The sequence below is a fragment of the Uloborus diversus genome, chromosome 8, assembly GCF_026930045.1.
Source record: "Uloborus diversus isolate 005 chromosome 8, Udiv.v.3.1, whole genome shotgun sequence".
Lineage (NCBI taxonomy): Eukaryota > Metazoa > Arthropoda > Arachnida > Araneae > Uloboridae > Uloborus > Uloborus diversus.
In genome coordinates this window covers 43,438,711-43,727,068 of record NC_072738.1, presented here as the reverse complement: position 1 = coordinate 43,727,068, position 288,358 = coordinate 43,438,711, and the positions used below count along the sequence as shown (strand labels likewise).

General features: G+C 32.9%; 8 protein-coding genes and 1 non-coding gene across 13 annotated transcripts; 4 read left to right on the top strand and 5 right to left on the bottom strand.

The window, feature by feature from the left end:
* Positions 1-9,244: 9,244 nt before the first annotated feature.
* LOC129227731 (PHD finger protein 10-like) lies at positions 9,245-11,416 on the top strand. The gene has a single exon (XM_054862335.1). It carries the CDS (start codon positions 9,507-9,509, stop codon positions 10,998-11,000), a length of 1,494 nt encoding a protein of 497 aa, XP_054718310.1. The 5' UTR covers positions 9,245-9,506; the 3' UTR covers positions 11,001-11,416.
* A 26,020-nt stretch (positions 11,417-37,436) lies between these two features.
* Positions 37,437-79,754, bottom strand: LOC129227562 (epsin-2-like). Of its 3 annotated transcripts, none has more exons than XM_054862141.1 (9): positions 79,609-79,754; positions 68,119-68,422; positions 60,660-60,908; positions 59,508-59,568; positions 56,184-56,500; positions 53,404-53,470; positions 49,241-49,339; positions 45,746-45,907; positions 37,437-38,512 (listed from the first exon to the last, which is right to left on the bottom strand). In XM_054862141.1, exons 2-9 carry the CDS (start codon positions 68,392-68,394, stop codon positions 38,316-38,318), a joined length of 1,428 nt encoding a protein of 475 aa, XP_054718116.1. In that variant the 5' UTR covers positions 68,395-68,422; positions 79,609-79,754; the 3' UTR covers positions 37,437-38,315. The 3 variants fall into 3 exon arrangements, with proteins under 3 accessions (XP_054718116.1, XP_054718117.1, XP_054718118.1); XM_054862142.1 differs by having other exon boundaries at positions 49,241-49,294; XM_054862143.1 differs by lacking the exon at positions 49,241-49,339.
* A 412-nt stretch (positions 79,755-80,166) lies between these two features.
* LOC129228109 (oxidized purine nucleoside triphosphate hydrolase-like) lies at positions 80,167-92,452 on the top strand. Its single transcript, XM_054862750.1, has 3 exons — positions 80,167-80,487; positions 90,506-90,651; positions 92,244-92,452. Exons 1-3 carry the CDS (start codon positions 80,336-80,338, stop codon positions 92,414-92,416), a joined length of 471 nt encoding a protein of 156 aa, XP_054718725.1. The 5' UTR covers positions 80,167-80,335; the 3' UTR covers positions 92,417-92,452.
* A 15,720-nt stretch (positions 92,453-108,172) lies between these two features.
* LOC129227763 (28S ribosomal protein S9, mitochondrial-like) lies at positions 108,173-109,654 on the bottom strand. Its single transcript, XM_054862369.1, has one exon. It carries the CDS (start codon positions 109,508-109,510, stop codon positions 108,293-108,295), a length of 1,218 nt encoding a protein of 405 aa, XP_054718344.1. The 5' UTR covers positions 109,511-109,654; the 3' UTR covers positions 108,173-108,292.
* A 16,584-nt stretch (positions 109,655-126,238) lies between these two features.
* LOC129228334 (F-box only protein 30-like) lies at positions 126,239-138,218 on the bottom strand. The gene is made up of 8 exons (XM_054863013.1): positions 138,039-138,218; positions 134,758-135,072; positions 133,348-133,569; positions 131,886-132,245; positions 130,566-130,804; positions 129,842-129,896; positions 128,412-128,588; positions 126,239-127,042 (listed from the first exon to the last, which is right to left on the bottom strand). Exons 1-8 carry the CDS (start codon positions 138,216-138,218, stop codon positions 126,830-126,832), a joined length of 1,761 nt encoding a protein of 586 aa, XP_054718988.1. The 3' UTR covers positions 126,239-126,829.
* A 6,881-nt stretch (positions 138,219-145,099) lies between these two features.
* LOC129228292 (Bardet-Biedl syndrome 2 protein homolog) lies at positions 145,100-192,067 on the top strand. The gene is made up of 18 exons (XM_054862969.1): positions 145,100-145,216; positions 154,969-155,193; positions 157,774-157,899; positions 161,517-161,579; positions 161,878-162,060; positions 163,904-163,990; positions 164,077-164,212; positions 165,183-165,280; positions 173,553-173,663; positions 177,176-177,232; positions 177,910-178,007; positions 180,766-180,873; positions 181,792-181,927; positions 182,244-182,372; positions 183,219-183,356; positions 186,178-186,290; positions 189,476-189,624; positions 190,532-192,067. Exons 1-18 carry the CDS (start codon positions 145,100-145,102, stop codon positions 190,630-190,632), a joined length of 2,175 nt encoding a protein of 724 aa, XP_054718944.1. The 3' UTR covers positions 190,633-192,067.
* Positions 151,863-151,937, bottom strand: Trnai-aau (transfer RNA isoleucine (anticodon AAU)). Its single transcript has one exon. It is a non-coding gene; the product is annotated as a tRNA-Ile (tRNA).
* LOC129228293 (AP-4 complex accessory subunit tepsin-like) lies at positions 173,125-226,473 on the bottom strand. Of its 3 annotated transcripts, XR_008580913.1 has the most exons (15): positions 226,280-226,473; positions 225,799-225,871; positions 219,178-219,272; positions 215,334-215,427; positions 208,405-208,472; positions 207,657-207,717; positions 203,649-203,729; positions 203,287-203,520; positions 201,102-201,231; positions 200,261-200,377; positions 198,142-198,220; positions 194,939-195,082; positions 194,029-194,158; positions 174,610-174,777; positions 173,125-173,309 (listed from the first exon to the last, which is right to left on the bottom strand). XR_008580913.1 is itself a non-coding variant. In XM_054862970.1 (14 exons), the coding sequence occupies exons 1-13, from the start codon at positions 226,322-226,324 to the stop codon at positions 194,063-194,065; spliced, it is 1,317 nt and encodes a 438-aa protein (XP_054718945.1). In that variant the 5' UTR covers positions 226,325-226,473; the 3' UTR covers positions 173,125-173,309; positions 194,029-194,062. The 3 variants fall into 3 exon arrangements, 2 of the variants coding, with proteins under 2 accessions (XP_054718945.1, XP_054718946.1); XM_054862970.1 differs by lacking the exon at positions 174,610-174,777; XM_054862971.1 differs by lacking the exon at positions 174,610-174,777 and having other exon boundaries at positions 208,405-208,454.
* An 18,390-nt stretch (positions 226,474-244,863) lies between these two features.
* On the top strand, positions 244,864-266,033 carry LOC129227809 (uncharacterized). The gene is made up of 3 exons (XM_054862421.1): positions 244,864-244,996; positions 262,133-262,517; positions 265,312-266,033. Exons 1-3 carry the CDS (start codon positions 244,994-244,996, stop codon positions 265,425-265,427), a joined length of 504 nt encoding a protein of 167 aa, XP_054718396.1. The 5' UTR covers positions 244,864-244,993; the 3' UTR covers positions 265,428-266,033.
* The last annotated feature ends 22,325 nt before the right edge of the window (positions 266,034-288,358 follow it).

Below are 288,358 nucleotides of genomic sequence, written 5' to 3'. Positions count from 1 at the left end.
ATTTTATTTGCAGAGTTAAACCTTTAAGCTGTCAATGATGTATGAACTACTCCAGAGCCGTGTCCAAGGGGAAGGTTTTAGGGGTTAAACCCCTCCCATTGGTGAAAAAATAATAAATCAAATGAAAAAAAGTGCAAATTTGGCTTAAAATTAACTTGAATGTTGAAGTTTGTGCATGGCATTTTTTTTTTTTTACCATTCCCTTTTAAATTTCCTAGAAATTTAGAAATGCCTTCTCTTTATCGACTAAAATCATATTTTGGAAAAAGAGAGATATCTTTTTTCAGAGAGTAAACTATTGAATCACATTAAAATTGCCAATAATGGGAAAATGACATTAAATTGAAGTAAAAGGAAGTCATGTGATGCACATATCAGCTCGTTTGTAAAAGAAAGTAAAAAGAACTATTTATTGGATTTTTTCGAATTATAACCTATATCACTCAGTAAGAAAGCACTTTTCATATAGTGAAGGAATTTTTCAAATAGGTGCAGTGGTTCCAGAGATTACCTCGAACATATAAACACACAAAAATCCGCCCTCTCTCTTTATAATATTAGTATAGATTAAAGCAAAAAAAAAAAAAAAAACAATGTTTTCTAGCAAATCTAAATAGTACCGTTTCTCGAAGATACTTTATCATTTATAGTTCAGCTGCAGCGGTGTCAGTGTGATGCTCCAAAATCTCCATAGTGTTTGTTAAATTAATAGTTCTATACTTTATTGTATGTTCTATGCAGGAGTTGTATGTTTAATCAAAACAAACACCGAATATTTGTCGCATTTATAATTCCGTTCTTGCAGCAATCATAATTTACAATTATTATTTAAGTGCGTATATATTTTTTGAAGCCTAGTATCTCAGTGGTAGACTTCCACGCCACAGGTCCGGGTTGCAAATTTAGAAACACAACCGCGTACGCAGGTCGCACAGATGGCGCTACGATCGATTGGCGAGGAGAAAAGTTCGGGAAGGGATTCATCGCCAACCTTCGAGTCGCACGCGCAAGTCGCGATTGCCGCAGGAATGTTTGCTGCAGGATAAAAATGGACTTATATTGCCTAATAGTACCAAACTTAATTATATCGATGGGCATGAATCAGCTAAAATTGCTTTAGGTCCCAAATGTCCAGCTCCTATTTTTTTTTCTTGACTTAACTGAAACATCATCTCTGAGATGGAACTTAAAAATGTCATATTAGACAGTGAAGTCAATGAAAGCAGTGACACTCTTGACTATAAAGAAATCAAAAACGAAATACAGGCTCCCTCTATTAGTTCTCAAATTATTAATGCTTCGGCTGAAGACAAGCAGTTATTTGTACACGAATTAAAAAGACTAGTGTCATATGAAAATATTGACCAAACAAAATTAACAAAGTTGGCTATTTGATCAATATCATAACGGGCACATAATTGAATCAAAAATTAAATTTAATAAGTAAAATTTTTTCACCCAGACGGAAAGGTAGAAAAATAAAACTTAAACCGACATCTATTTCAAGAAAGGAATGCCTAAAGGGTCAAACAGAATCCCCGCAGGAGGACCCTTTAAGTGCAAAGCACAATATAAAGCCAAAAGAAATCGTAATCTAACTCAAAAAATAAATTTTAATAGAGGTAATGCAAAAAGCCATAGCTATTTGTATTATTATTATTATTATTTTTAAATAAAAGCATGTAGTAATACAATTATTTGTTTCTCCTTTTTAGTAATTTTGCAAAACTCTAGCTTGTGCACCGAAAAGAACATTTTTCAAACATTTTTTCCCATTTAGAACTACAGATCATAATAAAAACAAAAATATACATGTGTTATGACTTAAAACGTAAACAAATATATTAGATACAAAAGGCAAGCAATGTAAGAAGAATTTTCTAAATCATAATTAACAATTTCTAAAAGCACTTTTTAATAATCTTGCAAGATATATGCAGCATTTAAATCTTTTATGTGCAATTATTACACGGATTTCAATTAAAAATTCAATGGAATTATAAAATTAGCATAATAAATTAAACCATACATTTCTCCCTCTAATTAAATAATCACTTCATTTTTAATACATTCTAAGACAGTTATTTTTCCTTTCTCTCTTAGAACCTTTTTGTATGAGATAAAAGGAATATTGTTTTAAGTGTAAATTCTACTAGATGTAGGTTTCTAATTGATATCTATTATTTGAGAGTAGATAAGTTAAAAAAAAAAACTATTTTATGTTAGATGCACAGAAGGAAAGAATGGGATCCTCATATCATAGGATGCAAGAAACAACTTGCTAATTTTGTTCAAGGTTAACTGCTAATGATATTTGTGTGTGTACACCCTCGACTATGATTTCCAAAGACAATGAACACAAAATTAATTTGGTGACCTGTTCTGCTTATGCTAAAATAATAAAATGTTTTAATATTTATGTATTGATGCACCTAAATTAAATTTAGGGTTATAGTACCTGTACCTCTGAGCTAGACTATCGTTAGTCCATTTTCGCTTCTTTTCAAGAGAGAGCGAAAACGTTTGTCTGAGGCATAGAAAGGATGGAACTTGCGCTCTTTAAATGCAGCTAAATATTTGTGAAGGAATATCTTCCATAGAATTAGGATCTCATATGTTGACACAGAATGATATTCTACATTCAATGCAGTAATACAGTGAGGATTCCAAATTTTTGGACTCATGTTAGTCTGGCTCTGAGGTGTAAAGTTACGATACAAGATATACGACATACAAGGTGACCAAAGAATATGGAAAAGCTTTGAAAAGGGTCAGAAGGGCATATATAACAGCATCACAGTCCAGATATGCGATATGAAAGAGGTAGCTGGCGACATTGTGTAGGACAGTTAAAACACGAAGGCTTTTTGTTGGTGGGGATTCATAGAGCATGCTGCACTATAGTATAAACGTCTCATTACTGTTCAATAGAATGCAATATGCATCAGCATAAACAACATGTTCTGCATTTCTTTAGCAGTATTATAGCACTATGTGCTTTATAAAATATCGATGCAGACAGCTTCTCGGTATATTTCTTCGACTACCCAGCAAAGTACCCTCTACAACTTTCAGCCTGACTCAGCACACCACAGAAAAATACAAGGGAGAGGTACATCCCCACTGGTAAATTTTTAATATTCAAAAAAGTTCAAGAAAGTCCTTTTTAGGCTACCTTTGATGCTAACAGGTCAAGATATGTAGTAAAGGATACGTAATGAAATCAATCGCCCCTCCCTTGAAACATTTGTCCTTGCAACATGCTTTTTATTGTGCAGTGTTCTCAGTGCTCGTTTCAAGCGCCCCCTTTTTTCCCTTCACACTTCATTCAAAACTTCGAGATAAAAAAAAATTCGAGTAATAAGTTTCGAGTTATCGAGACTATATGATATTCTTACAACCCATTTCTAACCTTGGTGATGATTTTCATTTTATTTACTGTCACTGTGTTTGGTCATTGTCCTATCGAAGTTACTCACAGTAGAGTCTCGATAATTCGCAGAGTTATTACTCGAATACACCAGGGGTGCCTATCTAGGCGGGGGGTGGGGGTAGTCATGGCGCAGAGTGCGACATTAAAATTTTTAGGGGGTGGGGGCTGTTTTGAGGGGTATTTTTAACTTTCTTGGGGGGGGTCTCCCCCCTTGCTCTTAGGGGATGGGTACCCCTGAATATAACCTTCACCTCAAACTTTTCCCTGGGCCCCAAAATCTTGAGAATACTGTAGGAACCTCTTATAACTTGAGCTACCAATAACTCGAAGCTTTCTACCGGTCCCTTGAGACTCCGATTTATCGAGATTTGACTTTACTTAGAAAACAGTAAAAAAAAAAAAAAAAGCAGTTAAAAATACAACTAAGGGTTTTAATTCAATCATTTGAGGCTGTTGCTGAAATGTATACGATATACATAACCAGTTGAGTACCTTTAAATACTAATGAAGTATGTCTACAAACTAGATTAAGATTTTCTTTCTTTCTTTTTTTTTTGTTGACACCTCAATTATACTTCAATTGCTGAAAATTCTACTTTCAGTTGACACTTTAAAAGTTTAAAATCACTACTTTTGATAACCAATCAAGAATTAGAAATTAAATTAATGAAATATCTCCAAATAATTATTTATTGCATACATGCAGTTTAAAACGTGGTTTTGAAGAATTAATTTCTAATGTTAAGCAATTTCCAGTTTAAAAACTGAAACATTCCTCATTTTCATCGCAACGGCAATCCAACCCAGAACTTTCCGATGCAAAGAAGAAATTCCCGGAAGAATATTACAATGTCAATAAAGATATGTCCGTAGGTCAAAAAAAAAAAAAAAAAAAGAAAATGTTTGTAGCAAAATAACTCATTTTGACACCACATCCGTTCAAACGTGGTTTTAAAGAATTTTGATTTCTAATGTTTTGTAATTTTCAGTCGAACAAATTGAAACATTCTTAAGTTTCATCTCAACGACAGTCCAACACAGAACTTGCACATGCAAAGAATAAATTCAGAAAAGAATATTTCAGAAATACAATGTCAATAAAGTTTTGTTCGTAGGTTAAAAAACATCAAAGTTTGTAACAAAAAAAACCGATTTTGACCACACACCCATTCATATCACATAATCAACGAAATACCAGCAACAAAGGTAAAAAAAAACAGACATCACATCATTACGCACGCGCAAGTACCTCAAAAGCGAAATCGCTTTCTTGGCGCATTTACGCGAGGAGTCGAACCGCGCCAAATGAAATGCGCTCGTAGCGCCATCTGTACGACCTGCGTAAGCAGTCGTGTTTCTAAATTCGCGGCCCGGACTCCAATGAGCAGGGATAATCAGCACATAAGTCTTCCCCCCGACCTTCTGGAAGGGCAGATTATCGGCAAATGTCCTGGAAAGTTACATTAAATTCGAACCTTATGTATCACATACGTTCATCATTTCAAAATTTTCCTGGAGGGCTCAAAAGATACATATTTGTCAATGCATATTGCAGTAGACGGTCAAAATTCGAAATACCAAAAATCCGAAGGCACTCCCACGAAGCTTTTATAAATTGCTCAACTGTTGTTAAGAAACAGATGCATTTCGTGAAATAAATTAATTTCCTCACAGTGCATACAGGGGCGGACTGGATCCTCAAGAGGGCGCCAGCCTTGACTCCCAAAGCACGCAAATTAGGAATAAATAAATAAATCAACAAAGATACACAGGTTCGAGGGCTCAAAAAAAAAAAAAAAAAAAAAGCTGAGGGCGTAGAGTTTCGAGGGCGCAAAAAAATGCATAGGTGGTGAGGTTCCAGGGCGCACAGGTGGGAGCGCCCCGCCCCGCAACGGGCTGAAGGACCAGTCGGCCCTTAAGTTAGCTCCACACACACTCACACTCACACGGAAAAGGAAGCTGGTTTTACTCGTAAAACAAAAATACTCCAGTGGCCAATAAACATTGGCTTTATTTTAATGCTGCCAAACTCACGCTAACAACGACAGTGAGAGTATATTGGAAAAGTACCGAATATTTTCGCGTTTTTATTGTTAACAATATCAGATTTCATTTATAAAATAATTGAGCACATCACTTTTATTTTTTGCATCAAAAAATTAAATATAATGTGCTAGCATTTCAAAAACTATTTCAGATTAAGAAAAACACTTTATAAAAATTAAAAAAGAAGACTAATTTTAATGCACAGTAGAAGCTCAGTTTGTGGCTGCCCCTCTCATCTCTTGGCGCCCCCCCCCCCCTCTTCGGATTGTCCTGATCCTACGTTAAAAATTACCTTGCTTTTACGGGAAGAAGATATCGGTCTTTAGAAGACCAGCCATTTTACTTCACACCCCAATCCGGCACGTCACTACCTTTTTGACTTGATCTCCCGACGGGGGCGGCAAAGTGACCAAACAAAACACAAGCAGAACAAGTTTTTACTACACTGCCACTGAATAAGCCGTGAGCCCCTCTCCAGCCTCGAGGGTTGCTTTTCATTTATTTTTTCCTCTTGTCTTGATATACTTCCAAGAACATCAGGGCTATCTGGTCTGCTTGGGCTGGTAACTGAGTAAACATTGGAAAAGGTCAAAAAAGGTCATGAGACTCCCTTCCGCCTGCTTTTATTGAGCACTGGCCACAGGTGGTACTAAGAATGAAGTTAAAAGAGCCTTCTTTCTTGCTCTTATTAAATTTTCTCGCACTGAATGGTCTCCTATGAGGGGGGGGGGGGGGGCTCGTCGTTTTGAGCAAACAAAATTTTTGGAAAGTCAAAACTGATTTTTTATTTTTATTTTTTTCCCCTTGATTTAGGACGTTGAAACTGATTTTGGCGCCCCTTTGCCGCCTCTCAGACGTGCGGCGCACGCCTTGCACGCCCGCTTACGGCGGGCCTGGGCAGGGGCGTGCACGGGGAAGAGATGGAACACCTTTTGGCACGAGCCTGAAGGGGGGGGGGGGCAATATTTTTAAAACTGAGGGTGAAAATACGGTTAAACAATATGGAGGGGGGCCCAAAAAAGTCATATTGTGACGGGCCCCAAAATTTATGTGCACGCTCCTGGAGGAGGGAAGTGTACCAAACTGACAAGGGGTCTGCCTTGGCCCTGAATTGAATAGGAACGAGATCAGGAAGCCCTCATTAAGGATCTAAATTTCAAGTATGGTTTGCAGCTAATGAGAACTAAAATTGCTTTTTCTGTATTTTTTCAAATTTTCACTCGTTTAATAGTTGCAAAATAAAGAATAAATGAAATATTAATTTGAAATTTCGAATTCAAATTATGTTTTTCGCAATCACGACTGCGACACGACCCTACTCATTGGAGTTTTTGTTTCTAGAAACGGCTCCTGTCCCTCCTCTAGGCGGTAACGTGTGTATAGTGGTGTGTGTAAGCGCGCGTGCGTGCATGTGTATGCTTTTGTGTGTGCGTAGACCTATGCACGTAGGCGTGTGAGTTTTGTATGTGTGTGCATGTGTATGAGCGAGTATGTGTCTAGGACATGGACACCACCGACCTGGAGCAGCGGATTCCGGGGGACGGTGCTCAGGACCAGTGGGCGGTGGTGCTGCAGATAGGCACCTGGTCCAAGCTGAAAAAGGAACCAAACGCCAAGGACGGTCAAGTGAGAACAATAAGCAATTGTGATTGCTCAAAACAACTTTGTTATTTTCCTTTCCTGACGTGAGAAATTAAAAGAAAACAAAACTTTCTTCTTTTTTACGGTACGAAACATTTTGGGTTCGGGGGGGGGGGGGGGGGGGGGGACCTGCCCTCAACAATTTCAATGATGCAGATTATTCCATCGTGTTCACCCGAGTCTGTTGTGTCCACGGTCCACCCCCCAAACTTAGGGCACTCCTCTCAAATGCTATGGAGCATTCCCATTGACAAGACTCCACCCCACCCTCATTCAACAATTTAGAAAATTGCCTCCTAAAAATATGAGTACCATCGTCTGTGCCAGCAATTTTCCTTTCACGCAATAACGTGAAGTGTTATAGCGAAGTATCGAAACTTTCACACAACTGATATCGTATATCGGTTCGATGGTGTGTGCGATATATAGTGCGGTAATAAAACTTTCAGATATCCGATATCGTGGAACGACGTAATGCGATGTAGTGGAACTTTATATTTTCCAAGCCATTGATTTGATTTCCAAGCCATTGGATCCCACCACCAAACCATTGATTAAGTCGGTGAACACCGACTTAAATGTCGCGCGATTTTGACACTTTTAGCGATTTCTCCATTTATTGTTTCTAACCCGTAGATGTAGAAAAACATTAATATTGCATCTGGGCCGTGGTAGCCCGATCGGTAGAGTGTCGGATTCGGGGCCGGAGGGTCCTGAGTTCGAAACTCGATGGTCGAAGATCCACCGTCGTCATTAAATGGGACTGGGCGACGTTAAATATGCTCGTGGTCTCAATGTCCTCCAAGTGAAACGATACCTCTTGCTCCTGGACTAGTTCTAAATTCTCATTAACTGCTCGATCCGGTGATGGTGCTGCCATCTATCGGTATAAAAAAAATAATGGAAGCAAGGCACTTAGTATGCAGTCCTCGACATAAATACAGTTGTAGTCCGTTGTGACTCGGGATCGAAATCGAAATATTGCATGTATCTATGTTCAGACCATTCGGTTAGTTATTTAAATCACCTCAAGGTGGGGCATTCAATCACTAGAATACTGCGAACTGTTCACAGGGCCCGATTAAAGTGTTGGGAACCAATCTATAATCAAACCTCACAGTTTTAGCCATTAGCTAAAACAATTTCAGCCATCTCTGAGTGTGTAAGGAATATAAAAAGGCTTTGCAATATGCTTCTTCCATTGTAAATACTAATTAATCCCGTGATTCCAAAATCTTCGACTCCTTGATTGATATTTATTTATACAGAAGCAAAAGCGGCATAGACAGGGCCTGATTACTGAATAGGCCAACTAGGTCCAGGTCTAGGGCCCCCTAAATGGCTGAAATTAACTTTAGTCAATGGTTAAAATTGTTTCAGTCAATGGATAAAGTTTGAATACAGGGGCCCCAAAAAAGTATTTGGCCTAGGGCCCCTTGATATCTTAATCGGGCCCTGGGCATAGAGTAGAGTCCCTCGGGACTCTAACATTGAGGACTGCGTACAAAGCCTGCCCTGCCTCCGGACACACACAGGAAAAGAGAAGAAAATAACACCCAGGACACTTGTGGTAAACCCCTAATAGAGATCCTGTTATCCCCACAACCTCTGGCTAGAACCCCTATAACTGGATATCTACCATACTGTCCAACCACGGATTGTATGGAATTTTCAAACGTCCAGATAAGACGAATCTGTCTGAATGAGGTGGAAAAGTAAAAATTTGATGCGCGAATTCTGCTCATTTGAATGAGGCCCTGCTTCTGCAAAAGCTGAATCGCTAAAAAATAATAGATTCGTCTATTTACGGCTGTAAAACGGATGTTTGTCTTTCCATACAATCCGTGGTCAGACAGTAGAGGGGCCTAACCTCTGGCTTATAGAATGCGAATCTTCTACTACGGAGGACCCTCTCCTCGATTATTAATTTTGTTTCCATTGAAGGATATACAACTCAACTCTCTCTGCTTCTGATTCAAAACTGCTTTTAAATGGCGGTTTCTTAGCGTTTTGATTGTTGCCGGTACATGTATGATTCACTTATATCCTTCGTGGTTTAATGTTGGACGAGAATATGGAAGATACAAATGAAGCACAAAGTGCCCCGGTGGAAACTACGGAACCTCCAACCTGGATTCCTACAACTTTCGCAACAGCATCGGATGCAGGCGAAGGAGATTCTCTTAGCTCTTTCCAATCTGCCACTACTCCAGGATCTGCTGCTGTTGATCAACAGTCTGATGCAGTAGATGCTGTTGACCAGCAGTCTGATGAACAGTCATTCGACGCAATCAGCAGACATAAATTAAGCTTAACCATCGTGGGAAGCAACAGTCATGACGTCCCGAAAGTTGAGGATCATGACGATGCAAAAGAGGCCAGGAATATGAATATGTTTGAAGAAGATACACGCAGCTCATGGAGCGGCGAACCGAAACAAACGAACCTCAAGGATACTATTGATCAAGTAATTGATGAAGATTCTCGAGCCAGCTTGAACAGTCAAAAAAGTTCCAAAAGTTCGGTTAAAAGGAAATGCTCCGACGATGAGGATAATAAGCATTCGTTTCCTCCTGAGAATTTATTTGAATATATGTGGCCCCAGGATAATGGTGAGTTTTACATTTTGCAGGAACAAATATGTGACTATTTAAATGTTAAGTCTTTTAAACGAAAGTATCCCGAACTGGTTCGTAGAACTGTCGATATAGACGAAAAGCAATTCCTGAAGGAAAGAGGGGTTGTTACAGAAATGCAATGCGATCTCGGCCTAACTGCTTTGCGATCAGAGGAAGTGCTTGAATTGCTGAGCAAAGACTACCCTGACCAGTATAAAGAGTATATTAAAGTCTTACGAGAAAAAGAGCAGAGGAGCATTAGCGAGAAGCATAAAGAATATGCTGCATCTAATGCCGATAAGACTAAGATGGGAGATTTGCTGAAGAAAGCCGTCCAATCCGCTGCAGAGTATAATGCACATTTAAACCAAGAGCGAAGAGAAGAAAGAAGAGCATGCATGGATCTTCAAACTTTCACTATTCATTACCCCGTTAAGCCAAATAAACCGAAAGTTTCCACAAAGCCGGGCAAATATCCTGTTGCGCTCTTACCAGGACAGTTTCAAGATTACTACAAAGCATACACTCCAGAAGAGTTGAAATACTTACCAGTGAACACCGTCTTGTACGGACCTTTGAAAGAGCTGAATAGCGTGATCGTACCATCCGACGGCAGCCATTCGGATTCTGAAGACAGCACTGCATCTGAAGGATCCTGCTGCAGTTCAAGTCAAGGAACTCATGACGACAGCAGTTCCAGTTCGGAAAAGAACGATAAACCGGAAAATAACCGAAAGGCTAGCGTTACTTCTGACAAAAATTCTGCTCGGCCTTCCTCGCCCTATCGACCCAAAGTGAAACCGAACGCTACTTGCAAAGTCTGCAAGCTGGGTCCTGATGGTAGGTTAAAAGACGGTAAGCAACAGGAGCTTGTACACTGTACAGACTGTGATAATAGTGCCCATCCGTCTTGCATCGAGTTGACTTTGGATGTAGTCAATGTTTTGAAAACTTATCCTTGGCAATGTACAGATTGCAAAGTGTGTTCACATTGTAGGGACCCAAATGATGAGGATAAAATGCTCTTCTGTGATTTGTGTGATCGTGGTTATCATACTTTTTGTGTGGGTTTAAAGAGCCTCCCTCAAGGCAAGTGGGTTTGTCGAAGATGTGGTTCATGTTCTATATGTGGCGCAAATCGTCCTGGACCAGAATCTTCTAAAGCGCAGTGGCAGTATGATTTAGCTAAAAGTTCGAATGAAGCGAACTTGAGTCGTCATCCAAAAATCATGTGTCAGGCGTGCTTCAAAAAGAAACGGTAGTCATTTAAAAGTAAATCATTCCAGTCATACATTTAAAAGACTCATATTAAAGTGTTAATGTGCAATGTCATAAATGAATTAAATTCATTTGTATGTGCTAAATAATTTATCTTTGCAATTTCCTATAGGAAGACTTTGTTATGAAAGTTTTTTGTGACATTTTGAATCTGCCTAAGCTTTTTGGAGCTAAAAATTTAGTTTTTAAATATAGTATTAAACCTTGGTACTCAGGCCATGGCCATACTAGTATAGTTTGGTATGAATACTGTGCATTTTGTATAATAATATGAAGTATACGAAACTGATTTCATGTGGTAAGATTTGGGATGTCGCCAAAATCCTAAATAACTGTAAGACTCTCTCCTAATGTTTTTTAGAAAGGGTTATAGAGTTTGAATCTTTAGAATTTATTTGTATGCTCGGGGGGGGGGGGGGGGGGTATTTTTTTTTTTAATTGAAGTGAAATTTTTAATTTATTCACATTTTGTAATAAATTTTGTAAAGAAAAGCATATAGTTAAGGCATGGGTTTGCACTAAAGCTGTAATATACGTATGTTTGTTTGCGAGGGAAAAAAAAAGATTTGTAAAAGCGTGTATGCACTTTTATTATTGATTTGTCTTTCTCTCCTCCTTTTAAAAATGAAAATTTAAATTTTTGTGGCTCACACAAATTTTATTTATTGTAAAGTGTTTTGTTTATTTTATTCTATTGGTTGTAAATTTTAATTTCATGGAGTAAAGTGGGGCAAGTGTCATTTGAGATGTGCTATGATCAAGTTCAATCAGATATACCAAATCAGTTATTAACGTTTCATTTTTTTCCTTTTGCATTGCTTGTCTAAAATTAATTAGGTAAGATGCCATGAAATTCTCCCCCATTGACGAAATATTTTAATTTTTTGTGATTTTCCTGCTATTTAGTACAAGTAAAAAAAAATATATATATATATATATATATATATATATATGGAATTATCATAATGTTGAACATGCCAAATTGGCAAAAAAAAAAAAAAAAAAAAAACTATTGCTAAATTGCTGTTGCCAAATTTGCTCCTTATTCTTTCTCATAGTATATTTTACTTGAACAGCTCTTAGTTTTAACAATTTGTTATCTTTATTTGAAAAATTATTTTACTTTTAAATGACTTAATTTATTTGGAAGATTGATTTTCAGTTAAATGGAATTTTTAACCTTGTTTAATGCATGAATTCCAGTTTTTGTAGAAGCCTAATTAAACTACAGTAGTTAAAAATCCAAGTCTCGAAGGTTCGAGGTTCTGCTTAATCCAAGGTGCCTCACTTTTATCTTAACTTAATTTTTTTAGTAGCTAAAAAAATGATTTTCAATGAAATCTGAAAATGAAAAGTTTTTGCTACTGTAAAACTTATTAACTACATGTAGTAAATAATAAAAATACATTGAGATATTGGTTTCAACAACACCCCCTGAGTGGCACGAAATGTTCATAGATTCTTCAAGAATGAATTAAGAGATTTTGGAGATAACTTGATACGTAAAACTGGACATTGTTTTGACATAAAGAATGTATTAATATCCCTTTCGGAATAATACAATGAGGTTGTTTCCTTCAGTCAAAAGTAGTATTTGTCATGAAATCAATAGAATAAAAAAAAAAAAACTTGAACCCAGAAAATACTTTCATTTTCCCAACAGTTATTTTTTAATTATTTTTTTTAAATGTCCAATTTTTCAAACAAGGTGTGGTCTGGATGACGTCGCAAATGATGCTATTTGGCGCATCTTTCTTGCGTTTTTCCACATTATGTAAATCAAGAACAAATTAAAATTGCGCTCTACGCTTGCTATCAACCATGTCGTTGCCAATACTCATGAGTAAAGATGTGAATTCAATATTTTGCTCTGTGAATGGCAACACTGAATGGCATTTCATCATTTGTGATGTCATCGGCAGAAGCGTAAATAATGAAAGCAAAGCGATTTAAGTAATTTTTTACAAATATTAACAAATTATTTAAAAAATGGTCAGATCCTATGTTTTTAAGCATGCTCTTTCAAAAAAAAAAAAAACTTTTAAAATTTTGGAAATGACCCCATTGCAATAAAAAAAATAGGTTCACAATTGGCCTGATGAGTTGCATACGAAATTTAAATCTTCAACTTACGTTTTTGTGTTATCCAAGAACCAAAACATACACGAGCACAGATATCATGACAAAACTCGTTGAATTGGATTCGGGCACAGGCAAAATGTATACCTACAAATTTGCACATAAATACGGACAAACATGATGAAGTTGAGGTACGTTAATACGTAGTTAAAATAGAAGTTTAAGGTCAGATTTGAGTGATAAATTATTCCTGAAGACAATACTTTTTTTCTTTATGCAGGGAAGTAAAAGGCGTTGCTCCTTATATGGTCAGAATAGGGTCAAGTTTTAATCGGGAAGAATTTTTTGGATAATCCGAGTTTCCAGTATTCCGAGATGACGTGAATCGCAACTAGGGGCCATTCATTAAGTACATAAGGATGATTTTGACAATTTTTGACTCCTCCCCACATGTAAGTACATAAGATTTTTCAACTCCTCCCCCCCCCGTGCTTTTCTTCAGTAAGATTCCATTTTGTTTTCCAAAATAATAAAATGACAAATCCACGAATCTTGTATCACTGGAATCCTTATTAAATTCACTATTATTAAATTAAACCTTATTGTATAAATAAATATTTACTAAAAAGTTGGAATCTAAACTAAATGTTTTTCCGACATTTTTTCCGCGCGATTTTTAATGTAAAAGGGAAGTATTATGTCCGGTCATCCCTACCTTAGTACGAAACCATTGGTTATAAATGATTAGCGTGAGGACATTACATCATTGTTGGAGCACTTAAAATTCGGCAATTTCTTTTTAAAAAGCTAGTATCCCTGAAAATTAATATAGTAAAACCTGTCTACAACGATACTGTTGAGACGTAAAAAAAATATTGTAATAGACAGGTTATCGTTATAGACAGTTTGATTATTCATGCAGACATTTTGCTGGGGCCAAAAAAAAAAAAAAAAAAAAAAATATATATATATATATATATATATATATACATATACAGTAAACTCCCGATTATCGGCGGTCGGTTTATTCGCAGCTCGGATTATCCGCGGATCGTTTCATTTTTTTTTTAAACAGCCATTAAATTTTTTTTTTTAAATTTTGATTGTGTTATTGTTCGTTTATAGCTTTTGCATGTATATTTTTACATTCCATGTTAGTAGATGGAATGTGGCAATGTTTTTAGCTGTAATTCAAATGTATGTGAGAGTATCATTTATATTTTTTAGCTATTGCATACAGTAATAACGTTTCTTACCTATTATTCGGATTATCCGCGGTTAATGTGCCACCCTATTCCGCAGATAATCGGAAGTTTACTGTATATATATATATTGTTATAGACAGGTTATCGTTATAGACCGTATTGTTATACACAGGTTTCACTGTAGATGCATCCATTGCTGCCAGTAAACCAGATGTTAGCCTTTCTATCTCATCGGCGGTCAGACTATGAATAGATTCCAATTCCCCATTAAGCCATAACAACGTAATTTTATTTAAAAAAAACATTTATATTTATTGACCAGTTTTATAAGAGCACAAGTTCCAACCTTCTTATACAGTAAATACATACAGGGTTGTTTGGTTTAAACCAAGTAGTTTTTTTTGAAAAACTGAATCGTTTTCCCAATGTTTCCATGAATTTTGCATATGGTAGGAAGACTTAAAATCCAGTTAATGCAAAGTAACCAGCAAAGTTTTAGAGATAAATTACATATTAATTAATTTCCAAACTCTTTTAAAATGTAATGCAAATTTGCAAGATAGCTTTTCTTTCCTTTCTTAAATAAATGCAATTTTTCTTGTTAGGTGCATAAATGAAAGGCAGACCAACTATGTCTTTGTAACGTTAGATAAGAAAAAAATCCAAGTAGTTTGTTGTTGCGTTATCTATTCATTTATTTTTCTTTCATTTCTCTTTTACTTTTCAAAATTGCACAAAAAGCATATTTCAGCCAAAATTTCATTTTGCTACCTAATTAAATTAATAAGTTAAGAGTTATAGAGTAGAGATATCACAAATCATTTAAGCAATCAGTAGTGTATATAAATCTAAACTCTGTAGAGTATTTAAATGACAAGAAAAAAAAAAAAAAAACCTTTGCACACCTTTTGATATCCACAATAGATGACACAGTATAAGCAAGAAAAAATAAAGATATATACAATTTTGAAAGCAGAAAGTATTGAACCCTGTTCTTAACAAAATTTAAAGTCAAATTTTCACCTCTTAAAAACTTTTGTTAAAGTCTTTTCAATGATACCTTTACTTAAATGACATGACCTATAATTATTATTTTTTAATCTTTAAACAAAATATGTGTTTAATCTTTTGATTTTTAAAGTTGTGTGATGTGTGCATCAGACTTGTGATTCATTTGTAGATACTACAAAATATTTTCTATGCTTAGAATACTTGATTTTAATTTCCCTTTTACCTATATATTTATCGTAGAAAGCTATAATTATGAGGAAACTGATTTACAAGGTTTTATTCTTGGTTATTTATAATTATATCTTGACTCTCACAGTAAATTATTTCTCTGATTATTCATTTGTGTCAAGATATATTTACTAAATTTATCGTACTTTTTTAAAAGTTAAAGATTTTCAAACACCATTTCTCCTACAGAAAGTGCTACTTATGAGGAAATAAAATTACAAGATTTTACTTTTAATTATTTGATGAATCATCAAGTAATTGAGTAAAAATGTGAATATTAAACAATCATTAACAATTAAAGTACTAAATATTCATGAATTTTCAAAAATAAAATCGTTTTCTTATAAATACAGTAGACCCTCGTTTTGCGCGGTTTAAGATTTGACACCTTTATTTTATTTTACGCGGATGAGCTTCGGTTTTAAACGGATGCAGCAATGCAAACAGATAAAATTTTTCCCTCTTTCAAAATACAAACTCCCAAATATTGCAGATTACGCTTAATCGACTGCATTTAGGCGTGCTAATAATGAGTTTAGGCCACTGGAGACATTTTATGTGATTGGTTCCAGAGCTCTTTCCAGAAGTAAAGTTATTAGTCTCACACTTCAGAACTCACTGGAAGAAGAGCTTTTAGGAGTGACAAAGGAGGCTAAAATCAACAAGGATACCGACGTCAGTGACACACAACCAAAAACGTTCACACTGAAAATTTTGAGCCATTCCTAGATAATAGAAATGATCTTTCTGATTTGTTAATGAAGGAAGATTCTATTGTGGAAATGACGCAAGTGATCATGGATGCGTGAATGCTGTGCAAAGAATTACAGAGAAAAATTCTTAATGACTGCCAAAAGACTATCATAGCCAGCTCTCTTTATCACGAAATTAATTAGAACACGAAATTAATTTATGTTTTCTTTATGCATGTTGTGCATAAAAGTCAATATAAGTACACTTTAGACTTATTTTACAATTAGTCATCACTAGAATGAAGTATTTTGTTATCTATGGAACGAAACCCCTATTTTAACACTATTATTAGGTCTCAATTTACGCGGTATTTCGGTGGAACGTAACCCCCGCGTAAAACAAGGGTCTACTGTAATGATTAAAACCAAAAAAAAAAGTTTTTTTTTCCAACCTTGCCGTCATACCATTAGGAGTTATTTAATTTATTAATAAATACTTTTAATCCACTATTCCAATAATTTTGAAAAAGTTTCTATTTGAATGTAATAATGTGTGAAGTGGTAATTATTCAAAAAATTTTGATATCTTATAAAAAATTTCTGCAGAATATTTATTTTTTTACATCAGTGCTGGCCAAGCTTTTTCTATACATCATCTTAAAATGGTTTTCACGTGCCCAAGCATATATATATTAAAATATTTAAACAAATATATAAATAACTTGGAAAAATATGGAAGAGGGAGAAAATAAAACCAATAATAGTCGTAATTATGTCATGCTTTAATTAAATGCATCTCTTTTTTTCAGAAACAAATATTTGATTAATTGACTCTGAATTAGTGTTATTGTGATTGATCACGCTTTTTGATTTGTAGCATTGAACAATACAACGGGCCACACGGATCAGCTTTGCAGGCCGTATGTTGGCACCACTGATTGATATGATCTTTATTTGATAGAATTTGGTAGTGCAATCTAAACTTAATAGGTACCATTCATGATTGAAACTGTTACTGCCTCTATGGATTGCATGTGATATGAAATAAACAAATATGTTTTAAAATTTCAACATTCAAAGGTTGATGTGTGTAATTAAAATTGTAAATTTTCAAATTTTTGTCGTCTTCATTTGTAAATGTTGTTCAAACATGAGACTCATGGGATGTTAGAGCTCCTCTTATAAATAAAAAATAACGAGTTTTTGCATTATGAACAGTTACAATAATTGAGGTCAAACCATGAGATTAAGCCTTCTCTTGAAATAAAATCTCATTCATTGTCTGTTTGTTTAGTTCACATTTTCCATACTGTAAACATTTTTTGGTGCAAATATTATTGTTATAATCAGGGTTGACATTTTTGACAGTTGGTGATTTGAACCAGTGTTTATTTTTATGTAAAAAATGTTTTTTTTTGAAATGGTTTTTGATATAATTGACAAAAACCTAAATTTCTGTTCAAAACCTGTTTAAAATTTATATTGACAGACTGATCTTAACAAGATGAGTCTTAGTTTTATAAAGTTTGATTTTGTGCTCTAAAGAAAACTTTTTGAGTGTTTTAGGTTTTTAAAATGACGCACAGTAAAAAATCTCAAATATAACTCAATTCAACAAGCTATATAGTCTATAGAATGAAAGAGATGAATAAATGAGCTGTTATTGTAATAGAATAAAAAGTATTATAAATGGCCAAAATATTTAAAAAACCCTGTTTATCCCTTTCATTTTTCAAAGCTGCAAGTGTAGGGCATTCCTTTGGTTTAATTTGCAAACTTACACGGCAAAAAATTTGACATTTTTAGTTAACAATTAAGTATATTGAGTGTAGTGATGTGGATCGGGTAAATACCCAGTGGGTAGGTAAATATTTTTCGGGTATTTACCTGGGTATTTACCCAAGGCCTGGGTAAATACCCAAAAACTGGGTATTTTACAAAAAATGCAATAAGTGAATGGAAATTTGTTTTTTAAATCTAAACATAAAATAATTGGTAAAACTGATACATACATATGTATTAAAAAAGTTTATACTTTTTATTGAAAGACTTGATGAAATTATGAAGGAAACATATCGTGAACCAAAGAATCTTTCTTTTCAATATCATAATTGGAGAAGTATAAGCAATTCAATGATGAACTTCAGGATTTTAAAATCACAATCTAGGTTAGTCATGTCCAAAATGAAAAATAAAAAAAGGAAGCATGGCTGTTTGGAAGAAAAAACTGAAAAGTTATTATTAAGACTATGGTGTTATTTATTTTATTGCTGTTTAAGTGATAACAAGACAAATATAGAAACATTTTTCACATTAATAAGCAAAAAAAAAAATCAAAATATTATTTTCTGTTGCCTTGCTCATTTGCATTTGCTCCCCGGTACTTCAAGATGGAAATTTATTCAAACTATTTTTAAAGCACGCAATTAGTGATATAGGGTGGGAAAGTTAATATTTTTTTGGGTATTCGAAGGCTGGGTAAGACCCCTAGTAATTGCGCATTTTTCAAAAAAAATTTAGGTGGTATCAAAAGGTGATAAGTTTCTTTTTGAAACATAAACAGTAAAATGAAAGATTAAAACTATAAAAATTTATATATTATAATTTTTTAATTAAAGGCTTAATGAAATCTTATCAAAAAACTGTCAGAATTTAGAATGAACTATTTTTGGTTCAAACTTTCATTTTAAAATACTATTTTGGAATTTTATTTTAAAACTTATTCCATCAGTAACACAGGATTTTTGAGACAGTATCAAAATTCCTTCCTGCTGCAAGTGCAGCTATGTTTAATTTTTCTCTTTCCCATTATCAGTTCTTTATCATTTTGAAACAAAACTCAACAGTTTCTTTCCTTTAGAATTAAAAAAAAAATTTTTAAACATCTTCAAACACATTTTACTGACACATTTACTAACATTTATGTTGTACTGTATTTATTTTTATTATTAAATTGTTTTGTTCTTTAAATTAAAACATTGTAAAACAGCTGGAACGTCTCTATTTTTTTCTCCCACGCAATACATATACTTGAAATACAATGAAAAGTGAAAGTCAAAATATCAAAATGAAATTAGCGAACTAAGGACTGATACGTTATCACAGGATGGACCAGCCACTTAGTTTGCATGGTCCATTCTTCAGAACATCTTTGGTTTGTTCCTTTCTATTTTTGAATTTTAAATGTGTCTGTATATTCTGCAAAAGATATAAGTAAATAAATAGTAATAATAAATTGAGCGACATTTTGTTACATTTTGATGTCGTGCATGGACATATTACTGGGTTATAAAAGATTAGGACCTTAAAACATTGATGTTTGCTTTTTTTCTAACCACTTAAGGTTTTTACTTTTTGTAGGATGGCTTTTTTATATCTGAAGTCTGGCTATCAACATTGATTAGGCATATCCAACACATTTAATGTGAATATCATATTAGATTGCTAAGTTGTTTCACACAATACTTCTTTAAATATGTGATCAAAAAGAATTTTAGGGCAAAAATTTATTGTTTTGTATATGGTTGGTTATATACATATATAGTGGAATACATACAGAAAAGTATTTTAGTTGAATATAAATTTTTGAAATAAATACCTGGGTAAATACCCACTTTGGGTATTTACCTGGATATATACCCTGGGTATTTACCCCTGAAAATAAATACCCGGGTATTTTACATCACTAATTGAGTGCCATGCTAAATCTTTTTCCTTTTGAAGCCTGACCAAACACCAGTTTTGAAGCCTTTTGTACACCGAATTCATTTTTAAGTTTGAATCGAAACAATCCAAAAGTTCACAAGATACTCTTGATGCTGAAGTACATGGGCTATATATATATATTTTTTAATTGATTGATATGAAGTATAATTTATAGTTAAATAATTTTTCTGCACCAGAAAATCCTTTTATCACCTCAGTTTATTATAAGAAAAAATAAATAAAAAAAAAGTCGATTGAATTTGAGGTTTCTGACATGTCATGACGAAAACCCAGCCCTGGTTATGATTATTTTTAAACAGAAACTGATTTGTACATAAATAAATACATTCTATAAACCATTCATTGGCTTTGTTTCCTTTATTTTTATTAATTTCATAAACCGGCATAGTCACTCTTTTAAAAAGTAGAAGATTTTTAAGATTTAAATACACTAAAAAAAAGAAATTTTATTTAAGTGAGTTAACATTTTAACTAAATATGAGCCACTTTTCATTCATGCAAAGGTCTTAAAAAATTGGCGAATTTTTGTAATTAACCAAACTTGGATGCAATGGCATATCCAGGACTTTTCCTGGTTCGATCTTCTGATGTTTTTTAATGATAGATATATTCTCATATTAATCATGTTTGCTCTGCATGGTTTTTTCTATGAAATGTGTGTGTGTGGGGGGGGGGGGGGCTGTAATGATCAACTTAATATTTTGTCAAGGAGGGAGCCCCCCCCCTCCCTAGATATATGCCACTTTTTTGAAAGTAAGGATTCAGCATCATTTGAAAGTTCATAACTGTTTTTGTTACCTACTCTAAATATATAATGCATAGTATAATGACATCAAGGGCCCCAAGGTAGAATACTTGACGATGTTCTGCAACGTAAAATCATTTGAACAAAGTTGTTCTGCAAGTACTTCAGAAGCATTGTATACACAAGCAACTAGCGTGACCCTTTCCACAAATCGGGATCCCTAAATCAAAATTTCATGCAGGAAGGGGGGGGGGAAGAGTTTTTAAAACGTCAGTAACACAGGATTTTTGAGACAGTATCAAAATTCCTTCCTGCTGCAAGTGCAGCTATGTTTAATTTTTCTCTTTCCCATTATCAGTTCTTTATCATTTTGAAACAAAACTCAACAGTTTCTTTCCTTTAGAATTAAAAAAAATTTTTTTAAACATCTTCAAACACATTTTACTGACACATTTACTAACATTTATGTTGTACTGTATTTATTTTTATTATTAAATTGTTTTGTTCTTTAAATTAAAACATTGTAAAACAGCTGGAACGTCTCTATTTTTTTCTCCCACGCAATACATATACTTGAAATACAATGAAAAGTGAAAGTCAAAATATCAAAATGAAATTAGCGAACTAAGGACTGATACGTTATCACAGGATGGACCAGCCACTTAGTTTGCAAGGTCCATTCTTCAGAACATCTTTGGTTTGTTCCTTTCTATTTTTGAATTTTAAATGTGTCTGTATATTCTGCAAAAGATATAAGTAAATAAATAGTAATAATAAATTGAGCGACATTTTGTTACATTTTGATGTCGTGCATGGACATATTACTGGGTTATAAAAGATTAGGACCTTAAAACATTGATGTTTGCTTTTTTTCTAACCACTTAAGGTTTTTACTTTTTGTAGGATGGCTTTTTTATATCTGAAGTCTGGCTATCAACATTGATTAGGCATATCCAACACATTTAATGTGAATATCATATTAGATTGCTAAGTTGTTTCACACAATACTTCTTTAAATATGTGATCAAAAAGAATTTTAGGGCAAAAATTTATTGTTTTGTATATGGTTGGTTATATACATATATAGTGGAATACATACAGAAAAGTATTTTAGTTGAATATAAATTTTTGAAATAAATACCCGGGTAAATACCCACTTTGGATATTTACCTGGATATATACCCTGGGTATTTACCCCTGAAAATAAATACCCGGGTATTTTACATCACTAATTGAGTGCCATGCTAAATCTTTTTCCTTTTGAAGCCTGACCAAACACCAGTTTTGAAGCCTTTTGTACACCGAATTCATTTTTAAGTTTGAATCGAAACAATCCAAAAGTTCACAAGATACTCTTGATGCTGAAGTACATGGGCTATATATATATATTTTTTAATTGATTGATATGAAGTATAATTTATAGTTAAATAATTTTTCTGCACCAGAAAATCCTTTTATCACCTCAGTTTATTATAAGAAAAAATAAATAAAAAAAAAAGTCGATTGAATTTGAGGTTTCTGACATGTCATGACGAAAACCCAGCCCTGGTTATGATTATTTTTAAACAGAAACTGATTTGTACATAAATAAATACATTCTATAAACCATTCATTGGCTTTGTTTCCTTTATTTTTATTAATTTCATAAACCGGCATAGTCACTCTTTTAAAAAGTAGAAGATTTTTAAGATTTAAATACACTAAAAAAAAGAAATTTTATTTAAGTGAGTTAACATTTTAACTAAATATGAGCCACTTTTCATTCATGCAAAGGTCTTAAAAAATTGGCGAATTTTTGTAATTAACCAAACTTGGATGCAATGGCATATCCAGGACTTTTCCTGGTTCGATCTTCTGATGTTTTTTAATGATAGATATATTCTCATATTAATCATGTTTGCTCTGCATGGTTTTTTCTATGAAATGTGTGTGTGTGTGGGGGGGGGGGCTGTAATGATCAACTTAATATTTTGTCAAGGAGGGAGCCCCCCCCCCTCCCTAGATATATGCCACTTTTTTGAAAGTAAGGATTCAGCATCATTTGAAAGTTCATAACTGTTTTTGTTACCTACTCTAAATATATAATGCATAGTATAATGACATCAAGGGCCCCAAGGTAGAATACTTGACGATGTTCTGCAACGTAAAATCATTTGAACAAAGTTGTTCTGCAAGTACTTCAGAAGCATTGTATACACAAGCAACTAGCGTGACCCTTTCCACAAATCGGGATCCCTAAATCAAAATTTCATGCAGGAAGGGGGGGGGGGGGGGGAGAGTTTTTAAAACGTCAGTTTTAGTTTTTTAAACTTCACTGATGCTATGTATTCCTGTGGAATCGAAACCGATTGAGATTCTCCAAGAATATTTTATGCGCTTTTTAAAATGCATAAAAAAAGCAAAGAATACAAAGTTTTATAAAAATTTTAACCTAGGGGTCAAACCACTTTTTTTTTTGGTTAATTTTACATGACATGAAGGAGAAATTAAAATACAGTGGAGCATCAAAAATCCGCCAACATCCAAAATCCGCATCAATTTTCCCCAAAACTTAATTTTGCCAGAAAATCATTTTTGCGAACATAAAACTGCTATTTTTTCGAGCAATAATCCGCCGCTATCGAATTTCGTACCATTAAGCTCTAAATCACTGGATAAATAAATGATCCAATGAATTCAATGGTTTCCCCAATAATCCGTTTGAGGAGACAGCAGAGGAGCTACTTATGTATTCCAAAGCTGTGTGCAATCAAGATCTGTGGGACAAAGAGAGAGTCCTGGAGTGGCTGGATAATCCAGATGAGCAGAAAACTCAGTATCAACTTAGTGATAGTGAAATTGTTCTACAGCCCTCAGAGGAAAGTGAAGATGATGAGGATGAAGGAGAGGCAGAATATAAAAAAATTCTAATCTCGGAGGGTGTGCAGGTAGGAGAATACTACTTGGAATTTTTAAAACAACAAGATATTGTGTCGGAGCAAGAACTCCTAATGCTGTACAACATACAAAAAAGACTTAAGCTTAAACTATCAAAAAAATGAAACAAGCTACAATTTCTGAAATGTTTTCAAAATGTAAATAGCTAATGATTTGTAAACTTGTATATATTAAATAATGTAAATAACTGTAACTATTATATTTTTATTCCTTGTTGTTTTTATTTTTCCAATTTAAAGGTACAACTCCCACCTATTTCCTTAGTGACCTGAAATCCGCAAAATCAAAAATCCGCACAACCACTTCTCCCAATTTGTGCGGATTTTTGATGCTCCACTGTAATGTTAATAAATAAATTACTAAAATAATAAATAAAGTGAGTCAAGTTTAGGTAGCAAATAATAAAACACTTCTAAACTTTCTAAATAATTCAAATATTTTCCGCATGCTAAAGGATTGAAATCTCAAACAAGACATGCAATATTCAGTAAATTACAACCCATTAGCCATGGCTAAAGCAGAAATACATGAAATGCACCACCAGTTCAGTCACTTCTGGAAGTGACTGAGCTGGTGGTGTATTTCATGAAGACATGCAATTTTCGACGATGGACGTGTTTCAATGTTGGCATGTTTCCAAAACATACGTTTATGGAGGAAATCACAGTGGATGAAGGTCAATTGGGAAAAATAAGGAAAAGGGGAACCAAAGTCGCTAGAAAAATCAAAATCTTTTCAAATTCAGAATATGAAATTTCTGCAAAAACTGCAGATTTTCTATAAATATCTTCCAATTCAAAATAGAGCTTTGCACAAATTCTGCAAATTTATTTAAATTCAAAGAAAATCTGAAGTTCCTGCAGATGATTTATCAAATTCAATATTTTTCGCGAGCTTTCCACCGAATTATCGTAATTTCCGAGAATTTTAGATTTTCTTCTAGAAAAGAAGTATGTAGAATTTGTGCGAAATTTCATCTTAAGTTGGAAGATAGTTGCAGTTTCTGCAGAAATTTTTCTGAGTTTTTCTCTCTCATTTGAACAGAAATGTTCTGCAGCTCAGGGATCTGTTCAGCGAGGTATGTCGCAAATTTAGTAGTATTCTGATCTGGGGATCAAGGGCATTTCTAACAGCTATTGAAGAAGACAAATTTGGCACTGTAATTCCTTTATCCCCCGATAACTGTTAATACTTTTCTTGGGTGTGACATATTACTTAGAATTTAGTTATTTCTGTTGCAATTTTGGACTTTTCCCTATTATTTTTCTATCTTTAGCATAAACTCTCCAAAATCTTGATTTTATAAAACAGCAATAATGGTACTATTATTAAAATATAGTTTTAATATATAGTGAAGCACCTTTTATATGTTTCTCTTTTATACCTTTTTATCAATTATTTGTTTTTTAAATTGGTAACTGCACAGTCTAATACACATTAACCTATACCTATTATACGTCCTTTCAAAAACGTATAAACAGTGTTTCACTGTATCTTCATATTGTAATGTCTGTTCTTCCATGATTGATTTTCAAAAGCAGCTGATTTTATAAGTGGTGGTTACTGTAGTTTATAACAAATGAAAAGGAGAAAAAAACCTTCTAAATGAGAAACTGGCATACAATCACTCCTTATATTGGTCTGTACAGAGTATGGGTTTAACCTTTCAAGAATAATTACAAGAAGTGGTGCATGGCTACTAGGAAAGAAATTTCTAGTTAACAATGGCCACAGATTGCTCTTTTCTACTATCAGTATTAAAGTAATAAACTAATGTAGACTATCATTTTTACTTTCTTCTATATCTAATATATAGAAGAAAGTATTGGATTCGTGCAAATTTTCGAATTTCGAATTTTGACGGATTCGAACGTTTTGAGGTGTGCCGAGTCCATTTTGACTATTTTTGGGAAATGTCTGTGTGTATGTGTGTCACGTCAGTGTGTGACCAGTTTTTTGTGGCCGCTCTACAGCAAAAACTACCGCATGAAATCGAACGAAATTTGGTACACATATGTGCAGAGGCGTAGCTAGACCCAACTTTCGGGGGGGGGGGGGGGGGGTTACTTCTTTTATATATATATATATATATATATATATATATATATATATATATATATGTGTGTGTGTGTGTGTGTGTGTGTAAATTTTTTTAGTATTAAAAAAAAGAGGGAGGTGAATCTTACATACTTTGGAATGGGGTGCCCCAATTCAGATACTTGTGTCAAACAAAACAAAAGCAAAGATTTTTTTTTATGTTATGGAAAATTCAACTTTTTTTTTCTTTTCTCTCCATTTAATTTAAAGTGAAATTTTCTAAGAACGGTCTTGTCAAAACCAGTCTATCCCAATCAGGGGGAAATCAAATATCTGATGAACGTGTTCCGTTCATTTCAGCGTGACTGCTTAATTTAGAGGCTAACACACATCTACAAAAGCTGGTATCCCTGAAAGCTAATAGATACTTCCATTTCCGCCAGTAAACTGGATGTTTGACTTTCAATCTCATCGGCGGTCAGACTATAAAGACTATTTTTACTAACTTGGTTTGCACTAAAAGTATGAAATAAAATAAAAAAAGACTTGAATTATAACACTCAAAAAATGAAATTGCTTTTCATATCGTTATATTTATATGTTGCTTTTCATATGTATTTACATTTATGCTAATTCTAAAGCAGTTAATAAAATTTGAATAAAAAAAGTTAGGGATGAAATAGAGGCAGTAGAAAGTTATTCGCTCAAATGCATACCATCTGTTCTCATCTCAAGTCTTTATTTTTAATTTTATTAGCTGCTTTAGAATTTATATAAATATCTATTTGGGAGAGCAACAGCAATTTTCGAGTATTATAAACAGAAGTCTTTTTTATTTTCTACTTTTTAATAAAAACCAAGCTAATAGAAATAATCTAGATTCATTTCCTTTTTAAACATTTTATTCATATTATGCTATGCAGTTTTTCTTTTGAATTAAAATAAAATTACCTCCAGAAGGGTCCGATGGGACTAATGCTGCTTTGCAGACTGTACTTCGTTTTCTTCAGACGACATTAACTTTCTCTTTTTAGAGCAATCCTTTTCGTCATTTTAATTTTTTTCTTTGGGTTTAAAAAAGCTTGTTATCAGTTTTGCTCGCTTCATTATGCAACAACTTTCACTTAGAATGTACTATTTTAAACGACTGTACGTTTCCAAAAGAATACGCAGTAAATACTAGCTGAAAAATCAATGTGATTGCAATGGATACTCTGGTTAGCAAAGGTCGTTTTGACTATGACCTATGACACACACGAGATCAGACCAACGAAAACCTCTATCGTCTCGAATTCCGGTTATGCTATCATTTTTGGATTCGAAGCCTAATGATCTTTAAAGCAGCAAACAAAAACATTTTCTTCAACTCAGAAAGAGAGGAATTGTCTTCAAGAGCTGAGGAGGCAGTGGGAAAAAGGGAGAAATGCGTTCCACGAGTAGGCTTTCCAGGAAGATTAACCAAAGGACAGTCGTTTCGCGCACTTTCTTGGAAGAAGAGTAAAGGGGTGAAATTCACAGGTTAGACATGTAAAATGAACATTTCAAGTTCATGGTTAAAGGTCATTCAAGTTAAAAGCCATTTCGCTCTGTTATCTGGATTAGTACTGTTCTTTGGTTACTCTCTTTCTTAAAATTGTGATTCCTTAGAAAACCGAAATGATTGGAGTGAAAATAAAGTTCAAGTGATGAAAAAAAGGAAAATCGTAGAATACTGGCCAAGTTAGATTTTCAGCAATTGCTAGCCTCAAAAGGATAAATAATGAATCCAAAGAAAAAAAAATCAGGAACCAAAAAGCAATAAAAGACTTTTTCTTGAAAAAGATATGCTTAAAGTCTACTGTCAAAATGATTCCTTAAACTCACAATAAAGCATTTAATAATGTAATAATAGAGTAAATACCTAACAAAACTAATAAAGAGGAATTTTAATCAAGACCCATATTGTCTTTAGTATCGATTTCAAATTTCCACCATCATATTTCAAATTTTTATAAAAAGTTTCTTAAAGCCCCCGTATCTCAAAACCTCTTTATCTCGATTTTTTCCTTAATGTGAAATTCGAAATATACAGATTCGACTGTATGCAATATTCCCACTGCGCGGCTCATAAAATTAAACATATTAAACAATTTGCAGAATCAATGACAAAGAAAGGCTGCATATACGTGGATTTCACAAATCAATCTCATTTCTAAAGCGAAGTGTCAAATTTCACTCAATTATCAAAAAATTGTCGCAGCAGAGGGAGGCGTCTTTATGCTTGAGGGTCACACATGGAGCAGATTTTCATTGGCATTGGGGGGGTGGGGGTAGTAAAGTGAATTTTTGACCTTTGTTACTCAGAAAAAAGTCGTTTTGATTTTTTTTTCTTTTTCTTCTTTCTATTCTCTCTTCTTTTTCTTTTTTTTGTGAGACTGACGTTTCGGGGGGGGGGGGGGGGGGTTGTCCCCCAAACCTCCCCTTAGCTACGCCCCTGCATATGTGCCCCTATGTGAACTTGTGCCCATTGGTTTTTGGCGCGAATTCCTTCAAGGGGGGTGGCGCAATGGGACGTTTTTTGAGTTTTGCGTGACTGCTATTCCCCAGGAAGTAACTGGCGGAATCAGACAAAATTTGGTCCATATGTTGTCTCTAACAGGTACAGATCCTGATTCAATTTTGGTGTCAATAGCTCAAACGGGGGTTGAGCTATAGAACGTTTTTTTGCCATCAATTGTGACTGCTGTATCTCAATAAATAATGAACGTAATCAAACAAAAATTTATCGACAGGTAGCCCTTAGAGGGTATAAGAAATGATTCTATTTTGGTGTCAACAGCTGAAATAGGGGTTGCGCAATTGAATGTTCTTTTTTTTTCCATTGTGAGTGCCATATCTCAAGAAGTAATGCTACGTTCTGGATGAAATTTGGAATAAATATGAATCCATATGTAAACAGGTGTTGGTTTAATTTTGGCGCCAATCGCTCCATGGGGGGCTGATTTTTTTTATTTGTGTGAATAAAAATAGCTTTTTAATTGCAACAATAAGAAAGATAAATCGTAACAGACTGTCGTCTGCGTTCAGCTCGTGCTTTTAATTGCTTGGAAATGATCGGAAATATTATCTCAATGATTTAAAATTTTTAACTGTTGCCATCTTGTGTTTGTTAACAGATAAATGTTTGTAATTATCTTAAACAAGGCTTTTAAAATAATTCTCAATTTTCATTCTTTGCTTTGCTTTTGAGATAAATCAGGAATTGGGATGGTCATCAAGTTTTGGCATGTGTAATTTTGTTTTCGTTGGGAATATTGCTTCCTCATTAAGCATGGGGAGGGATCAGAATTATAAGAAAGATATAGAAGAAAGTTTTGTGATGGCCACAACATACTAGTTCTTCTTAGTTTACCAAGTCCTTTAATGAAATAGTGTATCAATCTGTGTAAAGAAAACAAACAGTTCTGTGTGTGTATATATATATATACACACGTATGTATGTCTGTATGTTCCCTATACAAATCCAGTTTACGTTGGATCTCGACCAAATTTGGTGGGGAGGTATTTGGGCACCCAAGAAGAAACATAAGGGGATTTTCAAACATCAAAAAAGTACCGAACCCACTCGTAATTTTAAGACCCGAAAATGGCATTAAATAGCTCTTTCTACCCAAAATAATAATTTTTTTTTTTTTTAAATTTCACTCTCATTCAAAAGCTTGAAAAAGATACCCCAGTAGATTTTACTTTCTTCGAATTTCAAAAAAAAAAAAAAAACTAAGGCTGTAAAGTCACCATTTTTAAGTAATAGAATTTCGTTATGAAAACAAAACTTATCGTCTGCCACAAGCTTAATTTTAATTTTAGCATGAATAAAATTATTGAGAAGAAAGATCTGTAGCTATTTTTTTTCTTGACTGTGAACAAATGAAATTCTTGCTTTTGCTTTGAGGTAAAAACTTCCCCTGTAGATTCTTTTTTGGTCATTTACTTTTTATTTGCACTGCCAGTAGAAGATAATCAAGGGTTTTAGTTGATATAATGAAGTGTTGCGTTTAATTTATTTGGGACTTTTAGATATGCTGTTAACGTTATTTAAGAATCATTGTTTTGACGGAACATGTTAGTTTCCCCCCTCCAATTGAAGCTTAATTGTTGAACATGCATCACTTGACATAACATTTATTTTTGAGGTTGGCCGTGCAAAGCCTGGTGACACGGCTAGTTTTATACATAAAAAAATTAATAACTTCAAATTTTGCCGTGCTCAAAAATCAATATTTTTCAGCATGTAATGCAGAATTATGACTTACAAGTTAAGCATGTTGTAATTATACAAGATTTTTCATATGTTATACAAAATAAACTGCTTGGTACCATAAATAAAGCAGATAGCAGTGGAAGGAAAAATCATATTTGGCAACTAAAATGTAAGCCCTTCATTGTAGAAATATTTATAAATTTCAAAATAGGATAATACTGTTGTACCTAGAGAAAAGAAAGAAAACACATTGAACATGCACACTCAACGATTTATTTATATAACAGTTTCAGACGAAATTAAACTACTGTACACATTACAGAATTTATAAATATTTATAAAATATAACAAGAAAAAACAAAATGCATATTGAAAATACCAGTGAATTTTATTACTTGTTAAATTGATATAACTAACCATATCAGCGCTTCAAACAGTTGCAACTTTTTTTTTTCGATGCAATTTTAATATTTTATCGTATTCTAGTGCTCAGAGCAAAAGTATCAAGTGCAAATTCGTTTTTGCCAATTTTAGCACTTAAACAGTGAAAATGGAAATGAATTTTACACTATAACCAATTTATAAACAACAATTTTTACCCGCTAATAGAATACATTTTTGACTTCATAACTCATTTCTACACATATACTTTAATGTGTTTAGTAAGATTAAGAACGTGAGCTGTGTGTGTAATTTGCTTAATTAATAGTTTAAGATAAATTTATCTATTAACATCCAAAGTTCATTTAACTCATTCTTTAGTTCAATAACAAATTCTAACAACTCAAATGCTTACAAATATTTAAAGAATATTTCTTTCAAATTCAAAAGTAGGGAAAAAAATCACTCATCAACATTAGAAACAGTGGAGGGATATATTTTGGCCACTGGACAGATAGTTACAAAGTATAGTAGGTAAAATATCATACTTCGTCGACTCAGTAAATTTCAGAACAGAAGATAAAACGCAATTATTTTCCTTTATAGTAAAATTCTTTTCGTTAGTTATATACCTCAATGACATCATTATAGAGAGTTCACTTAGGTAAAAATAAACAATATTTGGTATAATCGCTTATTTAAAATTTATATTCAATGCTTGTTGAAGAAAATGCAAACAAATAGCATCGTCACATAATCACCAAATTTTGATACATTTAAAGCTAACAAATAATTTTTAACAAAATGCTATGCAAATCACACGAGTCAGGGCTGAGTATAAGCTAGCTAGCAGCAACATATTTTTAACATTTTGCCGGCTGCTCAGGGAGATCTCCTGATTGGTCAACAAAATCCGAGTTTACATGAGACTTTTGTACTTCATATTTCCCCTCTCCACCCCCCCCCCCCAAAAAAAACGGTTGGAAAATACATTGCTTACGTGCAAAATGTTCTTGTACCCTGCATCCAAGAGAGTGGTTTTACCCAGCATCCTTAGCGGCTATACCCAGATAGTAAACTCGTTTCGCGAAGTGCACTCTGAGTAAAAACCCCACATTTACTCCAGTTGATAGCAGGAGGAAGAAAGATCCACATTTACCTGGGAAATAACCCAGAATGTGGTTAAAAGCAGGTTTTTATGGGGTAAGAAAGGTCCATGTAAACAAGGCTAGAGAGTGAGTTAGTTGAACTTGTACCATAAAAGTAACCTAAAAAGTGGGAGAGTAAATTTTTTTGTCAAAAACTTTTGAATAAACTAGCAAATCAAATCACAAAAGCTTTCTTTCAAATGTGAAAATATAATGGAATTAAATTTCTCATGCATGTCTTTTATATTGATATGACTTCTGAAATTTAGATCTCGCATTTTTCCTTCAATGTTAAAATACTTCAATAATGCATTACATGTATCTTTTACATCCAATTTCAAAAACATTTGCACAGTTTTTTTTTAAGCGTCTCCAGAGAGCACTACAACACAACATTAATGCCTTACTCTTATAAATGCTGAACAGAAGATGGAAGAAAACCCATCCTTTTAAAGAGAAAACTAAGTTTTTATGTAAATTGCTAAACTGTTTGAAAAACGTCCCAGTCCATACAAGTTCATAAATGATGTTTATACCCCCCCCCCCCCTCTTCAAACAGAATTCGACTCACAAAAATGCATGTTACAGAAAACAGATTTTTTTGTTGGTTCAATATACTGGCTTAGACAAAGATTTAAAAAAAAAAAAAAATGACTTGTGTACTAACAAGCTTGTAAAAAAATCAAAACTTTTAACAGACTTTTAGGAGTTAAAGTAAACCCTCTTTCCACAAAAAACGTTTCTTCCCCTCCCCCAAAAGCAACAAAGGCATAAAAGTACATAAAGAATCACTGACCAGATTTTTTTTATTTTTAATATTACCATTGATATCGTTATTTTATTCTAAGGTTTTAGTTTTGAAAACATAATTTATGCAAACGAATTTTGAGAGAGTAATTGCCAAATACTTATTTTTATGCAATTCTCACCTAATCCTTCATTTCATAGTACTGCAGATTCGAAACACAGCTTATAAGGTGCTTAAACTCTTTACTGGATAAAAGTTATGAGTCAAGTCATGGGTTTACATCCATGACTTGACTCATAACTACTTTTGACAAAAAATTTTCAGCAATGGAACCTCAATGACAAAGTTCATTCCTCAATGGATGATGATACACTCAGTTTTGGTTCAAGGATTGAAGCTGATAATTATATCTGTCAATCTGAAAATGGTTCATCTTAAATTTTCAGCTTTTTTTCTTTGCGAAACATGTTTTCAAATAATTAGTTCTATCTTGTGAATATTTATGCATTTTATTGCTTTAAAAAATAGGTGTCTAAATGGAGTTGTTCATACAATAGAAGTAAGACCAGCGATTTTCAACCCGGCACTGGTCTGCAGACAATATTTCACCGGTCCTCATAGATTTTGGCTCGTCCAGGTTAAAAACAATTCCTTTACACCAAATAAATAAGTAAACAAAATAAAATTGAATAAAATAATGAAAACAATAATAATATCTATAGGACATTTTTAAGTGAATTTTGTGATTAACCCTTGTAATTTTCCATGAGTTCTCACGAATCATTATTTACATAAGTATAATCACTACAATAGTTACTTGTCTTTACATTTAAATATATTTTTTATGTGAATTTGGTAATTAACCCTTGTAATTTTCCACCAGTTCTCACGAATGATTATTTACATAAATCAACTACAATAGTTACTTTCATAGCAAAAAAGTCACACAGGTTGAAAACTAACTATGGCCCCTCACATGGGGAAGGCCAGGAATAGCAAAAAAAAAAAAAAAAAGGGGGGGGGGGCCTGGCAGAGAAACTACCCAGAGAGATTTTAAAACTTCTTTTATACATACTTATTTCTTAGCTTGACAAAACTAGAAGAGTCACAGCATGATCTGGCAAGGAGCCTCCTGCATTTGCAGCATGCTATATATATGTTACCGTATAATACAGTTATTTTATAGAATACCTAGTTATTCTATGAAATAATTGATCCTGTCCGTTAAAGTGTGTAATATGTTATTAATTTGACACTTTTTAGTTATTCTATGAAATAGCTAGGTATTCTATAAATTAACTAACGAGAGACAGTTAAAGTGTAAAATAAAACAATTTATCTAAAATGAAATAACTATATGTATTCTATAAATAAACTAATGATAGACAATTAAAATGAAAAAGAAGCAATTTATCTAATTTATGCAGCGTATAAATGGTATTTATGGAAATGTACCATAAAATCATTTGTTACAACAAAGATTACTAAAATGACACTTGGAATTACAAAGAACATTATTTCTAAAACAAAACATTTTTTGTTGACACACTGGGTTTTATGCAAACATTTTTTAAATGTATTTGTCTTGCAAGATATATGATATAGATTATTTTACACTTTAACGGGCTGCAGATCGTTATTCTATGAAATAACTACGTATTCTATAAAATAACGGATTTCATACTTTAATAGTAACATATATATATATATATATATATATATATATATACTCGTAAATACTTATATGGTAGCAAAAAATAATAAATAAATAAACTACTATTTACAAGCCTTTTTAATTTGTTTTCCTCAATCAAAATCAATGTGAACAAATTTGTATGCAATATTTTTGGTTTGATGAAATTAAGGGTAAATTCTACAGGGCAGAATTTACAAGTTGATTTTCTTTCTCCTAAAGGAGAAAATGAAACTTTTGAATTTAATTGTACTTTGAAGTTGAGATATTATGATGTAATTATACAATCATTCACATTATTTATTTTTCATAACGAATAATATATTTAGTACAACAACGTCTGCATAAATTATGCACACTAATCATTTTAGTGAAAACAAGTATTCTGTCACCATATCTATTTACATTACAAAATCCAATACATTTTACAATACCTTTTTTTTACAGATGAAGTTTAATTTTTCTATAAACTTGATTTTTGAATTTTCAGTTTTATCAACAATGTTTTTAAGTGTTAATGCTATTAATATAGTTAAATCATGGAATATATAGACAATAAAAACAATAGAAAAACCAGATACCAATTTTGAAATTTTTCTAAGGATTACTTTTTTCTATATCCTAATTTTAATAATAGCACAGTCAACCTGTTAAATTACACCTCTCTCCAAACTAACCTTATGCAACACATCCTGACAAAATAAATAGAAATTAAAAAAATATAGCACTACATGAAGACAACAAAATAAATAATTTTAATTTATTTTTATTGGCAAAGGAAATAATATTTTGCTCTAAAACATATATTCAAATATATTTACATTCATAGAAAAAATTCAAGTGGCTAATATTTTAGACTAAACCTCAATAGTTAGGACTTTTATATGTATTACTGGACGTACAAAGAAGTCTAGAAAAGATTTTTTTTTTAGGTTTTAAGAAGTTGCTGCATCAGCAAAGATGAATTGGAACATGAACATGGGCGGACAAACAGCTGTAAGATCATCTTCAATTCCATAAAAGTTTTTACATGTCTAAAAGGAATGTAGATAAAGAAATAGCAAGAAAAATAAATACAAGATAAGCTTTGATGTTATGTAAAAATTGATAAATTTTAAAAAAATATTTAGATATATAAATATAAATGGATTATATTGCTCATTTTTGTTTTAAAATCAGCTTTTACATGACACCATGTAGTTATTACCTATACTCAACATTCAACATGATAAAACAATATTCTACAAATCTATGACAGTTGTTCTCAAACTGTAGCACATGAGCCTCAATGAATAAATAATACAAAGGAATAGACCTCATCACATTTTCTTCATAACATTTTTTTAAACATTATTATTTTTCCACTATACTTGAGTCCCGACTTACGCGAGGGATGCGTTCCAAGACCCTTCAAGTAAGTTGAAATTTCGCATTGTGGAAAAGGGCATTTGTAAAAACTTTTATAAACATACCCATACGATTAAAGACACTTGTAAACACCACCTCAAACAGTTAAAAACCATTTCTTAACTATACATTATTGTTTCTTAAATAAGAAATTGAATTTTTATTTATTGTATTTAAAAAAAAAAACTTTTATTTAACATAAAAAACTGCTACGATGCACAAAATCAATGATCAATGGGAAAGGAAAGACGTAAATAAACCACTACGGTACATACATTATGTAGTAAGAAAAACAAATGCACTATTTATAGTTGTTGAAACTTTATCTTTTTCCTTCTATCTTTACAAACTTGATATGAAACAGCGCTCTTAGGTGTCATTATATTTCACAAACTTTCCTGTATAGAATGAAAAAATTAATTGGAAAATGAGGACTAGTTATTTGTATAAGCGGTGTTTCAACTAGTACGGTGTGGGAATTTCCGCTCTCAGTGATGCCAAAGGAATGAAGGTCCATTCACGAAAAAACCGCAATTCCATTTGGAACATTTTCGTGTTGCGGGTGAAGAATTCACGTTAGGAATAAAATTCTTTACCGGGGAAAAGCTCGCGTTATAGCCATTTCGTGTAAGTCGGATCGCGTTGTAGCGGGAGTCAAGTGTACCTTGTTATAATGGAAAAAACAAATTTGAACGAATTATCAATATTAGTAAATTTGCATGTAATAAAACAATTATACATTAATGATGAAAGATGGGTTTTTGACCACAGGATGAAACTTTCACAGTTGTTGAGCCTGGCTTCATCACTTTTTGTTATCTTTCTTTTTAATGTTTGAGTTATCACTTGATTTATTAGTGTGGCTGCTTGCATGCTCTTGGTATGGTCTTTTTTGAATTTTCAACATCTTTTTGAAAGAGTATTCGAAAGTTAAGATGGAACCTATTTGACCCATGATCAGAGTCCGACAACTAACAGGCGACTAAGAATACCTTGACGACCAGTTCAAGGGTGTTTGAGATCGGAAAATTTTGGGCTGATAACACATTCTAAAACTGAATTTAAAAAAGAAAAAAAAACATGTAAAATGTTTTTTTCTTCTATGATTTCAATGTTTTTTTTATGCATGTTTGAAGAGTTTTTACCGGGGGGGGGGGGGGGGGGGGGGGTCAAGCTTTTTCATAGTTTTCGAAAATTTCACACTGCTTTCAGAAAATTTTACTTGAGTTCACTATAACCCCTGGACCAGTTCTATGAGAACAAGAATCTTTCTGAAGGAATATTATCTTGGATTCTCCAATAAACTCTTAGTAATAATTTTTCCTGGTGCCTAATATTTTGTCAATCTCTGTCTATGAGCATCGTTAGCTCAGTGTTAACTAATATTTTTGTAAAAATATAAGAATACTCTTATCAAAGCTATAGCTTAATGTGTAAGCACTATACTGCCGTGCTAAGCACAAAAGTGCTATCTGCAGCTGAACTAAAAACGAGAAATTGTCTTTTAAAGTAGAACACCTCCATACACTTGTTTCAGATGCCACTTTTTAATAATCTTTTTTAAAAATATTATTTGTATACAAATAAACATAAAACATTGTATTTTGGTAAAATATGTTGCAAAGAACAACCAGGTAACAACAATGCAATTTGTAAAAAAGTGCAGATACGACGTCTGTGCTTAGCATGGCGGCTAGTGTATTGTATTTTTTCAAAGTGTACACAATAAATAAATAAATAAATAAAAAATATAAAACTTCCAATCCTCTGTGTAAACATGAACTTCATACAATTTTGAGAAACAATTCTTTTTTTATTTGTGTGATGTAACGAAACTTTCAGTTAGCTAATACACATTGAAAGACAAGTATAAATTATGAACAGATTTTATGGTGGACTTACCATCAAAAACATAACTACAACTTGATAGATTACATACAATTTAAAAAATGCAAGGAAAATTTGTCAAAATTGAAAAATTTATAATTTTTATAGACTTTTAACTCCATTTTAAGTACCACCCGGGTGATTGTGCCCTCCACCTCGCCGTTAGAACATGTCTATATGCATATATATATATATATATATATATATATATATATATATATATATATACACACAAACATATATAATATATGCTGTTTATAAATGTCTCATCAACGGGTTTGGGTTATTGATGCAGCATAGTAGGAAAGTGTCTGTGAGGAGGAGCAGTGCCGGATCTTCGATTTTTCAGAGTTGGTGTAAATCTTGAAACTGTTGCCCTAACCCGTCCTCCCTCAAGTTTGTATATCAAATTTCAACAAAACAAATGGAACAAGGGTGAATTTGCCACCCCCAGAGGTTACGCCCAGGGCAGCTTGCTCCCCCTAGATCTGGCGCTGGATGGGGGTTGTTGCCAGATTGTTTGGGATGGTACAGTGTTGTAGAAGGTCTCAGGACACTTGTTTGTTTTATAACATTGAGGAAAATGGGCTGCCTGTGGCTCACAGGTCAGGTTGGGCACCAATGATTTAACACATTTTAATGAAGTTTAAAAACCTTCTTCATAGACTTGAGATTTCAGTTAATGATATACAAAAAGGAGCATGTGAGTTGAAAAGGTTGGGAACCATTGTTTTAGGTGATTACAAAAATAATCTAGCTTTCTCCCTTGTAAGTTTTGCCTTTCAACAAGTATATATATACAACTTTATCAAGTCAATTAACAAAAAGTTCAAATTTGGAGTTTGGTTAAAATAAAACTTTTTTTTTTGTTAGAAAGATAAAAGATGCTACGTCCAATAACAACATTTCAATTTTACTTTAGATTCATAAAAAATTTAACATTTATAAAGAAGTCAAAATTTAAAATAGTTTGAGAACAACTGCTCTTTAGATCATAGGTTAAAAAAAAGACAATACTATTCAAACTTAAGGTGCTCATTTTATTTGTAAAATTGACGTAAGCATTTAACTAAAACCTATGATGCACTCTTAAGCAGAGACATTAGCCACTAAATAAATCTAAAATATAATAAGTTTATTTAAACGGATTTTGCGACGGTGTGGCATTTTGACTAAAGTAAGAGGCATTTGTATACATCATATTTTGCAAAGGCATGCTTGCTGACGTTGGAAGGGTATTTTCCGCTGAAGCTTGAAAAATTTGAGAGCCGTTCTGAGCTCTTAATTCATTTATGGACAAAGGCGATGGCTTTGCAGCTTGAAATGGATTGCCTAAATTTGAAACAGAGAAAATAAAATAAGAAAAGCATTAAGTTCTTGTGTAATATGAGATTTCTCAAAAGCACAATAGGTAATTAAATATTTTTTTGGGAACAATACATGAATAATTAATACTTATTCAAAGAAGCCTTTTTAAAAAGAAGAATGGAAACTTGATTTAAATTTTTTTATGTCACTTTTTTATTTTCAAGCATATATAGTTTTCATGTATGGGTCATTCTTCAAAAAGTGTAACTTTTCTGTCACATGCCTTTTACAGTAAAAACTTTGGGGAACAATTCATTTTATAATGTTTTTTTAATTTCATCAAACATACATCTATTTAAACCTGCCTAAAAATTTTTAATAACAATTTTTATTTTAATGTTTTTAGTTCACAGCATGTGAATTCTCACCTCTGTGGCATGTCACACTGGTGTAACTGTTTACGTTGCTTAATAACTTATTCAATTAAAAGTAAATGTTTATTTATTTATTATTTCTTTCACAAGTGTCTCCAATACTAATTGTTTAAGTATTTTTAATTTTGCAATATTATGTTTCAGTTTATTTTAGTAGGATAAGGAAATATGTCACACAATAAATTCTCATCTCCGTTACCCAAACATAAAATGCCATTTCTGATTAACAGTAATGACATCACATGTTATTTCCATAATACAAGGGAGCTCCTTATTTATTTTCAGCCATAAAGAAGTTGTGAGATTTTTGTTGAAAAACAAGAAGAGAGATTTTGTTTTAAATACCAAGTGTGGTTATTGAGAATTTTTACCTCCGTGAACTTGAATTTCAATGTTGTAAATTAATATAATACAAGAAGTGCACATGTTTTCACATGCTTAAGATATGCAGATTGTAACAACGAAGAAAAAATTTCTTTCCCTGAAAAATGTATATTTTAGGCCTATATTAATAGAAAATTCCTCACCACTGTGACAGACCTTATCGATGTCATTATTTCTGAGGAGAGAATAAATGATGGAGGCAAAATACATCAATTTTAGGCAGTCTACCAAAATTATAAACTACCAGTGTATTCTCAAATTTACTAATTTGGAAATCCTTATATATTATTTCTGTAGCCTTTTTTTGGTTTCTACGCCAGATTTTCCTCAATTCTTGATCGATTTCTTTGATTTACGCCTTATTTTAAAGCTTATGGTGCTGGCTACTGACGAAAAATAGACCCACGGTCTAAAAATTGTTTTTTTCAGCCGAAAAACCTGTTTTAAAGAACCAGAATGAGGTTTTCGGTTAAACTTATAACTTTAATTTGCGCTATGACCGACAGAGCTGAATAGCTTGATCGGCAGAGCGTTCTCTTCGTAACCAGGAGAATGCGTGTTCGGGCCCACGTCCGGACACTCTGCAACAAAAAAATTAGAGAAATATCGCGCATTACATGAACACTTGCTTAAGTGAATAACAACTATGAAGAAATAGAATAAATGAGAAGGAAACGCTCCTTGCTGATATGAAAACTTAAAGTGACTTTGTGCTAAATTACTTCTGAATTGTACGTTTTTTTTTTTTTTTTTTTTCGTTTTAAGCTTTGGCTCTGGTAAGAAAATTAAAGCATAATGTAAGCGAAAATATAAGTAACAAGTTTAAGATTTCAGACAACAATGGAATTGTTTTTTGTTCATAAAAAATAATAAATCGTATATTGAAATAAAGATTCTTCTAATGAGTTTTTGACTCTTTGTACAAATAAAAAAAAATACTACCTCAATTTGAAGGGTAAACTAATTTTTTTTCTTCTTTTTGTAAAAAACAAATAGCCTATCACATTTCTACTGCATTCGAAAAGCTACGCTTAAAAAAGAGCTTATTTCAAATTATTTTGTATTTTAACCGTGCTGTTAAATGATGAACACGTGCTGCCATCTATGTTATAACTCTTCAAGAAGCCTGCAGAATCAAATTGTAAAAATTTTGCAAAAATTAAAACATTTCTCTTTAATATCTAAGCTTACATATTATTCCCCTCTCGTATATTATTCCCCTCTTAAAACTTGTCAGGCTGACTAATGACGAAAAATAGACTTACGGTCGAAAAATTAAGTTTTTGGAAACGCGTCTTGCTGTTTCAAAACCTTGATGCCGCTTGAAGTTCTTATGCATATTTTTTTTTAAAGCAAAGTTCTAATACAATTTTCCAATTTTTTACGTCGCTTTTGGCAAAAAAAAAAAAAATAAATAAAATAAAAAAAATAATAATAGCCTGTGCGTTAGGGTGGAACGAAAAAAACAAAGTTTTTATTTTCGAATCGTAATAGTGCGGAAAAGTTGCGATTGGTGAAGACTTACAAAACAAAACGAAGATTTTTAAAATCGGATAATATCTTCCGATCCCGCAACGAGCCTGAATATTTGAAAAAATGGAAAATTTCGTGTTTTCTTAGTGATTTTTCAAAAATTTTGTTTTATGTTTCTTTTTAAAGCTCTAAGATGGAAAAGTTACGATTGGTGAAACCTTCAGAAATTAAAAAAAAATTTGAAATCGAATAATACCTTCTGATCCAGAACCAAGCCTAAAAAACCGAAAAAGTTGAGAATTTCAGGATTTTTCCGAATTTTTAACATTTTTGGATGAATGTACTTTTTCAGGCTACAGAACGGAGAAGTTACGTTTAGTGAAGACTTCAAAGTGAAAAAAAAATATCTTTTTGAAATAAAACAATATCTTCCGATCGCGCAACGAACCTACACGTTTGAAAAAATGTAAACTTTAAGCCCTTTTTTCAGCTTTTTTTTTTCTTTTAGTATAACGATCCTCATAAGTTCGGTATGAAATACTAATGGAAGAACGTTTGTTTATAAAACAAATGTGATATTTCAGTACTAGAGCCTGCCTGTAAATTGTTTACATGGCCCTTTAATCCCGCGATACTTATATTTGTTTATGCCGCTTAGTACAGTGTATGCATCTAATACGCCCCATTAGAGAAATAAAGAACCGCAAAAATTTCACAGACGATGCCATTCATGGTTACTGAACAATTCAAATCTGTCGATACTTACCTGACAATCTAAAACAAGCTGTTTGTGCTGTCATTGAAAGAAACTCTTTCTTTGCGCATCCCGAAAACTTATTAATGGCAATGGTGTTTAATGAAAGGGGGCACATAAGAGAACTAGCATTTAAAAACGTCTTAAAAGCCAGAGAATCTGTTTCTAAAGTCAAAAGCATTAGAAACTTTGCAATTCCATCTCTAAATTTCGAAGCAGAAGGTTACACAGAGATTATTAATTGGAACACGACAAGGCTATCTTCTCCACCTTTTCTTCGAAAAGTTCCTAACAAAGACATTGAAATTTTTATTGTAACAGGCACTATACCCGACTGGGATATAAAACTATTCCTCTGCCATACGCAAGCTGTCGAAAGATGTGTGAAGCTAATGACGGAAGCTTCACTCAAAGTGTGTGGATTTAAATCAAAAGATGGGTACATAAGAGCAACATTGAAATCCAGATCAATTATGCCCGAATTTTCCAAAAAATCTGATTATAAATTAGCTTCAACAACTAACACTTAAAACAATAAGACTTGTGTACTGGATTGTAAATTTGGTAAATATTTTATAACTTTTTATTATTTGAAAATGTTTCATTGTTGTAAAGAATGGTAGTTTTGCTTGTTTCGAATATACCTTAAAAGTCAAGAAATAAATTAATGTTTATGTGTAATATAGGGTTTTTTTTAAAGGCTTTTCCCTGTAACACCGGGGAAAAAACAACAAGAACAATTTTATTTTTAATCACTAAGAAAAGATGAAATTCTCAATTTTTTTACTTTTCATGCTTGTTTCTGGATCAGAAGGTATTATTTAATTTCAATATGTTTTTTTAAATTTCTGAAGGCTTCACCATCGTAACTTTTCCGTCTTAGAGTATTAAAAAGAAACGTTGGAGCAACAATTTTAAAAAATCTCTAAGAACACATGAAATTTTCCATTTTTTTTTCAAATTTTTAGGCTCGTTGCGGGATCGGAAGATATTTAAAATTTTTTGTTTTGTTTTGTAAGTCTTCACCAATCGCAACTTTTCTGCACTATTACAATTCGAAAATAAAAACTTTGTTTTTTTTCGTTCCACCCTAGTAAACAACTTGTTTTAGATTCTCAGGTAAATATCGACAGGTTTGAATTGTTCTGTAAACATGAATGGCACCTTCTGTGAAATTTTTGCGGTTCTTTATTTCGCTAATGGGGCGTATTAGATGCATACACTGAAGCGGCATAAACAAATATGAGTATCGCGGGATTAAAGGGCCATGTGGACAATTTACAGGCAGGCTCTAGTACTAAAATATCACATTTGTTTTATAAACAAACGTTCTTCTATTAGTATTTTATACCGAACTTATGGGGATCGTTAAACTAAAAGAAAAAAAAACTGAAAAAAAGGCTTAAAGTTTACATTTTTTCAAACGTGTAGGTTCGTTGCGCGATCGGAAGATATTGTTTTATTTCAAAAAGATATTTTTTTTTCACTTTGAAGTCTTCATTAAACGTAACTTCTCCGTTCTGTAGCCTGAAAAAGTACATTCATCCAAAAATGTTAAAAATTCGGAAAAATCCTGAAATTCTCAACTTTTTCGATTTTTTAGGCTTGGTTCTGGATCAGAAGGTATTATTCGATTTCAAATTTTTTTTTAATTTCTGAAGGTTTCACCAATCGTAACTTTTTCATCTTAGTGCTTTAAAAAGAAACATAAAACAAAATTTTTGAAAAATCACTAAGAAAACACGAAATTTTCCATTTTTTCAAATATTCAGGCTCGTTGCGGGATCGGAAGATATTATCCGATTTTAAAAATCTTTGTTTTGTTTTGTAAGTCTTCACCAATCGCAACTTTTCCGCACTATTACGATTCGAAAATAAAAACTTCGTTTTTTTCGTTCCACCCTACTGTGCGTGCGTGCATGTGTGTGTGTGTGTTTGTATTTTAATAAAGCTTAAAAGCACTGAACTTTGTTGTTCGGTTAAATTGATAAGTTTTTTTCGGTAGAGCGTTCGGCAATAAACTATTTGAACTTCGAGCAAGCTTGGGTTATCAGACAAAATCCGTAATATTGATGTAAATATCAAATTTACATTAATATTACGCATTATATGCACTCATAACATACACACGTAATAAAATAAATGCAGTGAGAATGCTACTTGGTGTTTCGACTCCTTTATGCACTCTACAGTTATCATTCGGATAAGTTGACTGTTAATTGAAGGGTGATCTGCCTTTTTTTTTTAAGTTTTAACTACATCCAGACCACTCAGCATAATGTAAGCATAAAAAAATATTAGATTTACCTCAAGGAAATCCTTTTTCTGCAGAAAAACATTTTCATTGCATGCTGAAATGTAGATGTTTCTAATAGCAGTGTTCGACCTTTTGTACAAATGAAAAAATACTACGCCAAATTAAAACTACGAGTTTCACCCAGTAAACCTTTATTTTTTTTTATTCGCGCGAATACGATATAAAACATTAAAATTATTATCAACTTCATTAGTAAGAAATCATTTTCTACTCCTCTGCTTTCTGCTGAAAAAAAAAACATTTTGTCTACGTTCGAAAAACGACACTTAAAAAACGGACTCAGTTCAACTGGTTTTGGTTTTGAATTTTAAGTGTTCGATTAAAAGAAAAACATGTGCGGGAATTTAAGCCGCAACGGTTAAAGCAACCTTCTATGCGAAATAGTTCATTATTCAAAGGTAAAAACACTTATTTTCAATCTAATTTATTACTTCTCTAGAGTGTTTGTTTCAATCGCTACGTGAGATCTTCGTCATTCTTTAATCAAATTCCATGCTTTACGAATAATTTTAAATCGTATCATGCTGGTTAATGACAAAACATAGAAGCATGATCTTATTTATTTTTTTTTCAGCAAAAAGCTTTTTTGCGTTTTTTACTACGCATTCCTTCAATGAATAGCTTTCGAAAAAGAAGACGCAGTTGCTGGGTTTGTCGGGGTGTCGGGCTGTTAATCAGAATGGCGCCAATTCTAATCCGTGCCAATAAATATCTCTTTAATGTTCCTTTTTTTCCCGTCAGATGATCACATGGGCAGGACTGTATTTGCCACAACGTGTTTTTTCACATGCACAATTATTGCTTTTTCACGAGTCACTACGTATAACGTTGTATTTAACGAGGTTTTGTTGCTGATGTCTTTAAATTACATGCCTTCTCTTCTGCGCTTACTTTTTTCGGTTCTTCTTCATAATGTTCTTCCTTTGAAATTTTTAAAGAGCGAAATGCCTTATGAAACGATTCGAAGCACAGTGCGGAGTTCCGCACGGGTCGACTAGTCTATCAATATTATACTATTTTTAACACAAATTTGAACTGAAAGGGTAACTAAAATGTAAGCCGTACTTTAATTAAGAGAGCCTAGTATTAGATTCACACTGTTCATTAAAGTAGCTCATTGCACAATTAACAAAATTACTTCCTTGATATTAAATTGGCCTCTATTTTCAAACACTAAGGTTTTTTTTTTAATTTTTAATTTCCGTGAACAAGGTATTTATATATTTTATTTATGAGTAAAATAATTGGAACTTAGCTGGGCCATGGTTATTTCTAGTAGCTAACTCTTTCATGCAAGAATAAAAAAAAGAAAACAAAAGGTAATGAAGTTGAAAAATATTTTTGTTCAGAAGTTACACATCTTGGAGAATTACCTGTATACATCTTGAAGTTTTCCACAGTGCAAACCAAAATAAATACTTGAACAGGTTTACTAAAATAGCTCACTGAAGTTTACACAAAAGGAGTATGAGCTGTTCACTTAAATTAATGACTTTTCTTGGAACTGGGAATTGAAAATCTTAAATCTAATGAGAAACACTTAAAATAGGATCAACTATGATCACATAACTTATACAAGAAAATGTTACGTATCATACAATTTAAATACATTTAATAAGAAATAGAGACATTTAATTAATCTTGTCAGTTGATTTTACAAGTATCATTTTGGAATTTGTTACTAACAGGGGGAAAATAAATGCTCTTCACAATTTCTTGAATTGATATTGAAATTATTTTGTCATCAATCTAGTGTGCTTGTACAACTTTTACTTAGAAATTTTACTGATAATATAATAAAAAAAGTAAAGAAATAAATTTTTCAAGGGATTAAAAATACACGTAACCATACACACATTTCTATTCAAGGAACCAAAAACTTAAAAAAAGCATACCAAGTGTTCTAGTTCTGCTGGCTGCCACATCAAAATTTATCAAACTGGAATCTGTACTCAAAAACGTATCTATGGAACTTGAATTTTCTTGGGAAGCCGGACGAGTACATGTATCAGCAGAAATAGACTTTTTCATTCCCATCATATCAAAGGCATTTGATTCTAAAAAAAAAAAAAAAAAAAATTTAACTTACTGATTGATTTTTATTCACTGAAAAAAAAATCTTTCTTGTTATAAAATCAATTCAAATTATGAGCATTAATGCTCTTATTGCTAAACTACAAGAGAATATATATATTTCGTGTTATGCATGTGTTGCACCTCCAGTCATGCACGAAGTAAATGTAAAATAACAAAATAACAACAAATTGAAAAAAATTGAACAAGGTGTGCAAGAACAAATGCAAAACCGACAAATTTAACCACAACTACATTTAAGCAGTAAAAATTAACTGGGTGGTCACTGGAGGTGGAACACGTGCATAACACCAAATATTTAAAATACATTTAATGCTTTAGCCGCAATTAGGCACTGGTTAAGTGTAGAATATATTATTTTTCATATTCCCCTGATATATATATATATATATATATATATATATATATATATATATATATATATATATATATATATATATATATGTACATATATGTATATATATATATATATATATATATATGTATATACTAACACACAGTTGAACTTGGTTAATACAAAATGCCAAAAATTCATGCATTTGTTCGTATTAACCATTATTCGTAAAAACTGAATAAATAAAATGGGGAAAAATAAAAATGCATATGTAAATTTAAATCAGAATTGCTTTGCAACTTATTTACAGTGTCTATGTCTTCACAAATTGATAGTGCTTTTCTTTTTACGCTCGCCATCTTTAGCTTTTAATGGGCTACCTAATAAAGCAACATTCAGCTTATCAGAAATGTTGGACTGCCAGTCAAGATTGATACTACGGATTTTTTTCTTGCATGAACCAGAAAAAGCTAAGCTTATTTACAGTATGAAATAACATGCTTTATCGATATTCTACAAGAGACTAAATAGAAGGGTTAGAAATAGTGGGACAGTAATTTTGTCTAAAATTTATTTAGCGACAACTGAAAAACCAATTCAAAGAAAAATGATAATGGGAGAATGGGTGGTAATACCCAAATGAACAGATAAGGTGGTTTTATCCCCAAGCAGACTGACCTGTCCACAGGTAAATAGGTGTCATGAGCTTTAACTCTTTCAGAATAGTTGAGGCCTTGACTATCCATAATAGCTCAATGCAGCCGAGAACATTCCACCCCCTAGAGAGCTAACAATTATGAACTTGGAGTGCGTTCCAAGATTACAGGAAGAAGCAGGCAATATAAAGGACAATTGGGGCATAATGCCTGCATTGACAGCAGTTTCACTTTTGCTTAAAATTTTTGGTGCCAACTGGAAAAGGTAGAATAGCTGTCACTACTTAATGTTGATGACTAAAATAAAAGGGTTGGAAGTTACTCATAGGATTAAGGAATACATGGAGAGCTTTCTAAAGTGACACAAAATTGCTGAAAAAGAAACTTGCAGCACTCAATCAGGATTTTTCCCCGGAAGAGGTCAGAAGTTTTGTTTGTCTTGGCCGAAACTTTCATTTTAATCTATGTAATATCCGTGACATTTTTAATGTAATTAAATAGTAAACCAAACTAAATTTACAAAGAGTTTATTTTAACATTAAAATAACTCATCAATGTTGATTGGTTAAGTTGTTGGTTACTAGAAGTAACTCTCTTTTCCAAAATAATAAGAGCTTTAAATTCTGCGCCTGTTGTACCTTGTGAATGATAGTTGAATACTGACAAATTTTCTAAAGGTTTTCGATTGTTTCCGTCTTGCTGGGTGGAGTTTGATTCATATACTCGGCATCGCTATCCTCAGGCTAACTGCTCTGCTTTTCTTTTAAAATTCAAAAGTCAAAGCTTTTATAGTTGTTTGAGAGCAGATTGAGATGTTGTTATCAATAATCAAGAATGTTCAAGAAAAACGTCTACACTAGGTAGAGTTACAGCAAGAAGTATGCTTTGAATGACCAGCAGTGAGGAACGAAATTTCAAGCAGGGCCAGGATCCCAAGAACTGAATATTCCCAAACAGTTGAAATGAGCCACATAGAGAGCTACTCTCCCTTATTGAAAACTCGGGGACGATTGCACTGTAAAAGTCTTTGTCCCACAAAGGAAATTTTTTCACTGCATCGGGAATCTAGTTTAAAATTCTGCATACTGCCTTTCATAAGAAAGGAGAATTCTACAGGGTTCGTACTCAGTTTCAGAAATAAAATAAAGGAGTTTTGGAGGAGTTTTGAAGGAGTAAAATGAGATTTTGAAGGAGTACTAATGGAGTGTCATTAAACGGTGTCACACTTTTTTTTCAATATATTTGACCATCAGCACCCTTTATCACAAAGTGTCACACTTCACCCCAAACTTCTCCTCTTGTCATATTTTTTACAAACATATTGTTACACTAACTGTGTAATGTTACTTTTTGTCACCCTCTCTCTTCCCCTTGTCACAATTTCATGAGCCCGTCTCCTCCTCAAAGCGTGACATCACTTGTGGATGACACTTTTTACAATATCATGACTGCAATTAACTAAACAATTGTTTTTTTTAACGCAATCACTTAGTGTAGTACATTTACTTATGTAGTTTTAAATATTTAAAAAATAATTAGACAACTTGCCTTTTGCTGCTGAGAGTGTGGTGGAGGAAAAAACAATAATCCTAAAACTTGAAAAAATAGCCAAGCACCATTTAAGCATGTTTTACTTCACTTATGAAATGTCTTAGTCTTCTAATAAAATTTTCACCTTCAACTTTTATGAATTAACTATGATCAATTTGTAAATCGAAAAAAATAAATGCATGAAATTACTACATTAAAATCACCTTAGTGACGAAGTTAGTTGTCAATCGAAGTATTTTAAGTTTCTGATATAGAGGAAGATTATGAAGTCATGAACTAAAAAAGAAGGAGTTTTGAAGGAGTTAAAACCAAAATGAAGGAGTTTGAAGGGCCCTTCAAAAATTTTTCATAAATGAAGGAGTATTGGAGGAGTTTTGAAGGAGCGTACGAACCCTGATTTTAGAAAACAATTTTTAAATGACTAGTTAGCCAGGGTAGAATTAAATTTAGTGACAAGTAAAGGAGGGTCAAAAACCTTGTCGGGACCAAAGGAAAACGATTTTAACGGAGTGGCCACTTATCTGGTTAAATACTTATTAAGGTTTTATTGTATACCAAACACTATAAGTTTACCACTAAAGTAGTGCATTACAAGTGGTCAATGTACACTGTTCCATTTGGAAAAAATTTGTTAAATGATTTCAATTTTTGTTTATATTAAATGACACTTTGACATTTTCCAACTAAACTGCAAGGATTTTGTGAGAGAAAATGGCATGAAAAACATTTTTTTTTAAATGTATAAGTACTCTTACCTAATACATTATTATGAGTTGGTGAAAATCCAGTACCACAGTTATTCACATCATCTGTTGAATTCATTAAAGAGTTATTGCTCCATGGATCATTTCTAACTAAAATATGCAAAAAAAAAAAAAAAAAAAAAAAAATCTTAATAAATGAATATAACGTACTGCCAACCAGTGATGCTCCCATCAATTTTTCTGAGGGTATACTCCCAGGAATCCATTATGCACAATACATGTATGCGATTATAAGGCATTCAAAAGGCGTTGATTTAATAAGTGTTAAGAAATATGAAGAAATAAGATTACTTAAGGGAAAATGTGGTCAACATTGATGCATTACTTTTGCCTTAGGAAAATTTAAAAATGCAATGATAGAACCTGAATTATAAAGGAAAGCTTATGAAGCTTAAGGGTATATGCTATAATTCTAAACAATGTTTTGAGAGTTATGAGAACACCATCGCTGCTAGCTATACAAAATTAAGTGTACAGGCTTCGCTCTTATAACATGGTACTTCTACAACACAGTTTCGATATTACACGGTACCAAATTAGCGATTATTATAACACAGTTTTGATATTACCCAGAACAAAACTTGATTTTAAATACTACTCCGTTTTGATGCAACACAAATTTTAAAAGAAGGAATTTCGTTTTTGTTCAACATACTGTTAAAAAATGTATGATAATCATTGTAATAAGTGTTTACTCTGTTTTTATGAAACTTTTACGAAAAATTGTCTGTCTTTGGCTCTTCCTTGTATAACATTAACTTTTGACTTATAAATACATACTTTGATTTTTTTCCATCAGTGTTCTAAGAGCAAAAACATTATTTTGTTTCCAATGCATTGTACAAAAATAACATTAGGATTAAACATATGCTAAATTTGGCAAACGATAAATAAAATAATGCTATTTATTTTATTTTATATTTTGTTTTGTTGTTGCTCAGACAAACTTTATGTGCATAACAGTTTTCATTTGACGTATGTAAAATAATTAAGTTTTATTATTTATAACTTATTTTTTAATCAGGGGCTCTTTGTATGTTATGGTAGCCAGTTTTCGTTTGTATTTTCTATTGAGCCGAAATTTCAGCAATTATAAAATTTGCACCTAATGACTTGGTTTCGATACAACACGGAACATGGTTTCGATGCAACACGGTACACATCGACATGATTTATGATATGTACATGATTAATTAGGTTAAAAAATAAGTAAAAAATGAATTTATAAAAAAGTCTCGTACAACACGGTTTCAATATTACACGGAACCAATTAACCGTGTTACACGAGGGATACCTGTATATCAAGCTATACATAAAAATTTATCTTTCAACAAATTTAAAATATTTTAAAAACATGACTGCTAGACCTGAAAAGTCAAATTTTTAGTTAGCAACCAAATTTTTTGTAGATAACCTCTAATCTGGTGGAAAACATGTCATTTTGAGTTTCCAGTACACAGTGAGTAGCAGAACAAAGTAAAGGAGTATATGAAACAAAATTAATGCATTACTTATCCATAAACTAGCTATTTTGTTAAGCACTTCTTTTTCTCTTGTCACTAGCCCTGTCTTCATTGTAAACACTAATAAACTATTTGGAAACTTGGAATTTATAGTATTTTTTTGGCAAATAACATTTTTGTGCTTAACAAATATCTATAGTAAGCTTTTCCCCTTAAATTACCCTGACATTGTCATCAATTGGCAATTTTGGAACTATTTTTTTTCCTTCGCCGAACTTTGAGAACCTTTACTCTCGAAAGGCAACCAGAACCACGTAAGTAATCAACTAACTAATATTTTCCAATGGTTTCATGACTGTTCTGGGGAAATATCAAGTCCAGTCGTTTTTAAATTAGTGTTTTGAAATCAGCACTTTAATTACAAGCACCTTGTATAACACACATAAAAATAAATTTTAAGTCTTAATAACAAAAATGAAAGCATTACAGTAGAACACAACATAAAGACTGAAATACGAATCTGAAAAACAATTTCACAATACCAGATTTCCAATTCTTGTTGAAAATTGAACAGAACCCATTCTGATCATCAAAAAAGATTTTTTCCCCCGAATTATATATTTTTAGAACTATATTAATAATAAAGCTATGATATTACATAGTTCTAATGACTCACATGATAGCCAAAATTTTATGAAAGGTTAAAAATAATCCCTGCATTTGAGTAACTCAACATTTCCAGATTTTTGTCCAATCTTTTCAAGAACAATCAAGTTCCTTAATTTTTGTAAAATCTTCATAAATCATACCTTTGATAAGACTGGTAAAATTTAAGTTAATTTTTATGACTGGTGCTTGAACTACCTTGGATACTTTGGATTGAAATTTTCAAATGGATGAGACAACAGTGCAAGTGCTATATCTGAATGGAAGGTACAATATAATGAGGGTTGAAAATAACTATCAATACAAAGTAATTAATGCATGTAACTATCAATCTCCTCAAAAACAACATTGTTGTAAAATTTTTCCCCGTCAAGAAAACCTTACACTCCTGTCCGCAGAAAAGAAGGCCTTCACCCGAAACCTCAAAAGCCTTAAAAAGTTATAATATGTGGATTGCCTGCCAAGTTACCACTCTCCCTGTTTTCCTTTTTCAGCACACCTACTTTTGCTGGAACCTGCCGCCAATGTCAACTTCTCAGAAGTATGAATAGATCTTTTAAATTATTTTCAATGCTGTTTGGCTGGAAGCGCTTTTTGCTCACCAAGCAACCACCTCACTTTACAAAACTTTCTGTGATGTTATAAGTGTTTCACTTTTTTTGTAATTCAGCAAATTTTTGCAGTTTGATATCGTTATTTTAAACCCTAATAAGTTCTTGTTATACAACTCATATGAAAAATGGTCTCACTTAGGCAAAACTAACATCAATTTGATGAGAAACTCCAATAAGTTTGTTTTAACTAGTAAACTTGTATTAGAAATAATTTGATAGCACTAATTGTTACCTATTAACCCATTCATGCTGTTTGGTACAAAAATATACCAACCGGGAAAAAATTATAATTCCTCCTTACATGATGCTATCACCCCAACAGCTGTGCATTTTACATAGTAAATAATCACAGAAAGGGAAAAAAATGTGTTTACTGTATCTTTGTTAAAAACGGACGTATTAGTAGGCTTAAAAATTGAATAAATCATAACTCCAACAGCATTCCTCTTCCGTCAAAAAGTAAAATGCAAGTTTTGCATGTATTTTAGTAATTTCAAAAAGGTTTTAAAATTGTACCATAATTGTAACAGTGTACTTGATTCAGATATACTTTTAAAAAGTTGTTTTTTATCTTTGTTTCGTGTTATAAATTCCCTTTTACATTCAATGGTAGAAAATTGCACCAACCGGCGAATATGTAGTCACCGTCTTGCTTCAGGCAAAATGAAGTGTTTGATCTATAATTTGTACAAATAATTGATATTTTAAAAAGATTTTAAGTATTTTATAGTACTGTTGTTAATTTATTATGGACGTCATGGACGCAAAAAGCTGATAAGAGGAAATTCGATTTGATTTGAATATAAGCTGTGGGTATTACAAAATGAACACATTTCTTTTTTCTTTTGAAATAAATGAAATTGTAATTAGAAAACTCTTTTATGTAAGTGTAAGTAATATTTTACGATTATAAATATTTATAATCGATAATCAATGCAATTACTGCAATCAAACAATAAATCTAAAATTTGCAAAAAAAAAAAAAAGTGCTTAGACCATACAAACGCCAATTGGTAGAAAAAATCTACCATAAAAATAAAAATAGAAAATTTAACGGGAAAAATTAAATTTGTATATGATGCACTTATTAGATATAAAATAAATAAAAAATAATAAAATTATCATAGTTTATTGTTTTTTTCGAAACCGGCATTAATGGGTTAATTTTCAAATACTTTTTACTCTCTCAGCCCAAAATAATAAGGTTAAGCAATGAAAAATAGGCAGTAGTTCTGAAAAATACACAGAAAAATAAATAAATATATTGAACAATATTCATACATTAGAAAATAAGATTTAAATATATCCTTTTTTCGGGGGGGGGGGGGGAGTTCACGGAAATGGTACGTTTTTAGAAGAGGGTCCATGGACTTTGTGAACCTCTGTTCTACAGCGTGAGTAAACAACTTACCAATATTTTTGTTTCTTTCAGGGATCACTGTGCTAGGATTCCAAATGTTGTCAGTTGAATTAGAGTTCTGTAAATAAAAGAGTAAACATAACTAATGAAACAATATGAACAAATTATATTTAATTAATGAAATTATTATAGCATTTTCAATAACTAAACACACACACATTGGGAAGGGGGGGGGGGCGACTTTTTTCGTTTAAAGAAAATTTGGCTCTCACAAGAAAAAAGATATAAATTCCCTATATATTTAAAATCTTCAACTTTTTGAAGCATTTTTAAGTTTTTTAAAGTATTGTATTTTTCTGTAAATTATCCACGCTGGCGTATAATCTGCAGGTCCTAAAATCAGCTTGAAGAAAAAAAATTCTTTGTATAATCCACGGTGGATAACATGATGTAAAAAAAAAATGAAGTTCGGATTCAACATACAATTTTAGCAACTAAATTAAAAATGTGAAGAAGTAATAACTTTTGACGCATAATCAAAATTAATCTAAAAAGTAATGATTTCTTCTTGAAATCATTTGATTATGTATGCTAATTACTCAAAGAATCAAGACAAAAGAGCTAATGGTCCAATCTCATGCAAATGAAGAATTTCTTCTTGAACTGTATGGTTGAATTGCATAAGAAAAACATTTAAGCTATGTAAAATAAACAACCTACAGGGAACCAGTGTTAAGGAAAATAAAGAGCACAGTTAATCCACAGCAGCATATAATCCACAGATTATACATAGGAAAATAAGGTAATATGTTGTTTGGCAATTAGATAACTTAAATTATAACTTGTTTCTACAAGTTTCACTGATGATACATTAATTATCAATTAATAATTTAAAAGATTATACTCAGATAATGTACAGTAAATAGATTATGCTAAGGAGGGAGGAGCCTGTCAAAGGCATAATGCACAAACAAGTTCAAAAACATCATTAAGTACTTCAGGTTTTAGAATATTTTGTGAGCCACTTAGGTGTAAATTACAGAGAGCACACACTAAAACAAATACATTTGCCTTCTTTTGCTGCATACATTTTTTCATTATGGGATGCTGTTCAAATACACATAAGAACCTAATTAACTCAATTATCATATTTTCCCCATGGTTGGTTCAATGTTACTGGTCTGTGTAATAAAACTCAGCAACTGTACACATATGAACTGAAATCCTCCGAAGTTGACTTCTTTTGCATTATTTTATCACATCATATTCATTTAAATTGAACGAGATCCCATTTCATTTTCTCCCTACATATTATTTCAAGTCATCTATGATTATTGTTTGGTTTCCTTTCTATCTAAAGAATTTAGCACCTAAGTTTTTTGTGATCACAAATGGGTGGAAGTAAGAAGATAGCTTATTAACTTTTATGGTTATTAATATTAATTGATTACCATATGCTAAAATCAGGTTCTTAAAGGTTATTTCTTTTTGAAAAAGACAACAAGTTTGGATAGAAACCACATAATCCTTTGTGGCAGATGCAGATCAAAATGGCTATTCTAACAGCAAGTTGTAGATTAATTCAACTGTTGGATCAACATTGAAGCTTTCCATTTTTCAACTAATTTGACATAGCTATAAATAAAATATAATTTAACATATGTCAGTTACTTTTCCATGTAGTTAAGCAGCCTTGTTTTTGGCAGTGTATAACTTTTAAAAACTTTTTTTTTTTCAATTTAACTTAATCTTATCATGTATGGAGCATGAATACACATAAACTTTACGATAATAAGCTTACAAAAAAAAAAAAAAAAGACTTGTAGAAGCAGAATTGTTTGAGAATAACAAACAAATAAAAAATGGTACAAAATTAGGAATCAGGATACAAGAAAACATATCAGAAAGATTAAATTTCTAGAATTGATTTAAACCCATAAATCTAAAAGATTGACACATGCTTAAAACAGAAATCTTTTCAAAAGTGCAAATAATAATACTGCTGCGGGCAGGTAAACGGCAGTATTTGCAGAAGTGACTTCTTGAGGTATTTGAGAAAATGTGTTTTGTATACAATACTAACAATAGGGAAATGTTGGAATTAGACGTTATTTTCGAGCTTTGTTTTTAGCATAAACCAAATAAGGAAGCTTGTACAATTATTCCAAAGTACAATGGATGAAAAAATGCAAAGAAAAAAAAGAAAAATGGGAGGTTACTGCCCTTTACTTGCTCACGGTAAAATACTGATGTCATTTTTTTAAAGTTCAGGCGTTTTTTTCTTTCTTCAAAAAATAAACAAATGAAGAGCAAAGTCTTCATACTAGGAACTTTTTCAAGAAAGAGTGCTAATATTATGCTGAGTCTCAGGGGTGCCCACAGGGGGGATTATGGCGCAAGTTGCGCCATCACAATTGGGGGGGGGGATTTAAATTTTTTTTCAAATTTATTTATTTAAATTCATTTATTGATATATTTTTAAATTGCATTATTTATTTTACTTTATTTTATTCGTTCATATTTTATTTCATTTTTTTATTAGTTGCTGTGTGTGTATATGTTATTGCTGTAGTACAGAACTTTCTAATAAAATAATAATAATAATTAAAAACAAATAAATAAATTAAAAAACAAATAACAAAAATAAAAAAATTTTAAAAATAATTTAATTAAAATATTTTAAAAAATAAATCAAATAAAAAAGAAAGCTAAAAATAACAAAATAAAAAAGAGAAAGAGGGTAGAGATGTTTTTTGGGGGGGGGGGGAATTTGCGCCATTGAACTTGGGGGGGGGGATGGGCACCCCTGCTGAGCCTGATGCATTCATTACCTTTGATTGAGTAAGAGGCAAACCCCACGGATCCATCATCGCATTCTGAGAGTTTTGATTTATATTTAAGCTTAGGCCAAGCAAATCCTCCATGGCTGATGCAGACGGAGGCTCGTCTTCAGCTCCATCCGGCTTGTGTTTCTTGAATTCTTCTTCGCTTTCAGATAAAGCCATCTGCAGGCGCAAGTCATCGTTTCTTTTCAGTCTCTCTACTTGGTCGGCTTCTTCCTTACTCATGGCCAATGCCAACTGAAGTTGCAGCTCTTCTTCGCCAGCAGTTTGTGGACGTGCATGTTCAAGTTCTGACAGAGAAAGAGCTGTAAAATTTATTTAAAAGGAGCTAAGTATGACTACTTTTACTACAAGTGATTGTTAGTTTAGTTGAGGTGCTAACTGTATTTCAACCAGCCTAAATTTTTCTTGCACAGAGGGAGGAGTATCAAGTAAGAGACTCAGTTTTAAGAAAAACTTTGCAATTTAGTAGTGTTCAGATATTAACTGAAAAACAATTTTTTTTCCAGATCTCATTTGGAAGAAAATGTTGAAGTTATGAATAATGTTAGTTATGAATAGTTTTTCTTATTGGTAACACTGACAGCATGGTTATGACATCTATAGACTGCAATTTTGTCTTTGTTATGGACTCATCAGTATGGAATCTTTACTAATAATAAAGCTCAAAGTCTCTCTGTGTGGATGTCTGTGACGCTCATAGCGTCTAGACCGTTTGGCTGATTTTCATGAAATTTAGCACAAAGTTAGTTTGTAGCATGAGGGTGTGCACCTCGAAGCAATTTTTCGAAAATTCGATTTTGTTCTTTTTCTATTTCAATTTCTAGAACGCTTTCCGGAGCAAAATTATCATAAGATGGACAAGTAAATTAAGAAATTATCATGACATGGAATGGAAGAACGAATGAACATAGCCAATTGGCAAGAAATTCGTCATCCATTATTTGTAAATACACAGGCGAACTGAATGCCCTTTTAATTTTCAACTATGGGCAAAGCAGTGCAGGTACCACTAGTATTCAATAACTGAACTGGGGGTGCAGATGTTCTCTGAGGTTGAGATTACAGACAAGCAGGTAGCTAAAATTAATCTATACCACCAACGAGAGTCTGCAAGCAGTGGTGCAGTTCAACTCTTAAATTGAAGGTGAAAGTTTAGATAATATGGGGTTACTGCTAATAAGGGCAGTAACTTACTGCTTAGTTTTTATCATACTTGATAAGTCGCTGGTTGCTGGGACAAGCTTTTTAATAGTTTCCAAATATACATACACATATATTCAATTTCTTTGATGTTACTTTTGTTTAATATATAGAGAAAATACAAAATTTTATCTTCAGAATATTATCTGATCTTCATTGCTTTAGACAATAATGTGCTAAACACAGTATATTTAATATAAATTGTAAGTTTTTAAGGATTTTTATTATTTAGTAGCAAAAATACCCAGAGTTGCCTGGGTCAGTAATAATTATGAGAAACAATCGTTACTTGCACTTGTTTTCTGTTTTAAGTGAAAGATTTTAAAACACACCTTTTTGATGTGATTAAAAATCGAGCTTCTTCCTTTCTTATAAAACTAAAATAGCAATAAGTATAAAGAGCAAAATAGTACTCATTTAGAAACGAAAGCAAGAAATTAAAGCATATACAAATTTGAAGAATTTTTAAAATATGAAATTAAACTTCACATGTTTAAAAAGATTTATCAGTTTAATACTTATTTTTTTAACATGGAGAGTCTTACCTTCTCTGTATCTCTGTTGAAGTACGAACTGTTTAAAAAAAATGTAGCCGCTCGTAATCCCCTTATACTTGCTTTAGTTATTTTGGGAAATTTCATTTATTGTGAGTTCTTGGTGTGATTTAAAATGCTACCGAATTTGCGAGAATCGTTTTGGGATACCTTGTATAATGCTCCCTCTCCTTAATTTGCAAAACGGTATGTTACAAATTTTCGTTAAAGAGATCCATTTGCCAATCTTGTGGAAAAACGTTTCTTTAAGATTTGACTTGAGAAAAGCCTTGAACAGTCAGACGAAACGCAAAAATATTCAACAATACAACAATTCTAGATATCAACTGGGAATTGAGATGACGCACTAAATAATGAATTGAGTTGATGAAAGCCTTTGAACATGGAACTAAAAAGCATATAACTCGTTTTTTATACAACTTCCTAATAGATGCCACCTTTAGCAGAAAAATCAGAGCTTTCAATGGACACATAATGTTAACACGCACACATATTTTTTCACCCCCTTATTGGGGCATTTATGCAAAAATTGGGATAAAAGTTAGAACAAAAAAGGAACTATCAATCAGATTTTTTTTTTGAACTGGTCTATAAACCTTCCCAGTACCAAAAGAAACAAATGGTGAAAGTTTCAGCCAAATCTGACAGGTAGTTTCTGAGAGCTTAGGGAACACACCCACAAATTTATCAACGTCCATTTATATATATATAGATAACTACTCTCAAATCTTATGCAACAAATTCAAAATCTAGTCATTATCTTAAATGTTTCGTGTAGTCGCCATGTTTAGTCATCCCTAAAATGGAAGTAGACGAGATTATTAAGTGCCCAAGTTTCCAAAAGCAGAATTCTATGTTTTTCTCAATGCAAACTATTGAAAATAACATAAAATGCACAATAAATCAAGTTCTTTTTTAAATTAATAATTTTCATGAAAAGTGAAATTTTATCTGCACAATTGTATTTTTGATCCGAATTGCTATGGAGGCTTTGCTACAAACTAAATGCTTCTCACACCATATATGGCTATGTTCTGGGCTCAGATGAGATTCCCCTTAAAGTACCTACCAGACACTTTTTTTCCCTCCAGACTTAAGCCAGCCTCTGTCTGCGGTGCAAAGCACAATAATATTTCGTTATTGCAATCTGCTCCTCCTATATAGATCACGTGCGATCACATGATCGAGGGATAATTATCTGTAATCTTTTAATGATCTTCCCTATATAAAAATCGTCGCACAACTAAACAAGTTAGTTAGTTAAGAGAAGTTCCTGCTGTTATATTCCATGTAAAAATAAAAATGTGATTTGTGAATGTAGCTTTGTCCTCTTCCTATGTGGTGGATTATCACGGCACAACACTGCAACTTGCGAAAACCAAGATTCGTAATAAGAACCGAGCGGCGGTTCTTACAATATATATATATATATATATATATATATATATATATATATATATATATATATATATAATCTTCAAAACTTGCATTCAAATATTTATGAGTTATTGCTAAATATTAAATTATTGCATAGCATAATTTTGGATTTACATACCACCAGGAGACAGCATATCTTCATCAAATGAATTTTGGCTGAACTCTGATGATCCATATGGCTATAAGGATAAGAAAGATAGTTAATTTATGCTTTTAAAGTGTAATGAAGAAACTAAATAAGAAGCACAGATGCCAGTTGAAGAAAATTACAAAAACACGTATTCATTCGGAGAGGAGAGACGTGAGAAAGTATAAAAGATCAAAGTTTTTAATGAGAACTTCATTCTGATTTTTTACTACTTCCACACACAATAGTTACAAAATTCTATAGCGTCTTCTTATACAATATTACATCCACAAAATAGAATATTGTTCCTAAAAATTAATTTAACAATGACATCACATTAGGCACTTGAAGATGAGTGAATAATTCAAAAATAGGAAAAATAATTCATGGATTTCATTTTTAAAAAAAGAATAGGCATAAATGTAATTGGTAAAAAAGCTTGTTTCTGAGTTTTCTTTCGAACATTTCATACCTGTCTGCAGTAGTCTGAAAATTTTGTGCAATTAAAAGTTGTTACAGCTTATTTCATAGTTCTAAAATAGTTTGAACAAATTTAAAATGTATTTTAGTGTGTTAGAGATATACACTTCAGAAAAAAAAAAAAAGAAAAAAAAAGTGACTCTAGCATTTTGTTTCCATATTTAGTATGTTAGCTATGTTACCTTGACTTTTCTAACATGAAGTAATTTAATTATCACAAAATGTGGATTAAATAATAAATGGAAACATTTTTTTAATTGCTTTCAATAATTTAATCATTTATTTTCATCTAAAACTTGACTTTCCTTAACATTCAGCAACAAAACGAAAAAAAAATTAAATTAAATATAAATAATTTAATTAAGTTTTGAGAAAATATGCAAGCAGTTAAAAACACCAGTCATCAGATTTTTTTTTGACAGCAACAATAAATGAAATTACAACTGACATCACTGTTGATGAAAACATTATTGAAATAAACAGATAGAATACAAATTTCAAATTTAGAAATAGTTTTTTTCTTTTTTTGTAATTCATTTATGTCAAATTCGCAACTCTTTATCATAGTGTTAAAGGACAGGTTGGCTAAGAAAGAACATTAGCATTATTTTATACAACACAATTATTTAAAAAAAAAAGGTATTTAAAACCCAACAAACATACCATAGCAGTAATATTACATATTCTAGGAGCAGATTCTTGCTTCACATATGATGTAGCCCTGGCAAATCGTTCTCGAGCTTTTAAGGCTCTAGCTCTTTCATTTTTTAATCGTTCATCATCTTTAAGTAAAGCCACCAGCTGTTTTGCCTTCTCACGAACATTAACACCTTGGTCTTTGCTTTCTTCAAAGTATTGAAAATCTTTTAAAGTTTGAATGGCAAATATATTTTCTTTGCATTGTTGAGTCACCTTTATATAAGAAATAAGAAAATAACTGAAACTATTAGTAATTACTAAATTCTGGTTTTACAACAAAATAAAAAAACATAAAAAGTTCAAAATTTTTTTTTAAAGATAAATTTGAACTAGATTAAAAAAATAAACCCGGAAATTATACATCCAAGTCAACTACAGTCGATTCCCGATTAGTAGGTTCAAATGAAACCGGGGAGCAATTCGGTTCAGCAAACTTCTAATTAAAGAGGAGAATGCAAAAGAAATGTACTTATCACTGATTAATTTACATAAACAAAAATCAAACAATACAATAGTGTTGAATTAGAATACACAATTAAAAATTATTATTAAAACAGGTATTTCCTAAGTGATTTGGTGCATTTAAAAATTTTTTTAACAACGTCTTGGAGGAATAATTTTAAAATTCCCTCATTTTTTTATTCATTTTTTCTGGTGAAGGGTTGCGGTTCGACAATTTGATGCATGAGTTTGGCATTTTTTAAAAAAGCATCACACTAATGGAGGAGCATGGGTGCAAGTTTGGTGATGTGTCTAAGACGGAAAATATTCTCAGCCCCCCCCCCCCCCAAGCATGCATGCTTAAGGAAAAATTTTATGTATAAATGTTGTAGCTTTTACGCCAGTTTTTGAATCTTGGTTTGATTTGTATTTTACGATTTTAACTTTTCTAATAATAACATGAATCTAGTTTAAATGGTAATATTTAAGCGTTTTGATATTGTAATTCCAAAAACCTAACAGTCGGCAATAACTGGGGGTCTGGGGACTCTCCCCCAGAATTTTTTTTTAATTGAAGTCCAAAAAATGCAATAGTAGACCATTTTGGTAAAGTTCAGGGAAAGGAAGGGTATGGGAGACTAATGATAATGAACTGGCACCAGTCACTGAACCCCACACAGTCTTCATTTCAAAAAAGAATTCTTTTCAGTGACTCTCTTACATCATTTTCAGTGACTCAAAATCATTTTTTTCAAACTGATAGTCCCAAAATCACAATATTGGGCGAACTTCAAAAATATTAGAGAAAGAGGGGGAGGGGGCACTGAGGGCTCTCCCCGAAAATGAAGCTTATAAAACGAAATTGTACTCCATCTTTTACAACATGTTATACGCTTTTTGAATGCATTATCGAAGGGATGAAGTTCAAGAACTCTCCTCCGGCAATATTTCGAAATTGAAGTAACAAAAACGCAATTTTAGACAATGTTGAATAATGTTAGGGGTAAAAGCGTTCAGTGCTTACCGCCATTAGTTTTTTTAAGATCGTGAACATTTTTATTGCAGCAATAAAATCGCTTGGGACATAAGATTTTCACTTTTGCAACATAAATCAGTTCTGATTGTCTACCAATGGTAGAACCATTAAACCAGAAAAGGAGGGGAAAGGGTATGGGAGACTAATGATAATGAACTGGCACCAGTCCCCCATAGTCTTCATTTGAAAAAGAATTCTTTTATAAGATAGCAGGTGGTGAAATAACGCTTCAGTGAAGTAGGTATATTTTTTAAACGAGGTACACTTTTCAATATTCATTAATTTTAAAAAAAGCAATAGGGAAACTGAATCCTCACCCCAGGGATAGCCCCGAATCACATCCCTCTTAAGGCACTTAAATATATTTCAGCTTCGAAAAATTTTCGGAAGAGAACTCCCAAATCCCTTCCTCTGAGTTCACCACAAATATCCTAAATTTGAGTTTTTAAGACTTCAGTTCCTAATTTTTTTTCTAGAAACAGTACTCCTCTTACCTATATACATGACTTATGACCGTCTAAAAGTTTTAAAACTGTAATTTCTGAAACATTTTGAAACAAACTTCCTACTCCCTTCCTCCTTAAGTCCTCCAAAGATAGCGCAAAACAGAGCTCTTAATATTTCAGAAACCAAAACATTTCGGGATGGGCAACAGAAAACCCCCCTCCCGACCCCTCCCCTTGTGTTTACTGAAAGCAGTGTAAGTTTGCGTTTAAGATTTATTTTTCTATTGAAAAAGCAACTCCCCATCCCACATCGCCAAAAACAGCCCAAAGTTTTAAGACTTCAATTTCGAAAATGTTTCGAGAAAAACCACTGGATTCCCTAACTCTTAACTCACTCAAAATAGCCAAAAAAGCATTACACTACTTCAGAATGGAGAAATTTTCCGTGTCCCCCCCCCAACTCCATTAAGTCATTTAAGTATAGACTCAACTTCCTTAAGTCATTTAAGTATAGCCTCAAATAGTTTTTAAGACATCAGTTACAAAACATTTTCAGATTAGAACACCAAAACCATCTCTCATAAATTCACCAATGATTGCCTAAATTATTGTTTTTAGGACTCCAGTTTCCGTTTTTTTATTTTTTTTAACCTCCTCCTCCCCCCTTTTACATCATTAAAACATCTTAATCATTTTGGACTTAATTTTTTAATAGTTTGCAGAGGAGAAATCTTGAACTACTCCTAGCTTCAAAAATAGCTTTCAATTCATTTTATCGATATTTTATTCCAGAGCCCTTGAGTGCCCCCCCTCCCCCTTAGATTGTCCAAGATATAAACGTTTTAAGACGTGGGTTAATTTGCGACTTACCCTTACTTATTGTAAGAGCAGCGTTTTTCGTTATTTTCTTCCCGTTTCCCCCTTCGAGCTTTCTCTAGCTCCCCCCCCCCATATTTCCATTCTAGCGAGTTTTAAAATATAAAGACAGTAGAATTTAGTGATTCCTAAAGTTTTAGAATATTTTACTAGAAACATGTCAAAAATGCAGGAATAGTTGCCTATTGATGTTTCAAACCAGCTTGAAATTTTCCCCCGATTCTTTCCAAAATTCCCATTTTGACTAAAATCTTCAAAATCCACGATCGTTTCTGTTTTACCTGGGATGTGGATGCCCTTTGCTGTGGCGTAAACATTTCATCCCGTCAGCAATCACTCTCAATCGGTGGTTCAGATTCAGAAGTTTGCAAAAAAAAAAAAAAAAACGCAAATGAAGGAAAAACGAAACATGATCAGACATGCAAGAGAAAATGCTAAATTTTCAAATAAGAGATGATTAATTCTAAAAATCAGGGATAATAGCGAGTAACTCTGCGGTCTGCAGTTGGAAATAACATAGCAACCTAAAAAAGGTCAAACAGCGCGAGTCTAAAAGCCACTCCTCCAAAAGCACGCAAACAAAACAAGCCCATGGCAGAAATTCGAGAGAATGTCGATGTAAATTCGTGGTTATGGAACAGTCCAGTAATATTAAAGCATATTTTTCAAACACTCGATTTTTCTTTTTTAAGTAAAAACTGAAGGAAAGTCATCGAATTTCTGTCCGTCTCGACCTCCGTCTCGGAAATTTTGTCCAAGACTGAAATCCGTCCTAAGACGGAAGGTCTTGCACCCATGTGGAGGAGGATGATTAATAGTGTTCCACACAGCATAAATATTATTTCTAATGCATTTGCAACTTCTTTAAGGGATATGACGAAGGTCTCATTGTCATTGATTTTGGAGTCGGCACCATCTGTCACAGACGATTTTATTTTTTATTTTTAATTGAAAAGAGAGATACCTTTCAATTTATTAGAAAAGTATTTTTGCATTTTTCAGTTTATTTTTCATTCTATAATTATAATACATAATTATGAGAGACTCACGGTTTTAATAACTTCAATTTTCATACTTAAACTAATTATAGCAGGTTATCCAGTTAAACAGGGGTCAGTTATACAGGGCCGATGCCAAGGGAAAGTGTGTGTGTGTGGGGGGGTGCTATAACCCCTCCCCCCAGTTCTTCAGAAATGGGACTGCCAATTTCCTTTTAGCAATGCAACAAACAAAGAAAATATAAATGAACAATTGAAACAATAGTGACAAAAATTTATTAAGATTATCTAAGTAAGGGCCGCGGAAATGTATGCTTCAAACATTTTTTAATGCAAAAAAAAAAAGTATTCAGTGCTCTATTTACAAAGCCCCAGAGTAGGTATGTCTGCCTAATCGGAAACTATGGGCTCGGCTCAAATTAAAGTATTGTGCATAGAGTAAAATTAGCATAATGGGGTGGAGGATTGGCGACAAGGCGTGCACGCCTTGTCTCTCGGCAGCCCTGGTTATACAAAACCATGCTTCATGGTTCTTCAGTTTGAAAAAAAATAGATAAATAAATAGGATGGCTTCATAGTGGCCGCCAAAACATTCCCATACGTAATTTTTTTGATGAAAAATATTGTCCTGAAAATCGTTGCTAAGTGGAAAAAAATGCATGGATCACCGAAATATATTTGAAACAGAGAGATAGAGAGAGAAAAAAAAGTTTAATGCTAAGAGAGATTTAAAGTATTGTGATGAATACTTACACCAGAAGTTCTAACTGTTTGAACGTAAAAATCGTAAGTAAATCAAAGCTTAATCAAGCGATACAGGAGGAACATTTAAAATAAAATGAAGTGGAATAAATAGGACCTAAGGTATCACAGAAAATTACCACATCCGTTCAAAATGTTAAAAGGTTTTTTTCTAGTGCCGCAGACGCTTGTATTTCAAGAAAACAAAAATATTGGGCAGGAAATTGAGAATTTTACTATGGAAAATCCAAGCAAATAATCATGTTTGGCAAAGGAAAATTGGAAAAAAGTATTACTACAATATTTTTATTAATAATTAAAGTTTAAAATAAAGATAGGGACGTAGCCAAACTGAGTGTAGAGTGGAGAACTCCAATTCCTTCTTTTTCCATCCCCAAAGCTTATCTGGAATTGAGTTTTTAAAACTTCGGTTTAGAAAAAATTTTGGGAAAATGTTCTCAAACCTCATTTTTTTCCCTAACTTCATTAAAGATGGTCTACACATGAGTATTTAGGACTGCAATTTCGAAAACCATAAGAGTGCACTCAATGTAATTCTGGAGAAACGCCCTCTCAATTAATCATTCATCATCATTCATGGTCAAATAAATTTCGTCTTTTGGACTTGAATTAAAAACATTCCCAGAGGTCTCCTGACCTGTCCTCCTCCTAACATTACCAAAGATTCTCAAAAATTTCATTGTTAAGGCTTCAGAAAATGCTTTGAGGGAGATCTCCCAACCCCCCTACACCTTTAACAGTATTGAAATTCTCCTATGATTGCATTAATTGAATTTCAATTTTGAAAATTTGCCAGGCGAGGACTCCCAATCTCTCCACCCATTAACATTACCAAAATTCTTCTAAAACCAGGGTTCATACTCTATTTGGATAAAAAAAATTCCATGACTTTTCCAAGGCATTTTCATGACTTCATAAAACTTTCATGACCTTGTTACATAAAAAGAACAGCACTATTTAATGCCAAACATGCCAATTTTTGGAAATGAGCATTAGCAAAACTTCAGATTTGAATACCACTACCTCATCAAAGCACTAAGTAAAGTGAAAATACAGTGAATGATATAATGATGCTTAAATGTCTAATAATTTTTCTGTAAACAGGCAGAATGATAAAGAATGGAGAAAAGATTGAATGAGTCAATAGGAAGTTCCAATAAATTTCCTTCAAAAAATGCTTTTTAGTGTCAACAGTTCATTTAATCATCCACATAACTTGACTACATTTCGGTTCTTTAAAGTAATGCAACATATGTAAAGCAACATTCTTTAGCAAATTCCTGTTTCTAAACCAGATATTTATTCAAAAAAAAAAAAAAAAAAAAAAAAAAAAAAAACATTCAAAATAGTGAATAAATCTTCTGATTCAAATGAACTTGTTTATTTATTTGCACATTTTCAAATGCATATAAATTAATAGGGTCAGTAACTCCAGAGCATAGTTCTTGATTCCCGACATTGAACGTAGCAGTGGGTTGCATCGACTAGTTTTGCAGGCCGTATGTTAGGCACTACTGTTTTACAGTAATTAGAATTCCCTTTTTTCTCTATTCTATCACCTGAATAAAGATCTAAGATCTTTGTTTTCTAAAACCTTCAACAAATTAAGTTAAGCTCTGATAAATTTAAAAATAAAGTTTTTAAAAGTGATAGAAACGAACTCGGGTGCAATTGAATTGCGTTTGAGTAGGCGTGGCAAAATGAAGAACATACAAGTTCACTACTACAGAATATAAAATAAAAGAAGTGTTGAAAATAATTGTAAATTAAAAATGAGTGATGTCCAAGCAGTAAAATCACATTGCAAAAAAATACGAGGGGCTGCTACAGAATTGGATGCAATGAAATTTAAAAAATGATTTGTTTTTGAGATCATTCAATTTTCCACTTTTAATAGTTTTTATGCACAATACTGTTAAATCACTCAAGTTTTAATGCTTTTTTAGCTACTGTTCCTTTCTCTTTGCCCAGGACATTTTCCATGACTTCAAATTAATTTCCATGACTTTGAAAGAAAATTTCAATTTTCCATGAATTTCCCAGGTCTGAAATTAGCTTATTTTTTTTCCATGACTTTCCAGGATTTCCATGACTCGTACGAACCCTGTAAAACTGCGTTTTCTACGGACCGGAAATTTTTCGAGAGAATGCTCCTCTCTCTGTCTCTCTCGCCAACATCATCAAAGAACGTCTTAAATCTCATTTTTAGTGCTACAATTATGAAACATTTCTGTACACAAGCCCCTTCAAACCCTCCCCCCCCCTTCAGTGACAGTAAGGGGCCACCGAATGTATACCCCCCCTCCCGTTTTATGACCTAGCGACAACCCAACTTTGACGACTTTGAGATCATGACGTATTTAATGTGCCCCAGTCACCATTAATGAACATGGAGGCTCTTCGGCTGACTGGCACGGAATCCAGGATTTTCCGGTTACGAGTCTGATGACTTACTAATCAGACTACCATGGTCACTTAGAGACTGGTTTAATAGGGGGTCTACTATACTTGAAAAAAAAAAAAAAAAAAATTAAAAATTACATCAGATCAAAGTGCTTTTTCAGAAAACAAACAAAGAAATTAAACCACAATTGTACAAGTACATTTACATCTATGTAAAGAAAAAAATAACTAATAAAAACAACCACCTAAAATATGTTTAGGAACTTTTAATATAATCTGTTACAATTGGGTAATTATGTCTAATATTAAAAAAATTCTTTTCAATACAAAATCCAAATACTTTGAAATATCAGTGAAGAATAAAACATTATTTCCACACAATTCAAAAATAAATCAAAAGTGCCTGTTTGAATTTAAAAATAAATAAATAAAAACTCAAACAAGTATTTTTATACACATACCTTTTCTGAGCCAGTCTTAATCAAATATTCCAGCAAAACTAGGGCTTTGTAGACATGCTTCCAGTTTTTCCCATGATCATTTAATCTTTTCCATATGACTTGCATAATCTCTGAGAATGCAACAACATTGTAAGTCAAATCAGCTATTTCACTCATTAAAGTTCCAGATGGGCCCCATGGATCATTCGAAGTAGCTTCACGTACTTTAACTTGAGCATCAGAATAGTTTTTTACAACGTTTTTCACATTTCGCCTTAAACCATGAACATTTATCATTTTGCCTTGATGTTAAATTCTTCTAACTCTAAAACAAAAAATATATATGCAACATTTTAATCAAAGGATAACTATTCATTCTTAAAAAAGAAATAACACAAAAGTATACAATTTTACTAAATACCATAAATTAGCAAATATTATTATTATGGCTTGACAGATGAATCTTGAGCTGTTACATATTCCAAGCATTTTTTTTTTGGCTGAATAAAAAGTCATTAGATTTTTTTTTGCAATAGATGTTAGGTGTGCAGTTTCCGAAATATTTGCAGCACTTGCAACAGTAGTTGTTACGTCATAAAATGCTGAGTTTAACTTTTATTGTAAAGAACAAATTGAGCAATGTAGTTTAGATTGAAGATCATTCATGGAACTGTTCATGCCCACCTACTGAATTTAGGATACGCAAGGACGTAGCCAAGGGGGGGGTCCATGGGGTCCGGACCCCCCCCCCCCCTTCCCGAAAGACCACTGTCTGCTTTTTCTCGGTTGTTGCACCTCACGACAACAAAAATTTTCCAAAGAGAGAAATTTTATGAAACCCGGTATTTTCCCCTTAAATATTCCCATTTATCGACAATTTTCCCGCGTCCGAGTCAATTCAGAACACGAGAACCTCGTGAAATAACTGCGGGTTCCCAGTTGCCGCCGGTCTCTTCCTGTGTCGCGAAGAATCCGTCCGAAAACGACGAATTTTCAATTCAACCCAACTGGGTTGTGACCTTGAAATTCGGCCCCTCTCCCTCAGCCCACCAAATTGCCATCGGCAAAGTAATTGAAAACAAACATTCCCCAGTCTCATTGGGGTGGTTTTCTTTCTTTCTTCTTTTCGTTTTGACTCTTCTCCCGTTTGGACTTGATTTCCTAGACACATGCTGCACGAAGGACAGCCAGAGTGAGGTGCATCCCTGGTGAATTAGTAATTGAAATTCCTATTATTTTCTGTTTTAACACACAGTTTTTTTCTACCACGCGCTTATAGGAAACATATCTTGAACAAAATTGTAATTAGAAGAAAATTAAGTGTACATAAACTAGGTAAGTTGTAAGATAAATAAATACCTTTGTGCTAAATAGTAAAGTCAGAACAAACAACGTAAGTAGAAGCACAAATTTGTAAATTACCGCAGACACGTGTTTCGGCGTTACAGGGAACGCCTTTTTCAATGCAAAAAATAATGAGCTTATGGATGAAAGTCTTTTCATCCATAAGCTCATTATTTTTTGCATTGAAAAAGGCGTTCCCTGTAACGCCAAAACACGTGTCTGCGGTAATTTACAAATTTGTGCTTCTACTTACGTTGTTTGTTCTGACTTTACTATTAGGTAAGTTGTAGTGTTTCCTTTTAAAGTTTTCTTAACAATACGAGCAATTTATGTGTCAATATGTTTTCCCATTTAAAAACTAAGTTCCGACAGCAACGAAAAAAAAATTCTACACATTTCGTGTGATTGAGGATGAGAAAAAATAAATATTAATTATTAATTTATTTTTGAACTTTATATTTTTGGTATGATTTATTTCAGATTCATTTTATATTTTGATTAATAATCTTATTTAAACTTTTAGTTTATTTTTAACAATAATAGATTACTTATCTCCCCGGAAGCTTACAACTTTTAAACTGTAATCCTGAAAAGTTCGTTTTTTTCTTTTTTTTTTTTTTTTGAACACAAGTGGATAAATAAATTTGAAGTTGATGCAACGAAATTACTTTTCGCTGTATCAAAATTTTATGAAGCGAAGAATGAAATTGAAAATTACTTGAATATTTTACTGTAATCAGTTTATGAAATTGCAAGTTCGGCCATATTAACACATGTAATTTAAAAGTAATTATTAGAAATTCGTACTTTTAAATCTTACTGAAATGTGAGTCTATGGTCGCAAGAGAAGAGCAGCTAGTCATTTTTAACTGAAGAAAAAAATCTTTCTTCGATGTTGTTCCGTTTTTCAAGAAAAGCATATTTGTATTTGTTTCATTGGAATAAATTTTCTGATTAGTATTTACCGCCTTTTTACTGAGGAATTATTTAATAAGCGTCTATGCATCCATCATTAGTAAATTGTGAAGGTAGCATTAAACGTAACAAAAAACGGACATCTGCATTTAACTATAAAATTACTAGGTGAAAGTTTCTGCTATTTACTGCGCATATAATTAAAAAAAGGTCAATGCGAGGTAAATTTTCTTGTGTTTTTCACGTCTAAACTAGATTTTTTTTTTACTTTTAATTTCTTCAAGTTAAAATTATTTGCTGTTTCTTGCAATAGAATATCTTTTACTAACATCGCATAAAAGAAAGAAAAAAAAAAGTCAATACCTACGTTATAAAATATGATATGCTTTTGAGAATACAGGATGATTACAAAATCGCTCCTAGAATGGAAGTTATACCAATTTGAAAATGAAAGAATCAGAAGTGTTATTCTTGTTAGATGAATTTTGGAAGGTAGATTTAAATCATTACTGGATTTTCAACCACAATCATTCTAAGAGTTTTTACAAAAGATTGTCTTTAGGCTGTTGAACATCAGATGACTGTTGAGCAAAAAATTTATAAACTGAGGCTATAAGAAACCTATAAGTTTTGATTCCAAAAATTGGCTAGCTTTATGCATATTACATATTGTTGAAAATGTATCTAATTTAATGCTACTGTATTATCTCAATCGCAAACGGAACGAAGATTACCTTAATGATCAAAATTTGACGTTTGACTCCAAATTATGAAATTTTCGAGTCGAACACTTGCTTACTGCTAATAAAGACAGTAAAGTAACCAGGTTATAATCAAATATTGACACGATAATTCGTAATAGAGTATATTGCCGTTTCCCCTGTAGTTGTTTACAATTATATTTTTAATTTGAAAAAGACTGATTTGTACAGAAGTTTTTTTGTATTGGCAGAATAAACTGGTGTTTGGTGGTGAAATAGGTGGGTGCGATGCCTCCTCTTGATCTTTTAAATGATATATCAAATTGAAAACATCAGAGGAAAATCGCCAATAATGTTTAAATCATTCATGACCTCATAAAAATTTTTTATAAAAAGCGATCATTTGCATTTTTTCCAAAATGTTAAAATAAAAATACATAGATGCTTAATTTCATTCACCATACATTCCATTACTCGACAGGTAAAAGATCTCTCAGGTATTCGTTTGGCTTGACAAAATTAAACCCCTAGTGCAGTTTCGCATCGAAGAGAGCTCAAGTGTCTCCATCTGTTGGAAACTCGGCATCGAAATTTCCTGTGCAGTCACATCCGTGCCTTAATGGTAGCATTTGAAAGACTAGATGCCATATCGGTGGTTCGCACTAGGTGCGAAAAGGCTAAAGCCTCTAACGAAGCCCCATTAGAAAGAAAAAAAAAATACCATAACGGATCCTAAGATAGCTTATTTTACCAATTCGTTTTGCAAAAAAATAATAACGATGGAAAAAAACGGCAATACGCATTTTTTTTTTTTTAATGATTGCAGCAAAGGAAGTCTCCGTCCATCAAAGAGTTAATAGTTTGTTCAAGCTTTTAAATGATGGTTAGAAATGATAATTAGAAAACGGATAAAATTAGAAATTTATTCAATTTCGTATTATCAAAAGAATGTTATAAAGTAGATAAATAAAGAACTAGTTCAAGCTTTTTAAATGAAACCTTGCTAATATTTTCGTCGAGAGGGTGGTTGAATTTTGCCAGAAATCTTGTTCAAATCGGACAGGGTGGCGGAATTATGTTATATTGCATTCATAGTTATACATTCGACTCGATAGATACAGATTTCTTTATTTTTTCAAATAGAATGACTTGTACATATTTTGTTGAAATATATTACAAAGCTTTAATATTTTATTAAACTATTACCTGCGTTTTCCAAGTAATCCATAGAACAGTTTTCGTTTTCCGATTTTCTTTTATTGTACACTTTTTGTTAATAGGAATTTATATCACTCATTTTCAAAGCATCAGAACAGAGGAAGCTTATGTGATGGAATTTTTCTATCCATGTATGAAAACTTAGTATGGGATAACTTTTAGTTTAATGTTAATTTTATAAACTGACAATTTTTTTGCCACTTAATGTAAAATTTTCGTTAACTAATTTTTTAATAAATGCTCTATCAATTTCAATTTTTTAATTAATTTTAGTTAACTATCATTTTTAATAATTAGTTTTAATTGGATTTATTTTTTAACGTAAATATGAGCTACTAATTTTGCTTTAGCATGCCTCCTCTTTTGAAGTTCGTGAAACCTTGGACCCCCCCCTTAACAAAGTTCTAGCTACGTGCCTGGGATACGTAAGCCCAATTTTGGGTTTCTCATGAACTCAAAGTTCATTTTATGCATGAAAATCATTGGACACCAGCCAAAATTTAATGTAGTTCAGATAAGAAGTATTGCCCCACCCACAGGGTTGGCTTTCTGCCGGCAGAAACTAGTTTTTGCCATGTCAGTGGCAAAAACTAGTTATAACCGGTAAAAACTGGCAAAAATTTGAACAAAGCGTCTTTAATAACTCAAGTAATTATTAAATGATGTTTGTTTGAGTAAACTAAAAATAAAATAGTAAACTTCATTTCATCATTGTAAAAAATAAATTCCTATGTTAGTGCCCTTAATTTAGTTCAGAAAAGAAAAATATCAATTGCAGATGATTGTAATATTTGGATTTAAATCTAACAAAGGACAAAAAATCATACGGGTGCTTCGGAAAGAAGAGTGACATACAGAATTAAACAGGCATTACTGATTGTAATTTGTTCGCTTATATGCTTGATCTAAATTGCTTGTGATTAAATTATAATGTGCTTCAAGAAGAAAGTGCCAGAATTTTACTTGCCAATATTAACCTAGATTTTATACCTAATGTCATAGCTTTGCAAAACTAATTGACTCCATTTCTCGAAATTTATTTTTAATGTCAAATGTTTACTACTACCCCAGTTACTACATAGTGGACCAGTTTAAAAAAAAATATACGTATGTACAATAGATAAAAGTTTCACGAACATTGCTGATTCCTTGGTGCATTGCCTGCTAGCTCTTCTGTTGCAAGAATATTTTTATTTTTGCGTATTAAATTGATAAACTGTTCAGATTTTTGAAACCACCTTTTCAAAGAGGCAACAGCAGGGTCCAAAAAGGTAATATTTTTATTTTGAATTGCGATAATATTGTAATCAAATTGTACTTTGGTTACAATTATTTTTCTATGCATTTTCAATAATTAATTTTTTGTCATTTTGTAAGTTTTTGCAAGTTTCTGCCTCAAATGTGGCAGAAAGTGGTTTTTGCCATGCCGGTTTTAACTGGTTTCTACCAGTAGTTTTAACCGCCTTGGCAGAAACTTGCCAACCCTGCCCACCCAACATACTTGCCTGACCTTGTGTTGTCATACTTCCACTTGTTTCATTCTCTTTAAAACTCCTTATGTTGAGAAAAGTTCAATTCAGATGATGCTATAAATCAGCAATTTATTGAGTTTTTTTTAACAATTAAAGGCAGGCCCTTCTACAAACAGCCATTACATTCTTTTATTAAAATGATTTTTAAAAAATTAATTAATGTTATGGAGAAATGAATTTGAAAATATTTAAATGGATAATTCAATTGATTTTGAAAGGGGAATGTCTCCCCCCTCCCCAAAAAAATCTGGTACTGCTTACTAGTGACCACTAAACTAAACTCAGTGGCACAACAGCCCATGAGGGCCAAGGCCTACTTAAGGTATGAAAGCCTTGGCCCCCATACCTTAAGTGGCACTCACCTTATGTGAACACATACCTTAAGTGGTACTCACACTTAAAGGTATGTGCCCATCTCAGTTTTCAAGATCGAGGGCGTTTGGGTGCAAGGCACAAACACATAGACGTAATGGTTCACTGGTCCAAAAGCAGAAACCCTAGGGTTCAGTTCCCAATCCCAGAATTGAACCTGGGTCTGCGGCACGGAAGTACGAAGTACTACTTTCAAGTCACTGGGGATAGGCATAGTGTGACCAAACAATTCGGGGAGGAGGGCATCAGGGCCGTCAACAAGAAGGGTTTGTTACCCACCTCTCTCTGGAAACTTAGTTCTGGTAAATCTCCCAAAAACTCACCCCTAACATCATTAAAAGTCGAATAAAATTCTTTTTGGAGCTCGAATTTCGAAAAATTTCCGGTCCTCATAACGATATCAAACATGGCCCACAATTACATTTTTTAGATTGTTCATTTTTGAAAACTTTTCAGGAGGGGGCCTTGGATTTCTCCTCTCCTTAACATCTCCGAATATCTTCTAAAACTATGTTTTTAGAATTGCAACTTTGAAAAAATTTCGAGGAAGAACCCCAAAACTCCAACTTTTAATGTACTTAGTGAAAAAATATAAAATTGTGTTTTTCAAGTTTCAATTTTGAAAAATGGCCAGGGAAAATGCCCCCACAAGCCACTTTTCCACCCTAGCCCATTAGCAAGATCGTCTAGAATGCATTTTACAAACCATATAAATAAGAGAAACTGATACTCTCTTTGATTTTTGTGCTAACTTCTTTCTAATTTTGGGATAAAAGGCTAAACGTCCAGCAAGTTGGGGAAAAGGGGGGATGTGCCCCTTCATACCCCCCTGACAATGTTACGCTTATGCCACTAGGCTTCACCAGTGATCACACTTAAAGATATAACTGAAAACCTGAGAGAATTTCGAGTTTTGAGAGAATTTGAATACAAAAAGCCTTATTAGAGTCAGCATCCATACTAGTATTGTGCTTCATGAGCTAAATTCCTAAGTAGAAACCCCCTACTGTAGCCCTACCAGTGGTGTTCCCATAGGGTATATACCATGTACGCCATATACTCTCAAACATTTTTAGACATATAGCGTATACCCTCTTACTTCATAAATTTTCATATTATGACATACTATGTCACAATATGAAAATTACATGATCATATACACAAATTGTACGTAATGAATTACTGGGAGTATACTCTCAGAAAAATTGATAGGAACATCACTGAGCCATACATTTCAAAAATGTATAAATTGTTCTTCAAATTAAGATAAAAATTGAGTCTCTAATCTTTAATGTCTACTCTTAACATTTTCTCTCATATAATTACTAAAATTGGTAAAAAAGACAAAAAAAATTTTTAGATACTAATGTATTTAAACTTCTATAAGTAGGTATTCATTTGAATATACCACTGACATGTTGAAAATTTGATATTCTGAAGGATGGTAAGAACCAGTTTTAACTGCTGTACCTCATATAGGTGAAATTCAGTCTGACTCTGATTAACCTCCAATAAAATCTGATTTAACTACCTCTTGAAGGTTAAATATGATAATAGACACAGAAGACAAACATGTATGTCATGTTACAAGGTAAAAAATGTGAACATAAGAGACATCTGACAAGTTGATTGAATTTTAAGGGCATAGGAAATCTTCTGCAGCCAAAGCACATCATTTGAGTTCTAGGCCATTCAAACGCAGAAAAGCCTGCCACACAGTTTAAGCACCAATGTTAAACTATTTAGCGAAATACTTTCAAACTTGCGGGACATAGGCGCTCTGCGGAAGATAAGTGAATCAGTTAACCCCCAACTATCCACTAAAAACAATAAACAGACACACTTTCAAACTTTTCAAAGTTAAAAAAAAAGTTCCAATAATTTGATGAATTTATCAAAATGCGCACATTTTACTTATCAAGTGCAAAAATCTATTTAAGAAGTTCCTATTTCTTTCTGTCCCCTTTCTTCCAATGACATCAAACATTCCAAGGTCACTGTAACCTAATTAGTTGACACCAGATTTTTCCATCAACACTCTTTTCAATTCTCAATGAGTGACCGGACCTTTTGTGCTCAAAAAGACCTCATATAAACCAATGATAGATGAACCGACGAGTTTCAACAATGAAACTCGCACCACGGCATGTTAATTTTATAATATGTTTTAATAATGTTTAACATGAAGAGAAAGGCTTCAATGAGACAAGGCTGAACTCGGTTTGGTAACTTAACTGTTTTAATGGCAAGACTGTGTCATTTAGGGCAGTGAAGAAATGAAAAATGGTCAACAATGAAAGCTACCTACTGGAGTTTCGAGTTAATTCACTGGAGTTAGGATTAAAATTTCAACTATCAAAATATCACCAAACACGCAATGGCTTTGTTCAAATGTAGAAGCAATTTTCACCCGTCATATCTTAACGGGCGATTTTCTAGTAAATAAAAATATATGTAACTGAATAAATCTTCTCTCTATGTTTTTGACTTAACCTAACTTGATCTGTTTGCACACTTTGCATGCATATGTATGTAATTATAAATTCTTGTTTAGCTTTTACACTCAGTCATTGTTTTTAGAGAAAGTGTGAATGTGTGTGAGAGTTGATTATTTTGGCTATTGTGCAGTAAAGTATTTTGCAGATCGTCCACGAAATTGGCTATTGTATGACTAGTTTCGTTCTTTACCTATTTAGCAGATTACCCACGAAATTCTCTTGTTCATAGTTGCCGTGCCACTTATCAGGGGTCTGTCCAGGATTTTTCGCTGGGTCCGTTTTTTGCGAAAAATAAAATAATTTTGTGAAAAGTGAATTAATTTTGTGAAAAATCAAATAATTTCACACAAAAAAAAAAAAAAAAAAAAAATTGTTAAATCAAAATTTTAGAATTTAGAGTGGGCACAAACTGCATCATTTAAACTTAAGGTAGAGTGTTTTCCTCTTCTATGTTGAGAACATCATTCTGGTGTGTTTTTCTAGTATCTGGCGGGGGGGGGGGGGAGGAATCGCTCCCTCAAGTAGCAATATTTATCTCCATTCTACATTATGTTAAATTATACTAGAAATATTTCTGTACAGCATTTAAAATAATTGTAACAAAAAATAAATAAATAAATAAAATTCAGACGAGGGTTCAGCATTTAACTTTTTGACCCAAGACACTCTTAAAAAGCACAGAATTTCCTTTAAAACTTATAAATTCCGTGATTTTAACAAAAATAAAAAGAGATTTTATTTGTTTACTTCTTAACAATGTGTATTAAACTTCAAAAAATCGGATTCCCATAGCGGATGCAAAGAGATCGCAATTCTCAAAGTGAAGGCATCAAAGGTATAAAAATGGCTTGTAAAAGAAATATTTTTGATTAAATTATTTTTAAATTGCATTTTAGAGTCCTATGATAAACATATCATTAATATCTGTGGACACAGTTGAAGCAAAAATAAAATTAAACCATCGATTCAGCATTTTAATTTTTGACTCATAAAAAAATGGAATTTTGCTTTAAAAACTTGAAATGCATGTTCTAACAAAAATAGAGACTTTTCATTTATTTGCATCCTAATAAAGCGAAGTTAGCTTGAAAAAAGAACAAAATATGATTCTTATATCGGATGTTAAAAGATTGTACTTTTCAAAATGTAGACATCTAAAGAAAAAAAAACGGCAAGTAAAGCAGTTTATTTAGAGTTAATCATCCTTGTTAGCATTGAAAAATCAAACCCATATAATTTTCTCCCAAAATAACAGTTAAACATCGTACAGCACCATAAAAACGCAAATATTGACTAACTGGTAAAATGATAACAATATTTTCTAATCAAGTCATTATAAAGGATTAACACCAGATGCTAAATGGCGATTATTTTTGAAGTTGGTAACCCTATCTGAAGCGATCATACTTTTTCCCCACACTTACTATCCCTTTGCAGTTCTAAGTTAATTTCGCTGATATATATTATTATAGTTTATTAAATCATCAGCAGGGAGAAAAGTGCTTACCAATGCCTTTTCAGAAAAGTTTACAACAACACCGCTGCTAATTAGCTGTGATAAAACAAACAAAATTATTTAAAACCAAACTTTTTTTCAGCTGTTAATTTCTTTCCAAGAAACAAACAATAAGCATTATACTTATTTGGCAGTAGCAATTTATCGCTTTGCAAGAGTGTGATTTTTTTTTTCTTTGCAAAATTAGCAGATTTTGTATAGCTGATCCCTCTAATTTGACCAAAAAGGTTTTAAAAATTATCGGTTTAATATGCCTTATTTTGCTTTCAGATTTGCTCTTTCAATAAACAATTTGTGAAAGATCAGTTCTTGTTTATCGGAATTTTGTGAAGGGTTCGTTTTGGTTGATCCGTATTTTGTGAAAGGTCCGTTTTGTTTGATCGGTATTTTGTGAAAGGTCCGTTTCGGTTGATCGGATTTTTGTGAAGGGTCCGTTAATGGACCCAAATATCCTCTGGCCAGACCCTTGCTTATTCTGCAGAGAATAGAGAGTTTACTGTAATGTTGAGCTTCATTTAATTCTACTGTCAGTTTGGCTTGGATCTACAAATTTTGAGTCCCCCTGCAAAAAATCACCAGTCCCCCTCTTACCGCTCACTGTATTGGCCTTGGACCCCTCTGTGAACCCCCTCCCCCCCTGCACTCCCGAGGCCTGTGAGTCAGCAGATCCCAGCCTGATGTCAATTAAGGTGCGCACAAACAAAATAGCTACGTATTACATTTTTTGTTCAAGATCCGGTTTAAATAGAACACAAAAGAAAATTGTTTCAAAATTTTGAATAGCATTTATTTCAGATTTTTAAGGAGGAGTTTGACAAAAAATATACTTAATATTATTCATTCTTGATAAAATAAAGGTTGCTACTTGTTTTAAAGCTCCATATTTAGCCAACTCAAACAAAGGATTTTCAAAAGTTTATTTTTTTTTACATGGTAATTTTGCACTCAAAACAACTTTTGCAGAAAAGGTTAAACATTAAGTTTAAAAATACTACATAAATGACAAAGAACAAAAAAAAAAAAAAAAAAAAAAAAAAACTCAATTGTCAGTCATATTTGGTATTAAAATGTTTGGAAGCAATTAACAAACATTCTTTCAGATATTCCAAAAGTAAACAACTTTTTAATAGACACTTACCGTACCTCTTTAATTTTATCTATCATCAAAAACCACGGCTTAACATAGTGGGATTTAAAGGTGTTTCAATTATAGCTAATTAAATAAACACAATAAGATTAACAATGAAATGTTCAAAATATTTTGAAGGAAAGATATTCATAATGAAAAAAAAACAGCAAAAATTATATTTTAACAGAAGCGATTACTGAAAAGAAGTTCAAATATGACTTACGACAATATAAACAAACGTAATACGAACAATATCATTTAGTTGTCAAATCATACTGCTACATACCATTAATTTAATTATCGATCGGCAGACATGAAACGAAAAGGAATAACATCTATGACATTTAAAGGATCATTTTATTTGAAAAAAGATCCTTATAATTACATTTAATTAGATTTTTATTGCACAATTAAAAAATTTTGCAACCACTAGACAGATTTCGATTTTTTTTAAACCGCGGTTATGTTTACAAATGTAAAAATAATAGTTAACAAAACTATTAATAAAATCAATTTCCGCCCTGATGAAAAATTTTGTTTTTTTGTAAGGAAAAAGATGGAACTAAAAGCAAAACCAGCAAAGCTTTTGTAGAATAGATCCAGATACATTCATGTATTTAATAATAAAGAATATTTGTAATTTCAAGCGTTTGACACTTCACTTTACGGATACTACTTGATTGGTTTTTTGAACTTTTATTTCCTTTAATTTACTGCATAAGTTGTAAAGACACGTTTTGCAAAATAATAATAATAATAATAATAAAAGAAAGAAAGAAAAAAAAAAGCTAAAAACAAAACAAATGAAGTGATGTTTCTTTCTCGGTGAAGAAAATCTAACTGGCAACCCCTATTAAAGTTTCGTTTCGCGCGATTTTCTTCCGATGGACTGTGAGGAATTTCAATAACGGAAGATAACATATCAGATTTAAGATTTTTTAATAACAGCGTTTCGAAATTACTTTTTCTGTATTTGTATTAAAAATTTATCACTTAAACACATCGCAACAACAATGGTGCCAACTAAGGTTTCAAGTTTAGTACTTCTACGGAAATATGGTTCAGTTCTCTTGGGCTATAAAAAACGTGGGTTCGGTGCTGGGAAATGGAATGGTTTTGGAGGTAAACAAGAACAGGGAGAAACAATGATTGAATGTGCAAGAAGGTTTGAATCTTTCATGCTGGTAAATTTATTTGTGATAAATGTTGTAATTTGGATGTGTTTCGTTTTTGAAAAAAAAGAAAAAAAGTATAATTGAGAAGAAAAAAAATTGATTTTCTGATTTTAAATTAATTTAAAAGTCATTGGGAACGTGTTTAATTAAATTTATTCAGTGCACCTCTTTGGAACCTTTTTTAAATATATCTGCCAACCTTTGTTAGTTATGCCTTAATGTTAAATCTTATGGAAGAATGAGTCATATTAAAATAGGGACACCTAAACAATTTTGTTTAGGGCCTGACTATTGCTTTTGAGGCCACTTGGTGTCATGTCCATGCCTTAATCTGACTCTTACATTGTCACTGTGTTTTTCATCCTTAATGGGGGGAGGGGGGAAAATTATTAAATTGTATTAAGAATCTTACATTAAAAAATGTCAAATATCTCACAAAGTTATGTATATCTAAGGGTGATGTCACAGCAGCTAATGAAATCCTTGAAATTATACGACACAGGAAAGTCTTGCTTAATTTCTTAGTCCGTGAAATACACCGCCAGCTCAGTCATTTCCAGCCGAGGACTGCAGTTTCGTGCTTATTAGCACTCATCAGCCCGGTATAGGAAAGTGACTGAGCTGGAGATGGAAAACCTCTTAAGGAAGCCAAGAGTGTCAAACAAACAGGTAGCTAATATAGAATTAGCGCAAACCAGACAAGTGACCGAAACAATGGTTCGGTTCAACTCGAATTTTGAAGGCAAGGCAGGTATATTCAGTAAGTTACCGCCCTATATGCGGTAACTTACTGAATAATTTCTTAGTTGTTTAAAACTTCATGAAAAGGCTGAAATAAATCTAGTGCTATTTTGTTATAGATTGAAATAATACTATAACTTCGGTCATACTAATTTGTTGAATTGTTTTTGCCCTTATTCAATATTATTTGAATTTATTGCTTGCTCCCTATTGCGGGGAATATTTTAATACTTGAGATTTTGATACAATCACCAAATTTCGAGCAATAATCGTTTCATTCTGGCAAAATTTGCAGGGCAGAAAAAAAAAAGTGCTCATTTACTATTTTTTTTTTGTGAGAATTATTGAACTTGCTTCGGATTATCTATAATCGGGGCTAGATCGAGACAAGGTGATTCCCAGATCCTGATAAAACTTGATGCCCCTTCTCACAAGAAAATCCTCACACTTTCAAAGTAGTAATTTCTAAAAAAAAAGGAAGAAAAGGTTTCTGTGGTGCTCAGGCCCACAGACCTGCAGGACCGTGTGTTAATCAGGCCCTAACTATGATGATGTAGTTACTTTGTTGTGAAGGAGAGTAGAGAATTCTGTAATCGCGAGCCAATTTAAAGGAAACTTTGCAGTTCCCAAGGGCCGGGTAGTATTTAAAAATTTTCATTGAAGAAAAATATCTCCTTTTGTAGAAAAAAAGAAAGTATGATGGTTAAACTGAATTTGTATTAGCTTTGTGCACACATGCGTGCTGTATGTGTACAAAAATATAATGAACAGACTTTTTCTTTTCCTCATCGTCTAATGTATTTGAATTGAATGCAATTGAAGGTAATTTGGTACTAATCAATAACATTGCTTTGGGGGAGATTTTAATATTTTTCTTTATTTTTACCTATCTTTACAACCATGATCATAAAGTCTTTTTAAGTCTTAAGTTTTTGTACCCCCTCCCCCCCGGGAGAACTGAAAGTTTGTTGTGAGGCCTAAGCTAATGCAAATGTACTACAGTAGAAGACCGTTATAAAGCACACCTTGGGACCAGAGCTTTTGCGTTATACAGGTTTTTGCGTTATATAGATCATTTCACAAATTTTGAAACTAATATTCAGAATATATCTATATATTGGCACTTCAGAATGAGTTTTATCTGCAACGAGTATTAAAGCACCAATATTACAATTAGTTGTTCACAAATAAATATGGTTCACAATCAAAAGAAAGTGCATTATCCTGCACTTCTGCTAGCTTCATGGTTTGCATAACAGCTGCATTTTCAAGAGCCATCTGGTATTTTCTATTTACTGTAAGTATTAGCCCTTAAAAGCTTTGAATTAAGATGGAAAGATGAGAAACTATTTCAAAATTTGATTTTCCTTACAATTTTAGTGCTTGCAAAGCAAAACAGAGGGATTTTTAAACTTCAAAACATATTGTTTACTTCTGAAAAGTTGTGCGTTTTATAGAGAATTGCGTTATATAGGTCAGCGTTATAACGGTCTTCTACTGTATTTCAATTTAAAAAGCTCTCTATATTTAGAAACCTCTTGCAATTATAATATAAAATATTGTGTTAAGTTCAAATGAAATAAAGTCCCAATTATAGCAGGGTTTTCTGGTTTAAATCAGGATTTAAATTGTTGTTAAATCAAGTAAGTGAGTTTTTTAAACAAATCATTGGTTCAAATGGTAATTTTTTTTTCTTTTAAATTTATTTTAGCTGTAAGCATTTCATTAAAAAAGTTCCCTATTTTTAGAAACCTATTACAGTTAGAATCTATACTAATACAGTTAAACTTTGATATCTCAAACCTCCTTATCTCGTAACTCTTGATATCTCGAAAAAAAGTTTTTCCCCTGCATTTTGCATAAAACTCTCAAGTATTTTCTATAGTTATCTCGAAATTTATTTTTTGAAACCCTCACTATGGCGAAATTTTTGCCACAGAAGCAAGATTTAATTGATGCTTTCCCATTAGAAAATTTTGTAGCAGAACCAGTTATGGAGACATCTGCATGGAGCCCTTCACCCTTTTTTCGTGAAAAGTATGAAAATAGAGGATTGGGGTAAGAGAATAAGGGAGCGTTGGCTGAGGGGGGTGCTGACGTCTTTTGTCTGTTTTCTCTAAAGGTTAGATTCTTTCTCTTTTCTTCTGGCTTGGAACACACGCTCACTTTGACAACAAAGGGTTGGATTTTTGTAGTTGAACAGTTTTCCAGCAAAAACATGCTCTTCTTCAGTCTGATTTTTAACTCCTGCAAAATGGCTGGTGAAAAGCATGTGGATCAATTGAGGATAAAATTGAAATTTTGAAGTTTATTGTGAAAACATGCTGATGAAGAAAAAAGAAATTGTTGCTAATTTTAAAATCCCTACCAGTACTTTCAACAATAATAAAAAAACTGTCAAGCTATCGAAAAAAGCTATGATCAAAGAAATTAAAAAATGAAAATTTGAAAATCTGCTTATCTTGAAGAAGAGCAATGTGTGGGTTTAAAACTTAATAAATTGCTAAAAGGAATTATTAGGTTTTGTTGTTTATGCAATGTGATATATCTGTATGTCATTGTGAGAGTTACAATGACTCTGTTTTTCTTCATATTTATCTCTCATTTATCTTTTTTCTTATTTTTTTTATTGATTTTTTTTCAAAACCTTGATAACTCGAAACCTCTATGTCTCGAATATTTTTTTCTTCCCGAAAGATTTGAGATATCGAGGTTGTACTGTATTATAAAGAGAGAGAGAGCGGATTTTTGTGTGTTTTTATGTTTGAGGTAATCTTCAAAACCACTGCAACTATTTGAAAAATTCTTTCACTACATGAAAGGTGCATTCTTACTGAGTGACATAGGCTATAATTTATGCATATATGTATTCATACTCTTTTTTTTTTGTTTCGTACTGTTTTGTTTTTATATACGTGAAAACAAACCTTGATTGTCCCGCATCCATAATTACAACATGGTTAACGGTTCTGTTCGAACTGAATGCTAAAGGTTGGGAACACGTGAAAGAAGCAAATATCACGATGCTAGCATGATTCCAACAAAACCCTTACTTGATATTCAGGCTGTAGAGGATAAGGTACCATATTTTCCTGCATATTGTCCGCGGGCGGCCTATAATCTACAGATCCTAAAATCGGCCTGAAGAAAAAAAAGCTTTGTATGCTCCGCAGATTATACGATGTAAAAAGATAAAATTTGAATTTAACATACCATTTGAGCAACTAAAGTAAAAAAGTAATTACTATGAAGGCATAATCAAAATTAATCTGAAATATAGGGTCAAACTGGGGAAATATTGGTCAAAAAACCATAACACCTTAATATTTTCTTAAATATAAAAGATAAAATTATTTAATTTGGCATGGAGTAAGCCTTAATAATTTAAAAATTTATTTAAATAATCCTTTTACCTAAAATTGCAGTATTATTTATTTTATTTAAATTAAACGAGCAACCAAGAATTACCCCTGATTGGGGTAATTATGGGTCACCCCTTTTTTAAAGTAATCCTTGTCAAAGGTAATTAACTATTCTAAATTATTGTTTCTTAGCCCACCAAGAGATTTTTTAATAAAAAAAAATTTTTTATTAAAGAAATAACACATTATAATTGAAATAATTTGATGCCACTCTTACTAGTCGACTAAAATTAGGTATTGCTCTTTGCTCTAAGCCCACGATTTTGTGAAGAAATTTCTTTAATATTTGTATGCTACCTTCAACAATCATGTTTCTGTCAACTGCTAGGTTTTTTTATATTTACAATTTCAATTGACTAGACTGAAAAATGCACTTAATTCAAATTACTTCTAAAAATGTCTCGCTTTGACAAAAAATGTCTCGCTTTGACAAATAAAATTTCCGACACCTTGTTTCAGAAAATTCATTCCTGCTTTTTCCTTGTCCAAATTTTAAGTTACTTTCCCATTGTAGAATATGCCGCTATCATCATTCATTACAATGATGTTCAAGTACAGAATGAATTCGGTTGTAGCACCATCTTTTAACATTTTTAAAGAATGAATATTTTGGCAATTGAGTTATTGCAGATTCTTCCCGCTTTCTCTCGTTTTCATAAACAATTCCAAAAATAAGCTCATTTTCCGTTTAGTGGCTGTCTATATCAGTTTGTTGAGGTATTTTTACAAGGAGAGAGGTACATTTACTTTTTTGCAAGTAGGGTTTTTCTCAGTGACTACATCTGTGCATTGCATTTGACTTATCTTCTTCTTTTTGTCTTGCAGTTCCAAAATACAAGATTTGTTATAGCTATTGAATTTATCCCCTTATTTGGTACTCTATGGATTCATTTTAATTTGTTTCTTTTTTTGGTACTTGATGTGTGCCACTATTGCATACTGAAATAGTTTATCTTTAAAGTTGGAATAAATTTGCTAGCCAAAAAAGCATACTTCAGAAGCAATTGAAGATAATATATTGTCTAATAGTGCACTTGGAGCATTAAAATTTCTTTTTGAGAGAAAGTTTGGCACAGAAAAGGATAAGTTGAAGTTAAAACTGATATTATTCACAAAGAAATAAATAAGAAAATCATCTAAAATATCAGAAAATATACTGACACAGAATTATTCCACTAAACTGGGATATAAATCAGTATACTTTTAATACTAACTCTTTTTGAAAAGAAGAAAAAATGTATGTTAGGTATGAAAAGCTTAGACCGTTTGCTATTAAAAAACAGCACCAACAAAATTGTTCCTTTAAAAGTGTTTCACCTTCATGAATCTTGAAAAAAAAAATCACCATTTTCCGAGACAATCTTTTTAGAAGATGTTTTTTGTAGAAGTGTGAAAACTATTTTTTTTTCCTATTATTTACTTCATTGTTGCATTGTTTTTGACTCTGATGTAGGAAAATTGAATGTACTCTTGATTCCGTAAGTCTGCAGGCGAGTTAGATTCATGGTACTCGCTTGCAATTTAGTCATTGCTGTGACAGGGTTGCCACGGAAATTCAAGAATGAAATTCCCTGACATTTCCAGGTTTTCCAGGTGGTTTTGAGAAAAATTCCAGGTTATCGATCTCCACCTTCATTTTGCAACAATAATATATACATCTCAAATTTTGATAAAACTTACCTCATTTTCAAACTTTACAAACAATGGTTACCAAATTTAATTTACTTAAGCTGAAATAACCAAAAATATGTACAGTAGGATGGTTAAAAAAAATCTTTTTTTTTCAGCTAGAGTCCAAGACACCCCCTTTTTTTTAAACTTGCTAATAGTATGATGCTGTGAAAGTTTTAGCTTCTTACTCAAATTTTAAGACGGTGCTCAATGACCCCTTAATTTAACATTAGCCCTAGCATAGAAAAAGTCAAAAAAATTTAGAAACGTTTAATTTCCCTAGCTTTTTTTTTTTTGGTAAATAATTATTTTATTGCAATGTATATGCATATAACTCGTGTATACAGTAGAAGACCGTTATAACGCTGACCTATATAACGCAATTCTCTATAAACCGCACTACTTTTCAGAAGTAAACAATAGGTTTTGAAGTTAAAAAACTCCCTCTGCAAACATAAAAATTGTTAGGCCAATTAAATTTTGAGACAGTTTATCATCTTTCCATCTTAATTCAAAGCTTTTGAATGAAAATTAGTTCTCACTGTAAACAGAAAATACCAGATGGCTCTTGAAGATGCAGCTGTTATGCACGCCAGCAGAAGTGCAGGATAATTCACTTTCTTTCGAATTGTGAAACACATTTATTTGTGAATTACTAATTGTAATATTGGTGCTTTAATACTCATTGCAGATAAAACTCATTCTGTAGTGCTAATATATATATTCTGAATATTAGTTTCAAAATTTGTGAAATGATCTATATAATGCAAAAACCTGTATAACGCAAAAGCTCTGGTCCTAAGGTGTGCGTTATAACGGTCTTCTACTGTATTATAATATGTAACATTGTTTTTTCAGGTTAATGTATTTTTTTAATCCCCTCCCCATACATCTAAAGTTTATGGAGAGGGTGGAGCACCCCCTTGCAGTTGAAATAGGAAGCTAAAATTCTTCCAGTATATTACTATCCACAAGTCTAAAAACATTGAGTGGTGTCCTGTTTTCTAAAAGAAACCTTTTTTTAAAAGTGTATTTTTGAACCACCCTAATGTACTAACACAAGTGAAGCAAATCACTAATAAATAATTAAGAGTTAATGTAAATGTAGCATATCTTCTTTTCAATAGCGAGAAGCCACTGCATAACATCAAGTGAACGAACCACCAAATAAACAATTGTGACATCTGTATGTATAACAAAAAAAAAAAAATTATTGCTAATAGTCTGAACTAAAAACTTATGAAACCTTTATTGCCTTCCACCAATCCTATCCAGCAAATTCACAGCGCTTTAGACTTTGCCCTGTAAAAAAATAATGCATCTTTTAGCTCCATATATTTCCCCTTTTTGTTGCTCATAAAGCAGGGGTGCACCCCCCCCCACCCCAATACTTCTGAACGCTTTATCGGTCTTTTATTTTTAACCCTCTTTATTATTATTTTTTTAAATATTTTTTTAAACTATTTATTTATTTTTAATTATTATTGTTTTAAAACAAAAGTTCTGCGCTCACTCCTCAATGAAATGCACACACACAAAATAAATAAATAAAGTAAAATAAAATAAATAATTTTAATAAAAATAAAATAAATAATTAAAAAATCCCCCCAAAAATGTTTGTGGCGCAACTTGCGCCATAATTCCCCCCCCCCCCCCGTGGGCACCCCTATCATCAAGTTTAATTTCGAGCGATGATCACAAAACTCTCTGATGTGCAGAAGTCAGATTATGTACTTTTATTTTAAAAAAAAGAAGCGCATTGAAACAGTCATTAAAGATCACTACCAAAATTCTAAAAGATTAGCAATACTCCTGTAAAAAAGAAACTTTATAAATTAAAATTGTCTAATGAACTAAATTTACAGAACAAAATTGTTTCGAAGAATACGATTTTATTAATTAATTTAAAGAAATTTAATAAAAAATGAAAAGGTTATTGCAGCTCATTAAGAACTTCTGTAGCACTTGCAGACAAAACAATATGCTACGTATCATAAATAACTTCAGAATTGCTGACCTAAAAAAGCAGCGTTTAAACAGAACCCGCTCAAACTACGAAGAAAATATACCTTCTGCGCATGTCCGCCGCCGCCGACTGCTATGGCGCGCACGCCAATGCCAGAGAGTTTATAAAATGAACTGCAGGGGGAAGGGAAAGAGAGGAAGGACAAAACGACGAAGGGCGGCGAGAAAAACAAGGCTGCAAGATTTTTTTTTTGACGTCATAGAGCACGCGCCCGCTAAGAACGATCGGAAAATAAAAGAAATTCCCCTGACACTTCCAGAAAATTATGTTACTTTTCATTTTCCCTGACATTTCCCGGACTTTTCGGCCATTTTCATTTTTTCTGACAATTCCAGGTTTTCCCGGTGCGTGGCAACCCTGTGTGATCATGATTGTAAAAAACCTTTTGGAGCTCTTCTGACGAAGCACGAGCCTAGGACGCTAAATTATATTACACCTACTTAGGATTCCAGATGACACGACTGGCTCTAACCTTTAACCTGGAAGGTTATGGAATTCTTCAGAAGTAATCCAGGATAATTTCAGAAAATTACTGAATTTTAGCAGAAAACATTTTTGCTTTTTGCAAGATACGTTCCTTGCAGAAATTGGGTATATCAACTGAACATTATTTTCCAGAAACGTTTCAGAATTGTTTTTATAGTGTATAAACGAAAGTTTAATTTAAATGTAAAGCAAAATTTGTCAATGAAACGGAAACTCATAGGGGACTTTTGTTTGCCATTGCCGCAGAGAATCATCAAAAACAATTCAACGAAAATGAGATTGGTATATGAAAACCAGGAATGCAAATTACTTTTTCTCGGAATAACCAGTGGAACAAGAAAACTCAATAATTAAGCCAAAAATCAATCAGCAGGCTTTTGCATTTTTTTGGAACTGCCGGGACTTTACTTAGTAAAAAAACTGACTGTTCCACATTTAAACTACTTTGAATATCTCCTCCAAAAAGTCTCCGCATGTTCCACTAGAAAAAACGGGCGATTGAGAGAACTTCTTCAAGAGGATGTCTCAATGTAGGGCAAATGTTCCATGAGCCACCATTTGGCTATAGAAGGCGTAAATAGAACCCTAAAAGACCAAGAAGGTTCAGACAAAATTATGAGAGGTGTCACCTTTGTATTTGACGGTCTCTTTCATCAAACTCAACATGTGGTGCCCTAGAGAAACGCGTGGAGATAAACTTCAAGCCTGATTAAATCATCTCCTCTTAGGAGCCTATTACAATCTCTGTATCTTAAGAAAATCTATAAGAGCCTGTTTAAGAGATGGTGGTAATAATAGTCTTTTACTGCAAGAAAGTAACCGGAAAACACATGGTACAGGATATCTTATCAAAATAGATGAGTTGGGAAATTATCTGTAAATGATTTGATCCTGAATGTTTATCCTGAAACCAAGACTCTTTATCAAAATATCACACGTGGATGTACGCAATAGTTTTCGCCAGCAGCGCTGTGCATCATGCACATGAATTCCGTAACTCCCTTAAACCTCCTCCGAAGTTCTCTTGATACTATTAAAATTAAACGGGATTGCCAAATAAATTTCATAGGGCAACTTTAATTTGTATAATCTATGCAATGGAATTGGACCCAAAATAAAATCACTATGGAATAATATGATTGAGATTACTGTTCTTAGGGCACCAGCAGCATATCAGTTGGTTCATTTTCCTTGCATCCTCATGGTCCCTGCATAATTAATTTCCCATTTTAAGTCATCACAATTTCGAATGAAAATTCCTTAAGGCATCACCATTATCAAATCTGAAGTTCAAACGTACAACAATACGATATGTAGTACAACATTACATACAGGAAGATTCTATTATTCACTGTCTAATAAATGAATTTGTTTCAAATCTATTAAAAATGAAATAAAAATTTTGCTTATTATTAAATTTTAAACTAAAAAGTACCTGCATCATAATTATTTAAGATAGATAGTTTTTTTTTAACCCGAACAAGGTTGGGATGGGCCGCTAATATAAAATAATCTATTGTCTTCAAATGAAATAAAATCCCAATTACATTGCAAATTAAAAATGTTAAAAAAAATTTTCACACAGATTTTGATGCCACATGTTATTTGTTGCACAATTAATTAGGTAAATGTATTTTATTTATTGATATTTCTTTATTTCAGGGAGTTGATGGAGGAAGCTGGTGTAGCTGCTGTGGACTTGCAAAAAATTGGCTATTTGGAATTTGAATTTATTGAAGATCCTTTGATAATGCATGTTCATGTGTTTTCATCCTCTTCATTCACAGGAGAACCTCAAGAAAGTGAAGGTTAGATTGAATTTAGATTAAAACATAATTATGCACATGCTCTTTCTATTCCTATTCCTTTCTTTTTTTGCCTGAAGATAGATGATTACTTTGCGGAGGGACACCTCGAAGATAAATTTTTGGAAGGGGTGATTCTTAATTTACTGAATGAAACTCCCAATTTTGCCAAATGATAAAATCCAAATGAGAAAAGAAATTAGACATCATTCAAAAATAAAGTATAAAAAATGATTTTTAAATCTAAAGATTATTTCTATCAGCTTGGTTTACACTAAAAAATATGAAATAAAATAAGTATATGATTTCTTGCTTAAAACACTAAAAAATTGCAGTTAATCTTAATCTATACATATATAAATCAATGTCCTGAGATAACATATATACATATATCAACGCACAGCCAATACTGCTGATACCTCAGACTTGAAATTTGGCAGGCATGTCCACATGATTACGAAAGTATCCACTAAGGAAGCATTTTTCGAAATATTAATTAGTTTGGGAGAAATTAATTAAACCCCCTTAATTTCTGCGAAATTAAAACCTGTAATTGAAATTTAAATCCCTTATTTTCGAAGGCTTTCCTCCATTAAAATCATTGTTCAGTACTTCATGTCAACTTTTGGTCGATAACCAATTTTAAATTTGATATTGTTTTTGTTTCTCACGTGATTCTTCGAGGCTTTTCTCAAGTCAAATAACAATGTTTCTGGCTTTCGTTTTCACTTTTTCGAAATTGGAAATGAAGTTTTGAAGAACATCATCACAGATAAAATGCATAAAGCATTGAAGTTTTATTTCACATTGTAAAAGTAAAAGATAAAAATCAATATCCTGAGACAACATATATATACTAGCATTCCTGTATCCGGCATTGCTCGGGTAAAGAAAATCAATACTTTAAAAGGATCGTTAAAGACATATCCAGGGGCCCCAGACCCTCCCAAAACTAGAAAAATTATATAGGTAATAAGTAATTTATATAGGGGATTTTCGTAACTAGGTACACCAAGCAGTGTAATCCCCTGATAATTCCATTATTCGAGCAATGCCGGGTACAGGAATGTTAGTGTCTTTATATTTAGGGTAAATCTAAAAGCAGTCAATGTAGTTTAAATTAAAAATTGAGAAAAGAAATAGAAGCAGTATACTATTATTTCTCTTTCCCTCAATTTTTAATTGGAATAGGACCGAAGGCAACAGTGTTATCATGGCAACACCTTTTCATTTCTGCTCATGCATGAGTCAATGTTTTTTTTCTTTTCCTTTGATTGGGGATACATTTTCGGGGAGAAACGCTGTTTTAGCTACTGATATTTTTTTTCTAAACTTATTTACAGTGAAAGTTGAGAAGAAAAAACTTATAATTCATACTTCCTGTCCATACAAATGAGAAATGAAAATTATTTTCGGAGTGCCCAAGCTCTGCTCAGGTGAACCGCACAGCACTGGCTTGTAACAATTTTCTTTTGGATGCAGAGGAGTTTATTTATTTATTTTTAATTTGTCAAAAATTCATCTTATTTTTTACCTAATGATTTCTCTTCAAAAAAAAAAAAAAAAAGACTGAAAAGCTTCTTTTTTTTCTATAGAAATGCTCCCTAAATGGTTTTCTGAGAAAGAAATACCATTTCAAGAAATGTGGGCTGATGATAAAGAGTGGTTTCCTCTATTTCTCAAAGGTTTGAAGTTTAAAGGATATTTTAAATTTTCAGATTTGGAAACGATTGTAGAAAAAAAACTATGTGAAGTAACAGAGATTTGATTTTTTAAATGTAAACTAAGGAATTGTTTTATATAAAAGTTATTAACGTTGTAAATAAAATATATTTTTGTATTAAAAAACTTCTATGAGTGATCTTTTTTGCAAAACATAAAACTACCATATTTTCAAACCATAAGTTGCCCATGATGAACTTTGGCACATGCTATCTACATTAGATTTTTCACAGTAACTATGCTCTATGTAACCTGTTAAACATAAGCAGTACCAAATTTTAAATTGAATACAGTGGAGCCCAACCTTTTCCTACTTATATTAAAACCATTCTCAAGGGTCAGAACACATACAATTTCAAAATATTTCATTCTTTTCTAAAACACATTTGAAAAATATGGAAAAGGAAAGTAAATTACAGACCAAAAATTGTTGTTATCATTACTTGATGCTTATTTTATTAAATGCATCCATCCGTTTCAAGAACTGAATTTCTGAATATTTGACACCAAATCGGACACTCGCTAATTGCTTTTCAATTCGTAACATTGAACAAAACAACGGGCCACATGGATCAGTTTTGCAGGCCGTAGGTTGGACACCACTGATCCAATACAATCAACTCCCTCTTGTTCACAATTCTCTATAATCAGCCATGATTTTGCATATAAACATTGGCATAGCAGTTACATTTAAAGTTTGTCAGTAGAGAAAAAATAGTAATTTTGATAAATGCTAACATGCAAAAATTCAAAATAATAGACAAAAATTAATGAAGTGAAATTTCAAAAATTATTTTCTACTCTGTAGAATAGTTATATTTGTCAACAAAGTATTTTGAAAATGAACTTGAAGTGTTCCATAAATGCCAAAGCTGCTGAACTGTTAGACTTTTACATTACACAAAATTTTGTCTAATCAAATGCAGTGCAATTTCGAAACTTCGGGGAAGGGAGAGAAATCAAGTTTTGCAAATTATCAAGGTTTGGAAAAAACTCACAATTGCACACACGTATGATAGGTAATTTATAGAGTCGACTCGCACTACAATATGATTCGGCTTATGCGAAATGGCTCAACTGCAAGTTTTTTCATAAGAATTCCATGCTTTCACGTGAGCTCCGAAAAAATTTAACCCCTGTCCTCAAAGTGGGCAGACGTTCCAAAGAAATGTCAAAGAGTCTAACAAGTAAAACAGCTTTAAGAGAATATATAAGGAGATAAAGGACACATCTCGATCAACTCTTGCTTACAAAAGGAAAGAAATCGGAATAAGGGGGAATGTATTCTTCTGGGGCTTCAAACGAATTCTTTTCGCACCCTGTGCCCCTCTATTTAAAGTCGCAAAATTATAAAATGGAGGGATTAGTTTTGGGTACCCTTGAGAATCTAAGGTGGCACATGCTGCAGATCAGGCGCGCATCCTCTATTGTGGAAGTTGATAAGGACAGCAGCTTACAAACGGAAGGGTCCAGGTCATTTGAGTGGTCAGAATCTATATTTGAACAGTTGAGAAATAGGCTCATGCATGAAGTCTAAAAGGGATTATGGTTTCACTCAGATTGCACTAATAATAAAAATATTAATTTCTTTTTGCAGCTAAAAGATAAAGTTTTTTAGAACTATCAAACAAACTGAAGCAAACAAATCTCTTCTCAAATTTTAAAGTAAACTAGTTTCTAAATGGAAAAAATGTTAGAAGTATATTTTTGAATTTAGAAAGAAAATTTTTAATTCTTTCATTCATATGCTTTTTTAACATGATGTTCTTGACATAATGTAACCAGAATGTATATGATTTTTATTGGTACTATGATTCTTTTTTGCATGTTTGAAAATAAGAGCAACCAAGCTCCATTAATGACCACTTTCTTCAGGAACAGAGAGTGGTCACTCCAGAGAAGTTTCACTACATTACTAAGGCAGTACATGTTCAGAATTGTTAAGTGCTATACTTAGGTCATGGACATAGGTGTACAAATTATTATTTACAGGGTTCAGTTATTAGTCAGATAATATTATTGATCTGAATGTCTTAATAAATGAGGACTTCAAAGTTTACTCAACAGTGCTGTATTGCAAGTCACAAAGCCAACAGAATGCTTGAGTTTATCAATAGAGCTATTTCAAGCAAATCTAAGAAGGTTCTTGTGCCTTTTAATCATTTGGAGTATGCTGTTCAGTTTTGATCTCATCTCAAGAAAGATATTTCTTTATTGAAAAGGGTTCAAAGAAGGTTGATTAGGCAAGGAAAAGGTCTTTCAAATTTAGATTGATACCAGACTTAACATGTGTAGCCTCAAGCAAAAGACATGTTTCTTTCCCCAAATAAGGGACATGTTTCAGTTAGTTAATTCATCAAAATGAAAGATGTTAATGGGTTAAATTTTTGCACGGAAAGCAGGACAATGGGTCATTGTTTTAAGCTATCCAAATCTCGGGCTAACCTGGAAATTAGGAAAAATTACTACTTTAGTAGGGCTGTTATGGGCACTCAGAACAGCTTACTACAAGAGGCTATAACGAGCAAGGTGCTAGATGGCTTTAAAAGGGCCATTGATCTTTGTTAGGAATTAATAAACTGACTAGGACCAGCCTACAGCTTGTTGCTGGTCGTCACATTTGTATCATAAAATATAGCACAATAATTGACTTAAATGCAATAAATGACAATTATTGCATTTTGTGCACTTTTTGTAAGTTAAAGGTTTTGAGTGTATTCCTTAAGCTTACAGAAATGATCCAACATTGCATTCAGGCTACTCCAGTGGGTTTTGCAATCCATAATACACTTTCCCTATTTTCTCTAAAGCGTGATTTCTTGGATTTTAAATTTAAGTGATGGTTTTCAAAAATGTTTTTAAATCATACACATTTTCTCAATTGCTATCTGCATGAAAACTAGGGTTTCCAATCCCGCGCCTATTTCAGTCTCGCAGAATTTCGAGATTGTAAGGAGTCAGTCTCGCGGGATCGACTTTATTTTTCTAAAAATAGAAAAAAGTTGTGCTTTTTAGGAAGGACTGCTTTTGTTATTTGAATTAGTATCTTTTTGGATTCTGTACACCAATTGCAGAGCACTACAAAGTCAGAATCCAATCAGTAATTATTGTTTAGTACGCAAAAGTGTGTCCTAAAAACGTCCAATGTTCCTATGGAATGAGAAAGAATTTTTGCTTGAAAAATAATATGATTGATGAAAACACGTGCTGTGGCTCCACTGCAGTTGGTTTTTCTGAGATTAAATGACTGTGGACATTTAGAAAAAGATCACCATTAACTTCATCACTTTCTGAAGTAGATTCTTTTTCTTATGCTTGGTTTGTGCTCAAGAACTGCAAATTTCGAGAAAAAAAAACGATGTCTATTGGATGTGTGTTTTGCTGTATCATATTTAACTTGCATTGAAAATACCTTTGAGGTTTCATTAACGTTTATCATTATATCAGTGCATTTGATTCATTACAGCAAGGGGTGAGTGCTGCTTGGTTTCATCAAGTTGCAGTCTCAGTAAAAGTTTTTAGATAACTTCGCTAATTTTACCTCTTACTTGAAAGATACATTCAAAAACCTAGCTTAACTTTCTGTATTATTATGCAAGTCATCCTGTGTTTCATCTAAATTTCTGTCGCCTCATTTAGAGTCGTGCCAAATATACAAATAATGGCAGGTTTTACATTGCTTTCTTCTTTAGAGAAAAATATTGTGCAATTTTTAAGTTAAAGGTTTTGAGTGTATTCATTAAGCTTGCAGAAGTTCTCCAACATTGCACTGAAGCTACTCCGGTGGGTTTTGCAATGTGTAACACACTTTCCCTATTTTTTCTAAAGCATAATTTTCTAGGTTTTAAATTTTAGTGATATTTTCAAAAATGTTTTTTAAAATTATATGCATTTTCTCAATTTCTGAACGAATGAAAACGGAAATCTCGAATGAGAATATCAATTCATTCACAGAAAAACATACTCAATCGTTATTGTGTACTTAAATGGAAAATCCACCGTTCATCATATGAAACGCAACGTTTTTCTTGCTCTTCTTGCAGATATACGAGGAAGGGGAATCAAACTTCAGATGATGCTCGTAAAAATAGTCATTTTAGGCGCGGCAAAAGTTGGAAAACATTTGCAGGGAAAAAATTGCGGGATGAATCCCGCTAAATATCATGCGGGATCCCCCGATTCGGGATCGGAAACCCTAATGAAAACTGAAACCTCGAATGAGAATACCAATTATTCTCAGAAAAATATACTCAATTTTTATTGTGTTCTTACAAAGTAAATCCACAGTTCATCATATGAGACACAAAGTTTTTCTAGCAGATATAAAGGAAGGTGATTAAAACAAATGATGCTTGTGAAAATAATCGTTTTATGAGCGGCAAAAGTTGGAAAACAATTGAATGGAAAAAATTTGCAAGACTGGAAATTCTGCGGGATTTTGCTCTTAATCCTGCTAAATATCATTTGGGATTGGAAACCCTAGTCTAATAAAGTCTTGATTTATAAAAGAAACTGAAATAAGTTTATTTGGTATTGTTGCAGTGATGGATCCACAGGGGGGGGGGCAGTCGCCCCCCTCCCAAGGCTTGTAAATTCGAAAACTTTGCGGAAGAAGACCATCAAATGACCCTGCCCCCTCCAAAAATGTTCCAGGGGAAAGTCCCTGAACCCCCTCTCTCTAATGTGATTGAAGATCGGATAGATATGGAGCTTTAGTTACGAAAAATTCCTTGAATTCCATTTCTTAACCTCAAAGTCACCCTGCAATTACGTTTTTAAGACCCCAATTTCAAACAACTTCCGCGGGAAGACAACAAAACCTCACATTTTCCTAACATGACAAAAAAGATCTTAAACTATGTTTTTGTAACTTTCATATCAACATATTTCTAGGGTTGCGTCCCCCCCCCCCCAGGTCAAGGGCACACCCTCCCCCTAAATATTGCAAAGAACCCTTCAAAAGCAAGAGCCCCACCTTAAATATGAGAAAAATACCCCTCAAAAGAACCTCCCCTAAAAATTTCAACTAACTGTCCCCCCCCCCCCCAGGAGGGCACCCCTGATATTTCAGAGAAAGAGTTTTGAGCCTCATGCCTTCGCCTTGTGTCTTTAAAGAGGGGTTTTTGAAGCTTCAATATCGAAAAGTTGAGGGACAGCTCCTGACCCAATAAAACTCTTAACGTTACCAAAGATGGCCAATAACCACATTTTCAAGACTCCAATTTCTAACAGTTTTCCGGTGAAAAGTTCCAAACCCAGTTCCTTCCCCCAACGTCATAAAAGATGGCATAGTCTATAATACTTTTTCAGGACTTCAATTTCAAAAAAATTCTGGAGATGAGCCCCCAAGTCCTTTTTTCCTCATCTTTCAACATCATTCAAAGATCATCTAAAACTGCATTTTTGGAACTTCTACATCAAAACTTTTCTGGGAAAAGTTCTGAACCCCATGGCTTCTGCTACATCATCAAAGGTTGCCTTCAGTTGCGTTTTTAGGACTTCAAATCCGAAATTTTTTCCGGGGCACCATTAAAAATCTCTAAAATTGTATTTTTGGAGCTCTGATATAAAAAACGGCTGGAGAGAATTGCTGAATCTCATTCTTTCAATTCAAGCCACCAAAGATGGCAAACAACTGTATTTTCAAAGATTATATCCTTAAATTCAAAAACATTTCCGAAGAGGGAACTTCAAACCTTCCTTCCTCCTATTATTCACCATAGAGCGTTTAAAAATGCATTCCTAAGAAAAAAAATTCAGGGGAGAGCCCGCAAACACTCTTTCTGACTTTTGTGTGAATAATAAATAGCTCAGTCAACAAACATATCCAGCTATCTTTAAATTTTAATTCCAAATGCAATTTTTGCATTTCATTATGTTCGGTACGAAAACGGGTAAAAAGGGATGCCATCTGTAACCTTTATTTTATAAGGAAAAAAATAATTTATTGAGAAACTAAATGGCTACTGAAAATACTTCACGAGTCCTCAAATGAAAGAAAAGTTGAGGGGTTATGATTGGACATTGGATCTACAATACAGTACACTCCCGATTATCCGCGGAATTGAGTGGCACAGGTACCGCAGATAACAAAAATCGCGTATAATCCAAAAAAAAAGTTTAAAACCAGAAGTAAAGAAGATAAAATTATCTTTTGCTTGAAAATGATTGTATTCTACATAAAACGTGATACGTTTAAAATAGATGCGACGTTAAAAATTATTTGTATTTCAAGTTCGACAACACATAAAATCTATAAAGAAAAGTGTACTTACGATAACGCCAAGACAAGACAATTTATTCGATGAATTACATCACACTCTTCTACAGGAAAATATTATACCAAAACAACTGAGTTACATTTTCTGTTTTATAAAAAAAACAGTCAATTGTGTTTGTTTCTTGCTACGACAACACATTTTTCTGATTCGTGATTGCACTCTTTGCAGCATTAGTTTTTCAGCCAATTGCGCGTCCTCATCTTGCTCCTCTAAATATTGAAGTTTGAAGTAGTCCTTCAGTGTGTTGTAGTGCCGTTTCATATGTCATTATATGCTGTGTGTTGGGCTCATCTTCTTCACTTTCACTTTCTTCTTCTTTTTCTCCCGTTGCTCTTTTTGCGATAGCTTCATCTGTCAGGTGTTCGAAGCCCGGCTCAGTAGCATCACAGCGGAACCATTCTTGAATGTTGTCTTCATTGACATTCTCACCCCCTTTCAACTGACTTTGCCAAGTCAACCAGAGAAAGTGCAGACAGATCTTCGATTTCTTCTTGATTTGAAGTGTTTCTGTCAACCCGTGGCAAGAGTTTCCTCCATGACTTTACAAGAGTTGACGGTTTTATTGTGTCCCATGCAGACGCAATGTCATAAATGCAGTCAAGAATTTTATTTCTCCAAAATTCCTTGAGATTGCAACCTTCTTCGATTTTTGATACTACCAGCTTTTTTCTGTACGTTCTCTTCATGGATGCAATTACTCCTTGATCCATTGGTTGAAGAAGCGCAGTAATATTTGGGGGCAGAAATTTTGCAAAAATTTGCCCGTTCGAAGACTTAAGCACACTAGTAGCTGGGTGTGAGGGTGCGTTATCAATTAACAAAACAGCCTTTATGGGCAATTCTTTAGACTCCAGGTATTTGCTCACTTGCGGCACAAAAACCTTATCAAACCATTCCTTAAATATTTGTTGATTCATCCATCCTTTCTTTTGGTTGAAATAATCAACTGGTAAATTCTCTCCTCGGGTACCCTTAAATGATCGAGGTTTTTTAGACTTTCCAATAACCAGAAGGCGAAGCTTATGGCTCCCAGCTGCGTTACTGCATGACATAATTGTCAGTCTCTCTTTACTGCTTTTGTGACCCGCAGCTTGGCGTTCACTTTTAAATGCCAGCGTGTGAGAAGGAAGACATTTCCAAAAAAGTCCTGATTCGTCTGCATTATAAATCTGTTCATCAGAAAGTTCTTCAGACAGCACAAAGTCTTCAAACTCACTTTTAAACTCATCGGCTGCATTTTGATCGCCACTTAGCTTTTCCCCGTGAAGTCCGATTTCACGAATTCCGTGCCGGTGTTTGGAACGTGTTAGCCGCCAACCGGACGACGCATCAAAATCACCTTGCAGGATCAAATATAAGATCAAAAAATACTTTTGCTTTTGCTGCAACAATGGGACCAGACACAGGAGTACCCTCACTTCGTATCTGTGCTAACCATTCTGCCAAAGCCAAGTCCAGGGTATCATAAGTAGAATTTTTCATAGTTTTGCGTTTTTTTCTCCTAGAAGCATTTTCCGACCTTGAAGCGAATGTCAACAGTTTGTCTTTTTGTTTTAAAATGTCTCACACTGTTGTTTCCCATATTCCATATTCCAAGCACATTTGCTTTCTTGAAGCACCGTTTCCTATTTTAGAAATCATCTCCAGTTTTTGCGTAATCGTCAATACAATCTTCTTTTGTTTTTCAGCCATTATTTACGTAGTAATAGAAGCTCTATAAGTTGAAAAATTAGAACTTAAACCATGAGTAGGAAGTTTCTGTCAACATTTAAACATTCAACAGCCCGGAAGTGAAACCAATGCCCTCACAACAAAAAAGACCACCCCATCAGAGAATTCCCAGAAGACCTGTAGGGGGTTTTCCTAACCTTTCCCTTATCGGAACAGATGATAAAAGGAATACCAGAGTTCTCCTTTGAAAACCCTTATGTACTAATGTCTTACGCTCCTTAGGGGATAAACGAGGGGTCTTCAGTAAAAACACATGTGTTTTATTACCGAAATCAGCTGAATGGTTTCCCTCGAGACTCGTGCCCAAGAGAAGTAGATGACGATGCATAACGACTTTCACGCTTTTTGAGAAGGAGCACTTGTCGTGGAAAAGTGAAAAAAAAAAATCTTGGGCGAATTGATTTCAGATGCGTGTTTTTGAAGAACAAAAATGTTCTCCACAAGGATTAAGTTAACTATTTTTTTTTCTTTTCCCGAGAGGCTCGCGGATAATCGGGAGTGTACTGTATGTACTAATAGAAATACCTTATTTTTTCTTCTTTTGTTTTTCAATATTTTATTTTTGGTACTCAAAATACTTTTAACTTTTATTCAAACTCTTTAAATCATGTACATTATTCAGAAGAAAAAAAAATAATCTGCATTTCTTAAACTTAAAAAAAAAAAAAATCAATAGTCACCCCTCCCCCCTTTCCCATAATTCATTTGTCATTCGCCCCTCCCAACAGGATTGTCTGGATCTGCCACTGTAGTGTTGTGATTTTTTTTTTCATTACTAACACCCACATAAGGAAATTTTCATGTAATCATTAGCAATTTTTTTACTTGGAACATTTTAAAATGAATATATTAAGAGAAAAATATTATTGAATATTGATTAATTAAAATTACAGTAGAGTCTCGAAAATCCGAGGTTCTGCTTAATCTGAGGTGCTCTGTTGTTATTTTAAAGGTATATTTTTATAGACAAAAAATGTTTTAATCTGAAAATTGAAATACATTACTATGTAGATCTTCCCTAACAATGTACAATAAGGTAATAAAAAGAAATTGAAAGATTTATGTCAATAATATTTGCCAAGTGACGTGAAAAATACTTCGACTGTTAGAGATGGATTAAGAAATGCCTTGAAGAAAGTAGGAAGTTGGTTGATACAGAAAATAACTAAATTAAAACATTGTTTTGCCTCAAAGGACGAACAAACAGCTCTTTTGGAATATCTGTATGCAATTTAAAAGGGAAGTGGGAAACTTGATGCTGTTCAAAGCGTATATACGAAATTTTATCCTATGACTAATGTTTTTATATTATGTGAGGTGCTACGTACGCTCACACATAGCAACAAATAACACGTCATAACTCATCAAAACTTATTCCAAGACGATCAAAGGGCACTTGTTGGTTGCCTGCACGGTTTGCAGACTAGTATGTGCAGACATCAAGAAAAAAACTTATCAAAACTCGTTTAGAGTTAATTAAAACATAAATTTATGTTGATATTTGTGTGATAAATCTTTAGAGGAGAAAGTATATCCTTTTCATTGCTAAGGAAGTAAAGAGCACATGTCTTTATGCAGCCCAAAGAATGTTTCAGATAGTCCAAGTTTTCAGTAATCTCAGGTGTGTGTGGGGCGAGCCCAAACTACCTCGAATTTTCAAGACCTCTACTGTAATTAATCTTTATGCATTTTTAATATTGCACTGTAAATATGCATTCATTAGGTCATACCCCTTTAGCTTTAGCATACTTTTGGATATATTCAGTAAGTTACAGCCCTATAGCCAGGGTTAAGGCAGAAATACACCGCCAATCTTCAATCTTCGCCTTTTAGCCTTGCTTTCGATCTTCGAGTTGAACCGAGTCATTGCTTTGGACACTCGTCTGGTCAGTGCTAATTTTGTATTAGCTACTAGTTTGTTTGGCACATTTGGCTTCTTTAAGAGGTTTTCCACCTCCAGCTGAGTCACTTCCTATGCCGGGCTGATGAGTGCTAATAAGCACAAAACTGCAGTCCTCGGCTAGAATTGACTGAGCAGGCGGTGTATTTCATGTATACTTTTGGATAGTTTAAGATGGTTTTGGATGGTAAAAGCCAGCAGGCATGAACAAAACCCAACCCTGATTACTTCACATTGATTTTTCAGTTTTTTCTATTTCCTTTTATCTTGTCTTCCCTCTCTGCACATTAACATGCCCTTGCTATTTATTTTTTCCCCCAACATTTGGTTTACATCATATTTACCTCTGTAATCCTTTAGTAACTGCTAATGCAGAAAATTTCTTTTTTGTTTTTTTTTCAAACATTTTAGTAATAAAACATAATTTAATCACCTATATTTATATTTCAATTCATTATTATAATGATTATTTTTTATTTGTTTTTCTGAATCACTAAAGATCTGTTGAATGAATACTCACTCAATGTCCAATCCAAAATTTCATGCACTATCTACAGCAGTGGCGCAGCCAGAATATTTTTCTGGGAGGGGTTTTCAAAATCGAAAATTGTTGCTTTCCTTCCCATTCATTTACAATGCATAATTATTCAATATCGAAGAATTTCTACAGATTAGTAATTATTCATTCAAAGTAACTGCTTAAAAACAATTAATAATTCGTATTGATATCACTATGAAACAAAGAAAGTGGAAAAAAGCACGTAATATTTACTATTAGTTTTACTTTAATCTTATATCCCTTTTTTTTGTGAGTGTGTTTTTGCGAGATTATTTAAAACCTCCTCCTCAAATACATTCATGTCTTTATGAATGTCAAATGCTAGCTAATAACGGTTTCGATCTTTCGATGAGAATTGGTTAAGAGAGCCTCAGAAAATCCGGTGCAGAAGGTTTCCTCTCTCTAGATGTCCCTAAAAAAGATTTCTGCAGTGATGGAAGTGCTGAGGGACCATGATACTCTGTAGAGTTTTATTGACACCATTTTAGCTATCTTATACCAGGGTGGACGTGGGTTGCTCATCATGAAATACAACTTTTATATTTAAGAAATGAAAAGTAATTTCTGACTGCTTCCCAATCATTAAAAGCAGTAAGATATTTTGTTGAAACCTATTCTGCTAGGAAAAACTCAAATACTCTGCTTTTTTCCCTTGATTTTAACGGAGGAAATGAATGTGCTTGTGTTCTGGGAGGGGTTTTAACCCCAAAACCCCTCCCGTGGCTGCGCCACTGATCTACAGGTTTGCCTTCTTCCCCTTCAAGAGCAATGTCTCATCCCAAATATTACTCTTTTTATTTTCTTGTACTTAGAGGGTTGTGTTATTCATGGTGTCTTAAAATTGAAGGTGGTTAGAATCATGCATTAGCATTAAAATTACTTCATATTTCTCTACATTATTAAAAGAGTTACTGCTGCACAGCACCGAATCTAGGGGGGAGCAAGCCGGGGTTCTTGCCCCGGGCGGCAACTTCAAGGGGGCGGCAAATTCACCCTATTTTTAAGTTTTTTTTGTTGAAACTCAATTTAAAAAGTTAAAGGAAGATGGGTAGGGGTGGTAGTTTCAAGATTTGCCCCACCTTGGAAAAATTGTAGATCCGGCACTGCTGCTGCAAAATGAACTTAAGATATATTATTCAAATACAAATACAAAAGTGACGACCAGCAACAGGCTCTGGGCCCAGCTAGACTGGTCTTGGTCAATTTACAATCCCCAGTGAAGATCAATGGCCCTCTTAAAACTATCTACTCCCTTGCTCATTACCACCTCTTCCGGTAAGCTGTACCAAGGTTCCACTACCCTGCTAAAATAATAATTTTTCCTAATATCCATGTTAGCCTGAGATTTAAATAGCTTAAAGCAATGACCCCTTATCCTGTTTTCAGTGCTAAACTTCAGCCCCGTAACATCTTTCATTTTAATAAATTTAAACAACTGAATCATGTCCCCTCGGTCTCTTCTTTGCTCAAGACTGTACATTTTTAGCCTTCTAAGCCTGGAATCATAATCTAAGTGGGAAAGTCCATTTATTAGCCTTGTAGCCCGCCTTTGAACCCTTTCCAATACATTAATATCTTTCTTAAGATAAGGAGACCAAAACTGAACAGCATACTCCAAATGGGGTCTTACCAAACTTCTATATAAGGGCAGAACTTCTTTAGATTTGTTTGAAATAGATCTATTGATAAACCTAAGCATCTTATTGGCTTTGTTACTAGCAATGCTGCACTGTTGGCTAAACTTTAAATCCTGACTTATTAAGACCCCCAGATCAGTAACTTTGTCTGCCTGACTAATGACTGAACCTTGCAAATAATAACTTGTACACTTATTTCCATGCCCTAAATGTAGCACTTGACATTTCCCCAAGATTAACAGCCATACCCCATTTATCAGCCCACTCCGTAATATAATCTAGATCCTCTTGCAGCTGATTTGCTTGTTCTTCATTTTCTACAGTCCCCATAACTTTGACATCATCAGCAAAACAATTCATGTTCCCAGAAATATTTTTGTGAATATTGTTCATAAAGACAATAAACAAAACAGGCCCTAATACTAATCCTTGAGGAACCCCGCTTAAGACCTCACTCCAATTAGAATAATTTCCCCTTACAACTACCCTTTGTTTCCTTCCGGTCAGCCAGTTTTTTACCCAAATGAAAGCTTTCCCTCCTAATCCTATATCAGCTAATTTGCTAAGTAGAGCAACATGCGGTACCTTATCGAAAGCTTTTTGAAAATCAATGTAAACAATATCTACAGGCTTCTAATTGCCTAAAGCCATGGTAACTTTGTCATAGAAATGTAATAAATTAGTTGCACAAGATTTTTACCTTTCCTGAAACCATACTGAAAACTAGTCAATAGATTATTAATCTCTAGAAAATTTACTATCTTAATTTTCATCAATGTTTCAAAAATTTTGCAAACCACTGAAGTTAGACTCACAGGTCTATAATTTCCCGCACTCCCTTTAGACCCTTTCTTGAAGAGCGGTGTAATGTTAGCCAGCTTCCAGTCCTCTGGCACTGTCCCCGAATTATAAGAAGCATTGAAAATATTTACGGTTACATCTGCTAATTCCTCTGCACATTCAACTAAAATTTTTGGATAAATATTATCTGGTCCCGGAGCCTTAGTCTCTTTAATTTTTTTTCAAATGAAGTAAAACGTCGTCCCTGGAAAATACAAAGTCCTCAAGCTGTACTATAGCTTGTGTCTTGTTGGTGTCAACTGTTGAGATACAGTTATCATTAAAAACACTCGAAAAAAAGTTATTAAGAACATTAGCAATATCACTAACATCCTGAATTAAAATTCCGTGCTCATCAACCAGTGGCCCATTATGATTATTTCGAACTTTCCCCGAATTAGCGTATGCAAAAAACCTCTTGGGATTCCTGTTTATGTTATCTGCCAGTCTTTGCTCCAACTCTCTTTTCTGAATCCATACCAAATACTTAAATTTACGCCTTGCCTTACAATATTGGAGCCTATCTGCACTGTGACCAGTTTCTCTAAACCTATGAAAAGCAGCTTGCTTGTAATTTAGAGCGTCTTTAGTTTCCCCGGAGAACCACATTGGCCAAATTTTAGTGTTGACACCCTTTCTCCTAAAGGAAACATGATCCCCAACCGTTTTCGTTAGATTTTCCTTAAACTCTGCCCACTGAAGATTCACATCACTATTGTCCAATCCAGAAGAAAAAACTGCTTTCAAACTCTGCCTAAGTGCCACAAAGTCAGTATTTCTGAAATTGGGCACAAACCTAAAATTCTCTACTTTGTGCATATCAGTTTTAATCCCAAACCTAATACTGTTGTGGTCACTATCTCCAATGTATTCCCCTACACACAACCCCTGAACAGAACCTTCCATGTCGCAGAAAACTAGATCCAAAATCATGTCCTGTCGAGTACCTTGAGTTACAATTTGAAAATTCCTCTTCTCTGCTATTACTATGGTAAAAATTATTCCAATCAATTCCTGGAAAATTAAAATCTCCCATTATGATAACTGACTCCTTGCTAGAAATGTCACTAATAATACTAAACATCTGTTTATCTTGACCCTGACTTAAGTTGGGTGGCTTATAAATGTTCCCTAAACGTAGTTTTTTGCCCTTATTGCTCATCAACTCCAGCCAAATCATATCAATCTCATTAGATTTATCATTAATTACCAATTCATTGCAAGTTAAAGTGTCTCTGACATAAAATAAAACCCCACCACCTCTTTTATACCTACTCTATCTTGTCTAAACAAATTATACCCAGCAATAGATAATAAATCATCATCATTACTTTCGGTAGCCCATGTCTCGGTAACTCCAATAATATCCAACCTCTCGTCTATTATTATGCTTTTCAATTCTTCCATCTTGTTCCTAATACTACGAGCATTTGTATAAAAAACCTTAAGTAAGCCCATCTTACTTTTATTTAATGCTGCATGATTATTTGAATCCCAACTGTTAAAATCTTTTTTCTTATTAGCCACCCTATTTCCGTTTCTACTAAAATTCCAATAGTTAGTACCCTTTCGAATTCTGCTCCTTAAACCATGCCCCCCATTCCAACTTAGTTTTTTGATTCTGAAGCCTCTAAAACCAAACCACTAACCATTTTGACCCCCGTAGAGCTCAGATGCAGGCCATCCCTAGCAATCCAATCGCGTTTACATTTACTCCACACATCAATAAACCTGACACTATGCTTAACGCAAATTTCCTTGAGTACCAGGTTCATACACATAGCCCGTTGGTTTAACCAACTCCTATGCACTCCATACCTGGGAAGCAAACCAACTACTTGCACATTTGCCGAACAGTTGGTTGCTTTGTCCAATAGGGAATCCCATTCCTTTGTAAACTCATCGTTGTTACTATGGCCTACATCGTTAGTTCCTACCCGCAAAGTAAACTACATACTCTTTATTAAATACCCCCTTCTTTTCAGCAACCCTATTTACATCTCTCACCCGAGCCCCTGACAAACAACATCTAGCCACCCTACGTCTAACTCTGCCTTTTGAGTTTCCCACCTCATGCACCATTGAATCTCCCAAAATTATACCCTTTGTTTCCCAGTCAGTTGCCTCAGCAATAACTTTCCCCTTTACCTCTGGAATATTCCCACTATCTAACACACAGCTAATGCCCACCTCCTTTTTACTAACTTCCCCCTTTCCCTCTGGAGTGTTAACCCCATCTACACGCCTACAGCCTAATGCTAACTCACCCTTTCAAAGTAAGCATCCTAACTCTGATTTCTGAGAGTTCAATACAGTTAGTGCATATGAAATCCTTCTCAGACTCATCCTTCCCCTTAAACAAGCAGAACATCTGACATAGGTCACAAGAAATCCACTTGTCCCCTTTACCACTTTTAACCTCCTTCATTATGCATATAACTCCCATTCATAGTATTTAATATCATGTATTTGTATAAATGTAACACAATTAATGTCTAAAATCTTTAAAGTTAATTTGAACCACTCCCCCTTCAAAAAAAAAAATGATTTAAAGAACAAAAATTTAATTTAAATTTAAAAAAAAAATCAAACTTTGAATAAAAAAAAAAACATTTGAAAAATCAAACCCTATTTTATAACAGTAAATATTAAGATAACAACAAACCAATTTACTTTTTGTCTTCATTTTTACTAATTTTTAGTTATGTTAAATTTTTTGGAAAAATTCACTGGAAAAAAAAACAATCTTCATAATTTGCAAAACGTTTGGTCCCAAGCATTAGATTAGAGGGAGTCGACTGTACTTCAAAGTTCTGTGAAAGTAAATAATTTGCGTATGACTACACATAAAGGGTAGTAAACATTTAATTAGTGCGGCTCATCCAAACAAAAAAAAAACATGTTTAGCCTCTTTATTGTTACAATATTTCTTCTAAACTCTTCTTTATGAAACTTATATTCAAGATATAAACATTTAACGCTTCTTCCAGGTAAATTTTGCTCGAATTCCTTTCTGGCCTGGTTTTTTCCTTCCCCTGAATCTGAAGTCACGAGTTAATAGTCCAGCTAATCTCATTTTCTCAACAAGTTCAGGTGATACGAAGCTTCGAAGGCACATCGCTATTCCCAGCCTGATTGCACCAGATTGAGAACTCTCACCTGGTCCACTAACATCCGCTTCGACATCGACTTGTAATAACAAATCGGTAAACGCTAAGGGATACATTATTTGTTCTCTATCTTGTAGTTTTGGGAAATAAGATATATCTTGGCCGTTGATCATAATCTTACCAGTTCCATTGCCTCGGACAATGACTTTAGCCTCGCAATTTTTCTTGTAGCCCATCATTTCCATATAAGGCCTTCCATTCTCATCGTGCATAAGTTCAGGGATTGCCTCGAGTGCAGTCACATTTTCAAAATCTTTTCGATACTTCCATATTAAATCTTTGCAGCGAAATGAATAAGGGTGACTTCCTAGTCTAGTTAAGGTTGCTATGAAAAAGTCATAATCTTGCTCAGTAATCTTCTCAAGAAAGATATTCCTAATTTCATCTATCGTTAACCATTCACCCCCGGATAAGCTTATTAGTGCTTCTTTAGGTGGTTCTAAAATTCCCTTTTCAATCATTTTATCCTCAAAGTCATCCAATTCATGAAATTTTCTTACGATATTGTGGAGTGTTTCATAATAGTTGCTTTTTCTTGTGTAAAAAAAGGGGCTGAAAGGTCGACCACTGTAGTCGAACTGAGCAGCTTTTTCCTTGGGGAACATTTTCTCCGGAGGTTTCATCACTGGTCTAGCTTTTTTCTCATAGAGACCAGAGGGCAACAAGTAAGAAATTGCACGATCGATGTCGTCTTGAGTAAGAGTTCCTACTTCTAAGCCCATCATATTCGCTAAATGATGTCGTCCGATTTCAAATTCTCTATTTTTGACCGTCAGAAAATCTTCATGACTTTTTGCCCGCTCTAAGTACGCTTTCATTGCTTTGCTAATTGTTTTTATTTTTAACACAGCAGAAGCAGACGATTTCGGCAAAGGTTTAAGAACTTGCACACTTTCAGGCAATTTATTCCCAGATGTATCTACTTTCAAGCATTTGGTAATAGTGTAAATAGATGGAACACACAGCAGTCGATTAACAAAATCAAAATGTAAATTCCGTACTATTACTGTTTTAGAAATCATCTTTAAAATGTAGAAAAATGTTTACCGTTTTGTTTAGTTTTGTTTACAAAATGTTTGAACTTCTTCACTTCACAGCATCACACATTGCATGATGCGAATCTCAAGAAAAGAAGAAAAAAAAATCTGATTTTAGTCGAATTCAGTCAAATTTTAGATTTTACTTCAAGCATTAAAGATAGATTTTTGATTGTGATTATTAGAGATCAATAAAGTATTAACTGAACATATCTCTCCCGCAAAATCTACTTCTACCAGACAATAGATGCCAAGAGTGCGTTCGACGAGCACGACCGGTTAGTTAATCACGTGACAACCAATGATCACGTGCTCCAATTAACCAATCAACTGCTTAGAATAATAACCGCTGCAGTAACCGTTTGATCATAGAACGACGCGATTAGTAACTGGTTACTTACCGGTCGACCGGTGAGGTTCGTCGAACGCAACCCAAGTGAATTAAAATACCTTCTGCTTGTTTACATTTGCCATAGCAACGTCGTGGTTATATTCGTAGTAATAACGTCTAGTTCGATTATTTTAAATACACGTTTCAGTAATATAATTTCAATCACAAATTTTTTAAATTTGAAGATTTTGTTTTTCTAGCAGTTGAAAAAAAAATCAATTTTTTGACTTGGAACTGTTTTAAATGATTGGAAAATAAAAACGTGTAGGTGGATGGGAATGGAGGTAGATTAATCATATAAAGCAAGACCTGTTATTTAGCAGTGTCAATATTATAGGAGGGCAGGGGTTTTGTTGTTTTTCGATAAAACCTGCATTAAGCATCCCCCCCTCCCGAAAAATTCGAAATAATTGGTCTGCGCCTGTGTAAATCAGTAAAGAAATATTTATTGCTTCTTTGTTGAATGCGTCCCCCCCTCAAAATAATGAATAAATAAATGGAACTTCTGAACGGAGGTCATATTTTGACTAAGAGAAGGAAAATAAAATATTTTTAGACTTTAAAAATCCTCCTTCCTACATTTTTATCTGCACGTTTAGTGGATGGGGTTTGCCAGAAACACAGGGATGTTTCCAACAAGGAGGACGTTGCTAAGGGCATGGGCGTCACGGCTGGGGGGGGATCCGAGGAGTCCGGATCCCCTCAATAATTGCGAGTCGGACTCCCACAAAAGTTGGAATTTGTTAAGATAAAATATATTATTTTAGGGGAACTTATTGCTGTTTAAATTCCAAAAAAGGATGATAATGCACAGCCCGGTAGCAGAAACTGGGAGACGCGAGACGTGCGTCGCAGATTTTTCAGCCGCCTGCAGATAATTTTGCAAAAGAACAAAAAGAAAGGAAGAAAAAAATAAATAAATAAAAGAGAGAAAAAAGAAAATTCAACTTGCCAAAGATCGTTTGGAGATCGTTTTTTGACCGGAAAGGCGATGGATTTAGCTAGAAACATAGCCGCCATATTTGGTCATTCACAAAATTGAAGTAGATGAGATGCTTAAGAGTGCCAAAGTTTGAAAAACAAAGCAGATGTGGATGTTTCATTTAACTGCCAACTAATGAAAATAACTCAATGTGCATCAAATCTTTTTTTTCATTTATTTTTTAAACTAATTTTCTTGAGAAATGAAAAATTTGAAACTTCACTTTATCCTCATCTCTTTGGACTCAAAAAAGCTAAAAACTTTTCAACTAAAGTGTAGTGTCATGAGGATTTTAAATTTTTTGCAACAAATTCAGAAATTTATATCTTTATTTTTGGCATAGCCCCCTTGTTTGGTCATTCCCGAGATGTTGGTAGGCAAGACTTTTAAGTGCCTGCGTTCTCATAAACGGAATTGGATGCTTATTGCAATGCAAAATGTTGAAAATAATGCAAAATGTGCCATTTTTTTCGGATTATTCTTAATTATTGTCTTTAAAAATGCAAAAATTTTATCTTTAGAATATTATCTTATCTTCATTTGCTTTAGAGGCTAATGTGCTAAAAACTGACTATTTCATCTAAATTGTAGTTTTTTAAGGATTTTGAATTTATCACTACTTTAATGTAACAAATTCAAAAAACTATTTGTAATCATGAATTTTAAATTTTACGTGCAGACGCCATGTTTGGTCATTCTCAAGATGGAAATAGACGAGACTATTACTTGCTTAGGTTTCGAAATACAGAATTGCATATTTACCGCAATACAAACTATTATAAAGATAACATAAAATGTGCAATAAATCATGTTTTTTTTTTTAAATTATTTTCATGAAAAATGTAAATTATCTGCATAATTGTATTTGATCTTCCCTGCTTTGAAGGCTTTGCTATAAAATGAAACATTCATCTAAAATGCAGTTTCCTGCCAACTTTTCATTTACTATTTATTTATTCATTTTCAAAAAAGAGAAAATCAAAAACCTTTTTTAACTTAAATTTTCTATATTCAAATAAATATATTAAACAATTATTTTTCATTGTGCGCAGAGTTCTACTTAGTATTATGAAAATAGTGAAAACTGCCCCCCTCCCCCTTTTATACTTCAAAACTCGGCGCCAGTGGCGGCCACTAAGTTTTTCGGGCCAGACCTGTTGGAAAATTTCCGAGTCTTGACCTTTGCAAGGGACTAGTGTATTTTATGAAAACTTAAAATAAAACCAATAATAATGCTGCAGATTATTTTCAACTGCCCAAGATAGTGTCGCAGACTGGTTAGAAAGTTTCTGCTACTGGGATGCACAGTAATTGCATAACACCTAATTTATCATGTGAAATGCAATTGTGAAATGTTTAATTATTATATAATTGAAACAAAATGAACTTCACTAGTAAAAAAGGAAAGCAACTGTCTATAACGAAAGCTTAGAAGCAAAGAATTGCTGCTGAGCCTCTGCTAATTATAATCAGAAGTCTAAACTTACTCGAAAGCACGTACCTCACTTCGAATTTTTACGGAAGGGGTGGGGGGCAAAGGGTATATACTGAATGTAAATTATACCCCAAAAAAAAAGCGAGAACGATGGCCACTTACATAAATACATTATTTTCTCAAAACTAGGTGCCCTAAATGACTCGCAAGACAAGGCTGCTCGCAAGACAAGGATAAAAACATGGCAATTGTGAAGGAAACCTCATGCAGCTACTAAGGGCTTGCAGTGAAGGAATGAACATAATCCAAGCCTTAAGCAGGGGCTTTTCAAAGAGAGAAAATGTACTTAAGCAGATATTCAAAACGAGATTGTACAAATGCCGAGGTTACATTTTACTGAGTAGATCAATAGAAATCATTTTTTTTCCTCCGTGATTTGCGATGGAAGGACAGAAATTTCAGGTTTATATATATATATAAATATATATATATATATATATATATATATATATATATATATATATATATATATATATATATAAAATATGCAAGCCAAATACCAAATGTTAAACAAATTAGATTAAAAAAATGATGAGAAAAAAGAAAATTGCAAACAGCTACCTAATAGGAAAAGACTAAGTATGATTCCAGAGTTCATCAGCTGTGGAGGATTCAATAAATATGGTGTCAAAAGAACAAAAATTTAACTATGAACTAAAAGAGAGTGTTTAAGCTCCAGTACATGCAATATAGAGTAACATTGGGCAAATGCACCACATGTTAAACAATAAATAAGAGCTCAAACCTAAAATTAAAAGCAGAGGGTTTTGCCTCGACTAATTAGGAAAACAAGTTTTGAAATAATTAGCCTACCACGGGACAGTGCCTGCCAATAACAAAAATTATCTTACCTCTTGAGAGCCATTTATAATAAAACAAATCCGATGTTCGACTTGACAGAATTCATTCCTATTAAATAGCTGTTTGCAATTTTCCTTTTTCTTGTCATTATTTTTTATATAATTTGTTTAATATTTGGTATTTGACTTGCATATTTTATATTTACTTCGCTTTTTAGTTTTGCAGCGTTGTGCATCTATGGGCTTTTGGTGTGGTCTTTTCAATATTTTCACTTTTATTACAATTATATATATATATATATTTATTATGTCAAGGTTAGAAGACACTTAAGATCCCCAAGAAACTTTTCTGGGTTTCTACTAAACTCCTACAACAGCAGAAGACCACCTCTTATAACTGATGTGTCATCCCCTCTTCCTTTTTTCAATTAGCCCTCCAATTTCATTTTATTGATATAAAAAAGGAAAACCTTTGCGGTTTTAAAAATCAACAAGTAGATGATAAATGAGCAAATACAACAAAAGTGAAAAAAAAAGTATCTTTTCTTTTTTTCTGAATGCAATCTTAATATATTATTTAAGAACGTCCAGAGATTCTGCATTATTAAATTACCTTACTTGGGCGATCAAAATTTTTTTTGAATAGAAAAAAAAAGCTGAAATACAGTGAAAGGGATTTAAAATGTTGAAACGAATAAGTAGACAAAAAGTTAAAGTTCCAAGTTCCAGGATGCAAGGGGAAAAAAAGTAAAATAAAACTTTATTAAGAGATTCAGAAGGCATGATATTTTAAATAAAGTGAAAAAATATAGACCTAAAATGTTAAAACTTTTTACTGAAGCCACAGACCTATTTCAAACAAATAAACTGTCTGGCAGGAAATTGAGAATTTCTGTACAGAAAACCAAAGCAGTGAAATGGTTGTGGGAAAGAAAATGACTCTCCTCAAGACTTATCCCTTCAGTTTACTTCATCAGAGTTAGCCTAAAATTATATTTTTGAATTTTTTTTATTTTGAAAACAAGGAAGAAGATCTAAATTCCATTCCTCCCCTAACGTCAGCAACAATAGCCTACAATTACGTATTTAGGATTTCAATCTCGAAAAGCTTCCAGAAATAAAACGCCAGGAGTAGTACGCTCTGCCCATACCGTAGTTCCAGAGAAAAACCCACTCCGCCATATCAAAAATTATCTTAACTTTTGTTTTCAGGGCTTCAACTATGAAAATACAGTATAACTTTGATTTAACCATACCCAATTTAGCGATTCTCTCAATTTAATGATACATTTCACTGGACCAGATTTGGCTGCATTTTGAATATCTATGCTCCTAGATTTAACCATAACTTTCTTCATTCCCTTGACAATCGTTAAATGGGGGTTATACTGTATTCCAGAGATCTCCTGAACCTGAACTACACCATACAGCATCTAAAACTTTGTGTTCAAACTTCCACTTTTGAAAAAATTTTGGGGAAGAAACCTTTAAGCTCTTTTTCCAACACACTATCGAAAGTCATCTTAATTCAACTTTTTCGGAACTTCAAGTTCAAAAAATTGTTTGTTCCCAAACATGGACTACAATCGTGTTTTTAAAACTTCAATTTGGAAAAAATTCCGGAGAGGGTCTCTCTGAATCTCTCTTTTCCTAAACATCACTAAATATCGTCTAAAACTGTATTCATAAAACAATAATTTAATTTAGGAGAATTTCCGGGTGAGTAACTCCGGATCCCCCCTCCCCTCCTGTCTGAATCAATATTATTTAACTAAGCTCAAAATACACAAAAACCAATAAAATCATGTTGCCTTGCATTAACGCTTTATTAAAATATCTTAGAAAAATTCGCAACAGGAATGTTACGAATCACATTCATCCACGAATATGTTGGATGAGTTGTATTCATGTCACGAATACAACTCATCCAAAAATCACAGTTATTTTTATCACGAAGCAATTTGAAATTAGTAGTGTTCAAGTTGCTCCCGCGCCCCAATAAAAAGTTAAACATTGTTAACATTGAAATATTCATAATTGTTGATTGAATTGATAAAGTTAACATTGAAACTAGAACAAAATTAATGTATCCTCGTCCCCCAAAAAAGCAATCAATTAAAATACACACAGCAAGAAGAAATACACGAAGAAGAAAGAATTTAATTAAACTATGCATTGCAAATAGTAGAATAAACTAAAATTGTCTATGTATATTTTTGTTTATTGATATAAAAATGTGCATAACAAACAGAGTAAAGTAACAATCCCCCTTCCTCCAAATACGAAAAAAAAAAAAAAAAGATTTAAAATACTTGTGACAATTTGAAGAAAACACAATTCTGCATTTTATACAATTGATACTTTTTTCGAGCAATTATGTCATCTTTCTTCATTTTCGGTTTTTAATGATGTAATATTGGGGGCTTATCATATCTGATATTCATAATTGGAAAACCATACACAGTTTTTTTTAGCAGTTTCTAAGCTTTTCAAATACATAGACATATATAGAACTATACAGTAAACTTTACGAATAGAATGCATGACAAGACGGCAAACACCAACTTGCTAACGCAATAGAAACTTTCTTCTTACCCCTGTCAATAAAACATTTCTGTCGGATGAAATTGGAGACATGCTGATTTTTTGTCTGTTATTAGTACCAAAGGAGAGGGGTATTTTCTCAAAAGTCACCCTCCCCTTTTGCTGCTATTGCTGGGGCTATACAACAACTCTCAATTTGTAACCACTCTTTGGTAAGAGCAGTTATACTATCTGATTCTAAGAGTACGATTCTGGCCTTTCTGAAAGGCCAAAACAGTTCCCAAAGAATTTTTGAGTGTAGGCCTTTACTAAAGGAGCTGGCACACAGAACTTCATTTCAATGGATTAATGCCCACAGCAGAATTGTGGGCAATGAAAGAGCTGATACACTGGCTAAGAATGGCTAATTACCCATACTAAATTTTAAATTTCAGCATAATGTATGTCAGCTATTGCTAATTTGTCTAATTTATGCATTTTCCCCTCTCAAGCTTTTGTTCACGAGCAGCTTTTGACACTTGAAGGTTTTTGACAGTTTAAACCCGCATAATACCCTCTTCAAGTCAAAAACCACTTTTTAACAAAATCCAATGCTGGTGGTCTTGCCACTAAGAGGCTTAAGGAATGTTTCACACTGAACAACAGAGTAAGGCTAAAAAACTTTGAAAAATATTGAAATTTATGTCTTTCAAAAACTCTTGTTTGATGAAGAATTAGGTTGAAGATTCTGGAAGTTCCAAACTTAGCTCTAAGAAGCCTGAAACTGTTAAAACATTAAATGCTTCATATGAGAATTGGAAGATTCCAAAACTGTTGAAAGAATATCAGAAAGCACAGATAAAAATGTTCAGTTCTGCATTGAAATTCATACTTTTTACAAATGTTGAAGCATCTTTTGATGGTGAACAACTAAAGAAACTTTTTAACAATTTAAAAACTCTATGGGAAAGATGATACAATAATTAAAAGTAGATACATATATAGTAAAGAAGAAAAAAAGGTTACAAGATAAAGTAGGTATTCTTGCAAGGCCTAATCAAAACCTTAAGAAAAGTTTTTCAACCGAAATTGCTGAAAACATAAAGGATTTTTACAAACATGAAGGTGAAACAAGTAGAATACTACCAGAAATGAAAGATTGTATATCTGTATAAACAGAAAATAGAGAGGGAAAGTAAAAATATCCCAAAAGTTGATTCTTTGTAATTATATGTTTTCCCTTGGGAAAGACGGTGCATCTCCAAGTGGCGGATAAAATACCTCCATTGGTTATTCTTTGGGTGGTTGGAGGGAAATAAAATACCTCCTGTGAACCAAACAGGTCCAACCCCTTTGGAGGTTCTACAACCTTTTTTTCTTTGGTCCAATTTAGACCAACTATGGACAAGCTAGCATCAAAAACATATGTTTCACATATCATAAACAAAAATTTCCTAATTTAGAGGTAAGTTCCATAATAAATTAGCTGAACTTAGGTCTAAACCTTTCATGCTAGCAGGTTAGAGGGAAACTCACATGATTTGTATATGCACAACCCACCAAATTATGAAGCTGTTGACAGAGGATTCAACAATATACACTGGTTATCATAAATCAAGGAAAAATCACAAAAATAGCGATTATTCCCTCAAAAATAAGACAAATCAAGTAAAATTTGAATATGTTGCCAAGTAAGAATTGCTCAATAAAACTGCAACATGGAAATTAGTGGCGCTGAAATAGAAGTGCGTCATCTGTGAGGAGCATAAAAAGTCCATGTTTGAGAGCAAGCCTATAAACTTTGCTGTGATACTGCCATAAGAAATCCGAGATAGCCATTTTGTACCAATGACTTCCAGGCATCATTTGCCTGCAAAATTACGATGAAGTGTCCTTGGGAGACTAGAGGCAGGGCAAAGTCAAATAGAAGTTGAAAGATGGCTAAATAAGAGTCCTTTTGTGGTTCATTGACTTTGGAGTCAATTTCAAACAACAGATTCGGCATCCAGAAGCTTCAGCCAAGGAAGGCCAATGGCTACGCGAAGTGCCGATGACCGATTTTTGAGGTTATGTACAACCAGGAATAGAGCCGCTACTCCAACTTATCTCAGATCCTCCCTTGCTGCAGTCACCAAAAGATTGGTGTCAACATCAACTGTATCTAGAAGGCTTCACAAAGGTGGTCTGTATGCGAGGTGAACAGCCATTTGTATGCCACTCACACCTCGCCATAGAAAAGACCGTTTACAGTGGGCACAACATGTCCACTGGACGCCTGATCAATGGAGGGCTTTTCTCTTTACAGATGAGTCTAGATTTAGTCTAGGAAATGATAATAGGCGTTATTTGATATGGAGATACCCGTCAAACATCCGCGAAAGAGATGGATAAGAAAGAGGCAGTATCTGTGTTCAGGGTGGCATCTCTTTAGGTGGACGCACAGACCTCCATGTGTTTCCAAGGGGAACCATGAATGCTCAGGTTTATAGAAATGACATCCTTGATGCTTATGTGCGCTCGTATGCCGGGCAATAGGTGATGCATTCCTGCTACAGGACAATATCGCAAGACCACACAGAGCTCGCAATGTAGATAATTATCTTAAACAGGCTACAATTCTCTGCATAGAGTGACCAGCTCGATCCCCGGACTTGAATCCAATCGAGCACGTTTGGGATGCTTGAGGGGAGACATCTAGCTGCTCTCAACCCGCCCCCTCAGACCCTTGCCGCACTTGATACTGCTTTGCAAGAGCAATGGTTCCCACTTCCTGTGGATCTGATAGACCGCATAATTGACAGCATCACACATCACTGTATTGTTTCTAGAGGTGAACATTTTCCACATTTGAGGACATTTCTATAGCAAACTGACACTTTCGATTTGTTCATTTTAGGGATGCGTTAATTTTTTTACTGCCATAATTGTCTGATAATTTTTTACGTTATTTTATATCTTACTATGTGTTGCATATTGTGGGTAAGTTTCATAAAAATCCACACTCAACTTTTTGAGTAATAGTCATTTTTGAGATTTTTCCTTAATTTATGATAACCAGTGTAAAAAGTATCGAGTTTTTCTGCTTTCAAACTTTCATCTGTTGTATAAAACAGGTTTAGACAAAATATATTTTACAAAAAATGATAAAGTTAAACTGAATTCCTCCCCTTTCCCCCCACACACTCACAGAAAAAGGCAAACATTGAAACACTCTTGTAACCAGTTACTTAGCATCATACAAATTAAATAGTATTAATTTAATGCCCTAGATAAATATCTCACTCTGCTTAAAACATGCTGTATTATGTGATGATAGTGTTTTAGATTTAACAATGCTATACTCAATGAAATATTTCAATATGAACCCATTATGATCCCATCTTCAAACGTTTACAGCTGTTTCGGTACAGTAAAAGCATTAAAAATAAATAATGTGGCACATTGAGAAATTTAAATTTAATTAAAATCAATACTTCTCAGACCGAATCATGTTGCATGTCATTAAAAATGCTGTCAAATGGCTCTTGTTCCAACTCTCTATCTCAATTACGAAATATTCCAGGTTAGTTAGAATGTTGCATCATTCACATATTTTGACAAATTTTTGGCACTTTTACAGTGCTGTATCTTCAAAACAACTTTGTATTTTTCAAAAAAAAAAAAAAAGATATGTCTGTATAAACACTATCTCTGTTGCTAATTCCATGAAAATCTGAGATTGTGAGGTAAAATCAGTGTATTAATTCGACATGGAGTGACCCCGGATTCGAGTACAGGATTCCCAGTTTCAAGAGATCAGTTGCCAGTTGGTTACAACAGGGTGGCGAAAGATCAGGGAGATCAGGGAAAAGTCAGGGAACTTTATCACTCAGGGAAATATCATGGAATTTTGAAAAAATAACAAAAAATCAGGGAATATTGATCAAATGAAGAAAAAAAAAATTTTTTCCTTGCAAAATGAAGTACTTTGATTCCATGCGAATTTTCAGCCTATTATTCGTTTTAAAAAAGTAAAATTAATAAGGTGCGATTACACATTGCCGAATATTTGTGCATCTTTTTTCCTCAAGGTCAAAGTATTCAATTTTAGGATGAGCTTCCTAAGATTGATTCTGTGTCTGTAAAGTTGTTTATTTTACTTAGCTTGAACTTTTCTTCACCCATTCCATGCTATGTAAAATAACCCTACAGGCAAAGAGGAAGCCATCATTAATGACTTTGCTCCCTTGCTTTTACTCATTGTCTTGAAGTAATTAGCATACTGTTATATCACAATTTCAAGAAAAGATCTTTGTTTTCTCAAATTAATTTAATTGCTAAAATTAATTTGACTTAAAATCAAATTTGTTTTTTTGCCATGTTATTATTCCCTGTTACTTCAGATTACTCGAAAGGGTTTTTTTCCAGACTTTAAAAACTCTTTTATTTTAAAACCATATACATATATATTTTGAAATTAATAATTGTTTTTGAAATGTTGTTTTGTGATGTTGTTTGTAACTAAAGTAATCTAAGATTTTTTTTCGGCAACTAATGAAATCATTTGAAACCGAGTTGTGTACATAAGTAAATATTTTTCTTATTTTTTAATAGTTAAAATACTGTATACATTCATTAAAACCTAAGTTCTTAATTAGAGAATAGCTCAATATGACTGGTTGTTGAAAGATTTCAATTTGTTTTACATAAATATGTCTATTCTGCCGTGTGTAGGTAAAGGGCAGAAACTGCAAAGTATTCTTTTTTATTTTTGCATTTTTGTCATCTATGGTACGTTACCTTTATTGTACAAGCTCGCTTATTTGGTTTCCGCTGAAAAAAAGGCGAGAAAAAAATGTCTAATTCCAACATTTTCCCATTGTTAGTACTGAATCCACTACACATTTCTTCAAATATCTCGAAAACTAATTTCTGCAGATACTGCTGTTTACTTGCACACGGTTCAGTATTTTTTACTTAAGTAGAACTACATTGCTTCTTTACTTTAATTATCACTTGTTACTCTTGCAGTAACAATTATACTGCTTAAAAGCTCAGTTCAAGATTATTTCCATTTAAAATTTTTAGTTTCATCTTGATTAGATATGCCTTTAAGAATGGTTTTAATAATTTCTCAGAATTCTTATTTTAACTGGTTCCTGGAAGTAAAGTATTTGTTTTAGATTTCCTATAATATTTCTCTGTCAATAATTTAATAACTATTTTTACCAAAAAAAGGAGCTTCTTTTCAAAATATATTTTTAATTAACAGCTTAAACCGTTTTGAACACTGCATTTAATTTAATATGCAATGCTTTTCAGGTAGGGTTTAGAAATTAAACCATTATCATTCGTAACGTAAATCAGGGAAATTTGGTGAACTTAATCAGGGAAATCAGGGAAAAGTCAGGGAACTTTTTTTCCAGTTCCTGTCGCCACCCTGTACAAGATGGGATTTAATGAGTCACTGTCTAATTAATTTAGCTATCAGTAATTATTTCAAGGCTGTTATGAAGAGAAGGAACCCCTTAACTTTCGGAATCATAGTTAAACAGTAAAGGGGGGAAAACAGGGAAGTGTGTGTGATGCTATTAGAATAACTTTCAATTCAATTCCATAATTAATAGTGGTGGACAAAAATACAGTAAGTATTTGAAAGAGAAGAAAGCTACAAAGTAAAAGTCAAAATAAGAAAATGTTAACTATTTTAATAAATATTCTTTATTTTTATCAACATTTTCACTCCATTAAAATTTCAAGTTGCATTTACTGAAGTTTTTTCAACAATGTAAGAATTTTGAAGTACATTTTCAAATATGATTGTTTCTAACACTTCATAAATAAATAACATTTTATAAATAAATAACTGTCTTATTACATCAAATTTTTAATCATTATTTCAAAATGTTTTCTTTTTTTTTTAAGTTAATAAACATCAGCAAGCTTCGTAAACTTTTTCCCTATATGCATGCATATTACAAACAAGAGTTTTATGTTGCTTATTTTACTAAGATGATAGTGGAAAACAAAAGTTATATTAAAAAAAAAATATTATAAATATCGAAAAAAAAAAAAAAAGATTTTTAGAATGAAGCAATACAAATCTAAACGATAAAGATTTTAAAATTAGTTCAGAAATGAAAATTGTTAAATTTGTTACTTTCTAAATCAAATATAAGAAGAGGTTAAAGAATTGGTAGTTATTATAATGAAGTTCACAATTAACTTTTTTTGAAGAAATTGAGTTCTTAATGATGATTTTCCTTATGCTCTAATGAGTCATCATTTATGGTTTTTTTTTTAAATGAACTAGCAAATTGGTACTAAATGTTTGCTAAAAAAGTTCTTAAATTGCTAAACATTGTAAACGTTGTAACATCTCAATTCATAAAAAAAATGACATACTTGTACTAACAAACTAAATAATTGGATTAATTGTAAACATACAAAAAATGTTTGTCTGCTTTTAAAATGTGTTTTAAATAAAAAAATTAAAACAAGTAACGGAATGTGAGGCAAAGTGAAATATATACTCTACTTTTAGCGCCACTTTTCTAGTAATATTTTAACTATGTAGTAACACATGTAGTTGATTCCAGTAAAGAAAAGTACCTCTGAAAATCATAAAATATGATAATACCAGGGTTGCCAACTGCTCTGCATTTTGCGTAGTTGCTACTCAAAAATGACCAGACTCCGCGAAGAACTTCTTTTGCTCCGCATTTCCCAGGGGAAAATTTTCAAGCTTAAATTTTGCTATTTTATCATAACAAACATGTAAATATGGGAATTTAAAGGTGCTTACTCAAAGATTGAAATAGTGTTTAAAGTTGTTTTGTTAATTTTAAAATGATTATTTTTATATACTCGTGCTTAAAATGATTTATTAAAGCTATAAAACAGTTTTAGAAAAACTGTTTTAATTATTTTTATTGATTTTTATACAAAATACCGAACTGCTCCGCAAAATTTTGAATTGCTCCTCAAAATCACTACAAATGTTCCTCAAATTGTTTCTCCAAGGTTGGCAACCCTGATAATACATGCAATTTTCAAAAATTCATACTTTTATTGTAACATTTTGCAGTGGCGTTCCTAGCATAGATGACACCCAGTGGCGCACCCACGGGGGGAGCTAAAGGGCTTAAGCCCCTCCCAGAGGCATGAAGACGAACCCCCTTGACCAAAGAATGCCTAAAATTGTGTTTTTTTTTTTTTTGGCCTTGAGTTTTGGAAACTTACCAGGAGTGCGCTCTCAATCCTCAAATCCCATCCTAGTTTCATCAAAGATAACTTTAATTTTTTTCAATTTCTTTAAATACGAAAATCTTTCAAAAGAGGGCCACTTACCCTCTCCTTCTTCTCTAACTGGCCCAAAAGTTGGGTAAAATTGAGTTTTGGGGACTTATTACAGGATAAGAAATGTCAAATTCCTAACGTCACGAAAAATAGTTGAAAATCGCGCGTTATTAAAGACTTCAATTTTGAATATTTTTCAGAGATAATCTGAACTCTTTCCCTTTATTACTAATACCACCAGTGACAGCCTTCAATTGCGTTTTTCCTCAATCATTTTTAAAAACTTTTGGGAGAGGGTTCTGAACCTCTCCATTCACTTAGCATCGACCCCCCCCCTCCCCTCATCTTCTATTAACATCCCTAAAATTTTGTTTTCAAGGCTTGAGAATCATTTTCGGGACAGTTCTCCCGAAACGCTCACCTCCGTTTATTCTCTGATGTCAATAAGAACTCCTTAAAATTGCTTGTTTTGGGACTTGTAATTTTTTTTTTCAGGGGAGGGGCGTTTGAAACTTTATTGATTTTGTCTTTCACTTCACTTGTCTAAGTTTCTTGCAAAATTTCTAGCCCCTCCAGGAAACAATTCTGAGTGCGCCCCTGGTGACACCTGGGGGTAATTTGCAGTGTCATCCCCCCACGCCTCATTTTAAATGCAAAAAAAAGGTTCTTAATGTTTTATAGAAAATATGACATTTATACAACCTCCAAGTATGTTAGGAAAAGGAATTTTGTCCTCCTTTTCCTAACATATACTTGGGGGGGGGGGGTGTCCCCAAACATTTTTCGAAATTGTAGCTCTTGAAATGCAGTTTTAGATCAACTTTGGTGATGTTCAGGGGAAGGAGAGGTTTGCCCCCCCCCCCCGGTAAATTTTTCGGACTCATAATCTTAAAAGACATTCTAGACTCTTTGTTCTTGAGAACGTTAGGGTTAAAGAGATTTTATTTAAAATATTTGGGTAATTCTCTGAATAAAAGTATTTATTCTTAAAAAAATTGCAATGTCACTTTCGGTTTCACCCCCCCAAGACAGGTTATTTTGTTTAATTATTCAATGATTTATAAAATCTCTTACGTATTCTTTATTAATTACTTTATTGACAAACCTTAATTTAGTAATTCACTTATATTTATTCATTCATTCACTTATTTTCTTATTTATTCACTCTTTTACTCACTCATTTATTGGTCTTCATACATTCATTTATTTAATTATTTGTTTAATTTTTTCAGTATCCTTTAATTTATTCATTCAACCTTTTCTTTACTGGTTCATTTGATCAAAAATATTGTTTGAAATCAAATAGAAAATACGAGCTGCATTGCCCGATCTACCTTGAAAATAAAAATTGTGTCAAGTGACAAATATTCAACAATCAAGCTTAAATAAATAAACAAAACATCATGCAAAATTTCCCTTCTAACCAATGATGACAGATATTCAAATACTTCTAAGAAATTAAATCCAGAAAGATGGATTTAAAAAGCGTAACCATGGAAACATAAAAAAAATTAAGTTTGTTTAAGGAATTAAAATGCGAAAGAAAATGGTTAACAATTTGAATGGAAATGAGATTTTTTTGAACTTTATTTAAAAAGGCTTGTAACTTTTTTTCCTTTCGAGATAGAAGCTTAGTTTTTCGACCATAGGTCAAAATAGATCTGGAGTAAAAAATGTCGCTTTTTCCAGTAATGTCAAAAAAAAAAAAAAAAAAAACTGTGGGACAATTCCTTTACATTTTATTGATTTATTTAATGAAGAAGTTAGTACCTAAATTTCAGCTAAGCCTAAAAATATTCAAGCTAAAATTTAAGTTAGGGTATTGAAACAAATTGCGTAGAATGCGGAAAATTCTATACTTTCCATCGATGTGTAATATTAATATGTGCAAGTAAGTGACAATTGGGCCTAAATTGGAACAAAAAAAAAAATACTCATCAAATTTCTTTCGATGTCACGGATCTGCAAACCTTTCCGGGGGTAAAAGAAAGATACTGTGAAAATTTCAGTGAAATCAGCAGGGTAGTTCTCGAGTTTTGCACGTTCACACAAACAGGCGCTTTTTGGAGGCTTAATTTTATATCATGTAGAGATTTCTTTTAAGTGAAAATTTTCCTTTTTTTTTAGGCAAAAATTTACTGCCGAAAATAAAAAATACTATTTAAATGCAAGTTTTATTATAAATACAATGTTCTTTCCTTATGTACTGAAACTTTCAAAACAAATTTCCTATTGGCTTATTTTGATAAAGCTCAGTCATCCTGAATATTTCACTTTGCCCCACATTCCTCTATTACAGGAAAAATATTTTGAACGTCAATCTTTCAAGCATTGTGTGCTTTACTTTTTTTTTCTTTTTTGAACTTCATTGTACTCAAAACAACGCAATTTTAAAGCACTAAAGAAATTTTGATGAGTGGATCACAATTTTCAAGGTCATTATACAGAAAAACTGGGGTCAAGCACTTAATATTTATTTTAGCATATTTTTATGACTAAATGTGTCCTATGTTAAAAGTAATTTTTTGCTCATGTGTAAATGAAATTAGCTGTAAAAACTCTTCTAAAAGCATACATAAAAAAAACATGTAATCTATTTTCTTACACTTTCGTTACTAGTAAACATAACTTCTACAAAATGTTTTAAAATCCAAAATTAACACAAAAAAACATTTTGAACGCAAGTGGAAACTTTATCCTCAGTTACATAAAAATAACCTAAAGCAAGTAGTTCTGTTCAATTGTTCTATCACACACAGAAGACAAACATTTATTTTTACAGCTCAAATATACTAAATGTTTACAAATTAAATAAAAGCATGCACTCAGCCCTGATTTGAACATCAGACATTCTAATGAGCGCAGAAACTTACTGCTACAAACACACTCAACATAAATTAAAACCAATACCTTTTTAAAAGAGAAATAGAAAGTGGGACGTGATTCAAAAAATATATTCCATTAAGATTCATTGAAAAAAAATTCAAACCTCAAAACCATTAATATTTTTCTTGCTCAATCAATCAGTTAAAAGCCTAGTTCATGTGTTCCTTTTAGTTAATTTAAAAGCCCGATGAACATTAACTTCTAAATAAGCAGCAAACAATAGTAATAATAGATAGTAGAATGGTATTACTCCTGTATTTCGAGACTGAGCTACATAGACAACTGGAAAATGCGAGTTTTTCCCACCAGGTGGCAGTAAGCAGCAGCATAGTGAAATCTTTTTGTGGGGCAGGGGAAGGGGGGGGGGTGGCATCATAAATCATTATGCATCTAAGTATGCATACATATACATTTATTAATTGTATATATTTTTAGTGTTCTATAGGTAGGTGGTTCTGACCCCAATCTCACACAATTTTCTACACCACTACCCTCTTAAATTTTAAATAAGAAGCAATATTTTTAAAATGCCTTTTTCAAGTCAGAAAAATACAATAATTATCAACTACAAGTATTAAAATAGAACAACGTGTCTTCAACAGCATGGTTCATTGTATTTTATTGCCTTTGTCGGAAGAACCAAGAAAACAAAGGACTTATTGATAAACACTGTGTGCGTATGCACAAAGTGATAGCACTACGCCACTGCATGCATTTTTTACACTACTTTGTGTGTTCTAAACTATAAAAGTATCAAATAACCACTAACTGATAAAATTATAGGAAATTGTAAGCATAAAAAAGAAAAAAAAACTTGCTCAAAAATGCAATTAGTTACACTTCCTAAAATTCATTAAATGAGCCAAAAATATTCAAAAGTGGCATTTTCAATGAATTTAATGGAATTTATTTATTTATTTTGAAAAGTCTCTGCGCTGCCAAAAACTTATCAAAGTTTAGTTGTGTCTTCACATATTTCCATTAAAAAATCACTTTTCGGTACTACAGGATGTACTTTTATAGGTCCTCTCATGTAATCAAAAGCTGTATTATGAACCATGGGATTGAAATAGGGGCAGGATTTCAAATGATCACTCATGTTGTTTCGGTCATCAAACGTCCATTCTTGGATTGGCGTAATGTGTGAACTGAAGAACCACCTCTGAAAATAAAAGTAACAAAACTACAGCACTTGCTTAACCAAGTTTTTCAAAAATATTTCATTGAAAATTGTGGCAACAACTATTTTTCTTTTTTTGTCAAGTTTGTATTTACAAAAATAGCAAAGCATTCAAGTGCAATAATTTAAAAATTTCAACTGCTTTTTTTATTTTCTAGCATGAAAATTTACTTAAAATCCTAAGTGTCAAAATATGCTTGACAAAATTTTTGAGGCAGATTTCTCATTTTCAATGCTTGAAATACACTTGTAGAAGCGTTAAAAATATCTCTACTGACAAGTGTATGTGACCCAAGAGGAAAAAAAAGACTGTGAATCAATCGTTTAGGTGAAAAAATAAAATGAAAACAAAATAATATGTATTAGTTATTTGGTTGCTATTCGAAATTTTCATCTGAAAATGCTTTTGCAATGTTTAAAAACAATTTTGTTCATTGAAGGTGATTTGAACAACATATTACACAGACATTAATGTACAGTAAACTCCCAATTATCTGTGGAATAGGGTGTCACGAAAAACGGGAATAAGGGAATCTCGTAAATAACCCATAAAATGGATAAAAAACGATTCAGTATACAGTACAAATGTATAAAATTGGATGCATGTGGGTGTGAGTGTATGTTCCTCATACAAATCTAGTTTGCATTGGATCAATGCCAAATTTGGCATGGAGCTCCTTTAATGCTCAGGAATTCATAGGTTTTAAAGCAAAATTTGCTTTAAATTTTGGAATTAAATTTTAATATTTGAGATTATCAGTTACAACAATATTCATGCAAATGTATATGCAGTTTAATTTTTTAAGATTAACGATGGAAATGGACCGGAATTCAGCCTGATATTTTAAAATTTTCCAGGGGGAGTACAAAGGGTACATATTCGACTTAAATTACATCAAAAGATAACAAAAATCATGGCCACTTATATGTAAATACATTAATTTCTAAGGAGATGTAGGGAATTGCTCCTCCTGACCACCTTAAATGACAGGCCTGACCGGATTACAGCCTGATTAACTAGTAAAAACATATTTTAAAAATAGTTTCTATACAGAAAGAAATTTAATACCCCAGAAAAAATTCAATCTAAATTCGTCAAATTACAAAATTTAAGATAGTTACATTGTTTTAAATGTCTAAAAATATAGTTAGAGAGATTTTTAGCAGATAATATTTTAAAATTAATAAGATGTAATGCACCTTTATTTATATTGTATTATTCAGCAATTTATGTTTTAGCCTGGAAATTCCGAACCTGTAAAACTTTTGGTACAACATGCTGTGAGATTTTTTGGCATCCTACAATGCATTACGTTGCAGCAATTTTAGTGAAAAATTGGTTTTTGCTTACTTTATTTTTAGATGGCTTCCAACAGCACTTGTTGCCATCTGTATGTTTTTCCCATTTTAAGCAGACCAAACCATGATCCCTTAAAACTGTTGAGCAAACATCACGTAGTACTGAACACGTCAGTGACAAGTTGGCTAAACTGAAGCTGTCTAGATAATGGACTATGTGCTGCAACACCTATATTTAAAAGAATATGGAAATGTGAAAAATTCAAGCACTTAACAGTACTTTCAGTTGTATTAAAACATCAAACAATGCAAAGTTCTCAGGTTCTAAATTAGCAACTGCACAGGTAAATAAATTTTAATGGACTCCTGGGTCTTCAAAAGGTGCAAGATTCTTTTATTTTTGGTTTAATGTAGATACAATTTACACAGAGGCATCTTCCTGATAACATATGATTGCCAAAATAGATCTGTACCAAGCAAGTAGTAGATATATTTCTTACAACATAAGTGAGAAGTTAGAACAGCTCATTTCAATTACAAATTTCATTTTCATATTTTACAGTATTTTTAAATAGTAAAAAAAAAACTAAAAATAACACATACGGAAACATCAAGTATTTAATAAAGAAAATTTCAGAACTAAGGAGAGTAAAGGGCAATACACATGAGAGGATTGATTGAAATCAAAAAATTCTTTGACCATTTATTCCACATAAAATTAACTTTAATCAGAAAATAAAAAAAGACCTATCTGTTTGATCATAAAGTACTAACTAGATTTCCCTTCTGGGTCGTTCTCCAGAAAACGTAACTTTCGAATGCAAATATTTTTCAATTTCGAAACCTTTTGTTTTCTTTTCCTTTTAATCTTACATGAAAGTGTTGCCTACTAGAAGTAACCCTACGCAATCGCCTAGCTAAGTTCAAAATTATTTTACTCACAAGTAAAAAAAAAAATAAAAAATGCCTTGTACACGGAAATAAAAAAGAAAAAAAAATTTAACATTTAAAAATTGAGGCCAATTTAATATCAAAGTAGTAATTTTGTTAAATGTGCAAACAATCAGCTATTTTAATGTTTAGTGGGAATATAATATTAAGATCTCTTAATTAAGGTGCAGCTTAATTAGAAGTTCCAAATGTATCTTAAAAAATAGAATTAAGTAAATTTGAGGATATACAGGCAATTTATAATTTTGGTAAAAGGCCTATTATTGATGTATTTCCCCTCCATCATTTACTTCACCTCAAAAATGCTAAAATTAAAATACTCAAAGATTTCAAACAAACTGCCATTTTACCAATAAATAAAGATTAATGCAATTGCTGTAAAATAATATTTTTTTCCCCATCAAATTTCAATAAATATGCAACACTTGTCGTTAAAAGCTAAAACAAGTCATAAAATTGATTTGCAAAATTAATATAAATGGAAGTTAAAGCAGTTAAATTATAAATTATAATAAGAAGAAAATTACTTACATCAAAAGGCAAATTAACCAAATTAATGGCATCAGTAGAATAATGACTATTTGGGCTATAAAAGAAAAAAATGAACATATAAGTATTGTTATCCACACAATAAATGAAAAAAAGGAAAACACTACACAGAGTTTTCACTAAGATTTAGAAAAATGCAGGAACAAAAATAAAGGTTTTTCTTACAAAAAAAAAAAAAAATAGCAGGGGAGCAAAAAAATTTTGCAAGCTTAATATTTCCCCAAAGCTTAAATTTAGTGTAATTTTATGCAGGTTCACGCCCACCACTAGACATGGTTTAACCAGTTGGATGGGGCCCTGAAGGCAGCTCTATTTTTTTATTTAGACCAGGAGCCAAGCAACCCAGTGCTATTTATTTAGAATGGGAACTTGCGAGAACTTAAACCATGACAGATTGAACATGCACCAGTCATCATTACATTGAGAAGCTTTGACTGGCAGATATCAAACCCAAGAGTCCAATGCCTTACCGATCAGATAACCATGGCTACATGGATTTACAGAAGAAATTTATGCCTGATATAGAAAACAACAAAAGATCTTCAACCAAACATGGAGTTTTTACAAATGAAATAAATTTATGTATCACTTTAACTTTTTCAGAAATACTTTTCATGTACATTTGAACTTGCTTAAAGTATGAACTTTCAGTTTAAATAAATCAAGCAAAAATGGCGGCAATTGAAAACAATAACAAAAATTTTACCTGTGTGAATCAGTACTGCTATTTTCTGACACATCTGACGAATAAGCAACACCAAAACTTTCTAAGACTTCATTATATACAACATAAGAGTTCTTCGGGGCAGGGTTGAATTTCTTTCTTGAGAATTTGCATCCATGCTGAGCTAAAGGACATCGTTCAACCAACCAACCATTCAAACCTCCATGAATTTCAGAGTGGATATTTTTATAATGCCATCCATATTCGTCCCTTCGGAAAGCCTGGTAAGAAGATGCATCAGTTCAGTGCTGTTATACAGTTATAAACAATATTTTTATAACTGAAAGATTTTAATGAAAATAAAATTGAAATGAAAAAAACTTTGATTACTGAAGCAACTGTTTCTCTAGATCTGAAAAGATGTACAACAGTAAATCCTTTTTCTCAAGAATATTTCTAACCAACGAATTTTCTTCAAATTAGAATTTAGGTTTAAATGAATTGCAGTACAACAGCCTACCCCCAATCCAGGACAGTGGGGTTTAGGTCAGACATGCAGGAAACAAATATAATAATCATATAACGTATAATATTCATAACTTATAGGCTCTGGAGGTATGATTGTAAGCACTGTAAAAGATACTGATTGTTAAAGTGAAATCTTCATTGTTTCACATTTTAGCCAATTAATGTCTTAATTAATCAAAATAACAAAATTTTAACCACACAAATCTTCACTATTAATCCACGACAAAGTATGTCTGTCTGCATTTCGTAGCGCCAAGACCGTTGCATCATCATGAAAGTCTGGTAAAAAAATTACAAAACTTTCATTCATTACATTGTTTTCCTACACTCTATATACTTGCCAATAAATTTCTATGAGTTTCAGGTTTTTTGCCAACAAAAATCAAATTAGAGACCCCATCTCAAAACTCTGGGTTTTTTCAATTGCAGGATACACTTTAAATTTGTTTATCGAAAAAACAGGCGGCCTAGAGATGCTCCCGTTGTGATGGATGGATTGCTGACTGATGATGACTGAGTTCAGAATGCTGTGAAGACTGAGATGCTGAGCATGCAAACACCAAAATTTACGTGATTGGTACACCCCTGGCGGCGTGAGGCGGAAACGTTCTTCACTTTCTGAATAGTCCTCGTACACTGCTCAATTCTGCCGCAAAAATGTATCTTATGTAAACTGCTTTCTTAACTTTTCTCACCTTTGTTTTAAAGAAAAACATTCCGCAGCTATTCTTCTATGAGTTTTTTTCATTTTTAAATAAGTTAGTTTTTGAAAACACCTTAAAGCTTTAAATTCCACAAATTTAAAATAATATTTAAGACAAAATCATAGTTTACCTGTGAACACAAGAAGGTATACATAAAATTGGAAGGTGCATGCTGAGACCGAGATTCCACATTTAGATCTAATCCTAATGAAAGACACCAAGGGGGAGTTGAAGACGGATTTTTGAACTTAAAGTCTAAAATCTGGCACACCATGTTTGGATGATCTTCACATAAGTTCGCAAAGGAATCAATTGGGTCTCTAGCCACTCTGATGGAACCTTCACCTGATGACTGATATACGATTGTTCCAAATTGACTCAGTTGGAGGACATCATCAAGGTTATACTGTGGTAACTTCAATTTACCATTATGCTCCTCAGTAGAAACACAACCATTGAACTTTTGCTTAGCAGTCAAATTAATTTCATCCTGAGAGAGAGAAGAAAAAAAAGATTTTCATTGATTAAAAAAAGCAATACACAATTTTAGCAGTTATAAGAATTAGTCTCACAGATTAAAGTTATCATGATGATTCATTTACTGATTAGTTCAAAATGCTTTAATGTAAAGAATTTCTGTCTTACTTGTATTTTATTAAACTCTGAGAAAAATCTTACAATTAGGTTTTTTTTTTTTTTTTTTTGATAGCATAGTTAACAAAACAAATGGACAAATGGACAAACAGACTTTCATTAAAAATTTACTATATAAAAAGACTCAAAAGTAGAAACAATATGGAAAGAAAGAATGTGTAGAAACAATACAGACCAAAATGAGAAAAATTAGTGACTTGTAATCTGTACTATACTTCAACTAGCTCTGAAATACATCAGGCAAATAATAACTTGAAAAAACATAAAACTTAAATTTTAATAATTACAGTAAGCAATTCTTTATGAAAATTTTAAATTGTAGGGCCAAAAAAAAAAAAAAAAAAGTGTATGATCAGAAAAAAATGGTACTGAGAACTCAAAAGTCAAAAGCAATGTTCGTTAAAATATTTTCAGGCCACTACCTTTACCTTTGCCACCTGCATTTTCAGGCCTTTGCAGAAATTGAAACACAATCTTTTACACAAACCTTCATAGACAGAGGTGCCCCATAAAATGTATCGCGCAGGTTCCAAAACCTGTAAATCTGCCACTGTCTACAATCTGCATAGGGGCTCCTCAAAATGCACAATGAAGGGCCCCCAAACCTGGAAATATGCCACTGGGAGAATAAAGGTAGAAAGTTGACTTTCACAAAATTGATTCCTGTTTAGCCCTGCATTTCATACTAATGAATTTTTGTTTGCACCATACCACCAAAAATTCAATTCTTCCTGGAAGTTAAGAAAATTCACAGAAAAAGTCAAATGCAGCAGAAAATGGGAAGGCTTTCCTAGATCAGTAAGATATGTCTTCTGACAAATTAGAAATTTTGGCATACATGGTAACCTAAATCATTACATCCCCCTATGCACTTCATACAAAAGTATAAACTCAAATAAAAACAAAGAGAAACAAAAGATCAAAATGGAATACTTTACCTTCTGTTGATTAGAATTTTCACTTCTGTCCTTATCTGTGTAGGCATTAATGCTAAAATTATCGAGTATTGTATTTGTTCGTGACATATTGCTCATTCCATTTGTAAGAGGATTTACAGAATTTTCAGTCCTGTTACATGTTTTACATAATTCTTTACACACACTCTGTTCAAGTCCGGGAGGGTAGCTATTTTCCCTGGAACTCTGCCATTTTCTGAAAATCTGGGAAGAAAATTCAATGGCTATATTCTAGTCATAACATGGTAAATAGTTTTAAGTTTTGAATAATATTTCTCACAATTTTTTATGTGTCCATTTATTTTTAATTTCTAAGTTAAAAGCAAAATTATAATGAAGTACAGTAGGGTCCTGTTCAGGCCCAGCTCCTGGGGCAAATTTTGAAATTGAAACATTTTTATTTTTTTAAGCTTGAATATCTGTTTCAGCATCATAAAATTCATTGCTTCAATGCTAAAACAATAATAATAATTTAGAATGTGTACAAGTGCTTGGATATGCAAAACATAGTTCGGAATTTTACAAGAAATTCAATTTGATTTTAGAGGCGGCAAATTGTGTGATCTAAAAGTTTTTTGAAAACATTAATATCTGTTTCAATGCCATAAGTTACACTACTTTAATGTTAATAAAAATAATTTAAAATGTGTACCAGTGCTTGATTATGCAAAACCCAGTTTGGAGTTTAACTAGAAACTCTTGCACTTTACAATTATTTTTATTTAATTAATTAATATATTATTTTATATTATTATTAAATATGGGGGGGGGGCGGCACTTGTCACTGGCGCCTAGGGCAGCAGAACTACTAGAGCCGGCCCTGGTCCTATTAACCCAAGGTAGCTCAAAAGCTCTTTTCCTTTTTTTTACGAGGGAAAGCATTAAAAAAAATTTACAAAGTAACCGAGTATTAGAAAAGTGACATTGGGTAATTTGAGAAGAAAACGTTAGAACATTAAAAAGTGGAGTGCCGGTGATTCAACACATGAAGATTGCCTGAAAAACAGAATAACAACGAGCTAAAGTGGCTAGAAAAAACAAGCGAGGTTATCTTAATGTAGCTTTTTAAAATTTTAAAATACATTTTCTTAGCTACAAATCTGTAAGCTGTTTTTTTTTTCTTTCTTCAGCTGCTTAAGTTGTAGTTGTATATAAAAATTAGCATTTCTCTCCGATTTTATTACATAGTCCACATAATTCAGGTAAGTCTTGGTCCCAATTAACTCGGGCTATCAGGACTAGACTGTATTTAAATGCAATTTTAAAAATGTACGACATTTTGGATTTGAAAATGCAAAACATAAAATAATATTTACTTGTAATACAGTTTACTAAATGCATGTGAAAATAATACAACAAAAGAGAATATGTTAAAATGAAAATATGTATTACCCATAAGGAACTAGACAAGCTGATAGTAAATTTCTGATCAGCAAGAGATTGTCCTTGGGCTGCTGCAACACAACATTTTCTTAGCATTCTTTCATCCCTCATTGCAAGAGCAACATCCAAATCCTTTTGCAAAGAAGGACTCAACTCCTCATCACTACGCAATGTTCTTTGCCTATCCTTATGAACATGAACAGGCCATCGATCCCATTCAATGGAGCAATGTATTATACTTGCAGGACAGGATGACAAATGGCGACCACGATACTTGCGACAGAGCACCACAGGACACCCATATTCTGCATTAATACAGGGCACCTGGAAATAAGACAGTGAAGAGAATATTATAAGTGGAGTTATAACTTATTTTCAATAGCAAACCCATTTAAAGTCTTGGTCTGTAAACAGATTTTTGTGCATTCCATGACTAAATTGCTAAAACATTTTAATTTTACACGAGGAAAAAAAATTAAATAATTAAAAAATTAATACTTCCTCAGATTATAAAATGATGTCATATCAGTAATCAATTGACTAAAACCCTCCAATAATTGTCCAAATATTTTATGTGTTAAAAAAGCAAGATCAGTAAAAAGCTATGCTTTTGTACACCAGAAGAGTATTTTTTCCTAAAGCATAACTTTGATATAAACAAACTACAATTTTAACTTTAAAAAGAGCAATATTTTAAGAACTACTTTCAATTTCTTTGATTTTTAAGTGAAATAATGACTATACAATTCTTATATCCGAAACCTTTTCTACACTTATAATGGAAATGGCCTAAAAATGAGCCACCAGTATAGGTAAAAATTATAGGTCATTAAAAAGTGGCATCTTTCTGCATCCATTACAAGAATTGGATCCTTTTCACTTCAATTATTTGTTGCACTTCATTACAAATTTAATATTTGAAATGTGCTTTTATTTTTGATAAATACTAAGTTATCAAATATAAACAAGCCCCCAAAATATTAAAGCAGGAGTTTTCAACTACTATAAAACTAAACTTTGAATCACCGACTTTTAATCTCTCAATGTTTAATTGAGATTTATAATCTATAGCTTAGTAGTCACAATAACCGAAAAATATTAAAAACAAAAGCAAAGTAATTAAATTAGTAAAAATTACATTTTGAAAAAGTCAAGTGGAATTTTTTAATCTTATACAACAAACTAATGCTGGTCAACAACACATGTAACACAACTGAAAAAACAACAACAAAGTTGTATTGCAATGCATGAAAGATCTTTCCCAAATGAACTTTATGTAATGTCATGAAGAAAATTGGGTTTTGTGACAAATGATTTATAATAAAAGTGGACTTTTTAGGCTCTCCAACTACATCAATTTTTACCATCTTTTAACCATCTGTTTCATAAGCGAAGTTTGTTGACGAGAGTAGTAATAAGTGTAGTATAAAATCTAAAAGTGTGTGTGTCATACATTTCAATAGATTATGAATTAATTCCTGAAGAATGATTGCCAGTTCCATGCCAATTTTAGCTTATAAAGGGAACAACTTCTTTCTAAAACTACAATCAGTGTTATATTTAAAGGTCACTATTGGTCACTTTCTTAAGGCTACAGCATTTTCCCTTTTTATGAAAGACTGCTATTTAAGTTTTTGATAAAACGTCCGAAAAATGATGTTGAAATTAATATTTGCTAACCCAAGAATGATACTCATTTCATTAAAAACTAATAATTCTAAAAGGCAATGGACAAATTTTTTGCCTAAAGAAATCATGCATAAATTGGATTTCTTAAGCAACAAAATTTTGTTCATTAGACTTATAAATTATTTTTAATGAAATATATGAGCTGTCATGTGCAGGACAAAATTATCGTTTTCCACAGATGGCCCATTATGATATCAGTTATTGCTTGAATGAGTGTTTCCAGTATTTTTCATTCCTCCTTAAGTGATTTTACCCAAAGGCAACAAGTCCTATGAAAATAAGATAAAATATCTAGGATAATATTTAACAAAATTCTGCTTTTCATTTTTTTTTACAACAAGATAAATTATTTTTTGCCAAGTAGCCCGTTTTTGAACCACATCTTGAAAAAATGTCATTTTATCTTTTATTGGATCATACAGATTTTGAAAACTAAAACTGATGTTCTGGATTTTAAACCCACATATCACTTTAAGGAATGATTTTTAAAAATAACTGACATTAAAATTATTTTAAGTGAACAGGTGAATCAATTGGTACGAAAAAGAAAGAGATAGCTAATTTTCACTTCCCCTACAAATCCACATACAGCTCAACATGGTTGAAAAGTATTTGCACACACAAATGCTTTACTGTATATACTCGTTTACAAGTCGAGAAACTTAATACAAAAAAATGAGGTTAAAAGTTCGGGGGTCGACTTATACGTAGGGCAGAACTTCCGAAAACCTTTCCCAAACAATTCTTGGAAAAAAAAAACATTCGAAAACGTGAACCTTTTTCCAAATTTAGTCCAACCCTTTTAAGCAGATGATATAGAAGTTCGTACTTACGCATTATGCTATAATTTTACATAGTCTGACTGTCAATTAAGGACTAAATAATTACAGTAAATTGCCGACAATGCCAAAAGTGTGGGAATCATCGTAGTGGCGAATATTCCCAATAATCACGAATTAATGCTTATTTTTAAAACAAATAATGTATAATATGACTACAGCACAGAATTTTATTGATATTTAGTAAAAATAAAAGCAATAAGTAACAAAAATCTTAACAGCAAAATCAAACCCTTTACAAAAATTGTGATCACAGAAGTGAACCCTTTTTGTGCAAAAGAATATTTGTTGAACGTTTTTTTTTTAAACTATTAAAAAAGTTCATTGCATTTAATTTTCCTCCTTTACAACGCTTATATTCAAAATTAGCAGCAAAACGTTCCGGATTTTTTCTGAAAGTAGGGGTTCGACTAAAACGCATGTTTTTTTTTTCAAATCCTCCTAATGTAGGGGCGTTGCCGAAAACGTGAGATCGACTTATACGTGAGTATACAAGGAACTGTCGCACTCAGCCGTGCGGAGGGCCCGCTACGCGGACCCCCCGGACGGTGGAACCTAAGGCTTCCAGCTAAGTGGTGGGGTGTGTGCGGAGAAAAGTATACAAGGAACTTGCAAAAAAAGTAAATATAGTTCTTTTTTTTTTTTCAAACTCATGATTTAAAAGAATAGCCTGTTGTCATATACTTTTAGGCAAAAAATAATAATAAATGCATGAAAATAGCATACTATTACACTACACACACTATTTAGAAATAATCATACCTTTTCATTCATGCACAATAATTTGTGCTCTTTGGCTTTGCAAGCATGAAATCTTGCTCCACACTCTGAAGGGCAATTTATTATATCACAGCTTACCCCAGGTGTGGAAGGAGTTGTACATTTTGTGAGCTTTATGCATTGTATGCAATGTGAATGAATATCATCTTCTTGAATCTCCATGAGAAACAACAATATCTAAAATTCAAGCAAAAAGTGAAACTAAATTATTTAATTAATTATTTTTTTTACAATGATTTAAAACATGCTGTTAGCTATAATATTGTCAGTGAAATGTGTCTAGGACACTATGAAAAAGTTTGCATTATTTAAGTTTTCATAATGTTTAAGTCAAGTAGTGAAGACAAAACTTTTAAATAAAATAATCACAAGAAGTCTGTAATTATAATTTTCCTAACAAAATCACAAAAATGGAGAAAATAACTTACACAATTAAATATACATTTTATAACATGAATGTAAATAAAGTATTTCTTGACAATATGGTAATTGAAGAAATAAATACAGTTGAACTAGGTTAACACAAAATGATTAAAGTCTTGAAATTGTTTGTATTAGGCGTTATTTGCAACAACCGTAGTAAATTGTGCGAAAAAAGAAGAAATTCATTTCTATATTCAAAATATAATTTCTACTATTTTATTATTACTAATACACACATTGTAGTCTAATTATATTGAAAAAATATTTCTTAAATTTTTACATTTTTGATTTGATTTTCTTAGCAGGCCTGAATCTACATTCCTTGCAGACCCCGCAATGTGTGTGTGTGGGGGGGGGGGGATGCCAGTAAAGGGGCCCTGCTGATTTTTTGCAGGGGGGCCCCAAATGTATAGATACGGGCCTGGTTATTCTACCTATTAAATTTTACCATTCACATATACTGTACATGTAAAATGCCTAGCGCCATTCGTGTATTAATATTTCCTAGTCGCATCTCAATTATAAAATTGTACTAAAGTGGTACTTCAGTACAAAATGAAAGATGTAGTTTTATCTCTAAGCAAATTGAAATATCTGCAAATAAACAGGTGTATGGGTTTTATTTTCTATGAAAAAATATTTAAAATACAAACTTACTTCTCTATCCCTATTAAGCTATTATGGCTATTAGCAGGGTTGCCAACCTTGGAGAAAGTTTGAGGAGCATCTGTGGTGATTTAGAGGAGCATTTTGAAATTTTGCGGAACAGCTCAGTATTTTGCATGATATTCAATAAAAAAACTAAAACCACTTGTCCAAAATTGTTTTTCAGCTTTAAAAATAATTTTAAGCACTAGCATAAAAATCAAAAACAGTTTTAAACACTATGTCATGTTGAAAACCCTCGGCCGGGAAATGTGGAGCAAAAGAACTTTTTTGCCGAGCTGCAGAGTTTCTCTTTTTTTGCGGAGCAGTTGGCAACCCTGCTATTAGGCATAAAATGCAGAATAATTTTTATTTAAAAAAAATGTTTTGGTATTCAAACATCAAAAAGTTTTAGCAGCGAGCTCAGAAATCTTTGTCCAACTAAGTTGAAACTTGCATTCCAATGCATGTTCGCATTATGTGTGAAATTTTTGACGTAATGAAATAATAAAACAAACTTTGCATACAAAATGTTTGCCATAGCCCTGATTTCAAAAGAGTTGTCAAAATAGTCGTAGAAACCGTTGTCGTATTATGAGAGTCATTGTGTCCCCCCCCCCCGAGAACAAGGTTGCACCCCCCTAAATATTGCAAAGACCCCCCCCCCCCAGAGCAAGAGCCTCCTCCCAAAAAGAGAGAAAAATACCCCTAAAAACACCCTTTTAAAAATTTCAATGGCGCAGGCTGCGCCATAGCGCCCCCCCCCCTAGGTGGACACCCCTGGGAGAGTTTAACTGTATATAGTATTTGACCTTTAAACACAGTTTTCCATGCTTAAAAATATTTATTTCACAAGCTTGTTTTATAGATATTTAAATCTATAAAGTCAAAATGATTAAGGAATTTCCTAGAAAATTGAAGAACTAGCTAAAAATATCAGGAAATAATAATCCATCAGCTAAAATCAGGAAAAGTCAAACAAAAACAAAGTAAATGGTTAATCCGATCATGATTAAAAACAACTCAGAAACACATAAACTTAAAAAATTCTCTTAAATTAGAGAACTAAAACATTTATAACATCAAAGGACTTTATGTTTTTAATTGATAAACCTTATTACCTATTCAAGATTAAAATATTCTTCAAATAAATATATTGATTCCAGCTACATTCATCATTTCTCAAAACCGATCATGCATAATGGACTAGAAAGGCATTTGAAGATAAGATGCTAAGTTCTTCATAGGATAAATGCATGGATATAACCTGAAATATAATCTTAATATTAGTTTTAAAAATAGAAAAATGATGTAAATCAAAAACTGCTGCATGCTCTGAAAACTTTTCCAGAATAAATGAAAGAAAGGAAGAGGCATGAATAAACTTAATCTAAAACTACTTTATTTACATATATTATTTATACATGGTGGCGACAGGAACTGTGAAAAAAAGTTCCCTGACTTTTCCCTGATTAAGTTCACCAAATTTCCCTGATTTACGTTACCAATCATAATGGTTTTCTTTCTTTGCTCTACTTGAAATCCATTGTATGTCTGTATAAAATGCAGTATTTAAAACGTTTTAAGTTGTGTAAAGTTGTTGAACAAAAGATATATTTTAAAAAGATGCTACTTTTTTAATAAAATGGTTTTAAAAAAAAAATTTAAAAAAAAAAACAATTTTTTGAAGGAAAAAACTCCTACAAATCAGTATATTAAAATTTTATACATGGAAAGATTATAGAAAATTAAAAAAAAAAAAAAAACTTTACTTCCAGAAACCATGTAGCATAAGAATTTTAAGAAACTATTAAAATTACTCTTAAAAACATATGTGTATTTATGATAGAACTTAAAAGTAATTGAAATTATTTTGAACTACGTTTTCAAACAGTATAATAATTGTTGCAAGAATAACAAGTAATAGTGAAAGAAAAGAAGTAATGTAATTATTCTTATATAACTAACTAGCTGTACCCGACGCGCGTTGCTACGCCAACAAAAAAATACATCATTATACTGATTTTCATGACAATCGGTTGAACGGGGCAGAAGTTGCTATGCTGCAGTGCCACCTGGTGGCGAGTGGCTTCAATGAGCATATTATGCACCTTCTCCGTGGAAAAATACATATACGAGGCATGTTTTTAAAGTAAGTACCGTTTTGATATAAAAAAAGAACGAGTACAGATAGAGCAAAGAAATTAATTGCACAAAAATATACCATCCTTACGCTATTTTTTGACATTGCTCCCGTGATTTTCCAAGCATTTGTCATAGCGTGGTACAGGTTTTTGTATACCTATTCATAGAAAATTGCCGCCTGTGTAGTCAGCCATGGGATAACATGTTCTCTGAGCTCATTATTGCTGTTGTGCCACAGACCACCTACGAAAGACTTTAGATGCCGAAACAAATGAAAGATGCCGCGAGCGAGGTGAGGGGCAGACCAGAGGATGTTCAAAAACGCCCCAGCCAAAGCCCTGTAAGAGTCCTCATGGTTGACTAAACGGGCGGTAACTTTTTACGAATAGGTATACAAAAACTTGCACCACGCTATGACAAATGCTTGGAAAATCACGGGAGCAATGTCGAAAAATAGCGTAAGGATGGTAGATTTTTGTGCAATTAATTTCTTTGCTCTATCTGTACTCGTTCTTTTTTTATATCAAAACGGTACTTACTTTAAAAACATGCCTTGTATATATAGCAATTTTCATAATAATCGGTCCAGGTATCAAGTGAAGCCGTGACTATATTCAAATTTTGTACTCACGCAGTTTGCAAGGTCAATCGATCGCTAAAAATATCAAATAGAAAAAGTTTTAAATCCCCCCGTTGCATGAAAAGCCATAAAACAATAAAGAAAAAATTTATTTGTTCAAACTCAAGAAAAATGACAACAGCTAACTTCTTATCAATGAGATCTTTCACGCGAATTAATTTCTGCAGCCGATAATTTTATTTGTATTTATCCAATGGATTGTGACAAATTGGAATAAAAAAGGAACTATCAATCGGATTTTTTTCGAACTGGTCTATAAACATTCCCAGTACCAAAAATAACAAACGGTGAAAGTTTCAGCCAAATCTGCCGGGTAGTTTTTGAGTTCATGGATGACATACAGACAAACATTCATTTATATATATATAGATTAACATATTTTTGCAAAACAGATGAAACCATTTGACATCCATTCATAGGGAGCTTTTCTCTAATCAAGAACATAGGTTTTAATGAATGAATACAGCATTTTAACAATGAAAAAATAAAGATATTTACTTAAGTACACAACTCTATTTCAAATGATTTCAGTATGTAACGAAAAAAATCTTATATTGCTTTTGCAACAAACAACTTTGAAATGCAAGGAAAAAAAAACAATTAGTTAATTTCAAAATGTATAAAAGAAGAATACAACTTGGTTATGAAATTAAAGAATCACTTAAGTCTGAAGAAAAGAAAACTTTTATAATCTGCGGTGCCAACAAATAGTATAACGGCAAAAAACAAAGTTTTTTTAATTTAAAGTTCAGTTTTAGCAATTAATTAAAAACGCGAAGAAGTAATAACTTTTAAACTTTTATGGTATTAATTCAAAAAACCCAAGATTTCTTCTTGAAATTGTTATTACAGTACGCTAATTACTTCGAGACAATGGAATAAAGGCAAAGTAGCTAAGGCATTAATGAAGGCTTCCTCTTTGCCTGTATGGTTGTTTATTTTACGTAGCATTGAAAGCGTAATTAAGGAAATTTCAAGCTAGGTAAAATAAACAACCTAGCAGACACAAAAGCAATCTTAGGAAGTTCATTTTATGGTTAATAAGTAAGATTCAATACTTTGACATTGAGGAAAAAAGATGCACAAATATGCGGCAGTGTATAATCGCACCTCATTAATTTTACTTTTTTTTTTTTTGAACAGATAATATTGGCGAAAAATGCTTAGGGAATTAGAGTACTTAATTTTGTAAAGCAAAAAAAAATTTTTCTTCATAAAATCAATTTTCCCTGAATTTTTGTTATTTCTTAAAAATTCCCTGATATTTCCCTGATTAATAAAGTTCCCTGATCTGTCGCCACCCTGTTATAACAACATCTAGATAAATTGATACATTATACTAATCAGGGACGTAAACAGAAAATAATTTCGGGGAGGGTTTAAAAACTTTCATGTGGAGCTTTGCGATATTTGTGCTAATATTCAACTCGTCGGGTTATCTATTATGAAAGCGCTTTATGCAACATATATATGAAAGACATTTGAGTTTTGGAACAATATTTTTTGGAAATTTTTGAATATAAACGAACATTTAAATGTCAAACCGAACTTTTCGGGTCGGGGGGGGGGGGGGTGAACCCCCCTTCTTCCTTGTATACGGCTCTGATACTAATGTATTTTAATAAAGCATATTTAACTATCAATTTTTTTATAAGCATGATGAAGGTTAACGCGTATATGAAAGCTCACACCTTCAAATATGGGCATGATCCTTTTACAAGATAGGTTAGGCTAGTTACACATAAAGCAGTGATGTAGTTTGTAACACAAGTTGGGGTTCATTGAATGCAAAATATTTACTAAAAAATTCCCTTTTTTTTGCAGCAAGTAAAAAGCAAAAATCTTAACAATGAAAAATGCGAGGTTTTATAGGCTAATCAACTTTTGAATAATTTTTCTGTAGTTTAGCCTAAGCCTTACATCTTGGTTACTTAAATGACACTCTTACAAATAAAAAGCAGGGACTCAAAGCAACTGTTGAAAATATTCTTAAGAACAGTTTTGAATTCATCAACTAGAAGCAGATTCTGATTGAGATATAGATATACCGTGAGGTCCTAGACCAAACAATTTTTAGAGCCCCCTGTAGTCAAACCTCACAACTCATTTGGGGGCCCTATGGCACTGCCAAGCTGGCCTATTAAGTAATCATGACCTGTCTAGAAACTAGTGAAACATAATTACAAGATTTTGATCAGGTAGAATATGAAACATGTTTTAAGACAAAAGAAACAACTAGCAATAGGACCCTATCCCAACCGGTCTTAGACAATTTATCAACCCCTTATAAAAATCTAGTGTCTTCTGAGAACTTAAAATTCAAAGCGATGTTGTTTTGAAGAAATTACGTTCATGCAATTTTTGTATCATTCTTACTAATAGGCTTAAAAAATAAACAACAATAATAATTGTAATTCGCAAAGGAAATTGTATATTAAGAGCTTTAGTCAAAATATTTTCTCAACATATAAACTAACAGTGATGACAAAGTAACTTTCATTTTGTTTCATTCGAAAGAGTGCGCTTTTAACTTACCATTAGAATTAAATTAAACTTAAACTACGTAATATTTGAAAATGTAATTATTTAATAAACATAGAGAGCTGAATAAAATTAGAATTCTTAAATAAATCATTAAAATACATCTATAACAGCTAAATGAAAGTTTAGAATGTTCGGAAACCTACTACATATCTAAATAATAATGCTTCAATTAAAATGTTAACAACATAAATGATTTGAAAAGAAAATTTCTCGAAAGCTTTGTTTACGCACGTCAGAAAACTTCTTTGTCCATCTTAATATGGAAATGTCAATGATCTACAAGAGTGGAAGTACAGGAATCCAAAACAAAATATAAAAGCAGACAGGGAATCATAAATCATCTTCTTCAGAAGAAAATTTGAAGTTATAATGCGAAAGAAACATAAACCATGCAAAAATGAAGTGATCGATTCGAGGTTTAAATAGTGAATTTTCAAAGAAGGAAATTAGTACAAGTTCTTAGTGAAAAAACTAATACTTAAAAAGCGAAACATTTGTTTATTTACATTCCTTCTTTTTAACTGTAACCATTTGTTGTCATAGCAACCATTATCACATTTTGTAAACATGACCATATTAATGCGAAAGCTTTTCCTTAGAAATTAAAATTGTTTGAAAGGAAAGGTCTATTTTTATTTAGTTCATCATGTTAGCCCCTGTATTTACATTGAATTTAAGCCAGAAGATATTGCCACATCGCGTCACTATTGGAAAATATGATGGTGTTCATCCTTGTATAACTGCTGCAACTGCTTCAGATAAAGTATATTTCACTTGCTTTTGAACCAATAAAGATTTGCACGCATATTGAATCAATATGTAATGTTATAAGTGTTGCTTTTTTATTGAAACAAATTTTATGTTACTTAAAAAATATTTCCTTTGGTTTCGGTAGATGTCCTTCAGGCCAGTCATTTGCCCGATCGGGGGGGGGGGGGGGTCAATTGACCCCCTCTGGATTCAGTCATATATAATTGTACATTTTTGTATGTATTTGATGTTTTCTCTCGCAAAAAGTATGAAATGCAAACCTTTTGCCCCTCCTGCCTCCTCCCCGATAATTTGGAATGGACGGGCCTAATGTCCTATATGTCTCAGCTTTGTGAACTCTAAAACACATATTACTCACAAAAAATTCACACTGAAATTAATCTTAATATTCTGATACAGTTTCTTTCATTTTAAGTGCAGTTGTGAATTCAATAAGAATGAAAAAAATAGTGAAAATAAAAAAATTTGAATTTTGACCTCTTGAATTCAAATTATGTTTTTCACAATCACGAGTGTGTGTGTGTATGTATGCGTGTGTGTTTATGTGTGTGGGGGGAGGGTTTGTGTGTAGGGTGTAAGTGTAGGATATGGAAGCAACCTGGAGACCTCGACGGTGATGCTGCACAGGGTGCTGGCGGGAAAATAAAATGATAGGACCTCAAAACAGTCAAATGAAAGCAAAAGCAATCGTGAAATCGTGATTGCTTAAAAAGTATGAATTATAATTTTATGACACTGGCACATTTGAGTGCACACAATCTTATTCTCAAATAAAAACTTTTCTAGCAGTTATACAAATACAAATACAAAAGTGACGTGATCCCCAGTGAAGATCAAAGGCTCTCTTAAAACTATCTACTCCCTTGCTCATTACCACCTCTTCCGGTAAACTGTTCCAAGGTTCCACTACCCTGCTAAAATAATAATTTTTCCTAACATCCATGTTAGCCTGAGATTTAAATAGCTTAAAACAATGACCCCTTGTCCTGTTTTCAGTGCTAAACTTCAGCCCCGTAACATCTTTCATTTTAATAAATTTAAACAACTGAATCATGTCCCCTCGGTCTCTTCTTTGCTCAAGACTGTACATTTTTAGCCTTCTAAGCCTGGAATCCTAGTCTAAATGAGAAAGTCCATTTATTAGCCTTGTAGCTCGCCTTTGAACCCTTTCCAATGCATTAATGTCTTTCTTAAGATAAGGAGACCAAAACTGAACAGCATACTCCAAATGAGGTCTTACCAAACTTCTATATAAGGGCAGAAGAACTTCTTTAGATTTGTTTGAAATAGATCTATTGATAAACCCAAGCATCTTATTGGCCTTGTAACTAGCAATGCTGCACTGTTGGCTAAACTTTAAATCCTGACTTATTAAGACCCCCAGATCAGTAACTTTGTCTGCCTGACTAATGACTGAACCTTGCAAATAATAACTTGTACGCTTATTTCCATGCCCTAAATGTAGCACTTGACATTTCCCAACGTTAACAGCCATACCCCATTTATCAGCCCACTCCGTAATATGATCTAGATCCTCTTGCAGCTGTTTTGCTTGTTCTTCATTTTCTACAGTCCCCATAACTTTGACATCATCAGCAAAACAATTCATGTTCCCAGAAATATTTTTGTGAATATCGTTCATAAAAACAATGAACAAAACAGGCCCTAACACTGATCCTCGAGGAACCCCACTTAAAACCTCACTCCAATTAGAATAATTTTCCCTTACAACTACCCTTAGTTTCCTTCCGGTCAGCCAGTTTTTTACCCAAATGAAAGTTTTCCCTCCATTTCAATATCAGCTAATTTGCTAAGTAGAGCAACATGCGGTACCTTATCGAAAGCTTTTTGAAAATCAATGTAAATAACATCTACAGGCTTCTTATTGTCCAAAGCCATGGTAACTTTGTCATAGAAATGTAATAAATTAGTTGCACAAGATTTACCTTTCCTGAAACCGTACTGAAAACTAGTCAATAAATTATTAGTCTCTAGAAAATTTACTATCTTAATTTTTATCAATGTTTCAAAAATTTTGCAAACCACCAAAGTTAGACTCACAGGTCTATAATTTCCCGCACTCCCTTTAGACCCTTTCTTGAAGAGCGGTGCAATGTTAGCTAGCTTCCAGTCCTCTGGCACTGTCCCCGAGTTATAAGAAGCATTGAAAATGTTTGCGATTACATCTGCTAATTCCTCTGCACATTCAACTGAAATTTTTGGATAAATATTATCAGGTCCCGGAGCCTTAGTCTCTTTAATTTTTTTAAAATGAAGTAAAACGTCATCCCTGGAAAATACAAAGTCCTCAAGCTGTACTATAGTTTGTGTCTTGTTGGTGTCAACTGTTGAGATACAGTTATCGTTAAAAACACTCGAAAAAAAAGTTATTAAGAACATTAGCAATATCACTATCGTCCTGAATTAAAATTTCGTGCTCATCAACCAGTGGCCCAATATGACTATTTCGAACTTTCCCCGAATTAGCGTATGCAAAAAGCCTCTTGGGATTCCTGTTTATGTTATCTGCCAGTCTTTGCTCCAACTCTCTTTTCTGAATCCGTACCAAATACTTAAATTTACACCTTGCCTTACAATATTGGAGCCTATCTGCACTGTGACCTGTTTCTTTAAACCTATGAAAAGCAGCTTGCTTGTAATTTAGAGCGTCTTTAGTTTCCCTGGAGAACCACATTGGCCAAATTTTAGTGTTGACACCCTTTCTCCTAAAAGGAACATAATCTCTAACCGTATTCGCTAGATTTTCCTTAAACTCTGCCCACTGAAGATTCACATTGCCATTGTCCAATCCAGAAGAAAAAACTGCTTTCAAACTCTGCCGAAGTGCCACAAAGTCAGTATTTCTGAAATTGGGCACAAACCTAAAATTCTCTACTTTGTGCATATCAAATTTAATCCCAAACCTAATACTGTTGTGGTCACTATCTCCAATGTGTTCCCCTGCACATAACCCCTGAACAGAGCCTTCCATGTCGCAGAAAACTAGATCTAAAATCGCGTCCTGTCGAGTACCCTGAGTTACAATTTGATCTAAGAAACAGTCACCAATTACTTTCAAGAAATCCTCTTCTCTGCTATTACTATGGTAAAAATTATTCCAATCAATTCCTGGAAAATTAAAATCTCCCATTATGATGACTGACCCCTTGCTAGAAATGTCACTAATAACACTAAACATCTGTTCGTCTTGACCCTGGCTTAAGTTGGGTGGCCTATAAATATTCCCCAAACGTAGTTTTTTGCCCTTATTACTAATCAACTCCAGCCAAATCATATCAATCTCATTAGGTTTATCATTAATTACCAATTCATTGCAAATTAAAGTGTCTCTGACATAAAATAAAACCCCACCACCTCTTTTACCTACTCTATCTTGTCTAAACAAATTATACCCAGCAATAGATAATAAATCATCATCACTTTCGGTAGCCCATGTCTCGGTAACTCCAATAATATCCAACCTCTCGTCTATAATTGAGGAGCAAACTTTCAAACCATGTTTTCTCCTTCGGATACAGTTTTTCAGGAAACACAAAAAACTAATAAATTAAAAAATAACTTGTTTTAGACCCCAATTATCATTTTTTTAGTTGTATTACTGGTTACTAGTAAGATTTGTAGGTGTACTTTACCTAATAAACTTAAAATGAATACAGGAGGAAACATGTTTTGAATGTTTTCAATGTGGATAAAACACTTTTTGAATGAAAAAGACAGTAACTCATTATATCGTTATGATTACATTTTTTAATGGAATAAAACTAATTAATGACATAATAAAACTGATCATACAAATACAAATACAAATGTGACGACCAGCAACAGGCACTGGGCCCAGCTAGGCTGGTCCTAGTCAATTAATTAGTCCCCAATGAAGATCAATGGCCCTCTTAAAGCTATCCACTCCCTTGCTCATTACCGCCTCTTCCGGTAAGCTATTCCAAGTGCCCATGACCCTGCTAAAGTAGTAGTTTTTCCTGATTTCCAAGTTAGCCTGAGATTTAAATAGCTTAAAACAATGACCCCTTGTCCTGCTTTCCCCGCAAAAATTTAATCCGTTTACATCTTTCATTTTGATAAATTTAAATAACTGAATCATGTCCCCTCTGACTCTCCTTTGCTCCAGGCTATACATGTTAAGCCTATTAAGTCTGGTATCATAATCTAAATCTGAGAGTCCCCTTACTAATTTAGTTACCCTTCTTTGAACCCTTTCCAATACAAAAATATCTTTCTTCAGATAAGGTGACCAAAACTGAACAGCATACTCCAAATGAGGTCTTACTAAACTCCTATATAAAGGCAGAAGAACTTTCTTAGATTTGTTTGAAATAGACCTATTGATGAACCCAAGCATTTTGTTGGCTTTGTTACTAGCAATACTGCACTGTTGACTAAACTTGAAGTCCTGATTTATAAAGACACCCAGATCCATAACATTATCTGCCTGATTTATGACTGAACCCTGTAAACGATATCTCATACGCTTATTTCCAAGACCTAAGTGTAGCACTTGACATTTCCCTACATTAACTGCCATACCCCATTTATCTGCCCACTTAGTAATATGATCTAAATCCTCTTGCAGCTGTTTTACTTGTTCTTCATTTTCGACAATCCCCATAACTTTTACATCGTCAGCAAAACAATTCATGCTTCCAGAAATATTTTCATTGATGTCATTCATAAATATAATAAACAAAAGAGGCCCTAAAACTGATCCCTGAGGAACCCCACTTAAAACATCACTCCAATTAGAATGATTTCCTCTCACAACTACTCTTTGCTTCCTACCAGTAAGCCAATTTCTAACCCAAAGTAAAGTTTTTCCTCCTATTCCAATGTCAGCTAACTTGCTGAGAAGAGCAACATGCGGTACCTTGTCAAAAGCTTTTTGAAAATCAATATAAACAACATCCACACATTTTTTGTTATCTAAAGCTGAGGTAACCTTGTCGTAGAAATGCAATAAATTAGTAGTACAGGATTTACCTTTCCTGAAACCATACTGCAAACTAGTCAACAGACTATTAGTCTCTAAGAACATCATGATCTTAATTTTGATCAAAGTTTCGAAAATCTTACAAATCACCGAAGTCAAACTTACAGGTCTATAATTCCCAGCAATACCTTTAGACCCCTTCTTGAAGAGTGGCTAGATCTTGAGTGGCTAGATCTTGAAGATCATGTTATAAAATAAAGCTAGAAATTTATAAGTGAAAAAAAAATTGTCCTGCATATTGTAGGAAATCTTTAAATTCTTAAACCGATATCCTCATCCAAACAATCGCACACTACTTCCTCCGTTTCATCATTGCGTGCAGGTAAATTATAAATAATGTCTTTGTACCAATTAAAATCAGGTTGATTTTGCCACTCTTCGCCATACATTAAGTTTAAAAGTTTGTCTACGTCTCTTTTCTTTTCAACTGATATTCCATGGCTAAGAGGAAGAGATTGTAAGACAACACTTTTCACAATGTGCATCTATTATTTCTTCCATCCCTAAATTAATAATAAAAATTTAGGTGAAATCACACCGCTCTTAAATAAACAAACAAACCAACATAGCACCAAGCAAACAATAACATAACCTCTGAAACACTAGACACATTGGGAAATAACTGGGTCACGTGATCAGTAAGAACACCTCTGATTGGTTGACTGGAGGAATCACTGTTTGACTGGAAACTGGCTCTGGAGGAAACACTTTTTGAACGAAACCTGAATTTTATAAATAGTTTTATAATGGGAAAAAATATGTTTTGGTTGAAAGCAATAGCATATTTTTGTACCATTTAATGTTGAGTTCAAAGAAAAATCACTAACTCATTTTTTTTCATTTTTGGAGAAAACACGGTTTGAATGTTTGCTCTTCAATTATGCTTTTCAATTCTTCCATCTTGTTCCTAATACTACTAGCATTTGTATAAAAAACCTTAAGTAAGCCCATCTTACCTTTATTTAATGCTGCGCGATTATTTGAATCCCAACTGTTAAAATCTTTTCTCTTACTAGCCGCCATATTTCGGTTTCTACTAAAATCCCAATAGTTAGTACCCATTCGAATTCCACTCCTTAAAGCATGCCCCCCATTCCAACTTAGTTTTTTGATTCTGAATCCTCTAAAACCAAACCACTAACCATTTTGACCCCCGTAGAGCTCAGATGCAGGCCATCCCTAGCAATCCAATTGCGTTTACTTTTACTCCACACATCAATAAACCTGATACTACGCTTAACGCAAATTTCCTTGATTACCAAGTTCATACACCTAGCCCGTTGGTTTAACCAGCTCCTATGCACTCCATACCTGGGAAGCAAACCAACCACTTGGACATTTGCCGAACAGTTGGTTGCTTTGTTCAACAGGGAATTCCATTCCTTTGTAAACTCATCGTTGTTACTATGGCCTACATCGTTAGTTCCCACCCACAAAGTAACTACATCCTCTTTATTAAATATCCCCTTCTTTTCAGCAATCCTATTTACATCTCTCACCCGAGCCCCTGACAAACAACAAAAAATTCCTATTCCTATTCAGAGTCACAACTTACTACAACTGTATTTATATCGAGGACTGCATACTAAGTGTCTTGCCTAAAATAATCGGAATCTGACCCATTGGGGGATTGAACCCACGACCTTCGCGTTATTAGCACGACGCTCTAACCCAACTGAGCTAATGGGCTTATGTACTATGAAGTTTCAAAATTCTATATTAGTTGTGCTAGAGGGGTGCCCACCCCCTAAACATTGCAAAGCCCCCTACGAAAAAAAGGGAAAAACACCTTCTAAAAATTTTAATGATACAGTCTGGGCCATGACCCCTCAACCCCCAGGTGGGCACACCTGGTATAGGTCAAATATTTGTTACAAATGAATTTTCTATTTTTTTTGGGGGGGGGGGGGAGAGAATGCTATGGATGCCAAGAATGCGTAGGTACTAAATGAATAGGTAACAAATTCAAAACCAATTCACCACATAAGTATAAAATAATTATGAATTCATTTAAATGTATCTTTAGTATCATAATTTACTAGTATTCATGTCCAGATGTGGTTCATTTAAATTTTTGAGAGGAGTTTTAATTCTCATTACTATGTTTAAAATTCACTACAGTGACACCATGATCTGCTAGTTCTTACGTAATATTTTTTCAATTTAATTGAGGTTCTTCATGTTTTAATATTATTCCGTTTACTATTCCCAAAATGATTTCTATATTTTTTAATAGTTTTTACTCCTTCTTATTTAACAAGAAAATAAATGTACAATTATTCTCAGTGATTATTTTTACCTTGGAAACTAGGGATGCAACATTGATGTTAAAACATCAATGTTTTTAACATTGATGTTAAACTTTTGATGTTTTGGGACATCGATGTTGTGGGTTCGATATTTTTTGGATGTTGATGTTGTTGTATTGTATTTGAAAATTACAATAAAATTTCTCACAGAGAAGCGACATCGATTGAAATATATCAATGTTTCAAAACATGGATCTTCAAAATGAAAAAAAAAAAATGGTATCTATAAAGTGACCCAAAAACATTGAACTCTTGGAAACATCAACATCAATGTCATACCCCTTATACTATATACAAAAGGAATTAATGTCTCACAAAAGAAGTACTGAAGCCCTATAGTTCTCAAATGCAGGTCTCATTTTCACACGTATTATACAAACTTATTCCTATTAAATTGTATTAAGTCAGAGGGGACATGATTCAGTTATTTAAATTTATCAAAATGAAAGATGTAAATGGATTAAATTTTTGCGGGGAAAGCAGGACGAGGGGTCATTGTTTTAAGCTATTTAAATCTCAGGCTAACTTGGAAATCAGGAAAAACTACTACTTTAGCAGGGTCGTGGGCACTTGGAATAGCTTACCGGAAGAGGCGGTAATGAGCAAGGGAGTGGATAGCTTTAAGAGGGCCATTGATCTTCATTGGGGACTAATTAATTGACTAGGACCAGCCTAGCTGGGCCCAGTGCCTGTTGCTGGTCGTCACATTTGTATTTGTATTTGTATTTGTATTTGTGGTTCAGTATTTCAATATATTCGTCGGGTACACATTCTTTTGTATTGCTTAAATTAATATATACATATCTAGCAGCATTGCCCGGCTTTGCACAGTGTACCTCAAAAATAAAAGTTATGTCAAGTGATGCATGTTCAACAATTAGAGGAAAAAAAATACAGCAAAATTTCTCATCAAAAACTTCATTCTTAAAAAAAGAAAAAACCGCAAATCAAAAATTCCCAAATAAATTAAATGTAACCCTCTATAAATAATCCTTGATTATCTTCTGCTGGCAGTACAAAAAAGAAAAAAGATAAATCCCCAAATAATAATCAAAAGGGGGAAATTTTTACCTCAAAACAAAAACAAAATTTATTTAGTCACAGTCAAGGAAAAAAAGTGGCAACCTTCTGTAATGGTTTTATTTATGCTAATTTAAAATGAGATCGCACAAACGATAATTTTCCAAAATGAAAATGCTGTTCTATTAGGCTTAAAAATGCTTATAACTGTTCTTCTAATAATTTTACAGCCTTGTTTTTTTTTTTTTTTTTTTTTTTTTTTTTTTTTTTTTGAAATTTGAAGGAAGTAAATGTACTCCAGGGGTATTTTTCCAAGGCTTTAGATTGGTGCTAAAATGGAACTGGTTGGATAATTATTTTGAGATTAGATATTTGGATAATTATTTAATCCCTCCTCTGGAACTCTTCAACTTTGATCTCGTCCAGTGCTCTTTTCCAAGCAGTCTTGACAGCCTCTACATCATCAAAACGATTCCCTTTTAGTTTTTTTTTTCATCCTTGGGAACAGAAAAAATTACAGGGGACTAGGTCTGGCAAATACGGGGGTGAGGAACAACTGGGACTGGCCTTCCCTGAGAGGTAAAATAGCAGTTAGAGTGTGCGGGAGTGTTACCATGGTGAAGGAACCATTTGCCCGATTGCCCGCATGAGTTCCAACTCACTTCTGTTTCTTCTGAAATAGTCGTTAAATGTAAAACGACTATTCTAGTTGATTTTTCAGTGGATTCTTCCAATGTTTTAATCACTTTGAGCCGTTGAAGGTCGCCCAGAACAAGCATGATCTTCAACATCCATTTCACCACGTTTAAAGCGCCCAAACCACTCAAAAACTTGTGCTCGGTTCATAGCAACGTTCTTGAAAGCTTGTTGAAGCATTTTGGTAAGATTCTGTTGCCGACTTTTCAAGCAGGAAGCAAAACTTTTTAAGCTACCCCCTTTTTTTTAAATCTGCCATAATGAGTTTGCAGGCGGAAAGCAATAACATTTGAGAAAACCAACATACGATTAGACATTATCATTTACACTGACCCCACTTGCACAGCTGTTTTGTGAAGGTCTCTACTTGAGCCACTTAGGTGGAATTATAGCAAAATTCAACAAATTGACGCAATGCTGTCACCCCCCCCCCCCCCCGCCATTGGACATCACACCTCTTTTACCTTATGCTGGGAAAGTAAATTAATTCTCAAGCTTTTTTGAAACATGTTGAAACCGTGCAATGTTCAGGAATATGAATAACAAATTCTATGAACTAGATATGTTTAAAATACTATTGTTGAATAAAATACAGAAAAAAAATAGATCTTCTTTCACAAGATAATGTTGTATTTCAATTTAATATTCATTGCCCATATACTTGTGGAATTATTTTAAAATATCCTTTTTTTTCAGATTTTTGTCCATAGTCCACATAGAAATAGTTTGAGGAAAGGTGGTCGATGGGCTAATGCTGAATTAACTGGAGATTTAAGCCTTTTGAACATCAATCAGTCAATAACATGTGTTGCAGCTGGGGCCATGAAAACAGATTCTAAATGTGATATATTAGTTGTAGGAACTGCAACCAATCTTCTAGCATATGACGTTGAAAACAACACAGATTTATTTTATAAAGATGTGAGTCTTAAAATATATTGAAAAATTAAGTAGCAGTAGAAAAACGTTCAATGTTTTGATTTCCAGTTACAGTAAAACTCGGTTATAGCATCATCGGAATAGTAGGGAAATGTGGGGCAAAGTGAAATGGTGAAATATTTATTCTAATTTTAGTGTCACATTTCTTGCAGTTTTTTAACTTTGTAGTAAAACATGTAGCTTATTCCAGTCAAGAAAAAATTACCTCTAAAAATCAAAGCAATTGATGATAAACAATTTTCAAAAATTGACAAGATATACAAATTGTAATATTTTGTTGCAAGTCAAAATTTTTTTGGTTAATATTAAAGTTCTTGTTATTAGTTAAGACCTACTAATATTCAATACAGTACTTATTTGGTTAATATTTGGCTTATTTTTAAAAATATTTTATTTAAGTCAAGTGCAAGGTAAAGTGGGAAAAGTGAAACAACTCATTTCATTTACTTATTCCATCATCTACTACATGACTTCCTTCTTGATTAATTAATTCATTTCTTTCATTCCTTCATTTAATAATTTAGTTATTTATTTCTTCATTTGCTTATTTATTTCCTATTTTATTCACTCATTTATTTTTCCTTATGCATTAATGAATTTATTCATTGAGTTATTAGTTTATTGTGTCATTATCTTTTCATTTATTCATTCATCCTTTTATTTACTGATTAATTTGATAAAAAAAATATGTTTTACAATCAAATAGAAAAGTTTTCACGTGAAAAATATTTATTTTCCATTTTACCCTATATAAAAAAAAAGTGAACATTTTATGGGCGAATGAAGGGCCTGAATTTTTTTGAGGTTATAAAAGAGTTGTCACTATAACCAAAACAACTGCGTTACTCTTAAAGTGTTGACTTCTTTTCTTAGTACGGAATTTTTTAACTACAATGTATATGTCTTTAACCTATGAACTGTGCAATAATTTTAATACACTAAAAAATACTCTCTTTTTTAAATCTTAATATTACTACTTTCTTCACCTACAAAAGTTTAACATTTTCCGCCATAAGTTTCCTGATAGCATTCAAAGTTTGAACTATAATTCACTTAAAATAGTACAAATATTTTTTTAAACTGTTATTAAAAAAATAAAGAAACTTTTTGTGAGTCACTTACTGCAGAAGCACTTATTTTTGTCTGCCATAAATTTCGCAAAAATAAAAAACATTAGTGAATTCATGAGCTGAAAATTTCGAGAATTTCAGTTAGAAATTAAAAAATACACTAAGAAAAAATATTTCGGGAGGCTTAAATTCTTACAACTACGAGGAGCATGCAAAAATAAGTGCTTTTACAGTATTTGAAAAGCAATGCACAGTCGAACTTGCTTATAACGAGCGAAGAGACCGCGAAATTTGCTCATTATAGCCGAGTGGTCGTAAAAAAAACAGGTTGGTGAAAAAATTGAAAAAATCATAAAAATTTATCTATGCTTGCTTTGTTATTTTCATCTTTATGTACGGTATCAAAGAAGTTGGTAGTTTGATTTGAACTGTCTTATTCTCTTTCTTGTTAATGTTTTCAAAAAATGTGGGGAGCAAAAAACATTGTCATTTGCATTAATGGCTTCAAAATACAGTTTGAAGTTTTTCTGCACTTTAGAAGCCATTGGGTGTGTTGAGGGCTGTTAAACTTCAAATTCTTCACATTTGTCGTTATCCTGGTCGCATCATTAGCTTGACTTTGCGCTACAAGATCTTCGGATCTGAGAAATGATAACATTTGCTTCAACAAATATACAATTTTTAAATGCTCCTCTATTCTACTAATTTCAAACAAAGGGCAGTCATCGCTTTTTCTTAGGGTTTTTGTCTTATCTATAACTTTTGGTCGAATTCAAAATGTTAATGAAGTTTTCTCAAAAACAGAACAGTCTTTTCTGTGGAGGAAATCAACAGACATTTTATGGATTACAAAAATGTTGCTCGCTTTAAGCGAGATTTGCTTATTAAAAGCGAGTTTTATTCCCATAAACTTAACATCGTACCAACCAAATCTTTTTGCTTTCCTCGCTTAATCCGAGTTCTCGATAAAACAGGGCCCGCTATTAGCAAGTTCGACTGTAATAACATTATTTAAAAAAAAAAAATGATAGAATGTAATCCCAATATTGTAGTTATTACTTAAAATATTTATGTACATTGGATGTAGTTGATAATCAAAAGTTATCAGATTTGGAAATCATTATTTTGAAAATAATATGGACTATCAAGTTAAGAATACCTAAAAGACCAAAAACCATTATTTTCTTAAAACTTTCTAGTTTCCTGGATTTCCAAGTATTCAAATTCACCAAAGTTAAAATATTTTACCTTTTGAAGTCGGAAATATTTATGTATGTGAGTAAAGCATAATGAGCCAAAAAAATAGCTCATTGTATTTTTAAATTTGAGGTTTAGCATATTACAACCGATATCAAAGTGAATTTTAATGTCATATTAAAAACTTATAATGTTTTATGATTTTTACTAATTTTGTATATTATTTTCCATATATATTACTTATACATTTGACTGATTTTTTTACTTTAATTACAATCAAATTATCCAAATTTAGGTTCATGATGGTGCTAATTGTGTGTTAATTGGTCATCTTGGAGCAAGAGATAAACCGCTAGCTATCGTAGGAGGAAATTGCTCCCTGCAAGGGTTTGACTGTGAAGGAAATGATGCCTATTGGACGGTAAGTTAAATGCAGAATTTTCCAATAACTTTACCCCCCAAGGTGTAAAAATTGTTGCTGTATGAAGGTTAATGGCAGTATGTGAAAAAAAGAGTTTTAGAGATATTTGAAGAAACATGTTTTAGATTCCTTACGAACAATAGGGAAATGTTAGATATTGACTTTTTTTTCGTGCTTTATTTTGAACTAGTGGTACCCACGCAGCTTTGCCTGTAGTAAAAAAATAAAAGATCATTTGGTTCACCTGCACATTTACAAATAATGGATAATGAATTTCTCGCCAATTTTCTATGTTAATTTGCTCGCCCATGATCGCGTATGGTAGTTTGCTTGTTCACGTTATGGTAATTTGCTAGTCCATGTTATGGTGGTTTATTCGTCCACGTTATGATAATTTGCTCGGTAAAATGTTCTTAAAATTGGAATAGAAAAAGAACAAAATCGAATTTTCAAAAAATCGCTTTGAGGTGCTCACCTTTATGCTACAAACTAATTTTGTGCCAAATTTTAGGAAAATCGGTCGAACGGTCTAAGCGCTATGAGCGTAACAGATGTCCAGAGAGACAAATATCCAGACTTTCAGCTTTATTATTAGTAAAGATGAAAACCAAATAAGGAAGCTTATGGCAATTATTTGCAAATAATTTTAATTTGAGCTGGTGTGTTGGTAGGAAAAGATCAAAATAAAATAATATGCTAATCAAACAGTAAATTAAAAAGTTATGGCAAAAAAGGTCACGTTACGGACTCTACATAAATGTCAAAAATACCCTGGAATGCCCCTTATACAGTAAAGCTAAAGTACAATCGATGGGAATAGTTGATTATTTCACTTTTGTTTTACTTGATAAATAACTTAACTTTAGCAAATTGTTTCATATAAATACAATATTGCTTAAACCAATCAAGGTATTTATGTCAGCTAATGAAGAACTGCACAGTTGTAATTAATTTTTGTTAATTCATTTATTGGGTGACAGGGTATTACGAATAAATTAAATGGTTATTTTGTAATGTATTGCACCCCTAAAAGACTGAACAGTACACAAAGCTGCAAAGCAAGGGTGGAGCTTCTGTTGTTTAGTAGATGACCTTTATCACATTTTATTAAGTTCACTTAATCTGCACATTGCATCAATTTCATAATTAAAAAAATATGTCTGTAAACTTAGCAACAGAACACAGTGGTGACTCGTGCCTTGAAAAAGTGAGGGGGCCAGATCATGGGTGCACTCGCCCCCAAACCCTCGATTTTTGAAGAAAAAAAGGATTTTTTTAAACTTTTTTTTTAAAATATAAACTGTCTTGAAGTAATTATTTGTGTTAAATAAATAAAATTAAATTCATTTTAAACGCAGGATAAACTACAAAATACTTAAAACTACTAAGTAAATCACGAAAGATATTAATAGTATCATGTTTATGTCCATGATTGCCGGCAGGGTGGTGCACTCTCACCTCCTGACTTTAAAAAATAAAATTTAATGAATCAGATAGGGAAAAGCTACAAATACATCACAAAAGTTATTAATCTCACGTTTATGTCCAGTATGCTTTCCGGTGCTGCAGTACACCTCCCTTGCAGCACTGGTAGGGGGCTGCAAGGGAGGACTTTGAAGGGAAGGGGGTATCACTTTCACCAACTTTCTGTTCAAAATAAATAAATAAATTACTAAGAAATATTACTCTATTAAATAAAAAATATTATTTTTAATCTTTTTATAACTAATTATTTTGAATGAGTAAAATTAATTTAATTTTAAGCGAGACCAAATTACAAAAGTGCAAAAATATTGTGATCACAGAAATATGAAAAAATTATAAATTAATTAACTTTAACAAAAATGAAAACACATCTCAGTATTCGCTTTAAAATTAATAAAATAAAAATAGATAAGCTAAATTAAAAAAAAAACTATGAATAAATAAATTTAAAAACTTGTAAAAAAAAATCTTATCGATTTACATGTGGGTGTACCCTTCTGTATATGAATCTGCTGACCCCCATGGGGCAGACTCAGATTTTTTATCCAGACAAAGAGAAAAAATATCTAATTTTTTTCTTCTTCAAATTATATATTTAACTACATGAGCAGTAATTTTAAACAAGTAATAATTTCTATGTAACAATAAAAAGACGTTTTTTGAATTAAAAAAATAATCTTGTAACGATACGTATATGCACACACGTAGATACAACACAACACACACAGTAGCACAACTAGAAAATAATTTTTATGGGGTGGGAGGGGGGGCACAATAGGGAAAAAATCTCATCAATTTGGTTTATTTGATTTGCTCATCAAATCTCTCAATTTTGAAACTTGTAGTTTAAAAAAAAAAAATGTTATTTTAGACGGCCTTTGGTGATGTTAGAAGACAGAACGGTACTGGGGACTCCACCGAAATTTGTAGAAATTGAAGCCTTAAAATGCAGTTATAGGCCATAAGGGACGGAGTTTCGGGACTCTCCCCGATCGTTTTTTTTTTTTTTTGAAGAATAAATAGGAATTAATTCCTCTACCCCTTCAAATTTTCATAATTGCAGTTCCGAAAACGTAATTGCAGACAAACTTTAAAAATTATTACGGGAAGGAGTTCTGGAGCCCTCCCCTGATTTTTTTTTCAAAATTGAAGTCCTAAAATCAGTCTGAAGGAAAAAAATCTTCGTATAATCCGCGGATAATACAATGCAGAAAAATGAAGTTTTGATTTTACATAAAATTTCAGCAACTAAATTAAAAACGTGAAACAATACCTTGTAAGATTTTTTCAAAACTAATATAAAAAATAATGATTTATTTTCTAAATTGTCATTATAATACGCTAATTACTTGGAGACAAACTCAAGAAAGGAAGGCTTCTTTTACGGTATGTTGTTTATTTTGCACAGCCTGAATTGCGTAAGAAGAACATTCAAGCTGTGTAAAATAAACAACATACAGGGAAGGTGACAGTATCGGTGAATCCTGCTGTATATATTGAGGTTCAATGCATTGGTGTTGAGGGAAAAAATACAGATAACTTTTTTAACACTTTTTTCACAGATAATCCACTATTACACAAAAGGACACAATTTTAAATTTACCTGGAAAATTTTGATTTTTTAGCCATTTTCAAATTCACAGTAGTTGGTGCTCTGATTTCCAAACATTTTTCTGAAAAATGTTTAACATTTCTTCAAGCTTTGCTACAGATTATTTATGCTCTTTGTATAGACATTATGTTACATGCATGGAATTTTACTGGAATAAATAGTAACTACCAGTATTAAGATATTACAGATGAATTTCTTTTGGCCAATTTTTGGAACATTTTTAACTTTACATGAGATAATTTTCAATGCTACTGAATATTTAGTATCAAGCAAATAAGAGGTGGTAATAATGTGTGACCTATTGGGAGAAAATGCTTCATTCTTCTTTTAAAAGACCTAGCATTTAGTAAATTATGTATTTTTATTTCTCCTACTTTCAACAAGTTTACTTCAAAATGCTGTTCATTGGAAAAGTGGGAAATTTGTACCAATATAATAAATCTTTTGATCATATGAAGATGTCATTTGATGTTCCTAAATATTTATCTGGTTGTACTAATATATTGATCCTTTTTTTTAGGTGACTGGAGACAATGTTAGTTCAATCACATTGTGTGACTTTAATCATGACTCCTTCAATGAGGTAAGAATTTTGAACATCAGAATATTTGAAACAAATTCATTTCATTCCTATTTTCATTTTTACAATCAGCATAACAAGGAATATTTTTACCACCTTTTGAATAGTAAATGAAATATTGCAACAGAATGGATTGTATAGAAATATTTTTCACTCAAATTTCGTCTCGCACATGCAAATGTACTTAAGAACATACATAATTGTACAAGGGTTGCAATTTATCAATGTAAAATAAATAAATACATAAAACTCATTTTGTTATGGCTTTATTATCATGTCTTTTTCTATTTTTCCCATATAGCTGATTGTAGGATCTGAAGATTTTGACATTCGTGTTTTCCGAAATGATGTCATAATTGCAGAGATGACAGAAACTGAATCAGTTACTGGTTTGTGTAAAGTAATGGGTCAACATTTTGGCTATGCTCTGGCTAATGGCACAGTAGGAGTTTACAAAGGCCTGGAACGATCATGGAGGATCAAGGTAAATATATTTGTTCATTAATATGCAGCATTTAAGATCTTGCTCTTAATTTTTTCACTGCACAAAAATAAGTTGAGAAAAATAATAATTAAAAGAAAAAAAAAACAATATGACTGATTTAAAAATTTCTCAAAAATTTGACAATCAATGAATTTAAACAACGATATATATATTGGCTTTTAGTTAATTTTCTAAGATTTCAAAAACAGCAATAATATTCAACAGAAATCCAATTTTTTTTATAATCCTGAACCAACAAACAATATGTTTTTAAGTTTTATGTTTAACATCTATTTTAGGTAACTAATGTAAACTTTAGCATAAAATTATCTTTTTCTTTTAACCTACTTATTGTTGCTGTTCTTTGTTGTTATTTTATACAAGGTTAAAATGTGCTAATTATTCAAAAAAAAAAAAAAAAAAAAAAAAAAAAAAAATCGTCATCAGCCTTTTTTTTCCAAGTTAAATGCAATTTTTCTGAAGTTTATATATTTTTCTTGCAAAATATAAAAACTTCAGAAAGAGACTCCCCAATAGGAGTTCACGGTGACCCCAAAAAATTTCCTTATTTGGCAAATTTGAAGACAAGCACAATATTTAATAAATAAATAAATTCAAAAATAAAATAATGCCTAATGTTTCTTCTTACTAGATGCAGGTACGTTTGCATGCTCATATTTCATCATTTGGTAAAACTTAGAGTTGCTTTAGGTAAATTGGAACAATTTGTAACCCTTTTGTCTCAAAAATTTAAGTTTAGGGCACAGTATATAAAGACACTATATAAATATTTTGAAATGATTTAAAACAGTAGCTCTCAACCTGGGGGTGGCATACTGCAGGGTGCGCCCCAGGTGAATGTATTCCAAAATAACATTTAAAAAGTGAAACAAACTATAATTTACTCAATTTTGAGGTTACATGCAAATATATTCTTGATTATTACCGTTTTTGAAGTTTTTAATGCAGTTGATATCCATTTTCCTATGAATTATTCTTGTCGCAGCATTAGCTGGCATAAAGTCAAAATATTGAGTAAGGATTGGCATTAAAAAAGACCTGAAGTGCCCTTTTTTACAAGTTATGACCTAATATTCAAAAACTTGTGAAGAGCAAATAGTGATAATCATCCAATCAATGTTGTGAAAGTGTGTGTGAAAGATGTCAACCTCACCTAGATCCTAAATTACGTCAAATGTATTTGTATTTAGTTCTTTCATTTCATTTGTTTTGTAAGAATAGGTTCAAATTAAAGTTATGTGTAGTAATATTAAGTTTTGTTTACGAAATTCAATTAATAATTAGTTTTAGTTATCCCAACTAGCTTCAGTTTCAACTTTTGACTGTACTCTTACATTGATTTTTTTAGTTAAAATTCTTAAGCATCTTAATGTATAATGTGGAACAGAAGATTGTACTGTATTTTAAAACCAAGCTTCTGGGAAAAAAAGGAGAATAGACCTATTGTCAAATGAAGGCATTTTTAGTTGGTTATGTAAGTTCACAGCATCTAGTAGCATTTTTTATACAGGTGTACAAAATATTTTTAAAAATATTTTGACCTGGTCCTCCTTTGTGAATAGTAAAATTGTCAAAGGAGATTAATTTAACCAAGAAAACTATTCTGCATTATTTAACTAATTTTCATATAAATTCATTATTTTTATTTGAAAATTTTGCCAAGTTTCTAGAAGGGGGAAAATTTCTCTACTTCTTTCCATCATTCCTAGAAATTAATATAAGGTTACTTCAACTAAAGTTCATTTCAGGCATGGTCAATTATTAATAAATGCCATTACATTGCTTTTTAAGTGCACTATGTTAAATTGCTATTTTTTGGTAGTCGAAGAATCAAGCAATATGCCTGAACAGTTTTGATATTGATGGAGATGGGGTACCGGAAATTATAACAGGCTGGAGTAATGGAAAGGTAATTTTTTATTCTTCTGATGTACACAAAAATAAAGACAAATAATTCTCAAGCAGATTCAAAAGTAATATATATTTACTTTTCAGATAGATGCTCGGAATGTTCAAACTGGAGAAGTAGTGTTTAAGGATAATTTATCACACTGCATTGCTGGCATTGTCAAGGGAGATTATCGCTTATCTGGGAAGGAAGAGTTGATTTTTTGTGCAACAGATGGTGAAAGTACGTTTCTCCTATGATGTAGTTAAATTGTACATATATAATCGCAAAAATCTCTGATCAAGTAACACTCTGAATCACCAACGATGAAACTCATGTCATAGCATGCAAAATGGCATTCTTTCATTGTTGAGCACCTAAAATTCAGTGATTTTATTTATAATTTGATAGTAATTATAGTAGAAACTACGTGCATCGTAAAGAAAAAGCACAATATATCCGAATGAGCAATGCAGTGAAGGGTTACTGTACTCACGAAGTCAGCCCAGTGCGGGTAGAAACTTTTCTTTGAAGATTTTCCTGCAATGACTTCTTACCACCTTTAATCTGTGTTCTTATCGCACATTAAATGATCATTACTTTTATTCCAACAAATTATTTCATCTAAATTATGATCCACTATGCTTTCTACTTACAATGAGTTTAAATAGTAGCTTTTTGAATAACATTGTTGTCTGACATTTGAACAAAATGAAAAACATAAACGTTATTTGTTTAATTTTTATTGATTTTATTATATCAGAAAGTTTATACATTTGTATAGTTTAAAATTGTATCTCCTTCTTCAAAAACTATTTTTTTTAATCCTAACAAGTATATTTGTTCAAAAGTTTCAATTTGAGTTTCTTTAAAAATAGTTAGTCTAAGTACAATAACTTTGTCAATACTTCAAATTGTTGCCAAACTCAAGGACTTTTCATAGGTCCTGGGAACCCTATTGAAACGTTTTCATTGAGTAAAGATCAAATTTTTATAATATGCTTTAAAAGAAAATCTCTAAATACAATATGAAAGAAAGTTTCAACAAAGCTCTTAGTGGATATAAAAAATCCAAAAACATTAAAAATTTTAATAATAATAATTTTATGATTTTTTTAATCTTGAAATTTTGAATTGCTGACTAGGCCTTCTAAATCATAGAATACTTGAATGCTAATTATTGCTGAAATACGTTAAAATAATCATTATGCAGTTCGGGGCTACGAAGCGACTACCGCTGAAATGAGGCATCACATGATGGACTCTAACTTCGAGCAGGAAACAATTCGGGACTTGGCTCAGAAAAAGCAGGTCAGTTAGTTATCTGATATTTAAATTACAATTATCCATATACCGGGTGATCCAAAAGTCAATACTAACTTTAACTAGTATGTTGTGACCATCACGAAACTTTCTTCTATATCTTTCTTATAATTCTGATCCCTCCCTATGCTTAACGAGGAAGCAATATTCCCAACAAAAACAAAATTACACTCGCCAAAACTTGACGACCATCCCAATTCCTGATTTATCTCAAAAGCAAAGCAAAGAATGAAAATTGAAAATTATTTTAAAAGCCTTGCTTAAAATAATTACAAACATTTATTTGTTAACAAACACGAAATGGCAACAGTTAAAAATTTTAAATCATTAAGATAATATTTCATATCATTTCCATACAATTAAAATCACGAGATAAACGCAGACGACAGTCTATTACGATTTATCTTTCTTATTGTTGCAGTTATAAAGCTATTTTTTATTCACACAAATAAAAAAAATCAGCCCTCCCCCCCCCCCATGTAGCGATTGGCGCCAAAATTGAACCAACGCCTGTTTACATATGGATTCATATTTATTCCAAATTTCATCCAGAACGTAGCATTACTTCTTGAGATATGGCACTCACGATGGGAAAAAAAGAACAGTCGATTGCGCCACCCCCTTTTTAGCTGCTGACGTCAAAATAGAATCATTTCTTATACTCTCTAAGGGCTACTTGTTGATAAATTTTTGTTTGATTACGTTCATTAATTCTTGAGTAACAGCAATCACAATTGACGACAAAAAACGTACTATAGCTCAACCCCCTTTGAGCTATTGACACCAAAATTGAATCAGGACCTGTACCTGTTAAGGGCAACATATGGATCAAATTTTGTTTGATTCTGCCAGTTACTTCCTGGGGAATAGCAGTCACACACAGTCACGCAAAACTCAAAAAACGTCCCATTGCTCCACCCCCTTGGAGGAATTCTCTCCAAAAACCAATGGGCACAAGTTCACATAGGGACACATACGTGTACCAAATTTCGTCCGACTTCATGCAGTAGTTTTTGCTGTAGAGCGGCCACAAAAAACTGGTCACACACATACGTGACACACACACACTGACATTTGCCAAAAATGGTTGAAATGGACTCAGCACACCTCAAAACGTTCGAATCCGTCAAAATTCAAAATTCAAAAATTTGCACGAATCCAATACTTTCTTCTATATATTAGACTAGCAGTACCCGCACAGCGATGCCCGTGCTAAAAAATTAATGGAAGTTCGTTGAATAAAAAAAACTGACGCCCCCTCCCCCTCTAATGTAAAATGATCATTTTTCTTTGTGTAGAATGCATGCACACCTTTTCAAAAAAAAGAAAACTATTTAAGTTTCTTTGGAATTAAAAACTTTTTGTCAAATCATTAAATTAGATTTATAGTTGCTTTAAAACTCTATTTAGCGAGTGAAGTGATTTTTACTACAATTTAAAATATTTCGAAAAATAAACAAAAACAAAAACAAAAAAAAAAATCAAATACTATCTTTCATATGTAAAAATAATTCCGCAACTCTATTCGGAACTCCAGCGCTCGAATACGCTACCTTGCGGTGATTTATAAAACTGCGAATGCAACTAAAACTTTGCCACGTTGCGTTCCATGTGTGTCTGTTGACGTAAACACAGGCAGTTTGTTCTGAGTATTTATTAACGCAATCGATGTGACTTAGTTTGCTTTCAGCTACAGAAATTAATTCGTACCTTAGTAGTATTCTCGAGCTCCTCAAAATAATGTTAGTTTTCATTATTTCCTTAATAATAGGTGAAAGCGAAAATTCTGGATTAACAAACTTGGATAACGTTATACAAGGTAAAAAATTTTATTGTTTTGTATGAATTTGTAAGAATATGGGAGTTTTTTTAATCTTAAATTAATTAAACTTACCATATTTTACAGCAGCATTTAGTTGGAATGGACAGTATGCAAAATAATTTCTTGAATATATTATCGTAGAACAAAATGAATAACCGAGAAAGAATTTACTTTATTCCTTTTATTCTCAGCTGAAAGGTATCGCCAAATTTGTTTAGGGTTATAATTTTGGCATTGTGCAAGCAAAGTAGCCTTGGCGAGATTTCGCGTTTTTAGTTAAACCATTTTCAAATTTTATCATGAGTGGAATAAAATGGTAGTAAGATTACAGAATTCGATAAGTAAAAAGAAATAATTGTCAATCAACTGAAAAGAAAACTACCACCATATATCCGTGAGAATTTTGTTGATGATTTGCATAACATGACACAATTAAATCGTAACTCAGAAATTAGAAAAATCGAAACAGAAATTTTTTTAATTAACCGATTCGGGAATTCAAGAGAAATAACTCAGCTACAAATGGAAAACAAGCGCTAGCCAAAGCAAAGCAAAGAAGTATCATCTTCTCTTGGTAATAATTTGTAATGTCATATTAAATTTTCTAGCATTAATTGTTATTCTTGTCAGGCCACAATTATTATTTAGTTTTATCAAGAATTGATAAATATCGAATTCAACATCGTGAAAATGGCTGCTTAGAACTACGAACTACGTACTTTGCATTAATGTTTGACATTTAGTAATGCTTCTTGAATTCTCATTTCTTTCTACGTGGGTCAGAATATCAACAAGACTTTGAAAATTAATTTAAAAAGAATAAAGCGAAACAATCATACGTACGAACAAAAATCACAACACTTTTAGCATTTTCTTCGTTACCATGTGCGTTTGTTTTAGTTTTCAATTCCGCCATTAGACAGTGACTTCAGTGCCCCCTATAGTTCGTTGGAGTTGCGAATTGTTTATCGCAAAACTTGCCCAGCAACCACGCAATCATAATCAATTCGTCTAACAAAAAAAAACATCCCGTGGAACATTCAAAAATTGTCGTCAGGAAAAAAAAAGAAAATGTCGTACATTTCACTCGGATAAAAACAAATCAAAACTTTCTTTTCTTTCAAAACAAATCACCAAAACAATGAATTGCATTAACGGTTGCCTTAAAGCAATAATCCTAGACTGAACTGCTCAGCGCCTAACGCGCCAAGCGATCCGCCACCGAAACCCAGCCCTTTTGCGAGTGAAACGGATATTTTTTCTTTCGCAATAGTAAATGTTTCGCCAAACAAACAAAAAGGTATAAAATCACATTAACAGTAGCTTTCAAATCTTTATATATTAAGAGCTGCATTGCCCGGCTTTGCTGGGTCTACCTTGAGAATAAAAATTGTGTCAAGTGACTTATATTCAACAATCAGGCTTAAATAAAAGAAAAAAAAAACATGCAAAATTACCCTTCCAAACATTGACGACAGATATTAAAATACTTTTAAGAAATTAAAATGCGAAAGATAGATTTTGCAAAATAAGAAAATAAACAATGGATTCAAAAAGCGTCACCGTGGAAACGCGAAAATAAAATGGTTGACAACTTGAATCAAAATGACGTATTTCGAAATTGATTTAAAAACGCATGTAACTTTTTTTCCTTTGAAGATAGAAGCTAATTTTTCGACCACAGGTCGAGAGAGATCTGGAGTAAAAAATGTCGCTTTTTCCAATGGTGTCAAAAAGAAAACTGTGAGACAATTCCTTCACTTTTTATTGATAGATTTATTAAAGAAAGTAGTGCCTAAATTTCAGCTAAGCCTAAAAAAAGTTGGAGCTAAAAACGCAAATTAAGTTAGAGCATTGAAACAAATTGTTTAGAGCATGGAAAATTCTACCCTTTTCAACGATACGCATTATTAATATGTATGTGCAAGTAATTTTTCACCCCTTTAATAGCCAATAATAGACAATTTACGAGAAATTTGGGCCTAAATTTAATTATAAAAAGAACTATTTATCGGATTTTTTTGGAATTATAGCCTATGTTACTCAGTAAGAAAGCATCTTTCATATAGTGAAGGAATTTTTCAAATAGGTGCAGTGGTTCCGGAAATTACCTCGAACATATAAACACACAAAAATCCGCCCTCTCTCTTTATAATATTAGTATAGATATAGAAGAAAGTAAAAATGAATTATTCAAAAAGGAAAAAAGATAAAAAGATGTGGTTTGCACTAAACGGATGGAAATGGGGCCGGGTTTTGTCTGACAATGAAACAAAAATAGTTCTGTTGTTGTCGACCAACAGATGGCGCTGTAGGGTTTCTGATGTAGGATCATGCAAAGCAACAAATGATACAAAAAGGAGCAACAGCAGCAAGTAATGCCTGTCGAAGTTTATATGCATCGAAATGCTGTTCATTAGGGTGGATCGAAGAAAATTAAATTTCGAATCTTAATTTGGAATACCTACCAAAAGCTGTGCAAGTGTAAGAACAATGCACATGTAAAATATTATCATGTTTGAACAACTCCTTGAGGGTCCTACCAAGGCTTGAATTTGTCCAAAAATAGGAAAAAAGGTCAATTTTCCAAAATTATTATGAAAATAATAAGGTTCAAAATTTTTATTCTAATACCATTAAAATGTTTCCTTTTAACATGCTTTTCATGTACCTTCAAAATTATTTACATTCTTTGCAGTATTAGGTTCGCAAACAAATTCGTGAAATTTCCAAAAATTGACTTTTTTCAAGCTTTTTTGCACATTGCAATATTTTTTCTTTTAAAGTCCAATTTTTTTTTTTTTTTTTTTGCAATGACTGTGCAGAATGCAGTTTTAAATGGAAATAAAATTATACTTCATTACATTCACAGCCCAGCACCTGCCACAAGGAGCTTAATTGCTTCAAACTGGACCAGTGGTAAATTGTCGCACCTGTCTAGCAATTTACCTATTGGTACTGCGAAAATGCACATGGACCAGCAGTTTTACCATCAAGTAATGTGAACAGGTGACGCAAAGGCTGCTCGCATGCAGTTTGCATATTAACCATGGGACTGGATGTCCAATTTTATTTTCTATGGCCGCAATTGCACCGTTCTTTTTTCTGGTATTCGTGATCGTGCCATCACAGCCAAAAGCTAAAAGATCCTTAAGGCTTAAACAAATTTTTAGTTCAAAAATCACATTGCTGTAGCCACATGTTTTCCCATTCCAGAAGTTGGCGTCACATGACCCAAATAAAGAGAATTGGATTTTTCAACCATGGATTCCTCGCTTATGGTTCTTCTATGGCATCTGTCTCCAACCATTTCTTTTTGTCATAGTTTTGTCTTTTCGGCTATTGAAAAACGTACTTTTCAAACCGTTTCAATTCTAGTTTGCAGGTTTTGAAGAGAAGCCCCTTACTTTGTCTGTGACATCTGTGACACTTCTGTCACTGGCTTCGAATTTTATTCCTATCAACAACTTTAGAGCGATAATTATTTGACACAGTACCAAAATCCTGTAATGTTTCTGAAGCAATTGCTGCAGCACGTTTGTCAGAAATGTCGTACTGGTAGCACACTCTTGATAGCATTGGCAGAGAAAGCCTCATTTTCCACTTTTGAAGTGACATCAACACCAAAAGATGTTGATGGCTCTGTTGGCGGGAGTGTAGCCGTTGCAAATTTTTCTTCTTCTGGAATTGAAACAAAACTTTGCTGTTCCTCATCAGTGTTGTTACAGCATCTCGTTACGTAGTGAAAATCTGAAAAAAATTATTGATCCTGTCATTCAACAAAATGCCTATTTTTGCCACCCGGAAAAAATTCTCTTAACAGTGATCACTGATGAATGAAAGTACATCAGAGAACTGGCTTTGCTAAGATTTTGAAGGCCAGACAAGTGGCTTTTGTTCATGAAGAAATAAGAGAATTCTATAATTCAAAGATTAACTTTAATGAATCAGACTACTATGATGTTATCAAACGGCAAGAATGTGCAATAACTGCCACCCTTCTCCTATTTTTTTTAGCTGGCATATCTAATTAAAATATTCAACAATAGATTGAAAACAACAACGCCGATTTTGCGTTCGTTTAGTTCCCCTGTCACACGCAGGTGGTGGAACGCTGTGCTAATATGGTGAGAGAAGCTTCTTTGTTTGTGATTAGTCAATCGGCAAGAGATGGCTTCATATGAGCAAAAATCAAACCTCGAAGTATCATGTCATCGTTTAAATCAAAAAGTGAATGAGGTTTCATGAATGGATGTGACGAACTGATTATTTTATGAGGATTTGACTAACTGATACTTTTCAAGTCCCTCATTTTGTGAAATATTGATGTTAATTTGTCAGAGCGACTGTGTGTGAGTAAATATACATTCTTTGTAACCAATGCACTTCTCTCTATGTTTTTTTAGTTAATACAACTAAATCATTTTGATAGTTTTCTTCTAATGTAAAATGAATAATACATTTATACTTAATACATGTGGCTCGGCAGATGGAAAAGGTAGAATAGAACTCGAAATGCAGCCATTTCTTTTTAGTGGATTCTGGGCTGTTAATGTAATAAAGTTGAACTTCACTTCCGTTTAGAACTGCCTTCTGTACAGGCGTTGTAAAAAAGAAAACTGGACTTTAAAGGAAGAAATATTGCAATGTGCAAAAAAGCTTAAAAAAAGTCAGTTTTTGGTTAATTTCGCGAAACTTAACGGCTTATGTGCGAACTTATTGGTGCAAAGACTAAATAATTGGGAAGATACATGAAAAGAGTGTTCAAAGGAAGCATTTTTACCGAATTTTAACAAAAATTTTATACACTAGTATTTTTATAAAAATTTTAGAAAATTGACCTTTTTTTCTATTTTTGGAGAAATTCAAGCCTTGGTAGGACCCTTAAAAAGTTGTTCAAACTTGATAATATTTTGCATGTGTGTTGTACTTACACATGCACAGCTTTTGGCAGGTATTCCAAATTAAGATTCAAAATTTCGTTTTTTTCAATCCACCCTACTGTCCATAGTTGAGAGAGCCCTCTCAACTATGGAATACATTTAGTTAAACTCTATTGTAAGAATTATGGAGAAATAAAAAACAATAGCGCCACCTGTTGGTCGAAAACAGAACTATTTTTGTTTCGTTGCCACACAAAACCCGACTTCTTTCCTACTTGTTCAATGCAAACCGCATCTTTTTATCTTTACTCGTTTTCGTATTATTCATCTTTAAAGTTTGTCATGACTTTTGGATCACCCTGCATTATTCTGAATATTGATATGCAATTGATATTTATATTATGAGCATGTACTATATTATTCTTACAAATTTCTGTTTCTTTGAAAACATATTCTTTTGCAAATATTTAAAGTTTTAAAGTTAAAGCGATAGTTTTGATTTTAAACGATATATTTGATTCAATATTTAATTTTTAAAACTTTCATTGTGCAAAACTTGAAACTAATGAACCTTTCATAGTTTATGTTGACTTAAATGCAAAAATCATTTTTTTTTAGAACATGAGAAATGTTTTTAATTCAATTAAGTCTATAGCATGAGAGATTGTAGAACAAAATTAAGCTTTAATCACAGCATATTTGAACATACCAAAAGATAAGATAAGATGTTATCATATTAATAAGGTAAAAATGAAAATCGTTGAAAGACATTATTATTTTGAAATTACACAGACTTTTTTTAAAGCCTTTCATACAGTTTAATTTAACAAGATAGTTACCGATGCAAAGGTAAAATATAACCCTTTGTTGTTCAAGTATTGTCAATATTCATTATAGTGCAATAAAAATATACCAGTTCAGCAGGATTAATGGTCTGATTCTACAAGCATTTTTTTTAAAGAGTGCATTCAATATTGGAAACAGACTACCATCTTTTAATTAAAAACCATTCATTTATTTCTGCACCTTATGCATACAATTAAAAAGAGTTACGTTCACAGTGCATCTCTTAATTTTAAATTCTCTTAAACCCATCCCTTGAATTCAGCTCAAAAATCATATAATTATCAATAATTTATTTTCAATAATTTATTCATTTTTATTTACATCTTTTTCTATTTTCTTCCATAAACTTTCAGTGAGATTCTCCTTAAGGAAACATATTTAACAATGTGCTGAGTCAAACAATTTCCCTTCTTGTCAGCACCTACTCACGTTAGCAGCTGCACTTCACTGTATTTCAGTTCACCACCTAAAACATGTTTGCAAAATTTCAATAAACAAAAATGTTAAAGTAATTTTTTAAATAAAATTTAAAATAAGCAGTTTAATGTAATAAAAACAAGTTTAAGTTTAATCTAAGTTTAATGAAATACACAAGTTTAAATTTAACATAAAAATGATTTTAGAATAAAATGAATTTGTTCTGATATAAAAATGCCAAGAAAACATTTAATGAGAAAAATGGCTGATTTTATTCATCCTGAAATCATAGGCTCTGCTTTTGGAACTGAGAAATTATGAAGAGAACTCAAGGATTGGCAGCGGTAGTTTGAAAACAACTGGCAGAGCAAGTCAAAACCATGACGAGTATGGAATTATTCCAGTACGTTTATATTGTTAATTGTTGAATTAATGCATACATTCATACCATCCATAAAAACATAATGAGCTTCATTACAATTTTAATGAAAATATAATGACTATATTCCTAAAAGTGAAAGTTACTTGAGAATTTAAATGAATTCAACATGCATATAAAGTAAAGACAAATAAACAAATCAAGATAAGTATTAGCTTAATAATAATAATAATAAAATGAATAACTGCAAAATTAAATTAGTTTTAATGAAATGAGTGAAGCTTCAGTTAGATTATTTTCAGTCTGAAGCTCACAATACATACACAATTGAGGTAGTGAGAAGCAAAGGGATGTAAGTGCCAAAATTAAAAATTTGGCGATCACCAGTGCAAATGGTAGGTGAACCTCTCCTCTGCCTTGGGCAGTACTAGTAGCCCTGGTAGGTGCTGCTATACGGCATGATTTTAAAAAACTTTCCAATGAAAGCTTACCTAGGACTGTAACTTTAAATGCGTTTTACTCAAAACTTAAAAATGTCCACTTAATCCATTTGCTTCTCAGTGCCTCATATGCAGTTTTGTTTGTAAATTTTGCTATATATGCATTGATTGATTTCATCACTCATTGAAACTTATGCAAAAGCTAAACAATTTATTCCCTATGCTCACAAATGCTCATTGTTGTTTATTAACTACTTAGTTATTCAGCTTAAAATGAACTATCATACTTTCAAAACTTGAAAATGAAAGTAAACTCTTGAACCTAGAGTGATACAGTAAACTCCCAATTATCTGCAGCCTTTCACACATTTTATATTTTTTTTGCCATTGATTACCTGTGTGAAGATGACAGTCACAAAATTTACTTCTAGACATTCCTATTTCTTCCTTCCCTTCCAGTGACATTAAATCTTCCATATCTATCGAAACTTGATTACATGAAACCTGATTTTTAAATCTACACTACTTACCAATTTTTAGATCCACATGACTTATGGTGTAATCAAATGTTCAGGCCAGTCTTGTTAAACAAAATTCCCCTCTCCTAAGCAAAACTTTTTGGTAGTTTCAGAACATCTGTTTGCACCCAGGGACGCCGACTTGGAAAAATTATTGGGGGGGCCGGATGTCACCAGGGTCTAGGGAGTATGTTAAAGCACAGAGGAAAAAATCAGATTTTTGTGCCTTGAAAATGCCAACTTATATATTTTCTGGTACGTATAATTTATACAAACAAACAATATGTGACATGGCATTTTCAAAGTAAAACAATCTAAAAATTGGTACACAAATTTTCTGCTTCAATTAGATCATGTCACTTGCCTTAAGTGAGGAACAATTTTACAGTTCCATTTTTTGGGGAGCCGTGAAGTGCCATAGCTAGGCTACGGCACTATACATGGTAGTGCACTTGACTTGCATGGAAAGGAATTCCCAGTGGCACCGATTTATAACTATTGGGGGGAGAGTGCCATCATGGGGGCCTTGCCAGGGGAAATTTTCTAAATTTGAGATAAAAAATAGTAGTGAGTTTTAAAGCTTTTTAAGCTTTTTAGTCATATGATCAACATTAGAACCCCAAAAACTCGACTCTCGGTAAATCGACACTCTGAGAAACTCGACAAGCCAACGCATTTTTGGCTTTGAAAAAAAAACGCATGGTATTTTCGTAAAAAGCTAATTTAATTTACAGTAATAATAATGCTTTTAGTCTATTACAAAGCAGTGAATATATAGCTCTGAGAAGATTGAAATGATATTTAAATAAATATAAACTATCATTAAAAGAATAAAGCATAAAAGATTGCTGTTGCACTGATTACTATAAGTGAAATAACTAATTTAAGCTTGTTCTGAATAAGGCTCAGAGTTCATTAAATAAAAATAATGTATCAAAATTAATGCTTTAATAGAGTTAAAAAGTTAATACAGATTACTTTATTAACTCTAATAACTGAAGAAAACTATCAGGCCTTCCATTTTATGTACAAATGAAACCCTGATATATTTTTTCTAGATCAGCAACACTTAGATGAGAGCGCCGCCGGCGACAGACTTCACCCGAAGGTTCGCGCACTGAGACAAATTCTATGAGTGCTCTCAGCACCGTAACACTATCATTATTCACACCACTCGTTTTCAATTAATCTGTTTACTACCGCAATAGTTATTTTTTTTAATTCATTACTGAATGTATTTTGCAATGTAACTATCTTCAAACAAGGAAAGTAAAAAATATTAACATAATTTTGTGATTTTAGAAACCATAATATGACAAAGAATGTTCTTAAATTATTGAGGGGGATCTGCCCCCCAAAACAAACTATTGAGGGGGCTCGGGCCCCCTCAAGCCCTATGGAGTTGGCGCCACTGTTTGCACCATTTGGTGTCGTATGTGTGTTATCCATTTGCAATAATGAGCGATCCGTTTTATTATATTTTACATAATTTTTTTATGCACTTATCATTTCAGCTACAGTTAAAATGTATGCAAGTTATAATGTGTTATTGATCTTTTTAAAGCTATTGCATACACTAGTGTTGTTACTTCCTTTTACAAAAAAATATTGTATTCGCAAAAAAATTTCCACTCGAAAATCGGCCTTAATTTCCATTGTGCTCACCCCCGAATGAATGTTGAGTTTATTTTTCAACCCGACGGCACGTGGATATATGCCTAGGAACGTACAGACACCAGAAATATCCATTTTGATGATCCCCGAGTTAATCACGAAGACTTTTCTCATGACGTCTGTATGTACTTATGTATGTGCATATGTGTGTATGTATGTCACATAACTCAAGAACGAAATGTCCTAGAAAGTTGAAATTTGGTACTTAGACTCCTAGTGGGGTCTAGTTGTGTACCTCCCTTTTTGGTTGCATTCGGATGCTCCAAAGGGGGTCTTTTGCCCCTTTTATGGGGGAAATCATTGTCAATTTTGATGTAAACTCAAGTGGTGTTACAATTTGGCGGACACTTGGCGATATATCGCCAGTCTTTTGTTCGCCAAGTTTTGTCGCCAACTTGGCGACTTTTTTTAAATATTAAATTTGGTTTCAATTTGGCCACTGTTGGTGATATTTAGAAAGTAACCTATTGAATCACATTAAAACTGCCAATAATGCGAAAATGACATTAAATTAGAATAAAAGGAAGTCATGTGATGCACACATCAGCTCGTTTTTTTCTTACTTTGAGGATTATCCATGAATCTGTCATCTGTAGTTACCGTGCCACCTTATTCCGTGGATAATCAGGAGTTTACTGTACACCACATTTGCATCAAGCATTTTGCCCCTCCCCCTTCCAAAAAAGCAGCACTATAATTTTTCATTAGTTTTGGAAATTTCTGAGAAATTGTCAGCTCATGAAGAAACCTTCCATTTGCCGCCCGGGATTTAAGTTTTGACCTTCTTTTCCCCAGCTGAAATGCTTGATACAAATTATTTATCACCTGGGCTCCAGAGATAAAAATAAAAATTACTGTAGCATATTTTAAGGGCTCATGTGCATTACATAATTCCCTGTTACAGGCCACAACTCAGCTGAAGACTGGTTTGTCCATCAATCTTGGATCAGAAAAAATTGGAGTAAGTTTTTTAAGTTACAATGATGAATTCAACTTAATGTGTTTTTATACTTAATAAATACAATAGCAAATGTTTTAGAAAACAATAATATAAAAACCTAAGATTGATTTAATAAAATTTATTATTTTTTGATAGCTATAACACATGAAATCGAAAAGTTCAAAGAGATCTTTGCTAAGTTATTTGTATAAACCATAACAATAAGCATAAAAAAGCCTTCCATGCTAAAGCCTTTCTTATAGTCTTTTGTTTGTAGCAAAAATGAAAGCAAGTTTCAAGCAGAAAATAAACCATCTCGTTGGTTTATTTTCTGCTCGTATACAGCACTTTTTTTTAAAAATGAATAACAAATTTACATGTAAATGCTATTTGAGAAATAAAGTTCACTTCAAGCACTCTTACTATTTGTCAAATTGCTCAAATAACAAATCAGTTAGAACTCAATATTTGTGTTACAAACAGCTAAACAGGTAAAATGTGTGGACAACTATTGCATACTGTCTAAATATCTATTTTCTGACATCTCTACTGACTAGATTATTATGTATGTAAAATATTGGAAAAAAAAGTATCTATTTATGCCACAACTAGCTCTTAAAACTAAAAAAAGAAAAAAAATGTAGACTATTTTATTGAAATATATTTATTTAAACAATATGTGCCATTTCATCCCACAGCCTCATATAGAAGTCAGTTTAGAAACTACCAACAACACTATTATTCGTGCTGTCCTAATTTTTGCTGAAGGCATATTTGATGGTGAATCCCATGTTATGTAAGTAGTAATTTCGAGCTGATATTAAATTTGTTTCTGAAATTTTGCATTATAAGCATAAATAATTAACCCATCAACAGAGCTAATATACTAGTTTGCTGTATTTGATATTCCATAGCATAGATTTTTCCCCCCTTTGAATTCATTTATTATTTAAGTAGCTTTTTTCTTCAGGTTATCTTTAGTTTTATTTGCTTAATTTTACAAAAAGTAGTAATTTAAATCTTTCACATATTGATTAGATATTCCTTTTATTATAGCTCAATATAGATCAATATGCTGATATAAAACTATGACCAGGCCCGTGTCCAGGATTTCATTAAGGGAGGGGTTTTGGTTTCAATGTTTTTTCATTCTTGCCTGCATTGTTAGGAAAAGACAACAGTGTGTCAAATAATTCATTTCTTTATACCAGTTTGGTAGTTCGAGTTATGGGAAGTTTCCACAACAGTCTCAAGAGTTAGGGTCCCAATAAAAACTTTGAGATAAAGGAATATTCGAGTTATAAGCTTCGAGTTATATACATTTCTACACAGGTTCAGAACCCTTGTGAACTTCACCTCCTAGAAGGTAAATTCAGGCTACGCTAGTAACCTCAGTATTTAGTCATTCTACTGCTTGTTTAGATTTCAAACCTTATTATCTGTTTACTGTGCACTATATTGCAACAAGTACTAATAAAATTCTAAAAAAAATTTTATGACATATGTTTTCAGGTTTTATATTCTAAGATAATGCTCTTAATATGCTAAACAATAAGCGGTACGTTGCAGATGCAAATTACATTACCAAGCACAATTACTATGCATATTCATTCATAGCAGTACCACTCTCCCCTTTTGTGAACGGCCTAAGTCATCATAACCTTTTTATAAAAAGCAATATTAAAAATGAATTGTGTTGACAGCCCATTCAGCAGTTCTCCATCACTGCTTTTATGAAAATATGATAATTTTTTTCCCTCTCTAACTGCTGAAGTATAACTTCAACATTAAAAGTTAATTAAAAGTCAGATATGAACTTTTCTTCAGTTGGCTTTCTATTATTTTTTTCACAATGGGAGGGGTTTAATCCCTAAAACCCTCTTGGACACGGCTCTGACTATGACATATATTTTGTTTGTCTAATGAGCATAAAATTTGTGTATTGCAAGTACATCATATGTGATGATGATCAAAGCAATTAAAAAACTTGTTTGTTCCAAAAGGCACATTAAATCAAAATTTTTGAAAATCAACTTTTGAACGCAAAATATGGCAGCACATGCACAACAATACAGGGTGATTAAAACAAATGGCAGGGTTTCATAAAACTACCAATTTGGGAGCACTGGACCTATAGCTCTCTAATGGAGCTTGAATGAAAGAGCAAGCTGTAAAGTTTCAATTGACTATGGCTAGATGTTTCTACATGGTATCGTATGTGTCCCAATTGTTCTTTAGTACTCAGTCAGTCAAAATGGTAATCAAGGGGCAGGTGATATAGCCTTTTAGGATTGCCCCCTCCCCAGGTCACCAGACCTACCACCATGAGATTTTTTTTTTTGTGGGGATATGCAAAGAATACTGTGTTTGTACCTCCCTTACCTGCTAATCTTGATGAACTGAGTACTTGGATAACTGCTGCAATTGTTTCTCAGACTGGGTACATGCTATAATGTGCATGGCAGGATTTGAGTACAGGTGTAATAATGTTCAGGTGTCAGAAGGAGGTCGCATAGAACATCTTTTGAAAGATTTAAGTATGTAAAAGAAAAGAAATATTGCTTTTGTACCATTTTTACTCTTGGAAATATACACATTTGAAACCATATCATTTTTTTTGAATCAGCCTGTATATTACACAGGGTGAAGTTCATATTTTTTTCTGAAAAGAATTAAGTCATAATTAAGCTATGTGACAAAAAATATTCAGTTAAATTTTTATAGCATGCCTAGAGATAGCGTGATTGTCTCATGTGGGGAGCATGTAAAAAATTATATTCCCCCCTCCTCTTCTGAAATAAAACCCAAACAACAAGCAAAAAACCAATTGGTTTCAAACTACTTGAAGCTTAGGAGATTAACTAATTGCAGGAATGTTTTCATTTTTATGAACACTTTTGCAACAATGGACCTAATGTTAATGTAAGTGATAACAAAGATAGCAATGAAAAAAAAAAAAGAATTTGGAAAATTAAAATTTGTGGTAATTAACTACCTTCCAAAATTGTGCATCTGAAATTTATGAGCATTCAAATGCTTTGATTACTTTCAAACAGAAGTAAGTCATTTCATTATGTTTTTTGTACATGCCAAAAGAGCTTACGTCATAGTTTTGTTCTAAAAGAGATTGCCTCCCCCCCCCCTTTTTAAGTAACTATACTGTCAGGATAGTGTTATTATCGTCTATGGATTACTGGGGAAAATGATCTTTTTCTTTAATGCAATAATAAATCTTACCTAACAAAATAGTGTTTGTTCAAGAATGGAAAAATTTGACTGAACACCAATTGGAAACAAGTTTTTCAATTTGTGTTTAAAAATTATTTTTACCATAAATCAGCCTGAATATTTTAAAACATGAAAACTTTTAATGAAAAGAGAGATGAAAGTGTTTACCATAAGATTTGTCATTGCAACATAAATATGATGCAAAATTGAATCAAGTCTAAAATAGTGAAATCGAACTGATATGTAAACTAGGATTACTTGCATTAGTTGAACAGAACATAAAATTATTTTAAATATTTTATTTTGAAATACATATTCTTTTACAGCCACCCAAAGGAGAATCAACTCTCAACATCTATTCATATTCCACTTTGGCCACCGAAAGATCTTCCAATAGATTTACATATCAAGGCTTTAATAGGGTATAAAGGAAGGTAAACTTTCAATTTCATAACATAGAAAGCGATTAAATTTTATCAATAAGTTTAAGGCTGAATGTTGTAATTAAATTAGCTGTTCCAATATTTCTAAATCCTAAATAATAAAATTTAATGCTTGTAAGTGAAATGTAAGCACTTATGCGTGACGTGTATATTTAAAATACATCATATATTTTCCAAAATGTTTGCTATGCGGCTCACTCAATAGTTACAACATAATATAATAATTATTTCTCAGCCTTATCAGTAAACCTTGAACTTTTAGTTGTTTTATAAAAACGTTTCGTACGTTTGAAAACTTTCTTAGTTTTTATATATATTTGCATTTTACCGTATGAAAGGTCTAGGGAGAAAACCCAGTCAATCAAAAAAGTCAATTTTGAGTAAAATGCATTTGAATGTTTTCTATTTCATAGAGGTCTCCAGTACTGCCTATTTACAAACAAATATTTCAGCTGACTAATGGGGTTTTGTACAAAAGATGATAGAATATTCAAAAAGAATACATCAGCAACCACAAGAAAGTATTAATTCCATTTCCTTTAAAAAATTGATTGACAAGGGGGGGGGGTGTCCCTTTATTCTTTATATTGTTTCCCTATACTGTAAAATCACTTATTTTCCCAAGCCATAATTTCCGCAAAAATGAAGATACTGGTGATAATAGCAAGCTAAAAATTTTGCAAATTTCATATAAAAAGAACCAAGAGTTAGGGTACAAAATATTTCACATGGCTTACATTTTTACAATTCAACGGGCTCACTAAAGTTGCAAAAATCAGTGCTTTTACAGTGCTTACTTCTTAGTTCATTATCTATAAGTTAAGTAAAATTATTCATTGAAATAAAAATTTTATTAAAATTTGAAAAGACTTAAGAACATAATCCGAAATTTCTTTGTTTCTTTTTTAGTGTTCATTTCCATGTGTTTGAGTTAACAAGACAGTTGCCTCGCTTTTCAATGTATAGCCTTAATACTGAGCAACAAAATAATGATGAAGAGCCAGAGAGTTACGTAAAATTCTTCCTCAACGATAGAGTTCAAAGGGTAATATTGTAAATTTCAAAGTATTTTATACATTTCGTTGTGTGTAAATTAAATTAAAATCGTTACTTCTTCTTCCTAGTAATAATCACTTTTATATTGTTCTCAAAAAAAGTCTGCGTCAAGAAGTAGGCAAATGTAAAGACTTAGTATTGTTATTTCTTTATGATCTTTACTATTAATAAACATTATATATTTTGTGGTCACATAAGTTGATAAAAAAATTATTTTTTGTATATTATTTCTAGGTTTTAAATGTATTTTTCACATAAATATTCAAAGCAGTTAGAAGTCAAAACAAAAACCCTTTCTTTTTTAGGTTTTGTCTTGGGTGAACAATAATTTTCTCTTAATACAAGATTTAGAATACGTTAATCAAATGAATTTAAGATTCACCTGTTTGCGATCACAACAGCCTCTGACTATTACTATGGACTCTTCATCAGAAGTAAGATATAAGTTTTAAATGTTCAGTTATTTTTCAATTTTTTTTTTTTAATAACAGAAATCTGATGTATAATTACACCAGAAAAACTGCCAATAAACTGCTGGTTCTAGTGGAACCCAGTTAAAAATAACAAACACTTTGTTTATTTCCAATGTCATAGTTTAAATAATGAAATTGGTTTCATCCTTTTTTCTGTCATTCCATTTTTTACAAAAAAAAAAAAAAACAGTATTGGAGTAATCAAGGTCTTACGTATACAACTTTTAATTGATTTATTCTCAAATACTATAGTAAATGCAAAAGGTTTATGATGTTATGTTTAAACTAAATTCAGTGTCACATCAGCCCATGGAAGTGAGGGGCCCATTCTGGTTTTCCAGTTCAAAGTACAAAGGGAGATGTCCCTGTTTGGTGTCCAGTCGAATGCGGAAGCCCCAGTATTTAGTTCCCAAGCACAGTTTTTACTCCTTTTATTGCCCCACCGAGAGAAGATGAAAGGTTTCGACCCGGGTCTGTGCGGAGGAAGCGAGAAGTGCTATCACTAAACCACTGGGGTCATGATGTTCACTGATTAGCTTTTGTAGTCTAAATCAATAGTGTATAGTTTACATTTTAAAAATTTTCTTCAAATTTCTCATATAAAATTTATGTTTCCAAATGCATTAACAACTAAATATATATTTCCATGAATAGGGAAGATGTTTTTATGAGCTATGACTTTTAACCACATTTAATTACAACTGTATATGTGATTTATCAGGATTTGATAAGATGTTCTTCACATTATAATCACATTAAATATATTTTTCTAGTGCTGTTTCATCATAGAATAAAAATTTCTTTCAGGTTTTTATTAAAACAGACGATATGGAATTGGCTGGTGAGCTTATTCAATCCCTTGCACAAACACTCACATTGGAAGACTTGTCAGTTACTGCACATTTTCCACAAGAAATGGATAACCTTAGCAATTTGTTAACAAAGGTAAATTAAGCAGTTTTTGATTAATTATTCGCCTAATTTTACCTAATGTATTTTTACTTCAAGTGATGGCAGCCATAGAGGCTCTTGAAATATAGTTTTCACAACATTTCCAAGATTAAGAGGATTATGTAAACAATTAAATTTCTTAAAATTTTTCTTTAAGGGGTCACAGTACCTTTCAAGCAATTTTTTTTTTAATTTAAATAAATTTCATATTTCTTTGAAACCATGACATACATCCTTATTTCGTAATCAATAATTTATTTTCAAAATTAAAAAATATTGCCTACATTTTTTAAAAATTCAAAAAATTGAGAAAAATTTTAATTTTTAAAAATCTTTAAGGTTTTTTTATTTTTGTACTAATTTAGAAAAAGTTTTTTGCTAAACGATCACTATAATCATCTCTAAAAATCTGTGCATTCATTTGCTTATGAGTTTATTAGAAAATTTTCTGTGATTAATTATGTAAACGAGCTGATGTGTGCATCACATGACTTCCTTTTACTCCAATTTAATGTCATTTCCCCATTATTCGCTATTTTAATGTGATTCAATATTTATTCTCTAAATATCACCAACAATGGCCAAATTGAAACCAAAAAAAAAAAAAAAACTCCGCCAAATTTGTCGCCAAGTTGGCGACAAAACTTGGCGACCAAAAGACTGGCGATATATCGCCAAGTGTCCGACAAATTATAACGCCACTTGAGTTTACATCGAAATTAACAATGATTTCCCCCCAAAAAGGTGCAAAAGACCCCCTTAGGAACATCCGAAAGCAACCAAAAGGGGAGGTGCACAACTAGACCCCACTACGAGTCTATGTACCAAATTTCAACTTTCTAGGACATACCATTTTTGAGTTATGCGAGATACATACGCACATACATACAGACGTCACGAGAAAAGTCGTTGTAATTACCTCGGTGATGGTCAAAATGGATATTTCGCGTGTCTATACATTCTTAGGCACTTTTCCGCATGTGGTCGAATCGAAAAAAAAACTCAACATTCATTTGGGGGTGAGCAAAATGGAAATTAAGGGCGATTTTTGAGTGAAAATTTTTTCGCGAATACAATACTTCCTTTTTTGTAAAAGGAAGTAAAAAACAAAGTTTTTTTTAAAAAAAATTGGTTTTTAAAGGTTTAACAATCTCTAAACATTTGAGTAATTTATAAAATGCTTATCCAATGCACAGTTTTGTCAAATATGTTATCCTAATTGCAAAAAGTATTACTTTATAGCTCTATCTTTAATAGAAAAAAATCCTTAGGGATTCTAATGACATGAAAACACAAAAAAATCATCATCGAGAAAAAGCAATTTAAAGTTTTCCTTTTGCATATGAACACATAGCGAGCATGGCCTAAAACCACTCATAACTTTTTAAATATTTGAACTAAAGCAATTAAACTTTTCCCCTGTGTTCAGAATAGTTTTTAGTTTCGAAATAAGCAATAATTTTCTTTTTTTTGATCGTTTCATCATTTTTGAGGTACTGTAACCCCTTAATCTGTTCAAAAGCAGTTCTTTTTAACTGACTTAGTAATCTGTTTTGAAAATATCAACCCGAAAAATGCTTTTAAGGGGGATTTTTTTTTTAAAAATATATACAAATTAAAAGATTTGTTAAACCAGTAATGTTCTTGAAAAATTATTGGGGGGGGGGGGGGGAGGGGGGTCTTTCATGCTGTCATAAGGTTTATACTTGTTTTTCATGTTTCTTTGCATATGAAATTTATAAAAGATACAATATTGAGCTGAAAACACATTTATAAGGACACTAAAAAGGAAAATCTTATTTATAACAAAAATGAGCACACTGCACTAAAACTATTTTGTTTACTAATAACATGGAAAAGATAATAAGAAAAAATTGATTGTAAACAGTAATAAGAAACTACTACAGTATAACCTCGATTTAATGATTGTCAAGGGACTGGAAAAAGTAATTGTTAAATCAAGAATATTGTTAAATCAAGGAGCATAGACATTTAATAGAGTCAAACCCGAACCAGTGAAATATATCATTAAATAAAGGAAATAATTAGATCAAAGTTATACTGTATTACTATTATAAAAAACAATCGATGAAACAAATGTACAAGTGAGCAAAAAATAACTGGAAGGTAAAATAATCAAATTTAGATCCTTTCACTGAGAGTTCCATCATTACAGCAAGCGATTTTGCAATACTTACCGCCCCCCCCTCCCCAAACACACACATTTAGGGCTTTATTTGCATTAGAAGCTCACCGCCCCTACCTATTTACACATTAGATGGAATTTCGACTACCTAAGAACAAAAAGGTTCTGAAACCTATACTGCCATACTAAGCACAATAGTGGTATCTGCACTTTCTGTCAAAATTGAGTTATTGTCACCACCAGGTGGTTCTTTGTCACATATTTTACCAAATACAATGTTTTATGGTCATTTGTCAATGGGAAATATTTATAAAAATTTTTTTGAAAAAGTTTCTTCTGAATCAAATAAATGGAGGTACACAACTTTAAATGGGAATTTCTCATTTTGAACTCAGCTGCAGATACCACTTTTGCGCTTAGTACAGCAGTATAGGGCTGCAGCACTTCATTTGTTAGAGATTTGAACATTTTCAAACAAAATGAAACAAAACTTAACCCCTCCCTCCCTTAAAAAAAAAAAAAAAAAATTGTTTAGCTTTATTTGACTAAAACTAATGTTGGTACATAAAATATGTGATCCTTTTTAGCTTTAAAATACATTGAAGCAGAATATATGATGAGAATGTATGCTTATGCATGTACTTTTTTCATAGTTACTATTCTCATTAGGTTAATGATTACCAGTCAGTTCGCCAGCAGCTATCTGCTGACATGGCAGATCATTCCGGGTTGATTCGGAATCTAGTTGTGAGAGCTGAAGATGCAAGACTCATGAGAGATTAGTAAGTACTAGATTGATTATCGAATTTTTAAGAGAACAAACTCTTTAACATTTGAATATGCAGCTATTTCATAGGGTTCACAACCACCATAGAAAATAGATAGATTAGACTGCAGAAAATTTGTTACTAATCAAAACAATATAAATCAGACAGGGTGTAGCTTGGTTTTCTCAGCGAATATTTTCTTTTTTTTTCTTCTTGAATAAAGTATTAGGAGTAGTCAATAAATAACAAGTCAGAGGCAATTTCGTAGTAATTATTTACTAAAACCCAAAAATACTGTCCATGGGTGTTTATAACATTGTGACTCTGCTCGCTTAATGTCATGCTCGTAGAAATCTTTTGCTTGCTGCAGGCTCGGATCTATAAATTTTGGGCCCCCTGCAACAAAATCTGTAGGGCTTCAGAGGCCAGCAGTGTATATTTGCAATGTTAATAAGTCTTATTGCTAGTTTTTTCAATTTGTTTTTCAATTTCTTGGGCCGTTGGGCGCCTTAAATAGGTGCCCCCCACCCCACTGTGGAGTCCGGGTTGAACAGTATGGGCAATAAGGGTTTACCCTACCACTGAGTACTGACCCCAACTCCATGCTCCAGGAAATCAACAAGGGTTCTTTATGAAAGAAGAAGAACAAACGCAGTACCTTGCTGGCATTGTTGTGGGGAGTCTTGAATTTTTTTGCTAGAGCCCCCAACCCCATAGTTAGTGATGTTCCGGACATCCGTATCCGTATCCGCGGATATCCGAAGGAAAATAAAGACCTGTATCCGTATCTGATACTTTTTTGACGGATCTCAAACGGATCATTTCTATTCAAAAAATTTTTAAATATTTAAATTAAAGACTCTTAAATTCTGTTTAAATTAGGTTTTATTCCCTATTTAAATTATAAGGTATCATTTCAGAAGCCAATTTGTATCCCCCCCCCTCCCTGTTGCAAAAGGGAAGGGGAAATAAGTTTTAAAAGTGTGTATCAGTGTGTCTTTTTTTTGGCATCGTAGCTCCTAAACAGATGATTACGGGAGATATGAATTAAAAACCGACTTAACGTTTTCCACAATTATAGTAGTAAAAATTTACCCATACGTTAAAAATGTTGGCCTTAATTGAAAGAATGAAGTTTTCTGCGTTTGATATTTATTTGAAACTTCCAAATGATATACAGTAGGAGCTATAATCTTGTTAAGTAAATTTTAAATGCAATCCTTAGCCTTTATACGTGTGATTGGTAGTGAGTTCATATTCGGAAGATAAGGAGAAAAAGCTCATTGATTTAAAATTTTTACCTGCTGTCAGTTCATATTTGTTAACAAATGAGTGTTCTGACCCGCAAAATTCATCTTAATATGAGGTCGGCTCTCTGAGACATATTTTGTTTTTTAAATTTTTAATTTAATATTAGTTTTCGTTATTGATTTGGGGTTTCTGTTATTCTTTGTTTTTGTTTCGCCTGGCATCCTTCAAAAGAAGTGAGACTAAATTCTCTATTTACTTTTTGTAAAGGTGTTCCCGGCTCTATATTTTGTCGGTCGGAGTACGTTCGGTGGAATGGGTCAGTGCTGCATTTATGCTGAAATAAAATGCGAAAAATTATTTCTAGCCTGTCCAGTAGCAGCTTACACTCTTGCTCCTGTATCCTACATTTACTGAGTAAGCTAGAAATAATTTTTCATATTCCATCTAAGCATTAATGCAGCGCTGGCCTATTCCTTCCAACTCTCCCTTAATTTTAACGGAGATTTCATTAAAGAGTAAATGATAGTCTTGATTATATTTTTGTCGCAGTTGACATTTTTTGAAGAAACTGCCATTATTCTGATGGGAATACCTTCCGTAACAAATTTTACACTTGGATAGTTGAATTGGGGAAATTTTTTTTTTGAGATTCATATCTATATCCCCCGATCTTGACACTAATGATCCGTATCTGTATCCGCGGATCTACTTTTTTAACGATCTCGCATATCACTACTCATAGTCCAAGTCTGTTCCACTGTGACTTCCACATCTTTGGTGAACTCAAACAGATGATAAAGTTAAGGATTGTGTGCACAATGGGTTCAAAAAGCAACTGAAGGATTCCTATGCGTATGGCATTACACAACTAGTGTCACAATGGGATCAATACCTATGGACAATACTATTTGGTTTCACTAAATAATTGCAGCAAAATTGCCCCTGACTCATTATTTATTGACTGCTCCTAATAATAAAGACATAAATGATTAGAAATGTATTCAAAGAGAATCACAATGTATTGTGTAATGCAAAGTTTAAAATATGAAGCAGTTTGTGGTCTTTTTTGAATTTAAAAATAGGCCTTTTACAAAAATGGCGGTCATTTCCTGGGTCCTACACAAAATTATCAAAACTAGCTGCCTTGCAAATGTTAGAAATGCAAATTTGTGTATTTGTAATGATGTTTAATTCACTTTTTAGCACACAGCTATGCATTGTTTTTTCATATATTCTGCTTTTTTCTTCTAATTTCAAACAAGATTTCAATGTAGATGTAGCATTTAAGTGAGAATTTTACTGTTAAAAAGATTTTTGGGAAAAAAATTTGTTCAGAAATCTTGAATTAGTTCTTCAATTTTTTTTTAAAAACATGTTTTGTTTCTATTGAGTTTAGCTATGCATAAAGTAAAAAGATATTGATTCAACTCTTTAAATCATCTAACATTTGGGAAAAAAAGATAATTTTTTAAAAAATATTCTTTAATTCTCAAGAAACCTCGAGGAAGATAATAATCTTCCTCAAGGTTTCTTGAGCTATAAATGCTATAAGTAACTGTACACTTCAAGGGCGCCCATATAAGGGGCTCGAGCCTCCCCCTCCCCAGAAATTAGAACTTCCTTGCTTTTAGTAATTTTTTCTTTGCAAAAATGTGAAAACAGTTCTTCTCCAGCAATTAATGAATAAGTTATTAAAAAAATCAAATTTTAATGACTCTAATCTGTCCTGAAATCTGCTTCCATGGAGAAAATATCCTGCTAAACCATGGTTAAAATATCTGAGCCCCCCCCCCCTTACAATTTTGCATATGGGTGCCCATGGTACACTTCAACTAATCAAGGAATTCATTTATTTTTTTGAAAAATTGATCTTTTCAATTGCATAAAATTCCTTTTTGAAAATCTTTTTTAATTTTCAGATAAACTTTGATGCATAATTTCTTTTTCAGTGCGTCTATGAGGAAGTGGCACCAAGATTTGCATGCTTTGAATAGTGAACTGATCAATAATTACAAAATTAGATCAAACAATCATGAAGAGCTGATGAATTGCTTAAAGCAAGTGAACCAGATAATTCAAAGAGCTGGGCGTTTACGAGGTAATTAATAACCTAAATGCAAATATAATTTTGTGAAACAAATTAATATGATTTAGTTATTTTACACTATAAAGACCGAAAATTGCTGTATACCTAGAACAACTGAATTGGCCAGTGTATGACTTTATTTTCGGTAAACGTAATTGAAATCAATTAAACGTTGGAATTGCCAAGGAACTGGAAAACCTATCGTTGAATCAAGGATATGGTTCAATAGAGGAGCATATACGTTCAATGCAATTAAATACCGACAAGTGAAATATATCATTAAATAGAGGGAATCATTAAATTGGGTATTGTTAAATCGAAGTTATACTGTAATTAAAATTATGGCATATTGAATGTTCTGAAGTTCTCTGTACTGAAGTATGTTTAGTTTACAATATTGCAGGGGGAATTTTTCATACTGCTTTGAGGAAAACTCGACTCATTAATGTTTTTTCACTATTTTGAGAGAACATGAAAAATTTATTTAAATGTTTTTAAACTACCATTCTAAATTTTATTTAATATAAAGTACTTATGACTTCTCTAGAACAAAAAATGTCAACAAAAGTGAAACATTCTATTTTGCAAACATCTAGTTGTAGTACTCAGCCGACAATATATTTTCCTTACTATTCAGAACAAGGTTTGACAAGTATAATAAAGCTTAAAAGCTAGCATTTATATTACTTCTGGGATAGTCCATTAGTTTACAAAAATTCTTGAATGTTGAATTTAAGAAGCTAGTTTTTTTTTTTAAAACAAATTCAAAAGTTTATTTACATTAATAAAATCGGTAATTCAAGTATTGAAACAATACACGCAGAAATTGTTAATTTACAGCAATAATCTTACACTATGCATATTATTATTCAACAATATTTTAAAAATAAAGATATGTTTTTATTTGGTTCTTTTTCAGTCGGAAGGCCTAAAACTCAAGTTATCAACTCTTGCCGATCTGCAATCAAAAGCAATGATGTTGCCGCCTTAATAAAAGTGATAAGAACTGGAGAACAATGACTATGTTAGCACATATATTAGTTATAACTGGAATGAGTTTCGTGTTGTATGAAAATCATTGCATATGATCTAGTCAGTGAAATCTAAGTCAAAAGATGGTACATGATGGATATTGAAGGACACTTTATTTGTTCACTCTGGAACATAATGCAAGGTTTTGTTATATAGTGATCAAGAATCTTGCATGAAAAATCAATTAAAACTTATATGGAAGGGGTGGGGGGGGGGGGGCACACACACAACTAACATGGGTTTTGGAACAACTATGTCACAACAGTGTGGCAAGAATTTTATTAATTAATATTTGAATTTTATCAAATCAAATTTAGTCTTTTTTATTGTAAAAATCTCAAAAGGAATTCCAACCATTAAACAAAAACCTCAGTGGATAATTTTTAAATTAATTTTCATGTTTTTGTGTTAGGTTTTTAAAAAAATAATAATATTAATAGTATAATAATAAATTAATGTAATAATATGAACAAATTGAAAACATCAAATTGAATGTTGAAAATTGTTGAATCAAAGCAATTAGTGTGTTTTCAAACCTGTTGCTTTATATTACTTTTGAAATCTAAAATGTGTACACTATAAAATTTGATGATAGAATCATTTTGAATGATTGTGTTACACTGCAGTGAAAAAATAAAGGGCAGTATCCGCAAACTTTTCGTTTTTCATTTTGTCATCTATTGTACTTTAGCTTAATTGTGCAAGCTTGCCTATTTGGTTTTTGCTGAAAATAAAATACAAAAACAAAGTCATCATCATTTCACTATTGTTAGTGAGGAATCCAAAATGCATTTCTTCAAACATCTCAAAAACTCATTTCTGCAGATACTGCTCTTTAACTTTCCATGACAGTACAAACCAATGAAACATTAAAAAATATCCTATTATTCCTTTAAGATCAATCAAAATATTGTCAATACTGCCATGCTTGGGTAAAAAACAAACCATTCTGAAAACAAAATGGAAATCCTGAAAGTAGTAGAAAGAACCTATGGAGTTTTTCTGAAAGCAATAGCATCTATCTGTCTTTACTAACTGAACAAATCATTACAAGTACTCAAGTTTCCCCAAGAGAGAGTGTTTTAGTCGATTGAATAATTCCGTCCTAATTGAACTGTGTATGTCTTTCATACCAACTGAAATATGCCAGAGATTTGGATTGTACAAACGTACTACATAACACAAGGAGAAACATAGGCCTGCATTTTGGGAGACCATGTGATTACACTATACTGACTTCCTCATTATATTTTCTGTATTAACTTCTGTTTTAAGTCTTGTACATTAAGTTTTTAGTTTATGATTTAAAAGTTCAGAACTGGTGATGAAATTCATATTTCTATGCTTCAGACATTCTGTAACAAATATATTTACTGAGTAAGCCAATTACCATTCTTTAATAAAATATCTACAAACAGAAAAATTTTCTATCTGGATCTTTTACTTATGGTTTTAATATGTAAATGCCTTTCAGAAAAGTTAGAAAGATTAATACAATCGAGTCTCAAAAAACTCAATCTAATGCGGAACAAAAAGTGGCAGAATTTGAAAATGGCAGATTCTTGGGACTGTGTGCGCAACAGGTTTTCGCATGGAGTATTTTTGTGTCCGGCCAAAGCATGACTAAGATTTTTGGAATGGTACAGGTTATCAAGAACCGAGTTTATAAGGCTCTACTGTATTACTAAATTTTAGAAAAAAAATGAATTAATTTATAAATTATAGACATATATCTCTTTGCATGGAGCTATTTATCATCACATAGGTGAAAGGTTTTTTTCTCTTTAACGCAAAAAATATGTAAAGGGTTTACTACACACAAACAGTGGAATATAAACACCAATGGGTTCTGGGATAGATTCATAAGGTCAACATAAGGTTGGCTGCATGTTGCAGCAATTGTTATATGGTTAACTTTTGTATATAACCAGGAACTGAATTGGAGTCATCATGTTAGCAACTTTATGGTATCATCTTCTACAAACAAAAAGGCAATGATTGGGGTTGAATATCAGGAAGACAACCTGGTTGTTTGGCACCCAAGACAATATCCCCAACATATCATATATACATCTGGATGAGTTCCCACCTTCAAGAGCAAATATTTGACTTTTGAAAATGCTTTTGCTACATATATCTATACAGTTAACAAAAAGAGATTTCAGAATTGTTCAAAAAATTTTTTACTATTATTTTGAGTCTGAAAAAAAAAAAAAAAAAAAACTTTTTCACCCAACTGATGACATGCATGGAACTCGGTAATAAATTAGTCATCCCATTATTCAATTTTAAGTTAGTCAACATTTATGAAAAAGTTGAAAATAGCTATCAAAAGAGAAACATATTAAATTGATAATTTTTTTACAAGTAGATTTCTGGCTATTTAAAAATAAACAAGCTTTATATTTGTAAGATTTGCAATAAAGTTTTGAGCTATTTTCTTGATGAATGTTTTTATGCTCTTTCTTTTTTTTTGTTAAGGGGGAAGCATTGCATTATCTCCAAGGGCTTAATTATCATGAGTTCTCAAGGGAGTGTGTACTCTTGTACTGCTTTTCAATTTTATGTGAGTTACATCTTCAGACAGAATTCGGGCTGCTTATGCATGAAAATCAATTTTAAAGACTCTAGCACTTCTTTTCTTAGAAATTAAGCTCTGATCATCTTTTTTTCCATGAAAGTGTAATGATTTCAGGCATAAATGAAAGTAAATTGATTAAAGTTTGTACTTTGATTTAAAAAAAAAATTGTAAAGATACACAATAGAAAAATTTAGGCTTTCAAATGAAAAAGATTAACACAGGCATGAGGGTACTAATATCTCTACGTGGCATCTAAATTTTGTAGAAGAACTTCTTATTGAAAAACTATTAAAGTTTTTTTCTTCCACTGCTGTTGTTTATACTGTCTGTTCTCGAAAGTAAAGACTACCTCTCAGGATAGATTCTATTTTACAAAGGGGTGATAGTTTGAGGATGGGCACTTCTCCTTGCACTTGCTATCTCTTTTTTTCGATGCTACTTTAGAACTGCTGAACGCGTAGTTTTGTTCCTTCCTTATTTTGGTAAAATCAGAGCAGACCTGACGCATGCGCAAATTGGCGCTAGGTCTGGGCTAAGGAAAACATTCAGTACATTTTATGATTTGAAAAATTTAATTTGTAAATCAAGGAATATAGTAGAATAATTTTGGAAATAAAGCAAATTGTAATTAGTTTAATTGCATCATTAACAACTTGAAAACAAAGAATTTCTTTTACACATAATGAAAGAGACATTACAGATTAGAACTTTTATGACAACAATATTTAACTTAATTCACATTTGTAGATTTTTCTTTGATTCATACTTTACAGCTAAAATTAAATCAGTAGAAAAAACTTACCTGATGAAGTTAAATTTCTCTAAAAACTTTATTGTCAGCTATTACATTTTATCTCAGTTTCTGTACACTGTTTTGGAAGTTGCTGCTGCTGCTGGTATACTTTATTTAAATTTGCAACAGTTAAGCAGATCTGTAGAAGGGGAAAAAAAGCTATTACCAAACGTTTATTACAATCATAGAATTTAACACACTAGTAATTACACCAGATGACTAAATTGTGTGCTGGCACATTACAGGAATTAGGAAGGAGGAGAAAGTTTGCTATTCAACACTACACAGAGCGTAATAGTTTAAAGTACTATTTAGGCATCAAAAAACTTTTTTGCATTGCTACTGTCATATGAAACGGCAGTATTGACAGTGCAACTTTTTTTGGCCTTCGTTTTAGCTTTCCAGCAATTGCAGTGAGCTTTTCAGTGATACTTTGTTGTCCGACTGTCAACAAAGTGTCGTAATCAGAAGAGCAACTTTTTAACGGGAGCAGCTTTATATTGCATTACACAAGAACTTATGGTAAAATACTGACTTTAGTAAATCAGTTAATACCTTGATGATCCCAATTAGATTCAACTAACATAGTTTGGATTTACACTGATTACAACAAAATGGAAATCATAAGAAAAAAATGACTTCCTTTTTCAATTCACACTACTTTCCAATAAGGGTTCACTTGCAAGTTTTTAATAATCAAAAGATTCAAAAGCCTCTTTCAACAGTTTTTGGACAATAGAAAATAAATTGATAACTTTTATCACATGATAAATTTTATCACATAGTTTGAATTTCATTTAATAGACAATAAACATGTTTTTATTAGCTACAAAATTTAAATATTATTTCATAAAATATTATAAAAGTTAATGACTAAAACAATTTTACTACAAGTAAAAACTACTTAAAACAGACAAACCTTTTTTGCCTTTAATGTCACAGCATCTTTGGAGGGAGGTTCTGATTCACATATTGTTTTCAACGTAGGTATCACAAGTTTTGTTAAGGATTCTGAAGCAATTATATCATGAAACAGCAAATATTCAATAAAAACCAGTGCTCTCTAAAATGCAAATAAAATGCTATTACATATTATATATTTTTTAAAACAGGTAAATTTTTCAGTTTTTCAAAAACTATTTCTAACTCTTTTTAGTTATTGAAGAAATTCTTTTACATTATACTTTAACAAACATTTTCTAAGCGATTATGTGTGCTAAAGTATTCGTAAACTGGGAAAAATTAAAGTTGTGTTATGTTTTCTAACTTTGATAATATAGAATGAGTATGGGACCACAATTTTGGAAATCATAACCTGGAAGATCTCGAAAGTAGAAACTTTTTTTCTTTAAATAATCAAAAACGTATAAATAAATAAAATTTTATATATTCTTATATTTTAGATGTGTTTAAAGTCATAAACATTCAATATTTACTTGTTTGCATCAATGTTGCATGCCATGCTCAATATTACCGATTTGCTGTAATCATGCAGCATACTTTTAGCATCTCTGCATTAAATTTACAAAATTTTTTTTATTTTCTTATGAGCATACAGCACAAAACATATTGAGCAAAAATACAAAGCTATCCATCAATATAAATATTATTTATGTATTGTATCGATTGGCAGATCAATGTAATGCACAAAAACACCATAGTCAATTATCTCCAACTTTGCTTTTCCTTTACACACCAAAGGATGCTTTCATTGAGATTGATAAAGAAAATAAATTTGGAGCAAATATTAGGGAATTTGGAAAAATGTGCCGAATATCATGCAGTAATAATTTTGAGTCGGGATTTAAAATCCGGAGAAATCTTAAATCCTGAAAGATTGCAATCGCAAACGTAACGAATTTAGGGCCCTATACTGGACTTGATTTTTTATGTATCTTTCAGCACTGACTAAAAATTACCATTATTTTATTTATTTATTTTTCATGTAAAATATTTTTAAAAATTCACAAAAAAAGGGGAGGGGTCATTTAAAATACTCCAAATGTTTTTTCTGTATAATGCATTAGTTTTTTGGTTTAGACAACACTTTACTATATCGTTGCCTAAAAGCAACAGTAGGATATCTTAGTGTTATTCCCGAGATTAGATATCTTACTGTTGCTCTGAGGCGACACTATGAAACAGGTGAAGTGCATGAAGTACAGAGGGCCCATTTAACATTTAATTTCTAATGAATTTTTTTTAAATGCATTTTAAAATGTATTTATTTAATTGATTTTTATGAGGTCCATCACTTTCAGAAATGACTCTCCTTATTCTCCGATTTTTTATGTACATAATTTTTGCAGTTTATTATATGTGATGTATCAAAGCTTCGTTGGATCTCTTGTGCTCTGCTTTGAACTTTCTCTTTTAAGTTCTCTATTATAGAATAAAGAACATTTTCTTTGATGTCCTCTTTATATTTTTACAATGTCCTCATGAAATATCTCACCCATTTTGTTCACAATTGGCACCTAGATTTTCCTGGAAAATATCCCAAAGGAACAACTCAGGAAACTTGTCTCAGTTCTTATTCGGGAATTTGGGGCAAAGTGAAATGGTTAAGATGACTAAGCTTTTTCAATGTGAATAAATTTAAAACTTGTTTTGAAAATTACAGTACACAAAGAAAGAACATTGTATTTTGTGAAAAAACTTGCATTGAAATATTATTTTTAATTTTTGGCAGTAAAATTGTGCCTTCAAAAAAAAAAAAAATCACTCTTTTTCATGGAGCAAAGTGAAAAATGAAATATTTTCTATTTGATTGTGAAAAATATTTTTGAACAATTCAAAGAGCAAATTACAGGCTAATTGAATATGAAAAGATAATGAAATAATAAACTAATAAATAAATAAGGTTATTAATTAATGCATTAGGAAAAATTAATGAAGGAATAAAATATTGAATGAGTAAGAAAATAAGTAAATGAATTAATTAATGATTGAATTAATAACTAAAGGAATGTAAATAAATAATTTAATAAATGAATACATAAGTGATTTAGTAAATGGTTGAGTTAGTAAACAATATGAAATATTTACTCTTGCCGTGTCCACTTTGCCCCGCATGCACTTGACTAATTGTGAAAAGTATTAAACACACAAATAAGCTAAATATTAGCCAAATAAATACTGCACTGAATAATAGAAGGTCCCAATTAAAGTTTAAAATGTTAAAAAGAAGAACTTTATAATTTGATAATTTCAAAATAATTTTTGACTTAGAACAAAATATTACAATTTGAGTATCCATTTTTGAAAATTGCTTGTATTATCATTTGCAGAGTTAATTGTGTCTTGACTGTAATAGACTACATATGTTACTGCATAGTTAAACTATTACGAGGTAAGTTTTACTAAAAGTGGAGAAAATATTTCACCATTTTACTTTGCCCCATATTCCCCTACTTCTACATCATGTTTTAAACAGTTAAGGGGGGGGGGGGAATAAAAGACTTAACAGAAGGACTTCCCCCATTCCGAGAACGTTGAACAACTTCGTTATGGAGGGTGGGTGGAAAGGGATAGTAGCTTTTGAAGGCATTTTATGTCTCACAAAATTAATTTAAAAAGTTAACTGAAAAAAATGCACTAAAAAAGAAGTGATTGTTTTTTTTTGGCAATTTTAGTCAAAATTTAAGGCATCAGAGAGCTTAATTTTTGAAGCTCCTTCTGAAGGATGTTCTTCAGAACCAATACCTATTTAGATGAATTCTTGGAAAAAAAAAATCAAACATAAAAAAATTATCTTCAAAAAAAAAAATCTTTATTTTTTAATTTGTCTTCTGCAAAAAACATTTGGAAATAATAGAAAAAAAATAAAGGTCTTTTCCAGATGCATTACGAATAAATATATATATATATAGATAAAATTTAAACCAAAACACACACACACACAAACATTTTGCTCTAAAAATGTAAGAAACACACCCATATTGAATTACATTTAAATTGATTACTTAAACTACTAACTCCTACATTTGTAAATCTCTGAGGAAAAATAGGATAAAAAACAAAATAAATTAGAGTTTAGGAAAAAAAAACAGGTGCACGAAAAATTTTGTGCTTAATTTCACAAACTAAAGTAAGAACCATATTTTTTGCATAAGAACTCACCAACCGAAGATTCTCTTCCTTAAGGACCAATTTTTTCATTATAAATGATAGAATTTTCTCACAATTTAAAGATGAACATCTAGAACAAGATGTAAATATTAAAATGTTTGATAAACATAATAAAGACTTAACTTAGAATTTTAAATGCAAGAATTTTCAATGACATACATACACACACACTAATATACAGAAAGAGGGTGGGAGATTTGAAATTCTTGCTGTTCTGATCACTAGAAACTCTGACTTCACATAAATACTCTGCATTTTGGCATGCGTTTCTTTGATTGGCTTAAACCTGTCAGGTGGGAAGACCTCTTTTCTTTTATTTTATTTAGATTTCTGGTTATAATTCACTTCCCAAATTTTGATTGTGATTAGATGTCATAGGCGTCAACATTGAAGGATGAAAAATAAGGACATTATACTTAAAATTAGGGAGACTACATGAATAAGTTTAGTGATAAAAAAATTGAATGTAAATGGGATTTTTAAAATATAAGTAGAAATTTCTTAGATTGAGCCTATATAGGACCCGAAATTTGGGAATTGAGATTTATTATTTTAACTTTTGAAAGTTAAAAAAAAAAAACTACAGTTTTTACATTTGAAAAAAATATATAAATGAATAAAAGATGCAACAGTTCTTCTCTCTTTTAAATGATAGTAAAAAATCTTTGCAGCAGATAAAAATTTAGGACGCTCAATGAAAAGTCGAAGTTTTTGTACTGCATTTTGCTTTAAAAAGGAGTATTTTTACTTTGCGTTTTAAATAAAATTTTAGCATTGTTAAGTGGGGGAGGAAAGTAATTAGGATTTTTAAAACATTGCATCTGAATGTCTTTTTTTTTTAAACACAAAGTGTCAAACATTTAAAATTAAAAGATATCACACACGTCTTCTTTCCCTATCATATTCCATTTCATACTCAAAAAGTTACAATTTTTTCATGGAATTGATTATTATTATGGATTACAGTTTTTATATATTTCACCTGCCGCAAAATAAATTTCACTCGCCTAAAAAGTGTAATGGAATATTTTACGCCTTCAAAAAATTCTAGCTATATCTTTGAATGTATGTGATGCTTTGCCATGGATGAGAAATCACTTAAAGGCAATATTCTGATCCAGAAAATACAAACAAACACGTGCACACTGTTTGCAAAATTTTGCCGACAATTTTATAGTTATTTTAAACCAATTTTTGCATTATTAAATTCTTTTGGCCAGTGACAAATTTTGTTCACCAATTTTGAGGTGTAACCAATTAGTAATACAGAATAATTAGTAAATATAACTGAAAAATCAATTGTTGTTTAGTGCTACTCTGCTCGCTTTAAACTTCACTTTTTTACTGTTGGCGGCAATATAAAACTTAGAAGGAGTACAGCACTTTTTTTTGTAAAAGTTTTGAGTTCACAGACAGTTTTAAATTTTATCTAGGCCTGATGATATTTTTTAGAAATTATGATTTTTTTTACCAAGCAGGTAAATCCTTTTGATTTAATCAGACTCCTACACCCATGACCTCTTATTGTTGATTATGGAACTCTGTAAATGACCGGAGATATTTTTGCCTCCTTTTCGTTTGAATCATGAACTCAGTTTATGACTAAAGAAATTCTCATACTAAACTATAGTTATCAGAATGAAAAAAAATATGAGCAATTAATGTGTAGAAAATAATGGTCGAAAAATAAATTATATGAATGCAACTTTACTTTTTAGAAGTCTGAGGCTAACTCTAGCCTCATGATGGTTGATATAAGCGTACTTTATCTAAAATAAGACAAGTCAAATCATTTTCACTAACCTATGGCTACCGTCTTTTTAAAAATTACTTCTCATTTAATAAAGAGACAATCAAATTGTTTTCACAGGAACACCAGTTGAGTTCAAGGTCTAAAAATCACTATGGCATGAATTAGATTGTATGCTGATTTATAGTTCACATTTAATTCTTACAGCATTCTAGAATGTTGCTTTTTATTAGAAGTAGTATGACACACATTACGAAATTGCAAATTAAGGCTTAGAAGTAAACATTTAGCTGATATAGTTCGCAAAATGAATCGACAAATATATTACCATTAAAAGTATTCTAAGTAAAAATACTTTACTTTTTGCATGATGACAAAATTTTTGAGTATTCTAACTTGCATAAAGGTTCATCAACAAGAAATTCCTCTACAACTTTATATTCATCGGACCAATCAGACACTTGTAGATCAAGTTTACTAAAACAAAGATTCAACATTATTAAAATTTCAGTAAGTTACTGCCCGATAAAGTTAGCTCAAATTGTTTTGATTAATTTTATATAAAATATGAATTTATGAATGAAAAGAAAACACCACACAATTCATTTAAAAGCCTTCCAAGAGAAGAAAAAACATGTTTTACATCATACAAAAAAGACGCCCAAGAGGAACTGTTATTGTGAAAAATTATCCAGGATAACAATTATTAAAGGCACAATTTCCAGATAATTTGTGAACCTTTCCTGAATACATCTTTTCATATCACAAAGCAAAGTTTGATTATAAATAGTAATATAAAAAGTATTTGTTTTCCTATGTTAGTACAAAAAAAAAAAAAAAAAAACTTTAGTGGTATCTAGAAATTGAAAATAATCAATGTGTTTGTCTTTTTCAACTACTTGATCCCCCTATAACCCCCTATTTATCAAAAAATGATAAATAGGGGGAAATTAAACTCAAAGATTAGATTTGAAAAATATGAAGATAAAGGGGGAAAATAATCAAACTAGACAAAAAGGTGTGACAATGAAAATTTTTGAAGGGACAGTTGTTTCCTCATTTTTCTAATTATAAACATATAACTTAAAATTATTTCATCTTACCTTAATAAACTGACTGAAAAAGAACAAAAGATAATAACAATGAAAATATTGTTTCAACAAAGAATTAGTACCACACAAGTTGAGGATTAAAAACTAACCTAGGTTCAACAACTTCAGCAGGAATTGAATTTTCCTTACTGATTTCTTCTGAAACAGCAGCAGAAGCGGCATCTGTATCCTCATCATCAGAATCATCCCAGCCACCTCCAGCTCTCCCTGGTCTGTGAACTACAGTTGAAGCAAAAATCTTAAAATCATGATAGCAATGTTATACAGTCGAACGCCCTTGTAACGAGCCCTGATTTAATGAGAACCTGAATTTAGCGAGTAAAGCAGAAAGATTTGGTTGGTACAATGTTAAGTCTGAGAGAGCATAACTCACTTTTAGCAAGCAAACCCTGCTTAAAGCGAGCGATATTCTGTGATTTACAAAATTTATATTGGCTTCCAGATAACATCATCTTTTCTTGGAAGAATCCTTTCAACATTCCGAAGTCGACCGAAAGTTAGTGATCAGTCATATATTTATATATAACTAGTGGAACCCACACGGCTTTGCCCGTAGTTGAAAATTAAAAGGTCATTCGGTTCGCTTGCATATTTACAAATAATGGATGACGAATTTCTTGCCAATTGACTATGCTCATTCGCTCTTCCATTCCACGTCATGATAATGTCGTAATTTACTTGTCCATCTTATGATAATTTTGCTCCGGAAAATTTTCTGAAAATTAAAATAGAAGAAGAACAAAATCGAATTTTCAAAAAATTGCTTTGAGGTGCACACCCCCATGCAACAAACTAACTTTGTGCCAAATTTCATGAAAATCGGCCGAACGGTCTAAGCGCGTCACAGAGATCCAGACATCCTACAGACATCCAGACAGAGAGGCTTTGAGCTTTATTATTAGTAAAGATAGTACAAATTTGCATTCAAAAAGATATGTATTGCTCTCATAGATTAGGAAACTAGAAAACATCAAAATATATGAAAATTCTTACAATGGAAAAAATTTATAGCCAACAAAATTTAGAAATTATCTAAGAACAGTAGGTTTACTAAAGACTATTCATCCCATATATTAGCTGTATTTTTTCATCACTAAAGAAGAGTGTTACTTGAAACTCGTATCTATAGCTTTTGTAACTTAATACAGTAGGACCCCGATTTAACTAATTCATTGAGACCAAAACTTTTTTTACGTTAAACCGGGGTTATTCGTAATATTGGGGTGCAATTTTTTTTTAATTACACTTTATTACACTGCACTTCGTGCAGTTGTTTATTGAGGCAACTTGTGCAGTTGCCCCAATAAGCAACTGCACAAAAATATCCATAATTAGAAATAGTACACTTTTTATTCAGGATTCCACGACTTATTACACACTAGTTAATTTGAAATTTTGTTGCATGGAGTATTTGATTTCGACAATTTCCGTGATACTTGACTTGAAATAGTTCTCTTTTTCGATTTTATCGAGAGAAGAAAAGACTGCGTCATTTATAGCCTACTGCATGAGATATGTTTTTAGAGTTTCCATTCCATGTAAAGCAAAAAATAATAGCTTTAATGAGAGTTTCACTATCGCTTTCTGCAACAGAAAGGTTATTCATTAGTTGCCCACTCGTCCGTCAAACATTGCTGATTCCAAGAAAAGTCTTTTTCTGCTTTGCACAAAATGGATATATCGTTTGGAGAACAATCCAATATTTCTAAACTGAAATTAACAAAAAAAAAAAACATTTCTGCTTCTAAAATAATTTGTTAATTTGGGGTTTATTATTTGGTAAATAGGGGGTTTTGCCTTCATTTTAGTTGTAGAAAAAGAAAAATTCGCTAAAACGTGAAATTCATTAAATAGAGGTTCGTTAAATCGGCGTCTGACTGTATGCTGTTTCAAAAAAAAAAAAAAAAAAAAACTTTACGATCATATTTTATTTAACTAATTATTTCTCACTGACTTTTTGTTTTAAACAAATATGCCTAATTTTGAATAAGAAAAGCACATCTGATTAAAAAAGAATTTTCTTTTTAAAGAAAATTTAATTCAAATAAATTACCACTAATGATAGTCCACACTGTAAAGGCTTTAGACAAATTTCTTAATGAACAGGGTAAAATCTAGTTTTATACTACTACAGGCACAATTAAGCTTATTTCTATGGGGGGGGGGGACTCAGCTCTTTGGGCATCCATATTTTGAGGAGTATTAAAGGCTATTAAATCTAATAATAATAAAAAAAAGCAAATATTGGCAAAATAGCTAAAGCAACAAACATACTACGTTTAATCTTTCTTTCTGCTCTTGGTTGAGCTGTTGCTAACTTTGGTATATATGAATCTTCCACAGGAGGAGCCAATTCTAAGTCACTTTTTTCAATTTTCAAAGGTTTATACTGTGGCAAAGAGTCACTAAGAAACGATGATTGGTTAGGCTGACTTTCCTTCTCAGAAGTTGGTAATAACTTTTCCACAAATGTTGTGATTCCATCAGTAACTTTTTCAGAAACAGATTCTAAAGAAACATAATGCAAATTTAAAATAACAAAAATAATAAAAATAATTAAAATTAATAGTATAAATAGTTCTGTAAACATGAAAATAGATGTTTTAATTTGAATGAAATAACAAAAATCTGTTTACTTTGTGTTTTAACAGAATAGCCAAATCCAGACATTTTAGTAGTATTTGCTTGGCTACCGTATCCAGACAATGGCATAACAGCTAAAATGAATGAAGTAGTTAATTAATTTTTTGATATCATCAACTTTTTTTTTGTCACACATTAAAATTTAATATGAATCGGGGGGGGGGGATCTTCAATAAAATGAAGGTACATCACGAATATTTGAAAAATTAAAAAAAAAAAGTAAGTTTTGTAAATAAGTAGTTGTTGATAACCAAAAATGTCAACTAATAAATTGTTAACAATGTCCCACTTTGATAAATTACTAAAAACTAATTCATAAAAATTATCCTTTTGCAAAACTTTTTAGCTATATGAAGATTTACTTCAAACATTAATTTTATTTAAGGATAAATATTTACAATTCAGCAAGCACTGATATTTTTCAAGGATAAACTTTTAGTGTTACAATGCTTATTATTGTTATTGTTAGTCCTACCAAAAGTCATTATTACAGATCTATCCACTAGGGCTCGACCGATGGCATTTTTTGACCGATGGGCCGATGCCGATTGTTGGCCGATTGTTCAAAGATGGCCGATGGCCGATTGTTTTTCCCAAATGGCCGATTGCCGATGGCCGATGCCAATGGCAAAAATGAAAAAAAATCAAACGGAAAAAAATTGCCAAGATTGTCAGGGATTTGAAGAATCCTTCCCCCTTTCTTTCTCACTCTTGCCATCATTTTCCTGATGTTAAAAAAGGGAAGTTTTTGTTTTATTAGGAGGTTTTCAAGAAACTCTCTTATAATCAAGTGTTAACTTTTTCTAAAAACGAAATTTAGGAAAACTTCATTGTTTTCTTCCTCCTCGAGTTAACCTCTATAGTTGAAAAAAAAAAATAAATAAATAAAAAAAAGCCATGAATTTCCTCTGCCATCCCCTGACAGAAAAACAAGGAATTGTACTGATATGCTATCAAGAAAAACTCTCTTGTTTGGTATCTAAGTAATTTCATTCTGGTAGTGATACGAAAGACTTACATTTCTAAGAGATTTTCTTTTTGCCTGCAAATATAGATTAAAAATATACTATCCTTTTTGGGAAAATACGCTTGTTTTTCCAAAATATTGAGGGTAAATTTGACGCCACTAAAAAAAGTGCCGCCCGGGGCGAACCACCCCCTCCGCCCCACCCTAGACACGCCACGGGTCTCACGAAGGGTTCACACGCTCCTTCAAAACTCCTCCAATACTCCTACATTTAGGACAATTTTTTTTGTAGGGTCCTTCAAACTCCTTCATTTTGGTTTCAGTTCCTTCAAAATTCCGTCCTTTTTAGTTCGACTACTTAATCTTCCTCTATGACAGTAACTTATAATATTTTGATCGACAACTAACTTTGTCACAAGGGTGATTTTAATGTAGTAATTTCGTGCATTTATTTTTTTCATAAAGATGTGATTTACAAATTGATCATTGTTAAGTCATAAAAGTTGAAGGTGAAAATTTTATTAGAAGACTAAAATATTTGATAAGTGATATAAAACATGCTTAAATGGTGCTTGGCTATTTTTTCAAGTTTTATGATTATTGTTTTTTCCTCTACCACACTCTCAGCAGCAAAAGTCAGGTTGTCTAATTATTATTTAAATATTTAAAACCACATAAGGAAATGTACTACATTAAGTGATTGTACTGAAAAAACACTTGTTTAGTAAATCGCAGTTATGATATAATAAAAAGGGTCATCCACAAGTGATGCCATGCTTTGAGGAGGAGACAGGTCCATGGAAGTGTGACAAGGGGAAGAGAGAGGGTGGCAAAAAATGACATCAAACAGTTATTGTAACAATGTTTATAAAAAATTCGACATGTGACAAGAGGAGGAGTTACGTAAATTGTGACACTTTGCAATAAAGGGGGAAGGGGTCAAATATGTTGAAAAAAAGTGTGACATCATTTAATGACAGCCCATTAGTGCCCCTTCAAAATCTCATTTTACTCCTTCAAAACTCTTCCAAAACTCCTTCATTTTATTTCTGAAATTGAGTCAAGTATCCCCCCCCCCCTATTACCTCAAATGCAATGTATATGTATGTATGTCCGGGGTAATCTGCAAAACTACTGGACCGATTTTAACCATTTTTTCACCGTAGATAGCTACATTACCAGGGAGCAACATAGGCTGTAATTTGTTTCTAAAAAACTCAGTTTGAAAAGGTTATGATGGAAAACAGTAAATTTCATATAATTTCCCAGACTTCCAAAAGCTCATAACAAATTTAATGGGATAGTAAAGTAAGACTCTAACTGAAACAAATTTTAAATATTTTGTGGAAACTTTAAGACAATATACTGTTGTTAGCTCTGAAGTTGCCTGCAAAGAGTTAAAATATACTTAGATTTTGGAAACTGAATAATTTGAAACATATTTTTCTTGAAACGAGTTTTGAAATTGATGCTTGAAGAATTTATTATTACACTATAACAAGCAAGAGTTTTGCTGCATCGAAACTTCTATGAGCAATTAATTTCAAAGTGCAACAATTTTTGTTGATAATTAATTTTTCAATGTCCCCCCCTCAAATCTAGAACTGTTAAAAATCCTCTAAAAGAGACCAGTCAAACCCGATGGGTTTTATGACGTATCAGAACATTTAAAAACCTATTGGCTTTGAATACAAATCAATAGCCCTTCAGAAAAATTTACAAAAACGGAAGTATTTTGAAATTTCTTTATGAAACCTTGAAAGGGTGAAAAATCATTCTTTCTAAAATAGCTGTTTCTTTTTTCCAGTACACTCTCGATATCACAAAGTTGAAGGGATGGTATAAAAAATTCGAGATATTGAGTTTTCAAGATAACAAGGTCATAATTATAATAAAAATATATTCTAAAAATTAATCACACCAGTTAAAAACAAGTATGAAAAAAAAGTCTTTAACAAAAACTTTAACTTTTAAAATGAGCGAAAACTAATAGAGAATAAAGAATTAAAAAGAAATCTCTAGTCAAGTAGCAAAATCTAGTGATTTACCGCAACTAAACTTATCAAATATTTGGAGCTACCAAGTTGCAGAACGGTTTCAACCAAGTTTCAAGCACCCTGGAACAAAAGAGGTTGGACAATGGATTGCAACATTCCCTATGATGTCTCTAAAAGGGTTTTCCGTTCATCTCCCCTTTTTACGGAGGTGGAAATAGAGTCAAAAGATCCAACGAAATGGCATGAGAAGGGGGCAAAAAATTTTAGGTAGGTTTTTTGGGGTTCTCAGGACTTACATTTTCTGACACACCCTGGCTATAGAATAAAAGTGACAGTAAATAAGCTTCTCCGAATCATTCCTATTCTAACCTCTGAGAGAAACAATAAAGGGTGTGAGAAATTTTTGGAAACATTCCTCGAGTTGCTTCGAGACTGAGCTGCAGTTCTTATGGAAAAATTTATATTTGACTCTGAAAAAAGTTCGACATAACAAGGTTTTGATTAAAAACTCTTTGACACAAGAATGAAAAGTAACACTAGATAAAAACGCAAAATCAAAGGGGAAAATAATTTTTCTTCATATCAAGGTTTTCGAAATACCGATAGTATACTGCATATATATACAACAATAATTTGATCGGTAAAAGGCACAAAAATAAAAATAGTTTATAGTAATTTTTACATGAACAGTCAAATGTTGATTCAGTTGTTTACACAACTTAATGTTACATAGACTGTTTTCTTAATAAGAGATTTTTTTGAAACAGAAATACTAGTAAAATACTTGTATATTAAGTAATAAAAGACTTAATTTTTTTTCGACCACAACCTACTTTAGCAGCCTTGCCAAATAGAAAATAGAATTCTCATGGAAAGTGTAAAAAAAAAAATATATTTCACTCGTTGAAGTTTATTCACCTAAGTGAAACAATATTTGACACTATTTAGCAAAGAAAATTTTAAAACAGTAACAGCAAGAATACACTGAACTAAACTAGTGGTTTGTGATAAAAAATAAAAAACAATTCTTGAAATACCTAGTTCAGATAAGTTATCACTAGAGGGTGGCTTTTCGGAAAATACTGTATCCAACAATTCCTGAAAACAGAGCAAATATAGATACACTTGTAAGTCCATAAGTTTCGTAAGGAGAAAAAGTGAAAACACGTAAAAGATAATTGATTAGTGCTTTGACAATGATCAAGTTAAAAACAAATTTAAAAAACGGAACGACTTAATTACTCATGTAGTTTGAAAGTTGTCATAAGGAGAAACAAAGTCATCAGAGACATAACACATTTGTATTCAGTGAATCCTTAAAGGAATAAATTAAACTATAGATACTCTGGATAACAACTAAGTGAATCCAAGAACGTGTTCAAAAAACAATGCTTGTATTTGAACCATTAGGAGCAAAAAAAGCACAAGTGGAAATTTTATAATGCATGTTTTAGCCACCAAAAATTAGTTTTAACCTCATTTTACTTCAAGCAAATGTGATGCAAGTCCAGGTTCAACTATTTGCCGATGGATAGTAATCTTAAAATGGATTATGCATTTTTTTTATTACACCCGAAATCTGAATGAGAATAAATTGCCAATTTACTTTCAGATTTTAATTTATATTTTCATTACATTTATTTTCTCAATACATAACCTTATTTAAAAATGAAAGGTAAATAAGTTTCAAATACATATCATCAAAATCAAAACTGTTGTCCTGCATTAATTAAAAAGAAACAGCAAATACATCATGTTGTCTGTTTTAATTAATTCATACTATACCTTTGCGAGTTTCCTAATTTCTTCATAAGCTGTACTTCCATGGAGATCATCTGGAGGCCCATGAAAAACTTTAGAGGAAAAGATAGAAAATAATCTAGCTATAATAAAATTCAACTACAATAGGCTAATTCAATGAAATTCTTCTGCCATTCCCATAGGATCATTTTGTGATTTCAGTTCACTTGTCAGAAGGAGAGATTTTCATGGCAATGATTATGCAATGCATAAAAGAATTCTCTTTAACGTTTGCAATAACTTTTTGAGCTATTCAAAATATTGTTGATTCATAGGCATTATTTATACCATCATTCAAACTTATTTTCGCTCTGAGGATTCTAAATTGTTGACTGCAATTTTGTTTGAAATTTTTCGGTTTTGGGTTCCATTGAGGAAACTGTTACATTTCTTATACATTTTAACAACAAAACATAATGTTTTCACTGTATTTTTAAAATTTTTTGGCTGGTCTAGATTTTTCTCATGCACATGCTATGACTATATTGCATTGAGGGAGGGGTGGGGGGCAGAGGCTTCTCCACTCTCCCCTTGGATGTAATTTCTCTTCTATCTATAATTGTATCAAGACATAAACAAAACCCTTTTTTTTTCTTTTGTAGCAAACAATTCTTACACAATGTTTTAAGAAAGTGTACCAAAGAAATAAGTATTGAGAGATAAATTTTAGTATTTATTATCTTTTTTTTTTAACTTCAGCATTTTCAAGATTAATGATTGACCAACTTCAATAGTAGTTATTTCAAAAAAATCAGTAAATTGTAAGAATAAAAACCTAGGTGATAGTAGATTTTGCTAAAAATCCTATAGGCAACTTTGTTGATAACCATAGCAAAACTATATTGCAAAAGATACAATGTACCTCAATAGGAGTGAATCCACCAAAAATTGAGAGTACATTTAGACAACATTGTACGAAAACATGCATTGATGCATTTATAATACAAAATAAATGTAATAGTTCTGCAACTTCCTGCTTTAATACAGTTAATTTCAACAATCCTAAAATATGTAAAAATTATATGTCAGCTAACATTAAATAATCAAAAGTATACAAATATCTAACTAATGCTACAGAGAACACAGATCAACAAGTATACTGCATCAAAGACTTTACTTTTTAATTAAAACTGAAGTGTATTTTTAATAGTATATTGGATTAACACATGTCACACTTTTTTGAAGCATGCAAAAAGTAGTGCAAAGTGAAATAGAGTTTCAATAACTAATGAAAATACTATTTATCAAATACTTTTAATACTTCATTAAGTTTAAAAACTATGCCAGTGGTTATCAAGGGATCCATACATTTTATAATGTTCTTTGTTATTACAGTGAAGCACTGTTTATATGTTTCTCTTTTTTCTGTTTTTATCAATTACATGTTTTTGAAGTTGGTCCCTGCAGAATCTAATACATAGTAATGTATACCTATCATATGTTTTTTCATTGATACACTTTTTTCATACAGTCCCTTCAAATCTATAAATGGTGCTTCACTGTAATTACTAAAATATACAGTAGACCTTCGTTTTATGCGGTTATTTTACGCAAGATTTGACACCTTTATTTTATTTTACTTGGATGAGTTTTGATTTCACGCTGGTATGGTAATGCAAACAGATAAAATTTTCCCCTCTTTCAAAATCCAAACTCCTGAGATGGCAGATAAGAAGTAATAAACTGCATTTTGGGGATCTACAGGGATAAAAACAATCCGAAGTCAAAAAAGAGGAAAAATTGGAGACTTAAAATTTGAACATATATATATATATATATATTACATTATGCGAAATTATATTGATACTATACTGTCTTTTAAATATTAATAGATAAATGTTCTTTTTACAAGTAGAAATGCTAACAAATGAATAAATAAAATAAGTTTGCATTTATTTAAGATTTTAACAGATATATCAATTCCATTTACCACTTTCAATTTCCCATAGCCCACAAATCAGGTGAAATTAAAACTTTATAATGCAACATCTAATGCTATAAAACTTCCATATAATTAAACACTTAATACAAGCTGAATGATTGGACACCATAATTACAAAATGACATTATTAGTGTGGCTAACCTTGGAGAAACAATTTAAGGAGCATTTTGAAATTTTGTGAAGCAGCTGGGTATATTCCATAAAAATCATTAAAAAAGCTAAACCCAATCTAAAACTTTTTGAGCGTTGATGGTCATTTTAAGCACTAGCATAAAAATGATTATTTTTAAATTGATAAAAAAAGTTTTAAACACTATGTCATGGTTTGAGAATATAAGCATCTTTAATTTCCTATATTTGCATGTCTGTCATAATAAAATAGCACAGTATAATTAAAATTAATTTGAATTTATTAAGATCTTCAAGAGCTATATCTTTGATAAGCCTGATAAGTACTAAAACTATATTTGAAGAATGATGTTGGCTTAAATTAACTCGGATGGAATAGGATAAATATTTTTGAATGGCGAGTGGCAGTCTTCATAAAATAAATAAATAAATAAAGTATAAGAAAGGTTGAAAATATTAGTCTACAAAAAGGTATTAATGTCTAAGCAGTAGAATGGCATACCAGATAAAAAAGAGATAGTGTTACAGAAGCGGATGCAATCGGATTTCAAAAGCTACATCTAATGATTGCACCCACCGTCACTATCCAGCATTCCCCCTTCCACGCCTATTTCACCCTCTTCACCAACAGCAAAAAGTTCCTTACTTCTTTCTACTCAAGAAAAAACATGTGCCTCAGCAAGAATCCTGATGGGAAGGTCGGGGCAGAAGGGAGGTGACGGGGTATTTGCGCCAGCGCTAGAAAGTGGCTGTGAAATGGGCGTGGCAAAACAATGAGCGTACAAGTTTTCAGCAAAAAATAAAATACATACAAGAAGGGCTGAAAATAATAGTCTACAAAAAGTTATAAAGGTTTAAGTGATAGGATGGCATAGTGACAAAAATGAGCGAGTGCTATGGAAGCGGATGCAATCGGATTTCGAAATTCATAAACGCTGATACTTTCTACGTCATTCTTGAGCTTTTTCCCCTCCCTACCCACGAAACGAAGTTCCTTTCTATCTTAGAAAGAACACGGAAGGCAGCAAAAGTCCTGACGGGAGGAACGCGACCACGATCGATCGCTTGAAAATGATCGATGGATAAGAAGTGAAAAAATACAAAAAGCGGAAAATCACGGATCCGCGGAAGATTTTCATCCCTGGATCTAACAAGTGAGCTTGGGCCACTGGAGACATATTTTGGATTGGTTTCAGAGTTCTTTCTAGAAGTAAAGTTATTAATCTCACAGAATTCAGAGCTCACAGGAAGAAGAGCTTTTAGAAGTGACAAAGGAGAACAAAGCCAATGAGGATATCAACATCGATGACACACAACCAAAAGCTTTCACACTGAAAATTTTGAGCCATTCCTTGAGAATGGCAAATGATCTTCTTGGTTTATTATAGAAGGATTATCCCATCGTGGAAATGAAGTGAGTGATCATGGAAGCATTAATGTCCTGCAAAGAACTACAGAGGAAAATTTTTTTATTGAATGCCAAAGGAATATCATAACCAGCTCTTTTTTATAAACACTAAGTTAGTTCATGTTTTCTTGATGCACACTGTGCATATGTATAGGAATAAATACACGTTAAACTTTTTATATATTTATCTATCATTAGAATGCAGCATTTTTTTCATCTATGAAACCTAACCCCTATTTTAACACTACAGTGGTGGTAAAAGAAATTGCATCAACCGTGTCGCAAAGGAGAGGAATATCATCCTGACTGCATTCAACACACAGTCAAGCATCCTGTATCCCAGATGATTTGGGGATGTATTTCTGATCAAGGAGTTGGTGGGCTTCACTTTGTACAAGGAACAGTAAACGCTCTGGTGTATATTGGCATTTTGGAAGAGAAATTGCTTCCTACTATCCGGGATCACTTTACTTCAGTTCCAAACGTCATTTTCCAGGATGATTATGCTCCGTGCCGTAGGGCAAAACTGGTAAAATTTAAAAACCATTATCCTGCCATTAGACTTAAATTGGCAAGGGGTTAAGTAATTTTTTTTTTCTCTAAACTCAAATGCAGTTTCAGAAATGGAAAAATGAGCATGGGGTCAGCAGTTTGCCTTGGCTCAGAAACAGACTCGATCTACGTAAACAATTATCAGATTCCTGCTGTTAAATGTTTATTTCATAAGTTTTGCAGAATTTCACATACATTTATCATTAATCGGTCAACCAAAATTTCTCACATAATCCCATTGTTGTGAAAATCCGAGGGTGATGCAATTTTTTTTACCAGCACAGTACTGTTAAGCCTTAATTCACAGTTTTGATTTATGCAGCATTTCCGTGATACGTAACACCCGCGTAAAACGAGGGTCTACTGTATTAAACTAAAGAAATTTGAAGCTCCTCTCACTGTTACTGTGTTACTGGATGACAGTTCAATTATTTCAACCATTTTCTAGAAGCATGTATTTTGTAGATAAGGAAAGACATTATACGACCACATCTCACCAGAAACCATGGGCGGATTTATGGGGGGGGCAATGCCCCCCCCAGTTTTGGGAGGACTTTATGTAGCAATAACACATCTTCCAAAAATTAAAAAGAATATATATATGTATATATATATATATTTTCTTTTTTGAATAGTTCAGAAGGGCATGGGTGGATTTATAGGGGGAGGGGGCATAGGGGACAATGCCCCCCAGTTTTGGGAGGACTTTATGTAGTAACAACCAGCTTCCAAAATCTTAAAACAAAAAAATCATGACTTTTTTTTTTGGAATAGTTCAATGAAAATGAAGAGAAAAGCAAATATCGTATTCTGATGGGAGAAAAGAAAAGGAAAAAAAAAAAGAACATTAAATACAAATAGTACAGCTGTCACTGGGGTGCTGAAAATGTGTCTAAATTAACTATTTTAGACTGAAAACTATTTGGGCAAGTATATGAATGAAAATATAGGCTAAACGAGCTATACATCAAGCTGCAACACTTATAATAATTGACGATTATTTTAATAAATTAGAACCTAAAGCAAAGGGGAAAAACTCCCCCTCCCCCATTCGCGTAACAGAACGATCTACTCGTTATGATTTGTTTCCACATTTCAAGTACTTATTTGTGAATAATATTTATGTTCTTAGTATATTAATTGGCCTTTTGAGAAATTCTAAAAAACATAAGTTTTTTTTTCTTCTCTCTCTCTTTTAAGAGAGAAAGAGAATAAATACTGTTGCAAACTGAATAAATTTCAGTAATCTGAGTGTTCTGATTAAATGAATCTTTTTACTTAGAGGGAGAGTACAATTTTACTTACTTTATAAATACTGTTTAAAAAGTAATGTAAGTCATAATCATCTAAGTCTAAGTGAGTCAGTCCTTTTCATTAGTGAAATCTAAATAATTGAGTCATCAAAAGTTTTGGAAATATTTGCTGAAATTTTATAAAAGTCTATAAAAACCTAACAAAGATTAGTAAAATCGTAAAAATCCTTTAACTGTAAAAAATGACGAATTTTCGTAAAAATTACAAAAAAATCAAGCAAAAATTTACAGGTAAGAGTGAATTACAAACAAGGTCGAATTTGCCTATAAGATAAACAAGCTGTTGCTTAGGGCTCCTGCTTTGAAGTGGGTCCCTAACTCGCCCCCCTCCCCCCCCCAAAAAAAACCATGATTCGTTCCTCAAAAAATGGAAATTGCTTGAAAAAACTAATTTCATTTTTAAGTGCTTGAAAACCTTGAATATTTGGAAACGTGTGGCTACAAACCTTAAATTTTAAAACTTCTAACAAATGGTAGAGGGGGAGGAATGCCAACATGTGTCAAATTCAGCTCATTGCCACATCCTGTATTAAAAATGCAAAAATCATGGTTCTCACGTTTGTAACATATTATTTGAAATAAATTTTTGTGACTCACCTGTTTCATATCTTGCTATTTATTCAATCCTGAATGCAGTATTTTGGAAATTCTTTTGTATTGATTGCTTTTATCTTACTTCTTCTGCATATTGTCTATCTGTTTAGCACGGAAAAAAAGTACACACTACTTCTATTTCTTTTCGTTTTCTTCCCCACTTGCAACTGAAGAAAGGTTGTTGTCATAAGAAATCTATGGTTTCTCTTTTCTTTTAAAGTTAAAATAGCTATTTCTCCCAAAGTTAGAACAGGACTGCAAAAATTTACAATCAAGTACTAAAATACCAGATACTGGAAAGTACAAACGAAGTGCGTTAAATAATTTTATTTATTCTAGAGTCCTTGAAAATAATTAGATAAGTCTTTGAAAATCCTAAGCAACGTAGGATCCAATTACTTCTACAGCATATTGTTAATCTGTTTAACCAGGAAAAAAAAAAAAATGATACACTACCTCTATTCCTTTTCGTTTTCTGCACTACTTGTAGTTAAAAAAAGGTTGTTGTAATGAGAAATCTAGTTTATTTTTTCTTTCAAACTTAAAAGGGCTGTTTCTTACAAAGTTTGAACAATACTGTACAACTGTATAATCTAGTTATCAATTTCTATGTCTATCCAATTAACCTTTATAAGGCTTCAAAATGCAGAATTGTATATCCATTTTACAAAATTTCCTTTGGGGGAAAAACCCCCGGCCCCCTAAAATTGGAGATATTCTATTTCCCACTTAAAAGGGAGCCCTGTGTCACTCTCTTGATAGCTCCCTCCCTTAAGGTCAATTAAAAAAGGACAGCATGAAAACGCACATTAATGAAAACGACACACAAAAAAGTAAAGCATGGACTTATGCATCACAGGAAACAGACAAAAACATAGGAGTAGGGGTCAATAAAAATGTTGCTAAAAAATTAAAAAAATCCTGCCCCCCCCCCCCCAGGAACTCAGTCCTAAATCCGCCTATGCCAGAAACTTACACATGGCTTGTTTCAAAGGAATTTCTTGAAATTTCACTTCATCAATCATTTCTTTATGTCCATTGTTGACAAGCCACAAAAGTATTTTTAGGACCTGTATTGAGAAATACATTTTTTAAAGGTTTATAAGTAACAATAGCAATAAGAACAGATTGGAAAAAGAGTAAATTATTTCAGTACTAAAATACTTCAGAAGATTAACTATATGTAAAGGATAAAATGTCTTTATTTATCACAAAGTATATTTATTAAAAAAAAAAAAAAAAAAAAAAAACCATAACTATATAGGGGCCATTTCAGGGGTTCCACTGACTGACATTCACAGAGCAAAACAATAAGTATTTTAAACATAAACCAAAAAATTTTAAACTTAAAATAGATATTATCTCCTCTTTTATTATATTTTTTATGCTGAATTTCATGGTATGATTGAATTTCCAAAATACATATTGGGTGATTTTAGAAAAATTGTTAAAAGCATGGTAACTGACTGACATGAATGCAACATGTGTGAAAAGTAATACTGATTTAATAAGAGATTTTTCTAAAAGTAAATGTAATTTTTATTAAATTCAACTCAGGATCAAAGAACAATGAATAAACTTCCAGTCTATGGCATTTATTTGAGCTGCAAAATATTGCCACAATAAAGAATTACAGTACTTAGAGCAGCTTGGTAACTGACTGACATCCTGGTAACTGACTGACATTTCTGAAATTTTCTAAAGATACTAATGTAAATGTTCAAAATTAAGCAGCAAAACTTATAAATGAGTTTACACAAAAGGTAAGCAGTGAGAATACAATTGTTAAGTTTAATACAGTGCACACTGGTTAATTGAATCAGAGGTTAATTGAACAAACCGCTTGATTGAATCAAATTGTCAGCCGCTTTATGGAATCGAAACTGTTTTGAACAAACTTGATTCATATAAGCGGCAGCCACTGTATTGCTAAAATAAATATTTGTAGTATTTACGACAAGTTGTAACCGACTGACATATTGGCAACTGATTGATATTACAAACATGCAACACAAAATAAACATAATAAATAAATAAACATTTTCTCTTAGTTTACTGATTTTCTCAAGCTGAATTGAATGGTATAATTGAATTTTTAAAATGCATTTCAGATGATTAAAAAAAAAAGAAGTTAAAAGCATGGCAACTGACTGACATGAATACAACCTGCGGGAAAAGTAATATAGATTGAATAAAAGTATATCCTCTGAAAGCAGAAGGATTATTCATGAATTTAAATTGTGATCAAGAAATAATGAATAACATTTCGGCATATGGCACTTAATTTCAGAAACAATACTAAAATAACAAAATTACAGTAATTAGAACAGCTTGGTGACTGACATTTCAAAATTTCCTACATCCTAATATAAAAAAATGAGAAGTATGCAGTAAAATGTACAAATAAGTGAACGCAAAAGCAGAACTTTCTTTGCCATTAGGGCTAGACCAGGGGCCCTTCAGCCTATGAGGACCCCCAAAGTAATAGAATATATAGAAAATTAAATGAAAATACTTTTTTAATATTAAAAATTATGATGTTTAAAAGTGAGGGCGATAAAATATGTATATAAAGATTGATTTTTAACATTAAAATAACATTTTTGTGCTACCTAGTATTTTGTTCAAGTAGTTTACACCTTTAGTGTATCTGCATTATCATCTATCACTCCTTCTACAAAACATTGTAGATCACAAGAAACTCCACAAAAATGTTCTTTATTAGCAGTCACTTCCCATATTTCTGTATTTCTCTCCCTCACCCTGTGAAAGTTGTGATATTGTAAATTTGTCTTTTGGCTGTATTGACTTTAAAAAATTTTCCTCTCTTGTTTTGAATAGATGTATTTTTGGAATAGCAGGCAATTATCTTCGAAATTTAGGCCCAAGCATTACTAAATTCTGGAAGAATGAATAACGAATAAAATCAATAAAATTTGTTGTCATTCATAAAAATTAAAAGAGTTGGGCTGTTTGATATTACTTAAAAGACAAAAAACAAAATAATTTTGTTTTCAGGAGCATTATATTAAATATCTTGCAGCCATTTTAAAGTTAAACAGAATGTCAGTCAGTTACCGTATCAAGTCAGTCAGTTACCGAGGAATTTTCGATGTTCCGGATGCAAACTTCCAATTCTACTTATTCAGCATTTAAATGCTCTTAATGTAGGCAGAGAATACGAATTTTGGAAAACTTTCACCAATAATTTTCATGCTGAGGGTAAAAAGTCGATTTTTTAGGGTAGCTGACTGACATTCATAAACTGATTTTAAGGTTACTTCTGAACAAAACTCTGTAAAGATATTTTTTGATATAAGCTTCCAGTTTAACATTATATTATGAGTATAACAAAATACACTAACCTTTTTTTCTTTTAGTTAGATTTTTTTTAAGGAAAAACATTGATTATTACATACCAAATTTCTTTGAAACCCCCGGAAAAGACAGACGTCTTTACGGCTTATTTTCAATATGAAAAATTATAAATTAAATTCTAACTTGATACCCTTTAAAAAAATATATTTCAAGCTTTTTAATGATATACAATACTTATAGTTTTGTTAATTTTGAAATTTTGATGCTCAGGTTGACATTTTCGTGGAATTGCTCATAGTGAAACCTCTCTGAGCGCCCACCCCTACGTACCGTAAAATTTTGGCCGTTGAGAGGGGGGTGGCCGCTTTAAAGTGTTTTCGTTACAGTTGCAATATAATTTCCATAATACAGAATATAAGCAAATCAAACACATAAAATGAAGTTTGAGATTTTTATATAGGAAAATAGTGCATTAATTTATTATTGCTTTACGTTTTTCAAAGAAAGGATACAATTTGTGACATGAGCTTTTATTTTTCTCCCATAATTGTTTTTAAAATCGTTTTTCAATTCAAAATGTAAATCTCTAACTACTTTATTTGTCATTGCATCTGAATTTCCAATGACTTTATCTATTATCCCCAAAATCACTTCAGTTGAAAGTTTAGTTTGCTGATGATTAAAAAACGTATTAGTAAATTGATCGGCAAAGGCCAAACTAGTGTCTGAAATGCATAAAAATATATTTTAGCAAAAAACAATAATGCAAACAGCAAACTGATTAGTTAATCTAAACTAATTCCAAACTAATATTAGATTTGATTATTAGCTAACTCATTAAACCGAAGATGTTTCTTTCAGTCGATACTGTAATTTTCAAAGCACTCCATTGCTGTTTTGTACTGGAACAAATTCGAAATTGTACTCTATTAATTCTCTTCCCTATTGTACACGCTTATATTGCTCAAAACTTTAATATGTTGTTCGAGATTCATAAAATGATCTCCAACAGTGCCGTTTGCTACCCAGATTACATATACACTGACCAACTAATAAAATGAGCATAGATGACATTTTTACTCCAAAATTATCGGAATTTGTTAACAGCCAATAAAACTTCTCCTTTTCTAAATGAAATGCTGTAGATTAGAAAAAAAAAAAGAGATTTTCCTGAAAAATGCGATGGACATATTCACTCGGCAGTCGTTCAGAATGGCTGAGTGGCTGTTATTAGGGATGTTTTTAACATTAAGTCTATGGGCTAAAAAATCCATGCCACAAAAATTGACCAAGAGGGGTGGCCGCTTAAGACAGATGATCGCTCAAAGAGGTTTCACTGTATTACGAAATAGATGAGAAATGTATTAATTGATTTGAATCTGGTCGATCTCTGATTGTTTAGTGTTTTATGAGTCAGAAACCCTTACACTGCATAAACAAAGCTTATATATTTACATCACTGCTTCACTACTACTTAAATTAGAATAAAAATGATAACAAACCTTTACTGATGTCAAAGGAGTATTAAGCTGCAACTTTGATACCAAAAAACTGGTAAGTATTTTACAATTTCGACCATTATCAACATATGTGATGGCTACAAAATAAATAAATCAGTATTAAAAACAAAACTACATTAAGGGAAGTTAAAAAAAGGCATATTTTGGTAATTCTTGTAGCTTGTGCTATAGATGGGTTAATTAGAAAAAAAAAAAAAAAAAAACTTCAGACAATTCCCCTTTAAGATATCACTCCTAAGACAATAATTTGTTAACTTTATTACTTTGCATATAGTATTTATTATTAGCATTTTATGCTTAATTTAATCATCAATTTATAACTTTTTCATCTTTGATTCAAAAAACATCATGTAAAACTTATGTGCAAAAACCATTAAAAAAATTGAGCTTTTTAAGTACTTTTATTATACTTGGCCTGATTGTCATGGAGCAATCTGAGGCCTGATTTTGCTTTTATCTCAACATTTAGATCACTTAGAGACTTCGGGATTTCACTAAATGAAGGGCTACGGGGAAGAACGATCAAGGTCCATTTTTCTAAAAAAACTCTGGTTAACCAATGGGAACACGTAGATTATTACAGACAGTATTTTACAGACAGTATATTAATATTATTCAGGCAAGAATCATCATAGTGAGTGAGTTTTAACAGGGAAAAACGAGGCTAACTCGGAAAAGACTGCACTGAGGAAAATTTGTGCATGGTCGACTACGATCATTCTTCCCTGTGACCCTTCAAATGATTTGCTTTATCTTAAGGTACAACTTAACGCTGAAAAATTAAAATTCTAAAATAAAACTATTATTTCGGTTAGGATGCAAAACAGCAAATTTCATGTAATTTCTCCATTAAATGTTTAAATATAAAACACATTGTTACAAATTTTGTTGCCTTGCAACAGTAACCAGGGCCGGATTTATCCATAGGAGCAGAAGTAGCAAATGCTACGGGCCTCGCGCTTCTGGGGGCCCCGTGCCATGAGAAAAAATTCCTGAAAAAAAAACTACTTTCCCCACTTTAACCCGTTTAAATTTCCCTCTAGCTTTCTCTTTTTATGTAGATTTAGTTTTTCTAAATGCTCAGGTAAATTAAAAATCTTATTTTTTTTCGATAGATTGCTTTCCAGAAATTTCTCCCAATTAAAGTCATGAAAACGCAAATAGTTAATCTTTCTTAGTGGAAGCAGAAAAAGTTCCGTTGGGTCAGAAAAGTTTCAAAACTGACCTAAAAATTACAATTTTAGGCAAAGTTTGGAGAACGGAGAATTGAACTTTCAGCTATCCCAGCCTTAAAAAAAAAAAAAAAAAAAAAAAAAAAAAAAAAAAAAATTGGTTGTTTCATACAATAGAGGAAAGAGAAAGGGGTTCTTTCCTGAAATTGTGCTCAATACTGAAGTCAATTTCAGGCTATCTTATCTTTAGAAGGAAAGGGTTTGAGGGATAGACCCATGCTAAAGCTGAAAACAAAATTTCAAGCTATGTGGGAAGATTAGAGAAAGAGATGAGGGTCTGAACTCCCCCAGAAACAATTCTGACTTCAAGTTTCGAATTGTCAAATCAAGTTTCAAACCGTGGTTTTAGATTATTACTGGAGACATTATGTGGGAGGGGGGGATACGGGTTTGCTTCGCAAAATGTTAGAAACTGAAATCTTCAAGACGTAGGCTATCTTTAGTTCTAACTTTAGGTGAAGAGTGATGTTTTGGAGCCTTTTCCCCCGAATGTTGAGAAGCTAGGGAAGTAGGTCGGTATTCTCCTTTAGAATTTTTTTGAAATTTTGAAATCGAAATGGTTTAAGGGCTTTCTCCAGAATTTTTCGGAATTTAGGCTTTAAAAACTCAGTTTTAAGCAGTTTTTGTTGATAGCAGGAGAAGGAGAATGCTGAAATTCTTAAAGCACAAATCCTAAAACCACATTTTAAGGCTTTTTTGGTGATGTTAGACAAGAGGGGGGCGGGAGGGTTACCATCCAGAAATTGTTTAAAAGTGGCTTTCTTCTTAGAGCTTTCGAAATTGGAGTCCTGAAAAGGTAATTATTACTCATCCTTAAACTCTTTTTGGTTACTTAACTTCATGTCAATTTATCACCCTCAAAATTTTCCGCCCATGACACGAGCCCGTAGATCCACACTGTAAACAACAATGAACAAAATTAAGAGATCATGATAGAAGAAAAGAAAAAGATTCTGGGACTTCACACTTATGCTGAGCGAAATAAGTGAATTGTTAAGAGAATATTATTTTTGATGAACTAATATAATTATGTGTAAAAGAAAGACTTTAAATATTGTTTTTAATTTTTTCCTCTGAGCGGGAGGGAACTAAAAAGCTGCCACCCATGCCCCGAACCTAACCCCTTTCTTTTGCATCACCAAAGGTAGCCGAAAACTTTTTCATTCGAGCTTGAAATTCAGAAAAGTTCAGGAAGAAAATAGTTTAACATAATCGAAAACCCGCTAAAACTGCTTTCTGGGACTTCAGTTTCGAAAACTTTCCATGGGTGTAATCACGAGCCCGATCCTATAACGTCGTCTAATAAGGTGGTCTACAAATGCGTATTTTGGACTAGAATTTTGAAAAATTTCAATGGGAATGTACCTCTCCCCCTCTAACATTGTTAACAATGGTCTAAAATGTACTTTTAAGACTTAAACTTCAAAAATTTCCCGGGTTGCCTCGGAGAGTGCCTGAACCCCATCCCATACCGAAACGTAATCCGCCATGGCCTACTATCTATCACGTTTTCACAACTTTCCATCCCCTTAAAATTTCTAGGGGATGGCTTTCGCAAACTCAGCTCCAAAATCACCAAAGAACGTAAAAAAATCCCATTTCAGCGTATATAATTTCAAGACTTTTTGCTTAAAATTGTGTTTTTAGATTAATAACAGATAATAAATTCAAAAATTTTCCAATGAGATATCCTTGAACACCACTCTTTCCTCTCTTTACAACAGCATTAAGGATAATCTGCAGTTTTATTTAAGACTTCAATTAAAAAAAAAAATGCTTGGAGAGTCGCTGTGAACCCAAATTTTTTCCTTTGATCTTACCTAAGATAGGATGCAATCGCGTTCTTTGACTTCAGTTTCCCCAAATAATAGCCTTCGAATCTTCTCTTCCTAATATGATCAGGGGTCGTGGAATTGAGTTTTTAGAATTGAAATATCGAAAATTTCCGGGGGTTAGCCCCCCGGAACCCCCCTTTTATGTCGTCCAAAAATTGCGGTTTTGGAATTAAAAGTTAAAAACGTGTAGTAACGGGAGGACGAGGGGCAATAAAAGATTATCATAACTATCGTAAAACTCTAAAACTATATCCACATTTATGTATTCATGCATGTTATAATTACACCCCCCGTCTCCATGAAGAAGTGCTATATTGTTTACTATATCATTCAAAAACGAGGGCCCCTCGGAAACATTTGCTACGGGCCCCGTGCTGGCTTAATCCGGTCTTGACAGTAATGTTAATAGCAATCATAATGAAAATTTTGAATCAAGGCTCCTCTGAAGCAAGCATGAAATGTATTCAATATCATTGCTTTCTTAGGATTTTTATCCTCATCTATGCCCATAATCGATAACGATGATGGGGCTAAGGAAGAGACATATTAAGATCTTTATCATGAGTAACTTGTATGCTGTGAAACATAAAATGGTTTCGAAAACCTTTTCACACATAAATGTTTTTAATAATTTAGCACACAAATATATTTTAAAGAGGAACAAGGATAAATTTTTAGGTCCAATTGCTTAAAGTTTTAGATGACGAACGAAACGAATCATGTATGTAGGATTCGTTTTCTTTTAGTATGGAGCATTTATATGAAAACTTAGGGTGACATTTCATGATGGTAACATTATTCTACTTCTGAAATACACTAAAAAGAATAAAATAACAGATTTTTTTTTAAAAAATACTAAGGACTTTCCATAATGCACTCAAAAAGATACAATAACTTTTCTCGGTCAGAAAGGAGTTTCAGTATTCCTGTAGTTTTCAATTATTCTAAGAAAATGACACCACAAACGAAGAAAAGTGTGGCTCAAGTCATTTCAAACCAGACTTTCCTGTTTAAAAAAATATGCATGTTTCAACACTCCAATTTATGATTGAAAGCTGGATAATAAGAAATTCCCTATAGGACCCCAAGTCATTTCAAACCAAACTTTCCCATTAAAAAAAATATGCATGTTTCAACACTCAAATTTATGATTGAAAGCTAGATAATAAGAAATTCCCTATAGGACTTGAGCTGCACTTTTCTTTGTTTGTGGTGTCATTTTCTTGAAATAATTGAAAACTACAGGAATACCGAAACTGTCCTTTCTGACCGAGAAAAGTTATTTTATCCTTTTGAGTGCATTATGAAAAGTGCTTAGTATTTTTTCAAAAAATTCTGTTATTCTTTTTACACCTAAATACAGTGAAACCTCTGAATAGCGGACAGTCAAGGGACCAGAAGTTTTGTCCGTTATTAGGAGGTGTCCACTATTGGGAAGAACTACTTAATTTACCTTTTTCAAAATGGGCTATTGTTCCCTTTGTAGAACACAATCGAAACAATTGCGAAAGGTTTACTACATTTTATAGTCAAGTGTAATTAATCTGTATTTTCTTAATAAAGGTATACTGACAGCACACACTTGCCTTAAAAAGCATTTAGTCAATTAAAGTAATCAGTTAAAACAGTTTGACATCTCTTTTTTGCATTACAAGCCTGTTTCTCAGTATAAATATTTAAATCATTTACCTTAGCAAGTCCTTTAGTGTCCCCTTTAATCAGGAAAAAGTTTTTCAATTCTTTACTGTATTTCAGTGCTTCTGAAAAGTCTCTAATTGTGCAAACATCATTTTCAATCACAGGAAAATCCCCAACGTTTTCCCCGACTTCTCTGGTTTTCTCTTGGAGTAATACCCTGCTCATTGGGACGTTCTTTGCACGAGCAGCTCTGAACCATTTCATGACAACCTCGTCGATTTCACTGGTTTCCGTTTTGCGAAACTTAACATTTTTTAAATCTTCATTCGAACTCACAATCCACAATTTTCTAATTTCGTCTTTATCTTTTAAAATTTCGCTGATTTGAGTTTTCCCAACTTGAAAACAACAAGACAATGCACACTTAATTTTTTCTTTTTCGGCAACATCCAAAACATTATTTTTTTTTTCAATGTCAGTCTCTTTCTTTTAGTTGCCATTTTAAAATTCAAATAATATTGTCACACAAAAAAAATCAACTAAATCAACACGACTTTAGGAGAGTTTGCAACTGCAAAGCTACGATTGCTGCATGAAAAGCAGGTTCGCTTGCCTCCCAATTCATCTCAGGGTGTGAATATCCCATTACCAACAGCGGCGATTCGGCGGAGCAACCCCCTCTCCCCAACCCAACGCACTTTTTATGGTTAATTTATTTATTTTATCTCGAGTATCACTATTGCAAGATTGATAGTTGGCAATATGACCTTGAATATGGGCAAATCTTTTTCGTGTCTAAAAATTAAACAACCCTCGTGTCTAAAAATTAAACAACCCAACGAAACCAAGGCGCCATAAAGCCGACTACTACCGGCGCTGCGTCGGTCTGCTCAATAGCATCTCCCGAGAGCTCCAGTTAGAAAAAGCGCCCAGTTTCCTCTTTTTTATCTTAACTTTTGAATAGCTATTGTGTACAAAATTCACTAAAATCTTAAGAAAACGTACGTTAATTGTTAGACTGATATCAGTTTTCACTTATCTGCTTCAATACTCTCAAAACTAGCCGTAACAAAATTATGACTTTTTTTTTCTTTTTAATTTTTTGCTGCCCACAAAAAGTACCATGTCTTTTAGTTCTTTTTTTTCTGTCCACAACTTTTAAGTCCCAATCGCTGCCTCTGCTCATTACCACCCTTTTAATACCAAGAAACAGTGATAAGGAAATGACGGGGAGGGGGGGATATCAGTTGTGGAGGATGAAAAGCTTTGTAAGGCAAGCAGTTACTAAGATATTCTGTGAAAAGAAAAAAAACCGGAAGTGCTACGATCGCAAGGGAAATTTTTTGTGAAATAACTGTCCGTTATTCGGAGTGTCCGTTATTCAGAGTGAATTACATGGAATGGCCTATATTGAGGGACTGGGACTTGCAAAAATTTCCGCTAATTAGAGGTGTCCGTTATTCGGGAGTGTCCGTTAAGGGAGGTTTCACTGTACTTTTAGTAACACTCCTTTGAGTTATAACTGGAACTGAAATTAGTTATTTTAGTAGTGTTGTGAATTTCCTTTCATAACTCTACCAACTGTTACACAAGGAAAGTTTTATGTAATAGAGTTATTGGCAATATTTTAAAGTAAAATATGTTTAAAATGAATATTTTGGAGAAAAATATTATCAAAAACTCAGTAATTAAAACTTATCAATATTCATATTTATGCATCACAAATATTGCAGTAAGTATGAATTGATTAGATTACACTCTATTAGCTTTAGCATACTTTTGGACAGTTTCAGATGATAAAAACCACCTGCCCTGTCCTAACCAGTTTTGGACAATCCAAAACTCAACCCTGGTTTTATTATTATTACTGAGTGCATTAATAACATAAATATTCAAACCATTAATTTCTCCAAATAAATATCCAGGTACAACAGGTGAATTATCTGAAATTGCAGCTCCAACCATAGGGTACTACAAAAAGAAAAAAATGCACATGTAATTTGCAAAAGAGTACAAAAAAATAAACATAATTGAAAATAGCTCATACTCAATTCGTATTAACAATAGTGAAATGTGAAGTTAAATACATGAACTTATAAAGTCCTTGGTACTTTATCAGGAGGTAAGAACAAATACTGGTTAAATTATTGGGGCAAATCTAATCTGGTAGCATTGTGAAAGCTTAGCAGTCGTAGATCCTAACCACAGCATTATGAAGTTACCAGGTTAGGTTTGTCCCAAATGTAGTCTCTTGCACGCACATATGTATAACTCTCACCCTCATATTTTCGAAGATACTTGTTTGGAAACTTCACTTTGTTTAATATATTAAAAAATTCAATAATTATTGTTACAAAATTTAAATTAAAAAAAAAGTACCTGAGACAAAAATTCAAGTTCGTTAAAGAATGTTTTGAAAGCCATGCGTGAATCTTACATAAAATGAATAAAAGAAATATTTTCAGGGCTTTCCCGTTCACTTATTATTTGTCGATTCTTGTGTATTATTTTACATAGAAATGAAATAACGCAGAGCAGTCTTTAAATGTTTTTGCTGTTTGGGTTTCTTTGAGCTACAGTATATCAGGTGCAATTGCGCACTAGAAGAAAATGCAAGAGGTATAGGTGCTAGGTCTCTCCTCTTCAACTTCATTTACTTCACATCTTTTCAATGAGAACACCTTTTCAATCAAACTAAGTTTGATTTACGGAATTTTTTTACAAAATTGAATGAAAATAAAGCGTAAAAATTTTCGGGCCCCTTCCGACTCTGGGTCTCTCCACGTTGTGGGGTCGTGCGGTACGTAGTTACGCCAGTGACTGAGAGCCTTTGGGTCCTTTTCTGACATTAAACCTGTGCGCCTTATTTATTTATTATTATTTTTTTTTTTTGGCCTCAAACCTGTGCGTTTTTTTTTTTTTTTTTGCCTTCAAACCCTAGCATCTTTGTCTCCCCCCCCCCCGCACTTAGGGAATCAAGGTTCACGCACTCTTGGGGGATCCAGTCCGCCCCTGCAATTGTGTAAGGATTAAAATGAGATATTGAGAACATTTTGAATTCCTGCTTTCATGCTACGTAAGCAGTAACCAAGAAAGGATAAAGTCAGTAGTTATGAAATATTTACAGTAAGAAATAACCAGTTTTTAATTTAACTATCAATTATTTCATTACAAAGATAGATATTAAATTACTTACTTCTTATCACAAAAATTTAAATCATGAAGAATACGGAAGGAAGTTGAAAAATTAACTGGGTAAACTACAAAATGTTTTACATTGATCAATACTAAAAACTGATTCACAAAAGAGGTGAAATGTCTTTTTAAAGGAAAACTTCCATTTTCATTTATAAATGCAGTTATGAGTCATCCAAAACAATAACACAGTGAGAATCTTAATTTCGAAGATTCTAGGAAATGGAATTTCGAATTAGAAGAGTGATGTACCGAACACGAAAATGAACTCTTGATTGTCAAATTTGTACTGAGAAATATCTTTCGTTCTATTATTGAATAATTTTTTACATAGATATGTAAATAAAGTTAAAAAAAAAAAAAAAAAAAAAAAAAACATGGTTTTTGCAGTTTGAGTTAAGTGTCCCCCCCCCCTTGAATTATGTAAGGGGTTAAGTTTATTATTTCATTGTAAATTGGATTAAAAAACAACCGGATTCAACAAAAAACATCTGTGAAATTAAACTTCTAAAAAGTTTACCAAAATATTTATTATTGACCCAAAATATGCTAACGGAACAAGTGCAGAAATTTAGAAATCAGTTGATTATTTTTTTCATTAAAATTTTTTCTTAACTAGCACGGTTTTCCCCCCAATTAAATAACAAGCAATAATTTGAGACTAATTTGTATAATTATAATATTGTAGAAATTAAAATGAAAACATTTTAAATTACTTATTTTATATTACGTAAGCATGGCTATGATTGTCTAGCAAAACGACTTTGCAGAATAAATGTACGTGATAGCCCAAAATACATGCTCCGCATTCTGCAATCTGGAGAAGGACATGGACTCAGTCCATCTTTCTGTCCGTCCTGCACTTGTCCCCTCGACTCTGCACGGTTAATTGCTCTAATGGGCTAAACGTGTTACTTTGGGACTTTCTTTGTTTTTCATTTTTATTTCTGAGTTTGTGTCCTTATTTTGTCTTAATTGTTGCCTGCCATTGCAAAAAAAAAAAAAAAAAAAAACCTTAAGTAATTATCAAGTAGAGTTATCGACAACATTTCTAAAACATGGTCTGTTTTAAATGTTAGTAATTTCAGTGCAAATAAGAAATATCTTAAAATTACTTATTTCTAAATACAAAAAAATTGAATAATTTGAAAAATGTAAAAAAAAAAAAAAAAAAATTGAAGAGTTTGCTAAGTAAATAAAGAAATAATTTACATTGTGGCATATCTGTGCCACAAAGCCATCAGATGGACATAAGTCCAAAAATTGCGATTTTCTGTTTATTGCTGCATTGTATGTAGAAGCCTATTCCGCATCGAGTCATGTGAGTGTAATTCTTAAAAAAGAATCCTTTTCAATTTTTTGCAGGGTTAAAAGAGCACTTGTCACATCCATTTTGCATGGGCCAGAGAAAAGTTTTTCCTTTCCCCTAAAACTATCATAAAGTGACTTACGTCCTTCTGGCTTTGAGTTACATGATTCTAATTTAAATTCCATTGATTTCATTAAAAGTGCAGTTTATCGTATTTTCTAATAGATAGCCCGACAAGTTATTTTACTTTTAAAATCGTTTTTAAACTAAGCAGTATAATTTGTTCCTTGAAGGGTTGAAATAACAAAGATATTTCTACTATCAACCTTTATTGAATACTCAGTTAGACATCTTAGATTCGAAGTCTTGTTTAGCCGAAGGTATAAGCTAGACATAGTGTTTAAGGCTGAATAAAAGCACAATGACGCCATAATTTTGATTGACGTTCGAAACAACCTATCAGAGGCTAGAAATGCCTCTCGGTCCGAACAGGAGTAAAGGTAGCTTATATGCTTCTGGGTAACGTTCTGGGATTTTAATGAGTTTACACCATTTTTCTGTGAAAAACCAGAGGTTGTTTTCGAGAAAGTTTCCTGAATCGCAACTTAAATGCAGATTTTGCACTGCGGCGAAAAACATTTCTAGCTACCAGTGTAAAAATGTATTAGGCTTCTTTATTAAGTGTTTTTTCTCCAATTACATTACGGTACCCCGTATCGACTACGCCCCAATCAAGTACGAAATGCAGTCTCTGGATACAGTTACTTGGATGGAATTGCTTGCAATTTCTTCTTAGCTTCGACCCTATTTGAATCACTAGACCTTGGAGCGCGCCCATCACAATTTGCCATCGAGCTAATGCGCATGCGCGAGTAGTTCTTTTTGCAAATGTACTTTGGTAGCGAGAGCATTTGAGATAGTTATCGTCTGCTAGCGGAATAGAACTCTCGCTTGACGTATTTAGGGCAATACGCTTATTTTTGTATCTACTCTTTGCATCATATTTATTTTTCGAAAAGAAATTATTTGTTTTTGTTGTGCCATATGTTGAGAAGTTTCTTATTTGATTCATGTTTTTAGAGTATGACGACATATGTCATACATCGTTCTTAGCGATGCTTTTTTAGCACCAACAGGAAAAAATCAGATAAAAAACATGCTCAAAGCACTTCAGAACACAATATATATAAAAACAACATAAAAGCACAACAAAAAACATCACGAATATATGCTTCAAAAATGTACAGGGCCGGGGTTTTTTGTAAACATATTAAAATACAATGAAATAAATTATTGTATTAATTACAAGTCGAAATTAATGCATTAATTTTTTTTTCATCATTTCTCCGGGATACGAGCCCTCGGTCTCATAGTACTTTCGTAATGAGACCTCGGCTCGCCGGCCCTGCCTCGGTCTCATTACGAAAGTACTATGAGACTTCTGGCTCGCCAGGACCTCGCTCCGCTCGGTCCGTTATCCCTCCGACTGTTAACCCATTCCTTGCCCCGGCCGATACAGGATCGGCCGCGCAGTTTGTGTTAATACTGCCCCGGCCGATTCAGGCTCGTCGCAAGAAAATGGTTCCTAACTGCCCTCGACGATCCTGTGTCGTCACGGCGATTCTAGCAGTTTTTGCTTCGGCCGAATATGTGTCGGCGATCCTTCCAGGGGCAGAACCCTGTTATTGCGCTTCTCTGTTGGGTTCTGGAGCTTTTAGGGGAGCGGTAATCAAGCTCTTTTCTGAGACAAAAGGGATGTAACTTATAGTATTTCACGGAACTTGTTGTAATTTATTTTATTTTACTAAGATATTAACTTTTCAAGTACTCTTGGATGGGACACGTATAATACTTCAAATAATCAGGCACTTTATTTTTATCTTTTCGTGGAAGCTTTGTTTCTTAGCATTCTGGCATTTGAACTCCTGATGAACAAGTGTGAAAATATTTCCTTACATATTTATCAATATTTCTATGCCTGAATAAAGCAAATAAACAAAAATATGTTTTTCTTGTTATCAAAAATCCACCTTCTTACGCAAGTATCCTTCACTAAATTGTTCATAATCCTCAAATTTTATAACTTATTTTTCGCAATATTATTTTTTTAAATTATCTTATATATCTTAATTTTGTACGAGTATGTTTTTTTTTATTATAATGTGTTTACTACGCGTTTTATTTTTTTGTATACTATTATTATTATTTATTACTTATTTATTTTTAAACCATGATATTTTGAAACGCAAATTATATCTTTTTATATACGCGGCACCATTTGATGGATTTTTAGTGATACGGTTTTGAATATTATTTTACGAAAAAAGAAATGACGACCGCATTGACTATACGTAAAAGTTGTCTATGTAAAACATAAAATAGATACGACAGTACGAATAAAATGATAATATCTTGAGTTCTTTTGTTATACGCTTTACTCATAAGAAACGAAACATTCCTTATCTCCCATTCTTTTTCAGATTTTATTTATTGTCTTAAAATAGCTCCAATGTTTTAATTGTACCTTCTTTTATGAGATTTTAAAAATATAAATTAAATATTTGGTTTCTTTTCAATAATCAAATTGCCATAATTAGTAAATAATCATATGAAACTAACTAAAATTTATCCAAGTATGTTTAAAAAAAGATTTAAAATCCGACTCGATTTCATGCAAGATCTCCTTTTTTTTTCCTTCTGAAGACATGTTTCGTCATATAAGCATAAAAGCTTGCTTTGAAATTTCCTTTCTGAGCTAAACTGTTTTGTTGTAAGAAAATAATGTGGAAGGGTTTGACCACAAAACACTAAAACCTTCTGACCATTCTTTGAATGGAACTAACTTGCTCGGATGTTTGCAAAGAGGGTCCTTGGAGAATAAAGACCTCCCAGTCGGTCTAGTTATTCCTCTCTCAGCTGGGGGCTTTTAGTTGCATGCACAAAAGTATCCTTTAGGGAAATAGGGGATTAGCCGCAAGTTTTGATCTTTTGTAATCATTTTATCTTTTAAAATACTTCCCACGCTTGAGTTACTGATATCTAGGCATTCAGAAGGGATTTAAAAAGTCACCTGAATTACGATAAAAAGTCGACCATAGTCCTGCCCATCAAAGGGATGTCTCTGTGTTTATTGGTCGTTTTGAAGTGTCCACAATATATCAAAAGGCACCGAAGAATACTTTTTATATCCTCTTAGAATATCATTCCCACACTTTAAAAGCGTTTTTGTCCATGCAATTCGCTTGCTCACACACGTTGGATCGATCAGTCAATTGTTTGAAGAATGTTTTGTTGAGGCCTTTTGAAAGATAGATCATCTTACATTTAACAGTAAAAGAAAAAAAAAAAGATATACTGAGATTAAAAGCAAAAAAGGAAAAATAAATCAATAAAATAATTAGTGTTATGAAAAATAATTGCTTTTTCGTCGAATCCTCTATTGTTTCCTATTTTCTCCTGTTATGTACTGCGTAAATGTATGAATATTTCAGCACATATTAGTAACCTTGTATTTTATTGCACTATTTAATTCAGTGCTTAAAAACAAATAAAGCGAAGCGATTTTCGAATGCAAGCTGAACAGCAAAAACAACATTAAAATACCGATAGCAAAATGGGGAGAAAAGTGTTATTACAACATAGCAAAAAGCAAACTCCGTTTCGTTATCTGCGGCATGCGCGTTAAGGGTTTTCGGGCTGGTCATTGAATGGGTTAATATACATTACAGTCGGAGTATGGTCACAATTATGTATATTTATGTATATTATGCATATTCATGTGTATGTACACCCAAGGGTGGCTCCTTCCGTTCAGTGTACAATAATGACACAGTTTTAAGTGTGAAATATGCACCATTATTGTGCAGATTTATTAATAAAATTCAGCATTTTTAAGAGTACAACCGAAAGAACTTTCAATTGTTAACATAAAATTCAGTACCTTAAGTTGGCACGTTAATGTCTAAATAATTCGTGGCATCGATAAGAATTAACTTTTAGAACAAAATAACCGTACTATTTCTGTAATGCATTATAGAAATAAAATCTCAAATACTCTCGCTACCAAAGTACGTTTGAAAAATGAACTACTCGCGCATGCGCATTAGCTCGATGGCAAATTGTGATGGGCGCGCTCCAACGTCTAGATTTGAATCGACTATTGCAGAAAGGACATAAGTCATTTTTTTTTTTTTCAAAATTGAGTTAGCTGTGGTTTTTCCATGCTTGTATGTAGAGACATCCACTAGTGTAGCAGGGAAGTCAATCAGTGGCGGCGCGAGAGCAAAAGTAAACGTCGGCGATGCAGTTTTGCGAGGCCCTTTTAATCATAAAATATTGTGAGACAAATAATTGAATTCATAGAATTAGTTTTTGTACTAACTATTGGCATTTAGGATTCCCAATTCACTTAATTGCTGGGACAAAAACATTTCGTGATTAGTAGCACAGTCAAAAAGAAGTTTTTTTCGTGGTGGGGGGAGAAGCCGGTACTTTGACTGTGGAAAAAATTACCTGATAGAAAGGGGGGTCTGGGGGTTCTCCCCCGGAAAGATTTCGAAATTTGTAGTTTAAAAACGCCATTTTGGGCTTTCTTTGCTGATGTTAAGGTAAAAAAGGTACAGGGGGTCTCGGTGGAAATTTCTAGAAATTGAAGCCTTAAAAATGCAATTATAGGCCATATTTATTGACTTTAGGGTCAGAGACTGTCCCAGATCGATTCTTTTTAAAAAAAAAAAAGTCAAAATCAATTTCCTGCAAATTCTCGAAATTGAAGTTTCAAAAACGGAATTTTAGACAAACTTTGAAGATTTTACCGGAAGGAAGGGAGATCCCTCGAAAATTTTTGAAAATTATGGTCCTAAAAACTTAGGAATATTTTATATTCAGGAGCCATTCCACTTGAACTTTCTGTTAATGAAGTTTAAAAAGCCTAATTGCTTATGATATAAAAGAAAGGCGATATGGGGACCCTTGCCCGAATATTTTCTGAAATTCAATCCTTAAAAATGCGATTGTATATCCATATTTTGTACACTGTAAAAAAAAATTCGGAAACGTTTCTGAGTATATCGTGCAGCTGCGGTTCATGAAATTTTCAAAAACGTTTCTGAGTATTTCGGAATTCTCTTTCTATAATGTCCGGAAACGTGTCTGAGTATTTCGGAATCCTCTTTCTGTAATGTCCAGAAACGTGTCTGAGTATTTCGGAATCCTCTTTCTATAATTTCCAGAAATGTTTCTGAGTATTTTGGAATCCTCTTTCTGTAATTTTCAGAAACGTTTCTGAGTATTTCGGAATCCTCTTTCCGTAATTTCCAGAAATGTTTCTGAGTATTCTGTGCAGCTGTGGTTCATGAAAGTTTCGAAAACGTTTCCGAGTATTTCGGAATTCTCCAAACAATTTTCAAAAACGTTTCTGAGAATTTCGGAATCCTTTTTCCGTGATTTTTTCTAAAAAATAATTCTTTACTATAGTATTGCATGCCATATCAGTTTCAATTCTTTCATATCTAAGAGCAATGAAACAAGCAATTTTAGAATCATTCGTGGATTTTTTTTTTTTCTGAATTTCTAATGACAAATAGCATGGTTAACAGCATAACATATGCACAGTTATAAATTTTTGAAAATTTATGAAATAATATAGTAGTTTCATTTATAATCACAAAATCGTCGGGGGAGTTAAGGGGAGTACTTTCTCAAAAGTGGGATTGTTTGTTAAACAATATTAAACTTCAGTTTTTCTCTCAATATTTTCAAGACAAAATTATCAACATATTGTATTTTTAATGCAGAACTTAAAAACATATCTTGTATCAAACTTGATAGCTTTTATTTTCGGATAAAATTTGACAGAACTTTATTTAATTTAGGAACGCAAAGTGTAGGTAATACACTTTGCGTTCCTAAATTCGTTCACGTCAAGTCAATTTCTTTGACGAACAAAGTGTACCGAAAAGTACCAACAGAGAAATTGATGAATTTAAATATGACACCAAAGTCCCCCTGCTGGAACCATTCGGGTTTATTCTTCTGTTCTTGCCCTTTTCCAGTTTATCACAAATATAGATACTTAATCAAAATAGGTTACTGATTTAGAGTGTGCGCAAAATGCATTATATATTTTTATTAAAACATTGAACTCTATTACATGATTATTCCATTTCATATATACGAGAGTCCCCCTTCCCACACCATAAGAGTGATGGTGCACCCATAAAATGATATAAAGCGCCCCCCACCTTAAAAAAAGCAACCCCTTGAAAATGTCAATGGCACAGTCTGCGAGGTGAACGCCCCTCGTCTTCTCCTTCTCCCCTTATGTACATTGTATATTAATAACATAGTTTTTTTTAAAAATGATCACTTTTAAAACAATGACATGAAATAATATTACTTTTTATTTTGGCATGTAAATGCAGCTGTTCCATTTTTGCCACTGACTCATTCCTCCTGAGTGTCCTACATTAAACTAGTATATCCACGAAGGAAATGTTATTTTCGGAACTAATGTCAAGGAATTTTTTTATTGTTAACCACATTTAACAAAATGAATAAGCAGATGAATTAATTTCATAACTATCTTCTTACTAATAGATAACATGGTCATTTTCTAATGGTATAAATATTTTTAAATGAATGAATAAATTATAATAAAAAAAGATAAATTATACCGGCACATTTTTTGTGAAGCATATTACAATACTAGAAAATATTTGCATTACCATATTTCTAATGAATTAAACGATTGATTTTTTTTTCTTTTTGAACCAAAATGTATGTACATCCAAGTATTTCGAAATAACTTTTCTGTGATTGCTTCCCAAATATAAATCTTACTTCTTTTGCGTAATTAATCAGTTTCAGTTAGTTACAACAAATAGTACACCGCGCACATAGGTACGTAGGATAACTTTAAATTAATTCGATAAACCCAAAAACAGTTACAATTGGAGCCTCATCAAATGCAAATCAACAAAAATATAAATGTATATAACAACATGTTTTAAAATATTCATTAATACTTACAAGTGAACATGAGCGGAAGAAAATCTAAGTACCTCCATTACAACTGAATAAGTAATCCAAAGGGTTTCGTTTCATTAAGTATAAACACGGGTGTTGAAACTATTCACGCTTGAAAACACAATATATATCTAATTATGGTCGCATTGGAAATTGTAAAGAAGCAAATGGTTATTAACTAACTTAATAGCTGCGTACATCGTCTCAAAAATCAAGGGCAGTCCAAAATGCAAAGGCGTAAAATTAGTTTCGACACATTTTACTACTCTCTAGACATGAAATAACAAGCAATCCAATGCTAAACAGTTGCTGACTGCAGCAACCATAGATAAGAAAAAAAGAAGTTCTCGTTATTTCCGACTCATTGGCGCCTGTGTTGGAAGGATGAAATAGGTTTCGAAGCGTTGCGTCATCACTTCCGCTTCTAGATATCTTGAAATAACAAAAAGCTTTCTGAATATTGAGGAGTTCGCTATTGGATGAAGGATTCCTACTATTTCGGAAACGTTTCCGATATATCTAGAAACGTTTCCGAAATTTGTTACAGTGTAATATTACGCTCGGTAATTTTTGAAATTCAAGCTAAAAAAGCGCAATTTTAAGCGATTTTCGACGTTGTTGAGCATTTGGGAGCTTTAAGCTGGAAATATCGCGAAGTTTAAGATCTGGAAACAAAATTTCAGTTGCTCCATAATGCTTTCGGTGTGTGTGTGTGTGTGTGTGTGGAGGGGGAAGAGTTCGGAGGAGCAGCATTTTGGATATTTTCTTTACCTTTAGATAAACTTAGGAAACAAAAGAAAAAAGAAAAGAACTGAAACGAAGAGAAAAAAGAAGGGGGGGGGGGATAGAGTTAGCTGATCAATTAGCTGTTGCCAATGAATATTTTTAATTCAGGCCCCGACAGAATTGGGTCCAACATTTGCTAAGGCTGACTCTGTGCAGTCTCTCCTGCACGCACTATTTTGATTACTTTTGCGTCTGTTATATTTAATGAAAGCTTCAATCGAAAACATGGAAATATCTTAAAACTTCTGAGAATTTTGCGAGGCCCTATCTGCGCGAGGCCGTCGGCAGTTGCCGACGTCGCCGACGCCTAGCGCCGCCACTGAAGTCAATTCTTGTACAACAAAGCACTTTATTTAGGGGTCACATTTTTCGTTTAGTGCAGAAAGGCGTAAGTCCTGAACTTATGCCCTTTCTGCACTAAACGCGAAAGAAGAAATAGTAAGACGCAATGGCAAGATCATAGAAGAACTAGATTTTTTGGCGTAATAAAGTAAAAACAAATAAATATTTTTATCTAGTATAATTTCTGTAATGGTAGGTTCATTAGTTCGGAGGGTTAGGGGGGGATTCGGAATCTCGGAATCGGAATGAAATTCGCTAATTTCTCAGGTGTTTCATTAACATCACTCTAGGAACTGCGAAAAAACTGTAAGCTTTCAGTGAGATATACACTGATCAAAATAAGAACAACACTGCAGGAGACTTTTTTTACAAATAACACTGAAGAAATTTAACAAGATTGCTGATGTCCTCTGAGAGGACATTCATTTGTCCTTTGCGACCGGGATTTTAGGATAGTAAAACGAATGTTAAACAAATGTGACAGATTATTACCATGTGAAATCTAATCTCTTGTAAGTGAAATCCTGAAATTACATCAACAAGATTCACCATCAAACCTGTTGAAAACAATGAAAACTGTAACTGCTTAAATAGGTGCCCTTCATTTTGTAAGAGGACTTATCTCCCAAATTGATACTTTGGAAAAAGATTCTACTGGCGACAAATGTTTTCAATTATCAACATTCATGATGCTTAAACTTAAAATTCGATAGAACATCAAAGGAACAGCTTCAGGCTAGCTATTTTACAAACGGTTTTCAAGAGAATATTGCAAAGAAATGCTTGTCGGTTGAACTACCTTTGCCAATATTGAGTACTAGCGGTACCCACACGGCTTTGCTCGTAGTAGAAAATTAAAAGGTCATTTGGTTCGCCTGTATATTTCCAAATATGGATGATGAATTTCTCGCCAATTTGCTATGTTCATTTGCTCGTCCATGTTACGGTTCCACGTTATGACTATTTGGTAATTTAATCGTCCACGTTGTGATATTGCTCGGTAAAATGTTCTTAAAATTGGAATAGAAAAAGAACAAAATCGAATATTCGAAAAATCGCTTCGAAGTGCACACCTCCATGCTACAAACTAAGTTTGCCAAATTTCAAGAAAATCGGCCGAACGGTCTAGGTGCTATGCGCGTCACAGAGATCCCGACAGAGATCCAGACAGAGAGGCTTTCAACTTTATTATTAGTAGAGAAGATTACAAAATTTACTTAACATAATTTAGTGATGAAATGTGGTCTGAAGCTGATTGAACGCTGGGTTCAAGTAGCCCCGTTTTAAGGCAACTAGTGCACTTTTACTAACTCGTATTAGTTACTGTGTTAATTATATGGCTATAACCTTAAAACACTGAAATTTTATTAAGAAATAGTAGAATGCAAACATAAAACCATATCTTAACCTTGATGATATCAGATGTTTCCACGAACTCACATGTGAAAGTTTGCAGGCACTAAAAACAACTGTTTATACAACTTGCAATCATAACCTCAATCGGCAAAAGGCATGAATAGCAGAAACTTTGTTTCATGCTCTAGCATCAGCCTAGTACTACTTACTACCTGTAATGAAGAAGGTTTTTTTAAGTCTATACATTAGGGGTGCGACATCGATGTCGATGTTTTACTTTCGATGTTTTCGGAACATCGATGTTTTGGTTTCGATGTTTTTTCGATGTTGATGTTTTTGTATTATAATTAAAAATTATAGTAAAATTTGCTCCAATTTTCTCGCTAGGTAATTAAATTTACGTATGGAATTGCTCCAAAAAATTTTATTTATATGCGCACATTTAAAAATATAGATTTTTCTGTGTAAAGGATGATTTTTTGAAAGATCACTACAAGATGGTAAAAGATAACTGGAGGGTGAGGAAGAGGTCAAAGCTATTGGAAGAACTGGACAATGGTAGTCTGCTGCCAGTTCTTGCAGTCGATTCTAAGACTCCAATTCTTAAACTAAAGGAGAATCCTATATATTACTACGGTGAATATTATAACTGTACAAATTCAGAACTGTTAAAAGTTGTGTCGAAGTATTTGATAGTGATGGCGACTTTTGTTTCATCGGAAAGAGTTTTTTCTCTGCCTGGTGGAATAGTCAGCGAAAAGAGAAATGCGCTCAAACACCAAATATTGGGGGCTACTTATCGTCTACCCAGGGGCGGATACAGACTAACATTTTAGGGGGCTCATGCTAAAGAGTGACCGTCACCTCCTCCTCCATGAATAAACTTATGGTTTTGGGTAAGAAAAATTTCTGAAACTGCTTAGGTGTTTAAAAAATACCACATCGGTCAGGGATATGGCACCTAATAGGACAAAAACCTCACAAATAAATTTTTATAAACAATTAAAAGAAGAAGTATTTCAAGTATTTAATTTACTTGTAAAAATAATTCAAAAACTGAAACAAAAACTGAAATTATTTACATTTTATCCATAAAGTGTTTGAATACAATGCGAACGGATAATATTGTCGACGTTTTAGGGGGGGTCATGACCCCTATGACCCTCTCCTTGTATCCGCCACTGCCTAGGTGGGCACCACTGCGAGAACCTATGTACAAAGAGGTTTTGCGCTAACATGACACTCAAAGTTTACATTTCTTGCACGATAATAAATCCTAAACACTGATTTAAACTGATAAACTATTTACAGCACATTTAAAAATAAACTCAGCACGACTAAAAACTGAACTATCTAAAAATTACAACAGAAAGAAATTCTAATCTATAGAGACTTTACAGAAAAAAAAAACATTTATGGACTCAAATGTTTTATCGATTGAAGTGTTGCCTGAAGCTTTGGATATGGTTTTACAAAAACTATCCTCGATTAAATTTTGTTGCTTATAAAAGCAAACGGGCGTCATACACTTCTTTATTACTTTTCATTACACTGGCTCCTGAACTCAGCGCCGCACAGTGTTGCCAGATTGGGGGAAATTTCCCCATTTTGGGGAAATCTGGCGCTATCTGGGGAAATTTTGGGGAAATGGGTTTTGAGGGGAATTCTTTGGGGAAAATTTTTTTCCTTGGGGAAAATCTGGGGAAAAAAAACCTCGGGGAAAAAAGATTTTTTTTCGAATTTAAATTCGCGTCAAGAAGTAGTGGGAACATTGTTTGTATCAAAAACAGCGTTGGGTTAGCTTTGCTCAACTTTATGGAATTTGCATAATGTGGAATATTATGCTATGGAATTCGCATTAATGTTCTGCATGAGTAACTAGCTGATACGTGAAACAGGTAAAAAAAAGTGTGATGAAGAGTGTTCTTGGATAAATATATACAAAAATCATAGTTTAAATGTACATACAAAAGCAGAGTAGTAAATGCGAATAGAAAAAAAATATTTGGTTATTTCTTATCTCTCGGTCAGGCGCTTGTATTTATGACTAGTGGCACTCGCATGGCTTTGCTCGTAGTAGAAAATTAAAAGGTCTTTTGGGCCCCCTGTATATTTACAAATAATGCATGATGAATTTTTCGCCAATTGGCTTGCCCACATTACGGTTCCACGTTATGATAACTTGGTAATTTACTCGTCCATCTCATGATAATTTTGCTCGAAAAATGTTCTTAAAATTGGAATAGAAAAAGAACAAAATCAAATTTTCAAAAAATCGCTTAAAGGTGCACACATCCATGCTACAAACTAATTCTTTGCCAAATTTCATGAAAATCAGCCGAACGGTCTTGGCGCTATATGTGCGTTAGAGATCCTGACATACAGAAAAAGATCCGGACAGAGAGATATCCAGACAGAGAGACTTTCAGCTTTATTATTAGTAAAGATAAATTATCTCGAGCACTACAATATTCTCAGATAGTATGTCTTCTCTCAAAGCGATAATGGACCCGATGCATACCTCAAATTTGGTCAGAGACATTCAAACTCTCTATAGAGAAAACCCAAATATAAAACTAAACTGGATTAGAGTTCATATGGGACACTTCGGCAATGAACGAGCCGACTTTTTAGCTAAAACCACAGCAATGAGTCTTACACATCCATTCATCTATAAAATTCCGTTGCTAAAATCTTTCCTCAAATATCTCCTCTGGTCTGAACTTCTTCAAAATTGGCAGGAAATCTGGGACACTGCAGAAACTGGTCGGAGAGTTTATGATTTCCTGCCAAAAGTAAAACTAAAACAACGCTGCAAACATCCAGTAGAAGTACAATTTCTAAGTGCACAAGGACCATTTCCATCGTATCAACATAGATTTAAGTTAATTAGCTCACTATTATGTGTATGCAGACAACCTGGAACTCCTGAACATTACATGTTCAACTGTCCTCTAACCAGCTCTTTCCATTGCACTTATAATTCCAACTTTTCTTTCTCCAAAAATATTTCACACATTCTATCTCATCCAGTTACACGCAAGAATATCCATAAAATAATGTCGCTTCTCATTTCTCAAGCAGATGACTTTAAATATCCAGCCTAAAAACTTTCAAAACTGCGTGTTTACGTTGTATTTACCAGCCATCCCAGTCTTATTTAGCTTCTTCACTTGTATATTAGTTCTTTTTATTTAGTTTATTGTTTGTTATCTTATTATTGTTATTGGTTTTTGTAATTATCAAAATTGTTCCAGCGAGTGTCGCTCGTGATCTGTTATGTTCTCCCCAGTCACTACATCTGGTTAAACCCTCACCGGGGTTGGTACGGTGGTGATTGGTGGGGTTTAAAAAAATAAACAAATAGTAAAGATAAAGAAAGATAAAGAAGATAACGAAGACAAAAAAAAAAAAAAAAAGCGAAAATGTGAAGAAAAAAAAGTTGGGGAATTTTATAAGAAAATTTGGCTATTTGGGGAAAAAAAAAATTTTCAAGAGACAAAAATATTAGAGGAAGTCGATTCATTTTATGAAAATATTAGTGGAAAAATAATTTTTGCATTTGGGGAATTTTGGTAGAAAACATCGCTTTTTGGGGAAAAGTTGGAAGGGAATTGGTGAAATCTGGATTTGACCATCTGGCAACACTGGCGCCGCAGACTAACTGTCTCGAGAAAAGCTATTTTTACTGTCTACATATTTTAAATACATATGCTATAAATAGAAAAGTGACAGTTAATAACCCCCCCCCCCGAAAAAAATTGAGAACAATTTACTGTTTCTTATTATGGTTTCGGTCCGGCTTTTTTTTTTTTTTTCAAGCAGTCATTTTCACTACTCAAATACAATGAACCTTGAAACAGATTACAAAGTATTGTCGCAGATTGTGATGGGATGAGGGGGTCATGATCCCCCTCCTCCTCCTTGTATACAGTTCTTACGGTTTCGATCAAGTTTTTTATTTTTTCGAGCAAACATTCAAATACTGTTGCGGGTTGGGGGGGGGGGGTTGTTATGAACCCCTCACTCGTATCCGCCACTGCGTCTACCCTCAATAAGTTGTCCACCAATTACTCACAATTTGTGTTTAACTTTTTTGCACTAACAGTTCAAAACATATTTCTTGCTCTTAATAATAATTGTCAGAATTAATTTTGTACTTTTAATATAATTTGCACAACTCTTTCTCATCATGCAACTGACTGTAAGTGCTATGATATATTTTTTCGCAGATTTAACTAGCTTGTATTAATTGTTGTATGTCTTATCATTTTTTTTTGTCTTATTATAGTACCAAGATGTTGCGAAATTATTCCTATTAAATTGTATTTATGATTTGCAGTTCAGTAGTTTCAATATATTCGTGGGGTTCGTATTCTTTTGTATTGCTTAAATTAGACGCAATGCCCTGATCCATTAAGAAACATTTGTTAGAGATTATCATCTATGTAAGTTTGTAGTGTAGTATACTAAAAAATGTATGTTAAATATTGACAAAACGATCGATGTTTTAAAACATCGATGTTCAAAAACATCGATGTTTTTTAGTCGATGTATCAATACCATCGATGTTCTGAAACATCGATGTCGCAGCACTACTATACATTGAGTTTTATAGGACCACGATGGATTTTAAACACTTTATTTTTTTTTATTGGTTCAAGTAGCCTCTGGATGATCAAGTAGCCCTAGTTTACGACATATAACAATAGATCAGTACGAAACATAAACTGGTAGCGAAGACAAACTATTGATTTAAAAATTAGTATAAGTACATATGCGCATAACTTATAGCCTATGTCACTCAGTAAGAATGCACCTTTCATAGAGTGAAATAATTTTTTAAATAGCTGCAATGGTTCTAGAGATTACCTCGAACATATAAACACACAAAAATACTCCGTCTCTCTTTATAATATTAGTATATATACATGAAGGAAAATTTTCATATTGGTTGAAAAAAATAATAAATATCAAGATGATTATTCAGTGCAATTTTGAACACAGTCATACTAATATGTACATCGAACTTGGTACACAAAACTAGACAATAGAAGGATAGAAATAAAAAGATTTCCTTGGAGGATGTCTTTGATGAATATGAATATGAATATAGTTTTATACACATTGTAAAACTTTTGCTTTTTATCTCAGTTTGTTAGTTTTTGTATTTTTTTTACACAAGACTTTATTATTTCACCAAAGCAAGACGAGAGAAAGAGGAAAATACACGATGTATTTTCTTTAGATAATGAATTTATGAATACGGACTTCACTAATTATTTTTGTCACTTTGTAATATTATTTTTTAGTGTCACAAATCAGTTTGAAACAAATCTGTTTCACTTAATTAACATTTTCATCACTGTAAACTAGTCTTTCAGGAAATTTATTGCAGAAAGGGCATAAGTTCAAATTAAAAAAAAAAATTAATTAATTTCAGTGACAAAATGAAGCGTAATTTGGCGTGAGGCAATGATCCTACTTGTGACTAGATTAGTCACAAAATGTTTTGTAGAATTTAGTTCATTTCTGAATGAAATAATCACCTTTTATTGATTCCTGAAAAGTTGCATTGGTTGGACTTATGTCCTTTCTGAAATAATCGATTCATTTGCTTTAAGAGCTTTTCTGGTATATCAAAAAGGTGCCAAGCTATTACGATATACATAAATAAGTTTTCACTGGAAAATCCTAAGTTATTCCAGAAACATAACTAGTAGGGCGGAGTGAAAAAAATGAAATTGAGAAATATATAAAGCCTAATGCGGAAAAGTTGCCTCTTACCAAACCTATTTACTATACAAAATTCTGCTTTTAAGGGCCTTTAGTTTAACTTTTGAAAATATTGGTTGTCTTAATCATGAATCATTTGTTACAACAATTTAAGATGTCTCTTTTTTTTGCTTTCCCTTTCAATTGTGAAGTAATTGATGGTGGGAAGATTCACTGGGAACCCCCAAAATTTTACCAGATTTGGAGCTCTGTCATTTGTAAACCAGTTCCAGGGTATAGGGGAAACAATCATCTATAGCAGGCGTTCTGAAGTGGGTTCCGTGGCACCCTGGGGTGCCAGAGGGAGAGATGAGGGGTGCCGCGAAGTACCCATGGTTCAATATATTTTCTTTACTACTAATAAAGCTCAAACTTTGTCTGGATATCTGGATCTCTGTCGGGATCTCTGTCCGGACCTCTGTCGGGATATCTCTCTGTGACGCGCACACCGCCTAAACCGTTCTGCCGATTATCATGAAATTTGGTACCAAATCAGTTTGTAGCATGAGGGTGTGCACCTCTAAGAGATTTTCGAAAATTCGATTTTGTTCTTTTTCTATTCCAAATTTAAAAACATTTTACCTAGCAAATTATCATGTCACGGGAGAGGAAATTACTAAATTGTCATAACGTGAAACCGTAACATGGCCGAGCAAATAAACATAGTAAATTTGCGAGAAATTCATCATCCATTATTTGAAAATATACAGGCGAACCAAATGACCTTTTAATTTTTCTACTACGGGTAAAGCCGTGCGGGTACCACTAGTATTTATATATAACAGAGATAGGCTAGGATGTCTCGAGAAAATTCTAATTCTTCAAAGTATGCCGCGAATCGGAAATATATGGGAATTTCTGATTTATAGTGTTTTTGGGAAGCAATGAAACGGCAGAAATCTTCCACAGAAAGTCACATCTCTAAAATGTGTAGCAAAAGCTTTTTAATTTCAAGGGCATCATTCACTGCTGGGATGGGCATTTAAGGTAAAAAACATGACGTTTGCTTCAGAGCTCAACACGGACATCTATATTTAGAGGAACTTATGATGTTGAGGCGTCATCATATGAACAACACTGAATAACAGAAAGGAAATCTTATCGTTTTTAGAGCAGTTCCTGTCTAAAAATGGACCACATGACGTCGCTTTATCGCAAAAATTTTGTCACACTGGTACCTCGTTTCCGTGCAGAAAGGAGTTCGATTTCTAGCGAAGGATCCAAGAAGCGCTGAAACGCAGTACAGTGCAGAGTTGGGCCTAGCAGTTGATACCTTTCTGCTAACATTAGTGGAATTAGTCCCAATGGTAAGATAGCCACTTTTTGAATTGTTCCAATGTCATGAAGTGAAAAATTTGCATGTTAGTGCAATTTAGTCTTAAAGGTAATACAGCCACTTTTTCTTTCATTTACCGTTTTTTCATTGTATTGCAATGTCATGAAATACAAATTCAAATATTAGTGAAATGATAAAACATTTACTTTTTCTTTGTTTTAAACCTTTTTTTTTCATGGTTCCAATGTCATGAAGTACAAATTTAAATGTTAGTGCAGTTAGCTACAAAGTGGTTATTGAGCCACTTTTTTCAGTTAACGGTTTTTCATTGTGTTTCAATGTCATGAAGAACAAATATAAATATTAGTGAAAATAGTCCCAATGGTGCAAGAGCTGCGTGCTTTGATTTTACACTTTTTTTCATTGTTCTAATGTCATGAAGTACAAATTTAAATGTTAGTGCAGTTAGCTCCAAAATGGTTGAGCCATTTTTTCAGTTAACGGTTTTTCATTGTTTTACAATATCATGAAGAACAAATATGAATATTAGTGAAAATAGTCCCAATGGTGCAAGAGCTGCGTTTTTACTTTCTTCTATATGTAATATATAGAAAAAAGTATTGGGTTCGCGAGCAAATTTTCGAATTTCGAATTTTGACGGTTTCGAACGTTTTGAGGTGTGCCGAGTCCATTTCGACCATTTTTGGAAAATGTCTGTCTGTGTGTCCGTGTGTGTGTGTGTGTGTGTCCGTGTGTGTGTGTGTGTGTGTCCGTGTGTGTGTGTGTTTGTGCGAGTGTGTCAGTATGTGTGTGTGTGACCAGTTTTTGTGACCGCTCTACAGCAAAAACAACCGCACGAAATCGAACGAAATTTGATACACATATGTGCCCCTATGTGAAATTGTGCCCATTGGATTTTGGCGCAAATTCCTCCAAGGGGGTGGAGCAATGGAACGTTTCTTGGGTCATGCGGGTCCGGTATTCCCCACAAAAATATCTGGCGGAATCAAATAAAATTTGGTCCAAATGTTGCACCTAAGATGTACAGGTGCTGGTTCAATTTTGGTGTCAAAAGCTGGGGGATGAGCTTTAGAACGTTTTTTGTTGTTAATTGTGACTGTTATATCTTAAGAAATAATGAACGGAATCAAACAAAAATTTATCGACAAATAGCCCTTAGAGGGTACAAGAGCTGATTTTATTTTGGCGTCAAGAGCTGAAAAGGGGGTGGTGCAGTCGAACGTTCTTTCTTTTTCATTGCGGGTGCTATATCTCAAAAAGTAATGCTGCGTTCTGGATGAAATTTAAAACAAATGTGAACCAAATGTGTTAAAACAAGCGTTGGTTCAATTTTAGCGCCAATCACTCCAAGAGGGGCTGATTTTTGAGCAATCACGATTGCTTATTGTTCTCATTTGACTGTTTTTGGCGTTACGCTGATTTTTCCCACCGCCACCCTCCGCACCATCACCGTGGACCGGCTGGCTCCTCACGATGCTGCTCCTATAGCGAAAGCCGTCTCCAGGTTGCATCCATGTCCTACACACACGCGCATACATACACAACTACACACACACGCGCGCACATACACACACACAAACACATACATACATACACACACAAACACATACACACATACACACATACAAACACTTACACACACGCATACATACAGATACCCACACATACACACACGCATACACAACTACCCACGCATTCATGCATGCACACAGACACAAACACATATGCCTACACACACATACACATACCCCCCACACACATTCATACACACACATACACATAACCCGTACACACAAACACACACGCCTACATACACACACTCGTGATTGCGAAAAACATAATTTGAATTCAAGATGTCAAAATTCAAATTATTATTATTATTTTTTTTTTGTGCAAATAAAAATAGCTTTATTAATGCAACAATAAGAAAGATAAATCGTAATAGACTGTTGTCTGCGTATTTCGCGTGCTTTTAATTGTTGGGAAATGATCGAAAATATTATCTCAATGATTTAAAATTTTTAACTGTTACCATCTTATGTTTGCTAACAAATAAATTTTTGCAATTATTTTAAGCCAGGCTTTTAAAATAATTTTCACTTTTCATTCTTTACTTTGCTTTTGAGATAAATCGGAAATTGTGACGGCCGTCAAGTTTTGGCGTGTGTAATTTTGTTTTTGTTGGTAATATGGCTTCCTCGTCAAGCATTAGGAGGGATCATAATTATAAGAAATATATAGAAGAAAGTTTCGTGATGGCCACAGCATACTAAATTCATTTTATACCTTTTTTTTTCATTGTTCTAATGTCTTGAAGTACAAATTTAAGTTTGAATGCAATCACTTTCAATGGTAGTAGAGTACCTGTTTTTCACTTAACGATTTCTCCATTGTTTTCTAATGTTATGAAGAACAAATTTAAATATTGGTGCAATTACTCTTAGTAGTGACAGACCCACTTATTTTTAATTTCACGTTCTTTTATTGTTCCAAAGTCTGAAGAAAATATTTTCGATGAAAAATTTCATTTCTGTGATAATATACTTTGAAAATGCACAAAGTAATACAGCAAAAAATATTTTTAACGGGCTATTTATGTCGCAAAAATGTCATTTCTTTGCACCCAAGAAACGATCATAACAAATTCCAATACGAGATTTCTTTGCTGATTTATGCATTATTTATTACACTTGATTTCCACAATCGGTGCAATCATGGTCAATCCTATAGCAAATGTATTCATTAAACGTGGAAAAAAAGTATAGAGCCGTTTTGCCTTTAAATTTGGTACTGACTATAAGGAACTGATTTAGACCATTCACTGTAAAAAAATTCCGAAACGTCACTGATTATTTCCGGGGAACGTTTCGGGATTTCACAAGTTTTCATCCATTTTTCCGTAAAATTAAGTACCTTTGCAAAACAGCTTACTTAATTGCTACAAGTTACACGAATGCAGACTTTTGTTGCGAAAATATTTTAAGCTACTTGACTGATCATGTTTATTTAATTGCATCGGCTTCAATTTGTTTACGGCCCGTCCTCAGTCGAAGCTGGTAAGTCGCTAATTTACTGCAGCTTTGCAAAGAAAGAGTTGGTAGTGATGGAATAATCGAGATCTATTGAAAGAGAGAGAGTGAGAACTCGAGCCTGAATAATGTCTAAATTGCCTAAGCTACATAATAAGATAAAGTTACATTCAAACAGAGTTCTGAAAAAATATTACTCAATTAAAAATCAAAAGGCAAAAATATTATCAAGCTTTGTCTATTTATTCAAATTATGCGAAACACTTCTACTTCTAAGTTTCTACTTTTTACTGATATTTTACAGATGACTTTGTTTGGGGGAGAGGAAGGGGAGTGGCATAAATTATTCTACTAAAATAAATTGAAAGCTGTGGTTGTAGAAAAATTCTATGATTTGTTTTCAAATATTATGGGATTATAACCTTGCTTTAATTCAATCGATATGCTATATTAAATTTAAACTCAGTTGTATTTAATTCAGTTTACTTTAAAAACAGTAAATGGTTAGTAAACTTATTATTTAACTGATATCTGCCTTATAAATGAAGATTAAATGATTTTAGATGAAGGGTATATGCTAAAAACAACCTATGACGACTTTTCCCATCTTACTTAAGTTGTTTTAAAATATTATATAAAATGATTTCTGCTTAGCTGTTTATACAGACGTATTCTAGAGACATCCGGAAAGTTGCCTGTTTTACCAATCTGCTAAAAATTTTAATGAACAAAATTTTACAATGAAGTTAAAAAAGGTGTTCAGATTTTAAAACGTTTCATTTGCACTCAAAACGAATTTTTTTCACGAAATAAAATACTGCCAGTAACAAAATTTTGTATTTAGAGTATAGTTCTTAGTTGTTAAAATTTAAAATAAAAAAATTACCCTCACATTTGCTTCGAATATGTAGCTCTTTATTTGATTTATAACCACCTTACCCCATTGACCATCTTCCCCCACCTGACCCTAGAAATTATTTGCACTGTCATTACTTCTAGTAAAACAGAAAGCGAAACTTCAACAAAGAGGAAGAAAAAGTAAAAACATTGATGAGTGGGGGCCGAGTCCCTGAAAAGTCTTACGTTATAAAGGAGCAGGGGCGGATACAGGAATAATTTTTGGAGAGGGCCCAAGAAATTGAAAAGCTACACCCCCCTTCCAATTTTCATAGCAAAGTTTTCATGACTTTATTTTCAAATGTTTTTTTTTTCATTTTTTTCAGCGTCCCTTAAGGCCAAATAATATACTATTAAATACATAAATAGTATGCACTCTTCTACTTTGAATATGGACTACTTCTTTGCGAATTTCAAAGCAGTTGCTGATTTGTTTTCAAAAATTTAAATACTACATGCCGTTTCAACTAATATTAAGGTTTGATCATGCGATTTACTTTATTTTGCTTTATTCACAAGCAGAAAAAATAAATCTATTATTTTGCAAATAACTTTGGATTGAAATGATTTTTCTAGGCACATTTTCACTTTTTTAAAGAAATGTTAATTGCTAATTCCATCAAAGAAGAATTAATAGACGAATGGAGGTGTTATGTTCCTTTGAGTTCGAAACCAGTAAATAAATTGCCACTCTGGTCTCTGACTCTTTTTCCGCTTTGGTCTCTGACTCCAGTATTACTTCTGTAGCAAACAAAATTGATTGTCGCTCTAAAATCTCAAAACAGGAAAGCTTTGTAAAAAAAAATTCAGCAGCCTTCATGAAAATCAACAAAAAAGCACATTTTTTCGAATTTTTGTAGAAACAGTAATTGTAGAGGAAAACTAGTTTTTTTCTCAAAAAATAAGTCTACTTCTGTGGAAAAAAAAGAAAATTTAAAAACTAATTTGAATTTTGAAATTTTGAATTCAAGTTATGTTTTTCGCAATCACGACTTTCGGCAGTACCCTACTCATTGGAGTTATTGTTTCTAGAAACGACTTCTGTGCCCTCAAGCCTGCTCCTCCTCCCGGACGGTTACGTGTGTATAGTTGTGTTTGTGTATGTGTGTAGAGGCTAGGCTTGTGTGTGTGCGTAGACCTGTGTGTATGCACGTAGGTGTATGTGTATAAAGGCGGGTGTGTGTGTATCAGTGCGTATGTGTGTAAAGGCGCGCGCGTATGTGCGAGTGTGTATGGAGCGCGCGTGTGTGTAGGATATGCACGCCACCGGATTCCGAGTGACAATGGTCAGGACCAGACGAGGCGCGCCAGCAAAGGCCGACGGGCGGTGGTGCTGCAGAGGCTCCTGGTCCAAGCCGAATAAGGAACCACAACATCAAGGACGGTCAAATGAAAACAATTAGCAATCGTGTTTGCTCAATTTTTTTAAAGTTGATGTTCTCGGTTGGGAACATTGGCGCTTGAAAGGTTTTAATGCTTGGAGTTTTCTTGAGAAATCATAAAAGCACTAACCAAAATACATTAAACCTCCCAAACTTTTCTTGAAGGTTCCTGAGACATGACTGGCTTTAACCGGGGAGATTTCCAAATTCTTCAGAAAGTTTCAAGAATAATTTCAGAAAGGTTTCTGACATTCAGCGGAAAACGTTCCTGTTTTTTGCAAGATGTGTTATTGGCAGAGATTGGGTACATCAGCTACCCATTATTTCCAAGGAACGTTTCTGAATTGTTTCTACAGTGTTTGTTGGTCTTCAAGCCTTCGCATCAAAGGTTTCATTTCAAAAAAAAAAAAAGCCAAATTCGACGTTTTGAGATTAGAAGCGCGCTATTAACGCATTGATAAGTTTCAGTGTAGGATAGATTGTACTGATGCTACTGAAATGCGGGAAAGTACCTCTTTGCTTATCTCTGAAAGCAACCAAAACTCGAGTTTCTTTCAACTTGCGAGCGTTCTTCTTTGATGTTACAACATCATGTATACCAGAGGAAACAGAAGTTGCACACTCGAGTGATAACCTATTTTCGCGGCGATTCAATAAAAAATGAAGCGAAACAGATAAGAAGTGAAACTAAAACTGAAAAGTACGGATACATCAAGCAGATTGTTTTGGTTTGCAGAGAAAATGTTAGTCTGCTGAACGGGATAACTTCCATGGGTGCCCACAGTGGAGGGGAGGGGGGAGGGATTATGGCGCAAGTAGCGCCATCAAAATGTGGGGGGGGGGGGGATTTTTAAAAATTTTTAATTCATTAATTTAAATTTATTTATTGATTCATTTTTGATTTAAATCATTTATTTTATTTTATTCCGTTTATATTTTATTTCATTTATTTATTTAGTTTGTGTGTGTGTGTACCATTGGCGTAACACAGAACTTTTCCTATAAAATAGTAATAGTTATAATAGTTAAAAATGAATAAATAAATAAATAAATAAAAAATATTTTTGAAAAATAAATGAAATAAAAAAAGAGAACAAAAAAAAAAAAATAAATAAATAAATAAATAAATAAATAAAGGTAATGAGAGTTGAGAGAAATGGGTGTGTGGGGGGGGGGGGGGATGGACATCCCTGATAACTTCTCTAATCGACAAGTCTAAATCGATGTCCTGCATAATCGACAATTTTGATGGTATTGTTTGACAACGACAAAAATATTTAATCATAAAGACTTTAAATAAACCTATCGTACGTTGATGTACAGTAACCCCTCGTTATATCGCGCTTTTCGGGGGAAAAAGAAAACGAGCGATATATCTGAAAGCGCGATATAACGGAGGTCATAAAAAATAGTTATAAGTCCAATATACAAGTAAACTAGCATTCGTTCTTTTTGACATGATTTTTTAATGGTTTGTTCATGAATGTACTGTCACACCTATTAAAATTTAAACAAGATTGAAATTGATTGAAAATCTTTTACATGGGCTAGTATGACACCTGCTTGATGTCTCTCAGTGATTGTAAAGGCCATGCATCAATACAAAAGAAGATGTCAAGCAGTTTACAGACTATCTTAAACTGAAATATACTGCGCGGGTATGTACATTTGGATGACAGTAATTGCTGCTGCTTTTCCAGCGAATTCAGAAGAATAGCTTCCTTTTGTTCATTGACAAAATAAAGAAGAAAGAGACCTTCTCTGAGCAATACTATATGTTTTCAGAAATGGTTTCAAACTTAAAGCAAAGTTTTTTTTTTTTGCTTATTTTAGGCTTTAATATTTCGGGAGACAGAAGAAAAGAGCGAAATATCCGAATGAGCGATATAACGAGGGGCTACTGTATTTTAATATTTGTGTTTACTTATTCACTCTGTTATTATTTTTTTAACTACTTTACAACATTAGAGCTCTTTAAAAAAAAAAAAAAAAATCTGAAACGAGCCTGCAAAAAAAAAAAAAAAAAAAAAGGGGGGGGGGGCAGCTTGTCTGCCGAATTTCAGTCAGTAACATATCTGGTAAAGCTTGACCACGAAATGAAGGCGGATGACCTTGAAGCGTAGCATCATTTGTAATCCAGTAAAACCTGTCTACACGATACTTACTGTTAGGACCTAAAAAAATTTCGTAATAGAAAGGTTATCGTTATAGACAGTTTGATTGTTCATGCTGAAATCTTGCTGGGGCTAAAAAAAATATTGTTGTAGACAGGTTATCGTTATAGACAGTATCGTTATACACAAGTTTCACTATAGGTAGAATCTACCAGAAAGCACCGAATAGTAAGAGGCATGGTCTCGCGAATCCTATCTATTCCAAAATAATAACAAACAACCTATTACAAATAATACAGACGATGTTTTTGCTTCAAGATCACTCGCCTCTTTTTCGTGGTCAAGCTAAAAAACCCAGGAATGTTTCCCGCGAAAACTTAGTAATCTTCCTGAAATAAACCTGGAATCTTTCTGAAACGTTTATCCATATCAAAGCCAGTCATGTTTCTGGAATTCCTTAGGAAACTTCAGGGATTACTTATTTAAGTATACCACAATCGGTTGGCATCTTCCTGATATACCACGAAGGTACTAGGACGGTAATGCAAGCAATTCCTTCAAAGCCGAGACTTCTTCCTCCTTTAATTGGTTAGGACTCATCCAATCCTAAAAGCTATACTTGTAGATACAAATACAGATCTGGATATATTTCAACAGTGAGGAAGAAACATATAATGAAGCAATCTAACGTATTTTTAAACTGGTAGATAAAAATATTTCTTACTACAGTGTAAAATCTGCATTCATGGAACTTTCTGAGATTCAGGAAACATTTTTGCCAGAAACTTTATTTTCACTGGAAACAGGTGTAAAGTCGCTTGAAATCCCGGAACATTACAAGGAGGTCATCATTTTTGTATCTTAATAAGGAAAAAAAGCCTTGTGGAATGAGCGAAATCAACTACGTTTTTTAACCAATCGCTTCTTATTTTATTTATTTAGCTATTTATTTCTTACTTTGAGGCCCATTCATTAATAACGTAAAGATTAATGATGTTCCGGATATCCCTATCCGTATCCGTATCCACGGATATCCGAGGGAAAAATAAAGATCTGTATCCGTATCCGTTACTTTTTTGACGGATCCTATTTCTATTCTAAAATTTTTTAAATATTTGAACAAAAGACTCTTAAATTCCGTTTAAATTAGGTTTTATTCCCTATTTAAATTATAAGTTATAATTTCAGAAGCCAATTTGTATCCCCCCCCCCCGTTGCAAAATGGAAGGGGAAATAAGTTTTAAAAGTGTGTATCAGTGTGTCTTTTTGTGGCATCGTAGCTCCTAAACAGCTAAACCGATTCTGATAGTTCATTTTTCGTTCACAAGGTGACTTGATCGAAAGTGTTCTTAGCTTGGCCTCGAATTTGTAGAAACTTTAATTACCGGAGATATTAATTAAAAACCGACTTAACTTTTTTCACAATTAGGGTAGTAAAAATTTACCCGCACGTTAAAAATAAGTTGTAAGAACGAAGTTTTCTGCGTTTGATATTTATTTGAAACTTCGAACTGATATACAGTAGGAGCTATAATCTTGTTAAGTAAATTTTAAATGCAATTCTAAGCCTTTATACGCGTGATTGGTAGCGATTTCATAGTCGGAAGATAAGAAGAAGAGGCTCAATGATTTAAAATTTTTGTCGGCTCTCTGAGACATGTTTTGGTTTTTTAATTTTTAATTTAATATTAGTTTTTGTTATTGATTTGAGGTTTCTGTTATTCTTCATTTTTGTTTTTCTCGGCGTCCTTTCAAAAAAGTGAGACTAAATTCTCTATTGTATTTACTGTTTGCAAAGGTGTTCCCGGCTCTGTATTTCGTCGGTCGGAGTACGTTCGGTGGAATGGGTTAGCGCTGCATTTATGCTGAAATAAAATGCGAAAAATTATTTCTAGCCTGTCCAGTAGCAGCTTTACACTCTTGTTCCTGTATCCTACATCTACCGAGCAAGCTAGAAATAATTTTTCACATTCCATCTAAGCATTAATCAGCGCTGGCTCATTCCTTCCAACTCTCCCTCAATTTTAACGGAGATTTCTTTAAAGAGTAAATCATAGTCTTGATTATATTTTTGCCGCAGTTGACATTTTTTGAAGAAACAGCCATTATTCTGATGGGAATACCTTCCGTAACAAATTTTACACTTGGATAGTTGAATTGGGTAAAAAAAAAAAAAAAATTAAATCCGTATCCGCGGATCTTGACACTAATGATCCGTATCCGTATCCGCGGATCTACTTTTTTAACGATCCGGCACATCACTACTAAAGATGATTTTGGCATTGTTTGAAACCCCTACCTCGATGTAAGGGTGCGTAAGATTTTTCTAACCTCTCTCTCCTACTTTTACCTTTGTTTCCATTTTGTTGTTCAAAATAATAAAAGGTTAGAACAGGATCAGTTACACTAAAATTTCCAATTTGACGAAAATCAGAGATTTTAATTTTTCAACAGATAGCTTAAATTATTTTATTTTTCTCAACTACATACTACCATTATATCATTAGATAAACATCTAGTCTTAGCTCTTTGGAATACCATTTATCAGTAGTTAAAAGTAAGTTTTTAATGTTTTGTCGAACTTTTTTTTGTATATGGTACAATACTTATCAAAAATAAAACATGCCATACGTAATGAGATTCTTTTATTATATTTTTGATTATTCATTCTTTGAAAAACAAGCATAAAATAGCTCACCATGATACGTTTTTTATCTTCCAGACGCAAATGAAATACAATATCTGCCAAACCACTTGACCGCACGATTTCAAATATGAAATAGGGACTTTGAAAATATTTCGAAAGAATGGGTTTGGACCCCGCTCCCAAAGCAAGGGTATGGAGAGATTCCCCTCCCCTATAGGGATCCTTACGTAATTAATGAATGGCCCCTTACAACATGGTAACATTAGGAAGAAGAACACAGTCAGAATAATCGGGGGGTGAAACCTCGTTAGAACTCTTAATATTACACTATAGGGGATGGTGAGGGTACTTGATCCCTCAGGAGACTTGTTCACTCTTTCAAATCTCGAAACTGCAATAATACAAAATTTTAGTTACGGTAACATTACTGAGGAGCCACGGTTATGTACTCAAGTGTCAGATGATCCGTTTTGCATATACTTTTGAGGTTATGTGTCATTTATAGTTTTCATAGTTAAGTATTTTTTTGATTGCGGACCAAAGAGGTCGCCAGTGTTCTTGGAAGATGCCAAGCAGTACATACATTGCTTTTACGGCATAATAGAAGATTCGAAACATCGTTAAAAGTGTGAGAATAATCAAATTTTGGATTCCTCTACTGTAATTTTGAAATATAGTAAAACCTGTCTACAACGATACTATTGGGACCTAAAACAATATCGTAATAGACAGGTTACCGTTATAGACACTTTGATTATTCATGCTGACATTTTACTGGGGCCAAAAAAAAAAAAAAGTTATAGACAGGTTAACGTTACAGACAGTATCGTTATACATAGGTTTCACGGTATGTTTAAAAAGTACACTGTAGAAAAAATTCAGATAGTTTCCTTGGAACACAAAGAGCAGCTACAGGGGCGGACTGGCCCGCCGGGCCCATCCCTTGTATTTCTTTCTTTCTTTCTTTTTTTTTTTTTGCACTTTTTTTTTTCTTTTTTGCACTTTTTTTTCCTTCTTGCAGTTTTTTTATTTTTTGCACCTCCCCCCCTCCAGGTTGGCGCCCTCTCGAGGGACCCAGTCTGCCCCTGGGCAACTAATGTACTCAATTTTCGCCAGTAATATATCTTGCAAAGAACAGAAACGTATTCCGCTAAAAGTCTGTAACTTTCCTGATGTTATCCCGGAATCTTTCTGAAGCATTCGAAAATGCTTCCCTGTAAAAAGCAATCATGTCTCTGGTAAAAATCAGTAACTTTTACAGAAAAGTCAAGTAAAAACAAAATAATGGGCGAGCACCTTCCTGATTTACCAGGAAGGCTCCTAAAGCATTAACCGTGGCCGAAACTAAGACAGAATTGCTAGTAGTTAACCATAATCCTACTTAAAACAGACTAAACGCCTTTCTGCTTGAAAAGTAAATAAAAAAACTAACAACGTATAATTGCACAAAAACTGCTGCACACAAGTGTTTCGTGGTTTTTAAGGGACCTTAATTTAATTGCAAATTAAAAGAGCTCATGGATGAAAGACGCCCGAAAAAAGCTTGCAATTTGCGTAAAATTGTACGTTGTTAGATCTTAATTTTTACTAATCATTCGCATTACCAGCAATTCTCGCAAAGATACGGTATCCAGAGACTGTTTTACATGCATTGGGAGCTTCGGTAAACGGAGCAAGCCTTAACTTCAAACAAAGACAAAACATCGAATAAATAAGTTCAGTTAGTCCTTAAACTGATGGCTAAATATATTTTTCACAACAGTGAGAGGTCTGCGTTCATGCAACTTGTAGCAATTCAGGAAACTTTTGACAAAGATACTTGATTTTCTCAGGACAATGGACGAAAACCTGTGAAGTCTCAGAACGTTGATCGAAGTTAATCTGTTCCGTTTCAGAATTTTCTTAGTGTATACTTGGGGATACTTGATTTTTTTCGAACCAAGGAGAATCGATTCGGGATTAATTGCCCTTTCATATGATGAAAACAAAAGTGTATGCTATTTAGTCTACATATTTTTCAAGAGAAATGCCGTTGTCTTACAAATTATAAACTGACAACTAAAGTAGAACCCATTAAAAAGGACAGGCCGACTTATCTGCCATTTTTTTTCTAAGTTAGCCATCGATCCTGCCTTGTTTCTAGTATTTATAAATACTTTGTAATATTCGTTGGCTGGTGTGTAATAAAATAATTGATGACAAGTTTAGTAAAATGTCACTTAAGGTAAATCTAGAAATATAACTTAGTTCACAAATTATACAAAAATGTATCGGGAAATGTTTACTGCAATTAACCTCATTTTCACACCTTATTTGTTTTCAATTCGGTTTTAATTTGTTTTAATTAAATCTTCTACATTTGCAAGATAAAATAATCAAACACCAATCAGGCAATACATTTAAAGCTTGGGCACCACTTTTCTGATACGAGGCTTTTGCACAAATACTAATTTTCTCCCCTGACAATTTTGGAACCATAGAATTGCAAAGGATTGGAAATACCAGATGAGTCAGCTCCTCTTATATAGTGACCTTGCGCTGAAGTAAATCCTCTATTAATGGCAAAAGCCAAAAATAAAATTTATGTTTAAAAAAACTGACTAGAGAGAAATTTTACCACATTATAAAAAAGATATCCACTCCAACTATTAAATTTACTATTAAGCTTATCGGAAGCTTTAATGTTCCAAAATTATTCTTGAAATTCGAATATTAATAAGTTTGCTTGGTTTGTCCCCCCCCCCTCCCCCAGTTTCGCCGACACAACATTCCCCAGCTTTTTTTTTCTTTTTTTTTTCAGTTTCAATCATATCTTTTGATATATCAAAGGGGAGAGGAAATTTGAAATGTCGGTGAAACGGGATAAAGCGTTTCCTTTCTCTTCTCTCGTACCACTAATTTCAGCTGATTGTTGGAGCCAATTTTGAAATATTTTTATAATTTATGACGTTAAAAAACACTAATTCTGTTCGTCACTAATTGTACTTACGGTAATGTTTGAATATCTCTTTTAATATTTATTTCTGAGTTTTCATTGTATACTTGACCAAGACTGCTGAAAAAGTATGAATTTCGTTAGTAATGCTAGTTATTTCGTGTTACGAAGTTGATATTGTTAGTAAAATTAAGGTTTTATAGCTATTGTTTTTTCTTTGTTTAACTTTTTAAATTGACACGATCAATTTTGGTTGTTTTGGAGTAAATAATAACCAGTCGCAATAATAAATGTTTACCTTTTATTTAAAACACTTATTAGAACACTTTTTCCGCTAGGGTTAAGTCTACTGCAGACCAGGATCAAGTCTCCTGCTGGCTGGGATCAAATCTCCTCGTGCAAAGGAGTCTTGATCTTTTTACAAACTTTTGGGTTTTCTTAAAAATACAGAGAAACCCCGATTTTAAGTTTCTCAAGGGACTGGGTTAAAATACGTAAAATACGGCGAAAACGTAAAACATAGGAAATACATAGCAGCAGAACTGATGATGGGACCAGATGAAAAAACGTTAAATGCGGGGGAAACGTAGATTCGGGAGACGTAAGATTGGGGTTTCGCTGTGTTTTAATCTATTATACAAAATTTTAAATACGGCAGAGCATCCTGACGGTGCAAAGACTGTTGTACACACATCAGGACATCACATCAGGATGTGTCCCTAGGTACAATAAGATGTTGTACCTTGGGACAGCTTGGAACTTTTACTTTAAAAATGGCTGGCCACATTTCATTTTCAAACTGTCTGAATTTTTTAAAAAAATATTTTGCATAGAAGTATGTTGGGGTATTTTAATGTGATTTTTAGATTTTAAATATGATTCAAATAGTTGACGATGAAAATTAAAATATGAAAAGTGTCCCAAATTACAACACTCTCCCCTAGTCCTCGAAGCTTGTTTTAGTGCTTAAATATAGCCTGAATTCCACCTAATGGTCAGAAATTCAAATAAAACTTTAAATAAGTGCCGTAACTGAGCTCCTGTGAGCTACCATGCAATAAAGCCCCTCATGCAAGCATGCATGTTTTTACAAAGTAATAATAATAAAAAAAAAAAGAAACTTTTCTTGGTATTAAGGAACTCATTTTTTTGAATATAAATATAAACATAAATCAATTATAATATACAGTAAATAAACATTTGTGAAAAATAACAGAGAATGACGAGAAATAATTTTGAAATGTAATGTAAGATATATTGTTGCATATTTCTGTTATTATTTTCTTTCTTTTTTTCTTTTCTTTTCTTTCTTTTTTTTTTGAGCAATCACGATTGCTTATTGTTCTCACTTGACTGTTTTTGGCGTTACGCTGATTTTATTTTCCCCCCTGCCTCCCTCTGCAGCACCACCGTCGACCGCCCTCACGATGCTGCTCCTCTAGCGAAAACCGTCTCCAGGTTGCATCCATATCCTACACACACATGCATGCATACACACACTCACACATACATACACACATACCGACACACACATACCCACACACTCATCCCTGCACACAGACACACCCACACACATGCATATATATACACACACACATACCTGCACACAAACACAAACGCATACCCACACACACACATACCTGCACACGCGCAAAAAAAACACGTGATTGCGAAAAACATAATTTGAATTCAAGATGTCAAAATTCAAATTAATTAATTTTTTTTAATTTATTTATTTTAAGTAAAGACATTGTTTTTTCGAGAATCGCATTCGAAAATATTAGACCTAGAACAAATTAAAAAAGAAGGGGAAGGCGACTGATATTTGGATTCAGTATATCGTTCAGCGCACTCAAGTTAGGAAGAATTGGCTTGAAACTCACTTCCGTTTGCAGCCGATAAACATCTATTGTATTCAACAACCGCAAAGTCACGAACGTAATAATTAAATCATGAAGGGATACCGCAGTAAGAGTTACGAGCTTTCTTGTATATATATCTAATTAGCAGTTTAAAAAAAAACTGGTAGAAAGAAATCAATCACGGAATTTCGGTAATGACAACAAATAATAACCGTTACTTGTTTTTCCACTGGATTCCTTTAATAACTAAATTCTTGCAACTCCAAAACGAGAGTTCAATAGCTAGTCATGGACTTTTTGTTTCTGCTAGTGATTAGGACTTTTGCTAAAGAAAAAAAAAAGAGTGCGCAATATTTCACTTTGAAGAGGTTTTTTTTATTGAAAACGGCTAGATAAATTTCTGGATTTGAATAAATTAACGATATTTTAAGCAATTCATTATAGTGACTTACATTATCGTCTCCAGACAAAATTGAGAGGGATAGGGGGTGGGCATCTTAGATTTCCATGTTTTAGAAATCTACCTTACCTTTATACTATCTTCATACATAATTTGTTTTCCTGAGAAAGGAACACTACGTTTACGCTTCAAGTGGGGTACATAAAGTGCTTGATTTAAAAAAAGCCACCTTGATTTTAAAAAGCGTAGAGCATTCATGCTTCATTGATTTTAACGCTTTAAATGTTACATCGAAAAGTCTTGCCTTAATAATGCTATGAAGTCATATACCTCGCCTGAACTAAGGCTCTTATATAAGGGGAGCTGACTTATCCGACATTTTGGTTCCAAAATTATCGGGCGAAAAAAATAAATATTTGTACAAAAGCCTCATTGCAGAAAACTGGTGTCCAAACTTTAGGTGTGTTGCCCGATTGATGTTTGATTATTTTATTCTGTGGATGAATACAATTTAATTAATACAAATTAAAAACAAATAAGGTATGAAAATGAGGTTTATTACCGTAAACATTTCCCGATACATTTTAGCTGAATTTGTAAACGAAGTTATCTTTCAAAATTTACCTAAAGTGACATTTTACTCAACTTATCATCAATTATTTTACGACTTAGCAACCAGCGAATATTATGACGTATTTATAAATACTAGAAACGAGGTTGGATCCAATTCTGTCTTGGAACCAAAATGTCGGATAAGTCAGCCTGTCTTTTTCAAGGGGCTCTAGCCTGAACAGGGCCTCGAAGCCTAGACCGTTAGGACAAAAGCCTAACGTCCTAGCGAGACTGAACTACCCGGCTCTAATCTTTAAAATAGCAAGCGGAAGTTCGCAATTCAATCAAACGAATTCATCATGATTTTCAAATGTATTTAAAGAAAAAAAAAAAAAAACAGCGAAAATGTGATATGCTTGTTTATTTCTCACCAAAAGCGAGGATTTTTTTTCTTCCCAAAGTGGATACCTTACTTATGAAGTTTGATGATATATTAAAGCAGTTACGGCGTTCCTACAAAAAAAAAAAAAAAAAAAAAAACTCTAAAACATATTATAGTATATGATGCACTAAAACTTTAGAGGTCAATATGATGAGTAATAAAGATAAAAGTGTAGGTACTACTTGGTGTAATTTTTTAATTCGTCATAGAGTGTCAGTGTAGCATGTGATCTGCCATTCTTGTAAGCTCATTACTTTATCAATGGCAATAGTTAAACTACGTAAAAGGAACAATTGGTTTTAGTTTCGCCATCTATTGGGAAACTAGCTAACTAGAATGGCAGATGCTACACTAATAGCTAATACCTATCGCAGTATTATGTGAGTGCCATATTTTTTTTGTATGTTCGTATCGATAGTTACGGAAACGGAATCTCTTCCGTATATGAACTGAGAAGAACAGTCTCTCGCTTGGTTCTTTTTGTTGCGTTGGTATCGTGCACCGCAACAACTCTTCAACGCGAGATTCAGTCGGGTGAAGATCCTAAAAATTGACGATTGGTTTTAGTTGCGCCATCTATTGGGAAACTAGCTAACTAGAATGGCAGACGCTACACTAATATCCATCGCAGTATTATAAGAACAGTCTTTCACTTGGCTCTTTTTGCTGCGCTGTTGCCTTGCACCGCAACAACTCCTCAACATGAGATTCCATTGGGCCAGGATCCTAGACATTGACAATTGATTTTAGTTGCGCCATCTATTGGGAAACTAGCTAACTGGAACGACAGATGCCACACTGATTACCCATCGCAGTATTATGTGAGTGTCATAATGTTTTCCACGTTCGTATCGATAATTATTTAAAAGAAATCTCTTCCGTATAGGAACTGAGAAGAACAGTCTTTCACTTGGCTCTTTTTGCTGCGCTGCTGTCGTGCACTGCATCTACTCCTCAACGATGGTATTCGTCGGAAGATGATTCTAGACACCGTGGACCAGACACTGACGTCGATATGCCCCTGAGTCGAGTGTACTATCGGGAGATGACAACGCCCAGGATGCCTCCCTGGCACGACTTCCACTTGCCCCCGATCCCGAACAGCAGAGACTATGGTGTCCCATATATCCCATTTAAAATCGAGGCCGGCGATGACTATGATGTCTCTGACTTGTATGATGTGTCGGACGATGCGACATCTGAAGTTCTCATGACGACGGAAAGAACGCAGAAAGTGGGAACTGTAACGACGGAAATGTTTCTTGCCGATGGTAATTATTTTAAATTACCGAGTGCATTGTTATTTTTAATTTCTTTTACTATTTTGTAATTAGTTTTTATCATATTTGTTCTGTTATTGGTGGGTCTCTGAGACAAGCTTTTCATTTAAGAAGTAAATTACCGCCACTAAGGCAGAACACCGATCTACACCGACTACATACAATATACCGATAGCTTAGATGTCCCTTCCAGAGACTGCAGTTTTGTTCTTGTTAATGGCTCAGCAGTCTAGAATACGAAATAATTGGATGAAGGCCAATGTCATCTCATTGAAGCTGAGAGTGCCAACAAGCTGGTAGATAAACTAAATTTATCTCACCAGTACGAGTCCGCACACATGGTGTGGTTCTACTCGTCAATTGACGGCAAAGCTTCGGTACTAAGCAGTAAAAGTTACCACCCGTAAGCCGGAGCTAAAGCAGAACAACATGCGATATCCCTACAAGCTTTTCAGTATTTTCCAAAATCAAAAATGAATAATAATTAAAGTTAGTTTTGTGTTACTTGCGTTAAGAAAATAATTTGAGGGTGTACTTAAGCAAACATAGATTTTGTGGATTTTAGGCCTTAGAAACTTTTAAAATAAAACAGGTTTTCCAAGCTTTCTGTGCTTCATGTCATCATTTTAAACGAGTTATTAGCTCCTGACGCAAAGAAGAAGGGGTTATAAGTTAAACGTGTCTGTATGTGTGTTTTCGATCAAGAGGGTTCTTAGCTAGGTCTCAGCTTTTTAAGATTTTAATTCCCAGACAAATTAATTAAAAGCCGAATTTTCATTCCTTTGAAATTTTGGTGGTGTAAACGTACTCACACATTTAAAATATTGGTGTCAATCGAAAGAACAATGTTCTCGGCTTCTGATGGGACTTGTTTGGAATTTAAAAGTGATATTAAACTGGAGTTATAGATTTTAATTTTAAATACCGACATAACGTACCAGTAACCAGAAGTTCTTATTGGAACTTTACACTGTTCATGTGACGACCGATACACAAAGATACAAACACGCATACTCTCTATCATACGTCGTTTCATAAACGTTTTAAAATTGCTGCCAACGTTGTGACAACCATTTTAAAATGTTTAAATGTTACGCATGTAACTGGGTAAGAATGCTGAATATCTTGTCGTTCTAAGTAGGGTAGGATCACCAGTAACACACAAGGGTCCAGTAACAGACAGTCATAAGTTTGGATTTAAATAATAAGTTTTTTAGGAGGATGAAACTGGTAGTTTGTTGTGCCCCCCCCCTCCCCCCCATGAATACGGTGCAATAATCAAGTTTTATCAAAGTGAATGTTATGAGTTAGTTGGTATTTACAAGGCAGTGATAGAAGGTTATGAACAGCCACCACGAGGTCAGCTGGTGTTTCATGCTCATTTGAATTTATTAAGGCTTTAGTTCTAAAAATAAGGAACTTTTGCACATTTTGATGAGAAAAAGGGAATCTTATCTATTACTCATCCTTTCATCATTCTGTTTCCAGCCTTTCATCATCCTTTCATCGTCCTGTTTCATCATCCTGTTACTGTGTATTATCCGATCGGTGTCTGATCTTTCTGATTTTTCGGTGTCTGTTACTGGGGGTCGGACCTTTTTTCGAAATTAAGCAAATGAAAATAGAATTAACTTATTCAGAGGATCCAAGAGCAGCCAAACGTTAGATGAGATGTAGTTCCATGAAAGTTTTAAAAGCATAAATACAGGGTTGTTCAAATTAAAGTTCCCCAACTCAGAGGCCTGTGCAGGATGTTCTATGGGTCATAATGTGATGAAATTTTGGAAACAGACAATTCAGATCATGCGCTCGTGATTTATTTAAAAAAAAAAAAATAGTACCGGAAGTTGCCGATAGGTGGCGTTGCAGATCAACAAGACATTCTATAGATGTTCTATATGTCTGCCGTGGTTCTCCACAACTTTTTCCATCCGTAAAGCAGTGTGTTCCACAGCGGAACGCAATAAGTGCACATTAATACCACGATCATTCTGAATAATTGAATCTTTCAGATCTGCCAAGGTTGCTGGATTTTCTCGGTAGACTTGATCTTTTAAAAATCCCCATAACCAAACGTCGCATGGGGTGGGATCAGGCGAGCGAGGAGGCCAAGCTGTTGGGAAACAGTGCCTGATCACACGTGCATCAGTGAAAGTTGCCCGTAACACCTGTAGCTTTGTCTTTCAAAGTCACCATTGTGTACCAGCGAGGTTCAAAATAACTGCCTATGCAGCGCCTGTCTTCCACCTTCCACTTTTGTAGGGCTCAATTTTTGCATACGTTGCGCAGAAGCTTTATTTCTGCAAATCACGTTGTTGAAATATGCAAATTTCCCCAAATACTTGTGTTACAGCGCCATCTATCGGCAACTTTTAGTACTATTTTTCTTTAATAAATCACGAGCGCATGATCTGAAGTGTCTGTTTCGAAAATTTCATCGCATTATGCCATATAGAACATCCTGCACAGGCCGCTGAGTTGGGGAACTTTAATTTGGACAACCCTGTACATTAAAAGGCTCTGAAAATTGAGTTAACCCAAGAGCGATGTCTTCTAAAAAGCCTACTAAACAAAAAAGACCTTCTAAAAAGTCCTCTTTTTGCAGAAATGTGTGTTAGTTTAGCGATGTTTACTATAGAAACTAATGAACGAATTCATTTCTTTTGCTTTAAATATTTTTTATAGTAAAACGCGCTTAAAATTTCAAAAAAAAAAAAAAACTATTTTTATGCATGTAGTTAATTCCAAACCTGTCAAATACTTCAATTTTTTTTATCTTTTCCAGATCACAAGCACGAACGCAACCACATGCACAGCTCTTCAAGTTGCAAAATCTATTCCATTTGTGTACTACTATTGCCATTTTCTGTTTTTATAAATTGGTTTTTTAAATCTGTTTAACTAATGAGTTTAAGAAGGTGTAACAATTTTTCGGCAGCGTTTCACAATATTGGAACTGACATTTTGTGTTGCTTTTTAAGTACGTAATAATCCATACAACCATATGAGGAGTTAATTATTAAATATGAACTTTTCAATGCACTTCGAATTAGTAAGTCTTTCTTAGTCATTAACAGCATTATAGTTTTCTGACTCAAACGTTTTAACTTCTCGCCCCCCCCCCTTTTTTCGGTGAAAGAAATTGAGGGGAAAAAAGGGGAAACAACTAGGTTGAGGAGTATGTCAAGCAAAAAAGCTGACTTGTAAATAGTAGTAGTAAATGAAGATAATATTCTATAGCTAAACATTTATACATATTTTCTGTTGTATGAGAGAAAAGTCATCAAAAATATATGTACATTTTTGTTAAAAAGAATGTTTTTCATTTCGTTGTTGTAACTTTTTTGTATTATGTGTCCTACTTCACTTTTTACTGTTGATAAAATTAAAAGCATCTTTCAAACGCTAATTGTATGACAGTGATTGCTTTGTTTAATGCTGGGTGTGCAATAAAATCTGTAGAGAAATGTATTTATGTAGCAAAAAGTATAATAAATTCAAAAAAATTACACGAAATTTCGTTGCATTGTTTTTCTGAAAGACTGAATATTTTTTGTTCTCCTTTTCGATGGATTTTTTCCCCCGCAGAAATATGGATTCGGAGTTTAAACATTGACATGAATTATTGACATATTTACTCTAGTTTGAGAACTATACTGAATTCCAAATTTTCCATGTAAATTAAGATCTGGATTTATACGGACATCGGAAAATACGGCTAACAATGATTTATAAAAAAAAATTAAAATTGACTCTACCATGAAAAAATTAGTCAACTAGAATCACCTTGAGGTCGAAGAACAAGAATATGGCACCATATTTTTCTTTACTATTATATCTTGGTTCTACACTGTAAAAACGATTCAGAAACGTTTCTGGAAAATAATGGGCAGCTAAAGTGCCCAATTTCTGCCAGTAACATATCTTGCGAAATCCAGGAATATTTTCCGTTAAAATTCAGTAACCTTCCTGAAGTTTTCCTGGAAGCCCCCCTGAGAAATTCAGAAATCTTTCCGTTAAAAGCCAGTGGTGTGTCTGGAAAATGAGAGTGAACTTAGGAATGTATAATACTAGCTGACCCAGCCACGCGTTGCTGTGGCGAAGTAGCTGGATTAAAATATTCTTTTACTCACTATTTTGATAGAATCTAATTAATATTTTTAGTAAAGCTTAAAATAGTCTAGCCAATTTTAAAACAAATGAGATTGATAACGTACGTACGTGTTAGGCTGAATTAAGTAATTAATGAATTTAGTAAGCACTAACTAAATTTTCAATGGTTAAAGCACTATACTTACGCTTAGTAAGTTTTGCAAGTAATGACTTCGGCCAAAATAAAAGCAAAATAACTTGAAAGTGATAGTAAATATCGAAACTGATTGTAAAATATCAGAACGTAGAAATGAAACATTAACCAACATACACTTTTAGAATGTACACTACATTTTATTCATCTCTGATTTATCTATGGTTTGTAATCAATAACTTCTTTACAAAATGCATTAACTAAATTAAAAACATATAAAAATTAAATTTTATAAATGAGGTAGATAACATTGACTTCGATCTATTGTTTCTATTATTTGAAAACTAAAAATTATCTAAGCACTAAGTTGTGCACAATATTCTTGCTTAACCTGTCTTTTGCTAACACGAATAGGTAGGATAACTTTCTCACTCGTGAGTAGGCGATAGATACAGGGTGCCCTGAAAAAGACTGATTGTTTTCAAAAATTTATAACAGGAAAATAGTTAATGATAAAAAAATAATTTTTGCAGAAAATTCATGTGGTGGGCCGTAAGTTTCGTCCCCCAGAGCTCCAAATTTTATTTATTAAAAATATTTTTCGAAGAACTATGATGTAATTTTCTGTCTTTCTCTGATTTACGGTCTTACATCTGCTGCACCCGAGATGGATGAATGTAGTGTTCTTTGTTTGCGTGACTTCCCTGATTTTTTTTTATTTTATTCAACACTGTAAAAACAACTAAGAAACGTCCTGACTAATAATGGGCAGCGAATACGCGCAATTTATGCCAGTGACATATCTTAGAAAAAAATAGGAGCGTATCCCACTAAAAGTCAGAAACCTTCCAGAAATTATCCTGAAATCTTTCTGAAGAATTCCGAAATCTCTTCGATTCGAGACAATCATTTATCTGAAATCTTTAGAGAGAACCGAAGTAAGATTAAAAATAATAGCTTGGCACATTTTTCGACTTACCAAGAAAGTACCAAAAACATTATCGCAACCATAGCAATAACTGCTAATAAGGACTTTCAAGCACGCACAAAGAATTCTACTTGCTTTTTAATCTTGGAAAGTTATGGACTCTAGAGACTCCCTTCCTCCCATTGGTAGTTATGTCAATGTGTACGGACCTCGACGACGGTAATGAAGTCAGTTCATCACTAAAATTCATTAACCTTCCTGAAATTATCCTGGAATCTTTGAAGAATTCAGTACTATCCCAGGCTAAAAGCCAGTCGTGTCGCTGGACCTTCAGAAAAAGATTAGGTAAGTTGAATAGAATGCATGACACCTCTCGACTTTTCCAAGAAAGCCCCAACACTAATGCTGCATAAAAGAACTCAGCAGTTCCAATTTTGGAGGTTTTAAAAATTGTTCGTAAATCTGTTCATTTGGTCAAAATGTTACACAAGTAACCACATTACAACCATCAACTAAAACAAAACTAACTTTTATTAACATAGACAATATAAAACTAAAACCATAGGAATGGTTCATGCTGGTATTTCAAGGGCCAGCGGCTCCCTTCAAAATCCACATTAATCGGAATCACAAAAACTAAAGCAATCTTTCAATTTAAACTTAAACTTAGGTTTGCTGTAAAACTGGCGAGAGATTTTCTCGCCAAAAGAAACTAAAAGGGAGATTCAACACACTCCCCCAGGATGAACAATTGAAATGTTCAGCAAAATTCAAATATTTACTTTTTTTTTTTTAAACAAAATAGCAATCAAACAAATTAACATACTTACAAACTTGGTGTAAACTTCAAATGAATAACAGCTAACTAAAATATATAACAGTCTGAATTAGACATGAAATAACATAAAGTTCAATTTAAAAGTAAACAGAAATGACATTTTTATGCGGAAGATTTTTTTTACTGAGTCACTGACTCAATATCAAGTTCTAAATTATACAGTAATTGAATAGGTCTCCTCACAACGCCTGAAGGCGTTCGAACAGCACAAGATCTAACTTTAGAGTCTCTGCCGAAAAAAAGGTCTTTAACAACTCCTATTTTCCACATGTGTTTTGGAACCTTGTCTTCATGAACTATAACCACGTCTCCAATTTTGAATTTTGTAGGAGTATCTATTGAAACGATGCGATTTGCAGATCGAAGTTCCAGTAAGTACTCCGTTCTCCAACGCTTCCAGAAATGGTTTAAAATTTGATCTCCGTATCTCAATAATTTCGTGAGGGTCTTTTTGTTGGATTTTGGTTCTGCCACAGAAGGAATATCCGGAAAGAAATTTGGGCGCTTGCCTATCAGAAAATGAGAAGGAGTTAGGGGAAATGGCTCGTTAATTTCATCATACACGTAAGTTAAAGGTCTTCCATTTATAACAGCTTCGATCTCAGTGAGAGTGGTTTGAATCTCTTCATAGCTCAAGCAAGATCGTCCTAAAACTTTCTTCAAGGGCGTTTTGACAGAACGCACCATACGCTCCCAAAACCCACCCCACCAGCTGGCTCTAGGTACAATAAATTTCCACACAATTCGGTTTTTAGTAAAATACTGTTGAACCTCAGCTTTGGAAATCTTACTCCAAATCTCCTTCAGTAAACTATCAGTTTTGATAAAGGTCTTGGCATTATCACTGTATACAATTTTACAGAGTCCTCTACGTGAAACAAATCTTTTGAAAGCTAAGATGAAGGTTTCAGTGCTGAGGTCAGATGCTACTTCCAGATGAACAGCTCTAGTAACTCCACAGGTGAAGAGCACAATGTAAGCTTTTTCCGGGCCCGATTTAGTTTTGATAAAAATAGGGCCGGCGAAATCAACAGCACAGGTCTCAAATGGGGGTGATTCAATTATCCTATCCTTCGGTAAAGGAGCAATTTCTTCCTTGCCAGGTCTAACTTTAAATCTTTTGCAAATAATGCAAGATTTCAGCACAGATTTAACATATTTCCTTCCTTTGATGATGTAATATGTTTCTCGAAGATGCGCCAAGGTTGTGGCTACTCCATAATGATAAACTTTTTCATAGGCCTGAAGAATTAGCAGTTTGGTGAATTGTTCCCCGCCCGGGAGTATCCAAGGATTTTTTCCCTTAGAGGCAGACCAGATAAGCGAAGTCTTCCCGATAAATATAATAAACCATCTTCATCCAATTTAGGGCTTAAATTGTATACAGGAGAATTTTTATTGATAGGTTCTTCCCGTTTCAGGTCTTCAATCTCAAGAGTGAACACAGTTTGTTGAGTTAACTTTAACCAATATTTTTCCGATTTTGTAATTTCTGCAGTAGTAAGCTCACCTGACAGCTTAGTCTTTTTCTTATTAATGTTATTAAGGAATCTGAAAATCCAAGCGGTGATGTTGTATACACGATTAAGTTTACTAAATTTTCCTAAATCCAGCAATGGTTCTGTAAGTAATTTAACATTGCAGGAAAGCTGAATAGAATTTAATTTGGACCTCTTTTCAATCAAATAATCATTATTGCTGGGAAGAATGTCATGCTTCGGCCACCTTTCTTTAGGCATTGATAACCAATCTGGACCTTCAAACCATAATGTATTTTCTACAAGACTAGTTAAACTTTCCCCTCTGGTCAACAAATCTCCAGGATTGGCTTTCCCTGGAGTAAAATTCCAAATTCTGGGGTTAGTCAAAGACTATTTCTTCTACCCTATTTGCCACAAATGGCTTCCAGTTTATCGGTGAACCCTTTATCCAATGTAGCGCGACAATGGAATGTGACCAAATATGGACATCTAAAACATGAGAACTAAAAACAGTTTTTAAATATTTGCACATCCTAGCAGCTATTATCGCACCCATAAGTTCGAGGCGAGGGATTGTCAAACGTTTTATAGGGGAAACCCTACATTTTGCCCAAACAAGACTGGTCCGAATTTCATTATCATTTTTGGCACATCGAAAATATGCAACAGCACCATAAGCCTTAGGACTTGCATCAGAAAAAGTGTGAAGTTCTATGGTATCAAAATTTTCTAAACCCCCCGGAAAATATTTACGAGGTATCTCAAACTTGGGTAAATGATCAATTTCTGAACACCAACTTTCCCACTCGTATTTTAGATCATTAGGTAAGTTTTCGTCCCATCCTATACCTCGCTGCCAAGTTTCTTGCAACAAACTTTTCATCCTAACAGTAAATGGTAAAAGAATTCCAAGAGGATCAAATATCTTTAAAACAGTTTTCAAAACAACGCGTTTTGAAGGATTGATTTTACAATCCTCGCGAAAGTCTGGAACGTCAAAATGCAAGCTATCAGAATTGGTATTCCATAGTAAACCCAAGATCTTTAAGGTATCATTACAAAGTTCAGCTGTTTCACACATTCCCTTTTCTTCCCACATTTTTCGAAGTTTTACGGAATTAGTATTAAATTTCCGCAAATTCATTCCAGCTTCTTTAAAAATATCTGGAGCTGTCGATGATATGTAATACACTTCTTTATCAGATTTCGCACCAGATATCAAATCATCTACATAAATGGATGAATCCAAAATATTAACTACTTGGGGATGATTTTCATATTTTTTAATATGATGCTTGATCGTAGAAGCCAAAATAAAGGGTGAACAGCTTACCCCAAAAGCCGCCCTCGAAAATCTCATAAATTTTAATTCACCCCTTTCGTTACTAAACCATATAAATTTCAGGTAATTCCTGTCCTCTTCCGCAATTCCAATTTGCAAAAAAGCCTTTTCTAAATCGGCGCAAAATGCAACATTATGTTTCCTAAAACTAAGTATTATATCAAGAACGTTTGGATTAAGATTAGGTCCGGGGAATAAACAATCATTCAAAGAATTTAAATGTTTCTCCTTTGAAGAAGCATCAAACACCATTCTAACTTTAGAGGTTACCTTATCCTCTCTTACTACTGGTCTATGAGGCATGAAATAACTATTTTCGATTTTTGAATCAGAACATGGTTCTATAACCCCATTACGTTCCTGTTCCAAAACAATCGCTTTATAACTATCAAATAAATTAATGTCCTTTTCAAGTTTTCTACTTAAATCGTCAAAGCGATTTCTTGCAATTCTGAAATTATTCGCAACTTTAGACTTATCTTCCTTCCATAATAAAGAAGTTTCGTATCTGTTATTTACAAACTTTAAGTTAGATTCAAATTTATCAATTATTTCCTTTTCTACTTCTGAAACATTTTCCCTAGATTGCATAATCCCGAGTGATTCCAATTCCCACAAAAATCTTAAGCTTTCGAGCTCATTATCAGGGCTTTGCTTGCTACTTACGACTGAGAAACTACAAACAGATTTTCTTTCCCCTTTCATTGACCCATCCTCTACAAAACCGCAAAGCGAGTACCCCAACAAACTATCACACAGAAAGAGTGATTTTGTTAACTTTTCAACCGGACCATAACAGATTTGGTAAAAATTATCCGCACCAATTAATAACTCGATTTGAGAACCACCTACGTTATCACAACTCGAAAACTTGTATGACACTAGTTTAGTCATAACTTCTTTGCTAATTGGTGGGGAGTGAATACTAACACTCGAAATCACATCTGTTACTAACGCTTCAATATGAATACAACGCGATTTATCATCTACATGAGATAACTTCAACTCAACGACATCAAAATTTTTAATTTGCGGTTTAAAAGCTCCAAATGAAAATATCTGAAGTCTTTCTTGCCTTAAAACTGGAGGGTTTAATTCTGAAATTAAATTTTCTGTGACATAAGTTTTTTGACTTCCCGTGTCATAAAGAATTAAAGACAATTTAGAATTCGAATCAGATTCCACCTTCACGCATGAAGTTTGCAAAATTACTTCTTTAGTATTTACATTAGTAATATTTTTCCGGCAATGAGAAACTGAAGTAATAATTGATTCTCCTCCAGTATCTCTGTTTACATTTGCGGGTTTGAAAGTTTTATTGGTACAAATTGATGTGTGATGAAAGTTACCATTGCATATTTTGCAGCTCTTAGTTTTAAATTTGCAATTTGAAGATAGGTGATATTTACGAAAACAAACATAACATCGCCCAGTCTTCCGCAATTTTTCACGTTTGTCAGAAATAGGCTTCGACTTGCATGATTTCGAATCATGTTCTGTTGAATCGCAAAATATACAAACACTTTTTGAATTTGTAGTTAATGTAGAAGTCGTGGGAATATTCCATTTGTAATTACTAGTCTGCTGTTTATTTTTTTCTTTTTTACTACTTGAAGAATATTTTTCAGAATTCTGCAGATGAATTGTTGCTTCACGAGATTGAACTTCATTTTTTATAAATGTTAGAAGTTCATCGATGTCCATATCTGTCATACTTGACCGTTTACGATTGAAATCCAGGGCCATTTCAGTTGGAATTAATTTCAATAAAATAGGTGCAAGCAAGTGTCCGTAACTACCGGATGTAACACCGAGGGAGTTTAAATTTCGAATTTGAACTTCAACATTATCATAAAGTTCCCTTAAGTCCCTTATGTGATAGGAATTTTTCACTGGTTTTAAATTTAACAGCTTACTCATATGCGCATTAATGACTAAATCATTTCTACCATATCTGTTTTTCAACAAATCTGCAGCTGATTTGTAATTTTCTGCCGTAAGTGAAAATCCAGCAACAGCATTATAAGCGCTGCCACCAAGTAGAGATTTCAAATATGAAAATTTGTCGATAGGAGATAAACTTTTGTTTTTATCAATGGCATTAGAAAATTGGCCCCAAAATTCCAACCAGCAACTGCTGTCCCCATAAAACTTATGTATGGTAAGTTTAGGAAGTTTCATACAACGCTCAATTTTGAAGGATTGAGAATTACTTTCATCTTTCGAGATTGATGACTCAAACAATTCCTTTTGACTTTCAGCAGCACGTTCATTTAAAAACTTAGTAATCTTGTACCGAAATTCTATTATTCTTTCGCTATAATGTTCAGAAGTTTCTATTTCATTTTCAAATTCTGACTCGGCAGTCAGATCTTGGATATCCGAATTTAATTTTTTCAAGCAGTCGTACTTTTCATTTAATTGGTCTTTATAAATACTTAAAAGATCAATTTTCTGCTCTGCTGCGATTTCCTCACTTTCTAGTGCTGTATCTATTTTGTTACACAGTTTTGAAGTCTGTGTTCTTAAACCTCCGCGTTTCTTCTTTAGGATTTCTAATGTACTTGTCATTTTCATTCAATGCAATATTTACAACAGGTATAATAATAAACTGAGCTTACCTGTGTAAATTTCAAGACTTTTCAGATTCAGCTGATCACAATATCAAATCCTGTCGCTGACGCCAATAAAAGAACTCAGCAGTTCCAATTTTGGAGGTTTTAAAAATTGTTCGTAAATCTGTTCATTTGGTCAAAATGTTACACAAGTAACCACATTACAACCATCAACTAAAACAAAACTAACTCTTATTAACATAAACAATATAAAACTAAAACCATAGGAATGGTTCATGCTGGTATTTCAAGGGCCAGCGGCTCCCTTCAAAATCCACATTAATCGGAATCACAAAAACTAAAGCAATCTTTCAATTTAAACTTAAACTTAGGTTTGCTGTAAAACTGGCGAGAGATTTTCTCGCCAAAAGAAACTAAAAGGGAGATTCAACACTGCAAGCATGGTGAAAGGTAAGACAGACTTGTAAGCAATTATGGTGTACTTCGTCTGCAATTCCTGAAAAGCTACGGAATCCAGAGGCTCAGTCACTATCATTGAGAGTTCAGTCAATGTAGACTGAACACAACCGAAATGAAGCCGATTCACTTAATAAATACGCTCAGTTAATCTTTAAACTGAAAATATTTTTCGCATCATTGAGAAATCTGCATTCATGACGTGAAATACACCGCCAGCTCAGTCATTTCCAGCCGAGGACTGCAGTTTCATGCTTATTAGCACTCATCAGCCGGCTTAGGAAAGTGACTGAGCTGGAGATGGAAAAACCTCTTAACGAAGCCAAGAGTGCGAAACAAACTGGTAGCCAATATAGAATTAGCAGACCAGACGAGTGACCGAAGCAATGATTCGGTTCAACTCGAAGATTGAACGCGAGGCATGGTATATTCATGGAGTGGTCTGCTAATTCTATATTAGCTACCAGTTTGTTTCGCACTCTTGGCTTCCTTAAGAGGTTTTCCATCTCCAGCACAGTCAAAGCCGGGTTAATAACGTACTAATAAGCACGAAACTGCAGTCCTCGGCGGGAAATGACTGAGCTGGTGGTGTATTTCACGCATTTTCTGCTTCATCCTAGGCTAATGGGCGGTAATTTACTGAATACTGCATTCTTGACGTTTGTAGTAATTCAGGAAACTTTTCGAAGCAGATACTTGATTTCTAAATAAAATTGTTGAGGACCTGTGAAATCCCAACATTTTCCACGGAAATAATCAGTGACATTTCGGATTTGCTTACAATGCGTGACAAATAGCGTGGAACATTGGTAAATAATTTTATTTCTGAGAATCGGGCTAAACACATTAGGTTTTAGACAATGCAAAAAAAAAAAAAATCAGGGTTGTTTTTGGTGGTTTAAGTGCTTTTCGTAGAAAATATCTTCGGTAAAATATACTCGTTAACCGTTTTCAAGATGTACTGCAAGATGCTGTACAGAAGTGTATCTTTCGTACATGGGGGGAAACTAAATTATGCCAGATAGCTTCGTTGCTGCTTATATATCCACTCTTCGCGTTATTTCCATGGGTGGATTTATGGGGGGGGGGGGGGGGGCAGAAGGAGGCAATGCCCCCCCCCCCCCCCCCCAGTTTTGGGAGGACTTTATATAGTAGCAACATTTCTTCCAAAAAGTTTTTAACATTATTTTTTTTCTTTTTTGACTAGTTCAGAAGGACATGGGTGAATTTATAGGAGGGGGCCATAGGGGCAATGCCCCCCAGCTTTAGGAGGACTTTAAATAGTAACAACACATCTTCCAAAATCTTAAAACAAAAAATCATTATTTTTTTTCTATTTTTTTGAATAGTTCAATGCAAATGAAGAGGATAGTGAATGTCCTTTTCTGATGGGAGAAAAGAAAAAAAAAAACATTAAATACAAATAGTACAGCTGTCACTGGGGTGCTGAAAATATGCCTAAATTCACTATTTTAGACTGAAAACCATTTGGGCAAGTATACAAATGAAAATATAGTCAAAACGAGCTATGCATTTAGCTGCAACACTTATAATAATTGACGATTATTTTTAAATTAGAACCTAAAACAAAGGGAACTCCCCCCCCCTCCCCCATTTGCGCTAATAGAACGATCTGCTCATTATGATTTGTTTTCTTTCTTTTCAGAATGTTTATTTTCAATTTGTGTGATTTCAAAAACTAGATATTTTGTGTTGTTACAGACGAAAGATTTTGAAGAACTTTCTGGATTCACACGTTCAGATTGGTAAAATTGTAAAAATCCTTTAACCGTAAAAACTGATGAACTTTCGTAAAAATTACAAAAATCTGCAGGTAATAGGGCCGGATTTGCCTATAAGATAAACAAGCTATAGCTTCGGGCCACTGCTTTGAAGTGGGTCCGTAACTCGTAAAAAAATTGCATGATTTGTTCCTTGAGAAATGGAAAGTGCTTGAAAAAACTAATTTCATCTTCAAGTGCTTGAAAACCTTGAATATTTGGAAAAGCGTGGCTACAAACCTTAAATTTTAAATTTCTAACAAATGGTAGGGGGAGGAATGCCAAAATATGTCAAATTTAGCTCCTTGCTACATCGTGCATCAAAAGTGTAAAAATCATGGTTTTTACGTATGTAACATATTACTTGAAATAAATTTTTTGTGACTCATGTTTCATATCTTGCTATTTATTTAATCCCGAATGCAGTATTTTGGAAATTCTTTTGTATTGATCGCTTTTATCTTGCTTCTACTGCATATTGTTAATCCGTTTGGCCCGGAAAAAATGATACACTACCTCTATTCCTTTTCGTTTTCTGCACTGCTTATAATTAAAAAAAAGGTTGTTGTAATGAGAGAATTCTATAGTTTATTTTTTCTTTTAAACTTAAAATAGCTGGGTTTTTTTTTTTTTTTACAAAGTTTGAATAATACTGTACAACTGTATAATCTAGTGCTTAATTTCAGAGATTGGAAAGTGCAAATGAAGTGCCTTAAATTATTAAATGTTCTAAAATCCTTGAAAAAAATTGGCACAGTATAACCTACTACGGCTCTTGGGTTAAAACATCCAATCTAACCAACCAAACCTTGAAAATAATTAGACAAGTCTTTGAAACTCCTAAGCAAAGTGTGCTTCGATTTTATTTCTTATCAAGTGTATAAATTATGAATTGTTCTAATAAGTAGTATATTACTCTCATGTTACATATTTTCTAATCCTGTACAGCATTTCTTTTAAAGTATTAACTTACATCACAAAGCACATTTAAATCATAAAACTTAAAAAAAAAGAAAAAAAAAATTAACCCTTATTAGGCTTCAAAATGCAATTTTACATCCATTTTACACTAGTTTCCGGGGGAGAAACCCCCGGACCCCCCTAAATTTGGAGATATTCTTTATCCCACTTAAAAGGGAGCCCTGCGTCACTCTCTTGATACCAGTCACCTCTGTTAAGGTCAATTCAAAAAAGGATAGCAAGAAAACACAGATTAATGAAAACGACACACCAAAGAAAAGAAGAGTAAAAGCATGGCCTTATGCATCGCAGGAAAACAAACCAAAAACATGGGGAGGGGGGGGGGGCAATTTAAAATGTTGCTCAAAAAAAAATCCTGCCCCCCCCCCCCCCAGGAACTCGGTCCTAAATCTGCCTATGGTTATTTTGTCAATTTTATCCACATCGCGCACCTCAATTGGGACTTAATAAGGACCATTAATAACGTATTTGACAAAGTATTTAGTGGATTTCACGGAACTGCAAAACTCGACATTTATATGAGCCTCATACGTTTTTAAAAGCAGTGGTGAGTATGGAACGCTGCTTATCAAGTTCACCTTGATTTGCAGAATTTGACATTTACATTGAAAAGTGTGGCCTCAATACTCCCCCTTTCTCCGGCGATATTGTTGATAACCATCAATATCCGTAACATAGTATCATCTGTAAGTTTTAATACACTTAAGAATAAAACTGTTGAGGGTGAATTAACTTACAGCGCCATCTATTAAGAATTTACAGAACCAAACAATCAATACACACTATTAATGTATAATAAACATTTTATTTGCAATAAAAAAAATATAAAAACCATCCTATCTTTTAAGTTGCACCAAATTACAGATACATAAGAAATTTGATGAAAATCGGTTCAGTAGTTTCGGAGTTTACCCCGAACAAACATCGTGACACGAGATTTTTATATATATAGATTTAAAGGTGAAGTAAAATGAATATTATAAAGCAATTTTATATAATCGCTTTGAAACTTAGAAACATAAAAAATATAAGTGCCTTTTTTACGTTCCTCCCCCCCCCCCCCGACTTTTACAAAACGATTTGATAGACATTTGAAGGAAGTACTTAACTTCAAAAACAGAAGTATATTTACTTCTGTTCTTGAAAACTATAGTTTTTATGAAATTATTTTCTTTTTTAAATTGGTTTGGAGGAGGGCTGGGGGGGGGGGGGTGGATTATGAACACTGACACTTAAAAGTATTTTTAAAGAAATGAAAATTAGATCATTCATAACTTTGGCGATGAATAAGAAACATTTTTTCAAGGTTCCACCTAGGTGTGATTAGGAAATTCTTAAATTTTAGTTAGTTTCTTTTTCAATTTGTGATTATTTCTCTGAACATTAAACAATCGGTTTCGTGTTACTTTTTCAATTTGGATATTCGCTGGCCTTTTATGACTATTATTTTCCCTTTTAAGGACTTAAGCTCCTTTATCGCTCCTCAAGAATTTATCGCTCCCTTGAGATGCCAAATCGCCTCCAGGTTGGGAAACACTTCAATAGATAAAATCATTCGTAACCACAAATCAGTTACAAATTGTATAACTTTAAATACAAGTAGGTTCTGGGACAGAGCTTAATTTCTCTAAGTTCGCTCAGCCCCTGTGCTTCGTTTTTTACTTCCTTTGACAAAAAAGGAAGTATTGTATTCGCGAAAAAAATTACACTCAAAAATCGACCTTAATTTCCATTTTGCTCATCACCGAATGAGTGCTGAGTTTTTTTTTTTCCGACCCGACCACATGTGCATATACACCTAAGAACGCATAGACGCCCGAAATATCCGTTTTGACGTTTCCCGAATCAATTACAACGAATTTTCTCGTGACGTCTGTATGTACGTAAGTATGTGCGTACGTATGTACGTATGTTCGTATGTATGTCGCATAACTCAAGAACGGCATGTCCTAGAAAGCTGAAATTTGGTACGTAGACTCGTAGTAGGGTGTAGTTGTGCACCTCCCCTTTTGGTTGCATTCAGGTGTCTCTAAAGGAGTCTTTTGACCTATTTTTGGGGGAATTCATTGTTAATTTCGATGTAAACTCAAGTGGTGTTATAATTTGGTGGTCACTTGGCGATATATCGCCAGTCTTTTGGTCGCCAAGTTTTGCGCCAACTTGGCGGATTTTTTTTTTTTTTTTTTTTTTTTTTTTTTTTTTTAAATCTGGTTTGAATTCGGCCTCTGTTGGTGATCTTTTGCAGAGTATAGGGCTAACGCACTTTTCTTGTTAGAAATAAGGCCCTGCTCATACATGAGCCACAGTGAAATATTTTTCCTCTTTTTTTATAAATTACAAATTTATTCTTCTGAGGGTCCAGAGAGGTTAAAACTTTTAAACATGAATATTTGAATCAAGCTGGGAGTCTCTCTGAAGGGTGTATCCCCTCCTAAAATATTTAAAAAAAATATCAAAAACGAACTTTTTATCTAGGGGTTTGTTTTACATTTTTTCAAAAATTTTTCGGTGTAAAATCAGAGAATCGGATTTCCTCCTAAGAGCCTCAGCTCTCCAGCAAATATCGATAGATTTAGGAACGTCAATTCCACAATTTATGGAGAGCTGGAGAGGGAGTGAAAAGGATTTAAATGCTATGCATACTGCAGTGCGTACTGTAAAACACTTATTAACGACTTCATTTTAGAGAAAAATAAAGTTTTGATTAATTTCGCAAGCTTGAAAATTTCGCGAGTTTTACATGAATCAAACCGAAAGTTAAAGAAAAAGAAATTTCGCGAAGCTTGACGGTTCGCGATATCGACGGGAAAGCGAAAGTCGCGAAAATGATTGTCTGGTGAAAATAAGTGCTTTTACAGTATTATAAATGTTCCAGCAATCTATTCTAATAAAAATAGCTGCAGAAGGAATGCTCATGTGTATGTGGGGGGGGGAGGGGGGTTATGAGGCAGACTATACCATTGAAATAGTTTTTCCCATTAGAAGGTTGCGTTTTTTTTTTTTTTTTTTTTTTTTTTGAGGGGACCATTGCTGTTGAACTCTTAGCAACATCATCTGCATATTAATATCTGTAACAGAAAAAAGCCAACTGGCATATTGATAAGTAAATATTCCAGCAATTTATTCTAATTATTGTTTTATTGTTCGCCCAGCGTTCGAAACTGGACCATAATCATAACCGAAGATTTGAGGAAAACATGTATGAACTTTCACTGTTCTAACATTTTTATTTCTATATATGTATCTGTGTATGTGTATCTTATACATTCGTTTATTGCACATCTGAGAGCACACAGTTTTATATGCACATACAATACAAAACAGTAATAATTTATTCCAATTTTGCTTTTTGTACGTTATTCTCAAAACAAATGAATGAGAGGGATTATTTCGAGAACTGAAATTGGCGCAGCAAATCAAATCCTTTACAAAAACAGATTTACCACTTATAACAACTAAAAACTGTGTTTTGCAACAGGATTACATAGAATTGTTTAAACGACATACCGACGAAACCGTAATTTACTGTGCAATTTATGCAGGAGCTGTTTGTTTAATCAAAAGAAAAAAAAAATCTAAAAAGCGAATTAAGTAAAATAAATATACAGTCGAACCTCCATATATCGAACTTCCACATATCGAAATTTTCTATTATCGAAATCCCAGCAAATTTCTATGTTCATTACATAGAAAAATTGTTTCTATATATCGAAAAAATCTCTATATATCGAAAAAAAATTTCGAGATATTCGTAGATTTTTTTTCCACTTCAGACTGTTTGTCTCATGAAAAATGAAAATTAGGGGAGAAAATTATGTTCACTAAAGGTTGCTACGAATCTCATTAGGAATCTGGGGTTGAGGGCTGTGTAGATAGGTCGTTGCTCCGTTCTGGATTTCTTCAATTCCCTAAAGTTTATTTCAAATCTAAGTTGTAACAAGTAATACTCTAAATTCAGTTTTAAGTTATCTCTTTTGTCTGTTGATTATCGTTCCTAGTCTTTTTAGCTTCAGTAAAAATCATTCAAGTTAAGTAGATTGATTTTTGAGCAATCACGATTGCTTATTGTTCTCACTTGACCGTTTTTGGCGTCCGTGCCTTTTTCAGCTTGGACCAGGCCTGCAGCACCACCGTCCACCGGCGGCGGCGCGGCTGGTCCTGAGCACTGTCCCCCGGAATCCACTTTTGCTGGGCGGTGGCGTCCATGTCCCACACACACGAACGCCTACACACACACACACACACACACACGAACGCCTACACACACACACACGCGCGCGAACGCCTACACACACACACACGAACGCCTACACACACACACGAACGCCTACACACACACACGAACGCCTACACAGACACACACACGAACACCTACACACACACACACACACACACACACACGAACACCTACACGCACACGCACGTACACAACACTCACTCACACACATGCATACATACACTTACGCACCCACACACATGCGCCTACACAAACACACACGCTCGTGATTGCGAAAAACATAATTTGAATTCAAGATGCCAAAAATTCAAATTAATTTAATTTTATTTTTTTTACTTTTTTCTCGATTGCACTGTCAAAACGAAACCCTTCTAATGTTGCCAATCAAGTTAATTGCAGAAGAATGAAGATGTATGACGGCGCAAAAATGTAATTTCTGTTATTTTTTTATTTTTCACCTTTTATTTAAACCGATGCTCGTATAAATTAGAAATTGGATTTTATACACGAAAATTAGCTTTAATTTTAGTGTTTTAGGAGATTTGTACGATAGAATAAGATCGTTTCTATATATCGAAATTTCTATATATCGAATTTTCTTCCTGAAATTTGCTACTTCGATATATGGAGGTCCGACTGTATTTGTGCTTGAAAAGGAAAATAAGAAATAACAACGCAAAATAGCACAAATTGCAGATTACTGCAGACACGTGTTTCGGGGTTACAAGGAACGCCTTTTCAATGCAAAATAAGCGAGCTTATGGATGAATCTTTTCATCCGTAATTTGATTTTGCATTGAAAAGGGGTTCCCTTGAAACCCTGAAACACGTGTCTGCAAATTGTGCTATTTTACATCGTTACTTCTTATTTTACTTAAAAAGCGAATGTTCGGAGTACTTATAGTTAAGTTATTGCAACTTTCAATTATCAGTGTAAACATACTTTGTTTTTTAAAAACTACAAATTTGATCCGGATAAACGCAGGGCGGATACAGATTACTATTTTAGGTGGTTGGGGACATGCTGAAGAATGATTCCCAACCCCTAAAAACGAATCTACGGTTTTAGGTGCGAAAAATTTCTGAAGCTGCTTAGGTGTTAATAAAAAACAGTGTCATCTGAAGAAAACAAAAATATAAGTTCCCTTAAAATAGTTTAAAGTAAGTCAAATTTTAAATCAGAAAAGTATCAGGGATCTAGCTTTTTTTAGATTTGTAAACAGAATACGAAAAAGTTATTATTATTATTTTTTTTTGGTTAAAGCCTTTTGAAAAATAAATTTTTTAGCCCCTCTAAAATTACACGCATAGGCGCTAATGGCAAAGGGTACATTCTCAATGCAAATTGCCAGTGAAAGACAACAAAACCACGCCCACTTATATGTAAATGTAACTACAGCTCAAAACCCCCTGGCCCCGCAAAATGAAGGGCCTGATCTTAAAGCGATGTTAAATGAGACTCGCATTTGCAGGAACGGCGTGGACCAAAGATGTCGGATACTTCGGCTAGTTTTTCTGCTGAAATCTTGTGATCTCACTCTGACGTCATTTTCTACCAATCAGCGGAGAGCAAAACGCAAACTAAAAGTTCTTTGCTCGGCCTTGACTATCGCGGACAAGTTGAAACATTTCATTCTCGGCATGGGGGAAAAAAGAAAATGATTCGGATGGATTTAGTTTGCGTTTCTAGTTGATGTTTTAATGACGGAAGGAGTAAAAGCGCGGAAGCGTGAGATCTTTGAACGGGCAGGCAAGTTGATTCTCATTTTAATTTCAGTGATTTAAATGATGAAAGCTCGTTTTGAATCAACATAAGATTCAAAATGGTAAATATCGAAAAATTCGATTATACTTCTGATTTTGTTATCTCGTTTTGAAATGTGAAATTCTGAAACAATTCTTTATCGAACAAACGTGATCAGTTTCCGGTCTGTTATCAAAGAAATGGATACCGATTTCGCATCTAAAAAGGAAAGATTACTATTTCCAAATACGCCGATTTTTTGGAGAGAAGCTTCATACTTCCGAGAAGATTGTCAAATTATAACGAGAAAACAAGCCATAAAAGTTCACGAATTAAAGAATATAAGCAAACGAACTGATACGAAAGAAAATTCTACTTTAAATAGTTTGTCATTTGCAGAGAAGGTTTTTGATGAAGCTGTTAGTTATTATGAAAACGGAGTAAATCCGGTAAAATATTCTAACTGTGTTGAGAAAACAAACGACAGTGGCGAAAGAATCTCTTCTGAAGCACTTGACAGAAAAAGAGTGTCATTTTCTCGAGACTTTGTTGAACTAACAGAAAAATACTTTGGAAAAGAAGGAAATTCAGTTCCTAACCAAACGCAAAAAAGTTCGCCATTTGAATCAAACAAAAAAATTGATCAACTGAATCATCGCAGGAAGAAGCCTGAACTGCCCTGGAAACAACGCAATCGCACATTTAGACGGAAAACTGGTATAATTTTCTCTAGAAATCGTTCTGAATTTCTCCGAAAGCGTTTATGTTTTGAGAATACCAATAATTTAGATTCATCGAGGAAGAATTCTGAACGAGACAGTCACGCTGGACATAGCTCAGAATCATCGAACAAGAATTTTGAATCGGACGACAGTAAATCAGAGATGTCTTTAAACGTAAAGAACGAAATTCCAACTGCTCGCAAGCCGCCGATAAAGGCAATTTTGGATATTTTAGAAATCGGTTATCCAGAAAATAATAAAGTTCAGGATAGCAATGAAAATGTTCAAACGACGGCGTTGCAATCTGATTCGGATGGAACGGATTTGCTGTGCATTCAGGTGTCATCGGGCGAACAGTTCTGCAAAAAATTCCAACTTTCTCAAAAAGAACTGCTAAGACTCAAACGAGATTTTCCTAGATTGGCTTTACTCATCCCGGAACCAAGTAGATCAACAAAGGTTGAGTACCGCGCGGAAATCGTCTTGGAGTTCTTGAGGTATGCATTTAACTTATTTATTCTCTTGTTTCGAAAGTATGCGTTGAACTCTGTGATTGAATACATACAATATATTTTTTTTCCAAAAGTTAAAAATAAAAATGTTGAAATTTAGCCCTTGCAATGTGGTATCCTCTTGCCCTATATCCGCAATTTGGTGGCACAACCAGGTGTGTGCACATCAATTTTGGGGCCGGTCACAAATGACTCTTACGGGTCTCCCTCCATATTGTTTACCCCTACTACGTTTCAACAAAATTTCACCCCTTATTAAAAAATCTCTAGCTCTTTCAGGCTCGAGCCCGGGCCAACAGGTGTCCCTTCTTCTCTCCCCCCCCCCCTATGCACGCCCCTGGCCACAACCAGACCTTTCCTTGATGTTTTGATTTACCTATGAGTTATCATAATGAAATGCCTACATGATTCAGTTAAATTTTATGCTTTTCAATCAATTTCTTAATTTAGTTTTCTGAGTATCTAAGTTATAAAGGAAAATTTAGAATCGTGGACAATTGAGAAGGTATGTGTGGAAGGGAGGGGGGGGGAGGGGAGCAGTTGGGATAATATTAAAATGCTACACTTTTTAAATATCAAGATTTGAAATGTTGAATTAAAATAGTGTACAATTTTTCTTCCCTTATCATCTGCCATTTCACCAAGGGATGCGACAATTAATCGACAGTAATCTGCCCCAGAATCAACTTATTTGCCAATTTTGCTGTTTCACCGACTGGGGAAATGTTTTAAAGTCATTTTTAATTATTTTAAGTATTCTTTGAACAAGATAAAGATCAATATTTTTTTTAATTCACAATAAAGAAAATTGTTTCCAATATAGGTACTTTAATATTCATTTTTAACTAGTTGCCATTATTTTTGCGTTTGTAAACAGGGGTCGATGCAGACCCGAATTGGCCTCTTCACAAAATTCCGCAAATGGGGCCGCATCGTAAAAGCGGCCCCATTCATGGAATTCCACATCTTAAAAGCGGGCCCTTTCACAAAATTCCACATCATTAAATCGGCTCCGTCACAAAATTTCCACATTTAATATAACATAAGATCGCTCGGCACAGGTTTTTTTTTTACCGGGAAGCTTTCTGGATACTTAATGCTGTATTCAGCTGCATGTAGTGATGTGGATCGGGTAAATACCCAGGTGGTAGTTAAATATTTTTTGGGTATTTACCCGGGTATTTACCCAAGGCTTGGGTAAATACCCAAAAACTGGGTATTTTACAAAAAAATACAAAAAGTGAATGGAAAATTCTTTTTTTTAAATCTAAATATGAAATAACTGGTAAAATTGATACATACATATATACAGTTTATATTTTTTATTGAAAGACTTGATGAAATTATGGAAGAAACATATTGTGTGAACTAAAGAATCTTTCTTTTCAATGTCATAGTTGGAGAAGTATAAGTAATTCAATAATGAACTTTAGGATTTCAAAATCACAACCTAGGTTAGTCATATCCAAAATGAAAAAAAAAAGGAAGCATGAGGGATGTTTGGGAGAATAAAATGAGAAGTTATTAAGACTATGATGTTATTTATTTATTTTATTGCTGTTTGAGTGATAACGTGGCAAATATAGAAACAGTTTTCACATTAATAAGCAAAAAACAAATCAAAATATTGTTTTCTGTTACCTTGCTCATTTGCATTTATTCCCCGGTACTTCATGATGAAAATTTATTCAAACTATTTTTATTGACATTCCGTTACATTTTGATGTCATGCAGGGATATATTACTGGGTTATAAAAGACTAGAACCTTAAAAAATCGATGTTTACTTTTTTTGCAACCAGTTAAGCTTTTTACTTTGTAGAATGGCTTTTTATATTTGAAATTAGGCTATCAACATTAATTAGGCATATCCAACACATTTAATGCGAATATCATATCAGATTGCTACGTTGTTTCACAGAATAATTCTTTAAATACGTGATCAAAATACAATTTTTTGGCAAAAATTTATTGTTTTGTATATGGTTGGTTACATATATACAAAGTGGAATACACACAGAAAAGTATTTTGGTTGAATATAAATTTTTGAAATAAATACCCAGGTAAATACCCATTTTGGGTATTTACCCGGGTATATACCCTGGGTATTTACCCCTAAAAATAAATACCCGGGTATTTTAAATCACTAGCTGCATGTGAAACATATTCGCAATATTTGGTCATTCACAACATAAGAACCGGACAAGATGCTTAAGTGTAGGTTAGTTAGATTTTTGAAATGTTCCACCTGGACACGAGAAAGATTATGAGCTGCACCTAGGTGGTTATAAATGACACAAGCAGATAAATTTTAAACATTTTAAAATCTTAAATGTTAATACTTATCAAAGTGTTTCTTTTTACTGAAGTGAATTATAACATATAATTCACTTTAGTGAGAAGAAACACTTTGAGTGGGAATAAAAGTTGGGACAGTATTTCATTCGCTGGGACTTTTTTAGAGTTTTTTTTTTTTTTTTGGTTTTAATCTTGTAAAAATTCTCGAAAGCAAATCGGATATTAGTTAAACAAATTAATGTTTCAAATACAAAAGTAATTATCCTAAATAATAATTCACAGTAAATTATTTTCAGACTTTTTTGGTCATCTATAATCAATCTTTTTCCGGAATATGAAGTAAACCCACCGGGATTTTGCGTGAAAACCGAGACATCTGGCAAGCCTATTAAGTGCCTAAGTTTATAAGAGTAAAGCAGAATTGGATGTTTATTTAACTACAAACTAATGAAATTAACGCAAAATGTGCTGTAAATCGTTTCTTTTTTTTTTTGGGAGGGGGGGGGGGGGAGGGGAATTATTTTAAATATTTTTTTTTTCGTAAAAATGAAACAATTTAGATTTAAAATTTCACCTTATTGCATTGCCTTTAACGCTAAAGTGCTAGAAGTTCGAGTATTTCAATTAAATTGTGGGTTCATAAGAATTTTTATGCTACTAGTTAAAATCTGGGGCGAATACAGACTACCACGTTGGGGGAGGTCGTGCTGAAGAATGCCTCCCTCCACCCCCTACGAATGAACCTACGGGTTTGGGTGCGAAAAATTTCTGAAACTGCTCGGGTGTCAACAAAAAGCAAAGTATACCAGGAATAATGCACCTAATATGGAAAAAAGTTACTGATTAAATTTGTAAGAAATGAAAAAAAAAGTAGTTTTTCAAAATGTTTAAGATTTTTTTGATGAATTAAAAAGATAACTGCAATTGTTTGCATTTCATTCAAAGATTTTTTGAACACAATAATGGATGCTTAATAGTGTCGATGGTTCAAGAGGGGGGAGGGGGGGGTCATTACCCCCGTGACCCTTCTCTTGCCACTGGTTAAAATCCAGATCTAATTGTCTTGCGTAGTCGCCATGTTTGGTTATTTCCAAGATGGAATTTGGATTACTATTATTTTATTGAAAATCCAAATTTTTATCCTTCAAATTTTATCTTCAGAATATTTTATCCTAATTGCTTAAGACGCTAATGTGCTAAAATCTGATTATTTCATCTAAATTGTAGTTTTTTTGAAAATTTTTAATTATTTATAATTACTTTTATTATACTTTTATGCTGCAAATTCTAAAATTTATGATCTTAAATTTTTAATGTAGTCACCATGCTTAGTCATTCGCAAGATGGAAGTAGACTATGCTATTATCTGCCTAAGTTTCCAAAAGCATAATTAGATGCTGCTCCGGTTTTGAGCTACCCGCTTCTCCTGGTCGGAGGCGTACATGTCCTACACACACGCACGTTCACACACATACCCTCACACACGCCTACGTGCATACACACAGGTCTACGCACACACACAACTATGCACACGTAACCGCCCAGGAGGAGAGGCAGGCTTGGGGGGGGGGGGGAGGGGACATGAGCCGTTTCTAGAAACAATAACTCCAATGAGTAGGGTCCTGTCTCAGTTCGTGATTGCGAAAAACATAATTTGAATTCAAAATTTCAGAATTCAAATCAATTTTCT

Bases quoted from the DNA above. Each gene is read 5' to 3' on its own strand.
- LOC129227562 (XM_054862141.1), bottom strand. From the start codon at position 68,394: ATGATAAATGTTCATGGTTTAAGGCGAAATGTGAAAAACGTTGTAAAA. The intron at 56,501-59,507 runs GTATGTAAATCC...TAAATTTTACAG, and splicing joins AGATATGCTGTCTCCTGGTG to CTCTTTCTCTGTCAGAACTT. The intron at 45,908-49,240 runs GTAAGAGTACTT...TTTTTTTTTTAG, and splicing joins AACTCATAATAATGTATTAG to AATCAAATGCCTTTGATATG.
- LOC129228334 (XM_054863013.1), bottom strand. From the start codon at position 138,218: ATGGAGATTCAAGAAGATGATATTCATTCACATTGCATACAATGCATA. The intron at 135,073-138,038 runs GTATGATTATTT...TCTTATTTCCAG, and splicing joins TATTGTGCATGAATGAAAAG to GTGCCCTGTATTAATGCAGA. The intron at 129,897-130,565 runs GTAAAATTTTTG...TTTCTTTTATAG, and splicing joins AGCAGTACTGATTCACACAG to CCCAAATAGTCATTATTCTA.
- LOC129227809 (XM_054862421.1), top strand. The intron at 262,518-265,311 runs GTAATTATTTTA...TATCTTTTCCAG, and splicing joins GGAAATGTTTCTTGCCGATG to ATCACAAGCACGAACGCAAC.
- LOC129227731 (XM_054862335.1), top strand. From the start codon at position 9,507: ATGAATATGTTTGAAGAAGATACACGCAGCTCATGGAGCGGCGAACCG.
- LOC129228109 (XM_054862750.1), top strand. From the start codon at position 80,336: ATGGTGCCAACTAAGGTTTCAAGTTTAGTACTTCTACGGAAATATGGT. The intron at 80,488-90,505 runs GTTTGAATCTTT...TCTTTATTTCAG, and splicing joins ATGATTGAATGTGCAAGAAG to GGAGTTGATGGAGGAAGCTG. The intron at 90,652-92,243 runs GTTAGATTGAAT...TTTTTTCTATAG, and splicing joins AGAACCTCAAGAAAGTGAAG to AAATGCTCCCTAAATGGTTT.
- LOC129228293 (XM_054862970.1), bottom strand. From the start codon at position 226,324: ATGGCTTTCAAAACATTCTTTAACGAACTTGAATTTTTGTCTCAG. The intron at 208,473-215,333 runs GTAAGTTTCTGG...TTTCCTCTAAAG, and splicing joins TCCTTTGAAACAAGCCATGT to TTTTTCATGGGCCTCCAGAT. The intron at 203,521-203,648 runs GTAAACAGATTT...ATGTTTCTTTAG, and splicing joins CTATTCTGTTAAAACACAAA to AATCTGTTTCTGAAAAAGTT.
- LOC129228292 (XM_054862969.1), top strand. From the start codon at position 145,100: ATGTTAGCCCCTGTATTTACATTGAATTTAAGCCAGAAGATATTGCCA. The intron at 177,233-177,909 runs GTAAGTTTTTTA...TTCATCCCACAG, and splicing joins TTGGATCAGAAAAAATTGGA to CCTCATATAGAAGTCAGTTT. The intron at 189,625-190,531 runs GTAATTAATAAC...GTTCTTTTTCAG, and splicing joins AAGAGCTGGGCGTTTACGAG to TCGGAAGGCCTAAAACTCAA.
- LOC129227763 (XM_054862369.1), bottom strand. From the start codon at position 109,510: ATGATTTCTAAAACAGTAATAGTACGGAATTTACATTTTGATTTTGTT.